Genomic DNA, 288,358 nt, shown 5'->3' on the forward strand with positions numbered 1-288,358 from the left:
TTATTTAAATATTCAAAGATGCTTGTTGATGAGAAGATTCATAGTGGGGCAGTGTCAATATTGGTTCTACTCTTCATTAAACTCTACTCTGAGGGGAGTTATCACTACTCCCAAAGAAAGAGATTAGGTGATCTGGCTCTGGGAGTAGGCTAGTACTTCTTCGGGTGCTGACTACTGAGGTTCATACCCCTGATCCCCAAAAGGACAAAATTGATTGCTTGATGCTTGTTTTGTATGAAAACATAGGTAAGGGATGACTTTTGTTCTCCTCTCAATAAATTGTACTACTAACATAGAATGATCCATCACACTTAATTTACCATGGCCTTTTCTTATTATAATTGTGCATCTGTGTTCTTTGCCATATTACTTTGCTGTGCTACTCCCTGGAGAAGGTAGAATATATATATTTTTCTAGCTTATTAGTGATGACATTGGGCATATGACTTGCAAACTAGTGGAATGTTGGTGAGGTGAAAGTGGCCAGTTTGGGGTACAGGCCTTGAGAAACATCATGTATTTCTTCTCATTCTCTTGTGGTCTTACCAGTCACCATGAGAAAAACTAATAGGTAGATACTGGCCCAAGGAGAACGAGAGACATAGGGAGTTAGTTCACTTAAACCTAACCAGTTGCCTGGAGCTCAGCCTACCCAATCAGAGCCAACTCATGAAAACAAACAAACAAACAAAAATGTTCAATATAGGCCATTGAATTTGGAGTGGTTTGTATCATTGTAGTAATAGTTAGCTAACATAACCACTATTCTTCTAGTACTATTCATCTAGTACTCTAAGCTGTAATCCTGGGCATAATGACTGTTGAATTTTGATTTGTTTTTAGGGAAAACTAGGTTACAGTTTTCAATAAATAAATAAATAAATAAATAAATAAATAAATAAATAAAATGTATGCAATCAAGAACAGAAGGAAAGAAAAAAAAAAGAAAAAAGAAAAGAAAAGCAAAAGAAAGAGGAAAGAAAGAGAAGTTTAAGATGCCAACCTCCTACCCCCTGAGAAAACCATTTTTAACATTAGGTGAACATCATTGCAGACATCGATTATTTTTCACATAATCTTTTTATTTTAGAATAGTTTTAGATTTCAGAAAACATGTAAAGACATGTCACACAAAGAGTTCCTAAATACCCCTCATTCAATTTCCTCTATTAAAAACTTACATTACTATGTATATTTGTCAAAACTAAGGACCAAAGTAGTATATTACTAATAACTAGATTCTGTAATTTATTTAGAATTCGCTATTTTCCCCTAAAGTCCTTTTTCTGTTCATGGGTCTCATCCCTTTATATTTATTTACTTGTCATGTGCCCTACCCTTCTCTGGTCTGTGACAGTTTCTCAAATTTTCTTTGTATTTTTTTGACCTTAACAGTTTTGAGGATTATTGAACAGATATTTTATAGAGTGTTCTTCAGTTGAAATCCAATCTTTTTTCTCAAGGTTAGACAGGTAATGGGTTTTATCTATCCTATGTCAATATAACACTATGTGGATTTCTGTAGCTTCGTGTTAATTTTGAAACCCGGAACTCTTCTTGTTTAATGCATCAAATTTCTCTTACAATTTTAATGGAAGGTTTTGAACATTTCTTCTTTGCATAGTCTGTCTCCTCTTGGTTTTGCTTGTTTGTTTGCCTGCTATTTTTCTTTCACAGAAGTAGCTTTCTTCAGCTATATGTTAACCGTTGGTTGTCTGTTTATGTTTAAAGGTTAAGATTAAATATCTGCTCACATGCTCACAAACATGTTTCTGAGACTTGTGGCCTTTGGGCTTCATTTTAGGGTGATGTTTTATCTCTAGTCACTGCTTGGGGGTAGGTTAGAAAATAATTTATAAAATCAGGCCATCACTTAAAAAACTTCTTTTCATATAGAGAAAACTGCCTCTGATGTTCTAGGTGAAGGAGCTGAGAGAGAGCCTGGGGGTGGGGTGGAGAGTTGGTATCCTGCTGTCTTGACAAGTTTGAAATCATAGATTATAGAAGAAATGAATTCCTTTTTGAAGAATCACTAGGGTAATTCTGACAATAGGGATAATTTAAAATTTTCTTTTCTTGCCTCAAGTGTTCAAATAATGATTCACTTATTTTTGTTTCCTATCTTCCTGGAACATGTCTTGCTTTATTCTCTAATATTAGTCTACCTAGGTTTAAATTCTGGCTCTGCCATTTTCTTTGTGACCTGAGGCAAGTTACTTACTCTTTGTGCTTCAGTTTTGGCATCAAAAATAGGGTTAGTAATAGTATTTATTTCATACTGAGTTACCATATTTAAAGTATCTAGAACAATGCCTGAGAGAGCTAGTTCTGCATAAATACTTTGTGTGTGTATGTGTGTGCACACGCGCATGTGTGTGTGTTTCTTCGTCTTCTCTTCTCCTCTTCTTCTTCCTTCCTTCCTTTGTGGGAAACTTTCTTGTGTTACATTTTAAAATGCCTTTTCCAGACTATTTGTGGAGTTTTCTGTTTAGAGCTACTAACAATACCCATGCTGGATTGTCTTTTTTCTTCAGATTTATTAGTTTAGATTTGATTGTTTTAAATTCTATCCTTCATATCTGCATTGGCACTGTTTACAGCAAGCCATTTCTCTATGTCAGTTAACCGAGTTTTCCATTCCTTGATGTTTTGAATTTACTTTTTTTCTGTAGATAAATAATTTTATTTCCTAAGAACGACAGTCTCTCCATGCGTGTCATTCTGTTGTTTTAACATCTTTACATTGAAAGCTCTTATATAAATGTTCTTACTAAATCATATTATAGCTCGAAGTCCTTTCAGGAAATCTCTTGTTCTGAGGGTTAAGTTTCTAGGCTCTAAAAAATGATGTATTTTTGTTTGTTTCCTTGCTTCAGCTCATTTGTAGCACGCTGTGCCATTTTTTTGCACACCATGGCGGCTCTTCAGGTCTGTCCTTTGCTGCATCACAGTGTAGGGAACTTTTGACTAACCATCTCACTGTGTATAAAACATGTGGCCATCACCACCTACCCAAACAGGGACAGTGTTTGAGTTCTGAGTGTTCGGTTTTCTACCCAGCTCTGAGGGCATGACAATAGGAGTGGGGTCTTGAGGGATGCTGCAGAACTGTACTTAGTAAAAATAACCAGATCTGTGATTGTGCCTGAGTTACATGTACTCTTTAGGACTCCATGCTACCTTGTGGGGAAGGATGTTCCGCACCTGTGGAGGTACCTTTGTGTTCATATCATTCTTCCATTCCAGAAACTTCCCTTCTGTAAACAGCCAGGAGTTATTCCTTGAAAGCTTCAGGATACCCAGATTGGGGAGTGGCAGTGAGAATTATCATTATATAATTTTTCTCTCCGATTGAAAAGTATCAGAGGTTGGGGATGGGATAGGAGAGTTCCTGCAGTTTGTTCTGCTTGAGGAAGTTTGGTTTCTCCAACTGGTAGCCACTTTTTGAATTTTATGGCATTGGGCTGGGCCCCTTCCTTTCTTTATTTGCTGTTTATTTTCTGTATATGTATTTCTATACTTTCACAAATATACTTTGTACATACACAATATATAATGATGCTATATGTGCATTTAAGGAGAGAGAGAAGGAGAGAATATGAGGTTTTGGTGATCTGGCTCAGTTTGTTAGGTATTTGGAACTGGAGATTCTGTGAGGTAATTTGATTTAACCATTTAAACCAGAAGTATTTATGGGCATTATTTTTGATTCACCTCTTTTTCTCAGCACTCTTATCAAAGCAATTATTCTTCTTAAAAATAAAGAAGGCACTTTGGTATCTCGGTGGGTTAAGCATCTGACTCCTGATTTGGGCTCAAGTCATGATCTCACAGTTGTGAGATTAAGCACTACGTTGGGCTTCATGTTGGGTGGGGAGCCTGCTTAAGAGGCTGTCCCTCTGTCTCTGCCCCTCCTCTGCTCATTCTCTCTCTCTCTCTCTCTCTCTCTCTCTCTCTCAAAAACAAACAAACAAGGAAACAGTTTTACTTCTTAAATATCTCTTAAATCTACGCATTTTTCTCTAGCTTCACAGCTATTATGAGAGCCTAGCTCTCCTCATCCCCCCGTGACCAAACAGCCCTTTGACACTGCCTGCTTCAGTGTGGCTCTCTCCAATCCATTTTCCACAATAAATGGTTTTTATGAAACAAAAATCTGCATATATCTTTCTCCTGTTTAAAAAGTTCTCAGTGGTTCTCATTACTCTCAAGAGAAATACCAGATTGCTTGACATGGTTTGTCATGTCTTGCATATTATCTCCTGTTTATGTCACCAGGCTTATCACTTACACATTTCTGGCACCTTCACACCCCAGCCACATACTGTGCACTGAACATCTCAGGATCTCTCACACTCTTTCCATGGCAGGCTTTTGCTCACACCATTGCCTTCCTCTGCCATTACCATTACCCTCTGGACTCCTCATTCCAATATCCTTATTCCCTTGATTAGCTAGCTTCTCATCCTTTGGGGCTCACCTCCAGGAATCCTTCATGATCAACCAAAAATGGATAAGAAACCTTCCGTGTGCTCACAGCATTCTGTGCATACCTGTAAAATTAGAAGTCATGTTATATGGATCTCATAATTCTGTCCGATTTGTCAATATGGATACATTTGCGTGTATGTATGTGTGTGTTAGTAGTGGGATGCCTCAGGGAGGGGTTATTAAGGTTTAAATTTTATTCCTTTCATACATTTGTATTTTTTATGTTTATTCATTTTTGAAAGACAGAAAGAGACAGAGCACAAGCAGAGGTGGGGCAGAGACAGAGGGGGACACAGAATCTGAAGCTGGCTTCAGGCTCTGAGCCGTCAGTACAGAGCCTGACACGGGGCTCGAACTCACGAACCGTGAGATCATGACCTGAGCTGAAGTCAGACGCTCAACTGACTGAGCCACCCAGGTGCCCCTCATATATTTGCATTTGTAAAATTAGATACCCTGAACATATATGGATTTTTAAGGAGGAGGAAAAACCTGAAATTGTTATAAAGGTGTTCCACAGAGTTTAATGATGCATGAATCTAGTCTAAGGATGCCAGACCACAATGATGATGATGGAGGATCTTTTTCCCTCAAGATAAGACAGCTACAAATAGTTTCCATCAAAAGATGGCTAAATAGAATTTTAGTTGGGTTGTATCAAAGTGAGAAACCAAGTAATTAAAGGTACTAATAGAGATATGTTGATGTTAGTAGACAGAAACAAAAGAATTTACAGCCCAGGAATGTACAGAGGATAATAATAGGGCCCTCAAACCCAATTCCTTCATGTTCAGGTGAACTCTCAACTCTTAGTTTTGAAGGAATTAAAATGACCTTGTTCATGTGACTCAAATAAAGTGTATACCACTATAAATAGTATTTTCCGTCAGTTGATATGGCTTTGAACTCAGGATACAGGATAACATCACAAATTCCCTGGCACAACTGTAATAGTTGTGGAGAAAATAATAATAATATAATAATGGACATGATTAATAGTAGGCAAACGGTTTTTTAAAAATATTTATTTATTTTTGAGAGAGAGAGAGAGAGAGAGAGAGAGAGAGAGAGACAGAGTGTGAGCTGGGCGGGGGCAGAGAGAGAGGGAGACACAGAATCCGAAGCAGGCTCCAGGCTCTGACCTGTCAGCACAGAACCCGATGCATGGCTCGAACTCACAGACCGTGAGATCATGACCTGAGCTGAAGCCGGATGCTTACCTGACTGAGCTACCCAGGTGCCTGGCAAATGGCTCATGGAAAGTAATGGTAATGGAAAGTAATGCCTTCCATATGCCAGGTATTGCACTTATGTTATCTTTAAATCTCAACACACTATGTCTTAGTGTTTTCATCAATAAATAGAGAAAACCGAGGCTTGGAACATCAAGTGACTTCCTCAAGATTATACCTCGTAATGCAGCTGTGGTAACACAGCCAGTGCTCTTCCTTTCTCAGAGTCTTTCTGCTCCAGCAGGCTGGTTATGCTTAATAATCTTTCATACCCATGTTCCACCAAACTGGTGTTCCTTTTTCAGAGGTGTCTCTGAGGACTGTGTTATGAGAGGGCCTGACTGCCTTCCTGAAGTCAATTAATGTGAAAGTGAGCAAGTATAAGCCAGTGCACAGTTAATGCTTGGAAGAGTTCATGAGGAAATGGTCCAGCTTTTCCTATAAACACCATAGTCTCCATCACACAAAATTTTACTTGTAACACTTGAATTCATATTCGTTTTTGTGCGTATCTCTATCGTTACTCTTAGCCAGTGATTCTCAACAGGGAGAGATTTGTCCCTCAAGTGGTAATTGCCAATGTCTGGAGACATTTCGTTTTTCACAAATGTAGGAGCAGGAGAGGTATGCTATGGCATTGGGTGGATAGAAACAAGAGATGCTGGTACACATCTGACAATACACGTAACAACCTTCACAACAAAGAATTATCTAGCCCCAAACGTCGATGGAGAGCTTGCTCTTAAACTAAAGCATTAAGAGTTTTTGAGAACAGAAAAATACTTCTTAGTGGTACAAAATAGATTTTCAAAAGTTATTTGTGGTTTCTGTTTCATTATTATTATTTTACATTTTTTCTGCTTTGGTTGAGCTAAATTGAGCTTCTGAAATTTAAAACAACACAAGGCTTTATGTTTTTTATTGCTACTTTTGTATCACCATGGTTTCATTTGACTTTTTGCCAACGCTGTAAGTCTTAACAAAATGCCTTTTCACATTTCAATATAGAATTGCTAACTTTGACCGTAATGCTTGTATTTTGAGAATGGGCTTTGAAACAAGGAGTAGGATGAAGGGACAAGATATACTAGTTCTAGATGTGTGCCACAAATTGGGGTCTTCGTTTACGAACACTCACAACTGCTCCTCAGATTATTATACCCACCCTGTTTCTCATTATCCCTGGCATCAACACGTGTGTAAGGGAAATTAGAGAACATATTGGGTCAGTGGTGTTGGCAAGAAGCCTAGAACTTATGGTGGTTAACTTAGGATAGAAGAGGTCCCCCAAAGCTGGCAACCATGCATGATAACCGTTTTGCCCAAGGTCACTTTGATCTGCAGTTACCCTTTGGGGGTTGGATAGGGAATGCCTCATAAAATCATACGAATCATTCAAAATTTGTTTCTCCTTTTCCTATGGCGAAATCATAGCATTTGCCACGTTTGGGGCCAACATGAGCGTTCTTACATTTTCTTGATCAGGTCTTCTTGGCAGAAGAAATGTATCTCTTTTAAGAAATTTTAGTTAAAATTATATAAATTTTCATTTCAAATGAGAAATGTATAAAATCTGAATAATATGTAATTTCTTAACTGATTTGGAATTTTAAGTGTGTCAAAAATATTGCACTTGTAGGCTTAATACTGAATGTTTGTGTCACCCCAAAATTCATGTGTTGAAATTCTAACCTCCAATGTGATGGTATTAGTAGGTGAGGGCTTTTGGATGTGATTAGATTTTGAGAGCAGAGCCTTTATAAATGAGAATTAGTGCCTTATAAAAAGTCTCAAGAAGGTTGCTTTTCTTTCTCACTGCTATATGTCATGCGAAGGCTCTGAGATGATATCCATATGAGAATCAGGGAGCAGGCCTCACTAGACACCATATCTATTGGCTACTTGATCTTGGGCTTTCTAGCCTCCAGAATTGTAAGACATAAATTTCTGGTATTTGAGCCACCCAGTCTATGGTATTCTGATGTAACAGCCTAAGTTTTGTCAAGACAAGACTATAGGCCATAAACACCAAAACAAATTTAAAACTTTTTTTTAAAGTTTATTTATTTATTTTGAAAGAAAGAGAGTGAGTGGGGGAGGGGCAGAGAGAGAGAGCAAGGGAGAGACAGAATCTGAAGCAGGCTCCGCACTCAGTGCAGAGCCCCTCATGGGGCTAGATCTCACAACTACAAGATCACCACCTGAGCTGATATCAAGAGTTGGATGTTAACTGAGTGAGCCACCAGGTGCCCCAAAATGAAGACTTTTATTAAATGCTAAGGAATGTTACCCCATTCTGAGTGAGGGTAGAAGGCTAAATATCCACTAGGGACCCCAACTTTCATGTGTGGGACAAGGGATTTGGGATGAAATAGCCAAAAGACAGTCTAAATCCATCTTTTGGAAAATCCATCTTAGAGAAATGCAGAAAAAAAAAGGAAAACAGAGCTGGATAATTGTTTGCTTTACCTCTAAAATGGACTTCACATGGAGAAAGCAATATTTTCTCAGTGATAAATATTAATGGATGAGTATTATATATTTATTATTAATTATTACATAATGAATATCTGTTAAAAGTACAGTCCAGTTTGTCAAGATAGGTTACGGTGCTCAAGTTACCAGTCTGAACAGTATAGAAGATATAAAGACGAGTAAGACATATTTCCTGCTTCTAAAGACTTTTAGATCATATAAAGGAGATAATGTACATGTGAAAGTACTTTAACAAGTAGTTGTTAATTGTAATTGTAAATGGGGTAAGATGGATTGTTTTGACTTGAATTCCCTATAGAAGTAATAAGCTTCAATTGTAAGTTAAAGCCACTGTCAATGGGCTTTCCTTCTGGAGTGCACAGAACCTTACCCTCCCCACCCCAGCTTTCGTTTTCATGGCTTTAAAATTGAAATAAAAATCCCTTCTCCAAATAATTTATAAGTTATTTGAAAGAACCAAAGAAAATAAAGTAGGTGAACCAGTTCTTAAATGTCTAAAGTCTATAGATGTAAGTGATCTTCATGGTATGAAGACTAAACTCCTAACCAAGGGAAATCCAGAGCCCATTCTGCCTGTCTTTAAACGAGTCTCTTCCTGGTAAATTGAAAATGCTCACTCTTCTAGAATCCCTCCATTCTACTTTACCTATTGCATTTCTTGATGTTTTCCTTAATGGTGTAAAATACGTAATTTAGTAAAATGGGCCCAGTTTGTCTATGTTCTGTTCATCGAAGTTCAGAACTTACCTTCCGAATAACCAACTTCAATCTGCTTAATAAAGGTCGGAAGAAAAAAAAATTAGTCCTGGTTCAAGATATGGACATACTGTGTCAGACTTAACCTTATTCTAACATATGCAAATATAGTCAAATTATTGATTTACATATGTGTTAACTTAATCAGCCCTGTCAAGCTAATCTCTCAAGTTAGATGAACTGACTTATGTGTAAATATAGTGACCTATGGAAGGACTGGTGAAAGATGGAATGAAATTAGACCAAGACTGTCCTGACTTCATCTTCTGAAGGGCAGGAGTCATGACAATAGGGAGCAGGCAACCTCACATGCCTTGAAAGAGTGGAAGTCATTTTACCTTTTAGTCCCCCTTGGATCTGGGACATCCTCTTGCCAAGAACACATTCTGAAGACTAAGACAGTCCCATTCTCATTTAGGTGAGTGTGTGGGGATTGGATCTGCCCAGATCACACACTCTGGCTTGTTGCTGCAAAACCCTCCCTCTTAAGCAGCTTAGCTCTCTTCCAAATTCAATGGCAGTACTTACGATGTCATTTCCTTGGTTAGTCAAACAGGACAAGAATTATTTGTCCTGAAAGACAATGATCATGTTTCATTTTTAGTCTCTAGTAAACCTGCCAAAACTGAAAGCCTGTGCATTATATGAAGAAAAAAAACTTAACCCAAGAGGAAAGCTATTCTTGATTTTGAATGTCTCTATTCTCTCTGCTTACTGGAGAAACAACTGTGCCATCATATTTTATACCACACTGCTGAACTATTAGAACTTTTGTTGCCTTTGAAAATCTGGGCTCTATATTGGGATATATATATTTAAACATAAATAATACATATATTTACATAATAAGTAAATATATATATCCCAATAAAGAACAGAAATCTATATATTTATATTTATATATATATATATATTTTGCTTTTCTTACATCTCTTTAAGGTGTGATATTTCAAAGATTAGCATATGCATAAAGCTCATTAAGCTGAATAAATGTGGATTCAGACGAAGAATTGTTTGAGTTCCTGGAAGCCTATCCCTTAGAAGCAGGTGCACAGCACATGATTAAGAGAAAATGTAATTGTGAGGAGCACGACGGTAGCAATGGCACACTAGCTTTTTGACTCATCTGAGGTTGCACCTGTGTATTTACAACTTTTATTTTTAACTAGGAACTACTTCTTTTCATAGGAACAGGATGTGTTTTTAGGAGGGGTTGGTAACAAAGAAATAGGTTATCCTGGGGTTGTGATAATAACATAAGAGAAAATACACTTGAAGAGTTCTTTTAGAAAATATCTCACATGAAGTTTTTAACAATAAAAACATAGAAGATGACATAATTGTATTAGAAAGAGTTGGTTTGGGGGCTCCTGGGTGGCTCAGTCAATTGAGCATCTGACTTCAGCTCAGGTCATGATCTCACGGTCCATGGGTTTGAGCCCTGCATTGGGCTCTGTGCTGACAGCTCAGAGCCTGGAGCCTGCCTCAGATTCAGTGTGTGTCTCTCTGTCCCACCTCTGCACAGTCTCTCTGTCTCTCTCTTTCTCTCTCAAAAATAAACATAAAAAAATTTTAAAAAGAGTTGGTTTGAGTGTTGGAAGATATTAATCATCTGCATCACTTTGCAAATTGTGTGATTTCTCAGGATCTTGTTTTTCTGAGGTTCTTCAGATAACATTAAGGTCTCCTCTTTTTTTTCCCCTATTTCACTCATCTGCACCCTTTGCCCCAGCAACCACCAGTTTGTTCTCTGTATTTAAGGGGGAGTTTTTTTTTCTCTTTTTTCTTGTTTGTTTGTTTTATTTATTAACTTCCACACATAAGTGAAATCATATAGTTCTTGTCTTTCTCTGACTGATTTATTTTCATTTAGCATAATATCTTCTAGATTTCTAGATCCACCCATGTTGGTGCAAATGGCAAGATTTCATTCTTTTTTTTAATGCCTGAGGAATATTCCATTGTGTGTGTGTGTGTGTGTGTTCCATATCTTGGCTATTGTAAATAATGCTTTAATAAACATAAGGTTGCATATATCTTCTCAAATTTTCTTTGGGTAAATACCAGGTAGTGGAATTACTTGATCATACAGTAGTTCTATTTTTAATTTTTAGAGGAATCTCCATATTGTTTTCCACAATGGCTCCTTTAGCTTGCATTCCCACCAACAGTGTACGAGGGTTCCTTTTTCTCCACATCCTTGCCAACACTTATTATTTCTTGTGTTTGATTCATTGGGTTTTGATTTGCATTTCCCTGATGATGAGTGATGTTGAGCATCTTTTAATGTATCTGTTGTCCATCTGTATGTCTGCTTTGGGAAAATCTGTATTCATGTCCTCTGAACACTTTTAAATTGGATTATTTGGGGGTTTTTTGATATCGAGCTGTATAGCTTCTTTATATATTTTGATACTAACCTCTTCTCAGATACATAATTTGCAAATATCTTCGCCCATTCCGTGGATTGTCTTTTCATTTTGCTGATGGTTTCCTTTGCTATGCAAAAGCTTTTTATTTTGGCGTAGTCACGATAGTTGATTTGGGCTTTTGTCAAAGAGATTGCTGCCTATATTTCCTTCTAGGAATTTTATGGTTTCAGATCTCACATTTAAGTCCTTAATTCATCTCGAGTTTATTTTTGTGTGTGGTGTAAGAAAGTGGTCCAGTTTCTCTTGGCTGTAGCTGTTGTTTTCCCACCACCATTTGTTGAAGCAACTGTCTTTCTCCCATTGTATAGTCTCTCCTCCTTTGTCATAGATTAATTGACTCTACAATCGTGGGTTTATTTCTGGGCTCTCTATTCTGTTCTTTTGATCTATGTATCTATTTTTGTTCCAATACCATGCTGTTTTGATTACTACAGCTTTGCAGTATATCTCGAAATCTGGGTGATACCTACAGTTTTGTTCTTCTTTTTCAAGACTACTTTGGCTGCTTGGGGTCTTTTGTGGTTCCATACAGTTTAGGACTATTTGTTCTAGTTCTGTGAAAACTATCTCCTTTTAAAATGCTTTGAGCTTGAGTTTATGATAAAGTTCACAGAGTAGGCCCTGTTCTGTTGTCAGTGAACTTACAGACTGAAGCCCATTAGAGGAAACAAAACGGTGAATACTAGCCATTTTGCAGAAAACAAGATTTTTGTTTTGCTAAAAACAGAAATAAATATGGACTTGAGTTTAAGAAAATAAAAGATATACTTGGGATTCAGATTTATGTATTTTTAAAATTAGATTTACATTTTAAGGCAAAGTACCAGTCTTTCAAAAGGCAGCAACATGAGGTTCTCAGAGAACACCAAATGAGGCTCTCAGATCCAAAGTGTTTTCCCCATATCTGTAATTAACTCTTATTTCTTGCATGTTGGAAGGCCATTATGTTTCTTTAATTTCTCTTAAAATATTTAAAATAAAGCACAGAATTAGTCATTGAGCTAATATATTGATTATCATCTAACACTATTTGGGATTAATTCATGCTGGCTGAGAATAAACCTGGCTTCTAGTAGATGTTTGGAAGAGAGGATTCCACTGGGAAGAACAGGTCTCCAGCAGGAAGGAAAAGGTGCTGATGGAGGAGGCCCTAAAGAAGCTGAATCTGCATTTGGGAGAAGAGAAAGTACAGATCATTCAAAACAAAACCACAGAACATTGAAGACTCAAAGGTGGAATGAAGTACAAATGAAAAGTGTAAACATACTAAAAGAAATGCAAATTAAAATATATACAGAATTTTTTAAAAAAATAGCAGGAAACCTGCAATAATTGAAAATTGTAAGGTGCAAATGTTGAGGAATTTCTGCTGTGTATGCTGTAGGTGTAATCAGATTGAATAGTGTCACTGAGCGCTGCCAGGCACCTCTCCCTTCTGAGAAATGCCAAAAGACCAGGTGGTGGGTAGAGGAGATCTAGACAGAACTCCTCCAGTGAGACCTCGATGGCCAGGTTAGGGCAGGCTGTGGAACAGGATGCGTCACAGAATTTAGATCATTTTTCTGTGGTAGGAAGCAGCATTTATATGAGAGAGAGAGAGAGAGAGAGAGAGAGAGAGAGAGAGAGAGAGAGAAACATGGATAATTATTCTCACTAGTGAAAATTAAAAATACCAATATTTGGATGTTTTTCAAATATCCTTCCAGGGCAGTTCTTTTCTTGACAGGGTAAGAGTGAGACAGAGCTCTGTCTGGACACCCTGTTTGTGAGAGAGTACTAGCTTTCCAGAAGTCAATATTGCAAAATGTGTCAGAACTCTATAAATATTCACTGATCTTTGTCATAGTAATTACAATTCTAGAAAATAAAAGGGCAGAAATCAAAGATACACATAATGTTATGCGAACAAAGACATTCTCTAAAATATTCTTTTAAAACTGGAAGAAATCTACATGTATATCAGTTTAGAACTGATTAATAATGGCACTGGCTTATAATAGATTAACGTTTTAATACACTATTAAATTACATGAAAATATATAGGGAGGAGTAGATATACACAGCAGTACATAGAGGATGTTGTTAAGTTTGTAAAACAAACAGTATATAAAAGACAATGGGGAAATATAACAACGTAATAATAATGGTTATATCTGTGTGGTATGATCATGAATCATTTTTATTTTCTTTCATTTTTTATATTTTAAACTTTTTATAATGAATATCAAATCATTTTCTAATGAGAAACATAAAGAGCTGTTTTTAAGTTCATACTACACTTTGTGAAATTCCAGAAAAGGCTGCAGTCTTCTGAAACATCACATTCTGAGCTTTTAGGTTTCAGCCAGATGCCAGACACTCTGACTGACATTTGGCGAAATGGTTTCTTGGTTTAAAGTTCCCTTGGCCCAAGTCTTAGAAGTTCATGGAACAGATGGCTTCAGTTTGAAGGACGTATCTGGTAATAGACAAAGGCAAAGCTGTCCCTCTGTGCTAAAGGAAATAGGGCATTGACCAGGAGACATTTTGAGTTCTGGCGTTTTTTTCTACTCTTTTCATACAAAGGTTTTTGTTGCTGAACTCTGGCTCACAGAAAGGGTAAAATCAATGTCACAGGAGTTTCTGTGGATAATTTAAACATCTCTGTGGTGGTTCCCCTTACAGAGTATGGACCAATGACTAAACACAGAAGTGGTTTGGAATGGCTGTGGGGGCACATTTGTATAGTGCAGCAGCGATGTAGAACTTGAGATGTCCCCATCAGTTCTCTCTAACCCACTTAGCTATTCCAGTGCACTTGGGAGCAGTAGATCCAGGAAGATACCTGCAGGTAGCACTATCACAACCACACACAACCTATGACAAACCCATCAAGGTATTCAACCTTCTGGTCTTGAGATTCCTCCCATTGATCGTCATGTAGAAGAAGTAGAGGCATAGAGTAGATGCCAACAACACGGAGCTGAATACATTAACTGAAAAAGCCAAAAGCACATCCAGCTGACCTCTGCATCCGAGAAGTTAACAGACATTCTGGCACAGAAAAATAGAAATCTCTTTTACTCACAACTTTCATGACATCATTCTTTTGTCTTTTGCACAGATTTCTCCTTAATCCTCCCCCAAAGTAGAACTAGCAAGGCTAAATATTGCTCTGCCCTATTTACTATTTATTTTATAGGTAAGTTTTATTATTATAATGTATTTAGTGGGAGGAGGAGTCTTTAATCGTGGCGGTGCTGAGGGGAGCCTGTGGAGTCCAGGTTCTGGCAAGGAAAATCCCACATCTCACTTAGTCTGGCTCCTCCACTTACTTCACTCTTGTGAACATTTCATAGCCTCCTCTCCCTTATCATTTGGCCAGGATAATTTCAGCATACCCGTTAACACCTCCAGTGATTTATTTCCAAATTGTCAAGTCTTTCTTACTAAATGTAAAACATTTTACTACTGATTTTCTATTTCTAATTCAATAAATGCATTTCTTCTTCAAGTTACCATTGCGTGGCATCCAATTCTGCCCTATCTTTCTACTCCTCTCAGGGTGATTAGCAAAACTGAGGCCAGCAAAGGTGGAATATAGGGGATTGTGTTGTCTATACATGGTTGTTTTCTACATTAATCTAATTCTTAAATCTAAGTATTGGATTCTTGGATCTAATTCTTGATTCTAATGTAAAATTGACCAAAAATTCCAAACAATTTGGTATCAAATTGTATCAAAAAGAAGAGTGCAAACAACATTAGACTGGTAATCTGAAACAGTCCGTTTCAGTCCTGACTTTCACTGTCTACTTGTATGACCTTGAAGAAGTTACTTCGTTTTTCTGGCTTGGATCTCAGATGTGGATGACTGCTGCTTTCCTTACTTCCCATGCCTGCTGTGAGATCAAATGGGGGCATCGTCTGTGGAAAGGAACTGTAAATCTCTACGCAAACATAACATATCATCAATGCTGAAATATTAGCCTTGGTATCTGCATGATGCTGGAAAACTGACAGATAGCTTTATGAGTTGGGCTAGTTCTAAAAAACAATACAAAGCAAAACAAGAAAAATCCCCTCAGAAGCACCATCTCCCTGTGTTTAGGACCTTTCACTTTTGAGCAAAATATTTTGAGCACATTCAGGATAAAAGTTGTATGCTATGCATATTTATATTCTCATTACTGAATGGAGTATCTCAGTCTCACTAGATGCTCAGGTAAGAGAAAACACAGGTATATGTGTGAAAATGCACCGTTTCCCCATTATCATAGGTTCCCCCCAAAGCAAGCTCTGCGTGGAGGATGGGCAGAGAATATTAAATCCCTTTATTGAAGACCCCGTTTAAATTTCATTATGTCTTATGCCTGACTTATTTCTTCAGACCACTCTTATTTCTTCAGAAGTAAGGCCAGTTCTTGTTTCTTTACACTGTATGAAATTGCTAGTTTTCATGGACTATCTAAATGAATAATTCCAATGGATTCACCTTGTCTTCACTGGTGCAGATGGTGATTCTCATTTCAACAAGAGTATTATAGGTTGCTTTGCAAACCATTCAAAGAGAAATCTCAAGGATTTCCATGTATAACAGTCTGCATGTGCATGTTGTACACATACACGTTTTTAACTTTTATTCGGAAGAGGTAGTTTGAAAGAGATTCATTGTGTACATTTCATAAATATCAGATTTATTTATTAAAGGAATAATTAGTGAAAAACTGTCTCTAATATAGCAACCAAAGGAGAAAGTAACTCCTGAGATGGGGCAAGTGAACCAAACTAAAGAATATCAAATAACAACAGGAAAAGAATAAGGAAGAAACATGCTTAGGAGCCACAAAGACTAAGTTCCTTCTCAAAGCCACTTTTTGCTAATGGTATTAAAATTAATTTTTTCTTTCATTTTTTTAGGGGAGAGATAGAGGAGAGTGCAAGTGAGGGAGAGGCAGGAGGAGAGTAAGAGAAAATCTTAAGCAGGCTCCATGCTCAGTGCAGAGCCTTGTGTGGGGCTCAATCTCAACACCTTGAGACTGTGACCTAAGATGAAACTGAGAGTCGGACGCTTAACTGACTGAGCCACCCAGGTACCCCTACAATTCATATTTTTAAGTGGAGCTCAGGAAACATTATAATCATTACTATTATTATTATTTAAAATTTTTTTAACGTTTATTTACTTTTGAGAGACAGGAGGATAGAGAGCATGAGCAGGGAGAGGCAGAGGGAGAGGGAGACACAGAATCTGAAGCAGGCTCCAGGCTCTGAGCTGTCAGCACAGAGCCCAGTGCAGGGCTCGAGCTCACGAACCATGAGATCGTGACCCGGGCCGAAGTCGGACTCTTAACAGACAGAGCCACCCGGGTGCCCCTATTATTATTATTTTAGATTCCATTCTTTTGGAAGAATCCATCTGAGGGAACAAAAGAAAGGCATTACTATTGTCATTTCAATATAGAGCATGTTAGGCTGTCTCTAGGATGTGGAGGAAGACATTTGCAAGGAAAATCTGTGCCAATAAGCTGCATCATTTACACAGGAATACCTTATTCTTTACTAACGTAACTGCAGTGTTTTAGGATCAGTTTCAGTTGCTTTAGGCAGTGTGGCTTAAATACTCAAAACACTCCACAAAATGGATTTAATAGCATAGTGGGATATTATATGTCTTAGGGTGTTGCAGTTTGATATTGAAGTTTTCTGTTTAAGGAGTAAAATCCATGAAAATACCACATTTTATTTCGTAACACATTAGTAATTGTCAAGTAATATTTCAATTTCATTTGAGTAGATTGGATAAACCAGGAAGTGAAGCCTGCCTCATTGATCCAATGTCTGTATGTTTGTAACCTCTCCTCTGTCAACAATTGCCTGAAGAGTACACAGATATCCTACTTTTGAGCATCAGAGTTTTAGAATAATTTATATGGTATTCCTAGAATCATAGAACCTAAGATATGTGAAAAAAGTGTTATTTACTCGGGTTCTTTTATTTTGCAGATAAAAATCAATACCAGAAAGGTTAAATGACTTTCTTAAAGTTTCAGAGCCAGCAAATAACAAATCTAGGATTCAATTTTCAGTATTTCCAGTGCCAAGTTTTCACAGTATCATATTGCATTCTTATTTTTTCTTATTTTTAAAGAATAATTGTACTTTGAAACAACAGGACCATTCAACAAAGGAGAACAGATTGAATTATGGTTTCTCTGTAATGTAAAATAACATGTAGGAAATCCTGGTTAAAAACATTTTTAATAACATGGAAAGTGGTCCTGACATATTAAGTGCAAATATGGTTATAAAAGATACATTATGAACCTAAATTTGTAGAATTTAAATTTACATAAAATCACTCAATATTAGCAATTATTATCTCTGGGCAGCAGGTGATATTTATGCTCTTTGCAATTTTCTCTATGCTCCTAGTTTTCTCATCATGAGTTATATTACTATAACTTTGTTAATTAGATAATGAATAGATGTAAAACAAGGAAATAAACTGCTTAGGGTAGGTTAAATTATGCTTTATTTTAGTTAATTTATCATTTGTGAGAATATGATATGATCAAAATATGTGTTGGAATCACATAGATATGGGCTTGTATTTTAGCTCTGTTGATAACTGGTTGTGTGACCAGGGATACCTTTGCGCTCTCGGAAGTTCCATTTTCTTATCTGGAAAGTGGAATTAATAACCACACTACAGATTTTTGGTAGAGATTAAGTGAGATTGTGCATTTAATGCATATAAGATGTGTACACAAATGGAGATAGTAGCCATTCTATATATGTTCACTTCGTTTAATTAGTTCACCTTTATGAACTCATACGTTTTTATTAATAAAAAGTATAAAATTCTATTTTCATTAAATAGTTACAAAAACCTGATTTTAAAAATCAAGTATACTGTTGCCGAAATTCCTTACTGCAGTGCAAAGCAGGGATGCCGGGGAGGAGAGGGACAGGGGAGAGAGTGGGTCATGTGAGATTGTAGGACAGAGAGTAGCATGTAATTCTGGGGTTCAAATGTTTCAAATTTCTCAGTTCATGGCACCAGAACTTCTTGAATATTTTGGATGCAAATGCATTTTCTGGTTCTACTTAGAAACTTAAACAGACTGAAAACCCTCTCCAGATCTTTTGAAGCAATTTACCTAAATGTATGAGCCCATATATATAAGGTGTCAAGCAACCTTAACTCATTAGACTAATGATTTTTCTATGTTTGAGAAACAGCATGATCCAGATGTTAGATAATACCTATGTGAGCCAGTAACTCACTTTATTTTAGCAATCTAGCAACTGGGTACCATTATTGTCTTGGCACTCAGTAAAAATGTCGCATTGCATTTAATCAGCTAGACTGCACTATTAACCAGTATTTCCACACATCTGTCATGCAACCTTTAAAGCCTTGGGATCATCAAAGAAATGTTACATTGCACACAGTCTAGATTTAGTGGTACCCCTATTTAAATGCGTTGCAATCACATATGTGAAGATTCTCTAATCAGAACATCTGATTTTCTGGAAGAGTTCTTTCACAGTATTCGAAGACAAAGAGAGGTCTCTGTAGAAAAACCTTTTGCTTTTTTGCTCCTTTTAAAAGTGTCAAGTGTCAAAGTATCTACCAAAGCAGCTGAGGAAATGAGAAACTCAGGATGATGTTAAAAGGAAAGAGCAGAAGTGAATGGTTTCACTGGATGGAATTCATAATGTAAAGTGAGTGAAAGCACCTTTCAACTACCTTGTTTCACACCTGCATGATATTTCCTGTCACAAAACAGTTTAAAATACTGTGCGGTCCAAAGAATAGGTAATACATCTGATGAAACGCCAGGTCTTCTAACCTGGGCTGCTATTTCCAATCATGAGGCTGACTGTTTAGAAGTCTGGATAAAACAGAACATGTTTTTTTCTTATAAAAGTTGCAGCTGCCTCTTGTCATTCATGGCGAAATATTTTCATGTTTCATTAACCTGGTGTCTACTAGGTAAATGTGCAGCAGCATTTACTGCTTAAACAAGTGCTTTGGTCAAGTCAGGGCAAGTTATTGCAAAATTTTAACCTAAAACTAAATGGGAAATGAAGCTGGCATTTCATTTTCTATGAACTCTAACATGGGTATTGAAAAGAGTATTTGGATTGTCACAAATGAAGGCTTTTCTTTCCAAAATTGGCAAAATGACATTTTAACGTATGGCATAATCTTTTTCATCGATAGGCTTGATACCATGAGAAGTAACTCAGAAATGCACATTTCTCTGTTCCGGCGAGATAGGCAGGCAAGCTCAGGTACTTGTCAAGAGAATGCATTGATACGGGGATGTTCTGAGAAAGCAAAGGTTTGCAGGACAGACTTAGTTCCACTTAGAGGACAGGGTTCTGTCTGCCACGCTTATGTAGCCAGAAAATAATACTTGGAACAGTGGATTGTTTCTGCCCAAAGGGAGATGCTTTTGTTTTTATCCATTTCTATTTTTCTTCTTCATGCACAGACAGGCACCAATTTGTGGCTTGCTGATAGCAGAAACAGAGACCAGCCACTGTGAGTGACATTCATTTCCCTCACAGATGACCTCTGATTTATACTTTTAACTACAGCTTTGATACTTGATGTGGGAAGAGACCCAAGACTGGATATGGTGCAGTGGAGTCTGGTAGGCCTGTAGAAGTCTTCAGTCCCTTTGTTTTGAAGTAAAGATGGAGTCTCTACATCTTTGATGCTCAAAATATGTACCTGGATCAGAAAGAAGCATTGCCATTAGCATTGGCATCTCCTGGCATCTTGCCTGAAATGCAGAGTGTCAGACCCCACCTCAGACCTGCGAGTCAGAATCTGTGTAGATCCCCAGGAATGCTTATGCAAAGTAATGTTTGAGAACACTGTTCTAAACAGTGGCGCATCAGTTTTACTTGGTTCTTATGTTGGATAATACAGTCACTGGAAATGTTAGCCAGTTTAACAACTATATTAGTCAGCGTTCTCCAGAGAAACAGAATCAATAGGATGCATAGAAAGCGATCTATTATAAAGAGTGGGCTCACAAGATTATGGAGGCTAAGAAAGTGCCCGACTCTGCAGTTGGCAAGCTAGAGATCCCGGAGAGCCAATGATGTAAGTCCAGTCCAAGTCCAAAGGCCTAAGAACCAGGAGAGCTGACGGTGCAAATTCCAGTCTAAGAGCTGGCAGGCTCATGACTCAGGAAAAGCTGATGTTTCAGTTCAGGTATGAAGACATGAAAAGACTCAGGTCTCAGCTCAGTCCTGCTGGAGGAGTAATCCCCTCCTTTCTTGCGGGAGGCCGGACTTTTTGTTCTACTCAGCCCTTCAGTGGGTTGTTTTTAAGAGCCCCCTACATTAGGGAAGGCAGTCTGCTTTACTCAGTCTACCAATGTTAATCTCATCCAGAAACACCTTCCTAGACATGCCCAGAATGTTGTTGAAAAATATCTGTGTACCCATGGCCCAGTCAAGTTGAACATAAAATTAACTATCACACCAACTGTCACGGATAAAGTACTTTGAAAGAAACATTTTCCTGGCCAATTTTGTATATTTTTTTGGCCAGTTTTGGTTACTGGTCCAGGTCCCTGGAAGCACCATAGCTACAACAGAATACTGTGCTCAAAAATCTGAGACGGTGGGAGGTTGCTGAGATGTTTCTCATCTCTAAAATGTTTCTCATCTCTAAAAAATGTTTCTTTTCTCTATCACTGCCACCCATCTCAGCAACCTCCCACTGCATGGATAATAGCACAATCAGAGAAAGCAAAACCCTAAAGAAAAGTCACACATGAAGCAGTGTGCATCCTTGACCATTGCTATGGCAGGTATCTCCAGTATCAACTTTTCTGCCCTCATCATATTTTCTCTATTTGGAGACATTTTAGCAAAGGCTATAATTTTTATTACATTTGTATATTCATCATCAACTATGGCAATACACTTCTCCAATTGGTTTATGTTATTTATAAAGTGTGCGTCATTCTAGGCCTATTACTATAAATTAGAGATTATTTTACTATGTTGACACAGTATTTAGGTTTTGGCTGATGTAGGCCTAGTCATGAACTACTTCTCTGTTTTCATCTCTTAATGATTCTGATTTTTCGAGAATTAATATTTTTTGTTTCATTCTGGTATTATCTACTATAGTTTTTTCAGTAAATCTAGAAAAAGAATTCTTCTGTCTCTTTAATTTATCTTAAAACTGTATATTATCCTAAATGTCTAAAACATTTTAATTCAAACGCATCTTCTCACAAAGTTCACCTCTTTAACAGCTTGTAGTAGCTCTCCTTACCTTATTTATTTTCACTAGCTGAGTCTCAGAATAGCTGTACTTTTTTCTTTTCTATTAAAAAAAATCTGTTTGTGATGATGTCACCTGGGAGAGACCAAGAAAAACCGGAATCAGGGTGTCAGCCTGTATGTGCAGAATAGCACAATGTCATTGCAATTTTCTCCTCTTGATAAAGACATAAACGTTATGCTGATTATGTTCAGGATAATACATGTTTTAGTTAAACACTGACGGTAAATTAAAGATAACTGACTAGCTTAGCAATACTTGACTGTATACATTTTTAATTTTTACTTAAGATAACTAAGTTAATGTTATATAATATAACCCAATATCTCTACTTAGGACTTAAGTAGAAATCAGTCAATGATTTTGATTGTATGAGATCTTAGCTAATAGCCGATACTTGGTTCTGCTCTGGTATTTGGCATATGGGTTCTTATGCTTCTCCTTCCCTTGAAATTAGGCCTGCTGAATTGACTTGCTCTGATCAAGGCACCATCACATGTGTCACATGTCGGTGGAAGAATTTAACTGTTTTGAGGTGCTATCCACTTCAGTCTTTTGCTGCTGCTGTTGTGATTTTCCAGATGGAATGATTTCATCAATCTGGCAAAGTTAGGATGGCAGAGGTCAGAAATACCCACCAGTGCCAGAGGACATATAATGAGAGTGACTCTTTAAAAATTATCACAGCACGGACTAATCTATCCTAGCAAATGCCTCAGAGAATACTGAACAGATTGAAGCAGAACTGCTTGGTGTAGGCAGAGGACTGCAGGAGACTGAACCCTGGCCAGGGGTTAGGATTATACCTCTTGGTTGTTAAGATGATGTGTCAAAATCCAACATGAGTCCCGTTATATCTCGTGTAAGAACAAACAGAGTAGGCAGAAAAAGGAGGCCAACAGCTGCCAAGTCAGGGTTCATGAGGGTCAGTGTTATACCCTTCTTTGGCCAGCTACTTCAAACTTCAGTGTGTACACCTGGAGAAGAAAAGCATCTTTCTGTGTGACCTGGCAGAGAAAACTAAATATGGACAATTTGTATCAATGTCTCTTTATTTTTTTCTTCATTCGCAAAACCCATTCAATGGATCCTACTTCCTTTTTTAAGTTCTTGGAATTGAGTAGCTAGTCTAACCCATCATGAGGGATGCTTATATAAGGGGTGTGTAGATGCACTTAGTCTTTAAATTTTCCCATTAGTTTGGAAGCCATTCTAGAAAGATCCTACCACTTTCTGGGCGGGGGATACCCTGGCTGTGATATTTATTAGCTAAACACAGGTGGATATGGTACTTAATCTCTGTAAACCTCTGTATCTTTTCTTTTTCTTTATCATTGTATTGTTCTTTCAAGACCTCACACTATTGTAATAATTAGTACACAAGAAAATCTAGAAAGGGCTCAACGCATCCCCTGTGCTTCCTCCCTTTTCTTCCTCCTCCTCCATTGCTTTCCATTCTCTCTCTTTCCCCCCATACTCCCCTCTTCCTTCTGCCCCTTTTCCCACTTCTATCCTTCCTTCCTCCCTTTTCCTTTTTCTTACTTTTTGAAATATGGGACCATTGGTCTAGGTAAATGTATTCACTATGTTATTGGATGTATTTTTCACTTTCCCTGATCTTTTCACGGAACCTTTCACTTCTGTATATCCATCTTTTCTAATTTCTTCCTTCAGAAAATTAGTATTTATCTTCAAGAAATATCTTCTAATTAGCATTAATTTATTCAGGTCACCTTTTTCCCCATATGATATCCCCTCTATCCAAATTCCCTCAGGTATTGCTGTGTGTTAGTATATTTAAAAGCATTTGACTTAAAATTCCTTAGTTTTATTCCTTGTGTTTTATTTTTATTTTTTATTTTTTTTATTTTTTAAAATTTTTTTTTCAACGTTTATTTATTTTTGGGACAGAGAGAGACAGAGCGTGAACGGGGGAGGGGCAGAGAGAGAGGGAGACACAGAATCGGAAACAGGCTCCAGGCTCCCAGCCATCAGCCCAGAGCCTGACGCGGGGCTCGAACTCACGGACCGCGAGATCGTGACCTGGCTGAAGTCGGACGCTTAACCGACTGCGCCACCCAGGCGCCCTTATTTTTTTTAATTACCAAAAATCAACTTTTTTTTTTTTTGGTAAGCATAATGCAAGATTGTTATGGGAATGAGGAAAGAGGAAAAAAAGACAGAAATCCTTATGACCCAGACATAATCTCTGTTTTCATCTGTTCTACATTGTTCCAGGAATCTTTTAACACATATATACCGTGAGGAGAACTAATATGAAGACTTTTATTAAATAAAACCATACAATTTTTAATGAAGATACTTAATTTAATTGTATTAGAATATTTCAGAGGGAAAACCTCAGTGATTGGAGCCATTGCAGATTCATATACTTTTCTTATAAGAGATATTACTGGGGCTCCTCTGGCTGAGTTGGTTAGGTGTCTGACTTCAGCTCAGGTCATGATCTCACGGCTTGTGGGTTCAGGTACTGTGTTGGGCTCTGTGCAGAGCCTGCTTCCGATCCTCTGTTTCCCTCTCTCTCTGTCCCTCCCTTGCTCATGCTCTGTCTCTCTCTCTCAAAAATAAAATAAACATAAAAAAGAGATATTATTGCCTAAAGATTCTTCTCATATGAAAAAGATAGTTATGAAAGCCGTTCAGAGTTTAGACTCAATTTAACTCTGTATCACTTGACTCTCTGTTATGAAAGACCCTCACAATTCTTCTATCCTCTTCACATTTCCAGTTTTATTTGTTTTTATTTTTACCTGCTCCAGGTATACAAACATAATATTGTGACCTGTAAGCATATCCACACAACAGTTTCCTGTTATTTCTATATTTAACTGTATTTGGTGCCCACCAGCATTTCTTGTTCTTTATTTTGGCTGTATTTCATTTATAAGTAGTGTTTCAAGGAAAGGTTCATGGGCATCTGTTCTCTGGATTCTTCCCTGTTTGCTTTGTATTTTTACAGTAACTCTGCTTCACATAATATCATTGGATAATAGTTTCTTTTACTCATATTATTGTACACAGAGTCTGTTGTTATATATTACAGCAGACAGCATGAGGCCACTCTGTTATTTTCTCCCTTTGCATGTGACTAGCTTGTTCTCCCTAGATACATGGAGTGGTCTTACTTGCCCTTAAAACTCTTCCCCAAGATATATCTCCATGTTGAGCATCTTATACCAAATTTCCCTGAAACCTCATGGATTTCATTATTGTTGCTTTTTTTTTTTTGTATTGTATATTGTATTTTTTTCCGTTCCATTTGTTAATTCTTGAGTTCAGGGATACCGGATATGAGGTGGGCTTGCACTTGTGTGTCCTTTTTGTCTATTAACTTCCTTCCATTAAGTTAATCTTTTGTGTTTTGTTTCCGCTTTCACTGAATTTTTCTCAAACTCTTCTTCTGTGATATTGATTTCCAGATGTGTCTATTTTGTCCCATAACTTTTCACTATATTCATTAGTTGTTACATGAGTATTATCCTCAACAAGATCATACATATAGATATAGGTCGGCAGTCACTTCCCCCTTTTTAAACATCTCATTCTATTGCTTTATCATCTCATCTTTGAGTTCCTGCTGGTACAATACATATTCACAATAAAATGTTCTATAGCATGGTGACTTTTCTTTTTGTTGGGGGGATATGTTTTCTTCTAGGTTAGGTATTTACCTTGCAAAGGACTTTTGTTTTCTTTTCACTGCAGTGCTTTTGCCTAGTTGCCATGTGAATTCTGTCATCTTGTTTAGGCTTGGGTGGTCCTGTCCGAGTTGTCTATTCAGTCCGATACAGTGTCGCACTGTATTTGAGAATTGTGCCTTTTCTCCTCCAATGGCCGTTTGAAGACAGAGTCTTTCATGTACTTTCTATTTTTCTGTAGTTCTGGGAATTGTCAGGGGCAGGGTGAGAGCTCAGCTGTGGAGGTACACAGATTTACTTGGGATATGCTTTTCTGAGAGTCTATGAAATGTATTGTATACTGTTTCACTCCTTTTGGTGGGGAGATGGAATTTACATTTCCACAGGGGACACTTAGATTTCAGCCCATTGTTCCAGGTCAGTGTGGAGCCCTAGAAGCTTTATTTCTGTCAGTCAGCCCTGTTGTTTACTTCCCTCATTTATCTATTTTCCCCAACATGTATTTTCATTAGTTGGAATTGGAATGACAATGTTACTTACTCAGTTTGCCTTCCTTTTATCGAAGACTTTTACTGAAAGTTCTTAGGAATTTTGCCACACTGTATTATATGTTACCTCTTCCCTCTGTTCAAAATCTTTCTTTCATACTTTGATCATGAGTTTGGAAGGTTTTGGGTATGAACAATGCTCCCGTCTTTGGTTGTTGCCAGGTAATTGTTTTCTTTTTGGATTTGTTGTTGTTAGTTCTGAAAAAGGGAGATAGCTTATTCAGGTTATTCGGCTATTTTAACATATATTTTACCTCATATTTAAATTGTGTGTTCCCATATATTGAGACATGGAGTTCAAGTTATGTGAAATCTCAGTAAGTACCATACTCTAGTGATTTTACTGAAAAATTAGCCCAAATCAGATTTGGGTTGGAGTCTTGTCTCTGTCCCTTGGTAGCTATGTGACCTTAGGTAAGTCACTTTTCCTCCTTGAACCTGATTCTTTATTACTAGTGAAACATGAGTGATAATAACAACATCTTTCCTGGGTTGTTATGTAGGATATAGTAGAGAACATATGAATCAGTGGCAAGTATACAAGAAATACTCAGTATTTATGGATTGAATGCCTTTCAACATATCACCGGAGCAATACTAAATATCAACACATGCTTTTAGGAGCGGTTAGAATTAAATTTGAAATAATTTTGATACATTATGGCATTTTTTGTGTGCTTATTATAAAAAGAAGGTGAACCTATCAAATAAAATGAGATGTGGCAATTAGCCAAAATCTCAGGCTCTATTTTCAAAGAATATTGGAAGTTGCTTCAAGTTTCATTGGTAATGGCTTTGTTTTCTGTTGCATGTAGGTTCTATGAATTTAGAAGGTAGCTTTTGCTTTTTATGGGAAATTTCAGTTTCCATATTTAGCTTCTTTTCGTTTGCCTCACCTTCCTTAAATAAATAATGCAGGGCAGCACAGTCTGCGTGAGTGTGGAAGTCTCTGCTGACTGGAAAGCAAGTCTGTCCGGTACATTTTCTGTGAGAAATATCAGGTTTTGCGGTAGAGAAAAGTGAAAATCAGCTATGTTTTGTCCAGTGTCACATCCCCTTGCTGAAATAGTCAAGAAAGGATTTTTTAATGCTTCTGTATATGTAGGTCTGAGTAGGCCTGACAAGAGCTGGTAGGGAGAACTTAGAAAATGGCCCAAGGGTCCACCCGCCAACTCTGGCCTGACCATAAACTGACTTGCTCTGGGTTTTGGTTCACACACTCAGAACCATGAAAGTTTGTCATGCTGCTTTGCATTAGCCTTAATATATAAGAGTGCTGCAATTTACAAATAATAAAGTTGAAATTATAGTTGTCATTTGCTGAATAGCTGTCATGGGACTGGGCTGGGAATTTACATCTATTTTCTCATGTAATCCTAACGCTACTGCAAGGAGAGTATTACACCTCACTGTAGTGATGAAGAAAATGATAGCAGGATGGTCAAATAACTTGCCATTTTCAAGTCTCTAAGCTTCTAAGTGACAAGCAGCTATTAGTGTCACTCAGGTGTAGATGGCTAGCAAGAATGTGTGCCCTGGTTTCTCAGATTATAAAGTTCTTATTTTCCACTATTCTATCTTGCTTCCCAGAAATATAAATTAACAAAAAGTTATTTTCTTCATTCTGTTTTAACAGCTTTATTGAGATACAATTTACATACCAAAGGTTCACCCATTGAAAGTGTGTATGTATTTCAATGATTTTAGCATAGAGTTGCCCAACCATTACCATCATCTAATTTTTGAATATTTTTATCACACTAGAAGGAAACCTTAGAGGATTAAAATGCAGACTACACAAATGAAAGCAAAAAAAAGCCAAATTTTTATCGCATACTCAATATACATTCAGCTATGGTTGTATCTTCTTCTATTGTAGAATCCCTGGTATTTGAAATGATGACCCCCCCCCCCCCCCCCCGCAATGGGTTTATGGGGCTTAACTTAAATAAGGTTTATGGTTTGGCTCTTGACCCTTTCTTTCCAAACTTAACTCCAACTAGCTTTCTCCTCTCTCTCCTCCAATCACACATTCTGATAACTCACAGTCATCTGCCCTTCTTCCAGGATACCCAGCACTTCTGCTCCCTTGCTGGAGGTGTCAGCTACTTGAAATTTTCTTCTCAGAAATCTCCTGTTACCTATTCCCCTTCTACCTGTCTTTCCCATTTTTGCTACAGTTTGCTGATGATTGTTCTAATAGCTATTGATTGATTGATTGATTTCCCAAGTATGAGATGCAGACTTTACATTAATCTCTTTTAGTCTTTAAGACGACCAAATTTCGTAGAAATTTTTACTTTTTTTTTTTTTGGTAAATGAGAAATCTTGACCATAAAGTTTCCAAGAATATTGCTGAAGCATTGGAATTCATGTGTCTGACTACACAGTGGGTAGATAGCCTTAGCCTCAGAGCACTAAATCTGCCAGACTGTTTGGCTAGAATCACAGTTACTTCCGTGCAAATCTGAATTGCCTACTGAGATGTGGAGCAAAGTTAAAAATTTAGAACAGATGTTCCAAGATGGAATTGATTGTAAAGAAGCCACTAGGGGATTTGGTACTACTGATGGCTTCTCTCCTTGCTGATCCACATACTTGCTTTATCTTAGATTTGAGTCTGTCCTTCTCCAGGCTTCTCCAGGTTTCTGCCCGAGAGGTGTGAGCCTTCTGCTGCTCTAAAACTCTTGGAAGGAAAAGCCTGCCATATTTACATGACAATCCTGCAGCAGGCTCTGAGCTGGGTGCCTGGTGCCAGTTCCCTTCTACAGGATTGAGCATCGGGCTCTGCCCTGGTAAATGTGCTAAGTAATGCAAGTTTGAGGATAAGCAAGACCCTTTCGTTCAACATAGTAAAGAAATGTGACCCGGATATACTTGTGAAGGGAAGTGCAGATGTCAAGTACAGGCACACAGATGAGACTGTAAGCCTGACAGTTTACAGGATTTATCTCATTCAGTCCTCACAACAGCCCAATTGTTTGGATACTCTTGTTATAGCTAATAGATGAGAAACTGAGACCTGGTAAGTAACAGAACCAGGTGAGTCCCCAGGTCTGTTTGATACCAGAAGTGGTACTCTTAATCAGTTCAGTATGGTACAAGGGGCACCTGGGTGGCTCGGTTGGTTAAGCATCCGACTCTTGGTTTTCAGCTCAGGTTCATGATCTCATGGTTTGTGAGTTTGAGCCCCACATCAGGCTCTGCACTGTCAGTGTGGAGCCTGCTTGGGATTCTTCCTCTCTCTCTTTTCCTCTATCTGAATAAATAAATAAAATTACAAAAATAAGCTTTAAAAAGATGGTACCAAAATTAAGTCATCCTATATATAGAGAGTCATATATAGTTATATATTTTATATACATATGCAAATGTATATAGTTATATATATTTTAATGTATTAATATATATTTGTATTTTCAGCTTTTGTTCTATTGTCTGTATAGTGAAAGTGGTCATATAGTACTTATAATATTGACACAAAGTATGAAGACATTAATTTTAGAATACTTTATATTAATTTAACAAAAATAAATGTTTTAATATACTTTTAAATAGAACTATTCCATGAACTAGATACATAGTTGACAAAAAAGGGTCAAGTGAGGCTTTGCCTTTCCTTGAGTACTTAAATATAATTTATTATCTGATTATATTAGTCAAACTAAAACGTATATAGTTCAATAAAAAGTACATGATTTTCTTTGTGGAGACTATAAAACCTTTTGTAATTACTTTTAAGCATTTAATTTTTATTTAATTGGAATCACTATGCAACTAAATGTCTTTTCTACTATGCTAAATGTCTTTTTCTAGTAGTAGAATATGATACACCTTTATATGAATTTATACACCATTTCTAAACATGTTTGCCATGTACAGAGACTAATCTACATGTGCATTAATATATGTATGTATATTAATTTGAAGTTGAAAAGCATATAAATGTCTGCGGTTGATCACCTCTTATCTTTCAGTTATATAACTTTTCCCCTACGAGTTTAAGGAGATGTTAGGTATTCTACTGATTGTTTTTTTCATCTAAAGCAGTAATAAGTGGTACTTTAATCATTTTGGTTGTAAAGTATCCAAACTGTTGTTCTTAGATAAGAGTTCTTTTGTGGTAGAAGATGATCTTGGTGGAAATATTTGCTCATGTCCTGCACCCTCAAGTTTTGAAATTTGAGACTGCGTATAAAAAATTTTTAACCATTATCCTTTAAAAATTAACTTTCCAGAGATTTTTTTGTTTTTATGTTCATAAGCCTACTTTCATTATTAGAAGATGAAATAGTTGAGAATAATGTCTTATTCAATATTATAATCCTAGAACTCAAAATACTGGCACATAGAGGAAACCCAAAGACATTTTTATGAATGAATGAATAGCATGTTGAGTAACTGGCATATGCCTTTGACCTTATAAGTGTAAGCAGTAATTCCATGGATGGCATACCTAAGACAAATATGAAGGTACATTCTTGCCCCTGTTTCCCAACTTGTTTTTTTCCTAATTGAATGGGAGTGAGGATGGAGTGGGAGGGAGAATTTTTGAGCTAATATTCTTGGTAGCTAGATACTTGCAAAGAATTCTGTTCAGATTAAAATATATTGAGAAGAATGGAAAATTTTCCTCTTGCCCTCTTTCTGTCAAAATTTGGATTTCTTACTATTTCTACATTTCATGAAGTTTGTTTTCACTGCCATATGGACCAGTATAAATGTGGAAACACCTACATTTACCTTGTGTTTTAGAAGATTTCTTATAACTTGAACTAGGGGTGGTGGCAGTATTAGTGGAAAAATGTCCATGTATTGGTAGCTTTTGGAGTAGACTTAGTAAGATTTGATAAATTGTGTTATACAAGTGAGGAAATGGGAAGAATCAAGCATGACACCAAGTTTCAGGTATGAGCAACTGTTTATTATTTTTTTTTATTTATTTTTAAATTTTTTTTTCAATGTTTATTTATTTTTGGGACAGAGAGAGACAGAGCATGAACGGGGGAGGGGCAGAGAGAGAGGGAGACACAGAATCGGAAACAGGCTCCAGGCTCTGAGCCATCAGCCCAGAGCCTGACGCGGGGCTCGAACTCACAGACCGTGAGATCGTGACCTGGCTGAAGTCGGACGCTTAACCGACTGCGCCACCCAGGCGCCCCTGAGCAACTGTTTAGATGGTGATGCCTGTTCCTGAGATTGGGAGCATGGGAGGTCTATTGTAGGATAAAATTAAATGTAGTAAAAAAGTCTAATTCTAATTTAATCCTGAGGTGACAGGAACTGGATTTACCCTCTCACCTGAAACAACTAAAAAATGGACAAAATACATGAAACAATAACTGTCAGAGCATTGGCCATAAATCAATAAAAGGTTCATCTGTTCCTGAAAGACTGGAAATAAATGAGGTGAGCCTTATGCTTGCCACAGCTTACTTCCTTGGAGAGTTTCCAGGTTTCTACACAGGGAGAGGAAACCCAGGAAAAACCTGATAATATTCCTAAACTGAAGAGACAGAGCTAGGAATCTGGGGAAGCCAGAGATGCCAGGGATTTCAAGGTAAAGTTCATGGGAGGAGAGAATGGGAGAGAGGAACTCTAGAGACATACAGAACAGCCATGAGAATTATCTCCAAACAAATAGATGCAAAGATTTTTTAAAAAATTTTAGCAAATAGAATCCAACAATATATAGAAAGGATAATGCATCACGACCAAATGGTTTGTTGGTTTATTTGTTCCTTTTTAGAGAGAGAGTGTGAGTGGGGGAGAGGGGCAGAGAGACAGAGAGAGAGAATTTTAAGTAGGTTCCATGCTCAGCATGGAGCCTGATGCACGGTTCATTCCCATGACCCTTATATCATTACCTGAGTTGAAATCAAGAGTTGGATGCTCAACCAACTGAGCAAACTAGGCTCCCCTATGACCAAATAGGTTTTATCCTAGAAATATAATATTGCTTTTGTATTCATAAATCAATAAATGTAATTTACTACATTAACAGACTAAATTTGAAAATCCGTATGATCATCTTAATAGATGCAGAAGGAAAGAAACATTTGGTATTCACCATTCATTGCTGATTAAATCTCTCAGTAAATTAAGTTATAGAGGAAACCTCCTCCACATTATAAAAGACATCAAAGACAAACCTGCAGCTAATAGCATACTAAGTGGGTTCCCACGATCAGGAGCAAGGTCATGACATCTGTGTTACTACTTCTATTTATTTAGTATTTTCTGAAGATTGAAAATAGTATCCATTAAAAAATATTTCATGGGGCATCTGGGTGGCTCAGTTGCTTAAGTATCCGACTTCGGCTCAGGTCATGATCTCATGGTATGTGAGTTCAAGCCCTGTGTCAGGCTCTGTGCTGACAGCTCGGAGCCTGGATCCTACTTCAGATGCTGTGCCTCCCTCTGTCTCTGTCCCTCCCCCACTCAGGCTCTCTCTGTCTCTCTCTGTCTCTCTCTCTCTGTCTCTCTCTGTCTCTCTCTCTCTCTTTGTGTGTGTGTCTCTCTCTCTCAAAAATAAATAAATGTTAAAATGTTTTTTAAATTTATTATTGTTATTAACATACCGAAATAAGCTTGATTTTAGAATATCAACCTTGTGTATAATGACTTTGCTAAAATTTACTTCTTAATTCTCATAGATATTGAATCATAGATTCTCTTGAATTGTCTTCCACAATCTTATTATCTATATATAATGACAACATTATGATTTTGTGAAAAGCCCTGTGCCTTTATTTATTATTTTTATTTTTATTTTTTGCCTTAATGTATTGGCTAGGACTTCAAATACAGTGCTGAATAGTAATAGAGATAGCATAGGCTTCTATGTTTGATTCCAGAAGTTAAAAAGATATTTAAAAATATTTCATATTAAGTGTAATTTTATTATATATACTTATGAATATTCTTTAATAGAAAACAAGCTCCTGTCTATTACTAATATGATAAAAATTTATAACTTGGAAGAATGTTAGTATTTATCTTTTGTTATTTATTGAGATTATCTCTCTCTATATTTTTTTAAAGTTTTTTATTCATTTATTTTGAGAGTAAGAGAGACATATGTTGAGAATGAGTGGGGGACAGGCAGAGAGAGAGGGAGTGAGAGAGAATTCCAAGCAGTCTCTGCACTGTCAGCACAGAGCCTGATGTGAGGCTTGATCTCACGAACCACAAAATCATGACTTGAGCCAAAATGGGGAGTTGGATGCTCAACCAACTGAGCCACCCAGGTGCCCCAAGATTATCGTGTATTTTAACCTTTGTTCTGTTAATGTGAAAAAATAACTTGATTTTCAAATTTTAAACCAAATTTGGACTCTTAGAATAAACTTAATTTGGTTTATTTCTTTAAAAATTTTTTTTTTCAACGTTTATTTATTTTTGGGACAGAGAGACAGAGCATGAACGGGGGAGGGGCAGAGAGAGAGGGAGACACAGAATCAGAAACAGGCTCCAGGCTCTGAGCCATCAGCCCAGAGCCTGACGCGGGGCTCGAACTCACGGACCACGAGATCGCGACCTGGCTGAAGTCGGACGCTTAACCAACTGCGCCACCCAGGCGCCCCGGTTTATTTCTTTTACATAAATTAGAATTTAATTTGGTGTTATGTTTGACAATTTTGCATCTAAGTTCATGTCATTACTCTGTAATTTTATTTTCTTTTGTATTCTTCTCATTGTATATTAAGGATGACATAGCCTCCTGGGATAAATTGGAAACATTTTCTGTTTAATCTCTATAAAGTTTTGTATCAAATTGGTCTCATTTTTTCCTTAAATACTTGGAGGAATTTTCCAGTAATATTACATGAAATTATCTTCATAAGAAGTTTCTAAAATACAGATTAAATTCCATTATAAGCTAAGGAACAAATCAGATTTTCTGTTTCCTTGTGTCAGATTTGGCAAGTTGTGGTTCTTTTTTTTTTTTTTTTTTAAGAAATTTGTCTATTTAAACTCACTATCATATTTTGGGCATAAAGTTATAAAATATTTTTATTACCTTTTTAATTTTTGGAGAACCTGTGGTAAAATGCCCTCCTTCATTCTTGATGTTGGTAATTTGTGTTCTTTATTTTTTTTTTTCATCAGTTTGCCAAGAATTTACTCCTGTTAATATTTTTTAGCAACCAATTTTTGCATTTGTTTGCTTTTCCCATAGTATGTGAGGTTTTTGTTCCACTAATCTCTGCTCTTTAAAAAAAAATATTTTCTTGCTTCTTGAGATGGAAGCATAGATAATTGATTTTCAGCCTTTTTGAAACTTTATATAGCTAAGCTATATAAGCATTGCATTCTATGAGTAGAAATTAGTCATATTTTTGAAAAAAATTCTTTTTTTAATGTTTATTTATTTTCGAGAGAGGGGAGAAGGGGCAGAGAGAGGGGGAGACACAAAATTGAAAGCAGGCTCTGGGCACTGAGCTGTCAGCACAGAACCTGACGTGAGGCTCCAACCACAAGCTGTGGAATCATGACCTGAGCTGAAGTCAGATGCTTAAGCAATGAACCACCCAGGTGCCCCTCAAAATACTTTCTAATTATCAATTTAAATTTGTTTTGGCCCAAGTGATACTTATATTTTATTCATTTTAAATGAGCTGGTTATCCTTTTGTTATTTATTTCTTGATCAATTTCATCATGGTCAGAAAACATACTTTGTGTATATTGTTTTCTACTTTTTCAGTCAATTACAAAGAGGGGGCTGCTGAAACATTCAATCTAGATTTTGCATTTTCTATTTTACCTTTAATTTTGTCGGTTTTTGTTAAGCTGTGTATTTTCTTTGCCCTTCCTTCCTTCCTTCCTTCCTTCCTTCCTTCCTTCCTTCCTTCCTTCCTTGCTTGCTGTGTATTTTCAGTTTATGCCTTCTCCTATGGCAGAATCTTACAGGGATCTTAAATAGACAGCCAGGAGTGGAGTCAATTGCCCTCCTCCTTGGGAATCCTTGAACAGCAATGTTTGTCTTCTAAGAATTGTGAAATTACAGAAATCTCTGATTATTTTTATAACCCCTTAGCCGTTGCTTTCTGGTTGGTCTTGGCATTTTATATTGCATACGCACAGCTAGAAACTGACAAATGTCTCTAGGGGAAATTGCATGTAGAACATTGGTTCATTCTCAGAGGCTCTTGGGATCTCAGCTCTCCAAGTGTTGGGTGCCTAAAATGCTCTCAATTTCTTCAATATCACAGGTTTTAATGAACCCAACTGTTAGAGTTGTTTTCAATTAAAGGGTACGTCTGGTATCAGTACTACGTCATAGTTGCTATACTTTATTTATTTCAACTTGACTGTAAGCCTTTTGAGGGTGAATGGAATGCTGTCATAAAAACTTAGGTTAGGGGGCGCCTGGGTGGCTCAGTCGGTTAAGCGGCTGACTTCGGCTCAGGTCATGATCTCGCGGTCCGTGAGTTCAAGCCCCGTGTCGGGCTCTGTGCTGACAGCTCAGAGCCCGGAGCCTGTTTCACATTCTGTGTCTCCCTCTCTCTGACCCTCCCCCATTCATGCTCTGTCTCTCCCTGTCTCAAAAATAAATAAACGTTAAAAAAAATTAAAAAAAAAACAACTTAGGTTAGTACATTGGTAAGCATATTACATATTTTATCAATGTATAAAAGGGAATATAATTCTTTTGCTTTTCAATCACTAAAACTCCAATACTACAGGAAGGATAACGGAATGGAAATAATTAATGTTTCATAGTTGGAAATAGTTGGATGCTTAATCCAAGTTTTATAACACAAAGTGTGTCACTTAGCCAAGTTATTTAACATGACTTTGAACAAAAAGATGATAGCATTTCCCAGTATTTGCATGGAGATTGACTGATACAACACATAGTAAGTGCTCTTACATATTCAGTTGATTTCTTTGACCCTCCATCCAGCTTAGTAACACACATTTTGACTATAGTGACCAAGTCAGCATTTAAATGTTTGTTTGTTTTTGAAGAGAGAGAGCACAGAGCAAACAGGGATGAGCAGAGAGAGAGGGAGACAGAGAATCCCAAGCAGCTTCTCAGCACAGAGCCTGATGCAGGACTTGAGCTCATAAACCATGAGATCATGACCTGAGCTGAAATCAAGTCTGATACTTAACCAACTGAGCCACCCAGGCACCCCAAACAAGTCAGCACTTATTTCTCCAAAGAAGAACAAGAATGACACTCTTAGGTACTTGTACAAAGTTTTAGTTTTACAGATTTAGGGATAACAGTGACGCATGTGATAGAGGGCTGGTACTTCTATGGAACCTTCCAATGTTGCTTCAGTTTTACTGATGCACTCCAGGAAATCAAGAATAAACCTAAAAGCACAACCCAACAGAAAGGGAGGAGTCAGTTTCCTTTATGCCTCAGAGTTAGCAAGGAATTTAGCCTTATGAGAACAGAAGTGAAGTTCAAAAACTAACTTAAGCCTGTGCACAGTATCATTTTCTCTTCTTGAATCAAACTGCTGTGTCAAAAGGGGGAAATGCTCAGGACAGTTGCCTTCACATAGCTGAGTTCAGCTTCTTTTGATCCAGCAAGGAGACATTACAACCTCAGAAAGACAGACTTGATGGAAAGTCCCAAAGACCTGAGTACGGGTCAAGGTTGTCATCTAAATAGACTTAGTTCTTACCCATCAGACTACACAGCAGATAAATGTTACATCTAGGAGATGAAGGCTTGATATTCGTCTTATACCTGGAATCAGTTTTATTCCCTTTATATAATTTACCATTAACTTCTCCATGTTGCTGCTTCCCCTGAGCTATTAAAGCAGGATTTTCAGGGCTTTAAAAATGGGTTTTGTTCTTGTGAAAATAATCTCAGGCATTATGTAAATATAGCATTTTAAAAAGACTTAAAATCATGTATATGAGAAATAAAGTATTATGGAGTCATTCGTATCTATGCCTTTGTGGATTATAGTTACATTTGAGGCATCAATAGGAAAAAATGTAAGCCTATTCTACACCAAAGTAAGGAGATAAAACATTGAGTAGCATAGTCAAGATCTTCTCAATTTAGTTTAATGCAGATACTATTAAAGTTTAATCAAAATGTTGATATTAAAAATTTCCCAAATAAGAAATAGTATTAGAGAAAATGAGGAGAAAAACAACTAATGCCTGTGAAATATTATTTGCTCTTCATGATGATCCAGAGCAGATGAAAGTCTAAGTTGAATTTAATTTTTTTTTAGTCATAAATCTAGATGACCCAAACAATCTGAGATATTCCCAGTAGACTCTGGAAAAATGTCAGTTGTGTGTGTACCTTTTCTCTGTTCTTCCAAAAGAAGCAGCTGGGGGAGACTTACAGTCTGGTTTTACTATCTTTACCTTTACTGACTTCTAAAACGGAAAATTTTAATTTTCTGGTTGTCTTGAAGCTATCTACCTTATGACAAGGGCAGTCAGGAATGGAAGACCTTCAGTTATTTTTTGTGTCCCTACAAAAAAAAAACCTAAATTTCTTTGCACTAACCCTGGAATGCTTTCATTCATCAAAATATTAAGCAAACAGTCAATCTTGGAAGTATGCACCTGATATTGATTAGAATGCCAAAAACAATATTAAATTTAAAATGCACTGTTAAAAGATTCTAGTGTGGATCTTACTTCTTGGAGTAGAATCCATTTGAGCTATGGAGAAATGGGGACTTAAGACAATGACTCTTGGTCATTTAGTTTTATTGTTCCTACATATCTTTAGGTATCTTAAATAGTTTGCCAAATTGTGAATTTAGGACAAATATGTAATATTTTGTCTTCCATACTTATGAAGTATTTCATCTCTACAAAAAAGTAAAGAAATGATATTGTAAAGATGTGAGAACCCATTATAAACTTGCTAAATCATATTAAGTGTACCAAATTTATTTTAGTATTTCTTTTACACTTTTGAAGCAGGATAACATTGTAGATGTAGTTTCAACCTTTTGAGTACTCATTCCTGAACCCTTTTTCTCTGTTGGAATAATTGCTCTCCTAAATGTGGTATGTAATATTTTATGTAAGTCTGTATGTACATAGAAATGTATATACATTTAGGGCCGCCTGGGTGGCTCAGTCGATTAAGCATCCAACTTTGGCTTAGGTCATGATCTCGCGGTTCTTGAGTTCAAGCCCCACATCGGGCTCTGTCTGACAGCTTGGAGCCTGGAGCCTGCTTCAGATTCTGTGTTTCCCCTCTCTCTCCGCCCTTTCTCCACTCGTGGTGTGTCTCTCTCTGTCTCTCACAAATAAATAAAAACATTAAAAAAATTAAATAAGAAAAAATGTATATATATTTATATACTGTACATTTAAAACATATATTCTATGTAATATGCATATATGTATATCTGCAAGCAATATTTATGTGTATGTTGCATGTTTTTAGCATCCTTAAAAACTATACATATTGGAAATAGTCTTTTTCAACTTCTAGTTCAGTCATTTTAGCTGCTATGTATGATTCCTTCCTGTCTATAGTTCAGAATTTACTTAACCATTCTTTTGATAATACATTTTAAGTTGATTCCATTTTTTTTAATATATGAAATTTATTGTCAAATTGGTTTCCATACAACACCCAGTGCTCATCCCAAAAGGTGCCCTCCTCAATACCCATCACCCACCCTCCCCTCCCTCCCACCCCCATCAACCCTCAGTTTGTTCTCAGTTTTTAAGAGTCTCTTATACTTTGGTTCTCTCCCACTCTAACCTCTTTTTTTTTTTCCTTCCCCTCCCCCATGGGTTTCTGTTAAGTTTCTCAGGATCCACATAAGAGTGAAACCATATGGTATCTGTCTTTCTCTGTATGGCTTATTTCACTTAGCATCACACTCTCCAGTTCCATCCACGTTGCTACAAAAGGCCATATTTCATTTTTTCTCATTGCCACATAGTATTCCATTGTGTATATAAACCACAATTTCTTTATCCATTCATCAGTTGATGGACATTTAGGCTCTTTCCATAATTTGGCTATTGTTGAGAGTGCTGCTATAAACATTGGGGTACAAGTGCCCCTATGCATCAGTACTCCTGTATCCCTTGGATAAATTCCTAGCAGTACTATTGCTGGGTCATAGGGTAGGTCTATTTTTAATTTTCTGAGGAACCTCCACACTGCTTTCCAGAGCGGCTGCACCAATTTGCATTCCCACCAACAGTGCAAGAGGGTTCCCGTTTCTCCACATCCTCTCCAGCATCTATAGTCTCCTGATTTGTTCATTTTGGCCACTCTGACTGGCGTGAGGTGATACCTGAGTGTGGTTTTGATTTGTATTTCCCTGATAAGGAGCGACGTTGAACATCTTTTCATGTGCCTGTTGGCCATCTGGATGTCTTCTTTAGAGAAGTGTCTATTCATGTTTTCTGCCCATTTCTTCGCTGGGTTATTTGTTTTTCGGGTGTGGAGTTTGGTGAGCTCTTTATAGATTTTGGATACTAGCCCTTTGTCTGATATGTCATTTGCAAATATCTTTTCCCATTCCGTTGGTTGCCTTTTAGTTTTGTTGGTTGTTTCCTTTGCTGTGCAGAAGCTTTTTATCTTCATAAGGTCCCAGTAATTCACTTTTGCTTTTAATTCCCTTGCCTTTGGGGATGTGTCGAGTAAGAGATTGCTATGGCTGAGGTCAGAGACGTCTTTTCCTGCTTTCTCCTCTAAGGTTTTGATGGTTTCCTGTCTCACATTCAGGTCCTTTATCCATTTTGAGTTTATTTTTTGAATGGTGTGAGAAAGTGGTCTAGTTTCAACCTTCTGCATGTTGCTCTCCAGTTCTCCCAGCACCATTTGTTAAAGAGACTGTCTTTTTCCCATTGGATGTTCTTTCCTGCTTTGTCAAAGATGAATTGGCCATACGTTTGTGGGTCTAGTTCTGGGGTTTCTATTCTATTCCATTGGTCTATGTGTCTGTTTTTGTGCCATGATTCCATTTTTTTTAATGAATATGTAAATGTTGCATTTGACATTCTTGTGAATGACTTGAGGTCACGTGGAAGAATTTCTTCAAGACAGGTGCCTACGAGGGCGACTGCTGGAAATAAGGGCATTTATATTTTCAACTTGACTTTGTATTAGTAGTTGTACTAATTTACATTCCCACCAGCAACAAAGTAGAAACTGTTTCTCTACATCATTGCTTATTCTTGTATATGATATTTTTGTGCATTGCCTGGAGAGGTCATAAAATTAAGTCAAAACCAGCTCCAGAAATGTTTTGCTACTTTAGTCTTATAGTCTCAAGGACTGTGTATCTGTTGTTTATAAGATTTGATGAATCAAAACTCCTAAATTTTGGGCAGTCTACACAGCCTAAAAGGGAATCAAAACTAGAGGTTGTTTATCCTGCTCGCTCCTTCCTCTTTCCCCCTAGTTTCATCCTGTAAGTCACAGTAGACAGTGAAAAAGGCTCCTTGAAGCATTAATCATCATCTGTGTTTCCGCATCTGTGTTTGCAAGCTAAAAAATATGCTGCATTAGTTTTCACACAGGGAAAGCATGTCAGACTTTTCATTACAGGTCTTATTTCTTTATGTATCAATGAAATTGTTGAACTAGCCTAGTAATTTTAGAGTTTTAAATTCTATTCTATACCTTTATTAGAGTCAGTCACTTTGCAGAAATAAGCAAATCTCTGAAAGTAGTGGTCTTATATAATGCAACTAGTTACAACAAAAATTAACAAGTTGGTTTTACTTATATAGATAATAGACCTACCTAAAAAAAATTGTTGAAAGCTCCTTCCCTCTATCTATCTATCTATCTATCTGTCTATCTATCTGTCTATACATCTATCTATCATCTATCTCCAAGGGACTACATATGTTACCAAATCCTGTGTAGATTATATTTAAGATAATAGTTATAAGGACATTTCCCAAAATGTCCTGCAAAGGCTAGTGTGTGAGATAGTGAGCCAGTGCCTACATTTCAGTACTTTTTTAGAGGGCACAGATCCCTGGATTTTCACCCTATCTGGTCAATAAACCACAAATCCTCTACAGGTTTCTGACACTTGCTCTTCTGTACTGATTCCCAAACAGTGGGGTGATTTGTTCCTCCCTGAGTTCATGTTGCCTGGACCCACATCACACAATTCCAAACAAAGACTAATCCAAAAACACACTTTGTCACAAGAACCACTACTGACAGCCTGTCATCTCCCAGTAGATCCAGTTGAATGTAGAAATGGAATAAGAATTTTATTAAAAGTTTTCAAAAGGCTTTGTTGCCAAATTAGATTATTTTCATCTCATATTTGTCTTCATAAAGAAGCAGAGTCCACAAGTTTATTTTTCTCCTAATACTGTTCTGATGGTAGAGGAAATAAAATGAAAGCTATTGGAATTGGTATCTAGCTAGATAATAATAAAAAAAATTGGCTAAAGTAGAGAATCATGAAAGCAACACAAGCCCATGGTAAATGTTTTACTTGGCTTAAAACATATAAATGTACATTCATTTGCAATATTGTTAAGTAGAGTTAAGGTTTTTTTTTTTCCTTAGAGCATAGATTGAGTGACTAGATTTTTGTTTATTTTTTATAGCATAAACCAGTGCAGAATTTAACCTATAATTTAAATGTTTTCTTCTCTAGAGCAGAACATGATTTTCTTTTCTTTTTTAGAACATGATTTTAAAGACACTTGCAAAGAAATCTTCTAGGTTTTTATTACTTCTCAGTCTTCTGCATTGGTTATCTCACATATAAGATCTGTTTCTTTGGCTTTAATTACCCATTTCTTAAGAAAACAGAAAGAGAATAGTCTAGAGTAATAGAAAACCTTCCAAACATAAAAATCAACATTGCTTCAAGATAATTTTGTGATTCACAAACAGGCCAGAAACACAATGCAGCATCTAGAGGCAAACTCCACAGACCTCTAGGACCAGGCTCTAGAACCAGGAAGCAAGAAGTGGCTGGGTTTAACTCTGTGTTGTAACAAGGACCAGATTGGCTCACACAGGGCCTGGAGGCATATTAATGGCATTACACTGAGACAAGATACACTTACAAGTAGAGATTTTAAAAGTTTTGAGGGCTACCTCTTTTGGTACCTGGTATTAAGCTGCTGCTTGGAGCGAGGGATGGAAGAGAAAGGGAGGCATAGCAGGACCCAGGCCAAAGTGCCTATTGACTCAGAAACTACAGTTGCGGTAACCTCAGGAAACAAAGGCTCAAGATTTCTTAGAAGACTTGTTTCTGAAGTACATACCCATGAGCTGCTGGAGAGACAACTGTAAAACCCACAGACTCAGGTTGGAACTCAGGGGAGAGAAACAGATAAAGGCACAAATAAAGAACAAAAATGGCAACAACAACATGAAACTTTCCAAGAAATTCCCAGTCAATTTGGACCTGAAAATTAAAATTGCAAAGCACAAGAGGTCAGCTCCATGACAGATAGTCACAAAGTCAACATACATGTTTTTTTTTTTTCTTGAATTCAAAATGATTGGACTTTCTCACCTCAAATAGTATCTTTCTCATTCCCTATACCCTCCACTTCTTGAACTTATATGAGGTGTATGTTGGAGCTTCTCAAACTTTCCCTGGCATTTTTTCCCTTTTCTTTCATATTTTCATCTATTTATATCGCTTTGTAGTCTACTGGGTCAATTCCTTAGTCAAATGTTCTAATTACTTCATTTTTTCTCTGGCTTTGCCCAAATTAGTATACATCCATAATTTAATTTTAATGTTATTTTCATTTCCAAAATTAATAAGTGACATTTTAAAGTAATCTTCATAAGGTTTTGATCCATATTTGTCTGCTTTTGCTTCATAATTTCTGTACTTTATGGATATTTTTTCTTCTTTTAACATTTTGAGGATTTTCAGAGCCATTTAAATGTGTTTTTCCCCAAAGGATTGTTTTAATTATTTGCATTTATTGAGGAGGAAATCATACAGCCAGCTAGATTATTATTCAAGAGCGAGAAAGAAAGAAGATATTACCAAAATACAAGAGCTGAGAGTTTATAATTGAAGCATTCTTGCTGACACATTACTAGAAGATGTGCTTCATCTAAATCAATCAATCAATCAATCAATCAATCAAGGAAAGGAATGTGATGTTATAAGTACTCATGAACCAAAATAGTGGTAAATGATATTGGTAAGGCTATTAATTTCCTTAAATTATAAGGAAAAAAAATACAACTCTAAGCCTTAGAGGATTATTATTTCAGTAGCCAAAGCATATTAATTCTTGTATTTGGGAAGAAAAAGATGCACTGAATAGCTTTAGACTTTGTTGGGACTATGTAAAGTAAATGTTATTGCTAACATTTAAGAGCAGACACTAAAATATTATGAAAACCCATTTTTTTCTTAGCATTTTTGGGAAAGCTATATATATGTGAGATAGAGTTATCTAAATAAAATTCAATCCAGATGGCAAAAAATGGAAACAGAAAAATATGAAAAAGAATGTGAAAGAAGTAAATAAATGAAGTGGAATAAATAAGTCCATATCTAACTAGTAATTATAAGACACATTAATGCACTAAACTTACATGTACAGATGAAGGCTACTGGATACTATATTGAAATAAAATTTAGACAAACACACCTTCTAAGCTACTGAGAAAGTAGTGTGGAAAAGTTGTAAATGAAAGAAATATAGTATGAAATTCTAACCAAGTGCTGCTGGTATAGTGATATTAATATGAGACAAAATAAAATTTAAGAGAGAAAAACATTATTAGTGTTGGAGAGAAATTTTACAAAATGATGGAAAGAAAAAACTAAGATATTGCAGTAGAGAACCTGCACACAATTCACATTTTTTTTTCTTGAAAAAATTGCAGAAAAGGAAAAGTACACTCATGGACCAGAATAAGTGTTTTTTTTTTCCTCTAAAAGAGTAGAGATTTTTTTTTCTCTAAACAGATTCATTCATTCATGTGTTCTTCAGTAAATATTTTTGAGTACCAGAATGTCACAAGTTCTGTGCTAGGGATTAAAATAACAACAAAAAAAGAGGTAAGCAGGGGCGCCTGGGTGGCGCAGTCGGTTAAGCGTCCGACTTCAGCCAGGTCACGATCTCACGGTCCGTGAGTTCGAGCCCCGCGTCAGGCTCTGGGCTGATGGCTCAGAGCCTGGAGCCTGTTTCCCATTCTGTGTCTCCCTCTCTCTCTGCCCCTCCCCCGTTCATGCTCTGTCTCTCTCTGTCCCAAAAATAAATAAATGTTGAAAAAAAAAATTTAAAATAAAAAAAAGAGGTAAGCATACAAGTTGATATGCCTTATAATTAGCAGTATAAATGAGGAGGAATTTATTATAGGAATTGACCTGAATATATTTCAAAAATATTTTATTGAATTGAAGACCAAATTACTTACTGATACTTACAGCAAGAGGCCAACCATAGCATTTTAAAAAGACTGTGGCTATAGTATATGTAGTAAAAGTCCAGAAATGTACAATGTAATGAAATACAATGAATTCTTTCTTTTGGAAAGGATAGAGGGAGGTGGGACTGGGATTATAAAGGCTGTAGAAGAAAAGATACAGAAGTTTCCATTTCATATGTTAATATTCTTTTTAATCAAAATATTTGAGGCAAACATGGTAAAATATGAAATTTTGTTTAGCTGAATGGTAGTTAGGGTCTTTTAAACCCTATGATTTTGTGTATTTAATGGGAAAAAACATTAAAACTCTTTATAAACTTCAGAAGTACTGTGTAATTATTCAGAACTTCAGAATTCAGTACTTCAGAATTATTGTACAATTTACTTTGCCAAAGGCCTTGACACTGTTTTGAAAGCACACTGTTCACTAAACCTTAAAAAAAATTCCATGGTAACCATTGCACCATGCAACAAACGCTCCTTGAATCTGTTGTATCTGTAAGAAAGATAGAGATTTGGGATTATGGTGGGAGTATGGTAAAACAAGTGTATTGTAAGAAAATTAGCTTTCTCTTACTGTTAATTTTTTTGGAGTTTATTTGTTTATTTTGAGAGAGAGAAAGAGAGCGTGTGGGCACACGAGTGAGGGAGGAGCAGAGAGAGAGGAAGAGAAAATCCCAAGCGGCTCAGAGCCCAGCAAAGGACTTGAACCTGAGAACCTTGAGATCATGACCTGAGTCAAAATCAAAGAGTCAGACACTTGATGGACTGAGCCACCCAGGCCCCTCTAAGAAATACTACTTGAGTGCCTATGTCTTGGGCACTTTTCTAGGTTTTGGAGAAATGATAGTAAGCAAAAATATCCTCATAGAACTTGCCGATAGTGATAGAGGTAAACAACATCAAATAATTACATGCAAAAGTGGTACAAACTGGTACATGTAGGTATGAACTTAGGAAAAAGGATTTATCATAGGGAGATCAGGGAAGATGATTTTTGAGCTAATGCCTCAACACCAGTGACTGAGCCACCTCGGGACTCCTCTCTTACTATTAATTTTTTAATGTTTCCTATTTCCAGGCTCTAAAACTAGTGGATATAAAGCAAAATGGAGTCTTTGAAAAGCAAATAAATGTAGTATTTAAGTAAATATCTGAAAATATTGTTGTAGGTTGTAGCCAAACACACTTATCAAATGTTAAGAAGCAAGAAGATATCTCCGGTTTTTCAGTATATAGTTCTATCATAGTAACCACTGCTGGATAATTTATGGAGGCTGTAGACATAAGGTATGTGTATAAAAGGTGGAAAAGTGAAAAAGGAGCTAATAAGTTTTCTTACTTTTGAAGGTATTTCTCGGGTTTTCCTTCTGTTGTTTTTTTGTTTTTGTTTTTGTTTTTTTAAATCTTGTCCCTGTTTCAATTTTTTTTCTCTAAACAGACTCATTCATTCATTCATGTATTCTTCAATAAATATTTTTGAGTACTAGTATGTCATAGGTTCTGGGCTAGGGATTAAAATAACCAAAAACAAACCCAAACTCTATTCAAGGTAATTTATTGCTTTTTCATGCCCAGAGACATATTGAAGTAGTTAATGTTTAATGTCCACGTAGAGATTTTAAATCACTGGGAAGGCTTCCTCTCAAGAATAAACAATCAGCTAACTGAACAAACAAAACCCTGTATCATGTTAAAATGCCATTGTCATACAATGCCCAGATCATTTGGTGGTAGGGACTGTGTGGAACCTTGCATTTCCTTAACACACTGTCTTTACAGGTCATTGCTTGTAATTACATACTCAAGGTCACTTTCTTTCCAGACACTGAGATCACTAGATCATGGCCTAGGTCTGCTTATCCATTTCTATAAACCTACCACCTTATATAATAATGCGTATTAGGCACACAGTAAACATTTGTGGAATAAATGACAAATATAAATGTAGTGATGCATGTTTAATGTGTCTGTGTTACTCTGTTTCTTGCCTCTTCTGACAGTGCCAAGTAACTTGTCTGTAGAACAAGATTCAAGATGAATCATTAAGAAATAGCAACTTGAAATTTAGTGTATCAGGAACGATGCCCTTTTTTTTTATTCCTTCTTATGCTTTTGGGCCTAACAACATTTCAGGATAAATGATACTATTTTTAATTGCTTTTTAACATTAAGTAAAGGGAATACTAATATTTTTAAAAAATAGGTATGATGCATTTGGTAACTAAATCTATGCAATTATTGTATATATTATTGTATATATTTATAAAATTATTGTATATATTTATAAAATATATAAATATACTCACAATTTATGTCTCGGTTAGCATGTGGCAAGAGCAGTTCTGTGATGAAAGACATCTAGATGTCCCAGCACCCCTTGGCCAGACTACAGCAATGGATGTTCTCCGACTGGTTTACTGTGCCATCTTCATTTCATGAAGATGTTGTTCTTGTTTTGTACCAACTGTGGGTTTTTTAAAATCACCTCTGTATCTGTTTTCTTTCTTTTTCTTTTTAGCTCAAACCTACCAGTTTATCAGCACATCCTGCTGGCTCTAGATTCAATTTTGAATATTTTAGCTCCCCCACAATTTTGGCTGCTAACACCCTGGTCAAAGCCATCATCATCCCTCCCAGGATGCAAACAGTAGCTTCCATTTGTGCTTCTTGTTTCCATTCTTGCTCTGATTGTCTGTTCTTTACCAAGAAGCCACGGGGAGCCTCCAACAATGTCACACAGGGCAGCCCCTTGCTCCAAGGTCTCTATTAGCTTCCTGTCTCCTTAGATGAGAATGAAAGAGCTCTCCATGTCCTACAGGTCCCTGCATCATCTGACCTTGGCCACCTCTTTGACTTTGTTGCAGACCTTTCTTGCCTCTGAGTCTTTGTTTTTTCCTATTCCTTCTGCCTGGAAATCGTTAACTGAAGACATGTAACAGTTTGTTCCCGCCTTTATTTAAGTCCTATTTCAAGTGTCACAACTTCAGACAGGCTGTCCCTGACCTCTCTACAAAAATAGATCGCTTTGTCATTCTTGATTCTTTTATTATGAGGTTGTACCATATCTTGTTATCTATCTGTCTGTCTGTCTATCTGCCTATCTACTTCCCTCCCTCCCTCCCCAACTACAATGTTAGCTATGGGTTTTATTTCAACCTCAGTGTAACCCCAGGGCATAGATAGTGTCTGGTACATGGATGGTACTCAGTAAAGACATTTTGAATACGTTTTTTTTTCCTCCTTGAAGTCTTCCCTTATGGTTGTTACCTTCATTTTCTTCCTTGTTTGTTCTAATATTAGTACCATTTTTAAAGCACATGTTTTATCTTCATCATGATTGTGGATTACATAGACAGAGGAGCATGCCTTCTGTTTCCCTGGTGCTTAGTATGTTTTTGCTCCTAGTGGTAATAATTGGGTTGTCACTGCCTGCTATTTATAGTAAAATAATAGGTAGAAAATAATAACTAGAAAGAACTCATTATTGCCTGGCATTTTAACCTGCTGTCATGTTATTGTGCAGTGTCCAGATTGTTTTAGAATTTTGCCAATGTTTCATGGTACTTTACTGTTGCCTATTGGCACAATAGTTCCTGTTAGGCAGATTCTTAGCTCATGAACCTGATATTTTCCCTTTTAACAGAATCTCCGCTAGTGTTTTGCTAATTACTAAGACATTTCCAAGTTTTACTTGTAATTTATTTGTCATTAGGAGAATTGTGAAAAGCTAAATCCTATCATAAAAGACTAGAAATGTTGTGTATAAAGGGGAAGTTTTATAAAAGGAGTGATTAAGACCTATGTCTCTGGAGCTAGACCTTCCAGATTTCATCTTACTCTGTCACATTGTGACTTTTTGTCAAATTGATTAAATTCTCTTTGTCTGAGTTTCCTCATCTGGAAATTGAAGATAACCATCCCTACCCCATGGATTATTGTAGAGATGAATGAGTTAATGTATTCCAAATACTTCTAACAGTCCCAGAAACATCATATTACTGAATAATTATCAGGTCTTATTATTATATAGTGGCACAGTTACTATTAAAGACCCATATTTGTGAGAAAAGAATTTACTGGTATTTACACTTGACATACAATGCATTACTGAAACTCATGCAACATATTTGAAGAAAAAAACAACTTTAATTATCCTAACTAAACTGCATTTGCCTAATATTGGTCAACTCTTTTGAAAATTATCCTTGAATGGAGAGATAGGTAACAAACAGTCAATAGTTCATTTGAAGTAGTAATCTCACTTTTTTTCCATAAATGGGCGATGATCATTCACTTTGCTCTTGTAAGAAATGAAACTATAATGACATTTGAAAACCACAAAATATAACCTGCTTTGCAGAGACTTTGTATTTATTTTTCCATCCTATATTTTACATTTGTTTTAGAAGTTTATAAAACCTAACAAGGAGACTTTTTGTAAAATTTCAATGAGTTGGGAATTATTTTTGTTGGTCTTAGCCTAAAATTGATACATCTAATGGCCAGCAAATTAAAAAAAAATGCAACAGATCCAGGAAAAAATACCAACTGCAAAAATAAAGGTGAAATGACAAGTAAATTTTCTAAAATTAGTTAAATGAAAAGCATAAATGTATTGGAAATGAATTACATTAAACTAAACATTGCTTTAAATATCACTGTTTTTACATATCTATGATACCTCTCTAGAAGATTATTGGTGCCTATTTAAAAATTTGTTTTGGGGTGCCTGGATGGCTCGTTTGGTTAAGGGTGCCACTGTGGCTCAGGTCATGATCTCTTGGTTCGTGAGTTCAAGCCCCACATTGGCCTCTGTGCTGACAGCTCAGAGCCTGGAGCCTGCTTCGGACTCTGTGCCTCCCTCTCTCTCTCTGCCCCTCCCCTGCTCACACTCTGTCTGTCTCTTTCAAAAATAAATAAAACATCAAAAAATTTAAGACTTTGTTTCAGTCTTTTTGTATTTAACACTTATAAACAGTAAAGAATTTCTATGAGTGGTTCTTTAAAGGAGACACTTGGAAAACTTCAAGGTAACTTTTATTTTCCCTATTTTACTTTAAATGTATTTTTCCCTTTGAAATTTAGTGAACCCCTCCTACTGAATTTTGGAAATCTTTCATTTTTTACCAAAGGCAACATGCCTGCTAAGAGTCAACTGAGAGCAATATTTGTGCAGGAATTTTAATTTAATAGATACACCAGTTTATAATGGAAACATCAATGCAACACTAACAACAGTGGAAGTGTAGACATTGCTGATTATATTAATGCTGTAGACTTACTTTCTCCAAATGAAGATCATTCCATTTTCTATCTTTTTACTACTTGAAATAAAACATATTTACATTTCTTCTCCAAGAAACATCATTCAACATACATCTGACTACAACTTTGAGTGCCATGAATGCGTGAAGGCTTGTTTTGTTCAGTCTCATTATCTGTATGGTGGAAACTGTACTATCAGTAAAGATGCTCTCATCAAGAAATCACTTCAAATAGTGTCACTACCTGAAACTTTTATTAAAAATGCTAGTGTTACTAAATGTACTTATTTAAACTGTATTTACTACTCAGCTATACAAGCTTTATTAACATTTTTCTTTTTTTAATGGATTATAAATAAATTATCTGAATAGTTTCCTTTTTAAAAATATTGCCCAATACTCAGCCTATTCAAGAGTCTGAAGTACTGCATTGAGAAATCATTTAATCTGTATCAGTCATAATTCTTGGCCACTGAAAAAGGACATTAACCACAGATCACACTACCTCATCTGCCTGTGTGCACCGTATCCCAAGACATCAGACTGTTTACTGTCTGGTCTGTCTGATTAAGAACTAGTGGAGACTGAGGAGCAGCATAGGTAAGCTTTGTCTCAAGCAGAAAATCCTCAATAAACCAGGTCAAGATCCAGATCACATATATCTAACTTCCTTTTGTAATTTGGGCAGAGGAGTGTAGAATTGATGTAAGAGATTTGATTCATGTCTGGGTTGCACTTACACTATTTATTGTTTGCTACTCTTTGACTACTTACACAGTAGAGGCAGCCCTGAAGACCAATGTTCCCATAGGCAGTTGACATATATTTGATGGCATTTGGGTTAAAACACAGCATAAATAAAACCAGCTTGTCTTGTACTATATTAAAACCATAGAGATGGAAAAAAAAATCAATGTTTTTTTTTTTCTGTATAGAAAAGGATGAAACTCATGAAGAAAAGAACTAATATTATCCAATTTTGGGTAAAGGCAACAGAAACACAAAAGCACATAGACTACTTTTATAGAGAAAGATGTAGGTAAATAGACATTTTTGTATGTAGTGGAGATTAGACTGCCAATCCTGTAAACCGTCTCGTTACCTTGATTTCAGAGGACAACAGTTAGGTTACATCGTGGTAATGCTGACTTGATGAGTGCATGATACGGTAATGTAAGGAAACAAAGATCGATATTAAAATGACTACAGAGTCTCTGAGGAGTACACACAGATCAATATGGTGTAAGTCATAGACTACCCTCCTCTATAGAAGAGTCCTGTAAGAAAGTGAAGCCAATTCTTCTGAGAAGTTTTCCCACTCTCCCAATGAACTGTAAATTATCATAATCAAACACAATATTAAACCGTTCCTTTCTTGGAACTTAAAGGCCCTTGGAAGAAGATTAACTATCGCCCCAAATAATGAAATGAATGAAGTTTTCTTTCAAATTATAGTTTCTTCCACATTATTTTACCAAAGTGGGCTTGAGTCAAGAGCTTTTTGTCTCAGGGCATATTGAGTGTGCTAATAACCAGATATACAGAGTTGGGCTGACCCAGAGCCATCTAGCTAGTTAGTCTCAGTCACACCCCTGATTGGTGTTTAGAGGTACAGGGCAAATTACTGTGTGATTCTTAGCTCATGTAAGTCCGAGATAGAATGGCTCACATGTAGAGTTTTCAGCAAGCAAAGTGAATTTCTAAATTACAGCTTCTCTCCTTAGATATAATCAGTAAATTGATTAGTAAATGGGCTCATAGAGGTGTTTGGCTTCCTGACTAGGGAGCCTTCCCCCACCCCCCATTTGTTATGGCTATTCCATGCAATGATGAATATGGGCGGGTACCTCATAAACGGTCACATTACAGACAGACAACTTCTGAGTATGGAATGGAGGCATTTACATAAACAGAGGCTCATTCTCTGCTTCATGCTGTATTGCAGTTTTTCATGCCCATTAACTATCTACTCTGCCTGCACTTGAGCCCCTGTGCTAACATTAAAGTAAGTTCATCTTCAAGGGAAAAAATATATCTCAGGAGATTCGTCTCAGATAGAGTGTTTGAATAACATTAAGTGAACCAAGCAAAAATAAAATGCTAATGAAATTAGTGTAGTCAGATTTTAAAGTTGATGAGAATAAACAAATTCTTCTGATAAAGTATAACCGTAACACTTAGTATGTTTTTCATTGCAGTATTTGGGAAAAAATACAATTGTGTATTGAAATAATTTGACTTTTTAAATATATTTAAGAATTTTTCTTTTTGCTGCTCTTTCTAAAGTAAAAAGTCTATTGGGAGAAAATTTGATTGTCCTATATAACTTAGTTGTTAAGACTAACCTGACTCCTTTATTTTCATTGACTCTAGTATTTGAAAGACGACATAAAATACAGCATCTTTTTATTAGGCTCTATCCTAATAATATGAAGAGTTCACATAAATTTTAAAGGACTCCATGTGTTCCATACAAAACACTTAATTAGATAGTCACAGCAATCATATGAAATAAAGTGCTTTTCTCTTTTTACAGGTGAGGAAACTGAAGTTCAGAGAGGTGATTTCCCCAAATTATATACAGTTGTATGGGGCAGAGTAAGTTCTAACTTGAAAATAATTGTTCTATAATTTTATTCAACAGCGTTTTCTTTCTTTCTTTCTTTCTTTCTTTCTTTCTTTCTTTCTTTCAAACCATTTTTAGACATTGTGCAAAGGAAATAGATAGCAGAACAGAGTACAAGACAATATTTAACTTGGTGGCACTACAGCCAAGGATATGTGTTTGGAAAAGAGCATGTGCAAGTGAGGGGAAAGAGAGAGAAATGTACAAGCAGTAACAATATAATGTGATAAAAGCTAAATGTGATAATTAATTCAAAATGCATAGCATCGCAAAATCGGTAGCAAATATTACTTTGGGAATGTGTCAGGGAACCCTCAGAAGGGAGGTAATTTATAATATAAGTTGGGAAGGACAAGTGGATTAGGTATTAATCAAGTAGAAAGATCAAAGAAGGCATTTTTGGCATAAACAAAAGATGTGAAGTGAAAGGAACTAATAAGTATTCTTGAGCAGCTGAGTTGTTTGTGTGTGGTTCTGTAGCCCTGGTGTAATGACCAAGTGAGTGAGACTATAAAGCTAAAAACCATCGAGAGCCTCAGAGGTTTTGCATGTCATGGTAAGGAGTTTGGATTTTCTTTTTGGTCAATAGGGACCCACTGAAAGGGTTGAAATTCATTCAAAGCTTGAACTTCCTTCCCCAAAACTAAGTGCAGTAAGCACCAGTCTTGATGCAAACATTGTATTTTGAGCCAGAAAAGGACATTAACAAACAAGCAAACACCAGTGGGGGTGGAGAGAGAAAGTCACACAACTGGTCTGCTAAAGATTCCACCCCAGTGGGAGAAACAAATGACAACCCACAATCTCAGCATATGGTATGTAATCTGAAAAAGATTGATGCACATTTACAGGTGATGATTCAATAATGATAATGTTATTATTAGAAACATAATACACTTACACACCTTCACCCTCCACATCTCTTATTTGAGAACTACTTGTAGAGGAAATAACAATGAAGTATGACATTGAGGAGGAAAAAAAAGAAGTTTTGGCATTGTCATCACACAAACCCACAACCACAAGCCCGACAGAAATATTAAGGACAGCTGGAGGCATGACATGTTTTTAAATTTAGCCCATAAACTCTTGAAATTCTACCCTTAAGGTTTTCTCTGTAGGAACTCTTCTCTCTCCAAGCTCCTCCTGGTGACTGACATTACTTCTGGACCACACCTAAGAGATTGTTAGGAGGAGAATATCTATGCAAAATAAGAAATATCAATAAAGCAGATGTCCTTACTTTGGTTTCCATAAATAAGAAAGAAGTTCAAGGATAGCCCTGATGGGGATAACTTTAAGATGGCAGTTCTTAGTAGTCAATAGAAAAAAAAAATAATATCAGCATGATAAAGACACAGAATTTTATTTAAAAACTTGTACACACACACAACATATAGGTCACCAGTAGGTGGGACCCAAAGGGAAAAACACCTGAAGCAGTGGAGCTTTTTATGCTTTTGTAAAATCCCTGTCTTTTTAAAAAAGTTCAACTGTAATCATGCAGAGGAATTTCGTCCATGACAAGAGGGTAGAAGCCAAACTAGAGAAGTTGACAATGTAGTTGATATGTAGTTTGAAAAGCTGTATGCATTCAGATAAGGCTCAGAGTAGGGATACTTATAGAACTTCTAAGGAATTAAAAAATATAGTAGATCAGTGTCCATTATTTTTAAGAATGTTAGGAAAAAGAGAAAGGCTCAGATTGCTATAAAGAGAAAATAGAATGCTTTTTCTTGAAAAGGGGTGGGAAATGTGTGGAGGGGGAGGATGACCGTGATAATTACACACTGTTCAGATTCTAATCAGCAGTGGGACACACTAGAAATAATTTTCAGTTATCTATTTGAGTCGCCTAGAATGATGTAAGTTTCTAAGCATTAGACAACCGAGGTTAACACGTGGAGTTTTCCTGCATCCTCTTTAGAAGTCGCCTTGCACATTGCAACACAGCCTTACTGTTAGAAGGGTAAGTCTTCCCTGCCGTATTTAACTCCATTTAGGGAATGAAGCAACATAGATGGAGTCTCTTTGAGATTTACTTAAGCATTTAGTGGTTTGGGACAGTGGTAGAGCACAGCAGTTCAGAGGTGAGACTCTGACTCAGACAGAGCTGGACTTGAATCCCTGTTTCCCCAGATGCTATCTGAATAACTCTGGGGGAATCTCTGTTATGTTGCAGTTATACACAGCCCCTAAAATGGGTATCTCATAGGGTTGTTGTTGAGGACAAATGAGAATCCAGGAACTCTCCTAGAAAAATGTATACTTATGTACAGTGCTATGGATATTTTACAGTCTTTCAGAAAATTTTGATGGAGTTTTAATTAATCAATTGCATTTTTAATTTTTTGTACAAATTGGTAATTACATTATCAAAGATATGGATAAATAGATGGCTTCCATTATGTTTCTGCCTTTTATTGGCTTATTTTTCCACTTATCAGTTAAAAAAAGACCATTTTTTGGAGCAGCTTTAGGTTTACAGAAAAGGTTTTGTTAGTTTGTCAGCAGTGGATACTTATTCTTTTGAATTAGTTGAGTTGCAGTAAGAGTACAAATGAGTGTGTAACTCTTTATCCATTGAAATCTTGAGACTTGATAGGTAGTGACTTTATCATTTATACACATGTATATTTGTGCATCCAGGTTGAGTAACTCCTCACTTGAAAAAACTACATGTAAATAGGTCTTTTATATTTCTTCTTTACATTGCTAATTTAAAAGCAAGTTGTATTTGAACTAAATTTCAGATTTTCTAGTAGAAAATTTGATTATAAATTAAATTTTTGTTGAACTATTAAGCAAACATTCTCATCTACTTTGTAGGTTTTGGACAAGACGTCCACACTGTAAAAACATGGCCACATAGAAAACTGCTTATTGACCTCTGTCTTGGATAAATCTCTTTGTCTTTGCTGATTCTGACAAAGAGTTTTGAATCTTGTTGGCTAAAAAACTTATAAAACAGCAAAGTTCTCTCTAAGGGACTCTCTGGACATATTGTTATGATGTATGGCAGTCTAGAAATACTACTCTACACTATACTGTGCTTTACCTTAGAGTCCTACCTTATCCCAGGTCATATCCTACCATTTCCATGCTTTATCATTGTGTATTAGTTTTCCATTATCTGTAGTATCATTACACAAGTATGAGATGAATTCATTAGTCTGAATTAGACAGGGTAATTTTTTTAACAAAATAAGATTTTGTTTATTTCCTTGTATATGTATTTTTCTTCAGTACTATGTAATTTGGTTTTGCAATTACTTAGCCAATGATTTATTGCCATTTAGGTCATTGAAACAGAGTGCAGATGTATTAGAGCATTCCATTCCATTGTCACAGGGGCCCAGTTCCTAACTGGAATAATGATGTAGTCACATCTTAATGACAGTTTAGTCAAAGTTGAATCCTACTCACGTATAATTGTGTTGATTAATAAACATGTCATATTGATTTTAAATACTTTGTATATTGGTCGTGATCAAGGCTGTCGAAGCCTCACAAGAGCCTCTTACATTCCATGACTCCCAGTGTGACTCATCAGCTCAATGTTACCACTTCACAAAGCACATATTTATAGCCTTGGCATTACCCCATGTGCTAAATATCTGGGTGTTGGGAGCTGAAATTGCCACTAGGGTTACAAGATCATGTAATTCTGAAAGGAAATTCAAGATGAGATCTTTGGCTATTAGGAGAATAGATCATCAAAAAGAGAACAGGTTTTGAGAGATATAAATAGGAACAACTAAAGAGCTCAGAGTCATCATAAATCATAGAATAAATATGAGAATACATGAGAAAAAATGTTTCTAGTTACAATTTAAGCCAGCTTACAGGATACTGAGATGTGTAAAGTCAGGGAACTTTTTTTTTCATCTGAGAAAGGATTTTAGTAGCCTTTGAAGTCTAAGATATCACTTAAAGATTGATAGGAATATACAAAGTTCTCCTGGAGACTCCTGATCAATTCAATTTTGAGACGGTTGTTATGGTAGTGAGCCCTTGTATTATGGCCTCTTGTTTATTTTTATCCCAGAGAAACTCTGTCATGTATGTTTTAGGTCTAGTGATGTATAATAGGACAGGGCTTAGTTATTTCTGTTGCTTTGTTACTTGTGTTTGCTCCATTTTATCATTTTTACTTTCTCCCTGTGATTTATTGAATCCAATATAAGTAAAAAAACAAAATAGTTACATATAAACTAAAACCACAGATATATATTTTTTGTATATCTAGTTAAATGAGTTTCTAAAGATATGATTTTGGCCTGTGTGTTAATTTGCATTATTGGAAGATGCAGAGCTCAACATGGGATTAGATATGCAAGAGATTTATTAGGTAAAATGCTTAGGAAAGATAAAGGGGGGTGGAAGACAGAAACAGACCACAATGTGGATCTGACCCTTGTAACGGAAGGAATACTGGCTAGGAAAGTGCTAAGACTATTCTATGAAAATTGCAACCAGGGAGCGCCTGAGTGGCTCAGTCAGTTAAGCATCTGATTTGGGCTCAGGTCATGACCTCATGGTTTGGGAGTTTGAGCCCCTCATCAGGCTCTGCACTGACAATGGGGAGCCTGCCTTGGATTCTCTCTTCCTCTCTGTCTGCCCCTCCCCTACCTGTTCTCTGTCATTCTCTCTCTTTCTCAAAATAGGCAAATAAACTTTAAAAATTAAAAAACCAGAGACCCAGCAAAAAAAGAGACCTAGAGGCCAATATCCCTGATGAATATGGATGCAAAAATTCTCAACAAGATACTAGCAAATCGAATTCAACAGCATATAAAAAGAATTATTCACCATGATCAAGTGGGATTCATTCCTGGGCTGCAGGGCTGGCTCAATATTCACAAATCAATCAATGTGATACATCACATGAATAAAAGAAAAGATAAGAACCATATGATCCTGTCAATCTATGCAGAAAAAGCATTTGACAAAATTCAGCATCCTTTCTTAATAAAAACCCTCAGGAAAGTCGGGATAGAAGGAACATAGTTAAACATCATAAAAGCCATTTATGAAAAGCCCACAGCTAATATCATCCTCAATGAGGAAAAACTGAGAGCTTTTCCCCTGAGATCAGGAACACGACAGGGATGTCCACTCTCACTGCTGTTGTTTAACATAGTGTTGGAAGTTCTAGCATCAGCAATCAGACAACAGAATGAAATCAAAGGCATCAAAATTGGCAAAGATGAAGTTAAGCTTTCACTTTTTGCAGATGACATGGTACTATACATAGAAAACCCGATAGACTCCACCAAAAGTCTGCTAGAACTGATACATGAATTCAGCAAAGTCGCAGGATACAAAATTAATGTACAGAAGTCAGTTTTATTTTTATACACTAATAATGAAGCAACAGAAAAACAAATAAAGAAACTGATCCCATTCACAATTGCACCAAGAATCATAAAATACCTAGGAATAAACCTAACCAAAGATATACAAGATCTGTATGCTGAAAACTATAGAAAGCTTATGAAGGAAATTGAAGAAGACACAAAGAAATGGAAAAACATCTATGCTTATGGATTGGAAGAATAAATATTGTTAAAATGTCAGTACTACCCAAAGCAATCTACACATTCTATGCAATCCCAATCAAAATTGCACCAGCATTCTTCTCAAAGCTAGAACAATCCTAAAATTTGTATGGAACCACAAAAGACTCTGAATAGCCAAAGTAATATTGAAGAAGAAAACCAAAGCGGGAGGCATCACAATCCCAGACTTTAGCCTCTAGTACAAAGCTGTAATCATCAAGATAGCATGGTATTGGCACAAAAACAGACACATAGACCAATGGAATAGAAGAGAGACTCCAGAATTGGACCCACAAAAGTATGGCTAACTAATCTTCGACAAAGCAGGAAAGAATATCCAATGGAAAAAAAGGCAGTCTCTTTAACAAATGGTGCTGGGAGAACTGGACAGCAACATGCAGAAGAATGAAACTAGACCACTTTCTTACACCGTTCACAAAAATAAACTCACAATGGATAAAGGACCTAAATGAGACAGGAAACCATCAAAACCCTAGAGGAGAAAGCAGGAAAAGACTCCTCTGACCTCAGCCGCAGCAATTTCTTACTTGACACATCTCCAAAAGTAAGGGAATTAAAAGCAAAAATTAACTATTGGGACCTCGTCAAGGTAAAAACCTTCTACACTGCAAAGGAAACAATCAACAAAACTAAAAGGCAACCGACAGAATGGGAGAAGATAGTTGCAAATGACATATCAGATAAACAGCTAGTATCCAAAATCTATAAAGAACTCACCAAACTCCACACACGAGAAACAAATAATCCAGTGAAGAAATGGGAAGAAGGCATGAATAGACACTTTTCCAAAGAAGACATCCAGATGGCCAGCAGACACATGAAATGATGCTCAACATCACTTCTCATCAGGGAAGTACAAATCAAAACCACACTCAGATATCACCTCACGCCAGTCAGAGTGGCCAAAATGAACAAATCAGGAGACTATAGATGCTGGCGAGGATGTGGAGAAATGGGAACCCTCTTGCACTGTTGGTGGGAATGCAAACTGGTGTAGCCACTCTGGAAAACAGTGTGGAGGTTTCTCAAAAAATTAAAAATAGATTTACCCTATGACCCAGCAATAGCACTGCTAGGAATTTACCCAAGGGATGCAGGAGTGCTGATGTGTAGGGGCACATGTACCCCAATGTTTATAGCAGCACTTTCAACAATAGCCAGATTATGGAAAAAGCCTAAATTTCCATCAACTGATGAATCGATAAAGAATATGTGGTTTATATATACAATGGAATACTACTTGGAAATGAGAAAGAATGAAATCTGGCCTTTTGTAGCAATGTAGATGGAACTGGAGGGTGTTATGCTAAGTGAAATAAGTCAGGCAGAGAAAGACAGATACCATATGTTTTCACTCATTTGTGGATCCTGAGAAACTCAACAGAAGACCAGAGGGGAGGGGAAGGGGAGAAAATAGTTACAAATAGAGAGAGAGGGAGGCAAACCATAAGAGACTCTTAAATACAGAGAACAAACTGAGGGCGAATGAGGGGTGGGGGAGAGGGGAAAATGGGTGATGGGCATTGAGGAGGGCACCTGTTGGGATGAGCACTGGGTGTTGTATGGAATTCAATTTGACAATAAATTACATATAAAAAATAAAAAAACCAAAAATAACAAAAATTAAAAAAAAAAAAGAAAATTGCAACCAGAGTATGGGCTTTCAACCCATGTCTCACAATAGAATAGTCTTATTTCAGGACACCTGACCATCATCCTGCAAATGTCGTGGTGGGTCCAGAGGACAGATAGCTGAGGCTGTCAGAAAGCCATGTCCCTGCAGCAGCAGGGTGGGCAGTGCGTTTTCATAGCCATCACACCCTGGGACACAGTGGGATTTGGAGGGAAGAAGGTGGGATTTAGCTTTACATTCTAGCTGTGTCACTTAGCAGTTCCCTGACTTTAGACAGTTTTTGATAACCATTCTGTAAAATGGGAAAATTAGTTTATACTCCATTTATTGTAATAGTTAAACATACGATAAAGGGAGGGAGGGGGAGAGAGAATTTTGCAGTTGCTAAGAGATGGACATAGATATAAATAAATTTAGTAACGGTAGGAGAACACAGTGGTTAAGAGCTAGACCACCCTAGGTGCGCCTGGGTGGCTCAGTCGGTTAGCATCCAACTTCGGCTCAGGTCACGTTCTCACAGTTCGTGGTTCGAGCCCTGCGTCGGGTTCTGTGATGACAGCTCAGAGCCTGGAGCTTGCTTCCGATTCTGTGGATTCTGTGTCTCCCTCTCTCTGGACCTTCCCCGCTCACGCTGTCTCACTGTCTCTCTCAAAAATAAATAAATATTAAAAAAAAAAAAAAGAGCTAGACCACCCCTGTTGGACTCCAGTCCACACTTCCTAAGTTCCTTGACCTTGTTTGTTTCCAAATCTCTGTGCTCAGTTTCCTTACCTGTTACTTGGAGATAAAAGGATTATGGTGAGGACTGAATGAATGAATGAATTTTATGTACATGAATGATGTAAAGTGACTAGAGCCATTTCTGGCACATAGCACCATGTATGTGAACTTTTAATGCTATTGTTACTTCAACTATGTTTATTTAAATACCTATCTGGATTTTCTCGTTTTATGATTTTTGACTTATTTTTACTCTGAACTTTACATTAACTTCCTTTGCTCCTTTCCAGATTCTTTTTTTTTTTTTTTTAATCTGTGATGGTTTTCTTGTAGATTTACCTGAGATTCACTTTAAAAGAGAATGTTCCCTGAGTTAGTGGTCAATTGGAATAGAAGCATTTCTCAAAGGTTGTTCCCTGTGATCAGCCCTCTATACTCTGGCTTCATCAGATGATGCAAGTATAGGTATAGAAGATCAACCCCTCTTATTCTCTCAGCTTAGTTCTTCAGGAAATTAGCTTAGCTAGGGACTTGACAGGCAGGCCATGTGAAACTTTAACAGAGGACCACCAAGCTACTTAACTGGAGTGATTTCATGCTTCAGAACTCACATCCAAGCTGATTTCTCAAACATCCATTCCTCTTTTACCATACTGTAAAAAGCTTAGTGATCTTGAGCTGGTAAGTAGGGAATGGAATTTACATTGCATAAAATTTATAATAAAATGTGATAAAACAACAATGGATTTGTTTTCATTTTTCAAAGAATGACGTGATAGGAGCTTTTTTTAAAACAAAACAAAATAAAAACAATGTCAGTTGTCTCAGTGCTTTGTACCCATCTTGGGAAGGTTGGTTCTCATGTTTATCCTTGAAGAAATGATTAGTTTTAGAAGACAACGTGTCAAGCCCTCAGAATCATGTGGAATGTGACATTCTGATCTGTAGGGTAATGACTTGAAGCCATATCTCATTCTCCTTTTTCACTCAGCTGCAGCATGAGTTTGGAATCTATAGGACAGGATGGCACCCTGGAGTACAGCTTGCAGACTTCAGTGCCATTGAGCTCATAAATGGCTCAGCTGGCATCTCAGGCAGGGAGTATATGAACCAGGCTCAGATGCAGCTGATGATTTGATGTCCAGATGTGAGGAGGGAAGGGGGTTCAAAGCAACAGCAACAGCTGATTATAAAAGAGAACAATAGCAAGGGAGAGAAATTAAAGAGAAACACAGCGAGATGACAGGGCTAGTTGGAGGGGGGAGTATCATTCATCTCTTGTGAAAGCCCCCACAGCAGAAAGATGGATTAATGCTGTCAGAGCTGTTATCCATTCCATCAGCTTTATTATATGGTAGAAAGCTACCTGTCACTTTCTTGGCTGCATGCAGTGGTACAATCCTGGCTCCCTTTCCCCAGTGCATCGCAAACATTTTCTCGGTTTCCTTTTTGAAGCAGCTTTAATATTTGTTTCAATCACAGGTAGATCCATCATATGCATTTAATTTAAAAAGTCATAACAAGCGGAATTTTTGTTCAACATAAAGAGCTCATAAAACAAATGCTACTATTTATCAACTTTAATGGATTTTGTAAAGGTCTTATAGGAATAAAGAATAAAAACCCAATGATGGTCTTACAATAAATACTCGATACTTTATTGCCTATTTATGGGGATAATCTTCTTGCCTTCCCACAATATATGGCTCTTCAAAAAGAGTTAAACTGTGGTCATGTGGTTTACTTGCCAGGAGATGGCAATAGTGGTCTGTTTCCATGTTTAGTCTTACAAAGGCTCATTCCACCAAAATTAAACTAGGTACCAAAATGATGGGGAATTCCAATTCTGTTTTCCAATACAAAGTTATCCATTTAAAATTCTTGAATTATAAAGTTGTTTCTAATCATGTACAGCCAGATTTTTTACCAAAGGCGTTGTCATGACAGCTTTCTGAAGACCCCCAAATAATCATTTTGTTCTCCTAGAAGCAATAACATAATTTTGAGAAAAAAATCTACGCATACAATCAGAAATTTAACAAAAGCCACAGGGAATGAATTAAAATGGGAATTTGATAAGATTATGATGATTAATGCTTAGACAAGAATCACTGAATCTTTAAGTAAGAAATCAGATCAATATCCCTTGAATTTATTGGATGAGCCTTTTAGCACTTTGATTGAGATCAGGCCAACTTTTCATTCGAGTTCATTGTGATGCTGTCACTGTTTTACCTGGGAAAGACTGAACCTATATAGTACTTTCCATCTGCGTTATATACATTTCCTTTTATTTGACATTGAGAGCTACAAAACCCAACATTTTCTTCTTTGTTTCAGCTCCTAGGAAGCTCAAGTATTATTGTCTTCAGCAAGAATTTTATGAAATAGTTTTCTTTTTCATCCTTTTATTATTAACTTATCTTTACTCTGGACTAATGGTTCAATTTTATTATACTGTACATGCATTTCAAGCCATGTTGAATCTCTTTTGGAAATACATGTGCTTTACTTTCATGAATGCAATGAAGCTGTGATCACTCTGGATAATAATTATAACCATTCTTTGCTGTGATGGTTTGTAGTTCTACCCATAGACTACATAATAATTTTCTTGAAAGCAACAGCCACAGCATGAAGGCCACCTTAATCTTTTATTGCTATGTTCAAGATGACTGCTTGCTATTTTTCAGAGAGGGCATTTCCTTTTTTCTAAGTAAAATATCTACATCTAGAATGTTTTTAAATAAAATGGTTTTCAGTTTGCTGCTCTTAGCAGATTTTTTCAATTGCTATATTTGAGTAATTTTGCTCCAGTCTATTACAAGCTCATGGTCTATTGCATGGTCTGTTGCAGTGGGTTACATGTGGTTCTTGAGGATTCCACGTGAAGCACTTTTAGCCAGTTCGAAGTAAAGAAAAACATTATTTAATATATTGTATTGCCACAGTGATTGAAAGTAATAATCTGTTATAGAAAGAAACTAAAATTTATTGAGGTGGTAGCTATTATGACAGTATTGGATCCTAGCTTTTTAAAAAAACAGGTATGGAACATTAAATTTAATATCTGGTAGAAAATTAGTTGTGTTGTCATATGTGATTAAAACAGTTTTCCCAATAATTGTTTCCATTAGTGCAATTGATAATTTATATCTACTTGATTGCAAGGGTATGCTGACATACTCATAACTGAATATTAAGACCAATCATATGACTTCGGGAGTGAGTTGAATTTAACATGATTTTCCTTGTGTTTTTAGTCTTTGGTTAGACTTACTGTCATAACAGAAAATCAAGGCAAGTGCTCATGTGTTGGTTATACTAAATGGCCTGTGTAAGCTGAGCCAGTGCTGGGACTATTTGCCTCTCACCACTCTTCATATTCTTTTCTGTATCATGGAGGGACGGACTCCTGCAGGCCGAATTTCCCAGGCTCCCATGTCAACAGACTCAGCTAATGGGACACAGTTGGAGGAATTCAAAGTGTGGGAAGGAGGAAGAAGCTGGAGTATTCCCCTACCTCCTCTCTGGGCAGTGTATTGGCCACTGGCTAAATCTCCTCTGTGTGGTCCCCTCTTCTGCTAGCATTCTTGACTACTGGGCTCTGGGGGTTTACCTCCTTCTGGACCCCTAAGCCACCGTGTTGCAAGGACTTCTTGGTGTCACTCAGCTCTGGGCTGCCTCGCTGTCTCTTGTTTGCTTTTTCAGCCTTTTCCATTTCCACCTGTGTAACCAATTTCTTGCATTAAGTGTTCTCCATTATAAAAACCTGAAATGGTTTCTATTTTCCTGGTAAAGCTTGACTGAATTATAAGATTTAGCATAAAATATGCTTAGCATGGAAATTTTCTGTGTGTATCAGTGTTAATGTAAGTTTTTTTAACATGCTTTCAAAATCAGCTTAAATTTATTTACGATTTGCATCTTGTATACTGAGTGCCAGATTCTATGACTCCTATGTTTTTGAGTAATACTCTATTATATTAGAAACACAAAGAAGCATGTAAAGAAGAAAGTAACAAGAGGAAGAGGGAAAGGGAAAAAAAAGTAAAAGGAACCGAAGGGTACAATATTTCTAAAAAATTATTTACAGAATTTGATCAGCTTTTAAAGTGTCTCCTCCTTCCCAAAATGTTTTTATAAAGAATATTAATTCTATTATATTTTAGTGTTACATGTGGAAAAAGGTACCACTATCCATAAACTTAGGGAAACATGAAAATGAAACATGAAAATGTTTCATGAAAATGAAGCAGCTTTAAATTTTTTTTAATGTTTATTCATTTTTGAGAGAGACAGAGCGTGAGTGGGAGCGGGGCATAGAGAGAGGGAGACAGAATCCGAAGCAGGCTCCAGGCTCTGAGCTGTCAGCACAGAGCCTGCTGGGTGGCTCGAACTCACATACCATGAGATCATGACCTGAACTGAAGTCAGACACTTGACCAACTGAGCCACACAGGCACCCCTAAATAGCTTTTTAAAAATAGCATTGCTTCAGAGAATTTAATTTGCTGGTGAGCCTTGTGAATTTCTAGGTGGCTAATCTATTTTATTACCTCATCTTATAGATATCATTGATTTCAAGATTCACTTATTTACTTATTTATTTATTCAACAAATATTTGTTGACCTCAAGAAGCATGTATTAGACACTATTATAAGGATTGGAGATACAAGAGTAAAGTGAGAAGAAAAAAAAATATCTGCCTAATTTGTAGTAGGAAGAGATAGTCAACAAATAAGTAAGTAACAGTCAGATAGTGAAGTGCTATGAAAAATAGTAAAGCAGGGAATACGCCTAGGGAGTGCTGAGGCAAAGGTGAACAATTGCACTTTTAAACAGTATGGTTAAGGAACACTCCATAGAGCAAAAGGGGCAAGTCCTGTGCCTGTCAGACACTCCAGTGTTCCACATGGATATTACTTACAGCAACTGCTAAGCCTCTGAGCAGAGCATGGCTGGGAGTCTTGAGGAACATAGAGAATGATAGTATTCAGGAGGCCAGTACAGTTTAAGACATCATCAATTTAAAAACAGCTTTGGGAGAAGAGATTTAAAAGAAAAACAGAAAGAAAAAAATTCTGTTCCATTCAATGTACACATAGTTTTTTAAAAACTAAATGACTATAGCATACATTTATCACTGCATGCCTCATTTTTTTGTTGGTTTGAGGCTAAGATTTTTTTCACACACAGCATCTGAAGTTTCTTCTGAAACACTTCTGGTCTCTAGTTAATGTATAACATCATGATGACATGCTGTTCTTCATTATTTTAACTTGTATTTGTACCATCCGTAGAACTAACAATATAATCCAGGCTTACACTAAAGAATTCTTGGATTTGGTTCTGCATTTTTTATTTCAGTACACTTTTGCTTTCATTCTCCTCCTTAATTTAATTACATATTGCTGGAAGTTAAATAGCTTCTCTTCAAAGGCAGCTAGTACCTTTTGATATCTAACCTTACAGATACCCTTCAGAACTTGTGAATCAGTCACACCAATTCTTCCTAGCTTTGAAATGCCTATGATCAGTTCTGAGATGTTTGGTTACATTTGCCCAACATTCAAAGACAGCTACTTCCTAACCTATTCCTCTATCTGCAACTAAAGAATTTCTTTTGATATTGATTGGGAAGTTCCTTCCTTGTAGAGAAACTTGAAAATATGAATAAAAAATATTTGATCTCTGAACCCATTTTGCATCGAAGCATCACAGGAGACCAGTGTTTTGTGGAACACAGTGAAAGAAACATCTCCATGCCATTACCACCACTTGTTCCTTGTCATTTTGATAATAGCCAGCCTGACAAATGTAGGATAATACCTCATTGTAGTTTTGATTGCCTTGATGATTAGTGATGTTGAGCATCCTTTCATGTGCCTGTTGACCATCTGTATATCTTCTTTGGAAAAAAGCCTATTCAGGTGCTCTGCCCATTTCTCAATCAGATTGGTTGTTGTTGTTGTTGTTGCTTAGTTGTATGGATTCTTTATATATTTTGGATGTTAACCAACCCCTTATTGCCCTATTGGGTATATAATTTGCAAATATCTGCTCCTGTTCAGTAGGTTGACTTTGTGTTTTGCTGATTGTTTCCTTCACTTCCCATATGTTTATTTTTGCTTTTGTTTCCCTTGCCTTTAGAGACAGATTCAAGAAAATGCCAGTCAGACCAATGTCAGGGAGCTTCCCACAAATGTTTTCTTCTAGGAGTTTTATGGTTTTAGGTGTTATATTCAAGTCTTAAATCTATTTTTAGTTAATTTTTGTATATGGTATAAGACAGTGGTCCAATTTCATTCTTTTGTATGTAACTGTGCAGTTTTTCCAACACCAATTATTGAAGGTACTCTCCTTTCCCCATTGTATATTCTCATCTCCTTTGTCATAAATTAGTTGACCATACATGTGTGCTTTTATTTCTGGACTTTCTAATCTGTTCCATTGATCTATATGTATATATTTTTATAATAGCATACTGTTTTGATTGCTATGGCTTTGTAGTATACAGTTGACTCATGAACAATGTGAGTGTTAGGGGTTCTGACCTCCTGTGCAGTAGAAACTCCTTGTATAACTTTTGACCCCTTTAAAATTTTACTGTTAGCCTACTGTTAGCCTACCTGTTCAAAGATCAACAATAGTTTGAAATCAGGGAGTGTGATGTTTATAGCTTTGTTCTTTCTCAGGATTATTTTGGCTATTTGGGGTATTTTGTGTTTCCATACAAATTTTAGTATAATTTACTCTATTTTTATGAAAAATGCTATTGGAATTGATAGGAATTGCACTGAATCTGTAGATTGCTTTGGGTTTTTTGGACATTTTAACAATATTGATTCTTTCAATCCATGAGCATGTTGTATCTTTCCATTTATTCGTGTCATCATTAATTTCTTTTGTTAGTGCCTTATAGGTTTTAGTGTGTAGCTCTTTCCCATCCTGGCTTAAGGTTATTTCTGGATATTTTATTCTTTTTGATGAAATTGTAATTGGGATTGTTTTCTTGATTTCTCTTTCTGATAGTTTGTTATTAATGTATACAAATGAAGATTTTTGTAATAAAAATAAAATAAAACAGACTTTTATATTAATTTTGTATGCTATAACTTCAGCTATAACTGAATTTGTATACTAGTTCTAAAAGGTTTTTGGTGGAGTCTTAAAGTGTTTTCCATATGTAGTATGTTATCCAAATAGTTTTACCTCTTCCTTTCTAATTTGTATGCCTTTTGTCCTTTTTCTTGCCTAATTGCTGTGGCTACCACTTCCAATACTATGTTGAATAAAAGTCTTGCTCTTGATCAGCTTTTCACCTTTGAGTATAATATTGGGTTTGTCATATGTGGTCTTTATTATGTTGAGGTATGTTCCCTCTGCACCCACTTTATTGAGAGTTTTTATTATATGGATGTTGAATTTTGTCAGATGCTTTTTCTGTACTATTGAAATGATTATATGATTTTAATTTTTCATTTTGTTAATGTGGTGTATCATGTTGATTGATTTGTGGATATTAGACCATTCTTGCATCCCTGGAATAAATCCCACTTGATCATGGTGTATGATCCTTTTAACGTTTGGTTGAATTCAGTTTGCTAATATTTTGTTGAAGATTTTTCCATCTATGTTTATCAGAAATAGTAGCTTGTAATTTTCTCTTTTTGTACCATCCTTGTGTGGTTTTAAAACCAGGGTAATGCTGGACTCCTAGAATAAGTTTGGAAGCTTTCCCTCCTCTTCAGTTTTTTGGAATAGTTTGGGAAGAATAGGTATTAAATCTTCTTTAAATGTTTGGTAGAATTTATTCGTGAAGGCTACTGGTCCTGGGCTTTTGTTTGTTGGGAGTTTTTTGATTACTGATTCAGTGTTCTTATTAATAATAGGACTATTCAGATTTTCTATTTCTTCATGATTTGATCTTAGAAGATTGTAAATTTCTAGGAATTTATCAATTTCTTCTAGATTGTTCAATTTGTTGGTGTATAATTGTTCATAGTAGTCTCTTATGATCATTTGTATTTCTGTGGTATCAGTTGTAACTTCTCTCTCATTTCTGATTTTACTTGAGTCCTCTCATTCTTTCTTCTCATTAAAAAAATAATTAATATTTATTTTTGAGAGAGAGAGAGAGAGAGAGAGAGAGAGAGAGAGAGAGAATGTGAGCAGGGGAGGGGCAGAGAGAGAGGGAGACAGAATCTGACTCAGGCTCCAGGTTCTGAGATGTCAGTACAGAGCCTAAAGCAGGGCTTGACTCATGAATCATGAGATCAAGACCTGAGCTGAAGTCAGACACTTAACCAACTGAGCCACCCAGGCACCCCTCTCTCTATTCTTCTTGATGAGTCTAGATAAAGTTTTGTCAATTTTTTTGTTTTTTCAAAGAACTAGCTCTTAGTTTTATTTTTTCTATTGTCTTTCTTTCCTCCTTTTTTTCTTTGGCTTTTAAGTTTTTATTTTAATTCCAGTTACTTAACATACAGTGTTATATTAGATTCAGGCGTACAATATAGTGATTCAATAATTCCACGCATCACACAGTGCTCATCACAAGTATATTCCTTAATCCCCATCACTTATTCCACCTATCCCCCCACCCACCTCCCCACTGGTAATCATCAGTTTGTTCTCTGTCATTAAGAGTCTGTGTCTTGATTTGTCTTGCTCTCTCCTTCCCCCACCCCCACTTTGCTCCTTTGTCTTATTTCTTAAATTCCACATGTGAGTGAAATCATATGGTATTTGTCTTTCTCTGACTGCCTTATTTTGGTCAGCATTGTACTCTCTAACTCCATCCATGTCATTACAATGGCAAAATTTCATTCCCTTTAGTGGCCAGATAATATTTCAGTGTGTGTGTGTGTGTGTGTGTGTGTGTGTGTGCGCGTGCGCGTGTGCGTGTTACATCTTTATCCATTCATCAATCCAAGGATAGTTAGGCTGCTTCCATACCTAAGTTTTGGTGCAAAATAGAATGTAAATTCTTCACAGAAATATTTTTGTTGTGTGTGTGATTAAATGCTATTCAGTCACAGTAGATCCTTTAACCAAATTTTCTTTGAGGTGTTACTAATTTTTTTCAGTTTTGGGAGTGGGAGTGAAGAGATTCATTTAAGTGTCACCTGTCCAGGGTCTTGGAAACTGGATGATATCATACACCTACGCTAGAAAACTCTCAGTCTTCATGGCAAAGATGCTCATCTAAGCAACCGGCCATCATTATTACTTGAAAACTGTTTCTTAAGGGGTGTTTTCCCCATAACTAAGAATGTTTTGAATACAGAGCTGAAGAATATACTGAGCAGGTTTTGTACATCATCCTTTGGTGAGAGCACATTATCAGAATTATCAAAATTACAGAAACCATTATTAAATATGTTTTCTTGTTTTGAAGCACTAACGGGTAGTTGCAGATTTAAAAAACTATTGAGTGAAATTTTATGTAGCTTAATTCAAAATAATAATGAAATGAATTTACACATTTCCAAATCTATTCTCTCTTTCTGGAACCAGCTAAAAAGTATGCCTTCTCATTCTTTCTCTGATCATTATAGTATTACTGAATATCCTAGAGAAAAAAAATATTTGGTTAATTTATAGTGAATTAGTTTAACATTTCTTTTATTACCTCAAATTGATAATTACTTAACTCTACATTTCCTTTTTGTGACCTTTTTATACAATTTGATTGCAAACACCTTGAGTACAGAGATATATTATTTTGTACTGTTTTGTCTTACCTAAAATTTTTTTCAGATTATCTGTTTTAAATTTTTTTTTAACGTTTATTTATTTTTGAGACAGAGAGAGACAGAGCATGAATGGGGGAGGGTCAGAGAGAGGGAGACACAGAATCTGAAACAGGCTCCAGGCTCTGAACTGTCAGCACAGAGCCCGACACGGGGCTCGAACTCACTGACTGTGAGATCATGACCTGAGCCGAAGTCGGCTGCTTACAGATTATCTGTTTTAAAACTTGTGTGGCTCTTCACTATTAAATATTGTTTTCAAACTTTTTCACCAATGTGTTTCAGGTGAAAAAGGAATAAAAATGTTATTTCTGAGGATTTGAGGCCCTAAACAGAAGCAGGGGCAAAGAACTTGAAATTTATTTCAAAGAGTTTATAGTCTTATTCTGACCTAAACATTTGTATAAATTTTGTGTTTTGCTTCATAATATATTCTTTTGTGTTGTTTTGTTTCCAGAAAAAAAATAAAATGAATGTTCTAGGAGATAAGATATGTTTGAGCCATTGCTTAACTTTCCTTATGGTCATGCTACAGAAACCAGTCTAAGTTTGTTTCTTTTGTTTTTTACATTTTATTTATTTGCTTATTTATTTATTTTTTAAAGTTTATTTAAACTCACATGTGCACAAGCAGAGGAGGGGCAGAGAGAGGGAGAGAGAGAGAGAGAGAGAGAGAGAGAGAGAGAGAGAGAGAGACTGCCAAGCAGTCTCTGCACAGGCAGCACGGAGCCTAATGCAGGGCTTGAAATCATGAACCCTGAGATCATGACCTGAGCCAAAACCAAGAGTCAGATGCTTAACTGACTGAGCCACCCATTTTAGAATGCACAGGAAGCAGACGGAGATTAGACTCTTTTTCCTGGGGATTCCAGGCCCCCTATAGTCTTACCTTAGCTGACAGAATTCCTACCTTTACCCTTTGGAAATTACCTTTGGCTATAGCCAACTGCATTCCTAAGGCTTCTGTAACAAAGTACCACAAACAAAGTGGCTTAGAACAACAGAAATTATTGTCTCATAGTTCTGGAGGCTAGAATTCCAAAATCAAGCAGGTAACAGGGCCATGATCACTTTAAAACCCATGGGAGAAACTCTGACTTGCTTTTCCAGCTTCTGGTAGCCCAAGACATTCCTTAGGTGTGGAAACATAATTTCAATCTCTTTTTCCATCTTCACATTATCTTCCTTTAATGTGTGTCCATTGCTATGTCTAAATTTCCCTCTTTAAAAAGACATCAGTCATATTGGATTAGAGACCCACTCTAATGGCCTTATTTTAACCTGATATCCCGTAAAGACTATTTTCAAATAGGGTTACAATCTGAGCTGTTGGGGGCTAGGATTTCAGCATATCAACTTGAGGGGCACAATTTAATCCACCAACAAAACAACACTCTTTTCCCAGCATATCCTATGTATTTTTCTCTCCAGGTAGAGTTGCTAAATGTAACAGATAGAAATGCAAGGAACCTCAGTTAAATTTGAATTGTAGATAAACAACAAATAATTTTTTGGTATAGGTATGTCCTAAATAGTGTGTGATGCATTCTTATATTGATTTTTTTATTTGAAATCTCAATTTATCTAAGCATTCTGGATTTATCTGGTAATACTATGTCCATGTCTTTGCCTTCCTTAGTTTCATTAATCTATCTTTCAGAATTTTCAGTCTGATCTTTTCTTCAAGATTTGGCTCAAGTGCCACCAACTTTGAGAAGGTTTTCCTGTTCTCTCCATCTGGAAGTAATTGCTTTCTCTTCTTAACTTTGGTAGAACTTTAATCTATACTTCACCTGTGATATTTACCAGATTCTACCTTGTGTTAAAATTGTTGACATATGTATCTTTTCTACCTTACTGTGTAGAAATTATTTGGGGGCCAAAGATTTTTCTGATTCAGTTTTCTATCTTATGTAGCATCTAGCTCAGCCCCTTGGGATGGTAGGCATTCAGAAAAAAATACTTGCTCCTATTTGATTTGGCTTACTTAAATAAAACAACAGAGCTACTGAATAACCAAGAGAGATAGATGAAACAATTCCTACCCAATAGTCAAACTCTGATTCTTTAACTAAATTCTCCCTGTTTTCTCAAATGCTGCCTCCTCAGCAAACCACAGGTTTGACCTACACTAAAACTTCATCATCAGGCATAGACTCCCCATTTCCCTGATTTATTATAAAGGATTAAAGTGTTCACTGGTATTTACTTTTGATGATTTATGCCTAGATTATATTTACAGTCAGTGTGGAAGAAATATTGAAGGGTGTATTCATACCAACATTTTTCAGAAACAGCCTGGCTGAGTGTGGATTGGCAGCACATAATAGAAAGAGGTAGGAGAACCAGACTCATTTTCAATAGCAGTAATCCTGCTGTGTACTAATAATTGCAGGATAGAGATGTTCTTTATTCATTCTTCCACTTATTCAGCCAACCAATGGGTCATTGTTCACTGAGTCCATTAAAAAACATGTTTATGTGGGCGAGAACTGGACAAGGCCTTCAAGGCCTTTCTTACTAGTATTTTTACAATTAAAATCCAGTGGAATTCGTTTGTATTATTCATGCTAAGGGATAGAATACATAATTTCTTTAAGTTATAATTTAAAATCTTACTATTTTAAAAAATGCTATTTTCCCTGAACTAGTAAAGTGTGGTTTGGGAAACTGGTTTGATTAATACTAATAGTCCACACTTGATAAAAAAAACAAAACAAAACAAAACAAAACAAAAAAACACATCTTTTTGTTGACAAATAAGGTTGGAAAATACCAGGTTAAAGAGGCTTCTTTGTTGTAGTCCTTCTTAGATATTTTACTATATCAATGTGTTTATGTAATAACAGGTCTAATCTTTGTGTGCTTTGCTCATCAGTGGCTCCTGGTTGGCTTAGTTGGTTGAACATCTGACTCTTGGTTTCAGCATCTGACTCTTGGTTTCAGCTCAGGTCATGTTCTGACCAGTTCATTGTTTCAAGCCCTGGGTTGGGCTCTGGGCTGACAGTGCAGAGCCTGCTTGAGATTCTCTGTTTCCCTGTCTCTCTGCTTCTCCCTTATTCACATGTGTGCTCTTTCAAAGTAAATAAGCATTTAAAAAACACCTTTTTTAGGGGCACTTGGGTGGCTCTGTTGGTTAAGCATCCAGCTCTTGATTTAGGCTCAGGTTATGTTCTCACAAGTTTGTGGGATAGAACCTCGCATCAGGTTCTGCGCTGACAGCATGGAGCCTGCTTGGGATTCTTTCTTTTGCTCTCTCTTTACCCCTTCCTTGCTTGTGCTCTCTCTCTCTCTCTCTCTCTCTCAAAATAAATAAATAAACATAAAAAATTAAAGTTTAAAAAAATTAAATCTTATCATAGGTGATCATTGTACAAAAACTTCTATTTGAGAACTAAAGCTTGATTTTATATGTAAATCTATATAATAATTTATGTGATCAGTTTCTTGCTTTGTAATTAATACTTTCTAAATGTCAACTTAGCAATATCTTTTTGTTTTCTCTCTCTCTCTTAAAATGGTGATATGCAAGATATGCGCATTAATGGGTTAACTGTGTATAGCAGAGTTCAGCCAGGAAAGCAGAAGTTCTATAAGCATCATGGAATAAGGAATTTATGGTAGGACACTGGCACCCACAGTGGTAGAGGAGTCACTGGGAAATGAAGGTCTGTAATGAGTTAGAGGATCAGAGAAAAGTCACTAGCAGTCCTTCTAAACCCAAGGACAGCAGCTGCTAGAGTGGGACTACAAGGAAGAGTTGACAGGTTTGTGGAAGACTGTTTTTTATGGTCTGGGGTCAGGGTTGGTCAGCAGGATTAGCCAGTGGAAAGGGAAGTTGGAGAGAAAGCAATAGCGAGTGAGGACAAGTTGCGATCTGCTATCCCCGTGGATCTCCTTTCCATACATCAAATCATGGTGACTTTCAAAGTTTAATGCTTCTTTGCTTCTGCCTTCCAAACCTCTGTGCACTTCTGTTTTTGCCAACTCAGATTAGAAAATAACAGAGAAGCGGATGGTGGGACATGTAGTTCCAGCATAGGCAAATTGACAGAATAAAGCTTCCACTATGGGATTTGGGATCTATTTCTGAGTTCCTGTCAAAAAAGTGTTATTTGTGTCTTATGTCATAGTTCTAGTACTAGCTCTGCCATTAGTACTTTGTGATCTTGGGCAAGTGACTTAACACTTTTAGCTCCAATTTCTGTATTTGCTAAATGGGGTGGGAGGGCACATAGGCTCTCTCTCAGTTTTAAGATTTGAAGAGAATTATGGGAATCCTCAGCTCACCCCATGCATACAATACATTAAGTTATATTTTGTAGAAGCATAATAAGGACTATATACTCATAGGAGTGTGATAAAAACTAGATATAAGTCTGGAAACATTCGTTAGCTCCTGCAAGACCAAAATAAGAACTGAGGAGACATCATATTCTGTAAGCCTGAGGGCAAGCTTAAGGAACAAAAAACACAAAACAAAACACTATTCCATTTCAGTCCAGTCTAGCACTTTTTAGTTTTTTTTAAACATTTACTTCCCAATGTCATTTCTCCCTCAAATTATTATATATTGCATTTTTTAAAGAAGTTATGAATAATTGGTTTTTCTTGGTTTGCAATTTCTTTAGTGTGTTATAAGAGATAAAACTTGCTTCATTGGTAAATTTAATTTCCATGTGAATTTAAACGTTTAACAGAGGAAATGGTTTTGACAATACAAAAACGAGATATCCTTCTCTGTAATTAAAGAGCTTGTATATATAATTTAATTACTTTTGTCAACATTTATGAAGCACCTACTATGTGCCAGTCAGTCTACTAACACTGATAATACAGTCGTTCAAAGAAACACAAGCAACAGGCTAGCTTAATGCACAAACATCCATACAGACACTTTCAGTAGGAGGAACTGGATTCTTTGATGGACATAGTTACACAATCTTATGAAAGCACAGACAAAAGGCAGGAAAGGCATCTTTGAAGTGGTGGTATCGGACAAAGTCAATTTTGTTTCCTCTTAGTTTTGTTTGTTACTGCTTAATGAAAGAGTTCATCTGATGAACATGAGAAAATATGAAAGGGAGATTTGATCACAGGAACATTACATGGGAAGAGACTGGGAAGACATGGATCATTGTAACAATGCATGCCAGATATTGGACTGTGTACCTTATTTAATCCCAGCAAAAATCCCATGGAGTAGAATGACTATTAAAGATATTTTGTGAATGTCAAATATGTGGGAGGAGGAGACAAGAATCCAGGCTGGAGTGGTAGGGAGAGCCTGGTTCAGATAGTGAATAAGCTAGGGCTTGTTTTCTGATGGAGGAGTTATACAAAAAAATGGGTAGCATAACTTTGACTAACACATAGATTTGTGTTTTTCAACTTCCTAGAAGATATTTGGAAGGTGAATTTGAAATGAGTAGGAGTTGTAAGGGTGGGAAACTATTGAATTTAGGCCTATCTTAGGAGAGTGATGGAAGAAATGGAGGAGAACGAATGTATTTTAAAAATATTTTGAAAACGTATTGCTGTACAGTATGATTAAAAACATTGAGCTATGGGGAAATGACCATAGTCATCCTCCTCACTATTAAAGGAATTATGGATGTACATACCTTATTACCTATAAATTGTAACTAAAACCTTATTGAAGTTTCAGTCTTTTTTTTTTTTTTTTGAGTTTGGTTGCTTAACCTATGTGCTGTCAAACTTCAGAGTAGTTCGACAGACAGTTTGTGTTGCCGACAGTCTAAGTAACCGATATTATATATATTTCTTGTTGCCTTCTTCATTACTAAAAGAATGAGGCAGCAGTACCCACAGCTAAAAACAAAACATTTCATTTCCCAGTACTTCTTGTAGTTACAGGTGGCCATGTGACATAAATCTGTCTAATGAGATGTAAGTGGGAGCCTATTGGGATTTGGGGGAAGATTTTGTTATCTTGATAAATCTACCCCATTGTTTTCCTGCCTAAAATCCACCTGCCATGGTCAGACAGGCAGAAGCCATTTTGTGATGGCACACCAAGAATGGTAAAGTAGGGAGACTGAAAGATGCCGTTTGCTTGAACACCTGAATCAGCACTGAATTGCCAATCTCAGTCCTCTTGCTATCTAAGAAAATAAGTCCCTTTCCTGGTTAAAACATTTAATTATGTTTTTATTACATATAATTCAATGCATCCTGATTTCTTGTTATGATTATATCACCTTCCCCAAAAAATAACCTCAAAAGAAACAGATTCAGGAGGAGATTGGTGATATGTTATCTCTTAAGTTTATCCAGTCAACGCATTTTAACATTCTGCAAGCAATGGAATATTCTTTGGGTGAAAGAGTAGCATTCTATAAAAAATGCAAACATTTGGGTTTTTCATTAGGTGAAATCTTTCAGCATCTTTTTTCATTAGCAGTATTATAAGAAAATATGAAAAGCTTTTGACTCCCTTTGTGAATTTATGTTTAACAGAGAGAAGAAAAGAGTTGAAGAAGGAGCCTTAAAAAAATGGCTAAAACATCCACTGGACAAGACTGAATTCTACTACCTAGTCAGACTGTTGTCAAAAGATGTGCCAAAAGGTAACATAGGGAATAAGATCAAAAAGCTAGCCTGTTTTTTTTCTTGAGCTGGAGAGAATACCCTTTAAGCAAATAGTTGACAAGCAATTATCTCACATATTTTTTTAAAGACCTTGAGGCATGGACCTTTCTTGGATATCATTTTCTTTTTTTAAATTCAGTTTTATTTTAGCAGCATGTTTAAGCATACCCCAAAGGTCACAAACAAACAAAAAACATCACCAATGGCTTAGGCCCAAAGTAGAACCCACTTTTTGTCGTAGATTAAAATAGGCTATTCCTCAGCAGTAAAAGTAAGTGTAAAACTGCTAAAGAAAGCTCAATCCGAACAAACTTATGAGGTCTGAACTAAAAAAAAGTTCCTCAAAAGATACTGGTAAATGGTATATTTTCAACAAGCAATGTGAGAATAATTGGACATTACATGCAAACAAGTGAATCCACACATCGGTTTTATATCTTTCACAAAAGTCAACTCAAAAGGGATTATCAACATAAATGTGAAATACAAAACTATAAAAATTCAGGAAGATAACAGAGAAAAAAAGTTAGGTGACCTGGGATGTGATGGTGAATTTTTAACTATAACACCAAAAGCATGATCCATGAAAGAAAATATTGATAAGTTGGACTTTGTAATATTAAAGCTTCTGCTCTGCAAAAGACACTGTGAAGAAAAGGAAAAGATAAGCCACAGGCTGAGAGAACATATTTGTGAGACATATAATAGAGAACTTGTATACAAAATATACAAAGAATTTTATTTATTTATTTATTTATTTATTTATTTATTTATTTTAACGTTTATTTATTTTTGAGATAGAGAGAGACAGAGCATGAACAGGGGAGGATCAGAGAGAGGGAGACACAGAATCTGAAACAAGCTCCAGGCTCTGAGCTGTCAGCACAGAGCCCGATGCAGGGCTTGAACTCATGGACCGCGAGATCATGACCTGAGCCAAAGTCGGCCGCTTAACTGACTGGGCCACCCAGGCGCCCCTACAAAGAACTTTTAAACTCAACACTAAGAAAATGAATATCCTAATAAGAAATGGGTAAAAAATATGAAACACTGCCTCACCAGATATGTATCTACAAATGGTAAATAAACATATTAAAATATATTCAGTATATTCCATAAGGGGATTACAAATTAATACAATGGGATATCAGTACTACTTATTAGAATGGCTAAAGTCCAAATAATTCACCGTAGCATATGCTGCAAAGGATGTGGAACATTAGGAACTCCTAATCATTGGTGTTGGGAATGCAAAATGATACATCCATATTGGAAGAGTGTTTGGTAGTAAACACAATCTTACCATATGATCCAGCAATTGTGTTCCTAGGTATTTACCCACTTGATTTGAAAACACGTCCACACAAAAATGGGTACATAAATGTTTCCAACAGCTTTACTCATAATGTCTCAAACTGGAATCAACCAAGATGTTCATTAATAAGTAAATGGAAAAACAAGCTGTGGCACATACATACAATGGAATATTATTCAATAATAAAAAGAAATGAGTTATCAAGCCATGGAAAGATATAAGGGAAGCTTAAATGCATATTGCTAACTGAAAGAAGCTAAACTAAAGGTCTACATCCTGCTTGATTCCAATTATATGCCATTTTGCAAAAAGCAAAACTATAAAAACAGTAAAAAAGACATGTGGTTGGCAGGGACTCAGAGAAGTGAGGTAAATGGATGAATACATAGAGCACAAGGGATTTGGGGGGCTGTGAAACTATTGTGTATACTACAATGTTGGATACGTGACATTATGCATTTATCAACACCCATAGAACTGTATGACACAGAGAATAAAACTTAATGCAAACTAGGGACTTTAGTTGATAATAGTGTATCAATATTTGCTCATTAATTACAACATATCTCACACACTAATGCAAAATATTAATAATAATGGAGATTGTATATGGGGGAGGAGGGTATATGGGAACTCTCTATATTACCTATTCATTTTTATGTTAATCTGAAACTGTTATATAAAAAAGGAGTTTATTAATTTTAAAATCTTAATTTTAAATGTTAGAACACCAATTTAGTGTATGTAGCACCAGAAATTGTTAACAGGTCATTCTAAAAGGAAAGAAACCAACAATGACCACCTTAAAGCCATGTTCCTTCATTATATTTACAAGTATTCACAACTATTCTTTTTTTTTTAAGTTTATTTATTTTGAGAGAGAAACAGAGAGAGAACAAGAGGAGCAAGGGCAGAGAGAGAGGGAGGCAGAGAATCCGAAGCAGGCTGTGTGAGGCTTGAACTCACGAACTGTGAGATCATGACCTGAGCCAAAATCAAGAGTCGGACGCTTAACTGACTGAGCCACCCAGGTGTCCCCACAACAGATCTTGAGAAGAAAAGCATATTAGTCTAATGTGTACGAATAAAGGCACCAAATCTTAAATGTTCTTCAAGTTGCCTAAGAACACACCAATAAGAACTGCTGGAGCTAGGTTCCTTCTGATGGCAAATTCCAAAGCTGGCTATACCTACCATAGTTATGTACTTGGATCTGGAATGAGCAGACCTTGCTTCACATCCAGCTCTGCCATTTTCCAGTTAGGTAACCCTAGGAAAATTACTTACCTCTGTAAAACTTAATCTCATTCTCAAAATAACTTAATAATAGTTCTACTTCATGGAACTATTATTGGGAATAAATAAAATTCTTAGCCTAAAACCTGTATCATAGTAGTCAGTGTACAGTTCTCTCTAATCATCTTCTTCTTTACTATCATCATCATCTTCATCTTCATTATCATCATCATCTTCACCATCACCATCACCATCATCTGTACCAGTGGAAATAAGTAAATTAATGATCTGGGGATGTCTGTGGAAGAAGTGCAAGTCCATGGAAGAGCCCAGTTACCAAAAGCAGTGAATGAGTTTTTACAAAGAAATGGTGCAAGACTAGCCATCATTGACACAAGTTTGGGATCATATTATTATTCTTCATCTTTCTTCTTTCATTCAGTATTTTTATGTAGATAAAGTCAGGGGGAAAAAACAAAAACAAAATGAACAAACAAAAAACACAGGGCTGCTACTTTAAAGGGGGAAGTGAGTTATAAACAGACAGCTCTAGGCTAGATTTGGAGCCAAAAAGACCCTTTTTCCTGCTTGAACCTAATGTTGTGGAGATGAGGCAAAGTTCATGTGAGAATATTATCATCTGGGATTTCAAAGCAGAAACTACTAGAAAATCCTCCCCATCTTGCCACTTCCCCATATCATAAGTGTGACTGGTAGTTTGGAGTTCTCACAGTAATTACAAAATAGAATTAAATTTCCAAGACATTTCAAATGCTTAAGAGAGAATTCCTAATATCTGAAGTGAAGTTTCTAGAGTAGTGCACCACTGAAACCCACTTTGATACATGGATGAAGGCTATACCACAATGCCTGGCAAATCATAAGTGCACTATCATTATTGAATGGATGAATGAATGAATGAATGAATGACTTTTCAATTCCCATCTCAACAGCATTGCTTTTCCAGCTATGCCTCTAGAAACAACTGCTGTTTGATCACTTCTCTGCAAAGTCTGACAACTAGCCAAGTTTTGAAAGCATCAGTGAATTACCACTTAATTACTCCATGTATGTGTGGTCTCAAAACACAGTCCCTAAGAGGACAGGCAGAAGGTTCGGGCTATCTTCTCTCTTTTCTAGATCAAAGAAAGGAGATTATTTTCTCTTTCTAAATTTTTTTAAATAAAAGTGGAGCCCAGGAAGGAAGCAAAATTGAGCCAGGTGCTTTGTGTGATGGGAACTCTGTTATGGACTGAATGTTTTTGTACTCTACACCCCCCCCCCCGCCCCCGCCAAATTCATGTTGAAGCCCTAACCCTCCAATATGATAGTATTTGAAGATGGGTTCTTAGAGGTAGTTAAGTTTAGATGAAGTCATGACAGTGGGTCCCCAGAAACAGATTAGAGCTCTTATAAGAAGATGAAGGGAAATCAGAGCTAGCTCTCACTCCTCCTGTACACTTGTAAGGACACAGGAAGAAGGTAGCCATCTGTAGGCCAGGAAGAGAACTCTCACCAGATCCTGACCATGCTGGCATCTTGATCTTGGACTTCCAGCCTCAAGACCTCTGAGAAAATAGATTTCTGTTGTGTAAGCTACCTGTCCACATTCTATGGTATTTTGTTATGGCAGCTGGGCAGATTAAGACAGACTTTCTATGAGTGCACAAATAAACTCACACTTAAATGGTTAGTTAATCTATGACAAAGGAGGCAAGAATATACCATGGGGGAAAAAGTTTCTTCAATAAATGGTGCTGTAAAACTATACAGATACGTGGAAAAGAATGAAAGCAGACCGCTTTCTTACACCATACACAAAATAAACGCACAATGGATTAAAGACCTAAATATAAGACCTGAAGCCATAAAACTTCTAGAAGAAAACACAGGCAGTAATTTCTCTGACATCAGCTGTAGAAACACTTTTCTAGATATGTCTTTCCTGGCCAGAGAAACAAAAACAAAATTAAACCATTGTGACTACACCAAACTACAAAGCTTTTTCACAGGAGAGGAAACGATCAACAAAATGAAAAGGCAGCCTACTGAATGGGAAGAGGTATTTGCAAATGATACATCCAACAGGGGCTAATATGTAAAATATATAAAATATTCATACAACTCAACACTGGAAAAAACCCAAACAATCTGATTTAAAATATATGCAGAATATCTGAGTGAAAATTTTTTCAGAGAGGACATGCAAATGGCCAATAGACACATGAAAAGGTGCTCAATATCACTGATCATCAGCGAAATGCAAATCAAAAACCACAATGAGATATCACCTCATACCAGTCAGAATAGCTAGTATCAAAAAGGTAGGATATAACAAGTGTTGGTTAGAATGTGAGAACAAGGGAACCCTCCTGCGCTGTTGGTGGGAAGGTAAATTGGTGCAACCTTTGTGGAAAATAGTATGGAGGTGCCTCAAAAAATAAAAAGTAGAAATACCATATAATCCAGTAATTCCACTTCTGGGCATTTACTTGAACAAAACAAAAACACTAATTCAAAAGGTATATGCTACTTTGTTTATTGTGGTATAAAAGCCAAATATGGAAGCAAACTAAGTGTCCATGAATGAATAAATGGATAAAGAAATTGTCATTTATATATACAAAGGAATATTACTCAGCAATAGAAAAAGAATGAAATCTTGCCATTCACAACAAGTGGATGGACCTGGAAGTATTTATGCTTAGTGAAATAAGTCAGATGGAGAAAGACATATAATTTCACTTGTATCTGGAATCTAAAATACAAAAAAACAAACAAAATCAGAAACAGACTCATAAATATGGAGAAAAAACTGATAGTTGTCAGAGAGGAGTGTGAGAGTGTAGAGTGAAATAGGTAAAGGGGATTAAGAAGTACAAACTTCCAGTCATAAAATAAATAAGTTACAGGAATAAAAAGTACAGTATAGGGAATATAGTCAATAATACTTTAATAACTTTTTATGGTGACAGATGGTAACTATACTTATTGAGGTGTGCATTTCTCAAAGTATATAATTGTTGGGTCACTATGTTATACACCTGAAACTAATATATTATTGTATGTCAACTGAACTTCAATTAAAAAATACTCTTTGGGTGTGGTGAGAGTCATGGTTGAATCAGGAGAAAGTGAAAGAAGAAAGAGCACCTGGATGGAGTATGTAGTTCTTGCTTTAATTAACAAGGCAAAGTATATGATATCATTATGACCCAAACTAAGCTAAACAGGGCTGTACAAAGTAACCGAAGAAAGAGGTTCTCAGGGGTCCTTGCTATCAGCCAGCTGTTTTGAGGCACCAAAGCTCTTTAGTTTCTTTTGAAATCAATGTAAAATGATATAATTCAACTTAGATATAATGTATCATAATTTCATCAATCTTCAGACACACTTATTTTAGTCATATTTTCTCACATCTGAAACTAGAATGCGTTTCACAATCAATAGCATCTTACAACAATCAGTACTATTTTCTCCTGTTTAATGGCTCATAAAATAATGATATATCTTACAATTGAGCCTCATAGATTCAATGAAATATGATGTGAAGAATGTAACTCAATACTTTTCATTAGCTCTTCATGTGATTATTTTTCCATTTGTTTATTAAATATGTATTTACTTAACCAACAGCTTTCTAGTTTCCATCTGTATTTGGTACAGAATTTAAAGGTGAATCAGGCCCCTGCCTGCAAAGAGGTCACTGCTGAGCAAGGCAGACTTGCACACAAATAAAAATGCAAAGGGCTTGAAATAAAACAGTCACAGTGAGGATGAGAAAGATCAGATAGATATGGAAAACCAGTAAGGAGATAGAAATGAGGAGGAGCTGATCGATGTGCTTTAGTAATGTTTGGGAAATGGTGTGAATTTCCAGGATAGAGGATACAAAGGAAGACAGGTTCTGATAGGAACCTAATAAGTTTTAAATGTCTTTCAAACGTTCAGGAGTTGACGTGAAGGACTAGACCTCGGGAAAGAGCCCTGGAATAGTTATTTGGATGTGTGAGTCATTGGTATGTGGTTAGCATGCTTATCAATTAAATTGCTCAGGATAAACATGTGGAGTAAAAAAAGCTAAGGGTAGAGCTTTGGGGGTCCATCAGGACAGGAGTGATCAGAGAAGGAGGTAACCTGGAGAAAGCAGTCTCTAGGAAGCCACAGAGAAGAAGAGTTAGAGGAGCAGACTTTGCCACAAAATAATCAGTGGGGTGGCTCTGCAGAGTCTATTAGATGTGGAAATTCAGATGACAGGTGACGTCATCATTAAAAGCATTCTCTGTGCTAATATTTAGTATTGTTTCCTCGGTTTTTATTAAGAAGTCATGGAATTTCCAATGACCACATGAGGTATATATTTTCATTTATTGCAAACTGCTGAGGAAATCTTTTTTTGTTTTATATGTTACACAACGTGTCTTGCATAGGTTTTGTGAAATTGAATTCCTCCAGGAATTTCATTGCAAGCAAAGTTTCTGTCATCTGCGATACTATTACATTTCCTTTAATCAGACACTGAGAATATGTAATCCATTATTTCACTTTTTCTCTTGGCTGCCAGGAAGGTCAGGGCTAAAAGAAATGCTCAATCATAGTGACCTTCTGGGCCCAGAGTCTGGACAGAATAATCTCTACCCCTTTTGCTATCTCTTTCTGGTCTCCTTTGCCTTTATCTGTTTATTAAAAGGAACTTCAAACATATTTTGAAAGGATGGGAAGTATAAATTATAAATAACTAAAAATAAATAAAAACATGACCATCATGCTGTATGTTAGAATTCATTTGATTTTTCTACTGAAATAAGGTCTAGGGCATGAGGTAGTAGTTAATATTAATGTGTAGAAATGAAGGCTTGCGTTGTTGGTCTCCCTGTGCGTGATCTGTGACAGAAGCTCTTTATTCAAACTATTTTAAGAGTTGAGCTCATGTCATTAATGATTCAGGTGCACTAATCAAATAATAAACCCCAAATCCACATTGATTTCAATCTGTATTCAGAACACTAGGGAAAATAATCAGTGTTTGCTGAAGGAATGAGGAAAAATGGAGAGGAAATAAACGTTATTTTTAAAACCCCTTTGGAATATATTAAATAGGGAGAAAAATTTGACAGCTATTTTAAAGGTAGTTGACAACTTCTCTTAAAAATATCATATTTCTTATTAATGTGACAATTATGCCATAACATATTTAGAGATTTTAGTATAGAAAATAGTATGTTTCTTAATTATTTTAAGAATGTTGCTTAAATTTCTCTTATTGGTGATTAGCAAGAATTAGGAGTACCTTAATTTACAGAGCTCTTATGGAGTATGCCCTAGGTGGCTGTGATCTGTTTCCAGTGATGCTATTAATGCCTTTAACAAAGAGCTGATAGGAGCAGAGGATGACCTAATAATGGTAAAAGTCATAGCTACAATTTTTAGGAAATTGCAAGACGCCAGGCAGTGTGTAAACAATCTTATATGCATTGTTTGTATTAAGTCCTTACACCAGAATGATTATAACTATTTTTCAGATGAGGAAACTGAGGCCTAAAATGGTCATCCAATCTAAAGTGCCAGAGTTAAGATTTAAACCTACAATTTTAGTCCTGGCCGGTTAGCTCAGTAGGTTAGAGCGTGGTGCTAATAAACCTGCAATTTTAACCATTATGTTTTATTGGCTTGGAATTTATCCTTCTTGAATACAATTATTCTTCAAATTTTGTGTACTTTTAAATGTTTATTAAATCTCTTCTATTGTGTTTGTCACTATTCATTCCTAGTTCTGTCTTCATATTATTCCTGAACTATTGCAAAATCCTCATAATTGGTGAGGATGGATTCCTAGCATGGTAGAATGAAGAGATCACCATATTCTATCCTCAAAGGGCAATGATAAAACTAGACAATATTATCAAAAACAAACATTCAGAGCCCTGGAGATTGACAATGATTTAAAACAAACTGAGGGCCACCTGAGTGGCTCAGTCAGTTAAGTGCCTGACTCTAGATTTCGGCTCAGGTCATGATCTCATGGTTTGTGAGTTTGAACCCAGCATCGAGCTTTGTGCTGGACAGTGCAGAGCCTGCTTGAGATTCTCTGTCTCCCTTTCTCTCTGCCCCTCCCCTGCTCATGCTTGTGTGCACGCTCTTTATATATATCTCACTCATCTCTCTCTCTCTCTCTCTCTCTCTCTCTCTTTCTGTCTCTCTCAAAATAAATAAATACACTTAAAAAAATAAAAAATAAAACAAAATGTGAAACACTGTTAATGAAAAGTGACTAATATTCAGATAAGGAAAGTTTGAATCCAAGGCACTCTTACCTATAGCTGCATCCATTTTGATAATAAATAGCAAAATGGCAAACATAAATCCAAACGTGAATAATTACATAGAATAAGAATGAATTAGGCATCCAAATCAAATGCAGCCATTGTCAGACTGAAATAAAAATAAGGGAGATCTTACTCTATGCTCTCCTCAAGACACACACTGTAGATTCAGACTCAATGGACTGAGAGCAAAGAGGTGAAAAAAAAGATACACCATGCAAATGGTAACCATCAAGGATATGGAATAATGGCATTAGTAGCAGACAAAATTGACTTTAAGACAAACGTATTAGTAGAAACAAGGAAGAATATTTCATAGGGATGAAAGTGATGAAAGGGTCATTTTTTCAGGTAGATACAGCAAGAATACATATATACACACAACTAATGGCAGTACTCCTCAAATATGTAAAGCAAAAAATAACAAAAGTGAAAGGAGAAATAGAACATGAATAATAATAGAGACTTCCACACCTCACTCTCAAAAATTGATACACAAACTAGACAGAAAGTCAGCAATGATATGGAAAACTTGAACAACACTATCTACTGCCTTGACCTAATTGACATTTATAATACACTTCAGCCAACAAACAGTTGAATTCTTTTCAAGCACCGTAGTGCTTCAGCATAGATAATATGTTAGGTTATAAAACAAATTTCAATGAAGCTAAAAGGATAAACTCATACCAATTCTTTTCTCTGAATGCAATGGAATTAAATTAGAAATGAATCAAGTCCTCAGCATCATTGCAAAGCGTACACAATAGAGTTCACTAGGTTTTACACCTTGTTCATCTGTACTTTATATATGCATTGTGACGAGTATCTCTAAAATATGTAAACTGCCACTGAGGTAGAATACTGTTAACTCTACCTTTAATATCCAGCTTGTGAAAAGAGGGATTGATCTAATTGATTCAGTCATAAAATACTTCCTGACTGCTTCCTATGTTCCAGGCACTGTTTTTGTTGTTGAGGATACAGTAGTGAAGAAGAAAAAAGTTCCAAAAAAATCTCTTTCTTCACTTAATAAAGGAGGAAGCTAAAAGAAAATAAATAAGTAAATTTAATAAGCATTAAATATTATGGGGATATATTAAACAGGGTATGAATGTAACTAATGCTGGGATGGTGAGGTAGGGTTGTGAATTTAAAGTCCGAAAGTCCTTGTTGAGAAGGTGATATGTGAGCAAAAACTTGGACGAATGAGCCATGTAAATATTGGAGAAAGAGCACTCCAGGTAGACAAAAGAGTAAGTGCAAAGCCTCTCAGATGGAAGTGGGCTTCTGGTGTTGGTAGAAGAGCAGGAAGACCATTGTATCTGGAGAAGAGTGAACGAGGGGGTGGCAGGAGATGAAGTCAGAGAGGTAAGGAGGCTAGATTGTGTGATAAGAACTTTGCTTTACCGAGTGAGACGTGTGAGGATGGAATTTGAACAGAGTGATCACATCATCTAACTTTCAATAGTTAATAGAAGATTCTGGCCGATGTGATAAGAATACAATATAGGAGGCCAAGAATAGTAGCAGAAAGGTCCATTTGAAGTCTACTGGGATTGTCCTGCAAGACGTGATGGTGGCTTAGATTGGGGGTGAGGGCTGGAAGTAGTGAGAGATGGGTGAATTCCATGTATACAGTGTAGTGAAGGAAAACCAAAAAATATAACACACTGGGATTTGGAATGAGAAAAATAAAGAATTTAAAAATGACTCTAAGGTCACGAATGAAAACCTATTTTGTAGGTTCATTTGAGTAATGAGCAAGGCCTCTTGCTCTTGCCTGAAGCACTTGTGGTGGACAGCTCTGGAGTGTGTCTTTGCTAATTAAGTGCTGGCTGATCACTCATGTCCTGTACTTTCCTCATTAAGGCAACTGGCTGCCTCTAGGGGAGGGGTCAGTAAACCTTTTCTGTAAAGGGCAAGACCTCAAATATTTAGACTTTGCAAGCAAGACTAAACTCTGCTGCTGTAAAAAGAACATAACCATAGACAATACATAAACAAATATGTTTGGCTCTATTCCGAAAAACCTATTTACATAAACATGTGGCATGCAGGAGCTGGCCTGCATGCCATAGTTGGCTGACTTCTGTTCGGGAGTGGAGCTTAAACATGGTATCTCCCTGTCATAAATAGCATGCACTTATCCAGCTCCCCCATCTCCTTGTAGTTTTTTGTGAATAATCCAAGTTTTCTGTTCTCTTGGCTTGTAAAGATTTTCTCCCCAATACTCACATAACTTTCCACATAATCTAAATCAAGTCCCTGTTCACAAGCCATTTCCTCAGAGAGGCCTTGCTAGCCCCCAGACAAAAATACAACACCCTTCTTACTTTTTTTCCCCCCTTTGGCTAATGTTTCTTCATAGCAGTTGTCACTATTGACATCATATTGTGTGTTTATTTTTTATGTGTTTGTTATGTGTGTGTGTTCCACTAGAATGTATGCTCTGTGAAGGCATTTTTTCCTGTAATTTAACAACTCCTAGTGAACAGTAGACACCCCATGTTAGTAGAATCATAGATTCTGGGTCTTTCTCAACCATCACCTACCTGACACTCCAGGATCCTCTGATATAGCCACCATTTAGACCTGAACTGCTTACAGGCCACTATCACTTCCCCCTCTACAAACACATGGATGGACCCGGACCATTCTTATCATAACATTTTTCATGTTAGTTTGAAATCATTTACATATGTTATTCTTTATTTACAACAACAGGAACAGAACGAAACATCATTTATCTTTCTGTCTTTTGTGCCTAGTATAGTGAATTTTGTAGAATACACAGGTTCAATACATGCTTCTGAAGCTGAATCAGGTGTACATATGTAATATGAGCAACTAATAAATTCATTCATTATATCTCTTTTCTTTAAATTTTTTTAATGTTTATTTTTGAGAGAGACAGAGACAGCATATGAGTGAGTTAGGGGCAGAGAGAGAAGGAGACGCAGAATCTGAAGGAAGCTTCAGGCTCCGAGCTGTCAACACAGAGCCTGGCGCAGGGCTCGAACTCATGAGCTGTGAGATCATGACCTTAGCTGAAGTCAGACACTCAACCGACTAAGCCACTCAGGTGCCCCATAAAGTCATTCATTATATTTCTTAGCAATGAATTCATTATGAATTGATAACACTTAAAGAATGGAGCTAGGAAAGAGGCAGGATGTCAAACTGAAAGACAGTCTTCTGTTTTTACACTTTATAACATTTAATATAATTTTTGTATGATTTGGGACTCCGAGGTATCTTTTCCAAGACTTATTTAACGATTCCTGAAAATGTCATCTTATTTAGGTTTCCATAACAAATTAAAGATGTGATTTTTTTTTTATGATTGGTTATATGAAAACTGCCAATATGGTAAACCAAAATATCAGATATATTTCTCAAAATTTAACTGTGATTTTGTGGGTCTGCTTCATAATATGAACCTCTGAGGATAAATTCCTGGTACATGCCACAAGGCCAGGGCCACATTCAATTCTGAGGCTACATGGCACCTTGGAACTATGAGGGCACACATCAACAGTGGTCCCTTGATTTTACCAGTATGGGGGAAATTCTGCTTACAGAGTTTACTATTACTCTGAATGTCCTTGATTAGTGCTACTACTCCTCCGAGAAGAAAGACAGTGGGTTAAGGATCGTGAAACCATCACCAAGAGTCATGATGATTAGGGACCATCAAGATTTGTTGCATAGAATGGGGGGAAAGTATAGTATTTATAGGCATTTGCTTATATTATCAAAAATGTCCAGTATAGGATAAACCAAAAGCTAATAAAAAGGATTGTATGGAAAGGGAAAAAATAGACCGTATAGAGGGAAAGAGTTCGTAAGTAGACTCCCTAAATGTCTAATTTCTAATGTCTAGGATTTTGATTTTGGACAATGTTTGTTTGATATTTGAACCATATGAATGTAGATGTTTTAAAAAACTTGTATCAAAAAAAGAGCAGTTCTTAAAATATAGAACAGACAAAAATTAGCCTAAGTTAGTGGCATAAGCACACAGAGAAAAATATTTCAAGTGATTTTTGTAGCACAGTATATTAACTGTACATCCTTACTGGATTATGTTCAAAGAAAAAAACCAGAAAAAAAATAGACTGCATTCAGCAGACTTGTTTTTTGTAGTAACATTAGTATGGTTATTTGAAGTTATTTTATGAATTATATAACTATCCTATAACAGAATAAAAATAATAAGTAAATTCATGCCATTAGGAACCAAGATTATCAGCATAAGGAAAAGAAATCCAAGATAAAATTTGAACATTTAAGTAAAAACTGTGTAAATTTGAATAGGAAATACCAGTGTGTGTGTGTGTGTGTGTGTGTGTGTGTGCGCCTGTGTGTGTGTACTGTATCTATGATTTATTTTACTTTTTTTGTATGTATGTACATGAATATATAAATGGGTATATATGTGAATATATAAATGTGTGTGTGTGTGTCTGTGTGCGTACACATTTTTTTCTACCTTTGACCACATAAAATTCCTAGAAATAACGACAGATCTCTAGACTCTATATTGTACCTCCTCAATTCAGTTTTTTCACTAAAAGATATGAAGTCACATCAGAGAAATAATTGATTCTGGGTCTGGAGCAGAAAATGTTCAAGATCAGCCTAGGAGTATTATGTTATGTCAGAAAACAAGGAACCTATCAAAGAGGGCCGGAACTATACAAATGGACACAGGAGGCATCTTGATGGGGCTCGTGTTGACCAACAGTAGGAGAATTTTAGCATCATAATAATAATAATGCTAAAAATGGATTAACACATGTCACTTATATAAAATCCATGAGTTTATAATAATGCAAAAAGAAAACTTAATGGGGTTTTTGAAGATATTTAAGGCACCAATTCATTATTCCAAAATATGATATCTGTTTGAATGATACTTTAGAGTAAATAAAAAGTTAATAAGTTCTTTATAGAATAATTCCAACTCCAAATGGAGACAGTATCACAAAATTAACATTATCAAGTGGGTTTAGGCATTGATTGTGAATGACTACTAAAATTATTAAATGACAGGTTGATGAGAAACTTGTTACAAGATTGGGCTGGTATCAACGAACTGATTGATCAGTCTTATTTTTTTAATGTCTATTTATTTTTGAGAGGGAGAGAGAGAGAGGGAGTGAGAGCATGAGTGGGGGATGGGCAGAGAGCAAGGGGGACACAGAATCTGAAGCAGGTTCCAGGCTCTGAGCTATCAGCACAGAACCCAACACAGGGGTCAAACTCATGAACTGTGAGATCATGACCTGAGCCAAAGTCTGACGCTTAACTGACTAAGCCACCCAGGTAAACCCGCCTCCCCCCCCCCCCCCCCCCGCCACATACACACACTGATCAATCTTAACATCATTAAAGGGATAAAACCATATATACCTTCTGAACTGACCTGCTGGGAATGACACAGGACAACCACCCTATGTAGTATTCTTGCCAGAAGAATTAAACTTAAATCTAATCAAAACTTTAGAATCTACCAACTGGTTTACATGAAATACAAGAAATGAACTTTCATATTAAATGACAACATGGTATGGTGTGTTAGTAGCTCAGTTGGTTAGGTGTCCACTCTTGGTTTCAGCTCCAGTCATGATCTCAGGGACTGTGGGTCCGAGCCCCACATTGGGGTCTGTGCTGCTGGTGCGGAGCCTGCTTGGGATTCTCTCTGCCTCTCTCTCTGCCCCTCCCTGCATCTATAAATAAATAAATAAGTTTTTAAAAAATGACACAACATGCATAAAATAGTCCAAATCCAGAATAAAGGAATTTCTTTGGGGGCAAATGTTCCACTTTCTTCAACAAATAAATGACATTAAAATAAAAACTAGATAATAGGAGAAAATGTTTTCCTTTAAAAGAGATCGAAGAGTCATATCAGCCAAATTAAGTGTAGGGAACTTGTTTGAATACTGATTGCAAATTAACCAAACTAAAAACTAAAAGAATATTTTTGAGGTAATGGGAAAAATAAGTCCACAGTCTGAGTATTAGACATTGCTAAGGAATTAATGTAATTTTTTTTTGTGTGTATACTATTATTCAGGACTGATAATACTGAGGTATGTACAAGTAAAATGATAAGGTAACAAAGATTTGCTCTAAAATAAAAAGTGGTTGTTACATATAAAAAATGTTGATAATTATTGAAGCTAGATGGTCACTGCGTGAAAGTTATTTATTTTTATTTATTTAAATTTTAGTTAGTTACCATGCAGTTAAATATTGGTTTCAGGAGTAGAATTCAGTGATTCATCACTTGCATCCAACACCAAGTACTCATCATAACAAGTGCCCTTCCTAGTACCCATCCCCCATCTAGCTTGTCTCCCACCCACCTCCTCCATCAGCTCATAGTTTACTCTCTATCCTAAAGCATTCCTTGTGATTTATTTCTCTTTATTCACTTTTTCCCCCTTCCCATATGTCTATCTGTTTTATTTCTTAAATTCCACATATGAGTGAAAACATGATATTTGTATTTCTCTAGTTAACTTATTTCGCTTAGCATACATTCTAGCTCCATCCACATCATTACAAATGGCAAGATTTCTTTCTTTTTTTTTTGTTTTGATGGTTGAGTAATATCCAGTGTGTGTGTGTGTGTGTGTGTGTGTGTGTGTGTGTATATATATATATATATATATATATATATATATCACATCTTCTTTATCCATTCATCAGTCGACAGATGTTTGGGATCTCTCCATAATTTGGCTATTATTGATAATGCTGCTATAAACATTGGGGTGCATGTACTCCTTCCAATCTGTATGTTTGTATCCTTTGCATAAGTACCCAATAGTGCAACTGCTGGATTATAGGATTTCTATTTGTAGTTTGTTCAGGGACCTCCATACTATTCTCCAGAGTGGCTGCACCAGTTTGCATTCCCACCAACAGTGCAAGAAGTTTCTCCTTTCTCCACATCCTTGCCAACATCTGTTGTTTCTTGTGCTCTTAATTTGAGGCATTCAGACAGGTGTGAGGTGGCATCTCACTGTGGTTTTAATTTATATTTCCCTGATTATGAATGATGTTGAGCATCTTTTCATGTGTCTGTTAGCTATCTGGATGTCTTCTTTGGAAAAGTGTCTATTCATGTCTTCTGCCCATTTCTTTTTTTTTTTTTTTAATTTTTTTTTCAACTTTTTTTTAATTTATTTTTGGGACAGAGAGAGACAGAGCATGAACAGGGGAGGGGCAGAGAGAGAGGGAGACACAGAATCGGAAACAGGCTCCAGGCTCCGAGCCATCAGCCCAGAGCCTGACGCGGGGCTCGAACTCACGGACTGCAAGATTGTGACCTGGCTGAAGTCGGACGCTTAACCGACTGCGCCACCCAGGCGCCCCTCTGCCCATTTCTTAATTGGGTTATTTTTTTCTTGGGTGTTGAGTTTGATGAGTTTTTTTTATAGATTTTGGATACTAACCCTTTATTAGATATGTCATTTGCAAATATCTTCTCCCATTCTGTAGGCTGCCTTTTAGTTTTATTGATTGTTTCCTTTGCTGTCCAGAAGTTTTAATCTTGAGGTCCCAGTAGTTCATATTTGCTTTCTTTCCCTTGCCTTCAGGGACGTGTCTAGTAAGACGTTGCTGCAGTTGAGGTCAAAGAGCTTGCTGCCTGTGTTCTTCTCTAGGGTTTCGATGGTATCATGTCTCACAAGACTGTCAGCCATTAGCCCTTTAGAAACCAGCAAGTCAGTCATTCGTGGAATTTAAGAAGCAAAACAGATGAACATAGGGGAAGGGAAAAAAAAGAGAGGTAGGCAAACCATAAGAGACTCTTAACTACAGAGAACAATCTGAGGGTTGATGAAGGGGAGGTGGCAGGGGATGGGCTGAATGGGTGATAGGTATTAAGGAGGACACTTGTTGTGATGCACACTGGATGTTATACGTATGTATTGAGTCACTAAAATGTACTCCTGAAACCAATAATACACTATATGTTAACTAGAATGTAAATAAAAATTGATAAAAAAAAAAAGAAAAAAAAGTAAAAACCAGCAAGTCAAGATAATGGCGATCAACACTGTGTCCTAAGCCCTTTACATTTAGTAGTTTAATATTGAAATGCTGGAAGCTAGTGTGGTGGAGATGGCTAGTTGGCAAGAAAATTCATGCTTCCGTTTCATAGTGTAGATTTTTGCTAGGAATTTGCTGCATGTTTAGAATTGCATTTTCTGGCTTTTTGCGTCTATGTGTGGCTCTATGCCTTGTTCTCACCATTGGAATTTCAGTGAGAGTGATATCACTTTGGCTTAGAATGTTAAATAATATTGTCCAGTGCTGCATATTTTCTCTTCTTTCCACCTGCCTCCCTTCATCTGCTGTTGGAATGGCATCAGGACAACAAAGTCATGGGACTGTGGAATCACAAGATGAAATCAGCCTGTGTCTGAATCACTGGTAGGAGGTTGCTTTAAAGATTCTTTCAGTCAGGGACAGTTATATTGAAATTTGTGTCAGCAAAAAGTCTACATATTGTGTCAAGCCACTGACATTTTGAGGTTTTTTGTTACAGCTGATTACCTATCCTTATTAAAGCAGTTGTGTATTGTGATCCCATTTTTAAATAAGGAAACCGAGTAAAATACAAGACAACCTGCTCACAGAACAACAGTTAGAAAATGGAAGAACCAGCGCCTGAATCTTGGTCCACCAATCCCTAAGAATATGCTCCTAACCACCACATTATACCAAAACATTCCATGATACTGACTTTCTGGGTAGATTACTTATGACATATATACTCCAGCAGCCTTATTACTACTTACATTTTATGTCAGGTTCTCACTTCAAATTCTGGATTACTCTTCAGAACCCTTCTTATCCTTGCAACTAAGGCTTCCCTAAATCCTGTCTGTTTTTTTTTTTTTACTATTTTGTTTTATTTAGTGTTTTGTTTTGTTTGCGATGGCCTGACCTGTTTCTTAGAAATAAGGTGGCCATGAAGATTCCTCTTCTTGAAGAAATTGGGCTTCTGATTATTTGCCAAGCAAAGGCGTTTTCTCTGAAAAAGCTTTACCAGGTAAAACACAATGCAATGAGCTATTTTACAAATATCTTCTGAGACTAGTTGTTCTTAATGTCTTTGAGACCAGTGGTTTTCAAAAAGGGGGCCCCAGACCAGCAACATACATGTCATCAATCTCTGGGAACTTGTTAGAAATGCAAATAATCAGATCATAGCCCAGACCTACTGAATCAGAAATTCTCAGCAATCTGGGTATGGGTATGGGTCTCAGCACTTGGTGCTTTAACAAACTTTCTAGGTGATGATGATTTACACTAAAACTTGAAAACCATTGGCTCACGCATCCTCTTTAAAATTGTGATCAGAGGGGCACCTGGGTGGCTCAGTCAGTTACATATCAGACTCTTAATTTCTGCTCAGGTCACGATTGCATGGTTCATGAGTTTAAGCCCCGCATCAGACTCTGAGCTGAGAATGCAGAGCCTGCTTGGGATTTCCCCTCCCTCTCTCTCCCTCTCTCTCTGCTCCTCCTGTGCTCTCTCTCCTTCTTTTTCTTTGAAAATAAGTAAATAAAGTTAAAAAATTATGATCAAAATTCAAACAATGAAACAAAATACATAGTTCCTTCAAAATTTTTGTAATTATATTGTTATCTTTGGAAGAACTCTTAGAGGGTCCCTAAATGCCTTTACCAGCTTATGGGCATTATGGTTTGCTCATTCTAACTGGGACTATTTTAACTTGCTCCTACATTCTTTTTACTTTTTTATTTTTGCAGATTTTTTCTCAATCCACTTCTCCTTCCAGTGCTTTTTACGTTATCGTTATTGCTACTTCTTTCTGAATTCTTTCTGGCCTTATTCTTTTTGCTCATAAATCAGACTCCATTTTGCTGCATTTATTTCTCTTTCAGTCTGCCTTTCTGCCCTTATTTTCATTTGCTGTTGCATGAAGGCTGCATAGTGAAGTGTTGCCTGTTTTCTAAGAACAAACCTCAAATTACTGGCATCTCTAAGTGGTCCCAACTTGACTTCCTGGCTGCTATGGTCATGGATGTTCTTGGCTACATCTCCATAATACCTACTTTTTAAAAAATGGGATTATAGATGCACAGAGTTTACTTCATTCTAATCCTTACTTCATATGTGGCACACTGTTCCTATCAGTTTATGCACAGTCCCCCTCATCTAATTGTATATATATTTTAAAATTTTATCCCTGGCACCCTTATATTTCTCCCTCTTAAAAACAACCACTTCTATTGGGTTTGATAGATATCTTTGAATTTTTGTCTTTGCAAAATATCTAATTTTTATGTATGTTTTAAATGTGCGTAAATTGCATTGTTTAAAAAAACTTATCTTGTCTATTATTTTTACTACATGGCATTTTAAGAGCTCTCCTTGCTGCTGAGTGTATATGTCTTTTGTAGTTTCTAGATATTGGATAATACTTGATAGCGTACAACCAACATATTTTACTTAGTTTTTTCTTCCTTCACTCTCAAAAATAAAGCTACTTATCTTACTATGGAAATGTCCTTTATTTGCATAGAAAATAATGGCTCTTGGCAGAGTGCAGCAGGAGGCCCTTCATGCTGGTGGGCAAAACAAGAGCTGGCTCTGTGGTACTTCTTGGTTTCCACCTGTGAGTCTGTCGCAGCCCCAACTTGGAAGGATTTATCTGCTTTTTATTTTTAGCTCTGTTTCCTATTCAATATGAGGTACCTCAGTATATTTCTTTTTCTTCATCTTTAAGTGAAGTGTTCAGTGGATTCTTCTTCCCTGTATTTATTTTAACAGAATTCTCCATCTGTATTCTCTTTCCTGGTGGCAAATGAACACATTCTCACTTTCTCAATTAAATTCTGGGTTTCATAAAAAGTATAATTCCAACAAAATTTTCATAGTAAATTTTTGAGTGTGTGAGCCATACCTGTGTGTTTCACAGGTAGCAATTAAGAAATGCAATTGCTGGGGCACCTGGGTAGCTCAGTTGGTTGAGTATCTGACTTTGGCTCAGGTCATGATCTCACAGTTCTTGAGTTCGAGCTCCACATTGGGCTCTCTGATGTCATCTTGGAGCCCACTTTGGATCCTGTGTCCTCCCTCTCTCTGCGCCTCCCCCATTGACATTCACACACACTCTCTCTCTTTCAAAAATAAATAAACATTAAAAAAAAAGAAATGCAATTGCATCCAAAAGTAGGTAATTAAAGTAGGAAAATTAGAAGCTTCTATGTATCGAAGGACACTATCAACAGAGTAAAGGCAGCCCCTGAGGCACCTGGGTGGCTCAGTGGGTTGAGCCTCTGACTTTGGCTCAGGTCATGATCTCATGGTCTGTGAGCTGGAGCCCACGTTGGGCTCTGTGCTGAAAGCTCAGAGCCTGGATGGAGCCTGCTTCGGATTCTGTGTCTCCCTCTCCCTCCGCCCCTCTCCCACTCACGCTCTGTCTCTCTCTGTCTCTGTCTCTCAAAAATGAATAAACTTAAAAAAATTAAAAGTCAGCCCACAGAATGGGAGAAACTGTTTACAAATAATAACCTGATAAGAGATTGATATTCAGAATATGTAGAGAACTCTTACAACTCAACAACAAACAAACAATCCTGATTTTTAAAAAAGGCAAAGGACTTGAATAAACATCTCCCCCCCCCGCCCCCCAATGGCCAATAAGCATATGCAAAGATGTTCAACCTCACTAATCATCAGGGAAATGCAAATCAAACTCACATTTAAATCAACTTCTTATACACTACTATTCTTATTATCAAAAAAAAAAAAGAAAGAAAGAAACAGAAAATAACAAGTGTTGGAGAGAATGTAGAGAAATTGAAACCTTTGTGCTTTCCTGGAAGGAATGCAAAAAGGTGCAGCTTCTGTGGAAAATGACATGGTTGTTCTTCAGAAAAATAAAAATAAAATTACCAGATGGTCCACCGATTCCACATCTGCGTATATGCCCAAAACAATTGAAAGCAGGGTCTCAGGTGCTTGGGTGGCTCAGTTGGCTAAGCATTGGACTGTGGGTCAGGTTATGGTTCATGGGTTCGAGTTTCGTATTGGGCTCGCTGCTGTCAGCACAGAGCTTGCTTTGAAACCTCTATCTCCCTGTGTCTCTGCCTTCCTCCCCACTCTGCTCATGTGCACACTCTCTCTTTCTCAACAATAAACAAACATTTAAAAAAAGAAAGAAAGCGGAGTGCCATGGAGATATTTGAACACCTATGTTTATATAGCAGCATTATGTACAAAAGCTACAATGTAAAAGCCACCTAAGTGTCCATTGACAGAAGAATGGATAAGCAAAATGCGGTATATACATACATTGGAATATTATTACATCTTGAAAAAGAATGGAAATTCTGACATACGTTACAAAATAGATAAACCTTGATGACATTATGATGAGTGAAATATGCCAGGACACATATTGAATGATTGCACTTACATAAAGTAATTAGAATGGTCAAATTCATAGAAACAAAAATAAAATGGTGATTGTCAGAGGCTGGAGAGGGAGCAGAATGAGGAATTAGTGTTTAATGGGTACAGAGCTTCACTTGGGGAGATGAAAAAGTTCTGGATATGGATAGTGGTGATGGCTATACAACAACAATATTAAATAACCATGAAATACAACTGTTATATTTGCAAAACAACCCTTGTTGCTCTGTACTTTGTTTAAGGAGTCTTGGAAGAGGACAGTAATATACTTTCACTAGTATTTTTTATGATCTCATATTTTATGGCATCCACATGAAAATAAGCCTGATAAATTCAGAATGACCAAATATTCAACTATTGATGGACTCTGGCTTTGAAGAAGTTCTCATCTAGAGACTAATAATCTCATCTTTTAAAAACACTTTGACTCTTCATGTTAGAGAGTCTAGATATTATTACTGATGATCATGAAAACAAGAAGACTTTGCATATTTGGCTTAATTTTTAAACTTTACAAATTTATCTTACACACATTATTTGATTTAAATATTGTGTGGTCATTAAAATATATTTCCATTTCCTAGAACACTGGATACACAATGAGAAGTCAAAATTATACTAAATGGTAAATGCTTTTGGCTTATTTTAGAAGGGAAGAACTAAACAAAGAATCAGTGACTTTTACAAGATTACAGAGATCATTTGTAGCACTACATATTGATCACAGATTTTCTGACTCGAAGTCCAGGAAATAAATCTTAATTTTAACTCTATGGATGGACATGCCAGGTGAAATTTTCTATTTTATTATAGCTCTACCACCCAAACTCATTTAATATATTGAATATTAAAATATTTGGGAAATATATTTGAGAAATAAAATTTGGGGGTAGTGTGACCAACAATAAATTTAGGATGATAGAGAAGATCTTTTATTTTGTCATTTTCTAGCGATCCTGGTTGATTATTGCTTGTTTCTCTCTGTTTTCACTTATTTTTATTGATACGAATGTGCCTGTTGATTAGCACCCCTTCGAAAGTTCCCCCAGAACCCACTAGTTAAGCAAACTCAGTTTATTAGTTCTACTAAAGTGAGAATAAACACCTCCCTAATAAAGTCTCAGTAGTGTCTTAAACAGGAATGTAAGAAAAAGATATTTATAAAGTTATGAGGTCTACTTTGAGTGGTTTAGGGTTTGTCTGGGCAGAAAACTGATCAGGACTGAGTAAGTTTTGTGGTGTAATAATTTAAGGTTGGTGGATGCAGTGGGGTGAGAGTGCCAAGGTGAGTGAGAGATGAGTGAACTATTTTAATATGCAAGCCGTTTGCCAGGTGAGCAATATATTGTTGAAAGGAGAGCTGTTATCCCAGATGAGCAAACTATTTTTCCCAGACAAATTGGTTGCAGGAATTTCTGAAGCAAACAGTTACATTATTTACTGGCCTACTGGCTAGAGTTCCTGGACAAGAATTTCCTAGAACACAGAGTTAAGTCATGTTGACACCGGTGAGCCTCAGTTCTCGGTCCTAATAGTTAATTTAGGTGGTTATAGGTGGTCTCAATTTTCCCTGCTCCCCAGGATTATATGTCAACATGAGTTGAGGAAGTAATCAATACAGATCTGCAGCCCTGTTTAAGGTACGGTGATCATGTACTATTTTTCTGGCGGTGGTGATTTCAGTGTCTGTAACTGTCAAGTTTTTCTGTTCTTTTTATTGCATAATTATTTTCAGAATCATTTAATGGGATGACAGTGTGACACAATGACATTTAACCTTCTAGAGACCTCAGCTTGGAGAACTATATACAGACAAATACTAACAGGATACATATAATGAGAGTTAGTAGTTTTCCTCTGAGCCAGACACCAAGAGTATTCAAGTAGATCAAGAAAACAAAACTCATCCCCAACCTGAATTGCTGAGAGGAGGATCTATGGGTATATAAAGCAAATGACCTAGTTCCCCATTTATTTTTGTATTTGTTTGCTTTCTCATTTATATACACAGAGGTCTATAGTGATAGAAGTATAATATTCTTCCCCTATGATAGCACATATTCCTAACTTAAAAAAAAATAGCATTTCCTAATATTTTCTTTAAGGCAGCCTATTTTAATCCACTTTTTTTGTGCAATTTTATGAAAATCACAAGGGAGGAATTCTATGGATTTATTAACATCTTATCCTGCTGTACTTTGAAATAATAATTTAGGGGCTGACTACATAATTTGTGGGACCCGGGAGAAAATGAAAATGGGACACTCCTTGTTCAGAAATCTAGAAAAAAGTGCAATGAAGCATACTAAAAACATAAAGAATTTTCTTTAAAAATATTTCCTTATTTATAAAATATAATAGAAGTGCTAGTGACAAATGTATAGCAGTTCACATTGATGTCTAGCAAGAGTGCTAATCCTGGAACAGGAATTTACCCTGTTTTACAGTGAATTTAATTTTTAGTGGCAGTGGAGCTTTGGGGATTTATAGCTGTCCAGAACGTAAAGGAATTGGATCATAAAGAGAGGAAAGAGCTGAGGGTCCTGGAAAAGCACAGAGGGGAGGAGAGGAGAGGACAAGTGGGATAAAGGCTGTTATGGGCAAGTTATGATTTAGGAGGTCTCCAATAGAGGCATTTGAGTTTTTTTACATTTTCCATGTGTCTTGACTAAGAGCTCTTTTCAAGAAACAGTTATGGAATCTGAATTTATTTGGGGACGTTTCTTCAAAAAAAAAAAGAACATGCTCAATGGATATTTTCAGTGTTACTCTCTTTTTGTTTAAGGTGCCTCTGGTATGAACAAGCTTGTTAATATTGAAAACTCCCCGTGTGCACCTGGGTGACTCAGGTCATGATCTCACAGTTCATGGGTTCAAGCCCCTCATCAGGCTCTGTGCTGACAGCTCAGAGCCTGGAGCCTGCTTGGGATTCTGTCTCCCTCTCTCTCTGCCCCTCCCCCACTCACACTCTGTCTCTCATCTCTCAAAAATGAATAAACGTTAATTTTTTTTAATTCCCCCAAATATCCACTAAAGTTCTTGCTTATCTTTCGTGTAATTATGTCATTTATGAAGAGAAGCACTGGAATTAGATTTATAGGGCAAAACCATGTAAGAAACAGGAATCTGGCTCAGAGTGGGTTTCAACTTACATTGAGATAAATGCCTGGGTGTCTGTTAATGGTGGCAGAATAAGTTGCTCTTGCACTTTGTGTTTGGATCCCCAACTTAAAGTTGGCTCTTGCCAATCAAGATTGACAAGTGGCCATTTCTTTGTAGATGGACTGAAGTCATCCCTTTCAGAACAATACTCTAATGGCCAAAACAAGAAAAGATAGAGGAAAGTTTTTATAAGATATTGATAGCCGAACCAAGGCAATTTTTGTCTTACAAGGATGCCAGTGCGATGAGTTCTTCTGACGTAGTGAATCTTTGGGGGATGCTTGAGGGATGGACTTACCTGTTCTCTTTCCTATGAATGTCCCCAAATAGACTTCACACAAAAATGATGACAGATAAAGACAGTAGTGTTATCAATAAAAGGAAGATTTCTACCAAAGATAAATAGTTTAAAATTTGAGAAGACAATAAAAGGATTTCTGTACAGGGTTCCTCATTTCTTTTTTTTTTTTTTTTTCAACGTTTATTTATTTTTGGGACAGAGAGAGACAAAGCATGAACGGGGGAGGGGCAGAGAGAGAAGGAGACACAGAATCGGAAACAGGCTCCAGGCCCTGAGCCATCAGCCCAGAGCCTGACGTGGGGCTCGAACTCCCGGACCTCGAGATCGTGACCTGGCTGAAGTCGGACGCTTAACCGACTGCGCCACCCAGGCGACCCAAGGGTTCCTCATTTCTAAGAGATAAAATGAACTCAGAAGTTGAAGACTCAAAGAAAAGAAGTAAGAGTTCTGCTTATTTCCCCTTCATAGCTGGAAGGGGAGCATGCTATTTCCAAGTCCAAGCACTTGAGCTGCAATGGGCTTAGCAGTGGTTTGTAGTAGTCTCACCTGGATCTCAGGGGGCATTTCTTAGACTCCCCAAACGACTGCTAGAGTCAGACAGAACTAATTTTTTTAGATGTACTGCAGTACAGGAGAGTACTACCTTGACAGTCCTAGTAGTTTCTCAAAAAGGAGATATCAAAGAATAATGCTTAGCTAGCTTTAAGGTCTGTGCTCAAGGAATTGATGGTGGGATTTTCAAGGATAAGAACTGATTGGGATTGTCACAGGATAATTTAGGATCATTTGAGTGAGGGGAGGTTCCGAGTCAAGTTTTGTTCAGTAAACTCTTGGGTAAGCCATTTTCCCAAGTGAAAATGTGTTGTCCTGATAGGAGAGATTTTGCCCAGATTAACAAACTTCTTGCTCAGACGAATTAATTCAAGAATTTTTTGAAGTAAAAAGTAAAGCTATTTATTTTTTTTCTAATAGCATAATCTTCCTCACTAATCTGTCCAATCAGGCATTTGAGTATAGAACTGAGTCATACACCCAATATCTGTGAAATTGAGCAGTCCTTTCAAGAGAAGCAGAGAGTATTAACCAATGATAAACCATTCCCCATAAATAACATGTATCATAATTGCATATCCTCTTTAGTATCTTTGTATCCATCAGGGAGAGGTTGTATCTTAAATATATTCAAAAAATGTTAATTCTGTAATACTATACAAGTTAATTTTGTGATTGATAATAAAATAAATAAATAGCAATAAATAGAATGAAGAAGAGAAAGCAGACGGACAGAGAAAATGCTGAGTAGATGCGTTGTAGTTTAAAAAACATTGATTTGGATTCAAGCTAGAACAATGAGAAAGAAATCGGACTGTAACTTACATTTCCTCAGGCCCAGAGCCCCAGGGAAGTGAATCCATAGCACTGTTCTAGGTGTCCTTTCTTACTTGCTCTTGTGGCATCTCCAGGACCCCTAACACCTAGTACAGTAAGCTTTTTGTTGGTCTGTAAGCCAAATTCTCTTGGTTATTAGGCAGTGTAATCCTCTGCTCTTACAGATCCTGTTGTTGATGCCTACTAATGAGTCATTACTGCTTTTCCTGTTGACACCCAACATGAGTGCCCTCACCAGCAGGACAGGCCACATCGCCACATCATGCTGCCCCCGGCCCCCCACTGAAACCATTAGCACTATAGCTTCTTGTCAGGGACACTTGCAAGTTGTGTAACTGATATGCAAAATTCTTTCATCACCCTGCCTGTATGTTCCTCTTAGCCCATGGGACTTCGCATTGTATTTGCTGGTTAACCACAGTCATTTTAGCTTTTATTCTCTCTGGGTTTCACATGTGTCCATGGTGATCGTGGCTGGGACGAGTCCAACACTGATCATGAATTTCTTTATTGACTGCAGGCTTGTTGTTGGGCCATATTTGCTGCTTCATTTTCCTTTTTAAGATGTGTTGTTTTCCAGAATTATCTTCAGCCCCTCAAGCAGATGGACACCTGGCAGGGTGCCCTACGTGTGCCTAACTAACCATGCTGAAATATATCTGAATCCCAATGATGAGCCAATAACTTAAGCAGAGACTTGAGTGTTCAGTTAAGAGTGGAGGATTCTTCCCTGAAAGGGTGCCTGGGTAAAAGCTCATTCATGAGATTTCAGGGGACAGACCTGGGGAGAAAGGCATGAGACATGATCTAATCCAGGGTTGCTGGAAAAACAACGCTGATGGGGTATAGTGCCAGCAAGTAGAGATCTTCTTCCCTTAAAACCAGAGTCTGTGGGAGAGAAAGAAAAACTGAGACAGAGTGAGAGCATGAGGAAAAGAGAATGAATTCTCAGATATTAAAACCTCCTAAAATATGGCATCTAAAAGAAGCTAGGTAGCTAATATGACTTTAGGCAGAAGGCAGTGTTTCCATTTATTTGTTTGTTTATGTTAAAATGAATGAGTTTGAATTAGGTATTCTTCAAATTTCTTTTCAGTTACATATTTTAATCCTAGAAGAGAAACCAAATTAATCTGCTAGACTGGCTCAGACTCTAACTATATCATGTATCTGATCTTCATGTAATTTATAATACAAAAATTCTTTGCTTCAGTAAACTAGTTTTGTTACTCAGTACTGCTTGCTAGACTAAATATATAATTGTTTAGATGATTCATAAGGAAGTGGTATTCTAAGAATTAAGGGTTCTGTTTTATTTTCAATGATTTAAGTCTTAAAGACTAAAATAGCAAGAACATCGAATAAGAAGGCAGGCTGCTTTTTAGGGATATCTGAGGCATTCCATCAATGTAGCAGAAGTCAGCAACATCTCAGGTCAAAATAGTTCTTATTATTGCTAGAGGAATTTTGTACAAACGAAGTATATGCATGTTTGGGAGTGAAAACTGCAGCCAACTTAGTTTTGCGTCTGTATGCTAAAAAATTCTGGGACCAAACATACCTTCTACTGTCTGCAAAATAATACTGGAGCTAGGAAAAAATAACTTAGTTACTTGTTCCAGGAAATACTTGCTCCTGGAAGATAAAACTGTGAACCAGTTTAAAAAGCCTACAGTTTGACCATCAAGCCTTATTTTAAGATCCCAGCTTTGCTGTACCCTCCAATCCAAAGCTCTTTTGTTGTAAACCTTGCCCAATGCCAACCATTCTCTGAATGTCTTGCAAGATCTGCCTTGGGGCTTGAGGAATCTACTCCTGAAATCATTGTTGCACCATGTGCTAACTAGCTTGGATGTAAATTATAAAAAAATAAAGTATAGAAAGTAAAAATGAATGAATGAATGAATAAATAAATAAAACATTCACCAACAAAACAAAACAAACAAACAAAAAAATCTCTTGGCCAGGATGCCTGGGTGACTCATTCAGTTGAGCATCGGACTCTTGATTTAGGCTCAGGTCATGATCCCAAGGTCGTAGAATCAAGATACATGTTGGGCCCTGTGCTGACAGTGCGGAGCCTGTTTTGGATTCACTGTCTCCTTCTCCCTCTGCCCCTCTACTGTTCACTCTCTATCTCTCTCAAAATAAATAAATAAATAAACATTTTAATGAATGATAAACATTTAAGGCCAGGCTTCATACATGGAAAAACAGATTTTTCACCTTGTTTTTGTACTCTGTCTTCCTCAGAGACATTATTTGTTTTTTCTTTATCTTAGTTGTATTTTTTTCTTTTTTATATTCTAGTTATCATTTCTGACCTTGACATGTGTGTGCAAAAGAAAAAGTACATCAAATCATGACTTCCCCTGGCCAACTTTGTTGGTAATTATGCACGAAGTTCCTTCTGTGGATACTAATGTGAAAAAAAAATGCCTAGGGAAGAAGCTAAGTTACATGTACTTATCTCAGCCACTGACCTTCCTCTACCACCCCCAGGCCACTGAGCAGAGGCTAACCCAACCATCCGTTTGTCCTTGAGAGTACAGAGTGCAGGGGCAGCTCTATCGTGAATGGAGAACACTGAGTTCCCCACCTACTTCTGGGGAGCTTAGGTGTGCACATTTTAACAGTAGCAGAATCAGCGACAGATACATATTCCTGAGCATTGTGGAAAATAAATCAGGATTCTGGGGAAGCTTCATTGTTGTTGCTGTTATTCCTTTGCTTTCTTGTTTATTTTACATCCAGGTTCAGAAATAGATTGACCCTCTAAATTTCAGGACTTTCTTTTAGAAAAGAAGTATTAAGGTTGTTAGAAAACAAATCTCATGCTGACTCACTAGCCCCGGTACAGAGCTTGCTGCAGCCAAAGAAAAATCTGTCCAAATTTATAGCATTTGATTAATTCTCTCAGATGGCTTTGTAATAGATGCATCCCTGGAGCTTTTTCCTGGGTCATTTTTCCTTTATGTTTGTATATTTTAAGCAAATGAACAACCAGTATAATGGAATAAGTGGGTTTTTTTTTTAATAGGAAGGAAGGAAGGATGAAGGAAGGAAGGAAAGAAAGAAAGAAAGAAAGAAAGAAAGAAAGAGAGAAAGGAATAGAAAAGAAAAGGAAAAGAAAGAAGAAAGAAAAGAAAGAAAGAAGGAAAGAAAGAAAGAAAGAAAGAAAGAAAGAAAGAAAGAAAGAAAGAAAAAAAATTGTTCATGAGGAAAATGGTTGCAAGTAAAAAGCTTCAATTGGCTACAAGTGGCATCTTTAAAACATAGTAAGCCAGTCTTCGATAGCTCAAGGGACTTTTAGTCAATAAATTTAACAAGCTGCAACCAAGGCCAAGCTTTAGCGCAGTATGTAAATGAAAGTTCAGGAAGCCAACTTCTTCTCAACCCTAGGACAGAGTTAATAGAGGGGAAATGACAAAATGTGTAAGGAGGATTTGACAGAGTAAGCTTTTTTCTGTTTTTTTTCCTTTCCTATTTAACTTAAGGGCAAATAACTAGAGAATTTTCATTCAGAGAAATATATCAAGCTGGAAGCATTAAAAAAAACCTTCATATATGAAAATGATATTGCGATGGCTGAGAGTTTAAACATTTCCCATTACAGATACAGATTTTTAGAACAGTATCATTTAGATATGGAAACACTAACTATAATAAAGTTTATAATGTTCTAAAATATTTTATTCAGTACTCAATATTAAATTTAAAATGTTTATATACAAATTTGAACTTCTGGCCTCTGTTAAAGAAAAATCAAATGATCTAAAAACATTGTTTCTCTCTCTCCCTCTCTCTCTCTGCCCTGCCCCCTGCTCTCTCTCTCTCTCAAAATAAGTAAATAAACTTTAAAAAGGGGAGGAGAGTGCCTGGATGTCTCAGTCGTTTAAGCATCCAGCTCCTGATTTTGACTCAGGTTACGATCTCAGGGTTTCGTGGGTTTGGGTCCCACGCCGGGCTCTGCTCTGGCAGCACAGAGCCTGCTTGGGATTCTCTGTCTCCCTCTCTCTCTGCCTACCCCCCTCCCCCTTTCTTTCTCTCTCCTTCAAAATAAATACATAAACTTAAAAACAAAACAAAACAAAACAAAACACTGAGCTTTGTTCTCACGTGGTAACAATTACCTGGACTGAGTAAGCTGATTTCTTCGGATGGAGCCTGTGTTAGCTGCTATACCATACTGCCACTGCTTCCTGTTTTCTGTTACATCTCACAAGATTTGATATTTGCTCTACCTATTTGGCCACTGCAAGGTTTGGAATTTATATTGCTTGATATAAGACAGGAAAGGGGCATCAAATGAGGCTGGTGAGTTTAGTAGTATCCAGATCACGAATGGGCTTCAATTTGAGATTTTGGATCAGTGTTTGTTTGTTTTAATGTTTATTTACTTTTGAGAGAGACAGAATGCGAGCTGGGGAGGGGCAGAGACAGAGGGAGAGGGAGAGAGAGAATCCCAAGGAGGTTCTGTGCTAACAGTGGGACTTGAACTTATAAACTCTGAGATCATGACCTGAGCCAAAATCAAGAGCTGGACCCTTAACTGACTGAGCCACCCAGACACCCCTCAATTGGTGTTTTTGAGGAGGGGAAAGCAACCTCATGTAATCAGCATAGTATTACATGAAGTAGATAGCTTATCCTTATTTTATAGATGAGAATATTGACATTCAGAGAGTTGCAGAATCTTTTCTAAGTTCGTTGGGCTACTAAGACCAGATTAGAGATAGGGGTTTCTGATATCAAAACACATAACCTTTACTGTGCTATCTTGACTAACACTGTTCTCTGCAATGAGACTGAAGATTATTTATCAGATTAAAATCAAACTAATAAATAAAGTGAATAGTGAATAAAAGCTGATCCTTACATGTGATGCTATAGCTGATTAGGATTTGAGTAGGAAACCTGCCTCAGGAAATCAAGTGTCCTTGGCACTGTGATGAGAGGAAATTGAGGTGACCAGAAATCAGGCTGGACCTTATAATAAAATGATAGAATCCTTGGCATTTAAAAATAAAAACTAAATTCATAAACCAGTGTGCCAGTATCTTCATGTCCAGTGATCAGTAGATCTGTAAGAATGACTGAGCAATATTTTATGTTAAGATCAGATGCATTGGTCCAAAGAGAGTAAATGCTTTCAGGAAATTGAACTATAGGATAGAAGTTTGCATAGGCAGTATAGACTTAGAATAATGGGGTTGCTTTAGATGGAATTACTTGTTACTTTTTTCCTTCATTCCTTCATTCCTTCGTTCCTTCCTTCCTCCCTCCCTCCCTCCTGTTCTGCCTTTCAAAAGTATATATTGTGGCTCTACTATGTCCATGATTTTCTGCTAGCATTGAGGATATAGTGGTATGTCAAACACATATTCATTTATTTATGTCCACATAAATAAATGTATAAATGATGCTAAGAGCAAGAAGAAACCCATATATAAGGTGTTATGAGAAATCAATGGTGTGACCTCACTTGGGGAGGCATATTAGACAAGTCTCTTATAAAGTGGCATTTAAGGTAAGTCTGGAGAGAAGACTCGTCAGGCAGAGGAACGTTCCTGTTAATAGAAATAGTAGGTGTTACAGCAGGAAAGGGTGTGGCTCAGAAGGAAAATGTTGTAAAGCTGTTGTGGCTGGCATGCTGGAAAAAATCAGATAGTGGCATGGCTAGGGTTGTCAGATAAAATGTAGGACACCCAGTATATTTGAATTTCAAATAAACAATGGATTTTTTTTTCTTTTTTCTTTTTTCTTTTTTTTGTCAGTGTAAGGGTGAGACACACTGCGTATCTGAAAACCTAGGCATAAGCTGATACTGGAGAAGAGAGCAGTCAGCTGAAGCCGGAGCTTGCAGACTGTTCATAGAACATTTATGTGTTTCATTCTCATTTAAGGAAAATTAACTGAACAGGTGAGAGAGATGATATAATTTATGCTTTAAAAATTTTACTCTGTTGCTCTGTGAGGAGTGAACTAGAGGTGGAAGAATAAGAAGCAAAGAGACAGTCACATGGTTGTTAACAGAGTTGTTTAGAAAAGGAAGTGTCTTGGCCTAAGATGGTGGCTGTAGGGATGCAGGAAAGTGGTTTGAATCTAGATATTTCCTGGAAATACAATCAGGAAGACTTGGATGAGTGGCATCTAGGAGGTGAAGTTATCAAAGACAATTCGGGTGGGAGGACGGAAGGACCATCTCCTAAAATGTCGGTTTGCCAAACTTTGGAGGATGTTTGAAGAGGAATTTCAAAAGTTAATATTTGTCCATGTTAAATTTGGGATACTTGTAAGTTGTTCAAGTTTAGATGTCAAGTTGGCAGATGGATATGTAGGTCTGAGACTGAGAAAAGAGCTATGGGCTAAAAATATAAATATGTCTTCAGCCAGATTATAATAGAACAGAAGAAGTAGCAGAATTGATTGCTTTTTGTTTGGCTTGCTTTAAATCACTCTTTTCCAGCTTTTTTTCACTCTGAGAATATACCTTGTTCTTTTGATGGATAATTAGGAAACAATCTGGTTTAATCTGTGAAATATTTAAGGAAACATTTCTTAGGATGAGTTACTATAAAAATGGCCATCTGTCATCTTTTGATTTTCATTCCTTTGCATTTCCAAAGGTGATCACCTAAACTTCTCTGCCTGTTTGGGAGAGAGGAATGCTATGTGCTACCCCATTTTCCCCTTTTGTGCACTGACCAGGGCGTCAGGCTAATAATCTCTGGGGTAGAGTGTGAGGCTGCTTGAAGGAGAGAGAGAAGAGAGGCAGGAAGTTTTCTGATTTTTAGAAGCTGTTTGCAAATCCAGGTCAGAGATGATAAAAATGCAAATGAAAGAATTTGAGAGCAATTTCAGGTGTGGTACTGACGGGACCTCAAAGTTCATTGAAGATGAGCTATAGGGCAGAGGATGACTGTACAGTTTTTCTTCCTATGTTTTTTTTTCTACCATACATTCTAGAGCTAAAGTACAGAAGCATTGTTCCAGTATTTCTACCATGAACTCAAGCAAAGAGCGTGGGTTACATTAGTGGAATTGAGCAGAGGTGAGACTTAGGAGTTTCTGAAAGTTCTGGACACACTGCTGTATCAGAGTTAAAATGGGGTGCAGGGATTCTGAATGCTTCCTTATCTGGTGTAGGGAGCCAGACAGCTGTCTCTATGCATTGTTTTGTGGAAGGGTGGGAGATGTTCCATTCATTACGATCCCTTAGTCTAGGAATAATCATGGACATGAGAACATGAAATTGGAGAAGATTATGCACTAGTGGTAAAAACTGTTTTTTTTTTTCTTTTTTTCTTTCTTGTCTGAGACAAAAGCACTGAATTCTTATCAAGGTTTTATTTACTTATACAATTAATCATTGGAAATGTTATAAAGGACATTGGTGTTTGTATGTCTTAAAACATCTTTTTTTCCTAAGAATCTACTATCTAGTAAGTAGAAGCATTTGGATTGTGTACATTGTCAGTTGTATATGATACCATTTCAATCTGAAGTAATTCCAGCATTCTTTTCTGACTTTTATTGTGCATATGTGTAGCACATTGTGTCAGAAGCTCTTTAAATTAATTTATTAGTTACTCTTCAAAGTACTCTTTTGAGATAGGTTGGCGGCAAGTTTTATATTACACAAATCTTTATGGGTCTATTGTAAAATGAGTTAGTTGCTTGATGTGACTTTTATCCTTTCAACAGAAAGAGTGTCTCTCTTTGCAATAACTTTAATAGGACTCCAAGTTAAGTTGAAGAAAGGAAAATTATTAAAAATGCAAGTTTTCCACAAAATAATACTTGTGCATTTCAAATGAGTAAATTAAATGTCAACTGTATATAGTATGTTGATACTATTTTATGCAAATAATCTATATGTTTTGGAGGATGTGAAAGTATGACAACATGAACAAATTATACCGGCTTTGTAGAAGGGAGCACTTAGCAGGAAAGAGGAAAATAATTTGACCTTCAGCACTTAAATCAAGATTAATAAATTCCATATGGCGGCTGTCTATTTTTAAAGCATCAAGCAGTACTTCAAATACTCTATTGAAGTTCATACCATAAAAAATACAGAAAATGAGCTGTCATTTGATTAATATATGCAATAATTTCCTTTTTTCCCCCTGCAGTTAGTCAAGATTTTGCTTCAGTAAGTGAAGCTTGTTCAAAGTGTCTTGAATGTTCTGTGTATTTCATGTTGTGCATGTACATTTGGATAGAATTTATTATTAAGCCAAATCAAAATAATCGTGAATCTTTTTTTGATCACTAAAATCAAGGCATTAGAGTCCATTTTAAGTTGCTAGCTACCATACCATCAGTCTTTTGACTCACCTTACATATCTGACACACATCTTTCCTTAAAAGGCTCAAGAGTGACATACGAAATTAACCTTCTAAGTACTGCCACAATTAGTTTAGATAAAACAAGTGGCCTACCTTCTCTTTCTCTGAGATTAGGTAACTTGGATAAGTGTTTTTAGAATTCTCACAGAAAGAGCTTGGGTTCCAGTCTTGGTTGGTAGGGCAGGATGTTAGTCACTTAACTTCAAGTTAAGTGACACAGCGAAATAGCAAATAGAAAGAAAATATTCATTGTTGATACTATGAGAAGAACTCATGGGAATACAATACAGTGTAATAACAATGGTAATAGCAATAATGATAATAACAAGTAAGAATAATGACAACAATGTGGAGGTTTTAACAGACCTTTATGCTAATCCAACTCTTACTAAACCACTATACTGTATATACTTTCTTATTTGATTTTCATTGTAAAATAGAGACCTTGACTTATCATTAAATTCAGACTAATTAAACCTTTAAGGATAGCTTATTTAGTTAGATATTATCAGACTCAGAAGTGGCAAGGACTTTCTGACTTTTTACCGACTCTTATAATTGTAGGTGATAATTGGTTCAATGTGTTTGTTATGGGGCATATAATTCAGCATTTTATGAACTTCTATAGGTATTTCTGATATATAGTTTAGATATATTTATATAAACTAAAAGTAATGCAAAATCAGAGTTTCTTTCTTTTTACCAACTGCTGGCCAGTTTCTGAGCATTAATTGAATTGGCCCTATTTATTTGTATTTTAATATTATGGAGCAACAAATGTGGCATAAAGACCCATTATCAACAAATTCCTGGTGCTCTTTTAGATTGTATTAGTAGTTTTCTATATCATATCTCTTTGTAAAATATCTGCATCTATAGTAATAATAAGTATGATAATATCTTATGTTGGGATAGTAATGATAAGTCTATTATTTATTTATGGTTTTCTGAATTCTGCGAGATGTTAGTCCTCAGAGTATTTTGCTAGGTATGAATTATCACATTTTTACAGATGATTTTGTATTGTAAGAAGACCAATCTAGTGGCAGAAGCCAGCATTGGAACATCTGTCTATTTGTCTCTGTAGCCTGGGTTTTGTTTTGTTTAGTTTTGTTTTTCTCTACATGAGAATTCTGTTTCCTATATAAAATGTACTTTTCTTACAGTTTGAAAGTGAATTCACGATGTATACATGTTACCTAATTTATCTTCACAATAACATTGTAGGCAAAGTTTGCCAGCTAAGCCAACACGAAAATTCTATTTTGAGAACCAAAGAGTTTATATAAATGCCTTTTTCCCAAGTTCAGATATTCAGATTTCAGCTTAAAGTCTTGGCTTCAAACCTCTTTATATTCTCCTATAGACTAAGTGCCTACTTTGTCCAAGGGACTGGAGAAAAGCAAAGATGTGGAAGTTGTTGTATAGGCCTAATAAAGAGGCCCCAGCGTGTTATGGGTTGGAGCTGCACACTTATAATTAACAGTTGGAGAAAGTACTCATTATGTGTAAAGACACAAAGGCAACAGAAGTTTAAAGGAGATGTGTATGTGTGTGTGTATATGTGTGTGATCAGAGAGGTGGGCCTTGAATTGGACCTTGAGGGAAAGGTAACATTTGAAAGATAAAAAAAGAGTGGAGATTTTCAATTAGGTACAAGAAAAGAAATGAGCCATACATACTTTCTAGTTCTGTTGTATGCCATAGCACCCTTTATCTTTAGTAATCCTCCTTGGCAATTAAAAACAAAAACAAAAACAAAACAAAACAAAACTTTTGAATGGATCCTCCAGTGAGTCATTCTTCTCAGGTTTAGACCTCAGAAATTTTTTTTTTTAATTTTATTTATTTATTTATTTATTTTGGGACAGAGAGAGACAGAGCATGAACGGGGGAGGGGCAGAGAGAGCGGGAGACACAGAATCAGAAACAGGCTCCAGGCTCCGAGCCATCAGCCCAGAGCCCGATGCGGGGCTCGAACTCACGGACCGCGAGATCGTGACCTGGCTGAAGTCGGACGCTTAACCGACTGCGCCACCCAGGCGCCCCTAGACCTCAGAAATTTTGACGTAAGTTATTTGTTTACTTTTTCTGGACAATTTTTCTTTTGTCATTACTTAGTGATTTTAAAACATCTGCCAAAAGATTCAAAGTAATTATTTATCTTTGTTATTTTATTGCCTGCTATGTAAATGTTATAGACTTTTGATAATGATAAACACAGAAAAGTAATACTTTTGTAGATAATTATTTGAGCCATCAAGAAATCTCCTTGTGTAGAAGGCCTCCCTCCAAAGAAAACTTAAGAAATATTTCTGAAGGAGCAAATGTTAATTTTAGTTAGCATAAGTTGTAGTACCAATAAACAACATTTTGAGATTGAATACATTACAATACCTTTATTTTATTTTGGCTTATTCTGTTTTAGTTCTTGTCATGTTCTCTCTCCCTCTTCTGCTCTACATCCATCCATACACACACACACACACACACACACACACACACACAGTGAAAACATTCATGCCCATGCCATTTCATTGCTGTTTTGTGCTGCTTTTGACCATTTCCATATTACCAGAAAGAAAACATTTTTTAAATATTTTTACACTTTCTTCATAATTGTCATTTTATTGTTTTGCTCTGGTAAATCATTTGCCTAGTGCTGTGTAAGATACACACTAGGGATATATTTTCTTTTATTCCCAATTTTTCTTTCCCCTTTTGGTTGTGACCTCTTTTTGGTCTTTATTTCTGGGAGGCTTAGGTAGGACAAAGAGAGAATAAAGCCTATCTAAAGGGAATAATTAAGTAAGGCACCTCTCTTATGCCCAAGACCAAACCTGTCGAAGTAGTCACATAGTATTCAATAGCACGACCGGTGAAAGGTTCTAGGTACTCATTTCTGTAATTTGAGGAAACACGGTAACAGAAAGAACATTGCTCTTGAAATCAGGAGATCTGAGCCCGTGTTTGGACTCTGCTGTGTAAGTTGTTGCTGGTTTACATATGTTAACATTACCTCTCTGGGCCTCAGTTACCTTGTAACATTTGTAAGTTGAAGGGGTTAGATTTCTAAAACGTCATGAATTTAAGATATAGACACAGGAGTGAGCAGAGAGTCCCAAGTACCATATTTCTCTAAAAGAAACAAAGGATGTAATTGGTTTTATGGTCTTTTTAATGCATGACTCGGGCTATACATTAAAGGAAAAACAAAGGCTTGTGAGGATTTAGGGATGTTAGCAGATGATTGCTGCAGATTAAGAATCTGTAGAGAAGTTACATATAACTGTACACTCCATTAACGTTTTCAATGGTGCGAGGAAGTCTCACTGAATAGATACCAACTAAGAGAGGATGGATGGAGTAGAACAGGTTTATGGTTCTGCATAATCATATTTCTACATTGCATCTTGTCAACTAGCTAAAGGGAACAGTTTTCATTTCTTTTCAATACAATTGCATCTTAATTATGCTATTGTGAATTGAGAATCCTACCCGTCAAACAGATGTTGGCAACTCCATTTTGGTGGTCTTGAAAAAACAACTGGAAATGTGGTACTGAGGTTGCCAGAGGAACAGATGAATACATTTAATGGCATTAAACTGTTTTGTCAGAGGCTGGCAAAAGGTGTACTGGTCAGTGTCCTCCTGTTTATTTCTCCCCCTCTCCTTATGAAATTCTGTTTGAGGTGAATTCTGTTAAAATCAATGAGAATGATGGGAGTGTGGAAGCTTTTTAAAAAAGGCTGGCTGATGATTTTGCTGCGATTATTTGTTATTTTACGACTCATGTCAAATTTCACATCTAGCATCCTCAAAAATAAAGAAGGTAAGAAACATGTTGGCAGCTGATTTAGTGGGAAGAAGAAATATGAGTTCCTGGATCTACATTTTATTGGGCATGAGAATTTTAGCCTAATACTTTACCCCTTGTAAATTCAGTTTGTTCATTTCCAGTATGGAAATGATGAGGATGATAACGATAAATAATAAAGTAAACCACAGTGGTTTTGAGTGCATCAAACAAGAAAATGGAGGGAAATGTGCTACATGTATATGGAAGACTTTCACCCTTATGATCAGCTGTTACCATACATGTGTGCAGGAGGTGGTGTACCTGTCAATAATAAATATTAATACAAAATTCTATCTTTACTACAAACACTAAATATAAAAAGGGATTTTTTTTTCTTTTTTTATGTGTGTGCACATTTGAAAAGGGGACTTATTTTTTGATACAAGAATTAATTTCATTTAATTTGAAAAATTATTCTGTGCTGTTCTTGTGCTAAATATCTTTTCTTACATCATCTCATTAAATACTGATGCTTAGGCTAATTTTTTGAGTGTCACACAACTAGTAGATGGCAGGTGTTATAGATCTGGTTTCTGTGTTGTTTTCACGTCCTGCAGCATGCTGCTTCCTGATTTGACCCCATGTTTATCCATTAGTTGCTGTCTTGATGCCGAAAACTACTGACCCTCCCTTTAACACTAGTTTAGTGAACTGACAGTCTAAAAACAGAAAACAGTTGCAGTAAAGACTAAACTAAACTCAAACACTATGTACATATTAGGATGGCCTCATTTCAGGTGGTAAACAAGGATAAGTTTATATGATTTGTGTTTTTAAGGCAACACAGGGATATCAATAAAAGAGCATGTGCTTATGGCAAAGACTTCGTTATGGGCACTAGGGGCATCAGAGGAAGAAACCCTGGGTTTGAATACCAGCAAAAGTTGCGTGGCTTCGCGTAAGTCATTTAACCTCTCGGAATGCTTATTTGGTTCATTTATAATGTAAAGATTTAGGTATGTTTCCTATATTATAGTGATATTGTGAGCTAAATTAGCTCATCTGAGTATAAGGGGTCGCAGTACCAATGAATTGGAAAGATTTTGACATAATAGGGAAATTGAATTTTTATGTTAAAATATTCTTGTAAACATTTTTTGATTCATTTTCAGATCTTGATTTAGATACTCTGCCTTTTTTGTGTGTTCGTAGTGGTTGCCCCGATTAAATGCTAGCGCTGGCATTTTTTTTTAATGTGTGTAAAGCATCTCTTTTAGAAACAAAATTAAAATAATGGCTCAGCTCCACCCAGAAATGTCATGTTGCAGCCATTAGCAAGCTATATCAAAAATGTTTGGAAGATATCAATAATGGATTACAATATAAATATTTATGGAGTGCTGTGAGGTAGTTAGTTTCCATCAAGCTAGGAACATGCAAAATTGAATAGATACTGACACTAAACAAGACTTTGAATAAGTGGTTGTGGCATAATCCTTTCCCAATATTAAACAAATACCATCTTTAACATTGTTTGAGGGAAAGTGGGTTTTGGAATTTTGCAAAAGTCTCTCTAAGAAAATATATGTTATTTTAATGGATTATTAATCTCGTATGACTTTGTAAATAACTGTATTTTTTCTGTTCACACAGTGGGTAGAAAAATAATAGGAAAATGCGCCTGTATGATAGTATGCAAATATTTTGGAAAAAAATAGTAAGATAAGATACTCAACACTTTTGTCCCCAAGTATGAATGATTGTCATATTAAGGCATTCAAATTGGTTTGAACATTTCTCTCCTCTATTTTGCTGTTGACTTTTCCCTCTGGGAAACTCCATTAGGAAAGGCTAATACTTCTGGAAAAGTATAAAAATTCTGTTTTAGTAACCCTTTAAGAATTAAATTATATATATGCAATAGTTGTAATAAGAGCTTAAGCACAAGCATACACCTAAGCTGCTGTATAAATTTCTTGCAGCATAAAAGTGTCCACTCTGAATCAAAAGTCTTCTTATAGAGTGGATCTGCAACCAAACCATCCCCACAGTATCCATAAAGAATTATTGCAGGCAAATGATGTAAGGCCTTTTAGAATATCACAAAGATTCCATAGGCCATATATTTTTGCCACTACACAGGTACTGGGTATTTTATTGAACACTGTGCCAGACACTTTTCTAAGTACTTTGCAAATATGAACTTACATAAAAGTCATGGCAGAGCTGCTAAAAATTATTTATTCCATCCTTGGAGATAGGCAAAATTATTTTCCTGATTTTAAAAATTTCATGCTAGATCATTTCCAATAAGCCCATCTGAGCATCATCTGATGAAGACGATGTAACTTTGGCTAATAATCAATGACTAACAAATGTGCATAGGTTTTTTTGTCCTTTTGAGGTTAGAGGTTGACCTGCAGGTATTAATAAGTTCCTATAGTTTGATAGTCCCAGAGATATGTCAACTCCAAAGATGATATGGTTTTATACCTCTGTTGAAAGTGAACCTAGCAGACACATGCAATTTGCAATTTTACTTCAACATTCTTTCATAGCTATTTTATCTTTCTGCTCATTTCTTCATAAACATGTAAGATAACTCTTTAACAAGTGCTAACCAGTACTTTGTTGGAGCATTTTATCTTTTTCATTATGATACTTATACAAGTATTATCCTCATTTTTTAGGTGATGAAATTGTGGCACAGCAAGCTTAAATTGCCCAAAGTCAAAGAGCTAGGAGAGAGGTGTAGCTGGTATTCAAATGCACGTGTTATGGCTTTAAAGTCTGTGTTCTGAAACATAAGCATTGTGACCTTTCTTGTTTACTAAGATATTTATTAATTATATGCTCTCCCTAAAACAAACAAATACCTAGTCTACTCATGCAATATGCAAGGCATTTAAAATTTTTTTTAAAGTTTATTTATTTATTTTGAGAGAGAGAGAGACAGAGAGAGTGGGAGAGGGGCAGAGAGAGATGGAGAAAGAATCCCAAGCAGGCTCTGCACTGTCAGCACAGAACCTGATGTGAGGCTCAAACCCAAGAACCCTGAGATCATGACCTGAGCCAAAACCAAGAGTCAGATGCGTAACCAACTAAGCCACCCAGGCACCCCTGCAAGGCATTAATTCTAGCCCTCTGTTTACAAATACTCATCCTGACTTATAGCCATTTGCCCCTACAAAAATGCTTTGGAGAGCTAGTTCATGTAAAACTGTTGAGCTACCTGTACTACAAATTGATTCTCAAGCATTTTTTGTATAGGCCCTAAATCAGCTGAACAATTATCTTATTAATCACCAAAAGATCTCTAACAGTGCTTCACATCATGTGTTCTGCTTGATAGAAATGAGTTAGTGATGACATTGCTTCCAACCTAAATCTTATTTGAAGTGACCATTATAAAATGTAAGAACAAGACTGCTTGTCCTGATAGGCATTAGCAATTTGTGTGAGTATGTCCTGAGTTTTGATTTGGTAACTCAGAGGTGATCAGGACCACTGAACAATGATTCGTTGGTAATCATTACATTGGTAACTAAATGAAATGTCCTGGGGTTGTTTGCATGTAAACCTTAGGAGACTGGGACCAGTTCTCAGGATGCTTTGGAAACCTTGGAGGATTGGGTCCCTGCAGTTGTGGGATTAAGGGGCCTGCTAGAGCAAGGAAGAATTGTTTTCTTTGTGGAGATTATCTGGGATATGAGAAATCTTGAGATAGTTTAGGAATTTTGTTACCTCTATCAAATTGCTGGATAAAAAAGAGAATTAAAGTAAGAGAAACAGATGAGGTTACAAGATGCCAACTTTGGTACTCCAGGCTGACCACCTCTAAGAGTATTCACCACAGGTGATGACTCCAGAGTCTCTTCAAATCTGAGATATGGTCATACTCAACTCCAGTGGTTTAAGGAGTTTATCACTTTGAAGTAAGTTTCTCCCTTGTTCTGAAGCAGAGGGTGGGGAAAAGACAATTTCTAGAAGGGATTTTAACAACTCTCTAATGGGAAGGATTAATAGTCTGTCTTGCTGATCAAGGTTATAGCAAACTTCATCAATGAAAGGAGTTCAACGGTGAATTTTGCCAAGGTCAGCAGCTGGAGAACTGTGTGTGTTTGGAGAGTACATACGCCCAGGATCATTGTTATAATTAAGGTGACTTATGTGAATTAAACAAATCACTGGGTAGACCTATTAGAAAAAAGCAACTGCCCTGATTCTGATTTTCTTGCTATCACAACAGCTTGCAAATTATATGAGATAAACTTTGTTCTAGCTGCCTCCTTGTGATTATAATATATGCTGAATACTAAATGCTTCTCATTTGAGTTTAAAAAGTCAGACCTGTCTTTCCTAAGCGTCAGATTCAAAAGTTACGTCACTTTCTTTTCAGGTAAGCATTATTTCAGTCTATTAAAGAAATAGTTCAAAACACATTGATTTTTTTAGATTTGTGACCATACAAGAGAATTTGATCAACACCACTTCGTTGGTGTTATTTATTTACTACTTTTTATTTTATAGTGAATTGCCGAACAGTAATGCATCCTTTCTTCCATGTCATGGAGGTACAACTACTCTATCACATCAAAGACCCAGGGATTGCACTGTTGAAGGACTCATAATCAGCCATGCTAGCTTTCTCAGTGTATTTCTGTAAAGGAAAAAGGTTTTCATGTTTCATTAACACGAAGCCCACCATGTTTTTATGCATTTCAAAGAGACAGTGCTACTGTGTTTTATTCCTAGAGACTGAAGCATCAAAATCTTTTGTATGTATTATTACCTAATGTCCATTATTTTCCATGAGAGCTGAGGTATATGTGATACCTAGCTAAAACTGGGCATTTGTTTCTACTCTGTATATTCTGTTAGAAACACACATGCACAGAGATGAAGGAGAAAGTAATCTATGTTAAAAGTATGCACTGAAGAATTCTTAGTTTTTCAGTTTAAAAAAATGGGAAGGAACCCCAAACAGAAGACCACACATCCAAGATGATATCAAAACATTTTCATTTTTAAGTCCCCTAGATGTCACTTAGCGTGAATCAGAGTTCTATTGTTGGGACTCTTCTGGTGTTTGCATCTTTTCTTTTCCCATCTTAACCAACTGTACAAATATGGGAAGGAAGACATTTGGCTTATCAACAATACACTGAAGAAGATTTTAGCCTAGTTCATTGTATATCCGATATGAGTTAATGGTGTGATGTAGTTATTCTTAATCTTTTACCAAGACTGTCCACAATGAGGGCAGAAGAATTGCTTTTCTTGGCACTTATCAGACTCTACTCTTTGTACTTGGATCCAAATGTTAAGTGGGATATAAACACATTTAGAGGATAATGATAAGGGGATATAAAGCTCTCTTATTCAGAGTAGTGGAAAGAAGGTAAGATAAATTAGAGAAGATATGATTGCTATCTTCAAATATTTTGAGAGTTGTCATGGAGAAGAGGGATTAAACTTGTTATGTGTAGCCCTCCAAAAGATTAGAGCTAAGAAAAATAAGGAGAAGCCATAGAGAGTTACGTTTAAGCTCAACAGAAGGGAAATATTGAGTCCAGGTAGTCTGAAGGAAGAACAGACTGCCTGTGCAAGGTATACATTCTGGACCAGTGGAAGTCTGTAAGTGCTATCTGCAGTCACTTGCAAGGGGTGTGCTACAATGACATGGAGTATTGAACAAGAAGTTGGAATGATTGAGGGTTTTTCATTAAGTAAAATATTTCTTTAGTCAACATTGGCATGATGAGTTTGATCAAAATTTGAGTCAGGGTTTCTTTCAAAATAAACACTATCCAATGATTTTCTTGGATACTTTAGTTCATTTGCTGCAAAAGAAATTAACAGGGAGGATAGTGTGGTGATATAGAAGATACACCTGTCACTTTATGCCAAGTGGGTAGAACTTCTGAAATCATGGAGTCCAACCTGATAATTTTACAAATTGAGGAAACTCAGACTTAAAGAAGTCATGTGACTGGCAAAGTTCACTGAATTAATGGTAGTGCAGGGTTTCAGATTGCCAGTTAGCTTTTTTTACTGTAAGAGTTGAAAAGGATGTGTGCTCCCTGATGGAATGCTACAAGCAACTACAAGTATTAAATCACAGTAAAACAGATTTCACCCTGACTCACTCTGTGTGTGTGTGTGTGTGTGTGTGTGTGTGTGTGTGAGCTTGCTCACCTATGAATTATAATTATTTGATCTCAGGGTTTTTCCCTAAATGCTTGAATCTTTTCCATTAATATCTGGTTGTTTCTTAATTCTTAGGAGCTCCAAGTAAGGTTTTGCAGGACTTCTAGTTCTCAATCTATAGCATTAAACAAAAGCTTTTTATAGCTTTCCTGATGAATGAAGACAGTATTTTAAATATGCCAGGAAGTAGGATTTCTTTGTCTAGTCTTGCTATGGATGTCAATATGTCTCTCCAGTTATCTGCCCCTCCCAAATTCCCAAACACACATGCACATACACATAAGCCCACAAACACACAATCTTTTATTACCAGGATGAATATTCAACTACAGCCTGAAAGCAAGAAAAGTGTTTGAATACAGTTATTGCTAAAAAAGGAAGGGTTAATGTTGTCTCCCATCAAAAGACATACTGAGTTATGACTCCCAACACACCAGAATTCAAAAAGAACTCTATCAGGGGATCCTGGGTGGCCCAGTAGGTTAAGCATCCTACTCTTGACTTCGGCTCAGGTCATGATCTCAAGGTTTGTGAGTTCAAGCCTTACAATGGGTTCCATGTTGACAGTGTGGAGCCTGCTTGGGATTCTCTCTCTGCCCCTTCCCACTGGCTCTCGCTCTCTCTCAAAATAAATAATTAAACTTTAAAAAAATAAAACTCTGTCAAATGGAGGTTTTGCTGCTCAGTAGACCAAATATTAGTTTATATTCCTGTTTTCTTCTCACTGTTTAGTGATTTTATTTGTAAAGTGTATGCATAGCCAGAAGAGATGGTCACACATACCAATAATATTGAAGAAAATGAAACTGTTCTGAAAGCCGTGGTTTTATACAAAGAAATCTGTGAGTGAGAAATCTGCTGGTTTTATTTTCTCTCTTGGTAGTTACAAAAGATCAAGCCAATATCAAGGTGTCTTCTGTTTACTTCTCTGTGCATGTCACGGTTTTCTAAGTAGGTTAGAGCCAATTTCTTACATCTGCAACTTAATGCTTGCCAAAATTTACCATTCAGTGGGCTCATTCCCACTTTAATTGGCCACTTGCTTCTCTTTTCTGAGAACACAAGAGACCAATTGCACCTGCAATGAGTCTGATGGAGATTCAGAAAAGGAATATTTTAACAATTCTATTTTGGTGTGTGACTCATCCTTTCTCACAGAAGTAAAAAAGTGACATTGTCACATTGCAGTGTGTAGCAATATATTTGTGATTATTTTACTTGTATATGTAATTTAAATTTTGTTTCAAAATACAAGGTGGTTTGACTCTTCAGCAACTCAGTGAATTTGTTCTTTGAACTTAAAAGGTACTATCAAAAGACTTCTCTAGGTTGGTAATGCAAATTCATTGATGTGCAAGTTTGACTTTAAATACTTGGAAAAATAATGAAACAACAAGAATAAAGCAATTGGTGTACATATAAGAAAGGAGGAGCTTGTAGAATAAAAAGCATGATTTTCATACTAGGGAAAGTATTATATATAAAATTATGTAATCTTATTTAGATTATTACGTAAGGGTTGTTTGTTTATTTATTTATTTATCTATCTGGCTGTGTAGGATAGAGTAAACTACAATACCTTTTCATCAGAACTGTGAAACCATCCCATTTGATACATTCATTAATCAAAAGGAGAGTGTGGCTTGAATTGTACAAGTCTAAGGAGCATACTTACTTTATAGAGATGAAGAGAAATAAACCAAGTTGAGATGTATACGGGCTCCCATCATGTTTGCAGGTACATTTTATTTGCTATATAAATCAGATTGTGTTATATTTTTCTGCTGAAAATCCTTCTATAACACGCCTTTGTTTAAAAGAGAACATCCACACTGCTAATTTGGCATTCAAGGCCCTCCATTCTTTTGCCACTGCCCAACCTTCTAATATCACCTCTCATCAATCCCTCCAATGAGCTTTATGATACAAAAGTGCCAAACTGTTTGCACATACCTACCTGTTCATCAGTTCTGTGCCTTGGTGTGATATTGCGATTAGCCAAGGAATGCCAAAAATGATCAGGAGCCACCAAAAGCTAGGAAGAGAGGGAACATGGCTCTGCTAACACCTTCATTTTATACTTCTGGCATCCAGAACTGTGAGAAAATAAATTTTTGTTGTTTTAAACTAACCAGCCTGTGGTAAATTGTTTATAGCAAATCTAAGAAACTAATGCAACTCCAATGTCTTTTGTGAAAGTTAATGGCCAATGAGAGCCACTAATGAGAAGCTTAAAGAGAGGCCATGGATGACACAGGAATTTCATGAGTAAGGTTGTGAGGCACACCACCAACCTAAAAATCATGACAAGCTTAAGAGCTTGTGAAAAGCAAAGGGTATTACAGCCCCACCATTGGTCTTTACCTTGAAGCTTTATTTTGCTGGAGAAACATTGAATTTAGTCTTCTTTCAAGGGGTCATAGTATAGTGGTCACACTTTTGATTTGGTAGGAAATAACTCCACGTTTCAACCCTGAAATTAATTAGCTTTATATATGCTCACTAAATTTTGCTTACAATCTGGCTAGTTTCCTTATCACTCCCTCCCACACCCTGCCCTGTGGCTCTCTCTCTCTCTCTCTTTTTTGTTTTTATTTTTTGGTATGTTTTAAAATCAAATGCAGCTGGTAAAACAAAACAAACAAAATCCATGTTTTCATTTTGTCTGAGGCTGCTCCCAATTCTACACGTTTATTATATACACATTCTACCTTTGATATAATCTCACACAATGTTTTTAGCAAGTGTTTTCCCCCTACATGACATAGGTGGTCACTTCTCTAGCTTTTCCCCACAGTTGTCACCATGTTTCCAGCCTTCTATGATGGTTCCCTTGTTGACTGCTACCTGGTGTCAAATCCATTGCCACATATTTTAGCTTTCTGTTAACAGCAAACCCACTTCTAGTCAATGTGTTTCTCAGTTAGATTTTGCTTGAGTAATGTTGTATAACAAACAACCACAAAGCTTAATGTCTTAATGTTTGGGGAAGTCTGCTGATAAAGTCTGTACCGACTGGGTTTAGTCCAAGACATGTTGGGTACAAGTCCACCATCTTGTATTCTCCTTGTGTAGGTGGGTGAGGCAGGACATGTCTGTTCATGGGAAAAGGCAGGAGTGAGAAGTCACACCCAACTTTTCAATTATATTTTAAGTCTCTCTTTGTGGACATGTCTGTGTATACCCATTAGCCAAAACAAGTGATAAGCTTGACCCCAAATAAAATATTCTGCTCATCATGAGACCAAAGGAAGATACACAGAGAATCCCAGTGTCAATACAGAAGGGAAGTATTGCTCCCATAGACGTGAGGGGGAATATTTGCAAAATCATGTATTTTATTCTTTCTATTCTGGCTGTGTTTAAAATACCTTTTGGTTTTAGTGTTCAGAAGTTTCTGCATTATGTGTCTTAGTATCAATTTCCTTTTATTATTTATGCCAGAGACACTTTAAGAATCCAGAATCTGATGATTGGAAGTACAGCAATTATGGGATTTTTTAACTTTTGTATCACCTCATTCTATGCTTTTTCCTCTTTTGTACACCCAATTAGAAGAATGTTTGAACTTCTCTCTTCCATGTCTTCTAAGATCTATTTACTGTTTTCCTGGGGTTTTTTTCATGTTATTGTGCTTCTTCATGAGTAATTTCTTTATTACTATATTCTAATTCACTAATTCTGTCCTTGGTTCTTAAAATTTTATGTTTAAAAATATTTGATGACTTTTAACTTCATTTAGTATATTTTCATTTTTAAACCCTTCACTATTTTTGAAGCATATTTGGCCAATTTTTGTAGTCTCTTGCCCTATAGTCATATATTAAAGACTGTCTTTTCTTTGATTAAACATCTTCACCTTATATTCTGTAGCTGATAAAATATCTGGAATTTTTCACGTCTTATTTTGCATGTCTGATTTTGTCATTCCTGCTGATCCCTGCCCTTGGTGGTTTGTTTCTTTGTGACTCTGAGCTCATGAGTCTTGCAACTTTATTCTTTGAGGCCGTTTGAAAGTGTGTTTCTCCAAAGAGATTCTAATGTTTCTAACCATATGGTTGGTGCACAGTCAGGGACTACTTAAAATTAAGTTTTTATCTTGAGGTTTTGTGAATTACTTGGGTAGTAAGAATGAAGGCCCATTTATTATTTTTCTAATAGAGAATTAGAGATTCTTGCACAAAACTTTGAGATGATTTCCCCCTCTCCCTGTACAGGTCCTAATCCTTTTCACCTCACACTTCCAGGACCAGTAATTCAGTTCTGCTGTTATCTCTTCCAGTTATATAATCAATTATAATTACCTAAAAAAATGGTTTAGTTGATATAGATCATAATACCTTCACAAAATGTTCCGTATTGATTTGCTTACTAATTTCCAAAGCAGGTGTTAAAATATTTAAAATAAATCACCCTGCAGTTTTGCTGTTTCTAGATTTTACAAAATTTAACTACAATATTGAGAACCAAATTTTTGGGTTTGACCTAACACAGCAATTTCCAGGAAGTTGTTATCCCAAAGGAAGTTGGGAAAATTAGGTTATGATTGAATTCACTACTAAAGGTTGCTTGTTTCTTCTGTGGAAGGTCAATTAAATTATCCTGAAAAATAGTTTAGAGTATGAACATCCTTATCTGGATCTATTTGCAAATATCTCTGTAATAGGCTTTTTAATAGTATTTCAGGAGAGTAAATAATCCCTGAATCTGGTAAAAAATCTTATTTTAGATGACAAATAAATTGAACACCCTCTCTACCTGTAATAGAACTTTCTGCTGTTTTATTTGCCATGTATTATTTCCGTAGGAAAAAGATTCAAAGGCTCCTACATTTATAGCAAAGCAAGACAACTCTGCATTTTAAAAACATATTCTTTCATAATATAACCTTAGTATTGGTTAACGGAAATACACCTTCAGAGGAATACAAATGGAGATTAGAAGGTATTTCATGATCTAACTTTTGGAAGTGTTTTATGTAAGTCTGCTGTAGCTGAGCTATGGTAAATTTTGCTTGATTTATTGAATTTCATATTTCCTAAAGTAAACATAATACTTAAGGGTTTTAATTAATAGATAATCTAATAGGTCACTGTAAAATGTGTAGAAAAATTAGGCTTCTTAAAGAATCCTCTAAATGTCTTCTCTCTAAAGGTCTGACCAGGAGCTGTGGTGATATATGCAGAAAAAATATCATATCTGTTGCTTTATATAGTAGTCTTATACTTAATAATTAACCCACTCTGCAACGGAGAATGGATTTACTTACATTATTTAAAGCAGGTAAATTTGGTCCTCAAATGTTTGAAGTCAATTATCTGAATCATACATCCCAAACTTCTTCTTTGATTACACTTTACAAGTTATTTTGATTGAATTAGAGTATTTGTATTAAGGTAAACGATGTCAGCCTTTGGCAGTGGGTTAAAAAGGAAGACTTGGCCAAAGAAGAAAGGAATGTATTGAGCTGAATTGAACTGACCTTCACTTTTGCATCAGCAAATTTTATAAAAGAGAACATTTGAGGATTATGTGAAAATTCTTTACGAATCATTAACAAAAACTAGTGGCAGTGCACCTGATAAGTATTTGGAGGCTATATTCACAAAAGGGGATACACTGCCATTTAAAGACAGGCATGTCCTAATCAAAGCAAACAATTCTAATAAGAGACCTAAATAATAAGTCCAATTATAGATGTATTCTTATAATGGGAAACATATCTGGAAACAATGTGTAGGAAATAAATCAGGGGTCAAAAGAATCTTACAGAATCATATTATTATAGGACATTACAAGAATAATTTTTTTTTTCTTTACTGTGGGAATTAGATCTAGGCTTGGGATTTTTCTAAATGATAACTCTCATTAATTTTAAAAGTTACATAATAGTATTAGAATATTGGCAGTTTGTGCCTCGGTTCTTCATGAATGTTTGCCTATATTTTAACCACTGGCTACCATGTGGAATGATATGAAATGCCCATAAAATCAACCAAGGTAATTAAAAGTCCACTATTAGTGGTGAACTCCTGCGTGTTAAACTAACTTTCAACTAATAGGTCTATTTTAAAATGTAAGTGCTTTTGGGAAGATGAATACAATAAGCTCTTTACATTTCAGAGTGAATAGGCATAAGGCAATTCCATTTGGTTATTAGCATGTTCCTTGTTTTGGGTGAAGAAAAGGAACTCAAAATGGGGAAAATGCAGATAGAAAAGACTAAGGAATTAAAACAGACTTTGCCCAAACTTGAAGATAATGGTGGAAAAGAAAATACAGCTTCCATTTGGAAACTTTTACTGATTTGTCTTTTTTTCTAACCTAAAAATTATCTGTTTATTTTGTCAGATGACACTGAGTTCATTGATTCTAAGTTATATACTCTATGTGTAGTAGATGGTCTTTATACTTAAGTAGAATTACTTTTGTGGGAGATTCACCAATCTGGATTTCAATTCCCATTACTTAATAATCTCCAAGTAGTTAAATCCAATGATCAGTTCTCAATTCTCACTCTACTTGAACTATCAGAAATATTAGACATAATTGATCATTCTTTCTACCTTTCAAACACTAATCTGTTGGCTACTGAGATAAACATACTGCCATGGTTTTTCTCTTACCTTAGTGGCTGTTCCTTTTCATTAGACTTTACTATTTTTCTTTTTTTTTTTTAAGATTTAATTTTTAAATAATCTCTACACCCAACATGGAGCTCAAACTCACAACCCAGGGATTGATTCACATGTTCTACTGACAACCAGCTGGGTGCCCCAGCTCTACTATTTTTCTTTAATCCTTCTATTTCATAAATGTTGGAGTGTCCTACAGTTAAGTCTTCATCATTTTCCTCTTCTTTAGCTACATTTATTTCAAACACTGTGTAGTTTTAAATATCATTTATATGCTGATGATTACCAAATATATATTTAAAGGACTCAAAAATCTTTCTCCTAAACTGTAGATTGTTATATATAGCAATGAACTCAACCTATGTACTAAGAAATCTAACAGGTAACTCCAAATTAAAATGCTCAAAAATGAATATGCAATTTCTGTTCCAAGTTCTACAACTTTATTTTTCCAATCTTTTCATCTTAGTAAATTTCAACTCCTTTATGTAGTTACTCAAACAACACCAAAAGTTGGAGCCCTTCAGGGCTCCCCTTAGGATCACACCTGATGTAGGAAACTCCTGGTAATTTTACCTTCTAAGGATATTTAGAATATGATTATTTCTCCCACCTATACAGCAGCCTCCCTAGTCAAAGCCACCATCATCACTGGTATAAACTTAGTTGGGGGTCCTTTTCCAGTCTTGTTACTCATGGACTATTTACTTCAAGTAGGAAAGATATGTTATCCTATGTCTCCCCTACTTAAAACATTTTATAAGGCCTAGACATGAGCAATGAGGGAAGATAATAAATAAGAGATAAAAATTTTGAAAGGAAGAAGTAAAACTGTAACTATTTGTAAATTATATGATCATATACATAGAAAATCCAAAGGATTTGGACTTGACCAAAAAGCTATTCGAATTATGAAATGAATTAGCAAGATCAATATAAAAGAATCCAGGTTGAGTGTACTCATATATACAAGGCTAATATACAAAAGATAAAAAGTCTGTACAAAAGTAAATAGTTTTTCAATACAAAAGCAAAGGATTATTAAATAAAATTAGAATATACTATGTACCATAGTACCAAAAAATCCTATTAAAGATACACAAGACTTATACACTGAAAACTGCAAAATATTGTTGAGAGAAATTAAAATGACTCTTTAAGTAAATGTACAGGCTTACCACACTTACGAGTTGAATGATCTAATATTATACAGGTGTCAATACTTCCCAAACTAAGCTGCAGACTCTTACTATAATCTTGTAAAAATTCCAGCAGGTTTTCTTTCTTTGAGAGAGTTTGTGTTAATGTGTGTATATAAAATGTTACAAGTGGATTTTAAAATTTATGTGGAAATGCAAAGGACATAGAATAGCCAAAGCAATCTTAAAGACAAATCAATGGATTCGTATTGGTAAATTATTGAGACTTACCATAAAGGAATGAAATTAATATGTTGTGATGTTGGTACAAGGATGAATACATAATGAAAAAGAACAGAAATTCCATACACATATTCATTTGATATACAACTAAGTACTATTGTTCAGTTGGGAAAGAATGGTTTTCAACAATGCCAGATCAATTGGATATCCATATGGAAACAAGTGGACCTAAACCTCTATTAAACCCATAAACAAAAACTCAATCACAAGTGGATTGATTCTGTACATATTTAAAGTAAATAATAAAGCTTTTGTAAAAATAACAGAATACCTTTGAAGCTCCAGAGTAGGCATCACTTCTTCAAATAGGACCCAAAAGCACATAAGAACAAAAGGATGGATAAATTGGAGTTAATTAAAAGTAGAAATTTCTATATACTGAAAGACACCTTTAAGAAAGTGAAAGTGCAAGCCACACACGGAGAGAAGATATTGGCAATGTATACCCCCCAAAAGATTTATATATAGAATAAATGAAGAGCTTCTACAAGTCAACTTTTAAAAACAACCAATGAAACAAATAAGAAAACCAACCTCATAAATTAAAGGGGAGCAAAAATCCTTGAATAGACACTTCAAAACAGGATATTCAAATGGCTTCTTCACGTAAGAAAAGGTGCTCAACTTTGTTAGTCGTCAAGAAAATACAAATTAAAACTATGATGCAATACTAATACACTCTCAAAATAATAGCCCAAATTAGGGAGCCTGATAATATTGAGTGTTAGCCAGGACATTATATATTTACACATTATATGTTATATGTGATACATCCTGGTTGGAGTATAAATTGGTAAATTTACTTTGGAAAACTCTTTAGCAGTTTTTACTGAATCCAAATATACTTACCCTGTGATCCAACAATTCTACTTCTAGTTATATACTCAATAAAAATGAGTGCATATATACAAAAGAAGACATGTACAAGAATATTCCTGGCAGTTTTATTCACAATAGTCTCAAATTAGAAGCCACCCAAATGCCCAACAACTGAAGAATGGATAAATTGTGATATATTCATATAATCTTGGCAATCTCAAAAAAATCTGGTACGTGCAAAGCATTGAAAATACCAAAGATATATTGACAAAAGAAAATCGAAGCAAAAACTTATTTTATCTTCTCTACGAAGTTCAAAAACAGGATAAACTGGTCTCCTTAATAGAAATCAGATTAGCAGTTACCTCAAGGGAGACAGGATGTTAAATGGGAAAAGACTCTTGGGTTTCTAGAAGTGTTATATACTTGATCAGCCTGTTAGTTATTAGTTATATGGTGCTTGCATATATATATTGGGGAGAGGTATATGTACAATTTATTAAGCTACAGGCATACTTCACTCTTTTGTGTCTTATATCACAGTTAAAGACCAAAAACAAACAACCAAAAAAAACCAAAACCTCCAGTAGCTTTCTATTTTACTCAGAATGACCCAAAAAGTTTTAATAGGTCCCACAAAGTCCTACAAAATACGGTTTGTGGTTGCCCCTGTGACTTGTTATCCCTCTCCAAATCACAGAGTGCTCCAGCCAAACTTACTTTGTTGAGGTTCCTCAAGATATTTTCTTCCTTCAATGTATCACATAAAAGCCAAGGACAGGAAGTAAATTAGGGACTAGAACCAGTCCCAGAAGGTTTGGGCAAGACAGCACTTTCAGTTTATTTATGGAATTGATTGGTCTTTTTGCATCGTTCCCCTTTTTTCCTCTTTCCTCAGCCCAGTTTTAGCTTCTGTATAGCCCAGTGTCTATACTTTGCTTGTTCCATTTCTGAATTCCCGGAAGAGAGAATTTTATTGGCCCAGCCGAGCCTCTGAAGATAGTTTCTAGTGGTGAGGTGTCCACTATCTGCCTAATAAGCTATGGCCAGGAAGGGTCATATAGAACAAAGATGTCCAGGTCCTACCTGTGAGGCAAAGGCAATTCTTATAGAAGAGAACAAGCAGGAGAAGACACATATATTACCTATAGATTAAGAATCGATGTCTGTGGTGTTCTAAATTTTCTGTGTTGACCATTGTGTCAATACATAGATTCTCTTATCCACTCTTGACTTCACACCTGCCTCAGTGTATTGATGTGCACTCAGGGCACCTTTCATTAGCAGAGCTCATTTATTTCAAGTGATAATGATCATTCCCATTCCTCAACAAACTGCTCTCAAACCCATGAAAAAAGCCTTCTATGTAATTATTATGTTTGCACGAAAGAAGTGCAAAACTAAATAAGCAAGAATACTGTCCTTGAGGTGCTCACCAGGTGGTGGACAGACAAGGAAAATCACAGTTGCAATACAATGTGTAAAGGGAATTGAAACAACTGTGTTCTTAATTTCAAGTGCTCCTTACCTAATAAAATAGCAAAGCAAAGGGGAAAAGTAAAAAGTGGAACCAATTACTTAGGCATCTTTTATAAAGCTATGTAATACAATTACTTAACACAAATAAGCTGTTTTATATTTTTATTTTACAGAATCTGGCTTGATTTTTGTCTAATGAGATAATGTTTGATTTCCATCTAAAAACATAATTCTTAACTGTGTAGATGAGTAGTATATTAAATAAACAATGCTTGTAGTTCTTATTGTGTGTATGTGTGAAGCTTTTTAATTATAGGGTATTTTAATGTCCTATAATGTTAGTAAATAGTATTTTTATTGATTTTGTAGCAAATCAACATGCAGAAAAGTTGGATTTACATAACAAAGAACATTTTTTTCTGTCCCATTTGAGATTAACTTGACAACCTACTGCCCTATTACACTCCAATACTTTAGTCGCACAAACAAGACCAGTATTTACTAGTACTTAGTATTATTTAAAAGTAGTGTATATAGTATTACATAGTATATAGTCTGTGTTTATGTGTGTGTGTGTCTGTGTGTCTGTGTGTGTGTACGTATATATACTACATATAGTATTTTGTCCTACAAACAAGGACATGCTCCTAAATAACCATAATGTAACCATCAAAACTAGAACGTTAACACAGATATATTTTACCATCTAAAATTCAGGTTCTATTCCAATTTGCCAATTTCCCTAGTCATGCAATTTATAAATGATGAAGGGGTCTAGTTCAGAATCACTCATGCATTTAGTTGTTAGTTTTCTTTAATCTGCAACAGTTCCCTTATGTTACCTTGATTTCATGACCTTTACATATTGGAGGATTAAAATCTTGTTGTCTTGTGGAATAGCTTTCATTTTGCAGCTGTCTGATGTTTCCTTATATTTGATATATGATTCAAGCTATTCCTCTTTGGCAGAAGTGTTACAGAAATGATGCTGTGTTTCTTTCATTGTATCTTATCTGGTGATGCACGGTTTCAGTTTGTCCCATTACTGATGATGTTCACTGGGATCACTTGTTTAAAGTGATATCTGTCAGATGACTCAATTTTAAAGTTACTCTTTTTAATCTTTGAAATTAGTAAGTACTATTTAGAGGGTTACTCTGAGTCTATAAAAGAATATCCTTTACTTTTCAAACTTTTAATTATTTATGTTTTCATAACATTTCAAAACCATTTGTGGTTTTTTGTTCAAAGGACTGTAATTCACTGCTATTATCATTTATTTTGATGTTTAGATTGTTCCTAGATTTGGCCAATTTGAGCCCATTCAAGCTGGCTACTCTGTCCTTTTGACCTGTTCTCATTGTTCTTTGAGTACTTCCTTACTTTCTAAAATAAAAACATGTCCTAGGCTGATGTCCTAGTACTTTCCCTGTCCAAACCCGGAATAAGCCATTGTCCAAGGAGTTCTGATTCTTTTAGTAATCAGTCTCCTTGTATGTATCCAATCTCCCATCACTATTTTTACTTCTTCCCTTGAGTGGATGCTATCCTACTCAGGTTCTGATTTTATATTCCTGGATACTAACCTTCCCAATTCAATGGGATCATTCCTCACACTACTTGGACTCCAACATTGTTTGAATTCTGACTCCCTAAATTTTGCTGTCCCTTCTTCAGTGACAGGATCTTCACTCTATTTAGACTCTGACACCCTGGTCTGGACCATTGAGGCAACCCCTCACGTCCCCCCACTATAGACTATTCATCCACAGGATAGCTTTAGGATTGAAATGCTCAGGACAGGAAGATACCTATACTATATTTTTAATTGGTCAATGAGAATTCTGTGGGCCTTTTAAGACAAGAAAGTTCTCTGCTGGCACAGTTTAAGGGAAAAAGAAGTAGAAGACAGAATTTTTATTCTCCAGGAGCTTTTCAGGGTAATTGGAGAGATAAGACAACTCATTTTATCTTTAGAATAATTCTGTAAGGCATAGATTAGTATCCTTATCTGAGCACAGCTATTAAGAATATGAACTTATTTTCTTTGAGGGGATAATTTCTCAGCAGTTTTGGAATACTATAAATGGAACTGAAGAGAAAAAGCTAATGTAAAAAAATTGGGATGCTAAGCAAATTCTGGAAAGTCACAATGACAAATTACTCTTCTTTTTCTCTGACTTGTTTTGGTTTAGAATGAATGAATAGCATAGATTATATCCTCTAGGGAATAAAATCATATTAATTTACATCATTATAATACTACTAGAAACCACACAAACCAGGAAAAAATAATCATAACCTGTCAATATGATAATTATACAAGAAGGCCAACTATTTTCTATTTACAAATAGGACATCAAGCCATGTTGGTGTCTTTCTTCTGAGTATTAGATATTTTTTTCTGATTATGAATGCTTAAAACCTGGTACAGTACCTAAGGTAAATCTCATGTATTTATATTGCAAGTGGGTGTGAGGATAGGTGGAAGGGAATATGAGTATAAAGCTAACCTGTCAATTGAGGGAGGCTTCAGGCTGTCCTGATTAGGACACAATTGATGCTGGTGACAAACCACCTGAAACCTCTTAGGTAAATTGAGGATGTATGTTGGCTTATGTAACCAGAAATTGCAGAAATATAAGTGGAATGGAATAGAAGCAGAACCCTCATGTCATTAGGACTTTTCTCGTTTTCCTTCCATTTCTGGTGTTTCTGTGTATTACCTAATGCTCCCTTCCCATTGACCACTTTTCCACATGATTGTGGAGGGACCACTGGAAGCTCTAGGCCTAGCTTTTTGCAGCTCAATTACCAGAAGAGAAGAGGCTTTTGTCCTCAGCAACACTTAGAAAAAAATTCAGAGAAAGAACTCTGGGTACATAGTGGTTATTCCAATTTTGGGGGCACAGTGTTGGGGTAGAGATACTATGTTTATCCAGACTGGGTCATGTGCTTGTTTCCAGGTTGTGGGTAATTCAGAGTATCGTTATTGTAAGCCCCTATTACAAACAATGATTAATGTGTGAGTGAAGTCATTTCCCTTACAAAGGGAGGATAGTAGGGGCACCTGGGTGGCTCAGTCAGTTAAGCATCTGACTTTGGCTCAGGTCACGATCTCATGGTTTGTGAGCTCGAGCCTCATGTAGGGCTCTGTGCTGACAGCTCAGAGCCTGGAGCCTGCCTCATATTCTGTGTCTCCCTTTCTCTCTGGCCCTTCCCTGCTTGTGCACTCTCTCTCTCTTTCAAAAATAAATAAACTTGGGGCGCCTGGGTGGCGCAGTCGGTTAAGCGTCCGACTTTAGCCAGGTCACGATCTCGCGGTCCGTGAGTTTGAGCCCCGCGTCTGGCTCTGGGCTGATGGCTCAGAGCCTGGAGCCTGTTTCCGATTCTGTGTCTCCCTCTCTCTCTGCCCCTCCCCCGTTCAAGCTCTGTCTCTCTCTGTCCCAAAAATAAATAAACGTTGAAAAAAAAAATTAAAAAAAAAATAAATAAACTTTAAAAAAATTTAATAAAAAATTTAAAAAGAAAGGGAGAATAGCATAGACCTGGCTTCTGGGGAGTTATGATGAGCCTGGAAGCCATGCCAGTTTGTATTTACTATAATTTCTAAGTAGGTTGCAGTGAACTCAACCTGAACAAAGATAATCCAATTTAGTGTGTAAGATATCATCATTTTTGGGCTCTCCGTAGTATGAATACTCAGCTACTCAGGGAGTGGATTCATAATTGTTAGTGACTAGTCTATAAAACACTTGTCCAACTAGCAACTGGGGACATGGATCACCACACTGTATACTTCCTTAATGCACAGATCCTGCTTGACTTACAGTGGGGTTATGTCCTGATAAACCCATCCTAAGTTGAAAATTTCATAAGCTGAAAATGCATTAAAACACCTAACCTACCGAACATGGTAGCTTAGCCTTGCCTTCCTTAAATGTGCTCAGAACACATACATTAGCCTATGGTTGGGCAAAATCATCTAACATAAAGACTGTTTTATAATAAAGTGTTGATTATCTCATGTAATTTATTGGATACCGTACAGAAAGTGAAAAATGGAATGTTTATATGGATACAAAATGGTTGTAAGTATATCACTTGTTTATTCTTGTGATTGAGCAGCTGACTGGGAGCTATGGCTCATTGCCACTGCCCAGAGTCATGAGAGAACATTGTACCACATATCCCTTTCCCAGGAAAGAGCAAAATACAAAATTTGAAGTACAGTTTTTTTAATGAAAATCACTTTTACACCATCATAAAATTGAAAAATTGTAAGTTGAACCATTGTAAGTTGGGGACTGTATATGTGTAATGTTGTATTTTTCCTGTCAGGCAGATATCAGAAATTGGGGCACGTGGGTGGCCCAGTCACTTAAGCCTCTGACCCTTGATTTCGACTGAGGTCATGATCTCACAGGTCGTGGGATCAAGCCCCTTAGGGTTCTCTCTCTCCCTCTCTCTCTCTCTGCCCCTCATCCACTCGTAAACACTCTTTCTCTCAAAACAAATAAATAAACATTAAAAAAAAGATACTGGAAAAACATCAACTCCAATTAAGTGATAAAATTAGCAGGGGTAAGAAACATAAGTATAAGGGTATAATATATAGTGACATGATATTAATATGCCTCTTCTGCCACATAGGAAGGAAATAAAATGTAAATATAATAAAAATATGGAAAAGTTGGAAATCAAGCTCAGAACTAAGGAAAGTTAGCTGTAGCTTGCGTGGGGTACCATTTCCAGTCAGTTAGAAGAATTAAGCAATGGTGTGTTGTGAATCCAGGAAAGACCAATCATCTGTAAGGACCTCAATGTGTCAGTTTTTGCAGTGAGAAAAGTCAGCCAGTAGCTAGAGCTTTGAGTATTATGCCCCAGTCCAAATGTTCAGTGTGTAAACTTGGCTGCTGAAATGGTGATTCCAACATGTTTGAGATAATCAAATTGTTTCTTAGTGAGTTCTTTTTTCACCCTGCAAAGGTTCAGACTTATGCTTAGAGATAATAAAGTATATTAAGCCCATTTACTACAAATCTTTTGTTAAGTTTAGAAAAATATGGCTATAATTTTTACTTAAATATTTTAAGTATAAGATACTTTAATATATTATACAACGGAGTCATCTTATGATCCCAGTTAAAATACACAAGTAAGTGATTTTATAGTTAGAAGTTTTAATTTGAAATGTAAAATATGATTTGGATATGTTTGTAAACATTAGGAAAATCAAAGTAATTTGGTATTAGTCAGAATAGTTTAAATTATTAGCCAACATTTTGCTGACTAGAAGTATTTGAATTTGGTAAAATGAAAAACAAAACAAAACCCTGAATGTATTAAATTTATAAATACAGTTTTCAATATTTAAGAAATTCAATTTCTAAGCTAAAGATCTTAAAAGTAATTTTTAGAACTTATGAGAATAAAAGAGTACCATAATTTGTAAATTAAATTTAAAAGCTTAAGGTGAGACTTCTGATTCTGGGAAGATAGAATAGATATACTAAGTACAATTAAGATACCTGTATTTTATGTATAAAACCAACATCAGAAGACTCTGAAAGGTGGGTAATGGAAAGCAGACTGGCTAGGGACTTTGAGGCCTGAGAAAGGACCCTGTGTTGATTTCTCTGTTTGTTCGTGGTTTCCTCACATATACTTGGAGATGAAGAAACTGGCAACCTAGAAATATCAATAGGTGTGGATAAAAATGTCCTCCAACAAGCCTGTTCTATTCAGCCAAAGGGTCAAGAAAGGGACAATCTCACTAGACAGAAAAAAATTTAAGCAAAACTGCTCTACTCCAGACAAACAACATAGAAAAAAAAATGTTACCATGTTTCTACTCCCACCAACAAAGGCAAGTGAAACCTTGCCATAAACTTCCATACTTGCCAGGCTGTACCCAGGTGCTCTGATACTCCCGCGAGGCATGTGGTAGAGAAGGCCAGGTAAGGAACTGACCCCTAAGGAGCGCTCCTAGCCCTCCCTGGTCAAGTAAATGAAAACTCTTGGGGAGCTTTGACTTCAACTTCCATTTGGTAGTAATGAAGCACCTCTACTCCCCCTGTTGTGCTGATATCAGAGGAGGCTGAGAGGAGTCAGGACTTTCATCCTTACCCAGCAATAATGAGGCTACCCAACTGTGGCTTTAGTGGAAACCACTTAGGAAGCCAGAACTTCCACTCATTCCAGCGGTAACAAGGAGCTCCCTCCCCAAGAAGGGGAATCTGGACTTCTATTTCCACCTAACAGTAATGAGGCAGCACCCCTTTTTGTATGCCAGAACAGTGTCAGGAAAAGCCAACTAGAACAGAAGGTTTAAATAAAATCCACTATCCTGCAGCTTAGTCCAAAAATGTCCAGGTTTTAATAAAAAATCACTTGTCATACCAAGAAAATGTGAATCTCTAATGGAATGAGAAAAAGGGAATTAATAGATGCCAAAACCCAGGTGGCAGAGATGTTGGAATTATTTAACAAGCATCTTAAAGCAGCCATGATAAAATTGTATCAACAAGCAATTACTAAATGCTTAAAACAAATTAATAAAAAATACTAAACCTGACAAAGAAGTATAAGATGTAAGGAATAACCAAAAGGAGAGTTGAGAACTGAAAACTATAATGACAAATAAAAAGCTCAGTAAATGATCTCAACAGCAGAATGGAGATGATGGAGGAAAGAATCAGTAAAATCTGAGATAGAACAATAGAAATTACTCAATCTTAAAAACAGAGAGGAAGTAGATGAAAATAAATGAGCAGTTTCAAAGACCTGATGGGCTCTAACAATAGAATTAATATTGATGTCATGAGAGTCCCGAAAGAGGTGGATTAAAGAGTACAGGCTGAAAAGTAATATGTCAAAAAAATAAAATAATGGTTAAAATCTTTATAAATTTGTGAAAAGATAAAACTTTATAAATTTAAGAAGCTGAGGAAATACCCAACAGAATAAATCCAAACAAATCAAGACAAATTATAGTTAAAGTTCTGAAAACTTAAAAACAAAGAAAAAAAATCTAAAAAGTAGCCAGAAAAAAAAATGACATTTTACTTATAGTGGAAAACAATACAAAACACACTGAATTTCTCATCTGAAACCACTGAGGTCAGAACAAATTGATACAAAATATTTCAAATACTGAAAAAAAGAAAAAAAAAAGAACTACCAATACAGAATCCAATAGCCAGAGAAAATTTCTCTTAGCAATGAAGGGTAAATGAAAACATTTTCAGATGAAAGAAAACTGATAGAGTTTATTTCCCACAGACTTACCATAAAAAAAGGCTAACAAAGTTTTATAAAGATTTTGTAACAAAGTCTTACAAAAGACTTTATAACAAAGATTTTTAGAAAGACTTATAGTTTTATTTATAAAGACAACTATAAAAGAAGGAAGCTTGGAATATCAAGAAGGAAGAAAGAGCATGTTAAAAAAATATGGGTAAATGTAATAGATGATCCTTCTCATCTGGAATGTTTTAGTGTTTGACAACTGAAGAAAATTTGTCGCACTGATGTGGTTCTATATGTATCTAGAAGAAATATTTAAGAAAATTATATTCCAAATTGATGGGAGTGAATAGATGTAAAAGGAAGTAAGCTTTGCATATTATGTCTAACTAGTAAAATGATAATGATTATAGACTGGTAAATTATATGTATATAGTGTAATACTTAGAGTAACCACTAAAAATTGTATATAAAGAGATTCTCCCCAAAGCACCCAAGATAAATGAAAATGGAACTCTAAATATATGTTTAAACCAACCATGGTAGGATAGAAAAAATAAAACAGAGAAACAAAAACATACTGAATCAACAGGAAATTAAAAAAAATAATAACTCTGCAAACTTGAACAACCATGTGCTGTCTCCAAGAAATTGACTTCAAATATAACAAATAAGCAGTTTAAAAGTAAAAAGATAGAAACAGATGTATCATAAAAACTGGAGAATATCAATATGAGTTGGTACTCTAAAAAAAACAATATTTTAAAGGAAATAAAGGATGCCCTACAGGTCCTGCAGACATCAAAGAACTAGTAAGGGAATACTATGAACAGTTATACACCCTATATTTGACAAGTTGGTTGAAATGGACCATATTGTCAAGAAACACAAACTACCACAATTTACATAGTATGAAATAGGTAACTTGACTATCTCTGTAACCATTTAGGAGATTAATTGTATGACTTAAGACTTCACAAACAAACAAAACTGCAATATGCACGTGATTTCAATAGGGAACTCTACCAAGCTTTAAAAGAATTAACACCAGTTCTACACCATCTCTTCTGAAAAACAAAAGAGAATGGAATTCTCCCCAATTATTTTATGAAGTATTGTCTGACAGCAAAAGCAGACAAAAACAATACAAAAAAGGAATACCACCAAGTGATATTCCTCAAGAGCAGGTGCAAAATTCCTTAACAGAAAAGCAAATAGCATTCAACAATGTAAAAAAGAATTTTATAGCATGCCCGAGTGGGATTTATTCCAAGGATGCAAGGATGGCTCAATATTCAAAAATCAATAATATAATTTACCTTTTAACTTACTAAAGAAGAAATATTACATGAACATATCAATTTATGCAGAAAAACATTTGCCAAATTTAATACTGATTCATGATAACAACTATCAGTGCACTAAATGCAGAGGTGGACTCCCTCATCTTGATAAAGAAATGTGACAGCACTTGGAGGTTGGAGGGGTCTCAGCATGATGCCATTCCCCTTGCTCTCAGGGTAAAGTTCAAACTGCTTAATGTGGCTGATTCGGCCTGGCGTTAGCAGGTCTGTAGGACTCCTCTTATATTTTCCAGCCAGGCTGACTACCATCTTTCAGTCCTTCCAATGGGGCATTCTTTCTTCTACAAGGACTGTGAAATGGCATAATTATAGCAGTAATTTAATTAAAATGAAGTAGCTAGGATGGGCCCTAATCCAATACAACTGGTATCCTTACAAGAGGAAATGAGGACACAGATACACACCGGAGGGAAGACCAATGAAGGCACAAGGAGAAGATGATCAGGTACACAGAAGACAGGCCTCTCAAGAAATCAACCCTGCTGACACCTTGATCTTGTACTGCTAGCCTCCAGAAATAGGAGAAAATAAATTTCTGTTGTTTAAGCCACCCAGTCTATAAAGTATGTTTCTAGGACAGCCCTTGGAATCTAATACAAAACTCAAAACTCAATAGTAACAAACAAACAATCCAATTGTAACATGGTCAACACAGATAAATAGACTTTTCACTAAAGAAGATACACAGATTGCAAGTAAGCCCATGAACAAATGTTTAATATCATAATCCACTGGGGAAATACTAATTAAAACAGTGAGGTATTGCAATACATCTTATTAGGATGGCTGAAATAAAAAATACTGACAATGTCAAATGCTGACTTGGATGCCATTGTGGGAAACTATTGTTCACTTTCTTAATAAACTAAACATCTAATTACCATAAAACCCAGCAACGCACTTCTGAGCATTTATTCCAGAGAAATAATTATGTTCACACAAAAAGCCTGTACGCAAAGTTTGTAGGAGCTTTTTTCATAGTAACCCAAAATTGGATATAACCTGATTTCCCTTCAATCGACGAATGTTAAAACTGGTACATTCTTACAATGGAATGCTACTCAACAGTAAAAATGAATGAACTTATTGATATGTGCAACAACGTGAATGAATTCCCAGAGAATTTTTGTGAGTGAGAAAAGCCTACCTCAAAAACCTACCTATGATCCCATTTTCTAATAACCTTGAAATGACAAAATTATAGAGATGGAAAAGGTATCAGTGGCTGCCAGGGCTAAGCAGGCAGGGAAAGTGGGAGAGAAGTGGGTGTGGTTATAAAAGGGATCCTTGTAGAAATGTCCCTTATTTTTGTGGATCAATGTCAATATCCTGATTGATATCATCTGCTTTTGTTTGGAAGATGTTAAAATTGAGAAAACTACCTTTTCTATCTCACGGGCCTTTTTCTGTTTTATTTTGAGACACCTGCAGATTTATGATTAGGGAATTCTCTCTCTTGCAATAGTCTCTTTCATAAAGTCTCTCCTTATCTAACTGCATATTTGCTTTTATTTGACAGCCATTATTACAGTTAAAGAATCTCACTTTCAGAAAGACAGTAAATAGCTAACATAATATCCTAGCATTACATTTGATTGGGAGATTTTGATATGGAAATTATTTGACCATCTTCCACCTCTTGTTTACTTAAAATTATCATCTGCCCCCAAGTACTGAAAATTGTTATCTTGTTCCAATTAAAGTAATCAAGTTATGGAGGTCCAGGAGAGGGAAACCATTTCAGATTTTGGCAGGTTCTGATAACATATCAAGCTGGAAACAGAGCCATAAGCCAAGTTTTATATATTGTAATTTAGTGGGCACTTCCTCAAACCCACTGCACATTAATTCTTGATCTCAGCTGCTCTTCCAAGTTACTTTCCAAATATTTTCTTTGATTTGGTCAGGATTGGCTGGGAGTCAGAATAGGCTTCACCTTTAGGGAAAAATCTTCAGTGCCTGTATTCGAGCCAGCTAGGAAAGTAAGAAACAGACACTAAGCTAAAAAATGCTAAATTTTAGTAAGAAAGCAATTCCATGAGAATGCACACACTGGTTATCTCATATATACACACTCTTAAACCTATCAATTTCAGTATGTTTATTTTAGAAGCATACCCATTTGTCATCTCCAGGGGCTTTGCAATTGCTCATCAGTTTTGATGATCATGTGAAATGCTGTCAAGGCACTGAAAGTTGGTGAAAATTCCTGTGGACGCACACAAACTGCGGGGAGTTTTCGTCCACATTGCTGAGTCCTGTGGTTTCTTCTGGCAATTCCATGGATGCCATTTGAAGGAAAGTATGTTTGTGGAAGATCTATTCCCTGAAGGTTCACTATGTTCATCTTCTGTCATGATCAACTTTAAAGAACCTGGCAATGTTTCAAGGCCTTTCTAGAGGTTACATTCTATACAACAAGGTGATCTGGTACAGGTCAACATTTCTAACACCCAAATTGAAGTAGCTTGTTCTCCAAATTCCTCTGCACTTCACTAAGTCTTTCCTTCAAAGGTTTTTCCTACATTATTTCCTCACCTTGTAGGGCACAATAAAATATTTATTGCATGCAGGCCTCTAGAGTACAGATCACCAAGAAGCTCATATTATGTTGTATTATAATTGCCTATCTTCCTCACAATCAGGAGTCATCACAGGACCAACAGCTGTGTGGTCCCAGGCACACAGTAGGTCAGTTAGTACTTGTTGAATGAATGACTGGGAGGGCCTGTAGAGGACAGAGAGGTACAGTCTGGGATCTGGACACTGAAACTCTTTCTGTATACTTGTTACTCTACCTTGGCCACTGACTCTTAACTTAGGTAAAGTTTGTGTCTTTTCATTTCTGATTTGCTGTTTGAGTTAGTCATTTGTTTTGTTTTATTTGTGCTTTTAAATTATTAGGTTTTGAAAAATTAGTATGTGAATACTTTCTCCCTAAAAAACTTGATGAATGATAATAATAATAGATCTCTAAACCTGAAGTATTCTTTCAACAACATTCCCCCCCTCCACCACCAAAATCTTCTTATTCTTTCTCTGGATGTCTGCCAGTAAGAGTAATGCTATTATTTGCTTCATATATATCCTTTTAGAGTACTTTACAGATGCATTTATTTAGGGATAGATGAGAGAGATACAGAGAGAGAACAGGGGAAGCAAAATATTAGAACATATAGCAGATACTCTCATAAATAGTAATGCTTTGAGTATTTTTGCTGTCATTATTTTTTTGGAATTCTAATATTTAATGTATTTTGCTGCAAGTTGCTGTTTCCACTTAACAGGATTTTAGGAATTCTCTCATTCATGTCTGTGTTAGTTCCACCACATCTGGCTTTTTCCACAACTTGGCTCTCACTCACTGATTCCCATTACCTCTCTTAGTTTCCAGATACAGTTCCTGTCTCAGACTTTACCAGGGTCATGACCCTAGTGCCTAGTGACTTTGATTTATTTCCTATCTTCATTACCTCACCAGTAGACTTCCCATGCCTTTTGAAATAATACAAAATGTTTTGCAGGGTATAGGCTTTACCTTCTTCTCTTGTATTATAAATATATAATAAGAAAATAAATACCTTTTTTAAGGAAATAAATGTCAAGACCTTTAGAGCACTCATGTACTAAAACAACTGCTGAGTCATGATGTCTATACCATTTTTCTCCCTTTGATGAAATCCAACTGGAAATTCCCATGAAATCTTAAGTAACTTTATAAAATAGATAAACTTTTCAAAGAAACTGGTTTTCTTAGATACCGTATTCATTTGGGTGCTGAGAAAATGTCACAATAAGAATGAAGTTTAAATGGACAGTTATGACTTCCTATAGGAAGATCTTAAGATAGACAACTTTTTTTTTAGTTTTGATCATATTTTTAAGTAAGAAAGGTAAAAAAAAAATTATGGTACTTTGCTATCCCAAATATTGTGGATAAAACTTCTACCAGACATTCTTTTAGAACTTAGACCACTCTGATCAATTATTTAAAACTGAGTTATTAATTTCAAAGATCAGAATATTCCAATAAGCTTGGCATTTCTAGACTATATTAGAAAACTAAAATGTGAAAAGTAAAATCCAGTAGAATAGAATTTGAAATAATCAGCTTCTCAAAAGATAGATCCTATACAATTAAAAGGATATAGGTAAATTTTTGTACAGAAAATTAAAACACAGTGGCCAATATCTCACTGTCTGATTGCAGTTTTGAACAAATGTTATTCAAACTTGCTTATTTATCTTTAATAAACATATTTTAGCATTGTTTATTTTTGTGATCCATTTTGACTCTTTTTAAAAAAAAATTTTAATGCTTATTTATTTTTGAGAGACAGAGGGATACAGAGTGTGAGCGCGAAGAGGGGCAGAAAGAGAGAGAGAAAGACACAGAATGCAAAGAGGCTCCAGGCTCTGAGCTGTCAGCACAGAGCCCAACATGGGGCTCAAAATCACAAGCCATGAGATCATGACCTGAGCCAAAGTCGGACGCTTAACCGACTGAGCCACCCAGGCGCCCCATTTTGACTGTTTCTTGAAAGAGTATTGTAAACACTGAAGTATTATGATCTGAGTAGATTGCACAAGATCTGCCATAGACGGAAAACTCTTAGAAGGGTGCCGAGAGTCCCCTTCTGCCCACAAAATCTCTCCTGCAGATGTTCCATGAAGTCTAATGAGCCAACTGTTAGCATGCTGCTTTAAAGTAAAAGCTTCGTCTCAAGATGACTGCTGTGGGAGATACACTGTATATTTCTACATATCATTATAGGTCAGATTAATTTTATTCCCTCTTTTGGAAAGTAGACTTGGTCCTGAGATAATGGAATACAAAATTGGCAACCTTTATTGGCAGGAGAGGCAGGTAGAGTTTGACATGGTGTCTGGCTCCTGGAGGACTGGCTCAACACCGTTCCTTAATGGACACAGGTCTGGAGAACACATGTAGTAGAGGAGAACATGTGGGGGGGGGGGCGGGCATGTGTGTGGAAGGAGGCACCAGAGAGCATGGCAGAAATAAGAGCTTGAAAGCACTGATGATCCATTTTCCTACATCACAGTTTGTCCTTGGATTGACACTGGATTTCACTAAAAAGAAAAATGAAATATTTACTTCAGTCTAGTCCTTAGAGCAATGAGAATAGAGGCCTGAATGGCATAAATGGACCCAAAAGTATTGTCTAAGAAGTGGGGTGAAAGGGATATCACAGTGACCCCGAATGCATTTTTAAAATAGAAGCATTCAATTAGGTATATAGGTTTTAAATTTCTCATAGAGACACAAAATAGCTGGAATAGTAATATTTGGCTTTTTTCATTGTAGTAAAAATCACCTATAAGTACTGAGTTGAATTTTGTTACACACTTTTCCTATTTTTACAAAATCAATGCCAGGTGGCAAATATTCATTGCAACCTGTTTGCAAATTCACTGATGGAACTGCATAGATGTGCAAAGGTTTAATTAAAAGTGATTTTTTAATAAAACCATTCATTCTGTTAAGATGTAGAAAGTAAAATTAGGTTCATAAAAGAGAATTATGTTTTAAATTAAAAGTTTTAATTTTCTTTAAATCTCTTTGACTTGCAAACTCAAACTTGCAATTTTTAATTGCCTCAGAATCTAGAGATTTTTAAGCACCATGCAGGTGATGGTTTTTATTTTTAAATTATTTTTAGAGTTTCTACATTATAGCATAACACATATGTGTAGAAGGTGCATATACTGAACTCCTTAGAGCTGACCGAGTTTTTACTAACTGCACACACCTGTGTAACCAGAGCCCAGCGGAGAACATTCCTATCACCCTAGAACCACCTTTTCCCACCTTCCATGCCACTTCCAGGCATTTCTGACTTGCCCAAACAGAATCACCATATTGGTTTCCAACAGCATAGATTAATATTGCTTATTTTTATGCTTTATATAAACAAAATTGTATAATGTGTATTCTTTTGTGCCTGGCCTCTTTATCTCAATATTATGTGTGTGCATTCTTTCTTTTTGTTGCATGTAGTTGTAGATTATTTACTCTCAGTGCTTTCAAGTATTCATTGAGTGGATATATACAATTTATTTTACCCATTCTACTATTGATGGGTATTTGAGTAGGTCTAAGGTCAGGGCTATTTTAATTTGTGCTGCTGTAAACACTAGTATCTATCTTTAGGAAAACATGCATTTCTGTTGGTTATATACCTATAAGTAGAATTGTTGGGTCATAGCTTATACATATCTTCAGCTTTAGTAGATAACACCAAATATTTCTCTAGAGATATTATATCAATATAAGTATTGTACCAATTCATATATCCTGTAACTATCATATGAGAATTGTGGTTGGTCTGTAGCTTTCTAAGAGAATTCTGAAATTTTTTGCTCCTTTGATTTTTAGCCATATTGGCATGTATATGGTGGTCGCTAAGGTTTAAATTTGCTTTTGCCTGATGACTAATGAAATTGCACATCTTTTCATATGCTTACTGGCCATCTGGAAAGCCCCTTTTGTGTATATGTGTTTGCCATTTCTCATTTATACCTTGGTGTATTTTTCCATATATATTCTAGATAAAAGTCATTTGTGTATGTAGACAAATATTTTCTTCCATTTTGTGGCTTGCCTTTTTACTCTTTTAATTATCTCAGTTAAAAAGAAGTTTTAAATTTTAATATATTCTAGTTTATTATTTTTCTTTTATGATTAGCATGTTTTGTGTCTTGTTTAAGATAGTTTTGCCTAACCTATGTTGTCCTAAATTTTTCTACAAAAGCTTTTCCTTCTTCCCTCCTTCCTCCCTCCCTCCTTCCTCCCTCCCCTTCCTTCCTTCCTTCCTTCCTTCCTATGTATTTGTTTGCTTGTTTGTGTACTTATTTATTTTTGTGTAGTGTAATGTGAGTATTACGACATAGTATTTTCCATGTGGCTATCCAGGCTGTCCACGTGACCTGATACCTTTTATTGAATATTGAAAATACCATACTCCCCCCCCCCCCCCCCCCCACTGTGTGCTTTACTTTTTTATTGCATTTCTGGACAATCTGTTCTGTTCCCTGGTGATTCTCTCTATTTATACACAAACACCACAGTCTTAATTACTTTAGCTTTACAATAGATCTTTTGTTTCTTTTTTTAGTTTTTATTTATTTGTTTTCAGAGAGAAAGAGAGTGAGAGAACAAGCATGAGCAGGGAAGGGGCAGAGAGAGAGGGAGAGAGAAGGAGAGAGAGAATCCCAAACAGGTTTCACACTGTCAGTGCAGAGCCAGAGGCGGGACTTGATCTCACCAACTGTGGGATCATGACCTGAGCCAAAGCCAAGAGTCCAATGCTTAACTGACTGAGCCACCCAGGTGTCCCAACAATAGATCTTGATATCAGATAGTGTAAGACCTTTAGTTTTATTCCTCATCTTAAAGATTTTTTGGGTATTCTTGACCCTTTGTACATACATATAAATTTTTAAATCACCTAGTAAATTTCTGCAAAAAAAACCAGGTGGATTTTTTTAATTGAAATTAACACTGAATGTACAGATTAACTTGACATTTATGTCTTTAAATTATTGAGTTCCACAATTATGAACTTGGTCTATCTTGTCATTTATTATTATTATTTTTAATCTTCACTTGTTTCAGTTGCCTATTTTTGGTAGCTTTATTTCTGGGTATTTGATTTAAAAAAATATTATTGTAGACTATTTTTACAATGTATAATTTCTCTCTCTTGCTTGTATGTAAAATTAGAATTAATTTTTATGTATTGTCCTCATATCCAAATACCTTGCTGAATTCATTTCTTTACTTTAATACTTGTCTACAAATCATTTTGGATTTTTTATCATATTTTATGTAATAATTCACCCTTCATTGAACTGACTAGTTACTCTTACAGTTTTAATAGTGATGGTGGACAACTTTTTCTTGTTTCTTATTTCTAGGGAAAGTGTTCAAAATTTTATTGTTCAATAAGAGGCTTGCTATTGGCTTTTATTTATTTATTTATTTTGGGATATTTTTTATCAGATTAAGGAAGTTTTCTTCTATCCCTAGTTTCCTAAAATGTTTTTTTAAAACAATGAATGGATATTGAATTCTGTCATTTTTTGTACCTAATAAGATAATCTTATGATCTTTCTTATATTTATGTTAATGTACTAAAATGCATTAATTGATTTATAAATGTTAATATAACATTTTATACCTGGAGTGAACCCTACTTGCTTAAAATGTGTAATTATTTCTGTGTGTCACAGATTTGATTTTTTAACACATTATAAATGATTGCTGCACTTATGTATATGAGAGTTATTGGTCTATAATTTTCCTTTCCTATGATATCATTCTTAGGTTCATAAGAAAGTTAGGAATTCTTTCTATTTTTTTAAATCTCTGGAAGAGTTTGAATACTATTTATGATATTTATTTCTTATCTAAATGAATTGAATCAAAGGCTTTAACACCAGAACCATGTCTGAGCATCAGGAACCCTGGGGTAAGTATACGGTTTGGATAGAAAAGCTTCTACTGAGAGACTATAGTACTACAGGGGAAGGACAGAGTGAAGAGAGGAAGATGCTAAGAAGTTAGTGCTTCTGTTTGAATTCTAAGACATTTCTTTTGCAGTAAATCATAATGATTGCAAAAGAATCTTTACAGCATTCTGAAGACTTTGGAACCCATATCTCAGTTTCAGGAAAAGAGGAATAATTACTAATTGCACCTTTAGAATTTATAACTACCAGTTGCTATGATTTCTAAAATATTACAAAATGTTTGAACTTTTGTAAGTTATGTTCCATGTTCTTCACTTTTTCATCTGAAAAATGTAGATAATAGCAGTACCTTTCTCATAGTAATGCTATTAGAGCAAACAAATTAATACATGCAAATATATGTGTGCCTATAATGTAGACAGTGCTCAGTAAACTGTATAAATCGTTAGTTTTATTAGCTATTATGAAGTCATGAATTCCTTCATGGCAAAATTACCTATTTTGTAATTTTTTTAAAAATTTCTAGGGGCGCCTGGGTGGCGCAGTCGGTTAAGCGTCCGACTTCAGCCAGGTCACGATCTCGCGGTCCGTGAGTTCGAGCCCCGCGTCGGGCCCTGGGCTGATGGCTCAGAGCCTGGAGCCTGTTTCCGATTCTGTGTCTCCCTCTCTCTCTGCCCCTCCCCCGTTCATGCTCTGTCTCTCTCTGTCCCAAAAATAAATAAACGTTGAACAAAAAAATTAAAAAAAAAATTTCTATCAGTGTCTATTTGAATATTTGGTACCTAATCATTTCTAAATAATGTTGAAAATAAATAAATGAAAATGTTTGTATGAAGTATTTTGCTTTTAAAAAGTGAGTTTTCATTAGTGTTAACTTCAAAAAACCAATGAATTCTTTTCACATTTATAGACTACAGTATCTGATTCAGGTCAAGTAAAAATTCCACCCAGCTATGTGATCTCTTTAAATCTTCTGATTCTCGATTTCCCCTTCAGAAGCGTGAGACAGTGATTGTATCAATTTAAAAGGTTTATTGTGAAAGATTAGATGTAGTGGATTTGAAATTAATATTTAAGCTAGCAAATACTATGCTATCATGCTTTTATGAAGCCCATGGTGGTAAAAGGGAGAAAAGAACCTTCTGGTCCCAAAGATAATAATTTGCTGTAAATTATTTATCCCATGTCTTCAACTTTCTATGCACCATGTCCACCCGTGGACAAAATAGCTTGGAACAACTGGAAGTGCTTGTCTCAACCAGGACTTGCCTCTGGCTGGATGGTGGAGATGGCATCATAAACGTTGAGATTTAAAAAAAAAGTAAACCTTTTTTTTCCTCTTTATGATTCAACAATTCTTTACATTTCTCAGTGCTCATTAAAATAAGTGCACCCTTAATCCCTTTATCTATTTCACCCATTCTGTGTTCCCACCTCACCTCCGGCAACCACCTGTTAGTTCTCTGTATTTAAGAGTCTGGTTTTTTGTTGTTGTTATTGTTTGTTTGTCTTTTTTTCTTTGTTCATTTGTTTCGTTTCTTAAATTCCACACATCAGTGAAATCATACAGCATTTGTCTTTCTTTCATCGACTTATTTCATTTAGCATTATACCCTCTGGGTCCATTCATGTTGTTGCCAGTAGCAAGATTCCATTCTCTTTTTATGGCTGAATAATATCCCATTGTGTATGTATACTGCATCTTCTTTATCCAGTCATCTATGGATGGACACTGGGCCATTTCCAAAACTTGGCTATTGTACATAATGCTGCAATAAACACAAGGGTACATAAATCTTTCCAAATTAGTGTTTTTGTTTTCTTTGTGTAAACATCCAGTTGTGGGATTACTGGATCATGTAGTAATTCTATTTTTAAATTTTTGAGGAACTTCCATACTGCTTTCCACAGTGACAGCACAAGTTTGTATTTCCATAAACAGTACACAAGGTGTTTTTTTTCTCCACATCCTCATCAAGATTTGTTGTTTCTTGTGTTTTTTATTTTAGCCATTTTGACAAGTGTACAGTGATATCCTAGCTAAGTTCATACTCAGTGGTGAAAAACTGAGAGATTTTTTTTTTCTAAGATCTGGAACAAGACAAGGATGTCTACTTTCACCTCTTTTATTCAACATAGTACTGGAAGTCCTAGCCACAGCAGTCAGACTAGAAAAGGAAATAAAAGGCATATAAAGTGGGAAAAAAGAGGTCAAATTTTCACTATTTGAAGATGACATGATACTGTATATAGAAAACCCTAAAGATTCCACAAAAAATACTTCTAGAACTAGAAAATGAATTCAGCAAAGCCACAGGGTGCAAAATTAATATACAGAAAGGTATTGTGTAGTGTATAGGAATATACTAATAATGAAGTAGCAGAAAAAGAAATTAAGAAAGCAATCCCATTTACAGTTGCACCAAAAAGAATAAAATGTCTAAGCAAAAACCTAATGAGGTGAAAGGTCTGTACTCCAAAAACTGTAAAACATTGACAAAAGAAATTGAAGATAACACAAACAAATGGAAAGATATTCCATGCTCATGGAACCAATACTGTTAAAATGTTCACACACAGGTTTTATGCAATACCTATCAAATCCCAACAACGTTTTTCACAGAACTAGGAAAAATAATCATAAAATTTGCATGGAACCACAAAAGACTTGAATAGTCAAAGCAACCATGGAAAAGAAGAACAAAGCTGGAGGTATCACAATCCCAGATTTCAAGATGTACTGAAAAGCTGAAGAATGGTGCTGGCACAAAAATAGACACACAGATCAATGGAACAGAATAGGAAGTCCGTAAATAAACCCACATTTACATGGTCAATTAATCCACAACAAAGGAGGCAAGAATGTATGATGGGGAAAAGACAGTTTCTTCGATAAATGGTGCTGGGAAAACTGGACGGAATTCAGAACTCATTCATGCAACAGAATAAAACTAGACCACTTTCTTACACCATACAGAAAAATAACCTCGAAATGGATTAAAGAGCTGAGAGACCTGAAGCCGTAAAACTCCTAGAAGGAAACTAATTTCTTTGACATTGGCCATGGAAGCATTTTTATCCCTGTGTCTCCTTTGACAAGGGAAACAAAAGTAAAATTAAACTGTTAGGACTACATCAAAATAAAAAGCTTTTTCACAGCAAAAGAAACCATCAATAAAACTATAAGGCAACCTATTGAGTGGGAGAATATATTGGCAAATGATATATTCAACAAGAGGTTAATATCCAAAATATATAAAAAACTTACACAACTCAACACCAACCCCCCCCCCCCCCCCAATAATCCAGAGGGGAGAGAAGGATAGCTGTGGAGTAGGAAGACCTTAGGCTCATCTCATCCCATAAAAACAACTAACTAACTATCAAATGATGCTAAATACCTCAGAAGCCAACCTGAAGACAGAGAAAATTCTACAAAGAAAGGGGGAGAAAAGACCACATCAAAGAAGATAGAAGTGCAGAGATGTGGTTTAGGAGAGAAACAGATAATGGGTGCTGTGGAGGGGAGGGAGCAATGGTCATGGAGAGGGATGAGAGAGTGGGAGCACAGAGGGGAATGCACAAGAAGAACATTTTCCCAAAGCCATTGACCTGGAAAATGAGAGGGGTTGAATTTTGTGGGTTCTTGCAACGAGCATGGCTTAAATTCTGGAGTTTCAAAAGACAGAACACTTGGAACACTGCCCTGATTATGGATGGAAGACAGGCAAATAACCCAGAGGAAGACACTGGAAACAGATCTGTAAGTGCCTGGAGCTCACAGTGGGGAGATTGTTCATTCTTCCCAGAATGTGGCCCTGAGAGGCAGCATACATGGAGATGCTACCCTAGCAACTAAGGAGCTGACTGGCAGTATTTCTATTCCTGCCCCTCAACAGGAACACAGAGCCTTCTGAGGGAAGCAGCTCAGCACCAACACTAGCTGCCTAACTTGCTTACACCAAGCCCCACCCACCTGCACTGTGGCAGCACTGACCTTCTCAGTCACACTTGCCTCAGTCTTAGTACAGTTTTCTACCCCAGAAGACCAGTACAAACCCCTGCCCACACCAATTCTCCTGACCAGAGAGTTCTGCAGGACTGCAGTTCTGGTGTATTTGGTGTCAGATCCCATTTCACAAGCAGAACAGAGCACACCTAATTAAAACTCACCACATTCAGGCCAGGGACCAAACACTGCCCCCCAAAAAGCAAGGAGAGGCTCTACAGATGACTGACATGAAATATAGAGCAGCCAAAACACAACAGGAGTATGTATGCAGCACACACGACAGATACTCACTGAAGTGTCAGGCCTTGGGCACTATTTAACCATTTCTTCATAAGGCTATTACTTTTAGGAGCAGGAGACATAACTGGCTTTTCTAACACACATAAGTAGACAGAGACTTAGATAGAATGCCAAGATGGAGGAATTCATCCCAAATGAAAGAACAAAATAAGGCCACAACTAGAGATCCAAGTGACACACATTTAAGTAATATGCCTAATGGAGAATTGAAAGCAATAATCATAAATGTACTCCGTGGGCTGGATAGAAGAATGGAAGACATCAGTGAGACCCTTACCACAGAGATAAAGGAATTAAAAAAGAACCAGAGGTGAAGAGTGCAATAAACAAGATTGGAAACAGGCAATAAACAACAGGTTGGAAGAAGCTGAGGAATGAATTAGTGAGGTAGAATACAAAACAATAGAAAATAATGAAGCTGAACAAAAGAAAGAAAGAAGAATTATGCAACATAAGAATAGACTTAGGGAACTCAGTGACTCCATCAAATGTAATAACATTCATATTCTAGGAGTCCCACAAGAAGAAGAGAGAAAGGAGACAGAAAATTTATGTGAAGAAATAATACCTGAAAAGTTCCCTAATCTGAGGAAGCAAACAGATATCCAGATTCAGGAGGCACAAAGATCTCCCATCAAAATCAACAAAAGCATGCCAATGCCAAGACATATATTGTAATTAAATTTGCAAAATATAGTGATAAAAAACATCTTAAAAGCAGCAAGACAAAATAAGTCCTTAACTTACAAAGGAAAACCCAAAAGGCTAGCTGGAAACTTTTCCACAAAAACTTGGCTAGCCAGAAGAGAGTGGCATGATATATGCAAATTGCTGAATAGGAAAAATCTGCAGCAAAGAATATTCTATCCAGCAAGACCATCGTTAGTATAGGAGAGATAAAGAGTTTCCCAGACAAACAAAAATTGAAGGAGTTCATGACCACTAAATCAGCCCTGAAAGAATATTGAAGGTGAGTCTTTGAATGCAAAGGAGAGACCAAAAATGACAAAGATAAGAAAGGATCAGAGACAATCTCCAGAAACAATGATGAAACAAGTAATAAAATGGCAATAAATACATTTCCATAAGTAACTAATTTGAATGTAAGTGGAATAAATACTCTAATCAAAAGATATAGGTTGTGTCAGAATGGGTTAAAAAAAGAAACATGACCCAGCTATATTCTGCCTATAAGAGATTCATTTTAGACCTAAAGACACCTGTAGACTGAAAGTGAGGGGGTGAAGAAACATTTATCACACAAATGGATGTTGAAACAAAGCTGGAGTAACAACACTTACATCAGACAAACAAATACTGTAAAAAGAGACAAAGAAGGGCGTTATATAATCATAAAGGGGACAATCCAATAAGAAGATACAGCAATTGTAAATATTGATGCACACAACAGGGGATCACCCAAATATATGAAACAAGAGCAAACATAAAAGAACTAAATGATAATAATACAATAATAGTAGGGGACTTTTAACACCCCACTCACACAATGGATAGATCATCTAAACAGAAAATAAAGAAACAATGGCTTTGAATGACACAATAGACCAGACAACTTAAAAGATATATTCAGAACATTTCATCCTAAAACAGCAGAGTACACATTCTTGTCAAGTGTACATAGAACATTCTCCAGAATAGATCACATATTAGGTCACAAAACAGGCCTCAACAAATACAAAAACATTGATATCATACCATGCACCTTTTCTGACCACAACGCTATGAAACTCGACGTCAACCACTGGAAAAGATTTGGAAAGACTGCAAATACATGCAAATACATGGGGGTTAAACAACATGCCACTAAACAATGAATGGGTCAACCAGGAAATCAAATAAATAAAAAAGATACATGAAAAAAAATGAAAACATGAAGGCCCAAAACCTTTGGGATGCAGCAGATGCTGTCTTAAAAGGTAAGTATATAGCAATAAAGGACTACGTCAAGAAGCAAGAAAAATCTCAAACAACCACCTAACCTTACACCTAAAGGAGTTAGAAAAAGAACAATAAAAGAAGCCTAAGCCAGCAGAAACAAAGAAAGAATAAAAGAGCAGAAATCAATGATATAGAAACTAAAAAACAAAAAATGGGAGCTGGTTCTTTGAAAAATTTAATAAAATTGATAAACCTTTAGCCAGACTTATCAAAAAGAAAAAAAAAGGACCCAAATTAATAAAATCACAAATTACAAGAAATAGCAACCAACAGCACAGAAACAGAAACAATTATAAGAGAATATTATGAATAACTATATGACAGCAAATTGGATAACCTGGAAGAAATGCATAAATTCCTGCACACATTTGGCTATCAAAACTGAAACAGGAAGAATTTGAAAACTTGAACAGATAGAACAGATAAGTAACCCGAAAAGACACTGAATCAGCAATCAGAGAACACCTATCAAACAAAAGTACATGGCCTGATGGCTGAAGTACATGGCCAGGTGTATTCTACCAAAAGTTTAAAGAAGAGGTAATACCTGTTCTTCTCAAACTATTCCAAAAATAGTAAAGGAAGGAAAACTTTCAAATTCATCTGATGAGGCCAGCATTATCTTGATACCAAAACCAGATGAAGATTCCACTGAAACAGAGAACTATAGGCCAGTACTCCTGCTGAACACAGATGCAAAAATGGTCAATAAAATACCAACAAACTGAGTCCAATAATACATCAAAAAATTATTCACTGTAATCAAGTGGCACATATTTCTGGGTTTCTAGGGTGGTTCAATATTTGCAAATCTATCAATGTGATACACCACATTAATAAAAGAAAGGATGAGAACCATGTGATCATTTCAGTAGACACAGAAAAAGCATTTGACAAAGTACAACATCCATTCACAATGAAAACCCTCAGTAAAGTACATTTTAAAGGGAACATACCTCAGCATAATAAAGGGGATATATTAAAAACCCACACTTAAAATCATTCTCAATGAGGAAAACTTTAAAGCTTTTCCTCTACAGTCAGGAATAAGGGATGTTCACTCTCACCACTGTTATTTAACATCAGTACTGGATGTCCTAGCCACAGCAATCAGACTACAAAAGGAAATAAAATGCATCCTAATAGGCAAAGAAGTAGCACTTTCATGATTTATACAAAGAATACAAAAATACTAAATCAAAGGGATACATACACCCCAGTGTTTACAGGAGCATTATCTACAGTACTCAAATTATGAAAACAGCCCAAGTGTCCAGCAACTGATGAACGGATAAAAAGAAATCGTGTATATATACAATGGAATGTTACTCAGCCTTAAAAAAAGAATGAAATCTTGCCATTTGCAACAATGTGGATAGAGCTAGAGAGTATTATGCTAAGCAAAATAAGTGAGAGAAAAATACCATATGATTTCACTCATATGTGGAATTTAAGAAAGCAAACAAATGAGGAAATGGAAGTAAAAACAGAAAAGGCACACCAAAAACAGAAAAGGCACACCAAGAAACAGAGAAGAAACTGATGATTACCAGAGGGTAGGTGGGTGTGGGGATAGGTTAAATAGGTGATGGGGATTAAAGAGTGCACTTGTGATGAGCACAAGGTGATGTATGGAAGTGTTAAAGTACTATATTGTATACATGAAACTAATATAACAAATGGCTAAAAATCAAAAAACCTAAGAACTAGTAAGTGCTTGTGAGGATAGGGAAAAAGACGCTGTTGTACACTGTCGGTTGGCATATAAACTGGTGCTGCCACTGTGGAAAACACTATGGGGGTTCCTCAAAACATTAAAAATAGAATTACTATACAATTCAGTAATTCCACTACTGAATGTTTACCCAAAGAATACAAAAATACTAATTTAGGAAGATATGTGCACCTTGATGTTTATTGCAGCATTATTTACAATAGCCCAGATATGGAAGCAACCCAAGTATCCATCTATAGTTGAATGGATGAAGAATATGTTGTGTGTGTGTGTGTGTGTAAAATGAAAAAAGAATTTTAAAGAGATTTTACCTGTCCTTATATGTTATTTGACTTTGAAATCCTTAATCCAAATCTGATGTTGGCTTGTTTTTAGACAGAGTTCAAGAATAGAGGAACAGATGTTGAAATATCTATTGCTCATAGTAGCAATTAAATAATTAAGTTATCGATGACTTTCAGTTCTAGAAAAAAAAAGTTTTTAATAGTGAAGCTCAAAGAACAACTGAGAAAGGCTTCTCATCATAAAATATTCCATTTTTTATGTCATTTAAAAAGGATTATTCATAGGAAAGTAAATATTAACTTTAATAGCAATAGGTGTTGTATATAAAATAATGAGGAACATTTGAAGACATAGACAAAATAAGAATATATTTTTGTCACCAAAATATCAAATGAGAGGACTGTGTTCCACTGAGTTTAAATTCTATACATCCAAACAAATTCTATAAAAATATTATATTCTGTAATTCAAGTACAGAGTATTGTGTGACTTGGGAATAGAAGGCAATTTTTTTCTGGAACAATTTTTTCTGCATAAAAGTTGCATACATACTAGCTAATCCATCAAATAGTTCCTGTGCGTCCTCTGCCTTTTCATTTTATGGGCTATTCTGGCTTATGGGACTACATACTATGTTTCATTTCTCTAAGCAAATGTTTACCCATTTATTTTAAAACCTTCTGAAGAATGAATGAATTTAATATGATGGGCATTTCATTTAAAGGTATAATATTGACAATATGGAAAATATACTTAGCAATATTCCCTTAGATATGTATTCCTCTCGGTGACTGTAGATGCTATTTGCTAAATGAGAAGTAATACATAGCTTCCATTCTGGTATTTACTGAATTTCTTTTGTTTAAAAGGCAGAAATCCACAGAACTGATTTCATAATAAAATGTAACCTAGAACTGCCTATGCATTGTACGTAAGTTTAAATATATTTTTCTTTTTGAAAGCCATCAGCTTATACTTTGGTTTTGGTACAAATAGAACTTTTAACACATGGAGAATCGTAGGAACTCTTGTTAAGTTATTAATTTTGAAAGAAAAACTCGGTATATGTAGATGAATAGCAACAAATGTGGTAATGAAATAAACTCCATCAGAAAATCGGAAACTAAAAAAAATGATGGTAGGGTAGTCAGAGGCTGAATTCTAGCAAACTCGAACTTCTTTATTCTATACTAGTTGTAATGTTGTATATTATGGTTACATTCTATCAGGTCACATTCTATAGTTCCTGGTACATAATAGGTGTTCAATATACAATTGTTGAATAAGTTTTGAATAAGAATAATCTATTGAAATAATCTATTGAAAAATAATTTAATGAAATGCAAATTCTTAAACTTATTTTCCTGTGAAGGAAAGCAATACTCAGTGCAACTACCTTGTAACACATTTGGTTCCCCAAATGCTTTGTAACTTCTCTTTTCTTTAATAAGAATCTTAGTTGTGTGAAAATAATACAAAGGGTTCCTATGGACTTGTTACCTAGTTTTCCCCGATGGTGATATCTTGGAAAACTATATAGCACAATGTCACAACCAGGATATTGGCAACAATACAATCAAGACACAGAACATTTTCAACACTACAAGGCCTCTCCTGCTGCCTTTTTATCACCATATCCACTTTACCCCTGACAATCACACTTCTCCTCATATACTGGCAACCCCTAATCTTTCCTCCATTTCTATATTCTTTTCATTTCAAAGAGTATTTTATTGGCACAAATGTATAGCATATACCCTCTCTCTTTTTGTGTTGTTTTTTTTATAACTTAGCATGATTTCCTCTATATTTGTTAGGTTATTGTTTGTATCTATGGATTATTACTTTGTATTGCTGAATAATTTTACAGAGTATGAATGTGCCACAGTTTTTTTAACCACACATCCATTGATGGACATCTGGGTTGTTTCTAGGTTTTTACTGTATGAATAAAGCTGCTATAAATATGCATGTGTACAGGTTTTTTTTCTGTCAACATTGGTTTTCATTTCTCTAAAATAAATGTCCAGGAGTGCAGTGGTTGTATAGTATATGGTAATGACATGTTTAGCTATGTAAGTAATTTCTATTTTCCAGAATGGCTGTACCAGTTTACATTCCCAACTGCAATGTATGAATCATCAAGTTGTGCATTCATGTCAGTATTTGGCATTGCCAGGATTTTTTATTTTAGCCATTTTGATACATATGTAGTTATTAAATCCATTGGGGATTTAATAGCATTTCCCTAAATGGCTAATGATAAACATTTTTTCATTTGCTTACTTGACGTGTATATCCTCGTTTGTGAAATATCTATTCACATATTTCTTTTTATTTTTTATTAAACATTTTTTTAATGTTTATTTTTTTGAGATAGGGAGAGAGAGAGAGCAAGAGAGAGAGCGAGCACACATGAACAGGGTTGGGGCAGAGGGAGAGAGAGAAAGAATCCCAAGCAGGGTCCATGATGCCAGCACAGAGCTTTATGTGGGGCTTGAACCCACATTATCGTTCAGCTATGGATTTGTTCATAGTTTGAGTTTGTGAGACAGAATAGTATTGATGATGTTAATCCTTGGGCAATTATTAGGGCTGTTGCTCCCATATAGCTTCATGGTGTTTGATAAGAACCGCCACAATGGTTTATGGATGAGTATGCGATTAGGGATTTTAGATCTGTTTGGCGTAGGCACATAAAGCTTGTTATAATTATTCCTTATAGGGATAATATTAGGAAAGGGATGCAATTTGGTCTGTTAGTGGATTAAGTAATATTGTAATATGTATTATTCCATACCCACCTAGTTTCAGGAGCACAGTGGCAAGTACTATCGATCCAGCAATAGAGGCTTCTACATGTGCTTTGGGTAATCAGAGATGTAATCCATATAGAGGTATTTTTACTATAAATACTATTATACAAGCTAATCAAAGGAAGATATTAGATCAAGTGGTTGAGATTGGTTCAGTTCAGTATTGTGTGATTAGAAAATTTAGGGACCCTGATGCGTTTTGGAGATATACTAAAGCGACTAGTAGAGGTAATGAACCTACTAGGGTGTAGAATAGAAAGTAAAGGCCTGCGTTTAGTCGTTCTGTTTGATTACCTCATTGGGTGATAATAATCAGAGTGGGCACTAGTGTGGCTTCAAATAAAATATAGAACATAATTAGTTCGATGGCAGTAAAGGTTATAATTAGGAATAGTTGTAAAAGGGTGAGTATTGTGATGTATAGTTTTTTGGGGCTAGGGTTTCTTTTGATAAGTGTGATTAGCTGGCTGTAAGTATTAGTGGTAGGAGTCATGCTGTTAACGCCAGGAGGGTTGCAGCACGTGGGGCTGCATGAGACCATGATCTGAGCTGAAACCAAGAGTCAGACACTTAACCAACTAAGCCACCCATGAATACATAAATACATGAATTCCTAATTGAATTTTTCTAACTATACTTTGTGGGGTTTTTTTTATTGTTGAGTTTTGAGAGTTTATTATATATTCTAAATTCTAGTCCTTTGTGAGATATGTGCTTTGCAAGTATTCTTGTTCAGTTTTTCTTTTCTTCTTCTTAACAGTCTTGCACAATTTTGTGCAATTACAACTCATCAGTTTTTTTCTTTTTTTTAATGTTTATTTTTGAGAGAGAGAGAGAAAGAGCTGGGGAGGGGCAGAGACAGAGAGAAACAGGATCTGAAGCAGGCTCTGTGCTGACAGCGGAGAGCCTAGTGTAGGGCTCGAACTCCTGAACTGTGAGATCGTGACCTGAGCTGAAGTCATATGCTTAAACCGACTGAGCCACTCAGGGGCCCCAATTCTTTCTTCCTTTCTTTCTTAGATTTCATTTTTAAGTAATCTCTACATTCAACATGGGACTCGAACTTACAACCTCAAGGTCAACAGTCATGTGCTCTACCAACTGAGCCAGCCAGGTGCCCAATTCATCAATTTTTCTTTTACACATTGTGTGTTTGGTGTCGTCTAAGAACTCTTCGCCTATTCCTATATCCCAAAGATTTTCTCCAGTTTGTTCCAAAAGTTTTATAATTTTATATTTTGCATTTGGATTTGTACTTTATTTTGAGTTAAGTTTTGTATAGATTTCAGATTTAGATTGTGTGTGTATGTATGTTACAAATATATATGTCTATGAGATGTCCATTTTTTTCCATTGAATTGCTTTTTCATATTCGTCAAAAATTATATTTGTGTGACTTTCTGGGTTCCCTGTTCTGTTGTACTGATTGATATGTCTATCTCTCTACCAATACCACATGGTCTTGATTTTTATAGCTGTATAATAAATCTTGAAATTGAGTAGAATGATTCCTACCACTTTATTTTTTTTCCAAAATTGTGGTAGTTATTTTAGTTTATTCACCTTTCCATATATATATTAGAATAATATTTTTCTATATTTACCGAAAATTTTTATGGGATTTTGAAAGTAAATACATTAAAGTTGTATAGCAATATGGTGAGAATTGACATCTTAACCATATTGAGTTTTCCTACTCATGAGTTTGATGTATTGGTCCACTTTTCTAAAAAAATTTTTTCATTAGTGTTTTGTAGATATCAATATACAGAATCTTTGCATGTTTTGTTAATCATCCATCTCAGTATTTCATATTTTTTGAGTGATTACAAATAAATTACATTTTTAATTTTAGTTTTTATGTCTGTGTTCATTTGAGGTATGCATAAATGCAATTTATTTTTTAAAATGTTTATCTTATATTCTGCCACCTTGCTTAACCTACTTATTAGTTGTAGGATTTTGTTTTTTGCAAAGTTCTTAAAATTTTATACAAAATATGACAAGTCATCTGCAAAAGGGACACTTCTGTCTCCTCCTTCCTCAGGTACAGGTTCTTTTCTTTTTTGCCTTCTGTGGCTGAACTTCAGGCTTTATGTTGGATGAGAGTGGTGAGAGCAAAAATCCATGAAGTGTTCTCAGTTTTAGGGAGAAACCATTAATTTTTTCTGCATTAAATGTAATGTTGGTGGGGGTTTTTTTTGTATTCTTTTTATTAAGTTGAGGAAATTTTCCTCTATTGTCATCGTAAATGGGTTTTGAATTTTGTCAATTGCTTTTTCTGCATGGATTTATAAGATCATGTGATTTTTCTTCTTTAGTCAATTAATTTGTCAAATCACCATCATTAATTTTCAAATATTGAACTGTTTTTGCATCTTTGGAATAAACTTTGCTTGGTCATGGTGTATAATTCCTTTTTACAGTTCTGAATTTTACTTACTAATATTTAGTTAAGAAAATTTTCTTACGTACTCATGATGGATATTGAAGTCCTCTCCATTCTATTTTCCAAAAGTGTATGTGTAGAATTAGTGATAATTCTTTAAATGTTTGGTAGAATTCTACAGTGTAATCTTCTGAGCATGGAGATTTCTTTATCTGGGAGCTTTTAAATTATGACTTCAATTTTCTTAATTGTTAGAGTATTATTTAAATTATCTCATGATCGGTATGTTGTTGTAGTTTGTATTTTGAGGAATTGGTCCATTTCACCTAAGCTGTCAAATTTATTTGTGTATACAGAGTGTACAGTGATCCTATTTTACTTCTAGTTTTGGTAATTTGTATCTTTTTTCTTTTGTTCTCTGTCAGTCTTGCTCAAAGTTTGCCAATTATTGACTTTTTCAAAGTACCAATTCTTATTTTCATTAATTTTCTTATTGTTTTTCATTTTCATTTTCATTTATTTCTGTTTGATTTCATTTCTTCTGGTTGTTTTGGGTGTATTTTGGTTTTCTTTTTCTATATTCTGGAAGTGAGAGTTTAGATTATTGATTTGAGACTTCCTCTTGTCTAGTGCATATATTTAGTGCTATACATTTTTCCCCAGCACTGCTTTAGCTGTGTCTCTCAAATTTTGATTTGTTCTATTTTCATATTAATTCAGTTCAATGGGTTTTTCAACCCATTTGCTTTTTAACAATGAATTTTTAGAAATTTGTTGTCTAGTTTCTAAGTTTTTAGAAATTTTACTGTTCTGGTTCTGTTAGAGATTTCTGTTTTGACTCCATTGTGGTAGAGGAACATACTCTTTATGATTTCAGTTCTTTTAAGCTTTTTGAGATGTGTTTTATAGTCCAGGATTTAGCCTCGCTTGGTGTATGTTCTGTGGGCACTTGAAGAAAATGTGTATTCTGCACTTTTGGGGTAGACTGCTCTGTAAGTGTTGATTAGATACTGTTGCTTGATGGTGCTTTTAAGATGATTTTGTATTTAGTTGTTCTTTTAATTGTTGGGTGACAGGTGTTGAAGTTTCCAATAATAATTGTGTGTTTGTCTATTTCTATGCATTCTATACATTTGCTTCATATTTTTGTAGCTCTCTTGTTTGGTGCACACACATTTAGGATTGCTGTGTCTTGCTGGTAGATGGACCATTTTATCTATGTGATGTTTCTCTCCATCTCTTTCCTTTGAAGCCTACCTGATTAGACATCGATATAGTCATTTCTATTATCTTTGATTGTTTATATTATATATCCATGACCATCCTTTACTTTTAAACCTGCCTGAAGTGTTATATTTGAAGGGAGTTTCTTATAGGTAACATATACTTGGTTCATGTTTATTAATCCATTCTGCCAATTTATATCTTTTATTTAGTACATTTAGACAATTTACATTTAATATAATTTTGATATGTTAGGCCTATAATTTGTCATGTTATTAATTTGTTGTTGTTTTTCTGTTTGTTCACCAGGTTTTTTTGTTTGTTTCTTTTTCCTGTTCTCTTATGGGTTGCTTGAACAATTTTTTAGAATTCTATTTTTATCTATCTTGAGTGTTTTTGAGTATATTTCCTTTTATAGTTTTTTAGTGGTTGATGTAGGTTTCTATATATATATAGAATATATGTATATATAGAATATATAGAATATATATATATATATATATATATATATAACTTATCAAAGCCTGCTGTTTATTTAATTTCACCAAATAGAGCAAAACATAGAAGCCTTAGCTCCTTTTATATGTTTACCCTCCCTAATTAGAATATAATTGTCTACATCTAGATCTACATCAAACATTGCTATAATATTTGCTTTCAACTGTAAATGTTATTTAGAACACTTAAAATGAAAAGGTTCATCTATTGCTTCTCACATTTTTGTTTTACATGACCTTTTTTCCTTCTTATGTTCTAAAGTTTCTTCTTTTATAGCTTCCTCACTGTTTGTAGAACTTCCTCTAACCATTTATTAGGGTAGGTATACTGGCAACCCAAGCTATGAATATTTCTGAAATTGAAAGTGTCATCATCTCCCCTTTATCCCTAAGGAATATTTTCACTAGATATAGGATTCTGGGTTGAAAGTTCTTTTCTTTCAGTACTTAAAACATTTTAATATATTTTTTTAAGTTGATTTATTTTTTGGGAGAGAGAGAGAGAGAGAAAGAAAGAGAGAGAGAGAGAGAGAGAGAGAGAGAGAGAGAGAGAACCAGCAGGAGAGGCTGAGAGAGAGAGAGAGGGACGGAGGATCTGAATTGGGCTTTGTGCTGACAGCAGAGAGCCCAATGTGGAGCTCGAACTCATGAGCCAGCCATGAGATCATGACCTGAGCCAGAAGCGGATGCTTAACCAACTGAGTCACCCAGGCACCCTGTCAGCACTTAAAACATTTTATACCATTTCCTTCTGGTCTCAGTAGTTTCTAGTGAGAAATCTAGTATAATTTGAATTGTATTTCTTTTCCCCTACACGTAAGGTGTCATTTCTCTCAATACTTTCAAGATTTTTTTTATTCTTCATCTATAGTTCTCAAGAGTTTAACTATTATTTGTATTGGTATGCAATTCTTTGAGAACAGGGTTTGATTGGGCTTTTTTTTCCCTATGTCTGTTGGCATTTGGGGGTTACTGGTTTTCTTAGCTCTAAATCTGGGATATGTGAGACAAAAAGAAAACCAATCATAACTGTGTTATATCTTGGGTCCCAAGGTTCCTAATTAATCTATGTTCTCTCCCCCTTTCAGGGTCTATTATGTCTGCTTTATATGTAATGTTTATGTTTTTTAATTGTCTACAGTATTTTAATTGTTTTAATAAAAAGAGGAATAAAAAAAACCCACTACTCCATATTCTTGGAACTAAAAGTACTTCTGTAATATTGTCTTAAAAGTCATATTCTTGTATATCCATTTTACTCCAGGGACCTATTACAGAATAGGCCAAAAATAGTAAATGTACTAAAAGAAACATGTTTTGTTGTTAGCTTAACTATAATGATTAGTGTATATGTGACTACTTTGAATATTTTTGTTTAACAGCGCTACCTGCTCAAGACATGTAAATAGAAAAGCAAACAAACAAAAATAAAATTTATTCTAAAATACTAAGGTTTATGCTATATAATGGTGTAAAGCTTCTGCTAAATTTTTTTGATAAGGTAATTATCCTTATATATATGTGGCATTTCTCTCATGCATATTATATCTTCCCTCTCAGGATATTTTTTATATCTTTTTTTTCAATTTTGCATCATTTTGTTAACAATTATGTCTTTTAATCCTAGTTATTTAAATGAACAGATTTCTGGTTTATTGCTTTCTCTGGCTTCTATGCATCTGTAGCCAGCATCTTGCCTTAGATCTTTGTTTTCCTACAGAAAAAGGGTGATATGGGCTTTAGAATCAAACTGATTGGGAATTGGAATTCTTGCTTGTAACCTGGATTGTATAAACTTGAGCAAATCATTAGTCTTTCTGAGCCTTGCCTCGTGTAAAATGCCAATAATAATATTATGACACTATATCTTGTTAAGAAAACTTTGTGAAAGCAGGGAGCCCGTGCCTACAACACACTAGAGGCCATACAAATGTTAGTTTTCTTTTTTTTTTTCTCTCTCTCTCTCCTAATTAAATAAATGTAAGTAAATGAAAAGCAACTTTCTTATATGTACATGTTTTAGGTTAATAAATCTCCCTTTCCCCCCCATCATTTTGTTACCCTTAACACACTTACACTGGAAGATCCCTACATTTCGATTTTGTTTTCTCTATTAGTTTCTGCGTTTTATCCTCAGTTTCTGCTCTCTCTTATAACAGCTTAATATCCAGTTTATCTAAAATCTCTTTCTACTTTATTAAGTAGATAGGAAGATATGACTTAGTATTAATCCTATAATTGTAATATATTTGTACATTTGACACAAAGACGGTTATATGTGATATAGTAGAAAGGACCGGAATTTAAAGGATTAAAAATTTTATGTATATTATGATAACTAGGTCATAAAAAGATAGCCCTGGACTTGCCAGATCAAAAGTTATCAGTGGTTGTTTCTCTTGTCTAAACTTTCTACTGCGGTAGATGGGGGGGGGGGGAAGGAAAACTTAATATTTCAACATAGAAATTAGGTTTTTCAAAGTAGTGTTTTGTAACAATGGATGTTTATTCAAAAGTATTTTTGTAAAACATTAGTAATAATTACATATTCTTTCCACACCCAGGGTATATGTTCATTTGTGCTTAAGCATGAGAAATAAATTAATTTCACAAATAAGAGTGATGTCTTCCATTAATGACAAGTAGTCACTAAAATTTTAGTGCCCAAGGACCATTTTATAAAATCTAAATATGTTGTTGATGGCAGAACAAAAAACACTGACACTTGGAGAGATGAGAGGCAGAACACTTTGTTACTTACAGCTCCGAACAAGAGAAAGCCAGCAGGCAGGGCCAAGCAGGGAATAGTGTAGGGACAGGGTAACAGCAAGCTGGAGCTCTGAGGGCAGCTTATGGATAGCAAGTGGTATAGGGTTAACTGGGGTTCCTGAGCTCCCTGTTGATTGGCTGGTCTGAATAATTTCTTGGTCTCTGGGGCATAGGGACGGTCCCTACTTGTCTGATACCTGGCCTTAGGATGATTAAGGCAGACAGGTGCACAGTGGCCTGGAGCTTGAGGGCCTGATAAAGAAGTGGCTGGAATGAATAAGTCATGGAAATAAAAGGAAGAGCATAAGGAATATAGTCGGTGATATTGTAAATGTTTTGTATGGTGACAGATGGTAGCTACACTTGTGATACGCATTGATTGCATAATGTATAAAGTCGTCAATCACTGTTGTACACCTGAAAGTAATGTAACATTACATTATTGTGTGTCAACTGTGCTCAAATTAATTGTTTTAAAAAAGAAGTGGTTTGGTATATACTTAATCAGCTGCTCAAGAAGGGAAACTAACCTGCGGTAGCCAGGGCCTCAAAACTGGGTCAAGACAACATATAAAAAATTATATAAAAGGACCTATCTGGTTCAGTAGCAGGGACTGATTTCCATGATTCTTTGTGCTTCTCTGTTGAAAATACCATTGTGTACATGATAATATTCAGTAGATATGACTATTATACATGAAATTTGGGGCTTATTTACCTATTTATTTACTGATTTGTACTCACTGTTGCTTGGTGTTTGTGTGATAATATATTTTTATGTATTGGTGAAGGATCTAATTTAATTCTTCCCTCTGCTCCCAAGATTACCAGGAATATAATAGTCAGAGCTTTAATAGAAAACTAAGTTATAAAGAAAACTTTTGATGAGGTCAGGTGTGCTTTGAATGGCATTCAAAACAAAAAGAAAAGTAAAATTAAAATATTTTATCACTTGAATGTTTCCAATTGTCACAATTCTCCTTGACTTTTGCTAAATAATGATTGTTCTTCACTGAATAGCTTCCACCTGTGAAAACCTCTTGAAATGCTAAGTTTGAATTTTGATAGACTTGTTTGTTTTCCTTGTTTTGTATTGAGGTTTTGGAAAATAAATTTAAGTGAAAGAGTGTCTCTAAGTGACACTCTCTTATCTGTGTGATTGAAATGGCTGTATTTTAGAAAAGACGGTCTGGTCATTTCAGTAGTCTTTATGCACTAATCTGTTGGCTGTAGAATAACTCCAAGAGAATGCTATACAGTTGATTGAGGAGCTGGTCAGAGAAAACAGATTGATTGCACAGGTGTCCAAAGCCTTGGTGGTTTCAGGTGCTATTTTTTTTTTTTCAGTCATTAAGCCCATAAAGCTTTGTATTGGCTACTCATTGTTGAAATACCTCATACACATTTGTGAAGGCCAAAACTACTGATGTGGGCCAAAATTGTGGGTAGTTGCCTGGATGAGGATTCTTTTATATAATTGTGAAGTATATGGCACATAAGAGATAAAGGAAAGGGGTCAAAAATGCTAAGAAAATGTTGAGAATAAACACTAGTATTGCTTTCTTTCTTCTCTCGTTTTCCCTCTCTTTACTCTTTGCCTTCCTACAACCTATTTCCTAATAAATGATGATGATGATAACAATGGCAATGCATTTGAATGAACAACTATGTAATCCTGTAAAACTACATATTAGTTATCAAGTGGATTAACTGTAGAATTTTTATAGAGGTATTTTCTGTTGACTTCAAGAGAGGGATAAAATGGATTTCTCTGAAGTGGCACAGAAATCTGATATTATGCTGAAAAAGAAAGTCTATACCATACTATTGCAAATGTTCTTCATTATTTTGTCCAGGGAATTAGATTTTTCTGATGTAAAGCCCATTGCTGGAGAAAGCTACACTAGGGATCACTTCTGCTGAAGGAATAAAATGAGTTTATGGAAAAATTTGAAACTCTGTTAAAGGATTTGTCTGCATTGTACAGTGTCAGCTATTAAAAACTTTATAAGTGAAATGCACATAGTATATATTAGGAATAAAATGCCCTTTTGTATATATTAAATAAAAATAGCCTAGATAAAATAGAGACGTACTAAACAAGAAATGTAGATTTAAATAACATCATTCTTGTTCCAAATATAATAAAGATATACAAACTAGCCTTTAGTCCTTAAATGTAATGCTTCCTAAGCACTATATTTTGTATGTTTGATTTTTAAAACTATACTAATTTCCAGTGAGAACTGATACCGATTCCTTTCTTCTCCTATAGGTCATGAAATGTAACCATGTGACTGAGTGACCTCCTATGTAAGATTGTAACATTAATGAATAGGACTCTTTGTCATTAAGTTATAAATGCCCCTGGTTGCCTTAGCATGCATCATTTCTCAATATACTTATTTTTAAAAATATTGTTTGCTGTTTATTTTGAGAGAGGGAGAGCACAAGCAGGGGAGGAACAGAGACAGGGAAACAGAATCCAAAACAGGCCCCAGGCTCCAGGTTGTCAGCACAGAGCCCGATGCGGGTCTCAAACCCACGAATCCATGAGATCATGACCTTAGCTGAAGTCAGACACTTACCCGACTGAGCCACTCAGGTGCCCCTAAATATACTTATATAATGATTCGATTAGGAACCTGTTTAAATTAAGTATGTTTTTTCCACTTTGCTATCCAGTTAAAGATCTTGAAGGGGAAAAGTCCCTGGAAATTTCTGTTAGCCTTTCTAAGACTGAGTTATAAGAATGAGCTTCTTCTCATGTCCCCCCCCCCCATTATTATAAAATTAGAAAAAAAAAACAATTGGCTTTATATCAAAGACACAGGCAATTATATTCTCTCCTTTAAGCCCTAATGAAACTTTAGTCAGTTAAAACTCGTTGATATTATACACTCTCTAGCCATTTTTTTTATTTATTTAAAACAAATTTTTTAACGTTTATTTATTTTTGAGACAGAGAGAGACAGAGCATGAACAGGGGAGGGGCAGAGAGAGAGGGAGACACAGAATCCGAAGCAGGCTCCAGGCTCTGAGCCATCAGCCCAGAGCTGGACCTGGGGCTCGAACTCACGGACCGCGAGATCATGACCTGAGTTGAAGTCGGACGTTTAACCGACTGAGCCACCCAGGCGCCCCTCTAGCCATTTTTAAAGAAGTGGTTTAGATGAATAAATCAGGTTTTATCTCTTTGCAGTGTTGTGGCTTCTTCATGTAAGTCTGAAAATATGCATTTTGCCTGTAATTCCTTCTGGATTTAAATAAGATTCTGTTGAGTGTGGTTGTGCATCATTGATCAGAGTTGGGAAAAATTGGATTAAATTCTCACTAAACTTCAAATTCTCAAGGCCAGATAGCCATTGCATTTCTTGCATCATATCAACCACCTAACATGCCCAATGGAGACGTGCCCAATAATTTGTTACTTGTATTTCAATGAAGATGGGTTATACCCAACTTTGGTGATTGGTGCCATAAATTGCAAATAACTAGTACTTAGATCTCCCAGCCAGACTTCTTGCAATATGTCAATGTTTTCAAGAGTCAGGAAATGAGGCATCCTAAAATAGAAACCAAATTGCTCACATCTATTGAGAAATTGATTTTGAGGTTTCCATAGCTTTTCAGTGAAGACTTAGAATGCTCTTAACTTAACAGGCAATATAGTTTAGAGACAGAATACGACTGAGGAATTTCTTTCATTATAAAATCAGGAAGGCTACTAAAACCACTGAGACATTAGGGCTTTATGTTTTAGACAAAATAACTATAGCAGTCTGTGTGTTGGATTCACAATCCTGGGTGAAATTTACTCAGAAAAGAAATTACCAGATGGCTTAAATAATTTTCCATAATTTTAGAAGTATGAACATATCCTTATAGTGTAATATAAGTGTGAAGAAAATTCCAAAACTTTAGCATGCGCTTCTGCATATATAAGAAATGGAGTGATAAGAGCTTATCTAACTTAGGCTATATTGACATATCCTTTGTGTGCTTGGTGGAGCTGTTAAAGTATTACAGGATATTTATATGTGCTAATAAATGTATTATTTAAATCTGCATCTGCCCACATATTCACCACACAATAAACAGAAAGCAAAGGAGCTATCACTGTGAATTACCTTCCTCTTTCATGGAAATCTAAATTTGTTGCAATGCGATGTTCAACTTTATCTGATACCATAGGGATATATTTTGATGGAAAGCTCTAAAGATGTGAAAATGTTACACAATAAAATTTAAATCAAGTTATTTATTTGGTTTTATCTGCAGAATGAGGTGATAAGTAGTGACTCAATGTATGAAATCCAATACAATGAAAAAATAGTATAAAAACCTTCAAAATAAACTCTAGGTAAAGGGATATCATTTTTTCGCTCTTCTACTTCTGTTTATTATCAAAAAACTACAAGACTAAATTAGAGATGCTTTTGTCTCCTGAGAATTGCCTTGTTGAGTCACTCAAGTATGTATTCTACCCCGTTTTCAGAATTATAAAGATTGCTGTATTAGTCATTTTGAGGGTGATATAAAGCCTGTGTAATATAATGATTAAGATTAATGATCTGAAAAGATAGGAATTACTAAAAAAACTCCCTGGCAGACCATGCATGAATAACGTATTGATTTATTTTTAATGTTACTCAGCATTTAAAATTCTATACCATCTTTTTGAATGTTAAAAGAATAAAATACAGTTTTGGGTCTAAACATGAAACTTGCAATTTCAAGTATAGCTAAATTATCTTACAGCTGCGACAACAGTGCATTACAATAGTGTATTTCCAGAACTACCCAGGAACTATTTTGCTGTCTCAATCTGAATCACTTTTGTAATTGAAAAGCAAATACAAAAACAAACAAAACCAGTTGTTCCTTTTATAATGAGGAGGTAGACTTTTCCAGGGTTTATGCTATTCCAAGGGAATAGACTACTGCCTATGCTGTCTCCCAGTACTCATCGTAATTGTTTATTTTGTTTTAAAGTTTTTATTTAAATTCCAGTTAGTTAACATTCCAGTCAGTGTAGTATTAGTCTCAGGTGTGCCATATAGTGATTCAGCATTTCAGTACAACACCCAGTGCTCATCACAGCAAGTGCCCTCCTTAATCCCCATCACTATTTCATCCATCCCCCCACCCACCTCCCTTCTGGCAACCATCAGTTTGTTCTCTATAGTTAAGAGGCTGTATCTTGGTTTGAGCTTTCTCTCTCTCTCTCTCTCTTTCTCTCTCTCTCTCTCTCTCTCTTTCTCTCTCTCTCTCTCTCCCCTCCCCCTTACTGGTTTCTTTTGTTTCTTAAATTCCACATGTGAGTGAAATCGTATGGTATTTGTCTTTCTCTGACTTATTTGACTTTTATCTTTCTGTGACTTATTTCACTTTTGTATTTTCTGACTTATTTCACTTAGTATAATACTCTCTAGCTCCATCCACATTGTTGCAAATGGCAAGATTTCATTCTTTTTTTATGGCTGGATAATATTCCACTGTATATATACACCTCATCTTCGTTATAAATTAACCAGTCAGTGGACACTTGTGCTATTTCCATAGTTTGACTTGTAGATAATGCTGCTATAATATCGGGTTGCATGTATCCCTTTGAATTTGTATTTTTGTATCCTTTGGGAAAATATCTAATATTTCAATTGCTGGATCATAGGGTAGTTCTATTTTTCACTTCTTGGGGAAATTCCATACTGTTTCCCAGAATGCCTGTACCAGTTTGTATTCCCAACAATAGTGCAAGAGGGTTCCCCTATCTCCACATCCTCACCAACGCCTGTTGTTTCTTGTGTTCTTAAATTCAGCCATTTTGACAGGTGTTAGGTGATATCTCATCATGGTTTTGATTTTTTTTTTTATGAAATTTATTGACAAATTGGTTTCCATACAACACCCAGTGCTCATCCCAAAAGGTGCCCTCCTCAATACCCATCACCCACCCTCCCCTCCCTCCCACCCCCCATCAACCCTCAGTTTGTCTCAGTTTTTAACAGTCTCTTATGCTTTGGCTCTTTCCCATTCTAACCTCTTTTTTTTTTTTTTTTCCTTCCCCTCCCCCATGGGCTCCTGTTAAGTTTCTCAGGATCCACATAAGAGTGAAACCATATGGTATCTGTCTTTCTCTGTATGGCTTATTTCACTTAGCATCACACTCTCCAGTTCCATCCACGTTGCTACAAAGGCCATATTTCATTTTTTCTCATTGCCACGTAATATTCCATTGTGTATATAAACCACAATTTCTTTATCCATTCATCAGTTGATGGACATTTAGGCTCTTTCCATACTTTGGCTATTGTTGAGAGTGCTGCTATGAACATTGGGGTACAAGTGCCCCTATGCATCAGTACTCCTGTATCCCTTGGATAAATTCCTAGCAGTGCTATTGCTGGGTCATAGGGTAGGTCTATTTTTAATTTTCTGAGGAACCTCCACACTGCTTTCCAGAGCGGCTGCACCAATTTGCATTCCCACCAACAGTGCAAGAGGGTTCCCGTTTCTCCACATCCTCTCCAGCATCTATAGTCTCCTGATTTGTTCATTTTGGCCACTCTGACTGGCGTGAGGTGATACCTGAGTGTGGTTTTGATTTGTATTTCCCTGATAAGGAGCGACGCTGAACATCTTTTCATGTGCCTGTTGGCCATCCGGATGTCTTCTTTAGAGAAGTGTCAATTCATGTTTTCTGCCCATTTCTTCACTGGGTTATTTATTTTTCGGGTGTGGAGTTTGGTGAGCTCTTTATAGATTTTGGATACTAGCCCTTTGTCCGATATGTCATTTGCGAATATCTTTTCCCATTCCGTTGGTTGCCTTTTAGTTTTGTTGGTTGTTTCCTTTGCTGTGCAGAAGCTTTTTATCTTCATAAGGTCCCAGTAATTCACTTTTGCTTTTAATTCCCTTGCCTTTGGGGATGTGTCGAGTAAGAGATTGCTACGGCTGAGGTCAGAGAGGTCTTTTCCTGCTTTCTCCTCTAAGGTTTTGATGGTTTCCTGTCTCACATTTAGGTCCTTTATCCATTTTGAGTTTATTTTTGTGAATGGTGTGAGAAAGTGGTCTAGTTTCAACCTTCTGCATGTTGCTGTCCAGTTCTCCCAGCACCATTTGTTAAAGAGGCTGTCTTTTTTCCATTGGATGTTCTTTCCTGCTTTGTCAAAGATGAGTTGGCCATATGTTTGTGGGTCTAGTTCTGGGGTTTCTATTCTATTCCATTGGTCTATGTGTCTGTTTTGGTGCCAATACCATGCTGTCTTGATGATGACAGCTTTGTAGTAGAGGCTAAAGTCTGGGATTGTGATGCCTCCTGCTTTGGTCTTCTTCTTCAAAATTCCTTTGGCTATTCGGGGCCTTTTGTGGTTCCATATGAATTTTAGGATTGCTTGTTCTAGTTTCGAGAAGAATGCTGGTGCAATTTTGATTGGGATTGCATTGAATGTGTAGATAGCTTTGGGTAGTATTGACATTTTGACAATATTTATTTTTCCAATCCATGAGCAGGGAATGTCTTTCCATTTCTTTAAATCTTCTTCAATTACCTTCATAAGCTTTCTATAGTTTTCAGCATACAGATCCTTTACATCTTTGGTTAGATTTATTCCTAGGTATTTTATGCTTCTTGGTGCAATTGTGAATGGGATCAGTTTCTTTATTTGTCTTTCTGTTGCTTCATTGTTAGTGTATAAGAATGCAACTGATTTCTGTACATTGATTTTGTATCCTGCAACTTTGCTGAATTCATGTATCAGTTCTAGCAGACTTTTGGTGGAGTCTATCGGATTTTCCATGTATAATATCATGTCATCTGCAAAAAGCGAAAGCTTGACTTCATCTTTGCCAATTTTGATGCCTTTGATTTCCTTTTGTTGTCTGATTGCTGATGCTAGAACTTCCAGCACTATGTTAAACAGCAGCGGTGAGAGTGGGCATCCTTGTCGTGTTCCTGATCTCAGGGAAAAAGCTCTCAGTTTTTCCCCGTTGAGGATGATGTTAGCTGTGGGCTTTTCATAAATGGCTTTTATGATCTTTAAGTATGTTCCTTCTATCCCGACTTTCTCAAGGGTTTTTATTAAGAAAGGGTGCTGGATTTTGTCGAAGGCCTTTTCTGCATCGATTGACAGGATCATATGGTTCTTCTCTTTTTTTTTGTTAATGTGATGTATCACGTTGATTGATTTGCGAATGTTGAACCAGCCCTGCATCCCAGGAATGAATCCCACTTGATCATGGTGAATAATTCTTTTTATATGCCGTTGAATTCGATTTGCTAGTATCTTATTGAGAATTTTTGCATCCATATTCATCAGGGATATTGGCCTGTAGTTCTCTTTTTTGACTGGGTCTCTGTCTGGTTTAGGAATCAAAGTAATACTGGCTTCATAGAATGAGTCTGGAAGTTTTCCTTCCCTTTCTATTTCTTGGAATAGCTTGAGAAGGATAGGTATTATCTCTGCTTTAAATGTCTGGTAGAACTCCCCTGGGAAGCCATCTGGTCCTGGACTCTTATTTGTTGGGAGATTTTTGATAACCGATTCAATTTCTTCGCTGGTTATGGGTCTGTTCAAGCTTTCTATTTCCTCCTGATTGAGTTTTGGAAGAGTGTGGGTGTTCAGGAATTTGTCCATTTCTTCCAGGTTGTCCAATTTGTTGGCATATAATTTTTCATAGTATTCCCTGATAATTGTTTGTATCTCTGAGGGATTGGTTGTAATAATTCCATTTTCATTCATGATTTTATCTATTTGGGTCATCTCCCTTTTCTTTTTGAGAAGCCTGGCTAGAGGTTTGTCAATTTTGTTTATTTTTTCAAAAAACCAACTCTTGGTTTCGTTGATCTGCTCTACAGTTTTTTTAGATTCTATATTGTTTATTTCTGCTCTGATCTTTATTATTTCTCTTTCTGCTGCTGGGTTTAGGCTGCCTTTGCTGTTCTGCTTCTAGTTCCTTTAGGTGTGCTGTTAGATTTTGTATTTGGGATTTTTCTTGTTTCTTGAGATAGGCCTGGATTGCAATGTATTTTCCTCTCAGGACTGCCTTTGCTGCGTCCCAAAGCGTTTGGATTGTTGTATTTTCATTTTCGTTTGTTTCCATATATTTTTTAATTTCTTCTCTAATTGCCTGGTTGACCCACTCATTCGTTAGTAGGGTGTTCTTTAACCTCCATGCTTTTGGAGGTTTTCCAGACTTTTTTCTGTGGTTGATTTCAAGCTTCATAGCATTGTGGTCTGAAAGTAAGCATGGTATAATTTCAATTCTTGTAAACTTATGAAGGGCTGTTTTGTGACCCAGTATATGATCTATCTTGGAGAATGTTCCATGTGCACTCGAGAAGAAAGTATATTCTGTTGCTTTGGGATGCAGAGTTCTAAATATATCTGTCAAGTCCATCTGATCCAATGTCTCATTCAGGGCCCTTGTTTCTTTATTGACCGTGTGTCTAGATGATCTATCCATTTCTGTAAGTGGGGAGTAAAAGTCCCCTGCAATGACCACATTCTTATCAATAAGGTTGCTTATGTTTATGAGTAATTGTTTTATATATTTGGGGGCTCCGGTATTCGGCGCATAGACATTTATAATTGTTAGCTCTTCCTGATGGATAGACCCTGTAACTATTATATAATGTCCTTCTTCATCTCTTGTTACAGCCTTTAATTTAAAGTCTAGTTTGTCTGATATAAGTATGGCTACTCCAGCTTTCTTTTGGCTTCCAGTCGCATGATAAATAGTTCTCCATCCCCTCACTCTCAATCTAAAGGTGTCCTCAGGTCTAAAATGAGTCTCTTTTAGACAGCAAATAGATGGGTCTTGTTTTTTTATCCATTCTGATACCCTATGTCTTTTGGTTGGCGCATTTAATCCATTTACATTCAGTGTTATTATAGAAAGATACGGGTTTAGAGTCATTGTGATGTCTGTATGTTTTATGCTTGTAGTGATGTCTCTGGGACTTTGTCTCACAGGGTCCCCCTTAGGATCTCTTGTAGGGCTGGTTTAGTGGTGACAAATTCCTTCAGTTTTTGTTTGTTTGGGAAGACCTTTATCTCTCCTTCTATTCTAAATGACAGACTTGCTGGATAAAGGATTCTTGGCTGCATATTTTTTCTGTCTAGCACCCTGAAAATCTCTTGCCAATTCTTTCTGGCCTGCCACGTTTCAAAAGAGAGATCAGTCACGAGTCTTATAGGTCTCCCTTTATATGTAAGGGCACGTTTACTCCTTGCTGCTTTCAGAATTTTCTCTTTATCCTTGTATTTTGCCAGTTTCACTATGATATGTCGTGCAGAAGATCGATTCAAGTTACGTCTGAAGGGAGTTCTCTGTGCCTCTTGGATTTCAATGCCTTTTTCCTTCCCCAGTTCAGGGAAGTTCTCAGCTATTATTTCTTCAAGTACCCCTTCAGCACCTTTCCCTCTCTCTTCCTCCTCTGGGATACCAATTATGCGTATATTATTTCTTTTTAGTGTATCACTTAATTCTCTAATTTTCCCCTCATACTCCTGGATTTTTTTATCTCTCTTTTTCTCAGCTTCCTCTTTTTCCATAACTTTATCTTCTAGTTCACCTATTCTCTCCTCTGCCTCTTCAAGCCGAGCTGTCGTCGTTTCCATTTTGTTATGCATTTCGTTTAAAGTGTTTTTCAGCTCCTCGTGACTGTTCCTTAGTCCCTTGATCTCTGTAGCAAGAGATTCTCTGCTGTCCTGTATACTGTTTTCAAGCCCAGCGATTAATTTTATGACTATTATTCTAAATTCACTTTCTGTTATATTATTTAAATCATTTTTGATCAGCTCATTAGCTGTTGTTATTTTGGAGATTCTTCTGAGGGGAATTCTTCCGCTTGGTCATTTTGGATAGTCCCTGGCGTGGTGAGGACCTGCAGGGCACTTCCCCTGTGCTGTGGTGTATAACTGGAGTTGGTGGGCGGGGCCGCAGTCAGACCTGATGTCTGCCCCCAGCCCACCGCTGGGGCCACAGTCAGACTGGTGCGTGCCTTCTCTTCCCTTCTCCTAGGGGCGGGATTCACTGTGGGGTGGTGTGGCTCGTCTGGGCTACTTGCACCCTGCCAGGCTTGTGATGCTGGGGATCTGGCGTATTAGCTGGGGTGGGTAGGCAAGGTGCACGGGGGCAGGAGGGGCAGGCTTAGATCGCTTCTCCTTAGGTGATCCACTTCAGGAGGGGCCCTGTGGCAGCAGGAGGGAGTCAGATCCGCTGCCGGAGTTTTGGCTCCCCAGAAGCACAGAGTTGGGTGTTTGCGCGGAGCGAGCAAGTTCCCTGGCAGGAACTGGTTCTCTTTGGGATTTTGCCTGGGGGATGGGCGGGGGAGATGGCGCTGGCGAGCGCCTTTGTTCCCCACCAAACTGAGCTCTGTTGTCAGGGGGCTCAGCAGCTCTCCCTCCCTTTGTCCTCCAGCCTTCCCACTTTCTGAGCAGAGCTGTTAACTTATGACCTCCCAGACGCTAAGTCGTGCTTGTTGTGGGAACACAGTCCATCAGGGCCCTCTGCTTTTGCCAGCCAGACTCGGGGGCTCTGCTTGGCTGGCGAGCCGCCCCTCCGCCCCGGCTCCCTCCCGCCAGTCCGTGGAGCGCGCACCGCCTCCCCGCCCTTCCTACCCTCTTCCGTGGGCCTCTCGTCTGCGTTTGGCTCAGGCGACTCCGTTCTGCTAATCCTCTGGCAGTTTTCTGGGTTATTTAGGCAGGTGTAGATGGAATCTAAGTGATAAGCAGGACGTGCGGTGAGCCCAGCATCCTCCTAAGCCGCCATCTTCCACTTCTTCCCATGGTTTTGATTTTTATTTCCCTGATGGTGAGTTATTTTAACATCTTTTCATGTGTCTGTTGGCCATCTGGATGTCTTCTTTGGAAAAATGTCTATGTCTTCTGCCCATTTTTTAAATTGGATTATTCATTTTTTTGGGTATTGAGTTTGATCAATTCTTTAAAGACCTTGGATACTAACCCTTTTTCATATATGTTATTGGCAAATATCTTATCCCATTCTGTAGGTAGCCTTTTAGTTTTGATTGTTTCCTTCACTGTGCAGAAGCTTTTTGTTTTGGTGAAGTACCAATAGTTTATTTTTGCTTTGTTTCCCTTTCCTCAAGAGATACATCTGGAAAGAAGTTTCTAAGTCTGATATCAAAGAGGCTACTGCCTGTGTTCTCTCAGATTTTTTGATTTCATACACATTCAATGCAATCCCTATCACAATACCAATAGTATTTTTTACAGAACTAGAACCAACAACCCTAAACTTTGTATGGAACCACATAAGACCCCAGAAAATAGCAACCTGGAGAAAGAAATCCAAAGCTGGAGTCATCACAGTTGTGGACTTCAACTTATATTATAAAGCTGTAGTTATCAAGACACCATGGTACTGGCACAAAAATAGGCACATAGATCAATGGAACAGAATAGAAAACCCAGAAATAAAACCACATCAGTATGGTCAATTAGTCTTTGACAAAGCAGTTAAGAATATCCAATGGGAAAAAGATAGTCTCTTCAACAAATGGTGTTGGGAAAACTGGACAGACACATGCAGAAGAATGAAACTGGACCACTTTTTTACACCATACACAAAAATAAATTCTAAATAGATCAAAGACTTAAATGTGAGACAGGAAACCATGGGAATTGTTTAATGAGGCTTTTAGTAGTTCCCTGCTTGCTGAACTTTCACCTCAGGCTCAGCCTTTGATGGGTGACTGAAATCCTTGCTTAGGGCACTGTGAAGAGGGACAGTTTTGCTCCCATGGGGATGGAAATTTAATTCCAAACTATATTTGACTCAGACTGATTTCTCAGCTACTAACCCTAAAAGTTTCTTGTTTACAAGATACACAGTGAAATGGAAAGGGATGTGATTACTGCGGGATAGCATTGTTTTTTTTTTTGTTTTTTTTGTTTTTTAAATTTTTTTTTCAACGTTTATTTTTATTTTTGGGACAGAGAGAGACAGAGCATGAACGGGGGAGGGGCAGAGAGAGAGGGAGACACAGAATCGGAAACAGGCTCCAGGCTCCGAGCCATCAGCCCAGAGCCCGACGCGGGGCTCGAACTCACGGACCGCGAGATCGTGACCTGGCTGAAGTCGGACGCCCAACCGACTGCGCCACCCAGGCGCCCCTTTTTAAAATTTTTTTTTCAACGTTTATTTTTATTTTTGGGACAGAGAGAGACAGAGCATGAACGGGGGAGGGGCAGAGAGAGAGGGAGACACAGAATCGGAAACAGGCTAGGGATAGCATTGTTACTGAAAAATTCAGACATGAAGGCACAAGGCATTAATATTGATATCACTACAGTAAACTTAACCTTGACACTCCAGGTTTAGCAGAAATTACAAATGTGAGAACCAACACATGAAAGCATGTCATACAATGAATGTTAATACTAATGAACATTTTTTTAATGCTACACATACACCTTATTACTTAATACTGCCACAGTTTTTTCAGTTATTGGTTTTATCATGTTACTTCCTATATCAAATACCTCTCTAATTCTTCTCATGTGCTGCAGGACTACTTTGTAACACTGTAGAAAGAACAGGGATTGTAGGATCTAATAAACTTGTGTTCTAATTTGAGCTCTAGCTAAAATTAAAAGGTATTTGATGTTGCACAAGATACAAGATTTAAGCCTCCATTTTCTTCCTTATAACATGGGGAATGCTGTACTACTTACCCAAAGGATTGTGGTAAGGCTAAAATAGGTAACACTGTAAATGTCTTAGTAGTATGCCAGCACAGAGCATCAGAGCATTAAAAAGCATATTATTACTTTACTGCAAGTTCCATTTTACTCTGCCCCACCCAATACATTTGCCCAATTGAATGGTCAAAAAACTCATATCACTATTTTTTTTTGCTTCAAATATCACTTTAATTTGCATTTATTTAACTGTGGTGAATGTTGTTTTCTCTTTTTACATGTTTACTGACTGTTTATATTTTTTCCTTAATTTCTTGTCCATAATTTTCCCTATTCTTCTAATATGATTTGTTTTCATCATAGGTATTAATCTGTCCTTTGTTTTTCCAAGTCTATTTTCCTTTTATTTGCACGTGCTTTACTGAAAACATCTTAAGATTTGAAATAGACACTCTATATATAACTCACTTCTTTGTTATATCTGCTTATAGTTTCATCCTTAGGAAAGAATTTCCATTCCAAAATGTTATATAACTATAAATATATGAATACTTTTATAGAACTATGAATATTTTTCTGTTTTTTCCCATAAATTTTCATTTGTTTAATTATTTAAACACCTGGAATATATTTGAATATATTTGTGTGCTAGGTCTTTGTTTTGTTTTGTTTTGTTTTTGATTTCCAAAATGCTTAGTTTGTTTGCTTAATAATTTGCTTTTCATCTTTGATTTAGTAACTTTTATCATACAATAAAATCTTACATGGCTGAAATGATAGCTTCCTTTGGCAGGTGTTTCTTCTGTCTATCACACAAGATGTCCGATGTAACTTCTAGGTAAGGAACAAATGGCACCACTATTGCTTTTCCCCTGTCTGGGTTATCATTGATTGATACATGCTTCTTCTTTCCCAGTAGACTGCAATGTTGCTACTGACCATCAGTGGATAGGGGATAGCATGATACTTTTCTACATCTTCTGAGAGCTTTTTTCTTTGCTATCATAAGAAATTATATAGTTTACACCAAAGAATGTTTAAGTAATTCTTATACAGAGTACAATTATTAAAATTTTACAGAGCTGGGACTAGAGATTGGCTGTGCTTTACTCCATCTTCCTCCATAAGAGCTATGGTCTCCAGCCTAGGCAGTTGAAGGAAATCTCACAGTCACCCCTATGGTGTCTTATCCATACAATTTCCTTAGTTAACGATGTTCTTCCTCTCCTTTTCTCTTCATGACTTCTTTTGTTTTGCTCCTTGTTAGTTTTTACTTTTCTAATTTCCTATGACAGATCACCCTTCCCTAAAAGAATAGTGAAATCCCAATATCCTATTGAGTCTTGAAAATTTTATTGCCTCAAGTTATGAATTTCAGTGGCTTTTCTCCTTAGCCTTATCTCCTTTCAGAAGGGAGAGACATTTGTATGAGAGTAGAAGGCAAAGAGGTAAACCTCAAACCCTTGAGTAGGTGCAGGCTTTCCACTGTGGCGTGGTTTATTCTTCCTTATTAAATTTAAAATAAAAAACATATTACCATTGCAATTATCTCTGCCAAGAACCAACCCCCATCCAGAAAAATATGGTTCTTATAAAAATGGGTAAGGGAAACTATTACTTTTATTTGTGGTGCCCAACTATTATTCAATGGAAAAAGAGAAAATGTCACATCATATCAGCTAAAGGAGGAAAACATTTTTTGAAACCTAACAGACAGAAGTCACCAAGTAAAGATATGTAGAGGTCCTGCATCTCTTTATCATCTCTGAGGCTTAATAATCTCATAGAGAGACATGCCCAGATCCAATGAATTTGTTTTCTGTGACAGGTCATTGCCCATTGACCTCTCCTATCAGTCTCTCTTCTCTTTTTTATAGGGCAGGTATAAGAGCAAGCTTATCATTGGGTGAATAAAGGCAACTGGGGCTTTGAGCAGTTTTCACTGGCAAAATATCCATTTCAGTGGGCTCATTTCAAGGAAACAGAGTAAGATCATAGTGGAAATACAAAGATGAGTTGCATTTCTATACACTAAAAATGAACTATTTGAAAAGGGAATTAGGAAAACAATCTCATTTACAATAGCACCAAAAAAGAATAAAATACTTAGGAATAAACTTAACTAAGAGAAAGACTTTTATGGTGAAATTCTGTGTTCATGATTTGGAAGACTTAATATTGTTAAAATGTCCATATTACCCAAAGTGATCTACAGATTCAGTGTAATCCATAGCAAAACCTCAATGGAATTTTTTACAGAAATAGTAAAAGCAATACTAAATCCATATGGGACTACAAATGACCCAAAATAACCAAAGAAATCTTGAGACAGAAGAACAAAGCTGGAGGCATCACACTTCCTAATTTCAAAATTAACTACAAAGCTACAGTAATTAAAACAGTATATTCTGGAAATATGACAGACACAAGGACTATTATGACAGAATAGAGAGTCCAGAAATTAATCGCCATGTATATGGTCAACTGATCTTCAACAGGGTGTTAAGAATGCACAATGGGGAAAGGATAGTCTCTTCAACAAACAGGGCTGGGAAAACTATTATATCTGCATGCATAATGAAATTGCACCTTAATCTTACACCATGTACAAAAGTTAACTCAAAGTGAAATAAAGATTTAAATGGTAAGACCTAAACTCCTAAAAGACAACATAGGGAAAAACTTCATGACATTGGTCTTAGCACGATTTCCGTGATATGATTCCACCTGGATAGTGCCCTTCAGCTAGTACATCCTCAGTAAAATTCTTGATAGTTACTAAATATTTTCAAGATCATTTTGTAAATATAAAGTATACTTGTATTCTTATTATTATGGATTTAGTATATTAAAATAAATGCAAAAGCCTAGCCATCTTAATCTAATTTGATTTCTTTTAAAATTTATTTTACATGGGGCGCCTGGGTGGCGCAGTCGGTTAAGCGTCCGACTTCAGCCAGGTCACGATCTCGCGGTCCGTGAGTTCGAGCCCCGCGTCGGGCTCTGCGCTGATGGCTCAGAGCCTGGAGCCTGTTTCCGATTCTGTGTCTCCCTCTCTCTCTGCCCCTCCCCCGTTCATGCTCTGTCTCTCTCTGTCCCAAAAATAAATAAACGTTGAAAAAAAATTAAAATTTATTTTACAAAATACCAACATTAATTTAGTTAATCGTTTTCTCATTAATGATCCAGATGTTTGTGAAACCAGGTTTTTATGCAATCCAGAGATGTAAAATGTCTCAGAAATGTTATTAATGGCTAGGTGAACCATCTTCTCAGGAGTCCCTTAAATGATGAACACCTGTCTTGTCGTTAGCTTAACAGGTTTTCATTATGAAAGATGTAAACAAAGTAATAATTGGTGGCATTCTTACCATACCTTTGAACTAGTGGGAATACTATAGTAATGAGTAATTGACATTTACTTTATCCTAAGATACTTGTTCTTAATAGAACAGAGACACAGAATACAGTAATGTTCTTCCCTTATGTAGAAATTCCTTGTTCACAGTGACTTTGGTAACTAAGACAAAAAAATTATTATATACAAAGTATTAAGTTAACATCTTGATATATAGTTAAAACAACCATAGAAGAATGGAGAGTATATTTAAAAACAATGCCAACTTGCCAGAATAGTATGCACCAGGATATGGCTATTTGCTGAAACACAAAAAGATGTTTTATCTTAGTTGTACTTTTTTTATTTATTTCAATTATGTGTCTTCTCATTGCTAAACCAGATTGATATATGGATCATGAAGTTTCCTGTACTCTCACTTATGGTGATAATTTTTGTTTTTCCAGTGGGTAATTTCTTTTAGGTATTTACATCAATAATTTAATTTCCTGGGGCGCCTGAGTGGCTCAGTCGGTTAAGCATCCGACTTCGGCTCAGGTCATGATCTCGCCATCCGTGAGTTCGAGCCCTGCATCCATCTCTTTGCTGACAGCTCAGAGCCTGGAGCTTGTTTCAGATTCTGTGTCTCCCTCTTTCTCTGACCCCCCCACCCCATTCATGCTCTGTCTCTCTCTGTCTCAAAAATAAATAAACGTTAAAAAAATAAAATAAAAAATAATTTAATTTCCTTATTTATATATATGCTTTCAGCAAGTATTTTCCAAGTATAGAATGAGTATTTGGGAAAAAATAAACCAACCTTGGTAACACTTCTGACTATTTCTCCATGCTAAAATAACCTCTGAAAATGAGGGAGAGAAATCCAACACAATTACAAAGTAGTGCAAACTTGTGTTTAGCATCCTCCTATTCTCTGCTTAAGCATCTGTTGCATTTTAACCCCAGATCCCAATAATGTCAGTTGCCACATGGCTGCTAGGTGCCTCCCACCCAATACCTGTTACCTATCAGGACCTATTCTGGACATAACATACTCTAGGCCTGTACTGTCCAATATAAGAGACACTTGCCCCATGTAGCCATTGAAAATTTAAATTAATTAACATTAAATAACATTAAAAGTAAATTTCCTCATTAACATTAGCCACACTATAAGTTTTCAATAACAATATGTGGAAAGTGGCTTCTGTGTTGGACAATGCGAGTATGGGTATTTCCAATTACACACAAAGTTTTATTGTAGAGCACTGATCTAGAAATGTGTTTATTCTTCTTTTATCCCCAATTAAAATTCAGCAGGCCTCTATCTTGACTTCTTGATACAGCATTTCTCTGCTTTACATGTTATCTAAAGGTATACTTGTGTTTAAATGTTTAGCTATTTAAATGATTTAACGTTAAACTTTCTGGAGAGTCTTGGTATAACCGTAATACACAGAAACTGAGTAGTAATTCTCAGTAACTAAATTAAAAAACATTTTTAATGTTTTTATTTATTTTTGATACAGACAGAGTGTGAGCTGGGGAAAGGCGGAGAGGGAGGGAGACACAGACAGATCTGAAGCAGGATCCAGGCTCTGAGCTGTCAGCACAGTGCCGGACACAGGACTCAAACTCACGAATTGTGAGATCATGACCTGGGCTAAAGTTGGACACTTAACTGACTCAGCCTCCCAGGTGCCTCTTAACTAAATTTTATTGTAGAAAATTACTGGGGTGCCTCAGTGGCTCAGTCTGTTAAGCATCTGACTCTTTTATTTTTTATTTTTTTTTAATTTGCATCCAAATTAGCATACAGTGCAACAATAATTTCAGGAGTAAATTCCTTAGTGCCCCCCTCCCATCCCCCTTCCCACAACCCCTCCAGCAACCCTCAGTTTGTTCCCCATATTTATGAGTCTCTTCTGTTTTGTCTCCCTCCCTGTTTTTATCTTATTTTTGTTTCCCTTCCCTTATGTTCATCTGTTTTGTCTCTTAAAGTCCTCACATAAGTGAAGTCATATGATTTTCGTCTTTCTCTGACTAATTTCACTTAGCATAATACCCTCCAGTTCCATCCATGTTGTTGCAAATGAAAGATTTCATTCTTTTTGATTGCCAAGTAATATTCCATAGTATATATACACCACATCTTCTTTATCCATTTATCCATTGGTGGACATTTGGGCTCTTTCCATATTTTGGCTATTGTTGATAGTGCTCCTATAAACATGGGGGTGCATGTGTCCCTTCAAAACAGCACACCTGTATCCCTTTGACAAATGCCTAGTAGTGCAATTGCTGGGTCTTAGGCTAGTTCTATTTTTAGTTTTTTGAGGAACCTCCATACTGTTTTCCAGAGTGGCTGCACCAGCTTGCATTCCCACCGACAATGCAAAAGAGATCCTCTTTCTCCACACCCTCGCCAACATCTGTTGTTGCCTGAGTTACTAATTTTAGCCATTCTGACAGGTGTAAGGTGGTTTTCATTTGTATTTCCCTGATGATGAGCAATCTTAAGCATTTTTTCATGTGTCCATTGGCCATCTGGATGTCTTCTTTGGAGAAGTGTCTGTTCATGTCTTGTGCCCATTTCTTCACTGGATTATTTGTTTTTTGGGAGTTGAGTTTGATAAGTTCTGTATGGATTTTGAATACTAACCCTTTATCTGATATGTCATTTGCAAATATCTTCTCCCATTCTATCAGTTGCCTTTTAGTTTTGCAGATGGTTTCCTTCACTGTGCAGAAGCTTTTTATTTTGATGAGGTCCCAGTAGTTCATTTTTGCTTTTGTTTCCCTTGCCTCCAGAGACATGTTGAGTAAGAAGTTGCTGCAGCTTAGATCAAACAGGTTTTTGCCTGCTTTCTCCTCAGGGATTTTGATGGCTTCCTGTCTTACATTGAGGTCTTTCATCCATTTTGAGTTTATTTTTGTGTATGGTGTAAGAGAGTGGTCCAGGTTCATTCTTCTGCATGTGGCTGTCCAGTTTCCCCAGCACCACTTGCTGAAGAGAGTGTCTTTATTTCATTGGATATTCTTTCCTGCTTTGTCAAAGATTAGTTGGCCATACATTTGTGGGTCCATTTCTGGGTTCTCTATTCTCTTCCATTGATCTGAGTGTCTGTTCTTGTGCCAGTACCATACTGTCTTGATGATTACAGCTTTGTAGTATAGCTTGAAGTCCGGGATTGTGATGCCTCCTGCTTTGGTTTTCTTTTTCAAGATTGCTTAGGCTATTCAGGGTCTTTTCTGGTTCCATAAAATTTTAGGATTATTTGTTCTAGCTCTGTGAAGAATGCTGATGTTACTTTGATAAGGATTGCATTGAATATGTAGATTGCTATGGGTAATATCGACACTTTAACAATATTTGTTCTTCCTGTCCAGGAGCATGGAATCTTTTTCCATTTTTTGGTATCTTCTTCAATTTCTTTCAAAAGCTTTCTATAATTTTCATTGTATAGATTTTTCACCTCTTTGGTGAGATTTATTCCTAGGTATTTTATGGTTTTTGTTGCAACTGTTAATGAGATTGATTCCTTGATTTCTCTTTCTGTCGCTTCATTGTTGGTGTATAGGAATGCAACCGATTTCTGTGCGTTGATTTTATATCCTGCAACTTTGCTGAACTCATGAATCAATTCTAGCAGTTTTTTGGTGGAATCTTTTGGGTTTTCCATATAGAGTATCATGTCATCTGTGAAGAGTGAAAGTTTTACCTCCTCCTGGCCTATTTGGATGCCTTTTATTTCTTTGTGTTGTCTGATTGCAGAGGCTAAAGTTTCCATACTATGTTGAATAACAGTGGCAAGAGTGGACATCCCTGTCTTGTTCCTTACCTTAGGGGGAAAGCTCTCAGTTTTTCCCCATTGAGGATGATATTAGTGTTGGGTCATTCATATATGGCTTTTATGATCTCGAGGTATGCTCCTTCTATCCCTACTTTCTTGAGGGTTTTTATCAAGTAAGGGTGCTGTCCTTTGTCAAATGCTTTCTCTGCATTTATTGAGAGGATCATATGGTTCTTGTCCTTTCTTTTATTGATGTGATGAATCACGTTGTTTTGCAGATATTGAACCAGCCCTTCATCCCAGGTATAAATCCCACTTGGTCATGGTGAATAATTTTTTTAATGTATTGTTAGATCCAGTTGGCTAATATCTTGTTGAGGATTTTTGCATCCATGTTCATCAGGGAAATTGGTCTATAGTTCTCCTTTTTAGTGGGGTCTCTGTCTGGTTTTGGAATCAAGGTAATGCTGGCTTCATATTAAGAGTTTGGAAGTTTTCCTTCCATTTCTATTTTTTGGAACAGCTTCAAGAGAATAGGTGTTAACTCTTCCTTAAATGTTTGGTAGAATTCCCCTGGAAGGCCTTCTGGCCCTGGACTCTTGTTTTTTGGCAGTTTTTTGATTACTAATTTGATTTCCTTACTGGTGATGGTCTGTTCAAATTTTCTATTTCTTCCTGTATCAGTTTTGGTAGTACATATGGTTCTACGAATTTGTCCATTTCTTCCAGGTTGCCCATTTTATTGGCATATAATTTCTCATAATATTCTCTTATTCTTGTTTTCATTTCTGCTGTATTGGTTGTGATCTCTCCTCTTTCATTCCTGATTTTATTTATTTGGGTCCTTTTCTTTTTCTCTTTGATCAAACTTGCTAGTGTTTTATCAATTTTGTTAATTCTTTCAGAGAACCAGCTTCTGGTTTCATTGATCTGTTCTACTGTTGTTTTGATTTCGATAATATTAATTTCTCCTCTAATCTTTATTATTTCCTGTCTTCTGCTGGTTTTGCGTTTTATTTGCTGTTCTTTTTCCAACTCCTTAAGGCATAAGGTTAGGTGTGTATCTAAGATCTTTCTTCCTTCTTTAGGAAGGCCTGGATTGCTATATACTTTCTTCTTATGACCGCCTTTGCTGCATCTCAGCGGTTTTGGTTGTGGTGTTATCATTTTCATTGACTTCCATATAGTTTTAATTTCCTCTTTAACTGCTTGGTTAGCCCATTCATTCTTTAGTAGGATGTTTTTCAGTCTCCAAGTATTTGTTACCTTTCCAAATTTTTTCTTGTGGTTGATTTCATGTTTCATAACGTTGTGGTCTGAAAATACGCACGGTGTGATCTCGATCTTTTTGTACTTGCTGAGGGCTGATTTGTGTCCCAGTGTATGGTCTATTCTGGAGAACCTTCCATGTGCACTGGAGAAGAATGTATATTCTGCTACTTTAAGATGAAATGTTCTGAATATATCTGTTAAGTCCATCTGGTCCAGTGTGTCATTCGAAACATTGTTTCGTTGTTGATTTTTGATTAGATGATCTGTCCATTGGTGTGAGTGGGGTGTTGAAGTCTCCTTCTATTATGGTATTACTGTCAATGAGTTTCTTTATGTTTGTGATTAATTGATTTATATATTTGGATGCTCTCACATTTGGCGCATAAATGTTTGCAATTGTTAGGTGGATAGACCCCTTGGTGGATAGACCCCTTGATTATGACATAATGACCTTGCGCATCTCTTTATACAGCCTTTATTTTAAAGTCTGTATTGCCTGGGGCACCTGGGTGGCTCAGTCCGTTGAGCGTCCACCTTCAGTTCAGGTCATGATCTCGTGGTCTATGAGTTCGAGCCCCACGTTGGACTCTGTACTGACAGCTCAGAGCCTGGAGCCTGCTTTGGATTCTGTTTCTCCCTCTCTCTCTGCCCCTCCCCCATGCATGCTCTGACTCTCTCTGTCTCAGAAATAAACATTAAAAAAAATTAAAAAAATAAATTAAGTCTGGATTGTCTGATATAAGTATGGCTACTCCAGCTTTCTTTTGATGACCATTATCATGATAGATGGTTGTCCCCTTATTTTCAATCTGAAGGTGTCTTTAGGTCTAAAGTCAGTCTCTTGTAAACAGCATATAGATAGATCTTTTTTTTAATTTTTTTACCCATTCTGTTTTCCTATGTCTTTTGATTGGAGCACTGAGTCCATTAACGTTTAGGGTGATAATGAAAGATATTATGATGCTTGTAGAGTTGGAGTTTCTATGGTGTTCTCTGATCTTATTTAGTCTTTGTTGTTTCTGGTCTTGTTTTGTTTTGTTTTGTTTTGTTTTTTGTTTTCTCACCTCAGAGAGTCCACCTTAAAATTTCTTGCAGGGCTGGTTTAGTGGTCACGAACTCCTTTAATTTTTGTTTGTCTGGGGAACTTTTAATTTCTCCTTCTATTTTGAATGACAGCCTTGCTGGATAAAGAATTCTTGGCTGCATGTTTTTCTGATGCAGCACATTGAATATATCCTGCCACTCCTTTCTGGCCTGGCCTCCTGCAAGCCTGATCTATCTTCCCTTGTAGGTTAGGGACTTTTTTTCCCTTGCTGCTTTCATGATTCTCTCCTTGCCTGAGTATTTTTGTAAATTTGACTATGATATGTCTTCTTGATGGTCAGTTTTTGTTGAATCTAATGGGGATCCCCTGTGCTTCCTGGATTTTGATGTCTGTGTCTTTCCCCACGTTAGGAAAGTTTTCCGCTATGATTTGCTCACATAACCTTTTACCCCTAGTTCTCTCTCTTCCTCTTCTGGGACCTCTATGGTTCTGATGTTCCTCTTTAATGAGTCACTGATTTCTCTAATTCTTAAATCATGCTCTTTTGCCTTAATCTCCCTCTTTTTTTCTGCTTCATTATTCTCTATAAGTTTGTCCTCTATATCACTGATTCTCTGTTCTGCCTCATCCATCCTTGGTGCCGTGGCATCCATCTGTGATTGCAGCTCAGTTATAGCATTTTTTATTTCATTCTGACTCTTTTTTACTTCTTTTATCTCTGCAGAAAGGGATTCTAATCTATTTTCGACTCCAGCTAGTATTCTTATTATCATGATTCACAATTCTGGTTCAGACATCTTGCTTGTATGTGTGTTGGTTAAATCCCTGGCTGTCATTTCTTCATGCTTTTATTTTGGGGTGAATTCCTTCATTTTGTCATTTTGAAGGGAGAAAGGAATTAATCAGGTAGAAAATTAAAATTAAAAAACTATTAAAATAAAAAATATTAAAATAAAAAAATTAAACACACACACACAATCGAATAAATGATGCTAGATCCTAGGTGTGTTTTGGTCTACATGTTGAAAGTGGCTTGACAAATTAGAGAAAAAAAGGGGGGTGGGGAGGAAATCGTTTGATAATTTGAAAAACGAATACACTGAAGTAGACTAAAATGAGATGATGGGAGTGAAATAGAATTTGAAAATTTTACACAAAAGTAAATAATATAGTAGAAACAAATTAACAAAAAATATTTTTAATAAAAATTAAAAATAAAAATGAATTTTTTCTCTTTCTGTATTCAAGAAAAGAAAAGAAATGAAAAAGAGAAAAAAGAGGAAAAAAAGGAAATTGTTTGAAAATTTGAAGAAGTGAATACACTGTAGTAGACTAAAATAAAATGATGGAAGTAAAATAGAATTTGAAAACATTTACATAAAAGCGAAAAATGTAGTAAAACATTAAAGAAAAATATTTTTCATAGAAATTGAAAGCAAAAATGAAGTTTTTCTCCATCTGAATTCAAGAAAAAGGAAAAAAAACAAAAAAGTGAAAAAAACTAAAATAAGGAAAACATTTAAAAATTTGAATAAGTGAATACACTGAAATAGACTAAAATAAAATGATGGAAGTAAAATAGAATTTGAAAACATTTACACAAAAATAAAAATATAGTAAAAAAATGAAAGAAAAATATTTTTAATAAAAATTGAAAATAAAAATGAATTTTTTCTCTTTTTGTATTCAAGAAAAATAAAAGTAGTTAAAAAGAGAAAAAAGAGAAAGAAAATTGAATAGATGGACCTGCGAGCAGATTGAAATAGGACTGAAATTACTTCATTTTCCCCTAGAAGTCAGACTGTGGAAGTGCTTTATAGTCCATAAACTAAGCAGGTGGTGAGGCTTGTGTTCTTGAAGAGCAAAGTTGGCCCAGTTGGGCGGGGCTCAGTGTAATAGCTCTGTTCTCCACTAGTTGGCGCTGCTAGCCCACTGGGGTTGAGCATTGTGGCGCTCGTATGTGCTTATGGGCATGCACAGGAGCAGTGAAAATAGCATCACCCAGCTACCCACTCTCTAGAATCTGAACTCTGTTCTCCTGGATCAGCAATCAGGCACCCGTACTCTGTCTTCAGCTTTTGTCCATTCCCTACTTTTTCACTCTCTGTGACCAAGCCCCAGACAGTACCTCTCTCCCGAGCTTTGTCTCAGATGTGGCTGTTTTCCCCGGCCCTTTACTTTGGAAGGACTGAGGCTTTGACCCATTCAGCCCCTCTGCAGGAAGGTCTCACCAAGCAATGGCTGAATGTTGGCTGTAACCAGGAACACTTGCTGGACCCTCCTGCTGCCAATGCCCCGAGACTATGGCTAGGTGCCAGCCTGCCCCAGAAAAAGTTTGCAAGATAGTGTAGCAGCAGCTTTTCAGGGACTGTGGAAAATCACAACACACATCTGGCACCAGGCTTCACCCTTGTTTCATCACCAGTGAATGTGGCCGCCTTCTGGGGTCTGCTGGGACCAGGTGGCCTCAGCAGTCTCTCCAAATGTCCTTCCAGCAGTGGAACCGCTTTTACCCGTGTGGCCAGAGAACCTCCCAGACCCCACTCTATTCCTGGGGATTCACCCTTCCCACCAGAGCACTGCCAGGTATGGAGCTGTGGAGTTGCAGTTTCTCCCTTTTTAGTTTAGTTCCTGCAGCTGTTTCCAATTTTCCACTTTCTCTCCAGCTGTTTTTGGGGAAGGGTGATTTTCCTGTATTCTCTCCCCCCTACCCCTGTTTCCGTCCTCTCTCCCCCGGCAGAAGCACCTCCCTGCCAGCTGCAGCTTCTCACTCCCCAAGTTCACCTCGCCATGCTGCGTACCTGCTGAATTCTGTGGTTAAGGTTGTGCGGATTGTTGTGTTAATCCTCCAATCAGTTTTCTAGGTGTGCAGGATGGTTTAGCGTTGGTCTGGCTGTGTTTCATGGATGTGAGACACACAAAAAACTTCCATGCTGTTCCTCCATCTTGGCTCCCTTCCAGCATCTGACTCTTGATTTTAGCTCAGGTCATGATCTCACAATTCGTGAAATCAACCCCTGTGTTGGGCTCTGTACTGACAGCATGGAGCCTGCTTGGGATTCTCTCTCTCCCTCTCTTTCTGCCCCTCCCTGCTCACATTTGCACTCTGTCTCTCAAAATAAATACATGAGCATTTAAAGGAAAAGAAAGAAAATTATCAATAGGTGGTATAAAACAGGTTAACACAGTTATTTTTTGTCTTTTTTTAATAGTACAAAAAATTTCAAAGTCTGAGAAAGTCATGAATCATATTTCCCAAAATAAGAAGAAAATCAGAATATATTATTTATTATAATAATTCTTCAGGAAAGAAGTACAAACACATGAAAAGGCAGAATTCTTTACAAACTTCATGTTTCTGCATATAGGGAAGTGAAAAGCAATAAAAGTATGAATCAATTTAAAAATGTTGATAATGGCAATTGAATCTTGGGAAGGACAAAGCACAGAACTTTTCATTAATACATCATGTACTTTAGGTTCTTTCTTATCTATTATGTATGAATTACTTTTATAAAAGTATGTACCACTGATGACAGGATATCTTAAAAGTTTTTATACTCCCTTCTTTGACTTGAGATACAGACATTGAAAACAATTAGATAAAATACTTTTTTGGCATTTTTTATTTTTAATTTTCTTAATTCCATTAACAAAGCTATTAGGCAATGAGTTCTGTGTTAATGCCTACTGGTATAAACAATTGAGTAAAATATGGTCTTGGCCAACCAGGAAACTGCATTTCAGCAGGGAATTCCATGAATATTCAGTAGCAACAAGAATTGTATGGTAAAAAGTGCTATAAGACAGTTATGGGTATAGGGTTTCAGAACTTTTTTTAAGTGTATTAGGTTCAGCTCAAGGAATTAAGGAAGTTTTGTGGAAGAGTTGGAATTTGGCTGAAAGACGTATAAACCACCATGGAAAAAGGTTCATTTAATGGAAGGTGCTGCCAAAATACAGAGTGTGTGATTGGGGTGATGGGAGTTAAAGTTGAACAGGTAGATTGGGATCAGATTATGCATATGTTGGGTACACTTTTTACTTCATTCCATGAGAGAAACACTAAATTTTAATGTGATCCTTCAAGATGAGCAACACTATAGTATAATAGATATGGAGAGTGTTTCTAATAATGAAAAAACATTATTTCAAATATTTGACTGAAATTGGGGATGGTGACAGTATGGCCACAAGATATATCACCCAGATGATTTTTTCAAGAATAAGGTGTTATCTAAATGCTGACCTAGATTTTTTGTCTAGTTTCCATGAGAGACAGTTTAGGATGGACATGAAGAGTATTCCTGTGGTATTAGAATGTTTATATTTTGTTTCCAGCTCTTTCACCTTCTGGATGAGTAATCTTGGGTTCAATTTTCTTATCTGTAAAATAGATAGATAATAAAACTAATTACCTCATTTACTGGTTATAAAGATTAAGTGTGTTAATGCAGAATGTGTAACTACCATAGTTCTCGGCACATAGTAGGTTCTCAATAAATAGTGAATACTGTTATACTTGTTAATATGGTAAATAATGTCATAGAACACCTCAGAGTAGGGCTTTATGCATTGTTATATTATGAAAGTTCTATTTATCACTAAAGCTTCCCCATAAGGTATTTTTATATCATTAAATATATTTATATTGATTTAGTAATTAACTGATTTATTAGTTCATTCATTTATTCTTCTAATAATAGTTTCTCCATTTATTCCATTCTGAAATAAGTAAGGTGTTATGGGGGGAAAAGATATTATTGTTAAAATTCATTTTGACTAGAGTTTCAGGGTTGACTTTACAAAGAAGTTACAATGTAGGCATCAGTTATTACTACCCCAGGTTCCATTTCACTCATGGTCTATTGAATGGCAGGCAGGCATTTTGGGTGGAATAGACTGAGTGATTGTGTACTGTTCAGTAGGACTCTTCATAGAGTTCATTCAGAAAAATAGCTCTACCTGTGTTTTTTAATGTTCATTTATTTATTTATTTTATTTCTGTGAGAGAGAGAGGGAGAGCACACACATGTGCATGTGTGGGGAAGGGAAGAGAGAGAGGAAGAGGAAGAATCCCAAGCAGACCCTGCACTGTCAGTGTGGAGCCCGATTTGGGGCTCAAATTCATGAACATGAGATCATGACCTGAACCAAAATCAAGAGTCAGTGCTTGACTGACTGAGCCACCCAGTCACCCCTACTTTTTTTTTTCTGGGTTTTCATTTTCAAGTTCTCTTTCTAGAATAAAGTTCAGAAACAGGAACCCATTATATTTTGTGAATATTTTTAGAACACGTTTTCATATCCAAAACAATAGAAAAATAGAAAGTAGAAGCCCCAACCATAAAGTGTGAAATAATAAAAAGGCAGGAAGGATATAAAAGAGTTTTGATGCCTCTCATGTTTGATTCATTTGGATGAAGTAATGTTTTATCCAATAGGATAATCTTTGATTCTTCTCTAGGCAGAGGTGAGATTTATGGTTTGAACCCACTTCATAGATGTCATTGGTTACATTTTACTTGAATTTTACAGTTATAATAATTAGGCCTGTCTTGTAAGTAATTCTAACTGTTCTCAAAGCCTGCTATGGAGGTGACTTAGAAAAGTGGAGAAAGACTTTTGTTAAAGTGACAAATAACCTCTCAGCATTCTATGCCTCTGGTCGCTGATTCAGATTAAGGTAAATTCTGTAAATAGTGACACAGACAGATTTTTATGTAGTCTTATTGTTTAAAGTCTTCCATTATCCCTGTATCAAAAGTCAGTGGGAAATTATACAGTCTTGTCAATATTTAATTTAAAACAATTGGACATGTTATGTTCAGTTACAAGGAATATATTAAAAGAAAAAGTAAATTTGGAATGGTCTACTGAGTTGAGAGATACTCTAGTAACCAGGTCTTAAATGATGGCTTAAAAGCTAGACATGTTTATCCTGGAGATATAGGAGAAAGAAAAAAAAATAGTTATCTTTAGACATTCTCACATGAAGAGATGCCAGTTATTCTATGTCGTCTGAGAAGAGTTAGAGTAAAAAAACATAAGTTTTAGGGCAATACATTTCCAATTAAAGTAAAAACGAATTTCTTAATAAATTGAAGCACAAGCATTCATGAATAAAATACTTTGTCTTGTGGGAAAATTAGTTTCTGAACATTGCAAAATTTTAACAGGGAGCAAAATTTCTGAAACACTTTTTATTTTTTATTTTAATTTTTTTAATGTTTCTTTTTGAAAGAGAGAGGGAGAGAGAGCATGACAGAGCCTGTGAAGTAGGCTCCAGACTCTGAGCTGTCAGCACAGAGCTGGACGTGGGGCTTGAATTCATGAACTGAGAGATTATGACCTGAGCCCAAGTCGGACGCTTAACTGACTGAGCCACCCAGGTGCCCCTATTTTCTAGCTAAGCCCACCAGTGACCTCCATTTGGTTGCATCCTACAAGTTTAAGTTCATTTAATTTCAAGTTTATTATTTGGGAGAGAAATAGAGCAGGGGAGGGGCAGAGAGCAGGGCAAGGGAGAGAATCCCAAGCAGGCTCCACACTGTCAGTAGAGAGCCCAACATGGGGCTGGAACTCACAGACCCGTGAAATCAAAACCTAAGCCAAAATCAAGAGTTGGACACTTAACCAACTAAGCCACCTAGGTGCCCAAGAAACATTTTTATTTTTAAAGTTGAGGAAATAATGTACCCCAACTAAACTTCTTGATATTCTTCTCCTTTCTTATCTACTCAATCCACTCCCCTTTCAAGTCTTCCTCATATCAATAAATATACCTTTATCTCTATGAACCTAGTTAAGTCATCATCATCTCTCATCTAGGCTACCTGTTTTTATATAGTTCTCCAGGTAGGATTATTTTTACATTTTTAAATGGTTGAAAAAATTTTAAATAATAATTCACAACACTTAAAAAGTATGTGAAATTCAAATTTCCACATAAAGTTTTGTTGCAACCCAGGAAAGCACATTCATATACATACTGTCTATGGGTGTTTGTCTGCTATAATGGAAGTCCTGAGTAGTCCTGACAATAGGGATTGTGTGACCAAGAAGTCTAAAATATTTATCATCTACAAGAAAAATATTTATCCTCCAAGAGAAGAGTTTGCTTATCTTTTATCTAGACCATTCAAACATCCTCTTTACTGGTCTCTTGGGTTCTACATTTAAACATGATAATGCATTCTTTACATAGTCAAGAAAGTAATCTTTCAGAAATGTAAATCAGGTCATTTTCCTCCCCTGTTTCAAATCCTCCAATGACTTTCTACTGAGATGAGAACAAATTTAATACTCCTTGTCATGGCATATAAGGCCTTACATGATGTGATCTTGCATACCTAGAGATATTGCCTTTTATCATACTACCGTTTCCCTCATCCACCAAAGTCTAGCCACGTTGATCTTATGTCTATTTCTAAAACATGGAAAAATGTCAGACTTACTTTCTCTACAGTGCTTTTGCCCATTCCTTCCTCTGATGAGAAAGTACTTATCTGATTTCATTGATCAAGAGATGTCTTCCTGTAATTCAGTTCACAGCATAAATGTGACCTGTTCCATCTATCTAAATTCCAACTTTTTTTTTTTTTGGGACAGAGAGAGACAGAGCATGAACAGGGGAGGGGCAGAGAGAGAGGGAGACACAGAATCGGAAACAGGATCCAGGCTCCCAGCCATCAGCCCAGAGCCTGACGCGGGGCTCGAACTCACGGACGGCGAGATCGTGACCTGGCTGAAGTCAGACGCTTAACCGACTGCGCCACCCAGGCGCCCCTATCTATCTAAATTCCAATAACTCTCCCCATCTCTATCATGTCACCCTCTTTTATTGTAAAATTTACCTTCATTATATTATTGTCTTACACACACTGGAATTTGTTTGCTCAAGCAAGTAAGCAGTCTTATTTAAAATAGTATGTATCTCTAATTTCTGCAAAAGTACCGATGCTCAATAATTGCACTGTTGGTGGGAATGCAAACTGGTGCAGCTGCTCTGGAAAACAGTGTGGAGGTTCCTCCAAAAATTAAAAATAGAACTACCTTATGACCCAGCAATAGCACTACTAGGAATTTATCCAAAGGACACAGGAATGCTGATTCATAGGGGCACTTGTAACCCCAATGTTTATAGCAGCACTTTTAACAATAGCCACATCATGGAAAGAGCCCAAATGTCCATCAACTGATGAATGGATAAAGAAGATGTGGTTTAAATATGCAATGGAATACTACTTGGCAATGAGAAAGAATGAACTCCTGCCATTTGCAACAACATGGATAGAACTGAAGGGTATTATGCTAAGTGAAATAAGTCAGTCAGAGAAAGATAGATATCATATGTTTTCACTCATATGTGGAACTTGAGAAACTTAACAGAAGCCCATGGGGAAGGGAATGGGAAAAAACAGTTTCAAACAGAGAGGGAGGCAACCCATGAGAGACTCTTGAATACAGAGAACAAACTGAGGGTTGAAGGCAGGGTGAGGGGAGAGGAAAAATGGGTGGTGGACATTGAGGAGGGCACTTGCTGAGATGAGCACTGGGTGTTGTATTCAAGCGATAAATCATGGGAATCTACTCCCCAAACCAAGAGCACACTGTATACACTGTATGTTTGCTAACTTGACAAACTATATTTAGGAAAAAAAGGTTAAATGAATGATCTTACATTACTACTTTCAAGGCCTCAAATCAGATACAGTAGTGTGGCAAGGTAGGGAAGGAAGACGGATAACTCAAGGAATCTAAAGTCTGAGGAGAAATGCATGTGTGCCAATCTTTAAATTAAGTAAGCCAGTAATAGGGAGGCAACATAGCCTGAGGGATAAGACTTCTTGAGCCAGATTGCAGGAATTTGATGCCCAGTGGGACCAACTGTTAGTATTGTGAGAAAGGACAATTAACCTGACCCCTTTGTGCTCAATTCTTAAATCTGTAAAATGGAAGAAAAAAAAATCTTTCTGATGGATTCTTTGAGGATAAATTGTGTCAACCTGTGTAAGGAACTTAGTATCTGGCATATAGGAAATATTGCATCAATGTCTATTGAATAAGAAATTTGAGTTACAGGGCACCTGGGTGACTCAGTCTGTTAAGCATCTGAGTGTTGATTTCAGCTGAGGTCATGATCTCACATTTTGTGAGCTCAAGCCCCATGTTAGGCTCTGCACTAAAGGTGTGGATCCTGCTTGGGATTCTCTGTCTCCCTCTCTCTCTGCCCCTTCCTGCTTTCTCCCTCTCTCTCCCTCTCTTTCAAAAATAAATAAATGTATATAAAAATTTTTAGTTATGAGGAGTATGTTTTGGGTACCCAGCCCAGGAAGCCTTGCCTGTACATTTATTTGAGGGCTTTAAGGAAGAATTTCTGATAAGGATGCATTGTGATTATCCTCGTTTTTATGAAGATAAATGCATTGTAAAAAACAAGCAAAGAGAGAGCCACAGTTAAAGGTGGGGAGGCTCTTGCATTATTTTAAGAAGTGATGAGAGACAAACTTAGTAAGTAGAAATGGGGATGGAAAGGATGAGGCAGGATAACAGAGGGCTTCAAGGGCTGGAGTCACACCTGAGTTTGAAATGGATATGTGTGTTTCTGTAATTGCATGACCAAGGGCAAGTGCTCTCTGAGCCTTCTCAATTTCTGTACTTCAGCTATGGTCTGTCTAGTGCCATTGTGAGGTGTAAGTGACATACATGCAGAAAATCCTTGGTACAGTATATATATATATATATATATATATATATATATATATATATATATAACAGTGGTACCGGTGGGGTAGTTGATAGTGTCTTTATCATTATTCTCTTTTTCTTATCATATGAGAGATATGGGGGTGTAGACGGAAGGCTTTGGCATCTTATTAAATGGAGAGTGTTATGGAGAACGGCACATAGAATATGGCTTTAAATTTTTGGACTACATCACCAGGAGGAAAATGGTAATGTTAACTAAGATAGGGACCCAGGAGGACCAACAGTTCAGGGAAAGACAGTCATGAAGATACATCTGGAAGTAATAGAAATATGGCCAGTAGACAAAATTAGGGGATTCTTTTCTTGGGAGAAAATTTATTGAATTAAATGAGTTGTCCCAGCATGAAAGAGGAGAGTAATGGAAAAGAACAAGATTACAGGGGAAGAGTTATACCAAAGGACTAGTTGGTAATGGAGTGGATATGGAGAACACTGCAAAGAAAGATAACAAGAGGTGGAAGAAAAGGAGGCAGCAGTGTTATGAAAGCCAAAGAGACCTTGCAAAGGAAGGTGCAGCCAAGAGGGACGTCACAGAGGGTAAACTCTGAGGAGATTCGGAGAGGTCTCAGCATTTAGCAGGTCATTGTGGATATCTGAGAGTTTATTAAGTGAGCTGTAGGTGTGGAAGTTCCTGTCTACTAAGAATGAAGACTGAAAATTGCTGCCTAATGACAGGAAAGTATTTAGACATTTATCAATACTTACTAGAATTATGAAAGAATGGTAGTCGAACACTCCCTTGTAGAACTTAGAAGCTTCTGTTTTTGAAGGGCTGCCCATTAAAGATTCCTTTGGAAGTGAGGTGTGATTGAAGATTCAATTAGCAGATGCACAAATTTATCTGAACTAGTGTATTCTGAAAAGGAATCAGATTCTGATGAGAGGGTGATGCAGAAAAGAATTTTGTCTTTATCACTTATTAGCCAGATAACTTTGGGTAGGTTACCTAACCTCTGTGAGTCCATTTCTTCATCTGTAAATTGGAATCATACCATCTTTTTGGCAGGGATGAAAATGAAATATGTTATAGTTCTGACTGATGATATCAAGATGGTGAGCTGGTGTGGTGTCCTTACTCTCTGTCTCCCCTGTTCCCTAAAGGCCCAATACCTGGGTACATACTTTAGGTAGAAAGCCAAATCAGTTCTACTAAAGCAGGCCTGCACAAAGGCCAAGTCTCACTGAAAATAAATATTTTTTAATGTTCCTATTTTTATTAATGGCATAGCTCTCCTTCCAGTCACTCAGACTTAAAGCTCAGTCATCTTTGATTTTTCTTTTTTTTTTCTTTTCCAGAAAATCAGTTATCTAACTTGTAATTGTTCATAGCATGGGATTGGAGTCTGAAAGCTCAGGTTTAAATCTTGTTTCCACTTATCACTAGATATGAGAGGTTAGGCAAGCTATTTAATTTCTCAGAAGCCCTGTTTCCTCATCTGTAAGATGTAGATATCATTAGTATTTAAAATAATTACAGTTTAGTGATAATTGAATAAAATAATCTTTGTATAGTGGTTGACCTGGGGCCTGACACATAGTAGAGGTTCAATAAATGTTAGTTACTATGGCTAATATTAGTGCAGTACAATGTTAAGGTTTTACATGGTATCTTGCTCCTTATTCTCTGTACTTGGCTATAACTTGCATTGATTTTTACAATGACTTGCTGAACTTATGTCCATCTCGGACGTCACTGCTTCTAGCTGATCTCATAGATTGTTGGTACAGTATAGTGTTTGAAGCATAGCTCTATTGTATCATTATGCTGTCAATTACCTGTAGTTTCTTGCAGGACATGTTCTACATTTTACAGTAGCATTTTTGCCCTCCTCTATTATTCTCTATCTTCTAGTTTGACTTTCTCCAGTTCCCTTTCCTGAATCTGATGCTGATAGTCACTGAACTAATTATTCCTTTGAGAAGTGCCAAGTTTATACTGCTGTTAGATAAGGTTTTCTTCACCTGAAATCCACCATTTCCTGTCCAATATTATGAACAAAAAACATCATCCCAGTAGACCACTTTGCATGCCTGTTGAGAGTAAACTTTCCCTCCTCTGCATGAACTCATTTAACACTTTACTGAGCTTCAAAGGACACTTTCTGTTTCATATTTATTGATTTCCTTGCACAAGTCCCCTTCATCCTGGACAATTACCTCCTTTACAACACAGCTTGTTTTTCATTATATCTCCACCCACCCCCCCCACACTCATATCCATATCTACTATTGAAGACCCTGGGCAGCAATGAGATAAGATTATTCAATATTGGTAATGGAACTACTTTCACACTGGATCTATAAAATGTGCCAAATTGCACATTAAGAAATAATTTAGAAGGGAAAATTTTTAGTCAATTGTCTGCTGTTATACACAGAAAAAAAGTGCTGAAAATTTCAATTTTAGACAAGTCATTTCAATATCATAAAATTATTTTACTGAGATTAGAAGATAAACTCATCAGATATGTGTATTTCCTATATTAGCTTAAGGTAGATTGTACATATACCCCATAGAATTCCATTCTCCCATAAAATGGGCTGTTAAAGTAAACGTTTTTTTTTAAGCCACTGAAGTATATAGTGACTGTTTTCTATAGTTACTAAGAAATGTCTTTACAACGTATCACTTGACTACATAGTAGTGTGTTTGGTATGAATCAAGATAATTCACATTTTAATAACTATTAAACACTACATTAATAGCTTAGTTAAATTTATCTGCATATTTGAATACATATTTATAAATAAGAAAGAACTGTTTGACTGCTTTCTGACATTGAGAAGAATATTTGCCATAGGAGCAAATGATTCTTTATGTTGACAAATGTGTATTCGTTTTTTAAAGAAATGATAAAAAATAGTAATTTATATTGATGGATGAATGGATAAAGAAAATGTGGTATATATATACAATGGAGTATTACTTGGCAGTCAAAAAGAATAAAATCTTGCCATTTGCAACTACATGGATGGAACTGGAGGGTATTGTGCTAAGTGACATTAGTCAGAGAAAGACAAAAATCATATGACTTCACTCATATGAGGACTTTAAGACACAAAACAGATGAACATAAGGAAAGGGAAACAAAAATAATATAAAACCAGGGAGGGAGACAAAACAGAAGAGACTCATAAATATGGAGAACAAACTGAGAGTTGCTGGAGGGGTTGTGGGAGGGGGGATGGGCTAAATGGGTAAGGGGCATTAAGGACTCTACTCCTGAAATCATTGTTTCACTGTATGCTAATTAATTTGAATGTAAATTTTAAAAAATTAAAAATAAAATTTAAAAAAGTAAGGATTGTATAAGGATGTATAAGGATTATCCTTCAAAACTTTAAATAAAAATATTAAATTCTTTTTTATTTTGAGATATGTGTTTATCTTTTATTAATAATCTTATTACATTTAGACTAAATTATACAAATACTGAAGAATTTAGAAGAAAATATAAAATGTGGTATATAGATATTATTATTTTTTATTGGCCAAGATATTCAGTGTCTTTTAAGGAGAGAAATATATGCAAACCTATATTTTATGTTTTATAAAGACTAAACCTGTTAGACTTTGTGTTAAAAATAGATTATTCGCGTGTTTTGATGAAAAGAGAGGCATTTTCCCCGATATGCAGTTTATACCTGCATTTTTTATCTAATCAGGCAAACAATTTTAATTAATTCAGATAGTCGCCTCTGTGGTATCTGTGCCCTTTAGGGACTCTTTCATTATGGATGCAAATGTGTTCCTAAAATAATGAGAATGTCATTATCCTGCTTGATTCATTTAGGTGGTCAGAAAGAGAACAAAAAAATCATTTGATGGTGAGGTAATTCTTTTAATACACTGTAATGGCATTAACTTTGGTATTTCTGTGCCTAATTTTCTTGATCATTCTCAAACAATGCTCCCCTGTGCAAGAGAGTCAAGGTGATGAGGGCAGGGATGCCAAGAAAAGATGGATTCAAAATCTTTATATCTTACACTGTCAAAACCTAGATTGGTGCTTCTTTTTAATGCATTTAATAGAGAATAAGTAGCTGTCAGTCTAAGCATGTAAGTTGCATAATGTGTAAAAGAATAGTATAAGAAATTAGCAAGCATTTTAATAAAACATTTGCTTTTAAAATTTTAATCAGGTTTATAATTATGAAATTTGGTTCACCCTCTTGCCATTATTCTTAGAAAAAGACACCCACAATGTAGATGAGTAGTGTCTAGTATGCCAACTCCACTCAAAAATCTGTCCCACTAACTCTGAGAATTGTTGGAAGAAAATTTGTCACAAAACAGACCTTCATCATGCAAAGTTACTCCAATATAATGCTCATACCTCATTTATACATTCATTTATTCACTAAAATTTCCTTGTGTGCCTATCATGTGTCAGAGGGAAAAACAAATGTAGAAACAGTCAAATAGAGTTTATGTCATTATTATTTATGTATTTATTTATTTTTTACATGTGAATCACCCAATAATGAGTGTTTGAAAAAAGAAATCCAAGAATTTAAGCGTAAGAAGCAGAGTATGCAAAGTACAGAGCCTAAAAAGGGTATCATCCATTTGGAGTGTTGTTACTAGATTATTGAAACCTAGATATCAATTGGAGATGCTGCTGCTGAGATAGATGTTATGGTGTTCCTTGTATGCAGAGCTTTGATTATTTTCTACAGCAACAGGAAGACATTAAATGTTGAAAATATTACTGTGACATAAGTTTCAATGGAGCAAGCAACCATTTCCCCAACTGCTGTCTCCTCAACACACCTAATATAATCATTGACCTTAAGCATGCCCCAAACTAAACACATCATCTAATTCCAAACACTCTATCCTGTATCCCTGACCTCATCAAACCATACCTGAATTGCTTCAGTGGGTGTTACTTGGTCGCCAAGACTCTAGTCTTGAGAACAGCCAACTATTCTTCATGCTACAGTTAGACTAGTTTTCCTAAAGCACTATGGCTTCATAGCTCATTAGTATCCTTCACATCAAATCTGAAAGTCTTTATGTTTCAGGAACCTTCACAATCTGCCCCTGTTTAAGTTTTCAAGCCTCATCAGCTGTCATTCTCCCATAGATTCTATGTTGCAACCACCCAAGTGTCTCAAACTTTCTTAAGCACCATTTGCTTTGTTACCCCTCCATGCCTTATGTGTACATGTGGTGTTTATTCCCTGGTGAATCCTCTCTCTTTAGGGAAAACTCTTTTCTTCCAAGGCTCAGCTCAAATATTTTCAACTACATAAAATTTTTTTCTGACATCCAAAGGCAGAACTTATCTCTCTGTAGTCTCAGTCCCAACATATTTAGATTTTTTCCTTAATTATAGTGTTGCCATATTATATTGACGTTAATACATCTGTCTCTTTCAACCAGGGTTCAAAATTCAAGGATACAGACTTCATCCACTCTCCTGTTCACATTCTTGATTTAGTACCTAGCTCCTACTTGGTGCTGAAAACATGTGAAACAATATATATATAGAACATATAAATAAATCTTTACCTTTATTTTCAGCTGCTGTTTTAAAAAATAATGTTAAATATTATTACAGATGAATATTATTATTACAGATGTATAAACAGGCTCAAAGATTGTATTTGATTTGTCCTCTGTTACATTGCTAATAATTGACTAGGAATTAAAATAAGGCCTTCTGATAACAAATCCTAAGTTTTTCAATTATTTATTTATTTATTTATTTATAGAGAAAGAGAATGAGAGGAAGAGAGCATGAGCGGGGAGGTGAGGGGGCAGAGAGACAGGGAAAGAGAGAATCTCAAGCAGGCTTCCATAGAGGCCAATCCAGGACTTAATCTCATGACATGTGAGATCATGACCTGGGCCAAAATCAAGAGTCAGATGCTCAACTGATGGAGCCACCCAGGTGCCCCAAGTTTTTTAAATCTTGATACTATTTTCTTTGTAAACTAGCAATGTTCACCATACGTACAATGTTTATTTTATATACGCACTTATATTTAAAAGAGAGAATTTCATTATTTTCTTTTTCAATAGGTCAGAATTAAACTGAATTAAGACTATATTCCTATTTGAGGATATCACTTTTTGATCAAAGGTATGATATCCTCAAATTGCTTGTAGTTAGTTTATATCTTCTTGTCAAATGTATTGAGGTACTAAGAATGTGAAAATATAAAAGTTAAAAATTGTTTCTTTTCCAAATGTGTTCTTATTTGATAATTTCAAATCATGAAAGGAACCTTGTGATAGGATATCATCACTGTCCATCTTCAGACACCAGCAAGGTTATAAAAAGGGTCAGAATCCATCTCTTGTTTGAAATAGTTAACACAGTCATGCTCACTGCATTTGGCTTGGGATTATGGGATGACATTTTTTTGGTCTGTTCCTTCAGTTTGATGGGTTTCAGATTCTAAGAAAAAGAAACATTTGAAGCACACACACAAAAAGTCAGTGCTGACAATATGTCTCTGTTGCTTAATGATACTTTGCCTCGAAGGAAAAGGAAACGGCAGTAAATAACTTTTGACTGATCTCTGTTGATATCCGGACACCTCACTGCATTTATAAAAATCAATGAACTCTAACATACAAGAAGGGAAACTCCCCCCAGTTTGAGCAGTAACATAACACATACCGTAGAGTTGGTGGCCTGACATAGTAGTTTCTGAGATGTTAACCTGTGAAGATTTAACATGTTGCCCAATTCTTCTCATATTTTATATGTATAAAAGATTTAAGCATGGATTTAAAAAGTTTTGCAGAGCAAGTTGAATCTTCAGTCTATAAATAAAGAAAAAAAGAAGAAGAAGAACTGAATAAGAATCCAGTAGAAAATGTGTCAGAAAAGATGACTTACTTGTTGCAGCAGAAAATAAAGAAAATTCTAATTGTTAAGTCAACGTGATGGGAACCTTAGTGAATATTTTAACTAAGGTCACAAAATTTTTGAAGATGACTTTGCATATCTCTGTTCTATCCTTTCTTTGGCTTATGCCATTGGTAGTAGTTTTAACCATTAGTATCATAAAATATTATATTAAAATTTGAAACTACACATTTCCCAACAGAGATAAATTGTGGCTAAAAGTATTTGATCTTCCAGTAACTTTTTTATTGTCCTCAGAATTTGCAAGCAAGGGGATAAAGTTAAGTAAAGTTGGTCTGCTGCAATGTACTGATAAAAAGTAATGTAGTGATGATAAAACAAATAACATGGCCATGGTAAATAACATCTCCTAGGGAAAAAAACACTGATTGAAATGAACAATTCCATGATTATGGGCATGGTACTCATAACTCCATTTCTTTTTGTGATAACAGTTTAAAAAAATATCTATTAAAGCCAAACTAATAAAACAACACAGGATTACAGAACCTTAACATTTGCCAAAAAATATTTTAATCAAAACTTCCTAAGAACATGACGAATTAAAATGCATATGTTTGCAATTTTTTTCTTTTCAAGAGCACAGTGGTGAAGTGATTTTCAGAAAGGTTTTAGCTAAGGAAAAATATAAAGTGACAGAAAATTCAAACAAAGAACCACTTCAATTTCACCTGCCATTTCCAAACTTTTTTTGGGGCTCTAAGAGCCTATTGATCTGACATTCATCTGCATCAAATTCCAGTTGTTGCAGGACTTTGACTTTGTTACTGAACTTGCCCACTTGGCAAGCGTCTAAAATATAGCTCTCCTAATGCAATTGCTGATGAACCATTCTTGTTCTATCTACTGGCCGTGGTGTATTAGGATCTGCTAAAATGAAATATGAGGGAAAATGCAAATGCAGAGAACCATATGGTATCGAATATACATAATATCTATGTGAATATTGTATTGACCTTCTTTTGGGTCAATACTTTTTTCTATTCTTTGACAGTCTGAAGTAGCTGATTCAATTGGTAGAATTGATAGTGTAGTAACTGGAAGAAATGAGGCCAATACAGTAGTTGTATTTTACCTGCTATTTTTACTTCTATTAAAAACAAAACAAAATTGGGGTGCCTGGATGTCTCAGTTGGTTAAGCGTCCAAGTTCGGCTCTGGTTGTGATCTCACAGTTTGTGGGTTTGAGCCCCACATTGGGCTCTGCTGTCAGCAAAGATCTTGCTTTCGATCCTCTATTCCTCTCTCTCTGCCCCTCCCCCACTTATTCTTTGTCTCTCAAAATAAATAAAACCCTAGAGGAGAAAACAGGCAACTTTGACCTCAGCTGCAGTAATTTCTTGCTCAACACGTCTCCAAAGGCAAGGGAATAAAAAGCAAAAATGAACTGTTGGGACCTCCTCAAGATAAAAAGCTTCTGCACTGCCAAGGAAACAATCAACAAAACTAAAAGGCACCTGGCGGAATGGGAGAAGATATTTGCAAATGACATATCAGATAAAGGGTTGGTATCCAAAATCTATAAATAACTCACCAGACTCAACACCCAAAAACAAATAATCCAGTGAAGAAATGGGCAGAAGACATGAATATATACTTTTCCAAATAAGACATCCAGATGGCTAACGGACACATGAAAAGATGCTCAACATCGCTTATCATCAGGGACATACAAATCAAAACCGCACTGAGATGCCACCGCACACCAGTCAGAGTAGCTAAAATAAACTACCCAGGAAACAACAGATGCTAGTGAGGATGTGGAGAAATGGGAACCCTCTTGCACTGTTGTTAGGAATGCAAACTGGTACAGTCCCTCTGGAAAACAGTGTGGAGATTCCTTAAAAAATTAAAAATAGAACTACCCTACCACCCAGCAATAGCACTACTAGGAATTTATTGAAAGGATATGGGATTGCTGATTCATAGAGGCACATGTACCCCAATGTTTATAGCAGCACTATCAACAATAGACAAATTATGGAAAGAGTCCAAATGTCCATCAACTGCTGAATGGATAAAGAAGATGTGGTTTATATATACAATGGAATACTACTTGGCAATGAAAAAGAATGAACTCCTTCCATTTGCAGCAATGTGGATGGAACTGGAGGTATTATGCTAAGTGAAATAAGTAAGTCAGAGAAAGACAAATATCATATGTTTTCACTCATATGTGGAACTTGAGAAACTTAACAGAAGACCATGTGGAAGGGAAAGGGAAAAAACAGTTTCAAACAGAGAGGGAGGCAAGCCATAAGAGACTCTTAAATACAGAGAACAAACTGAGGGTTGATGGGAGGGAGGGGAAAATGGGTGATGGGCATTGAGGAGGGCACCTATTGGGATCAGCACTGGGTGTTGTATGTAAGCAATGAATCACAGAATCTACCCCTAAAACAAAGAGCACACTGTATACACTGTATGCTAGCCAACTTGATGATAAATTATATTAAAAAAACCCAAAAAACCCTACCACCTACATAAACGCATACATACATACATAAACAAACAAACTTAAAAAAATAAAACAAAATAAATTATTTTGTTTTCTGGCACAATGTGAATGAATGAAGTTTAAATAAATCCTAATAGGCTATGTTATGGAAAACACATTGGGAATAAACAGGTAAATATGCTTACATTCCTTGCAGAGCTATAGTATTACCTGTTAGCACAAATAATTGGCCTCACCTGTCCTAAACTTAGAGCAGATACCTCTTCACTAGCTACTTGGGAAAAAAGACAAAAGCAAACCAAAAGGAAATGACCAGGAAAGGGAACCCTTTGGGCAACATCTAACATTGCAACAGGCAGATGCAAGAGTTGCCAACCTTTTAAAAAATATCACGTCTAAATATTCAGAGCACTATCACCTCTGTCACCTGTGTCCTTAGACTTGACCCATCAGTACTTTTGCTCCTTAGAATGTAATGGGGAAAGAGAGTTTAAATGAACAATCCCTGGAGGTAAGAGTGAGCCACAACATTGACCTCTTTTGGCATAACCTGGGTTTTCATTTGCTTCTAACTAAGCTGTAAATCCTTTGTTCTTAATTTATAGATTTGAAATTCATGAGCTTTGTAACATCTCCACATCAGGACAAATAACCCCCTACTGTTGAAATCACTTGCATAATTTATATATTTTAAAATTGGAATAGCATCTTTGCTTCCTTTGCAATTACCCTGTAGTCAAGCCTATCACCTCATTGAAAGGTCTTCATTTTTTCTTGATTCTTAAGCATTTCTACACTTCTAATGAGTTTATTTGAATACCTTGGCAGTCTAGTCTTTTCTACATGATAGTTTAGAAGTATAACTATATCCAGATAATGTCTGCAAATGTCACTTATATTATTGGTTTATGTTTTAAAAATCAGCTAATGACATTTCAAAACAAATATTATCAATACTTCATAGGAAATCACTATTTAATCCTGAGTTTGTCATTCTATATTTACAAAATGCCTTGTATGCATTTCTAAAAATTGTCATATTATTAAAATTTCTCACTTTGAATTTCTAATACCATGAGCTCTTTGAAGGATTGGATATATCTTATTTACTTGTCCATTCCCAATGTGTAGTATATTACTTCAATGTACTGTTTACTTAATAAATGCTTGTTGGTTCATTAGCAAATTTTGGCATGCCAAAGCAGATAGTTATTATTTAATACATAAAGAAGGGATGATGCTATTTCAGAGTTTATTTAGATCTACCTTAGTAACTTTCACCAGCATATAACATCTCTGAAAGGTGAACATCTGACCTCTTCTTAAAGCTAACATTGAGTGGCAGTTCACTCAAAATTGACTCTACTCTGATTAGATCTTTATTTCTTTTAACAAGACTGTTTTCTATCCTTTGGAATAATATAGAATGAGTCTAAACTATTCCTTCAAATATTTGAAGACAGCCATAATTCCTCCTTTACCTCTTCTTTAAACATCTTCAGGGTTTTTTCCTACTATAGAAAATGACTTCTAGACCCCTCATCTTCCTGTCTACCTTCTTTCTTCAGTGATTAATCAATTAATTTAAGAAAAAATTAGAAAATAGAAAGAAATGTGAAATTTGCAATGGTCGTTATACACTTTCTGCATTTCTTTTCCATTTAAAACTATGTTTACAAAAATGAAAATTTTCTGCCTCTAATCTCAACCTTTCAGATATTTAATAGTTGACAATTTGAGTTGGATTTTTCTGTAATATCATGCTGAAATATGCACACACACGTGTGCATGCACACACACACACACACACAAACACACAGAACACAATTTAGACTTTTGTTTTATTTCAAAGAAAAAGAGCTTGTTATAAAATGGCTGTGTCATTTTTTCCCCCATGAAAACATCATCACTCATGGCTCTCTTTTGGTTACACTCTAATCTGTCAGTGAATCTCTTGGAATGTTGCATTCAGGACCAAATATAAATTCAGATGTAATTAACTTTTATTAAGCTTTGCTACATACCAGGCACTGCACTTGGTAATGAAAATGTTATCCCACTTTAATTTTCCACACAGTGTATGAGGTAGTTAGCATTCCAATTTTACATATAAGGAACTATTATTTGATTAAATTGCTCAAGATCACTCATAGAAAGTCAATAGCAGAGTTATATATCTATTTCCTTATTTATGCCCCAACTTGATTCAGAAAGTATTTCAGACATTTTTTCACGATACACAAATGCAACCATATAGCTTAAATATGAAAAAAAATGGAAAAAACCCACAAGAAAAATAATCAAGACTGACAATATAAAATTAAACAAAGAATGAGGCTAGTTTAAAAAACATAACATACTATAAACAGCCAAAAATTTGGTACAGATATTCTCATTGGGCAATGAGACCATGGACAGTTATTAGGTTCATAAAGATGATAAGATGAAAAAAAGCTTTTTTTAAAGATACAGCTAGAATTCTTCTGCACCCTTAGAAAAAGGACTCATTTTCACATTTCTAATGTGGAAACGAATACTTCCATAAAAGATATAATGATAAATTTCATAGGGTTTTATTTTGTTTTATTTTTTATTCTTTGAGAGAGAGAGAAAGAGTGAGTGGGGGAGAGGGGCAGAAGGAAAGAGAGAGACAGAGACAGATACAGAAACATAGACAATATTAAGCAAACTCCATGGTCAGTGGGGAGCCTCAACTGGGGCTCGATCTCAACCCTGGGATCATGACCTGAGCTGGAATCAGATTGGACACTCAACCAACTGAACTACCCAGGCATCCCCACAAGGTTTTTATTTATATTGCCTCTTGATATAGTAAATGTCTTAACACCAAAGTCTAGAACAGTAAAAGCAATTTTCTAGAAAACAAGGAATTTTATGTTTGGATACCTGGAGCTCTGTTTCTTTGTTGGTTTCTCTACTAGATCTATCATAGGGTTTAGAATATCCAGGGAAATAAATTGATTACAAGTCTTCTTAGTAATCCTGTCTGTCTGTTGGCCTAACTACTCTATCTATACCTATATCTATATCTATCTATGTGATCTATAACCAGCATCTGTATTGCAGCTATCTGAGAAAATTCAGCCAGGGTCCTTGCTCGTGATGCATCTGCTCAGACCTGCATGATTTGATTAAGAAATGCAACATCAATATGTGCCTAGTGTTTCCATCAGTACTGGAAGAATACAGGCTTCATTAAGTTACTAAGTGAACTTTCTTTAATGGGTCATCCAAGACATCTGTGTGACCGCAGAAACTATGCTAGCTCTTTCTACATAAAATAAAATAAAATAAAATAAAATAAAATAAAATAAAATCTTCAAAAATTATAATTGAACTTTAGATAATCATTGATAATCATAAGGTAATGGTTAAATTATTGTCATTATAAGAACAGCTATTATCTTTGGGAGTTAATGCAGGCCAAAGGCCAGGGAGTAGAATTGTGATAAATCTGATCTCATTCCAACTACAATGCTCTTTCTAGGTTGTCTATAAATGTAAATTTTCTGATACAGAGTATGGAGGGATAATTATTTGAATTAATCAGGCAATTATGCCTCAATCAATACTAAGTTTATCATGAGTGGCTAAATATGCTCAACCTAAATTACTTCTCCCCCATTTTATTTCTACTACTTCTCCCAAAGCTTATCCTCCAAGAAAAAAAAAAATCCAACATTGGTTTCCACTGCAAATTCTTAGAGGCCAGGAAACAAACATAGTAAGTCATCATAACATGTTGTAAGAGGTGGGCATCCCTGGGACCACACACCTACACAAAGGAGTATGTCCTGAGGGAGTGGAAAATGAACCGCTGCTGTCATTCTGCTGCCTAATGCCCTTTTACCAGGAGTATCATTGCTGGGCTTGCTGCGAAGTCAGAACGCATAAGATTTCCTACATTAAGAATCTCTGTCAGTGACAGCAGCAGCAGGGAATGTCATGTAAGCCAGTCCTTCTCTGTGAGTGGAATGGCATGCTTATATTGATGGCAGCTCCAAATGCTGCCAATAGCTGTTGTTCTTGGAGAGAAATGGTGAGAATGGTTTAGTCTAGAATTCTTTTCTCCCTTGGCAGACAACAGCCGAGCTGCTCATCTCCGTCAGCAGCTTGAGCACAGAGACTGGAAAGGCAGGAGATCTGAAATGAGATAAGAATCAAGCTTACCCTGGAACTTGCCTGAAATGGGAGGACTCAGTGGTGTTTATCAGGGCTAGAGAGCTGGAGAGGTTTTGTCTCTATAGGTAGGCATTTGCAGGGGGGCATGGTCAGCAGGGAAATAGACAAAAATATGTAGTTACCAAGACAGGCTGAACTAAGCACCTAAGCCAGATTCCAGACATCATTTGTAGAATGTGGCCTTTTAGATCAGGAATCCCTACAAATAAAGGCAGACAAGGTCAAACTTGTTCTACTTTCAAACCATTGAAATTTGAAGTCAAATTAGTCTTTCTCGATGAAACAGAAATATTGAAAATAAATTTTTTAAAAGTTCGAAGCTTTGGTTTGTTTATATTCAACCTCACAGGCTATGGGAACTATGAAAAAAAATAAATGAAATTATTTGGGTATTTGATGCTAAATCAACTCCTTTAGATTTTTGTTGGTTTTTAAAATATTCATAGACAAAAATGCTCCAATTGATCTAATCAGATGAAAGTAAATTGCTATGTAGTAATGACAGAAGATTTGGGTCCTAATTCTGTTTAGAAGCAGTTTCTAATCTGTATTCTGAGAGAATAGGTTTTATAACTATGGACAAGCCACATTATTTTATCTCAGCTTTCTCATTCTTCAAATGAAAGTTAGTGTTAGTCTGCTTCCCAGGGCTCTTCTAGGAGCATAAGTGTATAATTCTAATATTTAAGGAGCAACATTTTTTTTTTAAATAGAGATTTATTTCTACATACATACTCAACTTTGTATCTCAAAGAAAGGTTGATTTTTCCTCAGATCCCTCAGTCAGCTGGGATTACTGATTTCCAGTAACATTTCCTAACAGGGAACCTGACTTGTTGAGCCTTAAGAAATCAAGAAAATGTTGACATTATTTTAATCTCCCTACTCTGAACACCCCTACAAAAGTATCTTGATTTACTATATGGCTCTTTCCTCATCATGCTTTCTTATATTTTCATCTCCAAAGGTAAAAAAGTCATTTGAAATATATTGCCTACATAATAAGAAAAATGAGAAACTAGACATAATTAATAATTTTTATTGAACATTTTGTTTTCTATGCACATTAACACCCATGATGATGCTCATTTTTCTCTTTATTGTCCAGCTACTGAAAGACAGACATTTTACAACTCTCTGCCTGCCTTAGGATGTCTTAGATATTTACAATATAGGAAAGACTATAATTTTCTTGCACTCAAAAACTGCTGCTATTTTCCCCCTTAGAGAACAATATTGATGCCCAAACTGAACAATTCATGTCTCGTATCTAAGTAGTCTGAATAAAGTTGGCAATATATAACTTATAAAAATAGACATCTGTGAAAATATTTTGCAAGTTGGGAGATTCTTATGTTTAATTAATGAATTTTTGTCTTAAACTACAATCTCAGTGTGTTTGAAATATAGAAATTATTCAGATTGTCCCTGTGTTGACCTTGGCTTTGTGCAAAAAGTTGCTTGTAAATGACGCAATAAGGAAAATACTTTACAATAGGTGAGAGTTAATAATTAAATTTTAAAGGAGAAATAAGCATGTTTTAGTAACTTACAATGCATATTTTTAGATATTTTAAAGGTAGATAATTATGTAGAAAGTTGACCAGAAGAAATGTCAATTTTAAGGTAATGGATCCTAAGTATAAAATATTAGAGCTTTTTCCTATGAATGAACCATATTAATGTAATAAAAAAAAATCAAAGGTTATATTGACTAAAAGATATTCTTTTTTTTTAATTTTTTTTTCAACGTTTATTTATTTTTGGGACAGAGAGAGACAGAGCATGAACGGGGGAGGGGCAGAGAGAGAGGGACACACAGAATCAGAAACAGGCTCCAGGCTCTGAGCCATCAGCCCAGAGCCCGATGCGGGGCTCGAACTCCCAGACCAGGAGATCGTGACCTGGCTGAAGGACGCTTAACCGACTGGCCACCCAGGCGCCCCGACTAAAAGATATTCTTAAATAAACTTCATGGATAGTATGTCAGAAATGCACACACACTGATGTTTGGTTCCCTTTCAAGGGTTTTATACTAACATGAGAAAGATGTAAAAACCACTGATTACAGAGAGAAAGGACAGGAAAAACTAAATGCTAAGAAGAGATACAAGTAATGATTGAAATTTAAAGGAAGATAAGTATTCTTTTAATTAGAGTAAGCCTCAAGGGAAGAGGGGTTCCTGTGAGTTAACCCTTTAAAGAAAAGTAAGATTTTGATAGGCAGAGAGGCTGGCTGTTGTATTTCACATAGAAACAATAGAGCTCAGAGGTATGTGAGTGCATGACATATCTGGAGAATAAGTTAGATGTAAATGGTCACTGATCCAGATGAGTACGATTAGATGCAATGAGAGATAGCCACCAGGAAATTAGTTATGATAAAATCATGGGAAGTGTTAAGCACCATCAAAATATTGAAAGTTTATTCTTTAATAAAAGAGACAAATTAAAGTTTTTCCAAAGGGGAATGTTGTGATTCAACCTTCATTCGGAAAAATAATATAGCGGCAGTTTATACAAGTATTTAAGAAAGTAAATCCAATGACAAATTTCAAAAGGTTGAATAAGTATTAGAACATCAGATTAATTTTTATATTAAATATCTACATATTTATTTTTAACTTACTTTTTATAATTTTAATAACTTATTGACACTTTAAAAATCTGTGTTTTTATTTAGGAAAATATATGAAAATATTTCTTGGGAAACTGAACACTGACTTAAAAATATGTACAAGAAAGGTCTAATGCTACAAAAGCAATGCTAAGTTACTACAAGTCAAGTCCATTACATTAAAAACAAAATACCATTAAAACAAAATAAAGCCAGGTTTATTGCAAACAAAATATGGTTTTAAAGTATTGGAGATCTGTGAAAGCAGAGAGGATTAAATGAAAGGAGAATCCAGTCCTTTCCTTCTCTAGGGTCATTTCTGGATTCCAGTAGGGTTGACAAGTGAGCTTGCCCATACAGAGGAATGTTCCTGGGGGAAAAGAAACTGGCATTGTTTCTGCTATTTGCTGAGCACATATGCACAATTTTGGATCCCTAAACAAGACCAAATTTTTCCCGTGATGCATTTCCTGAAATCTGTGTCATGGAGGATGTAGGGGGCTTCTAGAAGATGGACTTGAAATTTTGCATGGTCTCCCATTATTAGGAAACCAAGTCCCACTTTAGGAATGGTGCCTGTCTCAAACACATGGCTAGTAACCTCTTCAGAATATTTACACTTTAAAGCAGTAAGGTGAGCCAAAGAGCAAAGCTCAAAACCTTGGAAGGAAAGATTAAATCTCTTCCAAACATCATCTTGAGGAATTAAAAATACCCAGTTTCTTATTAAAAGCATGGGAAGGAAATGCCTGAGATACAGGGAAGAACCAGAAGCCTACCGGGTTTGACTCCTAGATGCTTATCCAGTGTGACTAACAGAGGAGAATAAAAGCCCAGGTTGGTTCCTGTTTTTGGCAACTGTGAATTAAATTACTATGAATAATTGCAGATGTGTCTTTGTGTGGACATGATTTTTCACTTTTGAAGAAACGTCTAGGAGTGAGACTGATGGGCCATTCAGTAAGTGTCAAAGTTAATAAGAAGTTCCAAATTGTTTTCCAAAGCACCTATACCACTTTGCATTTATGTTAGTAATATATGAAATTTCTAGCTCTTCTTCATCCATGTAACAACTTGATGTTATCAGTCTTTTCAATGTTATTCATTCTCATGGGTGTATCTTGGAATCTCCTTGTGGTTTTAGTTTGGATTTCTCTAATAATTAATGATGTTGAGTATGTTGTTATGCTGTTATATGCCATTTTAAGATGTCTTTTATGAAGTGTATTTTTAAAACTATTGTAATTTTTTGGTTATTTATCTTTTAATTGTTGAGTTGTAGGATTTCATATATTCTGAGCACTATTCCTTTATCAGACAATATACAGCAAATAGAGCAATATTGCCCCGCCCCCCCATCTGTGGACTGCCTTTTCATTTTCTTAACAGTCTTTCATAAAATCAGAAATTTAAAATTTTTTATTAACTCCAGATAACTCATTTTTACTATGGTGGTTCATGCTTTTTGTGACCTATATGAGTAATCTAAATGAGACATCCTTAGGAGTGTGAAAAGTCAATGCAAATGGGAGAAAATACTTGTAATACATCTTCCCAAAACATGACTCATATTCAGAATACCTGAAGTACTCCTACTAATCAGTGAGAAAAAGACAACACAGTAGAAAGCATGGTAAAAAATATGAACAGTTATGAAAAAGTGATAGCCAAATGGCCGATACACACGTGAAGAGATGCTCAATTTCATTAGTCATCAGGGAAATGTAAATTAAAACCACAATTAGATGCTGCTACATAATTCCCAGAATGGCTGAACTGCAAACAAAACAAAATAAAAAACAATCAAAAACATACCTAGTTTTAGCAAGGATCTAAAGCATATAAATGTATATATGGTATGATATAAATTGGTAAGAAGCCTTTAGAAAACATTTTGACAGTAAGTACTAAGGCTGAGCATGTATAGACTCTTTAATCTATCAGTGAATGTCCAACAGAAATATGTGTAGTTGAATGTTCATATTAGTGTTATTTAAAATAGCCCGAACTGAAAATTATCTCAATATCCATTATTCTGATATGGAAAAATAAAATGGGCTACAATCATATAATAATGAAAATGAGCAATTTGCAAATACAATACGTATAAATCTCACAAATATAGTGGTGATTGCAAGAGGCCAGGCACAAAGAGTGTAGATGCTATGATTCTATTTACATTAAGAATAAAAACAGGAAAACCAATCTAAGCTGTTAGAAGTCAAGACGGTGTGAGAGCTCAGTGTGTGGGTGGGTGCTGTGAACATGAGGTAAGTTGCAGAAATGTAACCAACATCAGGAGCGTGGTATGTGAATTTATTAGTATGCATAGTTTTCAGTAAGAAATAAAAATAACTTAAAGAATAAATAAAAATAAGGGTTACTTAAAATGTTTCTTTTTGAAAATAAAACAGGAGAAAAGATAAAGATCCTGAAACATTTACCTCACTGTTAATCTTCTGAATTTAAATTTGATAACAATTCAATATTTAAGTCAAACAAAGAAATCATTATCATTGAAATAAATAGTAATAATTATTATTTACTGAAATATTTAAATACATAAATTCTTTAAAATCTTAACGAAATATCTTTATTTTTATCTTAAAATACAATAGACCAATATTACTTAAAAGCTCTACATCTTAATCATTTCTTTTTCTTGATCCTATATTATTATTATTGTTAGAAAAGATACAAATGAATAAAATTTTCTTCTACCACAATAAGATACAAAAAGAAACCCCTGGGACTTTAGAAAAAAATCATATTTTATTTCTTCTTCCTTCTCTCACTAATTTTTTATACTATCGGGAATCAGGAGGCAATTGCAAAGATAGTGTTACCATCTATCTGGCCAAAATAACATTCCATCTCCATCTCCATCCAAAACTTTTAGTTTTGTCCTTTTAACTTTACCATATTTTTACTCTATACTACTTATCACAGCTTGGATTTATTCATTGTTTCTGTTTATTTATTTTTTATTGTCTGTTTACTGGGATCCCAGAATTAGTTACATGAATTCAGGGGCTTTGTTTTGTTCAATGTAGTATTTTAATATCAAAGGATACTACCTGTATTAATGACTGACTCAATAAGTATTTGTTGAATAAAAGAAAAATATTATAATATTAATCCAAAATAATGAATTGAAAACTTGAAATTTTCTCCCTCTTTTTTTCTTTTAGTGTTGTCCTACTGGTGACAATTATATTAAGATCTATCTAATATTTTACCAGAAAATGTGGGCAGAAGTTATTCCATAACTTAAAAGAAGCATAAAACTACAATTCATTTTTATTAAATTTATTAAAAATTTTATTAAATTTATTTTTATAAATAATATTTATTTTATAAATAATTTTTATAAATAATATAATATATATAAATATATATAAGTATATAATAACATATAACATATATAAATATAAATACACTTAGTATATGAATATAACATATTATAAATATAATATATATTATATCATGTAATATATATGTATATCACAATATATAATTTATATAATATATGTTATATAGAAATAAGTTCATAAATATTTTATAAATTATTTATAAATATAAATATTTTATTCTTATTAATTTATTTATTAAAATTTATTTAACATTTTCATTATTAGTATTTTAAAATATGTATGGTTTTATTCTAAAGAATACATTTGGTTAGCTATGATTAAAACATAAGTTCCAAATGTGTTTGGTCTCCTTAGTTTGGGGAAAAATTTCTGGAATGATGTTTTGTCTTGTTCTGCCTGAAAAATAATTGTGCCTAAAAATTATTTATTTGCATACTGAACATAATGATGCTTTTCAGATTGGCTACTTTACTTCTAAAGTGACAGAGTGCTAGACACTGCCTTGTACCGTGTTTCATGTTGCTCATAGTAACTTGTATTTGATTGTTAGAGTAAGGCAAAAATAACAGTAAGTCAAGAACTTTTTGTATTGGAAAAAAAAATCAACCCTGGAATTTCACAAAAGGTGATGATTTCTTAAGAACTTGATGTGATTAAAATAGATGATTGAATATGCCTTTGGGAATAAAGTGGGTGGTTGTGTTAAATAATCTTTTGAATGTCATTTAAAAGTTAAAAGGCACTGATGTTTTATAAAAGATATGATTTTGAGGACAGTGATATAACTTGTGAGAATGCAGTTCTCAAACCTTTTGAAGATTTGCTACCCATTTGAAGGGGTCAGACTATTACACAACATACCAATGAAATAATAGATAAAAAGTGCTTTGAAATTTGTGTGTATATGCCATGATATAAATTGATCCAATAAACTAAGCATGATATTTGGATTCATCTATAACTATAGCATAGTTCAATAATTGAATCTGGTCAAAATCCATGTTCCTAAAGAAAGGATAAATCAAAATCATTAAAACTATTTAGTCAAGGAATGTGTAATACAATCTAGAAACATTAAAAAATCGTTTAAAGGATAATATATTCATTCTAAATATTGATTTTTTTTTAAATGCACAACAATATTCCCTAGATTGGCTGGATATCTGAGGACTTATTGAGTACAGAAAGTTTTTACGATCACCAAAATGGTAGGTTTTCCCGTCAGTTCTACCTGGAGTTACTTTCCAGGCTCTCTCTTACTAGATTATTATAAGATTGAAACATTCATAAAGTGTGTGTTAAAATAGAAAGCCCTCCCCACAAAAAAGTCCTTATGGTTAACCAAGGGACAGGGATGTGGGCAAACATTGGGTTGCAGAAATATATGTCTTACCCCTTCCTCTGGATTTGGTTATTGGATTTGGCTAAATGCCTTTGCCAGGAGATAACTGCTCACCAATGGTTTATGAGTTGAAGATGCTAATTGAAGGAAGTTAAAAATATTGTTAATGTGCTATATACATTTTGTGGTAATCAGAGACCCAACACTTTGATCTCCTTTCAGGAGAACTTGCCATCAGGCTGTAAGGAGTGTAGTAGTTACTACCATTCCAGCTCATAGAACCTTTAGGATGCAGTACAGCTTCCTGATGGTGCTAAGGTGTTTCTGGTCAGCCCACAGCCAATAACTGAGCATGATAGTGGTAAATGGGCCAGCTCATTCAACCCAGTGCAGGACATCTCTCCAACTGACAATCTTGACTGCTCCCAACTAGACTGGCCAAGATTTAGTCAGGGCTGCATAGAGATGCCCCCTGTCCAATCCTTCTTTCTTCCCCCCTATTTTTGGAGGTATCAGATCTACAACATGGTCTGAAGACTTTCCTTACCTATTCCTACTCCCTCTCACAGTTTTTTTTTTCCCCCTGGGTATTTCCTCTCCCAATAAACCTCTTGCACTCTTCATCCCATCATCTCTTTCTTGTTTACACACACACACACACACACACACCCCTATATATGTACACATACATATATAGGTGTGTGTATTTATAGATATGTTCTATGTTTAGCTTAAATATATATATACACATATATATGCATGTGTGCGTGTGTGTGTATATATATATATATATATATACACATATACATATACACATAATTTTGCATTCATACAATTTTCTAGTGTTCTAGTTAATTATGTCAAGATCTTAATTCCTTGAAAGCTCTGTCCTTACGCGCAAGGTTTAAGGCGGCCACCATACATATGTATTTTGGTTTAAACTTCTATGTAGTGATACAATAATCTATCTATTGAACTATGCTAGAGCATTGTTACCACATCTAGCCTAGATCAGTGGTTATTTTTTATGGCATCAGAGCAGAATCACTTGGGTGAGGTTTTAAAAAGATTGATGCCAAAATCCCACTCCAAAGATTCTTATATAATTGGTTCAGGGTGGAGCCACGCCTTAAAAGCCATAATATAAACTTAATGTTGAGAAATTAGACCCTTTGATCTTTGTAAATTCCACATCCTGATCCTAGTCTTAGAATTTTACCATCCTTTATGAAGAAGACACACGAGAAAACAGAGCACTTGCTTCAATCTCTGCCCATTCAAACTGCCTCTAATAAAACTCCACATTCTAAAACTAAGGCTCAATTTTAGTATTTTCAATTTGCATATTCTTGATCTGTATCAGAACTCCTAATTAATGGGAACCACAAACTCCTCCAGTGGTGGGACTGTGCCATTAATAATGCTGATCAGAAGCTAGGAAATATAACTTTTGGAGAAAATGATTTCTCTACATCATCATGGATTTTTCTTATTATTAAACAACAAAAACAACTATTTTTGTTCTTTTTACATCATTCATTATGTTGTACATAGTTCTCAGTCTTTCCGTTTCTCTATTTTTAGTTTATATTTCTGTTCCATAAGTTACCTCAAGCACTTTAAATTAAGCACATAACAAATTAAAAGACAAGGTGTAACTGCCAGCACAAATCAAGATGACCTAATCCTCAGAATCTCAGCTCAAGCCATCATTTCTAGGGAAGGCCTGGCTTAGGTTTGTCAACTACAGGTACTCACCAGTATCAGCACATTCACAGACCCACCAACACCGCAATGCTTGTGTAGTTTAATTAAAGGGAGAAATCTGTCTTAGTGTATAAGAGCTATTCATAATATTGGATGATAATGGGATGTTTATTAGCATTTCAACAATTAAAAATTATTTGCCACTTACTGTTTCTTCAAGTTTATATGCTATAATTTGCATGCTAATTTTTATACTAATAACAAGAGTTGACAAATTGCTGTTAGAATACGGAGATTATAGTGATGTTTCTCTTTTATTAATTCAATTTTATTAGACAATAATATACAGAGAAGGAATAATTTAAGAGAATGAAGCAAGTGTTTTTATAAAACATACTGCCACTGCATTTTTGCATAGTTTTGATGTAATGAAACATAGCATGAACATAAATATGAAAAATAAATGTTAGAGGAAATAAACATCTACCTCTAGCTATTACATTTCATTTGGGTGGATTAGTTGAGTATGGTATATAAACAGATACACTGTTTCCTGTCCGTAGAGATTCAATATGGTTTTCCTGCAATTTATTTTTCATTAACAGAAATACCAACTGCAGAGATTTAATTGGTCTGTTATTGAGTTAAGATCAGTAATATTTTTGTAAAATGCTACAAGTATTTTCTTTCACCTAATGAGTAAAAATACTGCTGACATATTGGTAGCTAAATTCGTTTGGCTTAGTACACCATCTGCTGTGTAAGCAATAATTTGTACTGTGATGTCTAAGTTTAGGTGTAAGATGAAAGTCACAAAAGTGGACAGAGAATGGGCCTAATTCAGAACACAGTTGTTCTATGTTTAGCTTGAACATTTTTTTAAATTTTAATTAGCTAGCCTATTTAAAACTGGAAGATTTCACATAAAATGATCCAGGGTCTGGCTTTTCTTGAAAAAGGAAAAGATTTCCAAATGCTACTCCCACATTCACCCCAGGAAGCATAGTGGAGACATGCATACCTAATTTTTTTTCCAAGATAATAAAACAAGTCACTCTACATGCTAAAAGAAACAGAAAAGATTCATAGACCAGATATCTGCAAAATCCTTCCCCATGGCTATTACCAGTGGCAAAGAAGTTGCCACTTTTAATGGAAAGATTTCACTTCCCTGAAAGAAATTTTGTTTGCATGCCTTAAGTCATATATATTATAATGTCTCTTTCATTTCTCTGGCAGTTAGGAAACTCAAAGCCAACGTGAACTCCTGAAGTTTTCCCTAAATCTACTCTTTTCTAAATCTTTCCTAAACCAATAAATGGAATCTATTTTCATTTTCTTCTAGCTGTTTAAAGCAACACCCTCAAGGTCATTTGCAACCCTCTGTTTCTGTCAGGATTATGTTTTAAACTAAAACATCAGCTCACTGGCCTCTCTATTGTTGAAGAGTGGATACTGAGTGGAAGTTTTGTACGTCCCAGTAAGAAAAGCAATCCAATATAGGGATGAAGTCTGGGGAGTAGAAATGGGATAGGCCTCTTATACCCACAAAGGTCTCTCTGTCTCATTTTAGGATAGCCACAGCTCTTGAGTGCCACTGATTGCCGGTAATGTCTGGGCTTATTGATTAGGCACTGTATAAAGGCTGGCCTGGCTGACTGGTTTCTGCTGCATCACACATCACTTCTCTTAGCTCTCCACCTGCTTTTGCTGCACTGATGAGGTGCCCAACTCAGCGTGATTATATCTGATTGTGATTTCAACCAAAGTGAGATCTATACCACAGTCAATAGGCTAGATAGCCTTGTAAGAGTAAATATAAAAGACCCGTGGAAGCTTCCCTTCTATCCCCCATCCACGTTGTCCACATTCATGTGAAATACTTCCTATACTCTTTCCAGAATTTCTTTAGTATATATTTTACTTATGTTATTGTTTGTCTTTTCCATTAGAATATAAGCCTCATTATAGTTTATCATTTCTTTTTCACTTCTATATCCTCACACCTAGAAAGAGTCTGCTTAATTATAAACACTCAAAACTGTAATCCTTTACTGGCAAAAGTACCTACATGTTACACTGTATTGAAGTAGAACAGTATAAATTAATAAAAGGTAATGAAAAGAACAAAGGAAAAATTTTTAAATGCTCGTAAATGTTTACACATTAAAAGGAAACAGTGGTATGACATTAGTTGGCTGTGGCAGGCAAAATAACGACCCCACAAAAATATCCACTTCCAAATTCCTGAAACTTGTGAATGTTACCTTACATAGCGAAGGAGAAGTTAAACTTGCAAACTTGCGGATGAGGTTAGGTTGCAAATCATCTGACCTTAAAAGACGGCGATTATTTGAGATTTTAGGGGTCGGTCTAATGTAACCACAAGGATCCTTACAAGTGGAACAGGAAGGCAGAAGAGGCAGTCAGAGTGACATGATGTAAGAAGAACTGTGCCCACAGTTGCTGGCTTTGAACACAGAGGAAGGGGCCATGAGCAAAGGAATACAGGCAGCCAGCCACTTGAAGCTGGAAAAACACAAGGAAACAGATAATCTCTTGAGACTCCAGAAAGGAACACAGTCTTACAGACAGCTTAATTTTAGCCCAGTGGACCTCATGTCAGACTCCTGACTTGCAGAATTATAAGATAATAAATTTATGTTGTTTTCAGCCAACTTTGTTATAGCTTGTTACAGCAGTAATGGAAAACTAGTACAGTTACTTTAAACATTTTAGTGGTTGTCTCTCTGTTGGTCAAAGAGCTATCATTTATGTATTTTTCATTAAAAGGAAGTGCTAGCACTTGCTTGGCCATTCAAGGAATTGGGATACTCTTATAAGTCATTAGATTACAGGACAAAGGTCTAGTATTATTAGCTTTGAATTAGATGACACACTGTGCATCTTTTTAGAATGCCCAAATAATAGTGTTTCAGATGATAAAAAATTATGTTTTGAACATAACTACAATGTAACTGTAACAGAAAAATATTGTATAATTAAAGCAAAATTTGAAAGAAACAAAGCTTCCTTTTTTTCTGTTGGGTTATGTTAAAGCTGTTGTTTTAATTGTATTTTTCTAGGAACACTGACTATTGTTTTTTGTTCTCAGAAACTATTTCATGAATAGTTCTCTGGGTCATATTTTTAAATATATAGAATATGACAAGGTATATTTAAAAAATGACATAGAATATATTATATTCTTCAAGGTAAAGGAAAGCTTTTTAATGTGTTTACATGTGACCTCCTTTCCTTCTTAATGTCCATCTGTGACTACATTTTGCAACTTTTTTTTCTTCCCTTAGTTTAATACTGTAATGTTCTAAATTCAGAGAGGAAATTTTAAGAGCAAAACAAAAATAAGAATACACAAAAACCTTGTTAAATTGAAGCTTTGGATTTGTGTATGGAAATACCACAAATCTAAAAGAATGGTTTCTTATTATGCCTTTACTATGGTCTTTGTCCTTTAAGAGTAGCTTGGGACTTAATTTATGACTGCATAGGTATAGATTTAACTTACAGATCATTTGTGGTAACTCTATGCTTATCCCTAGAGGTGTCTGGAACCATAACATTGACTCTTGGACAAGATAGCATTGAAATATTTGAGCTAATGATTTGTAATGTGTTAAGACTAAAACTCCTCTAGAGGTGTTCTGTAGCAGACTGTCTAAATTGTTTATTGTAAATGTATAACGTGATGGTCTAAACCTAATTTATGTGGTCATTTAGCCTCATCTGGCTCATTGGTTAGTGTGATATCAGTGACCTCTCAGTCAGCACGTGCTTTGGTTTCCCTGAGACTGAGACCTCTTGCACTTATCTTGGTGATTTGTGGGCTAGAGATGACGCTTATCCTGTGTGACTGAGCAAGGACTCTGGAAGGTATACTTGGATGCCTTGGACCTGCCTGATTCCTTGTCTTTTTTTTATTTAAAATTTTTGTTTGTTTATTTATTTTTGAAGGAGAGAGAGACAGAACATGAGTGAGGGGTTGGGGAGGAGAGAGAGAGGGAGACACGGAATCTGAAGCAGGCTCCAGGCTCTGAGCTGTCAGCACAGAGCCCAACTCAGGGCTCGAACTCACAAACCATGAGATCATAACCTGAGTGGAAGTCAGACACTTAACCAACTGAGGCACCAAAGTGCCCCTGTATTCCTTGTCTTTATTAAATCTTTATGTTTGTATGCTCTGTGGCATCTCATGAGTCTTAATTATCTGACTCTCTGTAGTTACAATGTCTGAGTTCATTCAAAAACTCTAAGAATCAACTGGGTTGAAAACCATGACCTTGGCAAGAAAGTTTGTTTGGCTTCTCCAAGTACCAAGTTTTCTTTTTTAAAATTAATTTCAATATTTTACTAACTCTTTAAGGCTATATTAAACACACTTGAAATTGCTCCAAGTAAATGTTCATGTAATGAATGTTTTCCCCCTAATTATAAAAACAGTAAGTTTAGGAAATGTTTACTTTCACTTTTTTCCCCATTGGTGAGGTCAATGTGAAAAGCAGCCATGATTAAGAAACAGTCAAGGCAGCTACAAATGCTAGTCCCTAAAACAATTCACAAAAGTCAGCAGAACAGTAATCATCATAACATTCCAATATAGAATTTAAATAGGAAGAACAATTGACAAAACTTGGAATTTGAACCTTTTTTTATTTAGTCTATGTAATCATACCACATGAAGAGATAAAGGCATTACCATCCCCACTTAGTTCTCCACCTTGCATGATTAGGGCATTCCCTAAACACACAAAAATTCCCCCCATATGCTCTCAGTCCTTGTTGTGTATCTGAACACATATCACACTCTACTTCCTTTCCTTCCTCTCTGTTATAGTCACAAGAATTTATATATTTATCACCTATGTGTCTCCCAGTTTCATGTACAATGTACACCAGCAAGACATTGACTCATCCTTCCCTACCCATGATTCTTACTACATCAAGACAATAACTTTCAACTCCTTCGAGCTGTTCCTACTGGATTTCATTTTTAGTCTAAGTGACACATTCATACAAATATTTTCTGAATTTTTTTCTCTTATGTATTTGTTACAGACTCCCAAGTGTAAAATATAAGAAATTAGCTCTCTTAGTGCCTAACTCCCCCACACTCTAATGCACACATTTCCTTCTGCCATTTCACTCATCCTACCAATGTAATTAGAACATGATTTTGCTTAATTAAATACATAGTGCCTACCTTTGACTACATAAACTTTTTCACAGCTGAGCTGCTACAGACCTATAATCATCTCTAAGGGAGGATTAGTGAAACAAAAGGGTGACTAAGGCAGAAACCAACTAGGTTTTTTCTAACTCCAATTCTCTTTTCTTCCTGAGCACACAGCAAAACTACATCACCTGCCCTCCCTTTCACTTGGGTGAGTTGACGTGACTGGGTTCCAGAGAAAGGAATGTTGTAAAAGTGATATAAGCCACTCCACAGCTGCCCACCTGCAATTCTTTATGTTCTTTTTCTTCGATACAAGCTTAAGACAGATAAGCATAAAAATTATATATACGTATGTGAGTGCATATGCACATATATATATAGACATATACATACATATATATATATACACACAATGAAATATTATTTAGCCATAAAAAAGAATGAAGCCTTGTTATCTGAGACAGCATTATGCTAAGTGAAATAAGTCAGACAGAGAAAGACATGTATGTCTTTCATGTGGAATTAAAAAAAACTTACATGTGGAATTAAAAAAACAAGCAAACAAAATAAGCTCAGAGATAGAAAAGATTGGTGGTTGCTAGCAGCAGGGAATGGGGGGGAGTGGCAAAATGTGTGAAGGGAGTCAAAAAGCATAAACTTTCAGTTATAAAAAATTACGTCAAGGGGATATAATTTTAAGCACATTAATATTATTATAGGTAATAATAATAGTGTGCTGCGTGTTTGAAGGTTGCTAAGAGAATAAATCTTAAAAGTTCATAACACAAGAAAAAAATTTATAACTAGGTATGATGATGGATACTCACTAGACTTATCATGGTGATCATTTTGCAATATATACAAATATCAAATTATTATTTTATACACCTGAAACTAATATAATGTATGTCAACTATACCTCAATTGAAAAAAAAGAACGAAATAATATTTCCAGACAATTTTTCTGTAATTACTTATATTAGAATTTAATTTGTCCTAAGAGAGTGGAGGACCAGGAGTAAGTAGTGATCCTAAAAATCAATGCAGTACCTAACCTGTTTTTCTTCCTGAAATTTTATATTGGGAAAGAAGAGTTACTTTCTTCCGAAAGTGAATCCGGGGACAATGTATTAAAATGGTTTTCTTGGCATTCACAAAGCTGGGAACAGAATTTCAGTGGGAATCAAGCTGTTCTCTAAACACAGCCAAGAAAGAAAATTTGAAAAGAGGTCAGGGGTATGCAAGGTGATATTTTATTGGGTCAAAATTCATATGATGACCCTATATACTCATAGCTGAGCAATCACAGTTTCCTATGCAACAATAGTAATGTTTCCGGAGCTTTGCAGACTACCGAGTGCTTTCTCATATGTGGATTTATTTGGCCCACCTAATAAAACCGTAAGATAGGCATATTTCATTATCATTTTAAAGATAAACTTTTTATTGATGTGTAATTACATAGATAAAATGCATATATTGGAAGTATAGAGTGCTATGGTTTTCACAACATGGAAATATCCATATAACCGTCACTCAGGATGAGACAAGTAACACTGACAATACAAGAGAAACCATTGTCATGACCTTCCTAGTCACTCTCCTTCCCCAAATATAAAGACTGTCTGACTTTGACAGCCCGGGTTAGTTTTTTCTGGTTTTAACTTTTTTATAGGTTGAATCATGCCATTTGGACTCTTTTATATCTTACTATTCCACTCCAAACTCACATATGTTCTTGAATATAGCTGTATAGTCCACTCTAATTATTAGTATTGCATTGTATAAATATATCATGACTTATTTAATTATTTATTTATTTATATTTAAATGTTCATTAATTTATTTCTTGAGAGAGAGAGAGAAAGCGAGCAGGGGAAGGGCAGAGAGAGAGAGAATCCCAAGCAGGCTCTGCACTGCCAGCACAGAGCCCAGTGTGGGGCTCGAGCCTAAGAACACTGAAATCATGGGGCACCTGGGTGGCTCAGTTGGTTAAGGGGTCGACTTTGGCTCAGGTCATGATCTCACAGTTCCTGAGTTCAAGCCCTGCGTCAGGCTGTGTGCTGACAGCTCGGAGCCTGGAGCCTCTTTCGGATTCTGTGTCTCCCTCTCTCTCTCTGCCCCTCCCCGACTCATGCTCTGTCCTCTCTCTCTCTCTCTCTCTCAAAAATAAATAAACATTAAAAAAAAAAGAACCCTGAAATCATGACCTGAGCTGAAACCAACAGATGTTCAACCCACTGAACCACCTTGGCGCCTCTGTCATGATTTATTTATCCATTTTTCATTTGATGCACATTTGGGTCATTTCAAGTTTTGTCTATTTATGAACAGTGCTTCTGTGAACTACTGCATGCATTTTAGTGAACATATGTATACAGTTGTTCTAAGTTTTGTCTATGAGTGGTCTTAGCCAGTTTAGGTATGTAAACATTCAGATTTAGTAGATCCTGCCATAAAATTTCTGTAGTGATTGTATTAATATTTACTAACACCAGCAGTATATGAGATTTCCAGTTGCTCCATACTCACACCAACACATGTCAATATTTTTATTTTCAGTCATTTGGTTGGTTTTTAGTGGTGCTTCATTTTGTTTTTAATTTGAATTTGGTAACTAATGAGATTTTCAGCTATTAAAATGTATATTAGCTATTTTGATTCTTTATTTTTGAAGTGCTTGTTAAAGTCTTTTGCCCACTCTTTTTTTTTTCTTTTTACTGTATCAGCTATTTCATAGCTGATTGTATTTTAGGAGTTCTGTGTATAGAAGTTCTTTGTTAGATGTGCATATGTTCTATGGTGTGCTCTTCTACTCTTTTAATTATACCCCTTCATAAACACTCATTCTTAATTTTTATGTAGTTCTATTTATTACATTTTCTCCCTTCAGGTACTGCTTTTTATATTATTCTGTTTAAGATACCTTCATCTTTTCCCAAGGTAATTACCATTTTATCCTTTTTTAAAAGTTTTGTTTTACCTATCACATTTAGACCAACATTCAAACTGGAATTACTTTTTACGATGGTGTGAGGTTGAGTTTTACCTCAACCACATTATTCTTATTCTATATGTTTATCCAACTGTTCTAGCATCATTTATTGAAAAAGAGTATTGTTTTCCAATACACTGCACTGTTGATTTGTCATAACTCACCTGAACACGGATGTGTGAATCTGTTTCTGGATATGCTATTCTATTCTATTTGCCACTATTCTTTGTTCTACTACCCTATGGTCTTACTTATTGAGCTTTGTAATAAGTAGTAATGTTTAATAATAAAAGTCTATGTTAATTTTTTCAGTATTATTTAAGAACTTTTTAATGTTTATTTATGAGAGAGAGAGAGAGAGAGGATAGAGAGAGAGAGAGAGACAGAGCACAAGCAGGAGAGGGGCGGAGAGAGAGGGAGACACAGAATTCGAAGCAGGCTCCAGGCTCCAAGCTGTCAGCACAGAATCTGACATGGGGCTTGAACTCACAGACTGTGAGATCATGACCTGAGCTGAAGTTTGATGCTTGAACCAGGTGACCCAATTTTTTCAATATTAGCTTGGCTATTTGCATTTTTGTTTTCCCCCAGAAAATTCCTTTGATTTTGATTATTCTTATGTTTAATCTATGCATCAGTTTGTAAAAAAGTGATGCCTTAATGCTATTGCATCTTCCCATCTAAGAATATCCATTTATTTTGATATTCTTTAATTTCTGTCAATATTTATATTGTTTTCAGAATAGAAATTTGAGCATCATTTGTTAGAAGTATTCCTATATTTTTGGTATGATTTTAAAAGCTATTAGTTAAAAGTTTTTATCTAATTTTTATTAAGAGATATAATTTTTATTTTTTGGCTTTATATCATATATATTTTATGTTTAATAAACTAAACATAATTATTAATTTTATAATGATTAATTTTAATAGTCATTCTGTTTAGGTACAAAACCCAAAAGATTAAACAGAGGGACTATTAAAATTAATATTAAACATATGATATTCACTGGTATATAGTTAAAACGTATATTAGTGTTATAATTTTAGATTATTTTAGTTTTAACATATTAGTCATTATAATATGGTGTTTCTCATCTTATTAAATACTTAAAAATATGATTGTTTATGACCTCATAGTATTCTGTTATGCAGTGGTGTCCTTAGTTATAAAATAGTTCTCATATCCATAGAAAAATAAATGTTTTCATTTTTTGTTAGTCAAATTTTTCTCCAGTCAGCATGTGTGTATATAGGTTTTTTTGAGTGAAAGCAGTGCACGCATGCGAGCAGGGGAGGGGGGGGAGAGAGAGAGAGAGAGAGAGAGAGAGAGAATCTTTAGCAGTCTCCACACTTAGTGCAGAGCCTGACACAGGGCTTGATACCATGACCTTGGGATCACGACCTGAGCTGAAATCAAGAATCAGACCTCAACCAACTGAACCACGCAGGCGCCCCTTTGTGTTTCATTTTTTAAGTTATTTTATTTGATTTTAATTTCAGTTAATATATGTTAATAGTGTTAATATATGTGTTTTAAATGATACATTGTTTCCTTAAGATAGTGACAGAAAATTATAATTATTGACCAAAATGAGTAACTTCTTAAAGGCTTTTGATGTGTCAAGAAGATAAAGTATTTTTACTTCCATTTAAAGATAATAAACTGAGGCTTGGAGAGGGTAGGTGATGCTGGAAATCAAAATCTAGTGTTTGTCAGAGGAGGCATTAAAGCATATTTCACTGAGCAATGGTCTATAATTTGGTGCTTTATTAATGAGGCAATTTTATGTGACTTCATTATTATAAGAAATAAAAGTTCATTCAGTAGAAATATTGTATATATCAGACTGCAAGTATAACCAAAAAGAAAAACATAATGTATTTTCATACAAAATTACTGATGTTATTTTAGCAAGAATGAATCTTAAAAAGGAATCAGCTGCTCTGTTCCCCAGTTCCTTTATAGACCCTTTCAAATGTGTCAGTATCTTCCCAACTATATCAATATTATTTTAAAAATTCAGGCAATGAACTTGAATTATCTTCAGGTGGCAAGTCATTTACTAAAACTGTAAAAAAAGTATGAATCCCGAGGGATACCATGACCCACTAACAGCAGGATGCAGACCTACATTGAATAATAATTTAGAACTATTACTAAGATAATTAGAAAGCCAACGTGCTGCCAGAAGGGTTAGACCTTAGCTTCTCAATTTATTAAAAGTCAGATCTTGATCTATGAATGAAAAGAACCCAAAGTTCACTAATACCATAACCCCAACATCTGCCTGCCATAAAAAGATAATGATTTAGTATAAATTGATTTTAATTTTTTAGGTAGTGCAGATTTTGTCAGACAATTATACCACTGACATTCATTTTCCTATTGTATTGCTTACAACTTAAGTAAAATGTTTCTTGATATTTGTTCAACAACAGATATTAGGGAAAAATATTTGAGGAAAATCATTTTTCTCTCAGGTTTAATTAGAAAGAGTTTTTATGTGGTACCTGGGTGGGTCAGTCAGTTAAGCGTCCGATTCAGCTCAGGTCATGATCTCATGGCTTGTGGGTTCAAGCCCTGCATCGGGCTCTGTGCTGACAGCTCAGGACCAGAAGCCTGCTTCAGATTCTGTGTTTCCCTCTCTCTCTGCCCCTCCCCCCTTCTCTCTCTTTCTCAAAAATAAACATTAAAAAAATTTTTAGAAAAAGTTTTTATACTAAGTATATCTTTACAGTTTTCACTCTGCTTCATTTACAAGAGCATATGGAAAATCTGAACAGAGCCAACTTATTAGGTAAAAACTACCACTACAAGACTGTGACCGTGTCAAAATAAGTCGTATGGTTCACTTTACCAAGTCTTCCCAATCTATTTAGAGATGAGTAAGGACATTTTTTTCTCCATATTTCAATCTACTTTCATCCCAAAATTTATTTCTATTTCTGCAAGCAAAGCTTCTCTAAGAAGCCACCAACTGCTTGCCATTCGCTAACCTAACATGGAGAAAAAGGGGACCTAATGATGATAACCAGTGGCCTCTCCCTCACTTCTACTCATCTGCCTCTCTTGTATACACTTTGTTGTAGATATATCAAGTTGGATTCCCCAGTTCTGTTCCTACTGATGAAGAGGTATTAATAGCAAAATAGAGCTGAAACACTTGCCTGTTCCTTCTTCTTTGGACCAATATTATTATCAAAACTGATGCTTGAATAAACACTCTTTTTTAAAAAAAATTAATATTGAAGTAAATATGACTTAACAAATTTGCTTAATCCACTTGAAATGGTTTTGTAGTTGTTGTTAATCTTTAACTATATCACTTACGCTTATAATAGGAGAAACTATGAAGTTAGGTGAAAGGATATCTGAGCCAGCAGTCAAAATACCTGGTTAAATTCAAGCTTTGCCACTGTGCTCTCTGACCTCAGACAAGAAGCTAATGTCTTGGGACATTATGTTCCTCTTTTTACAAATAGAACATTTGAGGGATCCCTGGCTGCCTCAGTCGGTTAGGTGACCAACTTCAGCTCAGGTCATGATCTCACAGTTCGTGAGTTCGAGCCCTGCATCGGGCTCTGTGCTGACAGCTCAGAGCCTGGAGCCTGCTTCGGATTCTGTGTCTCCCTCTCTGCCCTCCCCTGCTCACACTCTGTCTCTCTCTTTCCCAAAAAAAATAAACATTAAAAAATTTAAACCAAAGCAAATAGAACATTTGAATTGGGGGACCTCTAAATACCCTTCCAGCTCTAAAATTCCACGAAGCCTTATTACGGGTAAAAGATATAAAATGTTTTTGAGTAGACATGCATCACTCTGTATTAGTATCTATTCTTTATAAATGTGGGCAAGAAATTTAAGATTGATACAACAATGCCCAGAATACTGAAGTTGTAAGTAATTGCTATTTATGTAATAATATTTCAGTGAAAATTAGAGCATATTTAAACAGGGTACAAAATAGAGAGTCATCATACCAATGAAAAATGTGACAAATTACTGGTTACTGGGTGAAGTTAACCCAACACAGGAATCACTGTTCATAAAATAAAGTTTTAAATTAAGCTTCCCAAAGCAGTTAGTACAAGTAAATTCATGCATTAAATGAAAATAATATTCCCTTGTCATACAGGTATGAGTATGAAACTATTTTTAGCTAGTTCTAATTCATAATGACTTAGTGTTACACTTCAACTACTAGGTTGTGAAAAGTTATGGCTTATATGTATTTTGTGCAAATATAATTTATGCTTCAATTATATTTAATAAACAAAATGTATTATAACTTTTATTCCTAAAGTTAATGACATTTAGCACAGACTATAGGAGCAGTTTCACCCTTCAAAAGGAAAATAAATCCATATAACTTGAAGCTGATAACTGAAATACACGTCCGGAAAGTATTCAAAGCAGAGGTATATTTATAGTAGCGTGCCCTAGATTTGCATGTTTTCCTTTCATGTTCCATAACTTTTCTTACCTCATATTATAATACTGATCATTCAGGTGCACTTTATAACTTTAGTTTATTTATAGTAGAAGTAGAAATGATTTCTCAGTATCTTACCCTTACATAGCACTTTTGTATGAAAAACAAAATGGTTACTTGTATTACAAATGCAGCTATCAGTTTCCTAATTGATAGAGGATACTGTGTCAATGGATATACTTTGATTACTTATATTTTTTTCAGTGCTGTGCTCAAACCGGAGGCAAATACAAGCTTTGCCTTGGTGATCCGAGGTACCAATATGCTTGCTTGAATCTTTCAAGTGCAGTCCTGCAGTAGGGAATTATTTTAGTTGATGAAGGGGGTGGGAGCAAGGATAATAAAAAAAATATTTTACCAAAAATCATCTTTGAGATACTCTGAAACTTCACTTGTCTCAGAAATAATTTGATCTCTTTGAAAACTATAACCAATACTCCAAATATAGTAGTAACTTAATTAATAATTCTCTTGGGCTTAAAAATAATATTGACCACAGACTATAACAGACATCGGCTGACTGGTCATTGAGTACCTCATATTATTTAAGGCTCCTCTTGATATTTTCATAACATAAATTACTTTCTTAGCTGATAAATTATAAAGCCACTCATCAAAAGAGCAAGTGGTAAAGGAGTGTTACATATTGACATCATACAGATAGTAATAGCAACAGTTTAATTCAGAACACCTTGTGTCATCCATTGTATTCTTCATTTTTGCAGCATTTTGCAATGAAAGCATATTTATGCTTTCATTCTTAGGACAACACTCAAAAAAGATTCTCTTACCTTCATTTTACCAACTGGAAAATTGAGTTTCATGACTTTTTGAGTGCTTGGTCTATGGCCATATGTCTAATAAGAGGAAAAAATGATGTAATCCAAAAAATCTGTGTAATCTGAAGCCTATGATTGATCCAACAAACTATGTAGGTGGTATCTTCCTGCCTCACTCGATTTATAACAGGAACTGTTACTTGAAATTCATGTCAGGAAATGAAGGCGTGGGCTATGTGCGCTTTATTAAAAATTCTGAATCATCTTGAAATTTATTCACAGTAGGGCGCCGGGGTGGCTCAGTTGGTGAAGCGTCCAACTTCAGCTCAGGTCATGATCTCACGGTTTGTGAGTTCAAGCCCCACATTGGGTTCTGTGCTGACAGCTCAGAGCCTGGAGCCTTCTTCGGATTCTATGTCTCCCTGCCTCTCTGCCCCTCCCCTGCTCCTGCTCTGTCTCACTCTGTCTCTCAAAAATAAATAAATGTTAAAAAAATTTAAAGAGGGGCGCCTGGGTGGCGCAGTCGGTTAAGCGTCCGACTTCAGCCAGGTCACCATCTCGCGGTCCGTGAGTTCGAGCCCCGTGTCGGGCTCTGGGCTGATGGCTCAGAGCCTGGAGCCTGTTTCTGATTCTGTGTCTCCCTCTCTCTCTGCCCCTCGCCCGTTCATGCTCTGTCTCTCTCTGTCCCAAAAATAAATAAACGTTGAAAAAAATTTTTTTTAAAAAAATTTAAAGAAAAGAAATTTACTCACAATATGTTATAACAAAAATCTAACATAAAATTATTTCTGATGTAAAATTGGGTTGAAATGTCTCTTTTATTCTTACCTACACGGTGTGTTATCCTCATGACCCTTTCTTTCAACAGACATATACAAATATTATAACTCAGACCAACAAGGCCTTTCTGATGACATGTAGCACAAACTGAGAAAAAAGGTTGATCTATGAAGTGTTCGTGCAATGTAAAATTTCAAAGAAATACAGAGATTATAAGAGGCTAATTTGGACTGTGCATATCCTACTTTCATCCTATATATTTATTGTTCTTGCCTGAATAACTCTGCATTAGGGAAAAAAGTTATAATCCTGTCCAATTCCAAATCTCACTTCCCTGTATTCAAGCTTAAAGTATACACTAACTAGAAAAATCTTGAGAGTTTTTCTGCTCAAATGATATTTTCCACTCTTGAATGGAACTACAAGTAATGAGACAATGTCTTCAGTACTGACCCAAATCAATAAAAAAATAAAGCACAAGAAACAAAAACAGAATTGATCAACATTTTTTTTTTATTGACCCAACAGGTAATTTCAGATTATTAGTAGAGCATAAAAGAGAACCGAAAAGAACAGTTTTTACCTCCGTGGGTTTATTCCAGTTCTGTGCCCAATTTCTATTCCAGTGTTTTTCCAGGATAACAAACTGTGAGTCTTGTTTTTATGTCACAACAGCTAGTGAAAACATTTCTCGCTCTTGGTAGCTTAAGAAAAAGGAAAAAACACTTTAGAAATTATCTTAAATTCCACCCTCTAAGGAAACAACTTGTGTTGCTTTAGACGTTATTTTGTCATTGAGAACACAAATATTCATAGATCTGGAAAGTTATATTAGATGGGAGAATTTAGTTCAGCATATGAAAAAGATGCACCTAAATAGTTTTATTATTTGTTGTTTTATTGTTTGTTTACAAGATTTATGCATATTTGTATAATCATTTATTTGTAATTTGCATCAGTTACTTTTCTAGTTTCATATATTTAGAATCTTAAGCAATATGATCTAACTGTAATGTTATAAGGCAACTTCATTTTACTTATCAAACTAAGCAATGATGACAGTGTATTTCTCTAAAAATGTAATGTGACTTTTTTATCCATTAAAAAAGGTAAAACTCTAACAAGGATAAAAATATTATCCTGAAGTCATAGTATAATAGAATGAGATGTGGAAGAGAAATGTTTAAAGGGTATTAGGCGAACAATAAAAGATGGCATGTAATAATTATAGCATGGATGATCAAACTATTAAAATAATTATTTGTACATTTTTGTGTTCACTCTGACAATAGTAATAGCTGTTGCATGTTGAACATTTAAGATAACTTAAAAAAATTTTTTAACATTTATTTATTTTTGAGAGATAGAGCGCGAGCTGGGGCAAGGGTGGAGGGAGAGAGAGGGAGACACAGAATCCAAAGCAGGCTCCAGGCTCTGAGCTGTCAGCACAGAGCCCGATGTGGGGCCCAAAAAACCATGAACTGTGAGATCATGACATGACCCAAAGTCAGAGCATTAACTGAATGAGTCACCCAGGTGCCACAAGATAACTTTCTAAGGATAGATGACCATGTTGGAAGAAAAAAAAATCTAGAGACAAATCCATTTAAAATCTTCTGTATTCACTTCTCCAAATTAAATGGACATGATTAATACAATCTCATAAATAATACAATTAAGCAGGAGGAAGTCACTCCAAGATCAAAGAATAAAAGCTGATACAAATTATGATTGACGTACTATAGCAATTTTAATGTTCAGTGACTTCAGTTCATTTCACAAAACCATTCATAAATAGTCATTTGTGTCCATGTCCATAGCTGACCAATTCTATTTATGAAATGCAATTCTATAGTACAACCAATTTTTCTATTTTGTAACTGTGTCCTGGGCTAAAGGCATTAATTATACAATACTATTCCTTTGGAAAGATGAGGATGTTTTTATTTGTATGAATTCAAAGTCATTAATAAGTTGCACAAAAACTAGGCCAATGTTCAATTAGTTGCTATCTTCTTGTCAGTTTAACTTATTATTTTACATATCTCAGGCTATTTTTCTTTTTCTTTTTAAACTCTTTGTTCAAATTAGAAGCTGGAAAAAATAATTTTCACTTGACTTTTGAAAGCACACAACTATAAAATATTTATCCTATTCCTTTAATTGCACACTTATGTGCACTTTTTCATATGTACATTTTACTTATTAAGGGGTTAAAAATGCACCTGTCATACTGTGATTTATAATAAGAAATATATATTTGCTCTTCGTCTACTATACCTGGCATAGGGCTCCTCAAACCCTTGGAATTTCCTAAACGATGAGAGCAGTAAAGGTGTCTTTTATGCTATGTTAATAAAGAGAGACTTGGAAGGCACCTAAGAATGGGGTCTGATTGCCCAAAGACCAAACCATATGATTAGAGGTTTGGAACTTTGAGGCCAGTTCCTAATCTCCATGGAGGGGAGAGTGGCTGGAGGTTGAGTTTAATTAGCAATGGCCACTAATTTAATCAATCCATGCCTAGGTAATGAAGCTTCCATAAAAACACAAGAGGACTGGGTTTGGAGAGCTGCTGGGTTAGGGAGCATGTGGAGATTGGGAAAGGTGGAGTGCTTGGAGAGAGCATGGAAGCCCTACACCCCTATCCCCATACCTTGTCCTGTGCATCTCTTCCAGCTGGCTGTTTCTGAGTTAATATCCTTTCATAATAAACCAGTGACCTAGGTAAGTAAAATAGTTCTCTGAGTTCTCTGAATTCTCTGAGTTCAAATTAAATGAATTCAAGGAAGGTGCTGTTGGAACCTCCAATCTATAGCTGGTCTGACAGAAGCACAGATGATAAACTGGGCTTGCTGTTGGTGTCTGGAGGTAGAGGTGGAATCAGTGTCATAGATCTATCCAAGTAGATAGTATCTGAATTGAGTTGAATTGTAGGATACCCAGCTGGTATTGGAGAATTGTTTGTTGGTGGGGAACTCCCTCCCCCACCCACATTGGCACTGGGGTGCAGGAACCTTTAGCATTCTTGACTGTTAATACAGTGGTTTCAAATGTATCTGTATATTACGATCATCTGTACATTTTAATTTTATTTTTGTATAACTTCATGAGCCACATCCTGAAAATTCTGATTCTGAAGGTCTAGAGTGGAGCCTGATTATCTGAAATTCTTTTTAATAAGATCTCCAGGTAACTTTTTTTCCTGTTCTTCCACCAGATTGGAAACAACTCTTATATACAGGGATGAAGCGCAGGAAGAAACCTACATATGTACATGCCAAGAGGGTTCAGTGATGCATATAGCTTATTTGCATTGCAGTTTATCATGTTGACAATTATGTTTCAAAAGAAAATTAAAAAGCATGGCAATAAGACAAGTATGAGCAGAAGGACAAGTGAATTTTGAATTATTTATGTAAGAAACACTACTACATCAATGCTGAATGAACTGCATAGCAACTGAATGAATCTCACAGATATATTTAGCAAAAAAAATGAAATATAAATACAACAATACATACAAATAAAATTTGTAGGATAAAAATACTATATATTACTTAAGTACATATGTAAATATAATATAAATGTAAGTATATATATATATAGATATATAAAATAAGTGAGGCATGTAGAAATGAAAAAAAACATCAGACACAAGAGAGTATTTACCACTGGTAGAGAGAAAAGATTTTTAAGAGATCCAATACTTTTGTAAATTTTATTTCTTCACTTAGTGGTGGAATAAATGTTGTTTCTTGTTGATATAGTAGTCTTACTACCATTTATGTCTGAACTATTTCATAAAAAATAAAGTAGACTGATTGTGGGCTATCATCTGCCTTGCCTTTTAACGTACACAGAGGTGGAGTAAAGAGAGGAGACATTTGATGTATCCTCAAATGTAATAAGATGGGTTTGAGAAGTCTGAAACTTATTGGCTGTTTTTGAAAGAACTGAGAAAAAGGCAGGAAGTAATAAAGGAAACTTCTCTAAGAGTTCCTTGAATGCCTTGAATTTTTTCTCTTTCCTTTTATCTAATGGATGCCATGAGGAAAGTTTAGTCATTTGAAATAGTAAGTCAGGCATGGTAAACGAAAATAGAAGTTCTGCGTTTATTTTTGTTACCAGTGTCATAATTTATTTTCTTAAATTAATTCACCACTTCCTTTTTTCAGTCTAAAACTCACTAATGGGAAAATGCATTCGAACTTGTAGACTAGGTGTGTGGCAGGAAGCTTCTAAATTTATGTGTACCGTATCTCCTTCCCATCCGTACATCCAAAAAAGACAGAAACCATGGAAATGGTTGCATATTATGCTGCAAAAGAAAGAGGGGGTATTTTTCTTCATCTTGATTATAGATGATTTATCTAAAAGCCTAGTTAAGCTCTTTACTTGCAAACAAGCTATTTGTGAGAGTTCATCTGTAATCAAACTAATCAGCCAGAGAAGTTATTGCTTCATGTTAGCCAGAGGAAAAAAACAAAAAACAAAAAAAAAAAAAACAAAACAAAACTCAATCAATTAATCAATCAACCCATCTTCAAATCATAAAATTTGTCTAGACAGTAAGATTTCAATAATGCATTAATAAACCTATGTTTGACTGTATAAAAATTGTGAAACATTGACTCCCTTCACGCCTTGCTTCTCTTTATAACAAAGGATTTTTCTTTGGTGCTACAATAACACCATTACTTATCAACTAACTAATGAACACTGGTTTGGGCACTACCTGTTCCCCTACAGTTTAAAGGAACCTTAAGTGCCTTCAGTAAATTTCTCTTTTTCAGCGTGTGATTTTGTTTTAAAACAGTAATGACTAATGGACATTCTGTCTTTGCTGAGGAATGTTATATCTGCAGTCTATAAAAGCATTTGTACATATTCCAAATGTTAAAAAGAGGTTTGTTTTGTTTTGTTTTTCTGGAGATTAGGACTACAAAAGACTCGAGTTTTTCTGATTTACATCTGATTTTTTCTAAACTGATTCTTAATGAACATTTTTGTAACTATGGGAAACAATAAATATATCTTCTTTTTTAAAGATCTTAAAAAAGTCAGTTCTACTGAACATAAAATAAGGCACCTAGTTCCTAATGTGTTTGAAATGATTGTGGCAAAATAGTGATTTGCTATTAAACTATCAGCAAGTTATTTGTATTTGATCTTTTCATAAGTTTTTAATTGTGAACACACTGCTTAAAACCTATACAGATTGATTCCTATTTTTTTGCAAACACATGATACTTCAGTAGAATATAATGGTTTAGTTTTACTGTATTTATAATATTTTCAATCTATTAACATTATATTACTCTTATTTAAAAATCAGCATTATATAAGTGAATGGTAAGATTTGAAGAAAAAAATCTTGAATTTTATCACTTTTTTAATGGCTTAAAAGGGGACTATTTTATTCCAGAAGTCCAATTGCTAAAGTAATTTTATTGTACTTTCCCACAGATGAAGACATTTCACATTAATCTACATTCAAAAACATGGCAGGTAACTTGAATGCTAATGGAATATTCAGTTTAACTATGAGGCTGAAACTTCAATTGTACTAGACAACTTTGTGATTTCAATATAAAAATTAACTCATAAATCTTTGTATATTTACAAAGAAGTAGCACTTCCAGAGCTTATAAAAAATGGGCAATCCTACAAACCTATGAATGAGTTTAAACTTTGATCTAATATTCATAACACTAAAGATAGACATAAATGAAAATACAAACTTCATCTTTTTATTGTTAGAGATGTATTGTTTTTTTTTTTTAATAAATTTACCTTGTATTTTTGCCTTTTCATCTCATAACCGCTCTAACAAAAGGATTGTGCCATCAATTTTTAGTATATTCTCTTATTCATGTAAGAACACAGCAAGTTCAATGCAGAGTAGAAATTGCCTAGGAAAGTTTATTACTCATATTCTCCTTTATGATATATGCATATTAAGAATTATATTTATATTTTTATTATTTGCATATTTATCTTTTGCCTTACCCTTTCTTTTTTTTTTCTTTCCTTTTTCTTTAAATTCCAATTTTAGTTGGCTAACATACAGTGCAATATTGGTTTTAGGAGAATTCAGTGACTCCTCACTTACATATGACACCCAGTACCGTCCATAGTACCCAACACTCATCTAGCCCATCTCCCATCCACCTACCTCCATTAACCCGTAGTTTGTTCCCTATCACTAAAAGTCTCTTGTGGTTTGTTTGCCTCACTTATCTTCCCCCCACCCTTCCCATATGTTCACCTATTTTATTTCTTAAATTCCACATATGAGTGAAATCATATGGTATTTGTCTTTCTTTCATTGACTTATTTTGCTTAGCATAATATATTCTAGCTCCATCCACGTTGTTGCAAATGGAAAGATTTCATTCTTTTTGATGGCTGAGTAATATTACATCATATATATGTGTATGTATATATATATACATATATATATACTGCAACTTCTTTTTTTTTATTTTATTATTTTTTTTTATTTTATTTTTTTTATTTATTTTTTTTATTTTTTCTGAAATTTATTGACAAATTGGTTTCCATACAACACCCAGTGCTCATCCCAAAAGGTGCCCTCCTCAATACCCATCACCCACCCTCTCCTCCCTCCCACCCCCCATCAACCCTCAGTTTGTTCTCAGTTTTTAACAGTCTCTTATGCTTTGGCTCTCTCCCATTCTAACCTCTTTTTTTTTTTTTTTCCTTCCCCTCCCCCACGGGTTCCTGTTAAGTTTCTCAGGATCCACATAAGAGTGAGACCATATGGTATCTGTCTTTCTCTGTATGGCTTATTTCACTTAGCATCACACTCTCCAGTTCCATCCACGTTGCTACAAAAGGCCATATTTCATTTTTTCTCATTGCCATGTAATATTCCATTGTGTATATAAACCACAATTTCTTTATCCATTCATCAGTTGATGGACATTTAGGCTCTTTCCATAATTTGGCTATTGTTGAGAGTGCTGCTATGAACATTGGGGTACAAGTGGCCCTATGCATCAGTGCTCCTGTATCCCTTGGATAAATTCCTAGCAGTGCTATTGCTGGGTCATAGGGTAGGTCTATTTTTAATTTTCTGAGGAACCTCCACACTGCTTTCCAGAGCGGCTGCACCAATTTGCATTCCCACCAACAGTGCAAGAGGGTTCCCGTTTCTCCACATCCTCTCCAGCATCTATAGTCTCCTGATTTGTTCATTTTGGCCACTCTGACTGGCGTGAGGTGATACCTGAGTGTGGTTTTGATTTGTATTTCCCTGATAAGGAGTGACGCTGAACATCTTTTCATGTGCCTGTTGGCCATCCGGATGTCTTCTTTAGAGAAGTGTCTATTCATGTTTTCTGCCCATTTCTTCACTGGGTTATTTGTTTTTCGGGTGTGGAGTTTGGTGAGCTCTTTATAGATTTTGGATACTAGCCCTTTGTCCGATATGTCATTTGCGAATATCTTTTCCCATTCCGTTGGTTGCCTTTTAGTTTTGTTGGTTGTTTCCTTTGCTGTGCAGAAGCTTTTTATCTTCATAAGGTCCCAGTAATTCACTTTTGCTTTTAATTCCCTTGCCTTTGGGGATGTGTCGAGTAAGAGATTGCTACGGCTGAGGTCAGAGAGGTCTTTTCCTGCTTTCTCCTCTAAGGTTTTGATGGTTTCCTGTCTCACATTTAGGTCCTTTATCCATTTTGAGTTTATTTTTGTGAATGGTGTGAGAAAGTGGTCTAGTTTCAACCTTCTGCATGTTGCTGTCCAGTTCTCCCAGCACCATTTGTTAAAGAGGCTGTCTTTTTTCCATTGGATGTTCTTTCCTGCTTTGTCAAAGATGAGTTGGCCATACGTTTGTGGGTCTAGTTCTGGGGTTTCTATTCTATTCCATTGGTCTATGTGTCTGTTTTGGTGCCAATACCATGCTGTCTTGATGATGACAGCTTTGTAGTAGAGGCTAAAGTCTGGGATTGTGATGCCTCCTGCTTTGGTCTTCTTCTTCAAAATTCCTTTGGCTATTCGGGGCCTTTTGTGGTTCCATATGAATTTTAGGATTGCTTGTTCTAGTTTCGAGAAGAATGCTGGTGCAATTTTGATTGGGATTGCATTGAATGTGTAGATAGCTTTGGGTAGTATTGACATTTTGACAATATTTATTTTTCCAATCCATGAGCAGGGAATGTCTTTCCATTTCTTTAAATCTTCTTCAATTTCCTTCAGAAGCTTTCTATAGTTTTCAGCATACAGATCCTTTACATCTTTGGTTAGATTTATTCCTAGGTATTTTATGCTTCTTGGTGCAATTGTGAATGGGATCAGTTTCTTTATTTGTCTTTCTGTTGCTTCATTGTTAGTGTATAAGAATGCAACTGATTTCTGTACATTGATTTTGTATCCTGCAACTTTGCTGAATTCCTGTATCAGTTCTAGCAGACTTTTGGTGGAGTCTATCGGATTTTCCATGTATAATATCATGTCATCTGCAAAAAGCGAAAGCTTGACTTCATCTTTGCCAATTTTGATGCCTTTGATTTCCTTTTGTTGTCTGATTGCTGATGCTAGAACTTCCAGCACTATGTTAAACAGCAGCGGTGAGAGTGGGCATCCTTGTCGTGTTCCTGATCTCAGGGAAAAAGCTCTCAGTTTTTCCCCGTTGAGGATGATGTTAGCTGTGGGCTTTTCATAAATGGCTTTTATGATCTTTAAGTATGTTCCTTCTATCCCGACTTTCTCAAGGGTTTTTATTAAGAAAGGGTGCTGGATTTTGTCGAAGGCCTTTTCTGCATCGATTGACAGGATCATATGGTTCTTCTCTCTTTTTTTGTTAATGTGATGTATCACGTTGATTGATTTGCGAATGTTGAACCAGCCCTGCATCCCAGGAATGAATCCCACTTGATCATGGTGAATAATTCTTTTTATATGCCGTTGAATTCGATTTGCTAGTATCTTATTGAGAATTTTTGCATCCATATTCATCAGGGATATTGGCCTGTAGTTCTCTTTTTTTACTGGGTCTCTGTCTGGTTTAGGAATCAAAGTAATACTGGCTTCATAGAATGAGTCTGGAAGTTTTCCTTCCCTTTCTATTTCTTGGAATAGCTTGAGAAGGATAGGTATTATCTCTGCTTTAAACGTCTGGTAGAACTCCCCTGGGAAGCCATCTGGTCCTGGACTCTTATTTGTTGGGAGATTTTTGATAACCGATTCAATTTCTTCGCTGGTTATGGGTCTGTTCAAGCTTTCTATTTCCTCCTGATTGAGTTTTGGAAGCGTGTGGGTGTTCAGGAATTCGTCCATTTCTTCCAGGTTGTCCAATTTGTTGGCATATAAGTTTTCATAGTATTCCCTGATAATTGTTTGTATCTCTGAGGGATTGGTTGTAATCATTCCATTTTCATTCATGATTTTATCTATTTGGGTCATCTCCCTTTTCTTTTTGAGAAGCCTGGCTAGAGGTTTGTCAATTTTGTTTATTTTTTCAAAAAACCAACTCTTGGTTTCGTTGATCTGCTCTACAGTTTTTTTAGTTTCTATATTGTTTATTTCTGCTCTGATCTTTATTATTTCTCTTCTTCTGCTGGGCTTAGGCTGCCTTTGCTGTTCTGCTTCTAGTTCCTTTAGGTGTGCTGTTAGATTTTGTATTTGGGATTTTTCTTGTTTCTTGAGATAGGCCTGGATTGCAATGTATTTTCCTCTCAGGACTGCCTTTGCTGCGTCCCAAAGCGTTTGGATTGTTGTATTTTCATTTTCGTTTGTTTCCATATATTTTTTAATTTCTTCTCTAATTGCCTGGTTGACCCACTCATTCGTTAGTAGGGTGTTCTTTAACCTCCATGCTTTTGGAGGTTTTCCAGACTTTTTTCTGTGGTTGATTTCAAGCTTCATGGCATTGTGGTCTGAAAGTAAGCATGGTATAATTTCAATTCTTGTAAACTTATGAAGGGCTGTTTTGTGACCCAGTATATGATCTATCTTGGAGAATGTTCCATGTGCACTCGAGAAGAAAGTATATTCTGTTGCTTTGGGATGCAGAGTTCTAAATATATCTGTCAAGTCCATCTGATCCAATGTCTCATTCAGGGCCCTTGTTTCTTTATTGACCGTGTGTCTAGATGATCTATCCATTTCTGTAAGTGGTGTATTAAAGTCCCCTGCAATTACCACATTCTTATCAATAAGGTTGCTTATGTTTATGAGTAATTGTTTTATATATTTGGGGGCTCCGGTATTCGGTGCATAGACATTGATAATTGTTAGCTCTTCCTGATGGATAGACCCTGTAACTATTATATAATGTCCTTCTTCATCTCTTGTTACAGCCTTTAATTTAAAGTCTAGTTTGTCTGATATAAGTATGGCTACTCCAGCTTTCTTTTGGCTTCCAGTCGCATGATAAATAGTTCTCCATCCCCTCACTCTCAATCTAAAGGTGTCCTCAGGTCTAAAATGAGTCTCTTGTAGACAGCAAATAGATGGGTCTTGTTTTTTTATCCATTCTGATACCCTATGTCTTTTGGTTGGCGCATTTAATCCATTTACATTCAGTGTTATTATAGAAAGATACGGGTTTAGAGTCATTGTGATGTCTGTATGTTTTATGCTTATAGTGATGTCTCTGGGACTTTGTCTCACAGGGTCCCCCTTAGGATCTCTTGTAGGGCTGGTTTAGTGGTGACAAATTCCTTCAGTTTTTGTTTGTTTGGGAAGACCTTTATCTCTCCTTCTATTCTAAATGACAGACTTGCTGGATAAAGGATTCTTGGCTGCATATTTTTTCTGTCTAGCACCCTGAAAATCTCTTGCCAATTCTTTCTGGCCTGCCAAGTTTCAAAAGAGAGATCAGTCACGAGTCTTATAGGTCTCCCTTTATATGTGAGGGCACGTTTACCCCTTGCTGCTTTCAGAATTTTCTCTTTATCCTTGTATTTTGCCAGTTTCACTATGATATGTCGTGCAGAAGATCGATTCAAGTTACGTCTGAAGGGAGTTCTCTGTGCCTCTTGGATTTCAATGCCTTTTTCCTTCCCCAGTTCAGGGAAGTTCTCAGCTATGATTTCTTCAAGTACCCCTTCAGCACCTTTCCCTCTCTCTTCCTCCTCTGGGATACCAATTATGCGTATATTATTTCTTTTTAGTGTATCACTTAGTTCTCTAATTTTCCCCTCATACTCCTGGATTTTTTTATCTCTCTTTTTCTCAGCTTCCTCTTTTTCCATAACTTTATCTTCTAGTTCACCTATTCTCTCCTCTGCCTCTTCAAGCCGAGCTGTGGTGGTTTCCATTTTGTTATGCATTTCGTTTAAAGCGTTTTTCAGCTCCTCGTGACTGTTCCTTAGTCCCTTGATCTCTGTAGCAAGAGATTCTCTGCTGTCCTGTATACTGTTTTCAAGCCCAGCGATTAATTTTATGACTATTATTCTAAATTCACTTTCTGTTATATTATTTAAATCCTTTTTGATCAGCTCATTAGCTGTTGTTATTTCCTGGAGATTCTTCTGAGGGGAGTTCTTCCGCTTGGTCATTTTGGATAGTCCCTGGCGTGGTGAGGACCTGCAGGGCACTTCCCCTGTGCTGTGGTGTATACCTGGAGTTGGTGGGCGGGGCCGCAGTCAGACCTGATGTCTGCCCCCAGCCCACCGCTGGGGCCACAGTCAGACTGGTGTGTGCCTTCTCTTCCCCTCTCCTAGGGGCGGGATTCACTGTGGGGTGGTGTGGCTCGTCTGGGCTACTTGCACCCTGCCAGGCTTGTGATGCTGGGGATCTGGCGTATTAGCTGGGGTGGGTAGGCAAGGTGCTCGGGGGCAGGAGGGGCAGGCTTAGATCGCTTCTCCTTAGGTGATCCACTTCAGGAGGGGCCCTGTGGCAGCGGGAGGGAGTCAGATCCGCTGCCGGAGGTTTGGCTCCGCAGAAGCGCAGAGTTGGGTGTTTGCGCGGAGCGAGCAAGTTCCCTGGCAGGAACCGGTTCCCTTTGGGATTTCGGCTGGGGGATGGGCGGGGGAAATGGCGCTGGTGAGCGCCTTTGTTCCCCACCAAACTGAGCTCTGTTGTCAGGGGGCTCAGCAGCTCTCCCTCCCTTTGTCCTCCAGCCTTCCCGCTTTCCGAGCAGAGCTGTTAATTTCTGACCTCCCAGACGCTAAGTCGCGCTTGCTGTCGGAACACAGTCCGCCCGGCCCCTCCGCTTTTGCAAGCCCGACTCGGGGGCTCTGCTTGGCCGGCGAGCCGCCCCTCCGCCCCGGCTCCCTCCCGCCAGTCCGTGGAGCGCGCACCGCCTCGCCGCCCTTCCTACCCTCTTCCGTGGGCCTCTCGTCTGCGTTTGGCTCCGGCGACTCTGTTCTGCTAATCCTCTGGCGGTTTTCTGGGTTATTTAGGCAGGTGTAGATGGAATCTAAGTGATCAGCAGGACGTCCGGTGAGCCCAGCATCCTCCTAAGCCGCCATCTTGCCGCAACTCCATACTGCAACTTCTTTATCCCTTCATCAGTTGATGGACATTTGGGCTCTCTTTATAGTTAGGCTATTGTTGATAATGTTGTTATAAACTTTGGGGGGTATATATACTCTTTGAATCAGTATTTTTGTATCCTTTGGGTAAATACCTAATAGTGCAATTGCTGGATCATAGGGTAGTTCTAGTTTTAACTTTTTGAGGAACCTTCATACTGTTCTTCAGAGTGGCTGCACCAGTTTGCGTTCCCAGCAACAGTGCAGGAGGGTTCCTCTTATCCGCATCATTGCAAACAGCTGTTGTTTCTTGTGTTCTTAATTTCAGCCATTCTGACAGGTGTGAAGTAGTATCTCATCGTGGTTTTGATTTGTATTTCCTTGATGATGAGTAATGTTGAGCATATTTTAATGTGTCTGTTAGCCATCTGCATGTCTTCTTTGGAAAAATGTCTATCCATATCTTCTGCCCATTTCTTCACTGGATTATCTGTTTCTTGGGTCTTGAGTTTGATAAGTTCTTTATAAATTTTCCATTCTAACCCTTTATCAGATATGTAATTTCCAAATATCTTCTCCCATTCTGTAGGCTGCCTTTTAGTTTTGTTGATTGTTTCTTTCACTGCAAAGAAGGTTTTAACCTTGATGAAGTCCCAATATTTCACGTTTGCTTTTTTTCCCTTGCTTTCGGTGATGTGTCTAGTAAGAATTTACTCCTGCTGAGGTCAGAGAGGTTGCTGACTATTTTCTCCTGTAGGATTTTGATTTTTATGGTTTCCTGTCTCACATTTAGGTCTTTCATACATTCTTTAAAATTTTTATTTTTTTAAATTTACATTTGAGTTAGCATATAGTGCTATAATGATTTCAGTAGATTCCAGTGATTCATCCCCTATGTATAATACCCAGTGCTCATCCCAACAAGTGTTCTCCCTAATGCCCCTTACCAATTTAGCCCATGCCCCCACTCACAACCCCTCCAGCAACCCTCAGTTTGTTCTCTGTATTTAAAAGGCTCTTATGTTTGTCCCCCTCCTTGTGTTTATATTATTTTTGCCTCCCTTCCCTTATGTTCATCTGTTTTGTATCTTAAATTCCTGATATGAGTGAAGTCATATGATATTTGTCTTTCTCTGACTGGCTAATTTCGCTTAGCATAATACCCTCCAGTTCCATCCACGTAGTTGCAAATGGCAAGATTTCATTCTTTTTGATTGCTGAGTAATACTCCATTGTATATATATACCACACCTTCTTTATCCGTTCATCCATCGAGGGACATTTGGGCTCTTTCCATACTTTGGCTATTGTCAATAGCGCTGCTATAAACATTAGGGTGCATGGGCCCCTTCAAAACAGCATACCTGTATCCCTTAGATAAATACCTAATAGTACAATTGAGGTAGTTCTATTTTTAATTTTTTTGAGGAAACTCCATACTGTTTTCCAGAGTGGCTGCACCAGTTTTCATTCCCACCAGCAGTGCAAAAGAGATCCTCTTTCTCTGTGTCCTTGCCAATATCTGTTGTTTCCTGAGATGTTTATTTTAGCCATTTTGATGGGTGTGAAGTGATATCTCACTGTGGTTTTGATTTGTATTTCCCTGATGATGAGTGATGTTGAGCATTTTTTCATTTGTTGGTTGGCCATCTGGATGTCTTCTTTGAAGAAGTGTCTATTCATGTCTTGTGCCCATTTCTTCACTGGATTATTTGTTTTTTGGGTGTTGAGTTTGATAAGTTCTTTATAGCTTTTGGATACTAATTCTTTATCTGATATGTTGTTTGTAAATATCTTCTCCCATTCCATCAGTTGCCTTTTATTTTGCTGACTGTTTCCTTAATTGTGCAGAAGCTTTTTATCTTGATGAGGTCCCAATAGTTCATTTTTGCTTTTGTTTCCCTTGCCTCTGGAGATGTGTTGAGTGAGAAATTGCAGCCAACGTCAAAGAGGTTTTTGCCTGCTTTCTCCTCTAGGATTTGATGGGTTCCTGTCTTATGTGTAGGTCTTTCATCCATTTTGAGTTTATTTTTGTTTACGGTGTAAGAAAGTGGTCCAGTTTCATTCTCTGCATGTTGTCATCCAGTTTTTCCAGCACCAATTGTTGAAGAGACTGTCTTTATTCCATTGGATATTCTTTCCTGCTTTGTCAAAGATTAGTTGGCCATATTGTGGGTCTATTTCTGGGTTCTCTATTCTGTTTCATTGATCTAAGTATATGTTTTTGTGCCAGTACCATACTGTCTTGATGATTACAGCTTTGTAATATATCTTGAAGTCTGGGATTGTGATGCCTCTAGCTTTGGTTTTCTTTTTTTAGGATTGCTTTGGCTATTTGGGGTCTTTTATGGTTCCCTACAAATTTTAGGATTGTTTGTTCTAGTTCTGTGTTATTTTGATAGGGATTGCATTGAATAGATTGCTTTGAGTAGTATTGACATTTTAACAATATTTGTTTTTCCACTCTATGAGCATGGGATATTTTTCAATTTGTTTTGTGTGTGTATTGTTCAATTTCTTCCATAAGCTTTCTATAATTTTCAGTGTATAGATTTTTCACCTCTTTGGTTAAGTTTATTCCTAGGTATTTAATGGAGTTCGGTGCAGTTGTAAATGGGATTGATTCCTTGGTTTCTCTTTCTGTTGCTTCATTATTGGTGTATAGCAATACCACTGATTTCTGTTCATTGATTTTATATCCTGAGACTTTGCTGAATTCATGGATCAGTTCTAACAGTTTTTTGGTGGCATCTTTTGGGTTTTCCATATAGAGTATCATGTCATCTGCAAAGAGTGAAAATTTGACTCCTTCTGGCCGATTTGGATGCCTTTTATTTCTTTGTGTTGTTTGATTGCTGAGGCTAAGATTTCCAATACTATGTTGAATAACAGTGGTGAGAGTGGACATCTCTGTCTTGTTCCTGACCTTAGGGGGAGAGGTCTCAGTTTTTCCCCATTGAGGATGATATTAGCGTTGGGTCATTCATGTATGGCTTTTAAGATCTTGAGGTATGCTCCCTCTATCCCTAATTTATTGATGGTTTTTATCAAGAAAGGTGGTGTATTTTGTCAAATGCTTTCTCTGCATCTATTGAGAGGATCATATGGTTCTTGTCCTTTCTTTTATTGATGTGTGATTAATTTGCGGATATTGAACCAGCCCTGCATCCCAGGTATAAATTCCACTTGGTCGTGGTGAATAATTATTTTAATGTATTGTTGGACCCAGTTGGCTAGTATCTTGCTGAGAATTTTTGCATCCATGTTCATCAAGAAAATTGGTCTGTAGTTCTACTTTTTAGTGGGATCTCTGTCTGGTTTTGGAATCAAGGTAATGCTGGCTTCATAGGATGAGTTTGGAAATTTTCCTTCCATTTCTATTTTTTTGCAACAGTTTCAAAATAATAACTGTTAACTCCTCTTTAAATGTTTGGTAGAATTCCCCTGGAAAGCCACTCCACCCTGGACTCTTGTTTTTGGGAGATTTTTTTATTACTAATTTGATTTCTCTACTGATTATGGGTCTGTTCAAATTTTCTATTTCTTCTTGTTTCAGTTTTGGTAGTTTATATGTTTCTAGGAATTTGTCCATTTCTTCCAGATTGCCCATTTTATTGGTGATGTATTTTTGTGTATGGTGTAAGAAAGTGGTCCAGTTTCATTCTCTGCATGTTGCCACCCAGCATTACCAACATCATTTATTGAAACGACCATTTGTCATTTTCCATTGGATATTCTTTCCGGCTTTGTCAATGATTCGTTGACTATATAGTTGTGAGTCCATTTCTGAGTTCTCTATTATGTTCTACTGATCCATGTGGCTGTTTTGTGGCAATACCCTACTGTCTTGAAAACTACAACTTTGTAATATAGCTTGAAATCCAGAATTGTGATGCTTCCAGTTTTCTTTTTCTTTTTCTTTTTCTTTTTTAGGATTTCTTTGGCTATTCATGGTCTTTGTGGTTCCACACAAATTTTAGGATTGTTTGTTCTAGCTCCATGAAAAATGCTGGTTGTATTTGATTAAAGGATTGCATAGATGCTTTGGGTAGAATAGACATTTTAGCAATGATTGTTATTCCTGTCAATGAACATAAAATGATTTTCCATTTCTTTATGCCCTCTTGAATTTCTTTCATAAGTGTTCTATAGTGTTCAGAGTATAGATGTTTTACCCCTTTAGTTAGGTTTATTCCTAGGCATCTCATTGTGTTTGGTGCAGTTGCAAAAGGGGTCGGTTCTTTGAATTCTTTTTCTGCTGCTTCATTATGGGTATATAGAAATGCAACAGATTTCTGTACATTGGTTTTATATCCTGCCACTTTGTGAATTCAATTTTTTGGTGGAGTCTTTTGGGTTTTCTACATAGGGTGTTTTGTCATCTGCAAATAGTGAAAGTTTGACTTCTTCCTCACATATTGGATGCCTTTTTTTTTCTTTTTGTTGTCTGATTGCTCAGGCTGAGACTTCCAGTACTATCTTGAGTAATAATGGTGAGAGTCAACATCCTTGTCTTGTTCCTGACTATAGGGGAACAGCTCTCAGTTTTTCCCCATTGAGGATGATGTTAGCTATGGGTCTTTCATATATGGCCTTTATGATGTTGAGGTATGTTCCATCTATCCCTACTTTGTTAAGGGTTTTTATCAAGAACATATGCTGTGTTTTGTCACATGCTTTTTCTGCATCCATTGAGAGGTTCATATGGTTCTTATTCTTCCTTTTATTAATGTGGTGTATCACATTGATTGATTTGCAAATATTGAACCAGTCCTGCAGCACAGTAATAAATCCCCTGTGATCATGGTGAATAATTCTTTCAAAGTACTATTGAATTACATTTGCTAATATCTTGTTGAGAATATTCCATGTTCATCAGGGATATTGACTTGTAATTCTCCTTTTTGGTGCAGTCTTTGTCTGGTTTTGGAATCAAGGTAATGCTGGCTTAATAGATTGAATTTGGAATTTTTCCTTCCATTGTTATTTTTTGGGAATAGTTTTAGGAGAATACGAATGAACTCTTCTTTAAATGTCTTGTAGAATTCCCCTGACAAGCCATCTGCACCAGGATTCTTGTTTATTGGGTGATTTTTGATTACTGATTCTATTTCTTTGCTCAAATTTTCTATTTCTTCCTGTTTCAATTTTGGTAGTTTGTGAATTTCAAGGAATTTTTCCATTTCTTCCAGATTTCCCAGTTTGTTGGCATATAATTTTTCATAGTATTCTAAGTATTTGTATTTCTGTGGTGTTGGTTGTGATCTCTCCTATTTCGTTCATGATTTTATCTATTTGGGTCCTTTCTCTTTTCTTTTTTGATAAGTCTGGGTAAGGGTATATCAATTATGTTAATTCTTTCAAAAAACCAGCTCTTGGTTTCATTGGTGTGTTCTAGTGGTTTTTGTTTGTTTCTATGTTATTTATTTCTCCTTTAATTCATTAATATTTATTATTTCCCTTCTTCTGGCTTTAGGCTTTATTTGATATTCATTTTCTAGCTCATTTAGGTGTAAGGTTAGGTATTGTATTTGGGACCTTTCTTGATTCTTGAGATTGGCCTGAATTGCAATATATTACCCTCATAGGACTGCCTTTGATGCATCCCAAAGGTTTTGGACTGTCATGTTTTAATCTTCATTTGCTTCCATGTATTTTTAAATTTCTTCTTTAATTTTTTTGTTAACCGATTCATTCTTTAGTAGAAGGTTCCTTAACCTCCATGTATTTGAGGGGTTTCCATTTTTTTTCTTGTGGTTGACTTTAAGTTTCAGTGTTGTAATCTGAAAATATGCATGGTATGATCTCAGTCTTTTTGTATTTATTAAAGGCTGATTGGTGACCTAATTTGTGATGTTCTGAAAAATGTTCCATGAGCACTTGAGAAGAATGTGTATTCTGCTGCTTTAGGATGAAATGTTCTGAATATATCTGTTAAGTCCATCCAGTCCAGTGTGTCATTCAAAGCCATTGTTTCCTTGTTGATTTTCTGCTTAGGTAATCTTTCCATTGTTGTAAGTGGAATATTAAAGTCCCCTACAATTACAATAATTACAATAATTACAGTATTATTATCAATGAGTTTCTTTATGTTTGTGATTAATTTATTTATATATTTGATTGTTTATAAGTTGGGGGCATAAATATTTACAATTGTTAGATCTTGTTAAATAGACACCTTTATTATGATATAATGCCTTTCATCTCTTGTTATAGTTTTTGTTGTAAAATGTAGTTTGTCTGCTAGAAGTATGGCTATTTGGGCTTTCTTTTGACATCCATTAACATGATAGATGGTTCTCCATACTCTCACTTTCAATCTGCAGTTGTCTTTAGGTCTAAAATGAGTCTCCTATAGGCAGCATATAGATGGATCTTTTTTTTTAATCCATTCTGATATCCTATGTCTTTTTATTGGAGCATTAGCCCATTTATATTCAGAGCGATTATTGAAAGGTATGAGTTCAGTGCCATTGTGTTACCTGTAGAGTTGGTGTTTCTCGTGATGCTTTCTGGTCCTTTCTAGTCTTTGTTGATTTTGGTATATTTTTTTTTCTTTCTGTTTTCAGAGTCCCCCTTAAAATTTCTTCTAGGGCTGGTTTAGTGGTCACAAACTCCTTGAGTTTTTGTTTGTCTAGGTAACTCTTTATCTTTCCTCCTATTTTGAATGACAGCCTTGCTGGATAAGGTATTCTTGGCTGCATATTTTTTTTCATTTAGCACATTGAATACATCTTGCTACTCTTTTCTGGCCTGCTGACTTTCTGTGGACAGATCTTCTGCAAACCTGGTATGTCTTCTCTTGTAGGGTAAGAATTTTTTTTTCCCTTGCTGCTTTCAGGATACTTTCCTTGTCTGTGTGTTTGGTGAATTTGACTGTGGTATGTCTTGGTGATAGTTGGCTTTTGTTGAATTTAGTGGGAATTCTCTGTGCTTCTTGGATTTTGATGTCTGTGTCCTTTCCCAGATTTGGGAAGTTTTCAGCTATAACTTACTCACCTAAACTTTCTGCCTCCTTTTCTCTCTCTTCATTTTCTGACACTCCTATGATATGAATGTTATTACATTTTAATAATCACTAGGTTCCTGAAGTCTGCCTTCCTGATCCCTGACCTTTGTTTTCCTCTTCTTTTCAGCTTCATTATTTTTCATAATTTTATATTTTATATTGGTAATTCATTCTTCTGACTCATCCACCCTCATTTTTATGGTCTCCATTGGGTTTGCCTCTTGCTTACAACATTTTTAATTTCCACCTGACTTGATTTTAGTTCTTTTATCTCTGTAGAAAGGGATTATCTGGTGTCTTCTATGCTTTTTTCAAGCCCAGCTGGTATCCTTATAATCATTTTAAATTCTAGTTCAGATATTATTACTTATATCTGCATTGACTAAATCCCTGGCCATCATTTCTTTGAGGTAAATTCCTCTGTTGTGTCATTTTGGAGGAAGAAAAGCAATAATAATAACAATTATTATTATTAATGGTGATAATAATAGAATGAAATAAAAATTAAAAAGCCTTTAAAAAGTTTTTCTAATGTTTATTTGTTTATTTTGAGAGAGAGAGAGAGAGAAAGAGAGAGAGCACAAGTGGGGGGGCAGAGAGAGAGGGAGAGAATCTCAAGCAGGCTCTGAGATATCAGCATGGAACCTGATGCAAGCCTTGATCTCATGAACCATGAGATTATGATTTGAGCCAAAACCAGGAGTCAGATGCTTAACTGACTGAGCCACCCAGGCATCCCCAAAATTAAAAACTTTTAAGAAATCAAATAAAGGGAGCTAGATCATAGGTGTGTTTTGGTCTGCTTGTTAGGAGAAGCTTGATAGAAAAAAGAGAAAAGAGAAAAGAAGAGAGAAAAAAGTTAAAAATTAAAAAAAACGGAAATTGAAAAAATAATAGAAAAAATAAAATGAAAAAATAAAAAAAAAATTTGCTTCTTCTGTATCCAAGAAACAAATGAAAACAACAACAACAAAAACAGAAGCAACAACAACAGTAAAAATGAACAATCAAAAAAACCCAAATGAAGTTAGATCTAGTTTCCCCTAGAGCTGAACCTTTGCCACAGTCTATGGTCAGTCCCTCCTGGGAGGGATTTGTGCTGATCTGGGGGAGGAGACTGCTGCTCAGATTCTCAGACTGACTTGCCCTGGTGGATATATACCTACAGGCACAGAGGGACAGGGCTTGGTGTAATGGCTCCATTCTCAGCTTGGTGGTGCAGTTTAGCTCACTGTTGTTGATTAATGTTGGTGAGCTAATGGTGAAAATGGCTTCACCCTGCTCTTTAGTCTCCAGAGTGGGAAGTCTGTACACTCACAGACCTGCGATCAGTCATTCTTCCTGTGTCCCTTGCTTCTGTCAGTTTCCTGCCTTTGCCTTGACTGTCCAAGTTGTCTGCCTACTAGGTGCTGGCTCTCTTCAGATTTTTATCTCAGGCACGGCTGTTTCAAAACCCCACACTTGAGAGAACCCTGCAGTTCAGAACTGCAGCAGTCTTCTGGAGGAGAGTCTTCTTGCTGTGGCCAGGGCCAGGTTGTCCCAGAAAAGAGTAGCATCAATGTACAGTGGCAGTGGCTCAGAGGTTATGGTAAATCATACAACACATAGCTGGTGCCAGGGTTTGCTGGGTGAACGAGGCAGCTTGATGTCGCCTGCCTGGTCTTCTGCCCATGGAGAGGTCATATCACCTGTACCAAATGCACTCTAAGCAGGGGAACCATGTCTCCCAGTGTGACCCACGGGATCCTCAGACTGGGCTGCCCACTCCCTGGGCTCTGCCCTGCTTTCTTGCAGGGCCTCTGAAACTTCAGACTCTGTTCTGCTTTTTATAAAAAAATCCGGCGATATTGAAACCCTCTCCTTTTCTCCCCATCAATGGTTTTGGGGAACAGTTTTCTTGTGCAGTCCCCTGTACATGTTTTCACTCTTTCTCTCTAGCTGCTTTTGGGGGGAGTGCTTTCTTGCACAAACCTGATGCACTGCTCTCCCCGCACCCCCCTCTGTCTTTCTCCTCTCTGTGAAAATGTCTCCCTTCCTCTGCAACACTGTGGGTCTTCTCTCCCCCAGTTCACCTCTCAGCACCACTTGCCTGCTGTGTTCTCTCCATCAAATTATGCAGATTGTTCTGTTAATCCTCAAGTCAATTTCCTAGGTGTTCAAAATGATTTGATATAGCTGTGTTCAAGGGATGAGACAAGCCCAGGATCCCTTTGCTACTCTCCCATCTTAATTCCTCCGCTATATTTTATTTTGTACCTAATATTGTTTATTATACGTAACAGGTTAAAAATGTATTAAAATAATTGAGATAAAAAGAATGTAATTCCCTGGTAAAAATTAATATGTACAATAAAATCCCTAGGGGAACAAATATACTGATAATGTTTTAAATTAGCTAGATTATACTGTATATTTTCATGTTAAAGTATAAAAGTATATTGTGATAAGTCAGGAAATTTTAGGTGTTCTAATTTCCTTTCTTCATTTTATAGATGAAAATAATAAGAGCTTTCCAAGATTAAACCACCCAACCAAAATCACACAAATTGTAGAAAGCTGTTCATATCCTAGATGTTATGTTTAAAGTTATACTTTGTTTTTTTTTAATTAAAAATATAGTTATTTATTATTTTGAGAGAGAGAGATAGAGAGAGCGTGAGCATGAGCTCACTCTCTTGGTGCTTGATAAAACACCAAAACAACATCTTCTACTACAACAATGATTTTTGAGAGAATCAGAGAACAGCTAAAGCCACCAGAACTTCCTGGGACATGATCCCAGATAAAAGGGAAAAGCACTGAGATAAACCAGTATTTCTCCCCATATTACTTTTGGGGCATTTGCTGATTCCCAGAACTGGAGAATGCAGGCCAAGGGGTGGGGGTGTTGACCATGTACAGAGCGAATACAAACATTTCAGCAATGTAGAAAATCATTTTCGTGGTGATAACATTAATAATGGAAGAGCCTGTGTGAGGGAGAAAGCACGGATACACATAAGAAATACTAAGTAAAATATTACCATCAGAACAGAGAAGTTTGCAAAAAAAAAATCATGAAACTGCTTTGTTAAATTGTCAATAAAGTTAAAAATCCAGATGAAATGGGTAGCTTTAAGAAAAAAATAGATAAATTCATTTTAAAAGACAGTTTCTGTTTTTAAAAATATACAAAAATTTATAAAAGTTTGCCTCATAAAATGCACCAAGCTCAGACGAGCTCACATGACAATACAAAAGTTATAGATCAAAAAATCCTGTTGTTAATTAAACTATCCAGAATATCCAAAATAAAGAAAATTTCCAAATTATTTTAATTAAATATGTATAAAAATAACCAGCACTCAGAGCCTGTAGAAACAAAAGAAAATCATTACCTCAGTAATGAATACTGATAAATACCATATGATTTCACTCATATCTGGAATTTAAGAAAGGAAACAAATTAACATAGGAGGAAAAAGAGAAGGAAACCATAAAAACAAACTCTTAACAATAAAGAACAAACTAAGAGTTTCTGGAGGGGAAGTGGACAGGTGGATGGGCTAAATGGGTGATGGGGATAAAGGAGGGCACTTGTAATGTGCACTGGATGTTGTGTGTATGTGATGAATCTCTAAATTCTACACCTGAAACTAATATTACCCTGTATGTTATTTAACTGGAATTTAAATAAAAACTTAAAACTATAAAAAATACAAACAAATCAACAAAGGATTGGGCAAAAGTAAGTAAAAAGACTCATAAGCATATGGAATGATGTTCAGCTTCACTTAGAATACTGGATATACAAGTTAAAATTATAATCCTGATATATTATTTCTCATACATTAGATAGTCAAAAGTTCAAAAACTTGACTTGGTAAAGGTGTGAGGGAGCAGGCATTCTTATACTTAGCTGGTAGGAATACAAAATGGCATAAGCTCTACAGAGATAAATTTGACAATCTAACCAAATTGCCTATGTATTTACCATTAGATGCAGGGAGATATATTGAGAAAAATAAAACATTAGATTTTACTTTGACAGGGAACTAAATAAAGGAAGGAAGATGTATAAAACCAACCTGATCCAATTAATCCATTTAAGCATACAGAGGGATAAGCAGACATAATAAATTTCAGCATGTGATGCAATAGAAAGTTTACAGCCGTGTCTTTGATGGATTTTTACCTATGAAATGGAAGTTGAATTTCATCCAACCTCTTGTTTTAACTAACAGCGTTCGAAAGTATAGCAGCTATAGAAATAACCTGAGGACACATTGAAGAAGCAGCCAATATAGAATATTGGAAATTCTAGAGAAGTGTTCTGGTTTATCTTTTCTGTGAAAAGAAACAATTGCATTAGCAAAAGGTAAGGGAATCGTTGTAGAGTAGAGATGTAAGAGAGAACAGTGGCATGTCATGTGTAGAACTTTCTTGTATGCTGACTCAAAGAAATCAAAGAAAGCAATCATGAAAAAACAGTTAAGAATATCTAAGAAATGTTGATATGAACTGGATTATTAGGTAATATATAGGAATTATTTTTGTTAATGTAATCATGGTGTGGCGATCATGTGCAAAAGTGCTTATCTGTTTTGCATGCATACTGAAGTATTTGTGAGTAAAATAAGAGAAAGTCTATGATTTTATTTTGAATATTCATTTAAAAAAGGAAAAAGAAAAAGAAATAGCAAAGGGAAAAATTAGGTAAGCATGGATATATTTTGATAATTATTGAATATGGATGATAGGTATAAAATGATTTTTTATTTCAGACTATTGTGTAGTTTTGGAAAATTGCACAATTTAAAACACTAAACTGGGGGCGCCTGGGTGGCTTGGTCGGTTAAGCGTTGGACTTCAGCTCAGGTCATGATGTCACGGTCCGTGAGTTCAAGCCCCGCGTCGGGCTCTGTGCTGACAGCTTAGAGCCTGGAGCCTGTTTCAGATTCTGTGTCTCCCTCTCTCTGCCCCTCCCCTGTTCGTGCTCTGTCTCTCTCTGTCTCAAAAATAAATAAACATTAAAAACGTTAAAAAAATTTTGGGGAGTTGCGGCAAGATGGCGGCTTAGGAGGACGCTGGGCTCACCGGACGTCCTGCTGATCACTTAGATTCCATCTACACCTGCCTAAATAACCCAGAAAACCGCCAGAGGATTAGCAGAACAGAGTCGCCGGAGCCAAACGCAGACGAGAGGCCCACGGAAGAGGGTAGGAAGGGCGGCGAGGCGGTGCGCGCTCCACGGACTGGCGGGAGGGAGCCGGGGCGGAGGGGCGGCTCGCCGGCCAAGCAGAGCCCCCGAGTCGGGCTTGCAAAAGCGGAGGGGCCGGGCGGACTGTGTTCCGACAGCAAGCGCGACTTAGCGTCTGGGAGGTCAGAAATTAACAGCTCTGCTCGGAAAGCGGGAAGGCTGGAGGACAAAGGGAGGGAGAGCTGCTGAGCCCCCTGACAACAGAGCTCAGTTTGGTGGGGAACAAAGGCGCTCGCCAGCGCCATTTCCCCCGCCCATCCCCCAGCCGAAATCCCAAAGGGAACCGGTTCCTGCCAGGGAACTTGCTCGCTCCGCGCAAACACCCAACTCTGCGCTTCTGCGGAGCCAAACCTCCGGCAGCGGATCTGACTCCCTCCCGCTGCCACAGGGCCCCTCCTGAAGTGGATCACCTAAGGAGAAGCGATCTAAGCCTGCCCCTCCTGCCCCCGAGCACCTTGCCTACCCACCCCAGCTAATACGCCAGATCCCCAGCATCACAAGCCTGGCAGGGTGCAAGTAGCCCAGACGAGCCACACCACCCCACAGTGAATCCCGCCCCTAGGAGAGGGGAAGAGAAGGCACACACCAGTCTGACTGTGGCCCCAGCGGTGGGCTGGGGGCAGACATCAGGTCTGACTGCGGCCCCGCCCACCAACTCCAGGTATACACCACAGCACAGGGGAAGTGCCCTGCAGGTCCTCACCACGCCAGGGACTATCCAAAATGACCAAGCGGAAGAACTCCCCTCAGAAGAATCTCCAGGAAATAACAACAGCTAATGAGCTGATCAAAAAGGATTTAAATAATATAACAGAAAGTGAATTTAGAATAATAGTCATAAAATTAATCGCTGGGCTTGAAAACAGTATACAGGACAGCAGAGAATCTCTTGCTACAGAGATCAAGGGACTAAGGAACAGTCACGAGGAGCTGAAAAACGCTTTAAACGAAATGCATAACAAAATGGAAACCACCACAGCTCGGCTTGAAGAGGCAGAGGAGAGAATAGGTGAACTAGAAGATAAAGTTATGGAAAAAGAGGAAGCTGAGAAAAAGAGAGATAAAAAAATCCAGGAGTATGAGGGGAAAATTAGAGAACTAAGTGATACACTAAAAAGAAATAATATACGCATAATTGGTATCCCAGAGGAGGAAGAGAGAGGGAAAGGTGCTGAAGGGGTACTTGAAGAAATCATAGCTGAGAACTTCCCTGAACTGGGGAAGGAAAAAGGCATTGAAATCCAAGAGGCACAGAGAACTCCCTTCAGACGTAACTTGAATCGATCTTCTGCACGACATATCATAGTGAAACTGGCAAAATACAAGGATAAAGAGAAAATTCTGAAAGCAGCAAGGGGTAAACGTGCCCTCACATATAAAGGGAGACCTATAAGACTCGTGACTGATCTCTCTTTTGAAACTTGGCAGGCCAGAAAGAATTGGCAAGAGATTTTCAGGGTGCTAGACAGAAAAAATATGCAGCCAAGAATCCTTTATCCAGCAAGTCTGTCATTTAGAATAGAAGGAGAGATAAAGGTCTTCCCAAACAAACAAAAACTGAAGGAATTTGTCACCACTAAACCAGCCCTACAAGAGATCCTAAGGGGGACCCTGTGAGACAAAGTCCCAGAGACATCACTATAAGCATAAAACATACAGACATCACAATGACTCTAAACCCGTATCTTTCTATAATAACACTGAATGTAAATGGATTAAATGCGCCAACCAAAAGACATAGGGTATCAGAATGGATAAAAAAACAAGACCCATCTATTTGCTGTCTACAAGAGACTCATTTTAGACCTGAGGACACCTTTAGATTGAGAGTGAGGGGATGGAGAACTATTTATCATGCGACTGGAAGCCAAAAGAAAGCTGGAGTAGCCATACTTATATCAGACAAACTAGACTTTAAATTAAAGGCTGTAACAAGAGATGAAGAAGGACATTATATAATAGTTACAGGGTCTATCCATCAGGAAGAGCTAACAATTATCAATGTCTATGCACCGAATACCGGAGCCCCCAAATATATAAAACAATTACTCATAAACATAAGCAACCTTATTGATAAGAATGTGGTAATTGCAGGGGACTTTAATACACCACTTACAGAAATGGATAGATCATCTAGACACACGGTCAATAAAGAAACAAGGGCCCTGAATGAGACATTGGATCAGATGGACTTGACAGATATATTTAGAACTCTGCATCCCAAAGCAACAGAATATACTTTCTTCTCGAGTGCACATGGAACATTCTCCAAGATAGATCATATACTGGGTCACAAAACAGCCCTTCATAAGTTTACAAGAATTGAAATTATACCATGCTTACTTTCAGACCACAATGCCATGAAGCTTGAAATCAACCACAGGAAAAAGTCTGGAAAACCTCCAAAAGCATGGAGGTTAAAGAACACCCTACTAACGAATGAGTGGGTCAACCAGGCAATTAGAGAAGAAATTAAAAAATATATGGAAACAAACGAAAATGAAAATACAACAATCCAAACGCTTTGGGACGCAGCAAAGGCAGTCCTGAGAGGAAAATACATTGCAATCCAGGCCTATCTCAAGAAACAAGAAAAATCCCAAATACAAAATCTAACAGCACACCTAAAGGAACTAGAAGCAGAACAGCAAAGGCAGCCTAAGCCCAGCAGAAGAAGAGAAATAATAAAGATCAGAGCAGAAATAAACAATATAGAAACTAAAAAAACTGTAGAGCAGATCAACGAAACCAAGAGTTGGTTTTTTGAAAAAATAAACAAAATTGACAAACCTCTAGCCAGGCTTCTCAAAAAGAAAAGGGAGATGACCCAAATAGATAAAATCATGAATGAAAATGGAATTATTACAACCAATCCCTCAGAGATACAAACAATTATCAGGGAATACTATGAAAACTTATATGCCAACAAATTGGACAACCTGGAAGAAATGGACGAATTCCTGAACACCCACACGCTTCCAAAACTCAATCAGGAGGAAATAGAAAGCTTGAACAGACCCATAACCAGCGAAGAAATTGAATCGGTTATCAAAAATCTCCCAACAAATAAGAGTCCAGGACCAGATGGCTTCCCAGGGGAGTTCTACCAGACGTTTAAAGCAGAGATAATACCTATCCTTCTCAAGCTATTCCAAGAAATAGAAAGGGAAGGAAAACTTCCAGACTCATTCTATGAAGCCAGTATTACTTTGATTCCTAAACCAGACAGAGACCCAGTAAAAAAAGAGAACTACAGGCCAATATCCCTGATGAATATGGATGCAAAAATTCTCAATAAGATACTAGCAAATCGAATTCAACGGCATATAAAAAGAATTATTCACCATGATCAAGTGGGATTCATTCCTGGGATGCAGGGCTGGTTCAACATTCGCAAATCAATCAACGTGATACATCACATTAACAAAAAAAGAGAGAAGAACCATATGATCCTGTCAATCGATGCAGAAAAGGCCTTCGACAAAATCCAGCACCCTTTCTTAATAAAAACCCTTGAGAAAGTCGGGATAGAAGGAACATACTTAAAGATCATAAAAGCCATTTATGAAAAGCCCACAGCTAACATCATCCTCAACGGGGAAAAACTGAGAGCTTTTTCCCTGAGATCAGGAACACGACAAGGATGCCCACTCTCACCGCTGCTGTTTAACATAGTGCTGGAAGTTCTAGCATCAGCAATCAGACAACAAAAGGAAATCAAAGGCATCAAAATTGGCAAAGATGAAGTCAAGCTTTCGCTTTTTGCAGATGACATGATATTATACATGGAAAATCCGATAGACTCCACCAAAAGTCTGCTAGAACTGATACAGGAATTCAGCAAAGTTGCAGGATACAAAATCAATGTACAGAAATCAGTTGCATTCTTATACACTAACAATGAAGCAACAGAAAGACAAATAAAGAAACTGATCCCATTCACAATTGCACCAAGAAGCATAAAATACCTAGGAATAAATCTAACCAAAGATGTAAAGGATCTGTATGCTGAAAACTATAGAAAGCTTCTGAAGGAAATTGAAGAAGATTTAAAGAAATGGAAAGACATTCCCTGCTCATGGATTGGAAAAATAAATATTGTCAAAATGTCAATACTACCCAAAGCTATCTACACATTCAATGCAATCCCAATCAAAATTGCACCAGCATTCTTCTCGAAACTAGAACAAGCAATCCTAAAATTCATATGGAACCACAAAAGGCCCCGAATAGCCAAAGGAATTTTGAAGAAGAAGACCAAAGCAGGAGGCATCACAATCCCAGACTTTAGCCTCTACTACAAAGCTGTCATCATCAAGACAGCATGGTATTGGCACCAAAACAGACACATAGACCAATGGAATAGAATAGAAACCCCAGAACTAGACCCACAAACGTATGGCCAACTCATCTTTGACAAAGCAGGAAAGAACATCCAATGGAAAAAAGACAGCCTCTTTAACAAATGGTGCTGGGAGAACTGGACAGCAACATGCAGAAGGTTGAAACTAGACCACTTTCTCACACCATTCACAAAAATAAACTCAAAATGGATAAAGGACCTAAATGTGAGACAGGAAACCATCAAAACCTTAGAGGAGAAAGCAGGAAAAGACCTCTCTGACCTCAGCCGTAGCAATCTCTTACTCGACACATCCCCAAAGGCAAGGGAATTAAAAGCAAAAGTGAATTACTGGGACCTTATGAAGATAAAAAGCTTCTGCACAGCAAAGGAAACAACCAACAAAACTAAAAGGCAACCAACGGAATGGGAAAAGATATTCGCAAATGACATATCGGACAAAGGGCTAGTATCCAAAATCTATAAAGAGCTCACCAAACTCCACACCCGAAAAACAAATAACCCAGTGAAGAAATGGGCAGAAAACATGAATAGACACTTCTCTAAAGAAGACATCCGGATGGCCAACAGGCACATGAAAAGATGTTCAGCGTCGCTCCTTATCAGGGAAATACAAATCAAAACCACACTCAGGTATCACCTCACGCCAGTCAGAGTGGCCAAAATGAACAAATCAGGAGACTATAGATGCTGGAGAGGATGTGGAGAAACGGGAACCCTCTTGCACTGTTGGTGGGAATGCAAATTGGTGCAGCCGCTCTGGAAAGCAGTGTGGAGGTTCCTCAGAAAATTAAAAATAGACCTACCCTATGACCCAGCAATAGCACTGCTAGGAATTTATCCAAGGGATACAGGAGCACTGATGCATAGGGCCACTTGTACCCCAATGTTCATAGCAGCACTCTCAACAATAGCCAAAGTATGGAAAGAGCCTAAATGTCCATCAACTGATGAATGGATAAAGAAATTGTGGTTTATATACACAATGGAATATTACATGGCAATGAGAAAAAATGAAATATGGCCTTTTGTAGCAACGTGGATGGAACTGGAGAGTGTGATGCTAAGTGAAATAAGCCATACAGAGAAAGACAGATACCATATGGTCTCACTCTTATGTGGATCCTGAGAAACTTAACAGGAACCCATGGGGGAGGGGAAGGAAAAAAAAAAAAGAGGCTAGAATGGGAGAGAGCCAAAGCATAAGAGACTGTTAAAAACTGAGAACAAACTGAGGGTTGATGGGGGGTGGGAGGGAGGAGAGGGTGGGTGATGGGTATTGAGGAGGGCACCTTTTGGGATGAGCACTGGGTGTTGTATGGAAACCAATTTGTCAATAAATTTCAGAAAAAAAAAACGTTAAAAAAATTTTAAAACACTAAACTGTAATTGGGGTGATAATAGGACCATTACATTATTTTAAGTGATTTGGATTGGGATGGTAGAAATAGACGGGAAAAAGTGGGTGAATATGGGATATGTTTGGAAAATATAAAAAGACACACTGATGAATTAAATAAAGATATTAAAGGAAAGAAAGGAATCATAAATCTCTCATAAATCCAAGGAAAGATGGTATGGAAAATATTTAAACCTGTTGTAGGAACAGGTCAAATCTGGAGATATGAATATGAGAATCAACAATGTGAAGATAGATTGTAAATTTGAGCTTGGAAAAAATCATCAGGAGAAAATGTCAAGAAAAGGTAAGAAAGACAACTGAGCCTGGGACACTTCAGTTTTAGAGGTCCATTGCAACACAAAGAGTAAGGAGACTGAGAAGGAGTGGCTAGTGACATCAGGTTGTCCCGAGAGACAAAAAGTGTTTAAAGAAGTATTGTCAGCAAGTGTGGCGATCTCTAAAATGTCAAGTAAAACGTGGCCAGAATAATGACTTTTGCATTCTGATAACATGGAGATCATCAATGTCCTCATGAATGACAGTTTCACTGGAGTAATATGGTTACAAAGTTGATTAGACCCATGTGCAAAAGTGACACAGGGAATAAAACATCATGATAGGCAGAGAGAAGTGTATTCCCTGATAAGATCGTTGAAGGCATCTATAAGATGATTTCACTTCTATAGTTTTTAATGGTTAAAATATTGTTTTGCATGAAATTTGGATTCATTTTACCTTTGATCCTATTCTTAAGGCCGTCTAATTCTTGAATATTGGGCAAGATATCTGGTCGTGGAAAGAACACTAAGGGTCTTTCTTGACTGATATGAAGTTTAATTAAATTAGGAGGGAAGGAACTGAGGACGATTTGTCATTCTCATTGAAAACAACAGCTTATTTTCTTATATTAGGAACATATTTTAAAATAAAATAAATTATAAAGAAAGTGCCCCAAGAGTGATCCTTGTGTTTCAGTTTAATATACAGGGAGAATTCAGGCTTATAATTTATTTTCTTTTCTTCAATGTGCTGTATCTTCTCTTGACTGTTTCTCTTAACTTTTTAAAAAGTGTGTATTTATTTATTTTGAGAGAGAGTGTACAAGCAGGGGAGGGGCAAGAGAGAGAGGGAAAAAGAGAATGCCAAGCAGGTTCTGTGCTATTAGTGCAGAGTCCCATGTGGGCCTCTGTCTCACGAAATGTGAGATCATGACCTGAGCCGAAATCAAGAGTCAGATACTTAACTGAGCCACCCAGGTACCACTATGATGATCTTTTATTAGCACTGTGGTCTACTGTGAACTTAGGGTTCTGGTTGTCCAAAATGACATCACATCTAATAAAATTGACAATAATTTCTGAATATCATCTAATACCAAGACCATGTTCAAACTTCTCTATCCAAACATTTTGGATGCATATTTTAACATTTGAAAGTAGGTAGCAAACATTATATACATTGCTAAAAATTTTTTTTTCTTCCTTAACTATAATACCATTATCACAACTGAGAAAATTAGTAATAATTTCATAATAATGAATATACTGTTGTTCATTTTCAGATTTTATCAGTTTTCCCAAGAATGCAAGAATTCATTTTGTAGCTTTTCATATAAGGATCTGAGCAAATATATTATATTTGGGTCTTATATGTCTCAGAACTTTTTTACTTTGCAGTCCTTTATCACTTTTGTTTTTTATTTTACTTTATTTTTTATTTCATTTATTTGTTGAAAAACTCAGGTCACTTTCACTGTAGAAAACAGCATATTATGGATTTGGCTGATTACTTGTGGGGTTAACTTTTTCCCTTTATGCCTCTATTCCCTATATTTCTTACAGATTTGTAGAGCCAAAGGTTTAATTATGTTCATGCTCTTTTTTTTTTCACTGAAAAAACTTTTGCTGAAAGTAAAATAGATCATTGGGTTTAGGTTAATTCTAATTTTTTTTGTTTTTCTCACTTGCTTTGCAAATATTTTTCCCATGGCTATATATATACATATTGTATGTATATATATATTATTTCATAATATTTCATTAAAAGACATTCAGTTATTTATTTTAGAAGTGACAAAAAGTTAAAATTTCTTTCACTCACCTGCAATTCTATTCATACCTTCCAAAATTTACCTCTTAAGAGATATTTGTGTATTCTTCCAGAAATTGTCTATGTTTCTGTAAATATGCATTAAAATAAAGTATGGTTGTTATAAATATTTTGTAACATGTACTTATCAGTTAATAGTCTGTAAAGTGAAATCTGTTTCACTTTTAAATAACTGTGTAAAATATAATTTCCGAGATCTGCCATAATTTATTTAACCAATAATTTTTTTGAAGGGAAACACACACAAACACATACAAAAGACCCCTATTTCCAGATGATGTCGGTTTTAATTACTTTTCTATTCAAAATAACCTTGCAAGAAATACATATATGAATATATGTATACATATATTAATGAATATGTATATGAATAAATATATAAGTATTTGTCATTTTTTCCATGTTGAGTATTTTTATTTTAAGATACAGCTAAAATGTTTTGTATGTTTTCTTAATTTTTTGTTAAGGTATATTTACTTTTGAGAGAGAGAAGGAGAGAGACAGAGTGCGAGTGGGGAAGGGGCAGAGAGAGAGGGAGACACAGAATCTGAAGCAGGCTCCAGGCTCTGAGCTGTCAGCACAGAGCGTGATGCGGGCTTGAACTAACGGACCACGAGATTATGACTTGACTGAACCACCCAGGCACCCTGTTTTTGGTTTATTTTTAAATGCATTTTATTTTATTTTATTTTATTTTATTTTATTTATTTTATTTTATTTTCATTTTGTTGTTTTATTTTGTCTTATTTTAGAGGTGTCTTTTTTATTTCATTTTATTTTTTTAAAGTTTTTATTCAAATCCCAATTAGTAACGTACAATGTAATATTACTTTCAAGTGTATTATATAGTGATTCAACACTTCCATACAACACCTGGTGCTCATCACAGCAAATGTACTCCTTAAACCCTATCACTTATTTTACCCATCCTCGCACCAACCTCCCCTCCAGAAACCCTCAGTTTGTTCTCTATAGTTAAGAACCTCTTTCTTGGTTTGATTCCTTCTTTTTCCCCACTATTTTTCAATTGTTTTGTTTCTTAAATTCCATATATGAGTGAAATCATATGGTATTTGTTTCTCTCTGTTTCTCTTAACATAATGCTCTCTAGCTCCATCCATGTCATTGCAAACAGCAAGATTTCATTCTTTTTGATGGCTGAATAATATTCCAGTGTGCGTGTGTCTGTGTGTGTGTGTGTGTGTGTGTGTGATCTTCTTTATTCATTATCTGTCAATGGACACTGGACTATTTCCATATTTTGTCTTTTATTAATTAATTAATTAATTTATTTATTTATTTATTAAAAATTACATCCAAATTAGTTAGCGTATAGTGCAACAACGATTTCAGGAGTAGATTCCTTAGTGCCCCTTACCCATTTAGCCCATCCCCCCTCCCACAACCCCTGCAGTAACCCTCAGTTTGTTCTCCATATTTATGAGTCTCCTCTGTTGTGTCCCCCTACCTGTTTTTATATTATTTTTGTTTCCCTTCCCTTATGTTCATCTGTTTTGTCTCTTAAAGTCCTCATATGAGTGAAGTCATATGATTTTTGTCATTCTCTGACTAATTTCACTCAGCCTGATACCCTCCAGCTCCATCCACGTAGTTGCAAATGCAAGATTTCATTCTTTTTGATTGGTGAGTAATACTCCATTGTATATATATACCACATCTTCTTCATCCATTTATCCATTGATGGACATTTGGGCTCTTTCCATACTTTGGCTATTGTTGATAGTGCTGCTATAAACATGGGGGTGTCTGTGTCCCTTCAAAACAGCACACCTGTATCCCTTGGATAAATGCCTAGTAGTGCCATTGCTGGGTCGTAGGCTAGTTCTATTTTTAGTTTTTTGAGGAACCTCCATACTGTTTTCCAGAGTGGCTGCACCAGCTTGCATTCCCACCAAAAATGCAAAAGAGATCCTCTTTCTCCACATCCTCACCAACATCTATTGTTGCTTGAGTTGTTAATGTTAGCCATTCTGACAGGTGTGAGGTGGTATCTCATTGTGGTTTTCATTTGTATTTCCCTGATAAACGATGTTGAGCATTTTTTCATTTGTTGGTTGGCCATCTGGATGTCTTCTTTGGAGAAGTGTCTATTCATGTCTTGTGCCCATTTCTTCACTGGATTATTTATTTTTTGGGTGTTGAGTTTGATAAGTTCTTTATAGATTTTGGATACTAACCCTTTATCTGATATGTCATTTGCAAATATCTTATCCCATTCTGTTATTTGCCTTTTAGTTTTGCAAATTGCTTCCTTCGCTGTGCAGAAGCTTTTTATTTTGATGAGGTCCCAGTAGTTCATTTTTGCTTTTGTTTCCCTTCCCTCGGGAGATGTGCTGAGTAAGAAGTTGCTGCGGCCAGGATCAAAGAGGTTTTTGCCTGCTTTCTCCTTGAGGATTTTGATAGCTTCCTGTCTTACATTGAGGTCTTTCATCCATTTTGAGTTTATTTTTGTGTATGGTGTAAGAAAGTGGTCCAGGTTCATTCTTCTGCATGTGGCTGTCCAGTTTCCCCAGCACCACTTGCTGAAGAGACTGTCTTTATTGCATTGGATATTCCTTCCTGCTTTGTCAGAGATTAGTTGGCCATACATTTGTGGGTCCATTTCTGGGCTCTCTATTCTATTCCATTGACCTGAGTGTCTGTTCTTGTGCCAGTACCATACTGTCTTCATGATTACAACTTTGTAGTATAGCTTGAAGTCTGGGATTGTGATGCCTCCAGCTTTGGTTTTCTTTTTCAAGATTGCTTTGGCAATTCAGGGTCTTTTCTGGTTCCATACAAATTTTAGGATTATCTGTTCTAGCTCTGTGAAGAATGCTAGTGTTACTTTGATAGGAATTGCATTGAATATATACATTGCTTTGGGTAGTATTGACATATTAACAATATTTGTTCTTCCTATCCAGGAGCATGGAATCTTTTTCCATTTTTTTTGTGTCATCTTCAATTTCTTTCATAAGCTTTGTGTAATTTCAGCATATAGATTTTTCACCTCTTTGGGAGGTATTTTATGGTTTTTGGTGCAACTGTAAATGGGATTGCTTCCTTAATTTCTCTTTCTGTCACTTCATTGTTGGTGTGTAGGAATGCAACCAATTTCTGTGTGTTGATTTTTTATCCTGAAACTTTGCTGAATTCATGAATCACTTCTAGCAGTTTTTTGGTGGAATCCTTTGGGTTTTCCATATAGAGTATCAAGTCATCTGCAAAAAGTGAAAGTTTGACCTCCTCCTGGCTGGTTTGGATGCCTTTTATTTCTTTGTGTTGTCTGATTGCAGAGGCTAAGATTTCCATACTATGTTTAATAACAGTGGTGAGAGTGGACATCCCTGTCTTGTTCCCGACCTTAGGGGGAAAGCTCTCAATTTTTCCCCATTGAGGATGATATTAGCGTTGGGCTGTTCATATATGGCTTTTATGATCTCGAGGTATGCTCCTTCTATCCCTAGTTTCTTGAGGGTTTTTATCAAGAAAGGTGGTGTATTTTGTCAAATGCTTTCTCTGCATCTACTGAGAGGATCATATGGTTCTTGTCCTTTCTTTTATTGATGTGATGAATTATGTTAATTGTGTTGTGGATATTGAACCAGCCCTGTATCCCAGGTATAAATCCCTCTTGATCATGGTGAATAATTTTTTTTATTGTATTGTTGGAGCCGGTTGGCTAATATCTTGTTGAGGAATTTTTCATCCATGTTCATCAGGGAAATTGGTCTATAGTTTTCCTTTTTAGTGGGGTCTCTTTCTGGTTTTGGAATCAAGGTAATGCTGGCTTCATAGAAAGAGTTTAGTAGTTTTCCTTCTATTTCTATTTTTTGGAACAGCTTCAAGAGAATAGATGTTAACTCTCCCTTAAATGTTTGGTAGAATTTCCCTGGAAAGCCATCTGGCCCTGGATTCTTGTGTTTTGGCAGGTTTTTGATTACTAATTCGATTTCCTTACTGGTTATGGGTCTTTTCAAATTTTCCATTTCTTTCTGTTTCAGTTTTGGTAGTGTATATGTTTCTAGGAATGTGTCCATTTCTTCCAGATTGCCCATTTTATTGGCATATAATTGCTCAAAATATCTCTTTTTATTGTTCTTATTTCTGCTGTGTTGGTTGTGATCTCTACTCTTTCATTCTTTATTTTATTTATTTGGATCCTTTCCTTTTTATTTTTGATAAGACTGGCTAGTGGTTTATCAATTTTGTTAATTCTTTCAAAGAACCAGCTTCTGGTTTCATTGATCTGTTCTACTATTTTTTTTGGTTTCGATAACATTAATTTCTGCTCTAATCTTGTCTTCTGCTGGTTTTGGGTTTTATTTGCTGTTCTTTTTCCAACTCCTTAAGGTGTAAGGTTAGGTTGTGTATCTGAGATCTTTCTTTCTTCTTTAGGAAGACCTGGATTGCTATATACTTTCCTCTTATGACTGGCTTTGCTGCATCCCAGAGGTTTTGGGTTGTGGTGATATCATTTTCATTGACTTCCATATGGTTTTCAATTTCCTCTTTAACTGCTTGGTTAGCTCAATCATTCTATAGTAGGAAGTTCTTCAGTCTTCAAGTTTTTGTTACCCTTATAAATTTTTTCTTGTGGTTGATTTTGAGTTTCACAGTGTTGTGGTATGAAAATATGCATGGTATGATCTCGATCTTTTTGTACTTGCTGAGGGCTGATTTGTGTCCCAGTATATGGTCTATTTTGGAGAACGTTCCATATGCACTGGAGAAGAATGTATATGCTGCTTTAGGATGAAATGTTCTAATTATATATAAGTCCTTCTGGTCAAGTGTGTCATTCAAAGCCATTGTTTCCTTGTTGATTTTTTGATAAGATGATCTGTCCATTGTTGTGAGTGGGGTGTTGAAGTCTACTATTATTGTATTACTATCAATGAGTGTCTTTATGTTTGTGATTAATTGATTTTTATATTTGGGTACTGTCACATTTGGCACACAAATTTTGACAATTGTTAGGTCTTCTTGGTGGATAGATCCTTTGATTATGATATAATGCCCTTCTTCATCTCTTGTTACAGTCTTTTTTTAAAGTCTGGATTGTCTGATACAAGTATGGCTACTATGGCTTTCTTTTGTTGACCATTAGCATGATAGATGATTCTCCATCCCCTTATTTTCAGTCTGAAGGTGTCTTTAGGTCTTAAGTGGGTCTCTTTAAACAGCATATAGATGGATCTTGTTTTCATATCCATTCTGTTACCCTATGTCTTTTGATTGGAGCATTGAGTCCATTGACGTTTAGAGGGAGTACTGAAAGTAAGAATTTATTGCCATTATGATGCTTGTAGAGTTGGAGTTTCTGGTGGTGTTCTCTGGACCTTTCTAATATTTGTTGCTTTTGGTATTTATTATTTATTCATTTCTATGTATATATATTTTTTCATCTTTTCTCCCCTCAGAGCGTCCCCCTTAAAATATCTTGCAGGGCAAGTTTAGTGGTCACGAATTCCTTTAATTTTTGTTTGTCTGGGGAACTTTTAATCTCTGCTTCTATTTTGAATGACAGCCTTGCTGTATGAAGAATTCTTGGCTGCATATTTTTCTGATTCAGCACACTGAATATATGCCGCCACTCCTTTCTGGCCTGCCAAGTTTCTGTGGATAGGTCTGCTGTAAATCTGATCTGTCTTCCCTTGTAGGTTAGGGACTTTTTTCCCTTGCTGCTTCATGATTCTCTCCTTGCCTGAGTATTTTGTGAATTTGACTATGATATGCCTTGTTGATGATCGGTTTTTGTTGAATCTACTGGGGTCCTCTGTGCTTCCTGGATTTTGATATCTGTGTCTTTCCCCACGTTAGGAAAGTTTTCCACTATGATTTGCTCACATAACCTTCTACCCCTATTTCTGTCTCTTCCTCTTTTGGGACCCCTATGATTCTGATGTTGTTCCTTTTTAATGAGTCACTGATGTCTCTAATTCTTAAATCGTGCTCTTTTGCCTTAAGCTCCCTCTTTTTTTTCTGCTTCATTATTCTCTATAAGTTTGTCCTCTATATCGCTGATTCTTTGTTCTGCCTCATCCATCCTTGCCGCAGCGGCATCCATCCATGATTGCAGCTCAGTTATAGCATTTTTATTTCATTCTGACTCTTTTTTACTTCTTTTATCTCTGCAGAAAGGGATTCTAATCTATTTTCTACTCCAGCTAGTATTCGTATTATCGTGATTCTGAATTCTGGTTCAGACATCTTGCTTGTATCTGTGTTGGTTAAATCCCTGGCTGTTGTTTCTTCATGCTCTTTCTGTTGGGGTTAATTCCTTCATTTTGTCATTTTGAAGGGAGAAAAGGAATTAATGAGGTAGAAAAATTAAAATTAAAAAAATTAAAATTAAAAAAATATTAAAATTTAAAAATTAAACACACACACACACACAAATTGAATAAATGACGCTAGATCCTAGGTGTGTTTTGTTCTGGGTGTTGAATGTGGTTTGACAGATTAGAGAAAAAAATGGGAGAGGGGGAAAGAAAAAAAAAAGGAAATCGTTTGAGAATTTGAAAGAATGAATACACTGCAGTAAACTAAAATGAGAAAATGGAGGTAAAATAGAATTTGAAAAAATATACACAGAAGTAAAGAATATAGTAGAAAAATTTAAAGAAAAATATTTTTATTAAAATTAAAAATAACAGTGAATTTTTTCTTTTTCTATATTAAGAAAAAGAAAAGAAACGAAAAAGAAAAAAAGAGAAAATAGGAAAAGGAAAAAAGGAAATCGTTTGAAAATTTGAAAAAGTGAATACACTGTAGTAGACTAAAATAAAATGATGGAAGTATAATAGAATTTGAAAAATTTTACATAAAAGCAAAAAATATAGTGAAAAATTAAAGAAAAATATTTTTAATAGAAATTGAAGGTAAAAATGAATTTTTCTTTTTCTTCATTCAAGAAAAAGAAAAGAAACAAAAAGAGAAAAAAAGGAAAAAGAAAAAAGAAAAAAGGCGATTTTTTTGAAAATTTGAAAAGGTGAATACACCGAAGTAGACTAAAATAAAATGATGGAAGTAAAATAGAATTTGAAAAAAATTACACAAAAGTAAAAAATATAGGAACAAAAATTAAAGAAATATTTTTAATAAAAATTGAAAATAAAAATGAATTTTTCTTTCTGTATTCAAGGAAAAGAAGTGAAAAAGAGAAAAAAGAAAGAAAATTGAATAGACCTGCTTACAGATTGAAGTAGGTCTGAAATAACTTCGTTTACTCCTAGAAGTCAGTCTATGTAGCACTTTATAGTCCATAAACTAAGCCGGTGTTGAGACTTGTATTCTTGAAGAGCAAGGTTGGCCCAGTTGGTCAGGGCTCAGTGAAACAGCTCCGTTCTCCACTAGATGGCGCTGCTAGCCTACTGAGGTGGAGTGTTGTGGTGCTAGTAGGTGCGTATGCGCATGCGCGGGAGTGGTGAAAATGCGCCACCCAGCAACCCAGTCTGTTCTCCCGGATCAGTTATCGCGCACCTGTCCTCTCTCTTCAGCTTTTGTCCACTCTATGCTTTTTCACTCTCCGTGACCAGGCCCCAGGCAGTACCTCTCTCCCGAGTTTTGTCTCAGTTGTGGCTGTTTCCCCAGCCCCTTACTTCTGAAGGACTGTGGCTTTGACCCATCCTGCCCCCCTGCGGGAGGGTCTCACTGAGCAATGGCCGAATGCCGTTTGCACCCAGGAACGCTTGTTGGTCTTTGCTGCTGCCGGTGCCCCGAGACTGTGGCCAGGTGCCAGCCCGCCCCAGAAAAAGTTTGCAAAATAGTGTAGCAGCAGTGCTTCAGGGATTATGGAAGATCACAACACACATCTGGCACCAGGCTTCACCCTTAACGACCTTGCTCCAGCATCAGTGAATGTGGCTGTTTTCTGGGGTCTGCTGGGACCAGGTCACTTCAACAGTCTCTACTAAGCAGTGGAACTGCTTTTCCCCATGTGGCCGAGAACCTCCCGGACCCCACTCTGTTCCTGGGGATTCGCCCTTCCCACCAGAGCAATGCCAGGTATGGAGCTGTGGAGTTGCAGACTGCACTCCCCTTGTTTACAGTCTTAATGGAATTTAAACCCTCTCCTTTCACCCTTTTTAGTTTAGTCCCTGTAGCTGTTTCCAATTTTCCACTTTCTCTCCAGCTGCTTTTGGGGAGGGGTGTTTTTCCTGTATTCTTCCCCCCCACCCCATCTCCATCCTCTCTCTGCTTGCAAAAGCACCTCCCTTCCTGCACCTCTTGCTCCCCAAGTTCACTTCTCTGCTCCGCTTACCCGCTGGATTCTGTAGTTCAGGTTGTGCAGAATGTTGTGTTAATCCTCCAGTCAGTTTTCTAGGTGTGCATGATAGTTTAGTGTTGGTCTGGCTGTATTTCATGGATGTGAGACACACAAAAAACTTCCATGCTGTTCCTCCATCTTGGCTCCTCCTCCCTAGTTTGTCTTTAATAGATAATGCTGCTATAAACATCGGGGTGCATGAATTAGTACTTTTGTTCTCTGTGGGTAAATACCTAATAGTGCAATTCCTGGATCATAGGATATTTCTATTTTTAAGTTTTTGAGGAAACACTATACAGTTCCAGAGTGGCTGCACCAGTTTGCATTCCCACTAACAGTCCAGGAAGATTCCTCTTTCTCCACATCCTTGCCAGCACCTGTTCTTTCTTGTATTGTTTTTTAGTCATTCTGACAGGTGTGAAGAGATATCTCATTGTATTTGTATTTTCCTGATGATGAGTGACATTGAGCATCTTTTCATGGGTCTGTTGGCCATCTGGATGTCTTCTTTGGAGAAATGTCTATGTGTTTTCTGCCCATTTTTTAATTGGATTATTCATTTCTTGGGGTGTTCAGTTTTATACATTTTTTATATATTTTGAATACTAGTCCTTTATCAGATATGTCACTTGCAAATATCTTCTCCCATTCCAAAGGTAGTCTTTTAGTTTTATTTATTGTTCCTTCATTATGCAGAAGCTTTTTATTTTGATGTAGTCCAAATAGTTTATTTTGCTTTTGTTTCCCTTGCCTCCAGAGATATGTCTAGAAAGAAGTTTCTAAGGCCAATGTCAAAGAGGCTAATGCCTATGTTCTCCTCTAGGATTTTTATAGTTTCAAGTGTCACATTTAGGTCTTTAACCCATTTTGAATTTGTTTTTATGTATGATGTAGGAAAGTGGTCCAGTTTCACTCTTTTGTACATTGCTGTCTAATTTCCCCATACCATTGTTGAAGAGACTGTCTTTTTTCTGTTGGATATTCTTTCCTTCTTCATTGAAGATTAATCGATGATATAGTTGTTGGTTTATTTCTGAGTTTTCTATTCTGTTATATTGATTTATATATTTTTGTGCCAGTACCATAATGTCTTGATGACTACAGCTTTGTAATGTAGCTTGAAATCTGGAATTGTGACATCTCCAGATTTGCTTTTCTTTTTCAAGGTTGCTTTGGCTATTTGGGATCTTTTGTGATTGCATACAAATTTTAGGATTGTTTGTTCCAGCTCTGTGAAAAATGTTGATGGTATATTGACAGGGATCACATTAAATTGTAAGTAATTTTGAGTACAGTAGATATTTTAACAATAGTTCTTCTTCCAATGCATGAGTATAGAATATTTTTCCATTTTTTGTATGTGTCACATTCAATTTCTTTCATCAGTGTTTTAGTTTTCAAAGTACAAGTCTTTCACCTCTTTGGTTAGGTTTATTCCTAGGTATCCTACTGTTTTTGGTGAAATTGTAAGTGGGATTGATTCCTTGATTTTTTTTCTGCTGCTTCATTATTGGTGTATATAAATGCAAGAGATTTCTGTACATTGCTTTTGTATCCTATGACCTTACTGAATTCGTTCATCAGTTCTGGCAGTTTTTTGGTACATCTTTTTGGTTTTCTGTGTAGAGTTTCTGGTCATCTGCAAATAATGAAAGTTTTACTTCTTCCTTGCCAATTTGACTGCCTTTTAGTTCTTTTTGTTGTCTGATTACTGAGGCTAGGACTACCATATTAGATAACTGTGATGTACCTTTTCTGACCGCAATGTTATGAAGCTAGAAATAAACCATAAGAAAAAAATTTAAAAGAGGCTAAACAAATACTACTAAACAATGAATGGGTCAACCAAGAAGTCAAAGAAGATATTTAAACAAATTACATGGAGACAAATGAAAATGGAAACACAGAGGTCCAAAACTTTTGGTATATAGCAAAAGCAGTCCTAAGAGGGAAGTATATAGCAATAAAGCCCTATATCAAGAAACAAACAAACAAAAAATCTCAAATAAACAAATTAACCTTACATCTAACAGAGCTATAGGGGTGCCTGAGTGGCTCAGTCAGTTAAGTGTTCAACTTCAGTTCAGGTCGTGATCTCACAGTTAATGAGTTCGAGCCCCGCATCAGGCTATCTGCTGTCAGCGCAGAGCCTGCTTCAGATCCTCTGTCCCCTTCTCTCTCTGACCCTTCTCTGCTCATGCACATGCTCTCTCTCTCAAAAGTAAATAAACATTAAAAACAAATAAGGGATCTAGAAAGAGAACAGTAAAAGAACCCTAACGCCAACAGAAGAATGGAAAAAATAAAGATTAGAGCAGAAATAAATGATATAGAAACAAACAAAGAACAGATCAGTGACACCAGGAACTCGTTCTTTGAAGAAATTAATAAAATTGATAAATCTCTAGCCAGACCTACCAAAAAGAAAAGAGAAAGGACCCCAATAAATAAAATTATAAAGTAGAGGGGAGAAATAACAACCTGTGCCACAGAAATAGAAACAATTATATGAGAATATTATGGAAAAACTATATGCCAACAAATTGGACAGCCTGGAAGAAATGTATAAATTTCTACAAACATATAAATTATCAACACTGAAACAGGAAGAAATAGAAAACTTGAACAGATAACCAGCAAAGAAATTGAATCAGTAATCGAAAAAATCCCAACAAACAAAAGTCCAGGGACAGATGCCTTCACAGGTGAATTCTAACAAACATCTAAGGAAGAATTAATACCTATTCTTCTCAAACTATTCCAAAAAATAGAAAAGGAAGAAAACTTTCAAATTCATTCTATGAGGCCAGCATTACCCTGATCCCAAATCCAGATAATGACTCCACCAGAAAAGAGAATTATAGGCCAATATCCCTGATGAACATGGATGCAAAAATTCTCAATAAAACACTAGCAAACTGAATCCAACAATGCATTAGAAAAATCACTCACCACAATCAAGTGGGATTTATTCCTGGGTTGCAAACGTAGTTCAATATTCACAAATCAATAAACCTGATACACCACATCAATAAAAGAAAGGATAAGAACCACATGATCCTCTCAATAGATGCAGAAAATGCATTTGACAAGGTACAGCATCCATTCTTTTTTTAAATTTTATTTTTTATTTTTAAAAATTTACATCCAAATTAGCATATAGTGCAACAGTGATTTCAGGAGTAGATTCCTTAGTGCTAAATGGGTACAGCACCTATTCTTGATAAAAACCCTCAACAAAGTAAATTTAGAGGAAACATACCTTAAGATAATAAAAGCTTTAAATGAGAAAGCCACAGCTAATATTATCCTCACTGGAGAAAAAGTGATAATTTTTACTCTATGGTCAGGGATAAATGAATATTTGTATACTGCATTTCTACGATCAGAATTTCTGGGAAAAGAATTTATATATTTTTAATTTTTTAATGTTAAATATCAAAATTTATACTTCTACCAAGAAGGGGGAAATGACTATCTTTTCCTCAAATATATTAATTCTAGTGACCTGTAAATTTAAATACATAAGGTGGCCCAACATCAAACATGGTAAATTTCTGTTGGTTTGGTATTTGAAAGTTCAGTGCCCCCTTTGGGCTGCATAATTCCCATAAAGTATAATGTATTTCAAGGAATGGAGGCAGACCCTACAGAGATCCTGGATTATTGCTACTTTGGGCAACTGACTCTTGGAGGTAATTAAAACAAATATAGTCAAATTAAAAAAATGTGATCTTATTTGTGGCTAATGTAATGAGGACATGAGAGTGGAAAGGTTATTTGAAGTCTCTATGTTTTAGTCACTTAATTAATATAGTATCATCAAGAAGATTGATATTTATTTATCTCTCATGTAATAGTCAAGGAATGCATGGCAGAATGGCAAGGGGGCCAGGGAGGATGGAGCAGATCTTTCATGGTTAACACAGGCTTCCAAAGTTGTTCGAGTTGTCACCACTTCTCAGCCAGCAAGAAGACAGGTAGAGGATACCTAGGGCAGGCATGTTTAAGTAGATGACTAGAAAGTGACACATATTTCTGTTAGGATCCTGTGGCCATACTGTGGAGCTCAGTGACTATGTTCTAACTAACACATGGGGTGCTCTATTCTCATAAGAAAGAAGGGGGGACAGACATTAGGGGAAAGTCCATAGTCTCCATTATTGGTGTCAATAGGTCAAGAGGAAAAGAGAAATTGCACTACATGAAGGATCTTATATTTCATTGACAGAAAATCCATCTTTGGTAATCCAAACTCATAATGAATTGGATTATACACTTCATCCTCTGAATGAGTGAATATAAAGAGTTAGAAATACTGAAAATAAAGGACAAAGATGTATAGTGACATGTCCAGGATTGTAAAAATTTTATGAATGAAATATATGCTTTGTTGAATTTCTAAATTAAATCATGCCCATTTACTTTGATCTGAGAATTTTGTTATTACAAAGCCCTAAATCATAGCACTAATCAAATCTGGTGAGAATGATACTTAATCATCCAACATTTGATTACTTATAATAAGGGAGAAACAACTTGGCCAGAAATGATTTTACTATAGTCACATCTTAGTGCCTTTGTATCTTCAGGGAACCTATAATCAGTATAAGTCTAACACTTATAGACCAATGGTAATTATGGCCTATCTACAGTACAGGTCCCTGATTTTTACCCCTTTTACACCTCTGCATTCTTTACTAGCACTGCTTTTTTTTTTTTTTTTTTTTTTTTGAGGGAGAGAGACAGACAAAATGTGAGTTGGGGAGGGGCAGAGAGAGAGGGAGACACAGAATCTGAAGCAGGCTCCAGGCTCTGAGCTGTCAGCACAGAGCCCAACGCGGGGCTCAAACTCACAAGCTGTGAGATCATGACCTGGCTGAAATCGGATGCTCAACCGACTGAGCCACCCAGGGCCCCCCTACTAGCAATGCTTTTTAAGTTCATATATCCTTCATTATTACTCATTGTCATCTCATTTTAATTGTCATTTATCTCCCAGAGATGGGAAAATAGTTTTGCAGCTAACTCATCTATTGAAATTTGGGCTCATTTATCTTTCTATAATGTTCATATATTTACACATGATTATGTGCACTAATCAGTTCCTCCTATTCTTAGTGCAGAATCTTTTTTGCTTAAGTTCACCTGCCTTACAATTCCTTGAATCTTTGTCTATATAAAAAAAGATAAAAATGAGTATATTTATATATAAACACATATATTTGATAGAATGTAGAAAAAACTTCATGTGTCTACAGGACTTTTTGTCATTATTTGGGCACTATTTTGAAGTTCTTATAGAAGACTTAGAAAAATCAGACTTCCTCCTAAAAATTAAATTATGAATTCAAGACATAATGGACTAGAACTTACATAATTTAATTCACATAAAAGAAACACACTAGCTCCTAGGCTCTTGTACCTTGAATGTATTCTAAGAGAATTTATTAAAAAATATGTAGTCTCTGTCATCCGAAAGGTTGGCTCACAATATAAGACTGCAAAGAACGAAGAAAGAATTATAAAACAAATGCTGTCAATGCCCAAATAAACCCTTCTCAGAGAGAGGGAGGCATTAGCAAATAGACTTTGACTATTTCCCATCCCATTAACAGAACTACCATGAATGTGTGTCTTCTAAGATTAAAATTCAATTTACCTAACTCTCTATTTTCCTGATTTCATATTTGCCCCAAACTTTCAGATGTTGATTGGCTTCTCATATACCTTGCTATGATAAGTATTCACATACACATGATATTTATACTTCTCATTGACAATATATTGGCATTCTGATGGTATCTATATAACAAGACCCTCTCTTTTAGGTCCTGGTTATTTTGCACCCAACAAGAATAATTGCCTGGACTGTTAAGGGGGGGGGTCTATCTGGAATGTGGCAAACCATTGAGGTCTAGCTTGGTTCTGCTCATCTCTAGTAACACTAGATTATGTTTCACAAATCAGAGTGCTTACCACAATACCTGGGGAACTTTAAGAAAATAATTTAAGAAAAACAGAGATTTATGTACCTCACCCCAAACCTGTCAAATCAGAATATTTGTTGGTAGAACCTAAGAATCTCTTTAAAGTCACCTTAGTCGATCATATGTAATTAATCTAACAATTGGTCAGTGACCCATGTTTATAAAATCACTGTGACAGTTCTACCATGCTGCAACTGTCACCCATTCCTTTTCAAGACATTTCTGCCATACTTGGGCAAACTCTATACATGTACCTCATTTTAGAATACACACACAGATATAAATGTATAATACATACATAGACATAAAATATACATGTATACATGTTAAGCTGTTATTACTTATATAACAACCAGTATTCCTTTTTAGGCTCTGTGCCAGTATTCATTTTTAGGCTCTGTGTATAGTCAGTTCCCTCAATGATATTAAATGGAGATTGACTATCAAAATTTTGAATTATTGCAACTATTTTTAAAATATTTCAAATAATGGTATTTACTACATTACTCTGTCTATTCTTTATTGGAGAAGCAGCTTTTTGGGGATCCTTTCTGTGTCTTGGAATTCATCAAATATTTAATACCCTGAGAATTGAAGCCAGCACATTTAGTAAAAGCCATAAATATAGTGCTCTGCTCAATAAGTACATGGATGAATGAATCATTTTGATTTACTTAGTTCTACCTAATATTGAATCAAAACTTACTTAAGATTATATATATATATGCATAGTAAGAAAATGTGTTGAAAATGATGGATATGAAGAAATCCCAAAGATAGGAAAATCAGGATAGAGAAATTCATTGGTCAGATGAATATATCAAATGAAAGCCATGAGACCTTGAACACTTACTAAAGTAAAGGGTACAATTCAAAAGGAAACAAGTTAAAAGGGAAACAGTGATTGATTTAACAGATACTCATTGAGACACTGTTCTAGGTTATGGCCACATGGTGGTGAATAGGGCAATGCTCTCATAAAGATTACATTTAAGGGGGAAACTATAGTCAAATGAAGACTCTATAAAAAAGAAAATCACACTTCAGGATGGCTTCAACTATCACATAATATTGTAAAAACTTAAAATAAATTGGTCAAGCCTGGACCTTTTTTTAAAATTTATTTTTAATTATTTTGAGAAAGAATCAGAGACCAAGCAATGGAGGGGCAGAGAGAGAAGGAAACAGAATCCAAGGCAGGCTCCACACTGTCAGCACAGAGCCCAATGCAGGGCTTGAACTCACGAACTATAGATCATGACCTGAGCTGAAATCAAGAGTCAGTTACTTAACCGACTGAGCCATCCAGCTGCCCCAAGACTGGCCCTTCTTGAAGTATTACTGTATTTCAACCTGATGATAGCCTTAGATAAAGTGAAAGTCCATGAGTAGATCTCAAAATAATATTTTGTCAATCAGAGTCTATATAAGATAAACATAATACTGTTTCTATCCTTATTCCTCATACTTCCTCTTTCATACTACCCAATTGCTTTCATATGACTTCATGCAGTCTACCACTTTTTTTTCTTCAGATTTATCCAACTAGCACAAAATCTATTTCTACAAAATATCACATGCAACATTTCTGTTAACAGAAGTTGCCCCATATATTTCTATTCTCATTCTCAGTCAATGCGATCTATCTGCACTGAAATATTCTCTGTTATTCAAACTCACCAGGCATACTCCTAACTTAGATCTGGCATTAGCTTTTCTCTGCCCACAGTACCAGACAGTCTGCAATGGAAGAGTAATATAGTTGAAGATTTTCAGTGCTCTATGGGTTTAAGCCATGTGTAAAAGCTATGTAATGATTAAGTTAGAGAAGCTGTTATAGTTGCAGCCTACTAAAAATAGTAATATTGAATATTTTCCTCTTGTTTAGAATTCTTTGGCTACTAAATTGGCAGAATATCTATTAAGGGGGCTTTGGCATATTAGAGGTTTGCATTGGATTCTGCCTTTAATGTATAATTTGTGTAATGCTTTTCATTTGATGTGCTGGCTTTGTGATATTTTTCATGTAATAAATATGTGCCTCACGTATGACAATCACTGTCCTAGGTTCTAGGGATTCAGAGAATAAGAGAGAGATGAATAACTCTGTGTGGGATGGGGCAAAGGATATATAATAAACAAATAGATAAATAAGAAAATACTATATAGTGATGAAAACTATGAAAATAGGGAGATGGGAAGACAAATGACTTGTAGTACTTTCAGATTGTGTTGTTAGGAAAGGCTTCTTTGAGGTTTTGAAGGCTGAATGTCTAGAAGAAGCTACTATGTGGCAATGAGAAAAAAAAAAAACATTCCAGACAAAGGAATAGTTAGTGCAAGGGTCCTAAAAAGGAATGAGCATTCACTCATTCATTCATTCATGGTTCCATGCTACAAATACTTAATGGATCTTACTGTGTTCTAGGCCCTGTTTTAGGTATTAGGATTCAAAAGTGAATGACACAAATGTCTCTTCCCTCCTGCAACTAAATTCCAAAGGTGGAAACAATAAAGTATAAGAATTATAAATATGTTATATTTCATATTGGAGTTTAGTAACTGCTATAAAAATTGTACATGGTAAGAGTGGATTAAAGCACAAGTGTCAGGGTGTGTGGGGAGGGATGGAGCAGATTCAAATATTAGGTAGACCTCATTGAGAGGACGTATTGAACAAAGACTTAGAAATGGCGGGAATATTGAGTATCTCAAAGAGTCTATGGAAAATCGGTGAAAAGAGCCTCCCTCAGAACATAGGCAGACAAGTGACACCAGACAGCAGACACAGAGTCTAGCATGAGAATAGCTTGGGTAGAAAGGCAACTGACAGCAATGCCACCATTGCTGAATTTTTGTCACTGACCTCGTAGTTAGATTCATGCTACCCTATATGTGAATATTTGCTTAACTCTCGCTGTGTTTTCACTGCTACTAGATTTGAAATTCTAGGGAGCAGGAAAATTTTCACCTAGGTCTTCTTCCTATCTCATATGGGGCAAGAGAAACACCTAAATTCTTTGGCTTTAACAGTGGGAATCAGGAACATGCTTTCTACTGAGCCTCATAAAACATGAAATTCCTTCAAAAGGAATCATCTTCAGATTTTAGATAACAGATAAAATGACAGACATTCTATTATAGTTTTTCAACTCCTTAAATATAATAGGAAGAGTAAAAAGCCACAAATTAAAACTGAGTTAAAATCTGACTTATATGTGAATTATATACTAAATTAAATTCTACCATTTATCCTAATATTTGCCATGTTTTAACTCATTTAATTTTGATATTCAACAGTAGTTTAATCGTGCTATATTTTGGCATAAATTATCTTACCTATTTAACACTTTCTATTTTTATAACAATGCAAAGTCTTGTCTATTTTTTAAAAAAAAAACTACCTGATTTTCAATTTTCAAGTTTGAAAAGTCCCCTCTGAAATATCTGACCTCCAAAAGCATAATACAAAGAAAGTAAATCACAAAACATATTGTTATTATTTTCCTTGTGTTGGACTATCAAATTTATCTTGGTCTTTAGAGATTCCTCAGCTTTACAAAGTCTATATTGTTATGCTTTCCACTGGAGACTCTCAGATTTCAGTAATTGGAGCTCATTGCCAACCCTTTTCTGATAACTTCCTGAAGAATATCCAAAAGCCCATTAACATGCAGTGCATTAAGCTGCTTCAGGGTTTGCAACTGTATTGGAGAAACAGAGAACAACTTATACAATTCCTCTGGGGTGTGTATAAATCTCTTCAGCTCCTGATGTGTATGCTGTATTAATAACCAAAACCATGCAGGATAGAGCAATTGTATAAGAAAAAGAATATTAAGCTTTTTCTCTTCTAAACATTTTTACCACAATCTCCAAATCTCCATTTTACGATAAATACATAACCTTTTTGCTTGATGCTTCACAAATTTGACTGCTTTTCCTTTTTTTCTTAGAGATAAGTCTTTTGAATTATTTAACAATCCATAATATTTTGACCCATGGTCTCCTTATTTAGTGCTAGTTGTTCATGCATACCATCTCCACTATTTGTTGTGTGTCATCTGTGTACAAGATGCCAAGAGTCCGTTGCCTCTTCTGCCTCTTAGATGCTCCAGGGCGGTGACCAAATGTCCATGGTCATGGACCTTGACATTTCTTGCTCCTTTTTCTTGATTGCTTTTCCTGTTTTCCAATTCCTAACTCTAAACAGTAGCTGTTTGCTTCTCTCCTGTTTGACTCCCAGTTTAATTTTATCTTCCCAATGTCATTGCCTCTTTGATAATGGACTAAGGTTTTCCTTTAAGCTTAATTTTCTCCTCTGGTCCCAGATATGACTGCCCAGTTACCTTGTTCACTTGTAGTGACACCACTAGTATTATTCTCAAATGATTGTCCTGTTTGTCGTCCTTAAGGGCTATGTACAACATCTAATTTCATTACTCAAGAGCAAACCTTAATATAATTAATCCATTGGAAGAATAGAAATTAAACTTTCCCTTTCATGTGTATTACAGTTTCATATTTTCATGAATTGACTATTAAAGTTTCCTGATGAAAACTTAGAATGAGATCATAAATTCCTCAAGATTTGGGGGGTTATTTTCCTCTTACTGTTTAGCAAAAGAATTTTTATGTAAAACTGTGAAATGATGCAAGAAACTATATTAGGGGTATCATAAGTTTATGAAATTAAGAATATAAAACATAAAAAGAATGAAATTCTTCCTAACTCCTGCCACATCCTCAATAAGGCTGAAATAGCTGAAGTAGACTTGAAACTCACTGAGTATATTCTGTGATTATAGCTGCAATGTGCTTTTTACATTTAATATACTTTGGGGAGCTCCTAGGTGGCTTAGTCAGTTAAGTGTCTGATTTTTGGTTTTGGCTCAGGTCATGATCTCACAGTTCATGGGTTCAAGCCCTGCATTGGGCTCCATCCTGCTGGTATGTAGCCTGCTTGGGATTCTCTCTCTCTCTCTCTCTCTCTCTCTGTCCCTAACCCCCCACCACAAATAAATAAATAAACTTTAAAAATGAATTTAATATAATTTTTAACTAACCGCCTAAGTTTCATCTACTGCATAACTTGATTTACACTGTCCTAATTTTTACAAATTTCCCCCTGAATTAAAATGAGTTTTTCTGATTCTTGCTATGCACAGAATTGCATCATGCTTAGAGCTTCTAATGTAAGATTTTAAACCAATATTTTATGGATGGATGACACATCTGAGGAAAACAGAAAGAAATTTCCTTTTTCTGGAAAATAAACCAATTTCAGGAAAATTTGC

This window comes from Prionailurus bengalensis, chromosome C2 (genome assembly GCF_016509475.1).
Source record: "Prionailurus bengalensis isolate Pbe53 chromosome C2, Fcat_Pben_1.1_paternal_pri, whole genome shotgun sequence".
Lineage (NCBI taxonomy): Eukaryota > Metazoa > Chordata > Mammalia > Carnivora > Felidae > Prionailurus > Prionailurus bengalensis.